The following is a 210,000-nucleotide window of genomic DNA, read 5'->3' on the forward strand; positions in this document are numbered from 1 at the left end:
TTGATGAATACTCGGCAGCACTGTTCGAAAGCTGTGCCGACGGAGCTTGACCAGCACGCCTGCTCGTCTCCCTCGCCTGCGTCTGTTGAACAGCACAGCTGAGCCTCCGAATAAAATGTACAGCAAAATGTCAGTATAGTCAAAATCCGGGAAAATATTGTCTGGTATATGCTGCCAAATGTTCAGCAGTTCGTCCCTGGTAAAATTGATTCATAAAAGATTACTAAACACAGGACAAACAAACAAAAATAACAAAAGAATAGGAGCGCTCCACACCGACGCGGCCATCCGCGGCACTATCTTCCCATTCCTTGTTGTTGTTGTTGTTGTTGTCGTTTGCACAGACATGCCCATGATGGACATCATAGTGTCAGTGTTATTAAAGCTCCATCATTAAAACTATATAATGTAAAACTTGTGAACACACTTGTATAAATCATCATAGGTTGAAAAAAATATTCTCTATTTACGAGATGGCACGTGCTAATGAATTCAGTAGTAGAGCCATGGCTAAACACTTTACCTGTTGAGTTGTGATATATTGTTCTTTTCCTTTTGGTCCATGGCTTAATTAGAAAATGCAGAGTCTGTTTAATCGATATTCTCCAGCATCCACGCCTCCTGCTGCTCAAAGACCAGAAAACTTCCCACGAAAAACTCAAGCCCAACATTCTTTTCCGGGTTTAGGCAAAACGCATGGAGTTGTGTAGAATAGCGCCATCTTTCCGCGATGCCTACACACTACAGTTTTTATTACACCATTAAAATGTCAGCATAGCCTTTTTGGAGACATTTCTAGCAATAATTGTTTTAATCACTGTTTACTTTTTTTATTAAAATTAAACCAATAATAATAACATCAATGGGAAAATCTAAGCATATAAAGTGAGTGAGTTGATACTATAGTTGTCCTTGTTTGGAGAGATAAGTTTATATTTTTAATTAGTACTGTTGGAATGAGTCAAGATTTTACATGAGACTTGGAGAGTCTTTCCAAAACCAGCCAGACCACCAATCGTACAGAACTGAAGTTAATGTTAACAGATGCAAATAAAGCGAAACTCACCTCACCCCAGGGCGTTTGAATAATTATAATTATGCCATTCTAGAATTATGGGCTCAGCACAAACAGGAAAGCAAACATAATCGACCTAACACCTACAACGTTCTCAAAATCCAGTAGCCTAAGTAATATGTTTTACTACATTCTCTCTAGTAAAAAAAAAAGATTCATGGGTTCGACATTCCAGCCATAATTAAAGAAACAATTCCTGAGATATTTTATTGCTGTTTAAACTTAACCATTTGGTGTTAATTAATTAGGGCCCAAGCACTGAAAGTGCAGAGCCCCTATTGTTCTTCTAAGGATTATTAGGGCCCAAGCACTGAAAATGCGGAGGGCCTATTGTTCTTCTAAGGATTATTATAATTATTATTAGGGCCCAAGCACGGAAAGTTAGGAGGCCCTATTGTTCTTCTAAGGATTATTAGGGCCCAAGCACTGAAAATGCGGAGGGCCTATTGTTCTTTTAAGGATTATTATAATTATTATTAAGGCCCAAGCACTGAAAGTGCGGAGGGCCTATTGTTCTTCTAAGGATTATTATAATTATTATTAGGCCTAAGCACTGAAAGCGCAGAGGCCCTATTATTCTTCTAAGGATTATTATTATTATTATTATATGCTAAATTGCGAACTGATTTTTTTATATTTTGAATGGTGTCGCCTTGGCAAAACAATAAATTAATTGCAAAAAAAATGGAAAACAGGAAGTGCCTTATATCTTCTGTGTGCATTGTGTGATTTTTATGAAAATTTAGCTGCATGTTTGGTGCTGATCACATTGATGTGGCTATTATGGGTCACGGTCATAGCACCACCAACTGGCAGTAGGAAGTATGGCACTTTTAACAGACTTTGAAATAGCCCTCATTTTTACATGAATTGCTTCAAAATTCTTTAGAATAATGTCAAGACACTGCTGATGTAAAATTGTAAAGGAATATTTGATATCTTAAATACTGTTGCCATGGCAACGCATTAATTGATATTATTCCTTTTTCACTATATTTGGGTGTTTTGAGTGCCTGAGCACTTGGCATGCTAAAAATGTCATGAAATTTTGCACACTCATCAGAGTCATCGGCCATTAAGGCTGGGCAAAAGTTGCAAGGGGGGGGCATGCAGGGGGGGGCTCTATAGCGCCTCCTTTAAAATGGGCATGTAAGACTGGCACCAAATTTGTGCAACATCATGCCAAGACATTGCAGATGCTAAATGGTGAACGGATTTTTGATATTTTGAACAGTGTTGCCATGGCGAAGCAATACATTTATGGCTAAAAATGTGGAACAGGAAGTTCCTTATATCTTCTGTATGCATTGTATGATTTTGATGAAAATTCAGCCGTATGTTTGGTAATGGGGGCTGATCACATTTATGTGGCTATTATGGGTCACAGTCATAGCGCCACCAACTGGCAGCATTAAGGATGGAATTTTAAACAGACTTTGAAATAGCCCTCTTATGTTTACATGAATTGCTTCAAAATTCTTTAGAATAATGTCAAGACACTGCTGATGTCAATTTGTAAAGGGATATTTGATATCTTAAATACTGTTGCCATGGTAATGAATTAATTGTTATTATTCATTTCTTCTTATATTTGGGTGTTTTTGAGGCAAAATTTCATGACATTTTGCACACACATCAGAGTTGTTGGCCATTAGGTCTGGGCAAAAGTTTACACATCGACGTGTAGGGGGGCTCTGTAGCACCCCCATTTTCACCTACAGTCACCAAAATTGGTACATATATAGTTCTCATCAAGCCGGACAACTTTCGTGATTATATTTATTAGCTCCGCCCAACAAGAAGTTGGACATTTTGGATTTTTTTAATATTGCAGTCTCTGAACTTTTAAATACTCCTCCTAGGGGATTCATGAGACTGTCACCACATTATGCCAAAACATTGAAGATGCTAAATTGTGAACGGCTTTTTGATATATCGAATGATGTTGCTATGGCGAGGCATTAAATTAATGGCGAAAAATGGGATAAAGGAAGTGTCTCATATCTTGTGTGCAATGTGTGATTTAGATCAATATTAAAATGTATGTTTAGTCTTGGGGGATAATCACATGGATGTGACTATTTTGGGACACGGTCATAGTGCCACCACCTGGCAGCAGGAAATGTGGCTCTTACAACAGACAAATTGTACACTTATATTTACTCAAATTGCTTCAGAATTGCTTAGAATAATGTTAAATGCCTAATGCATGTGTCCACCTTGCATTGTTTTCAGAAAGCCACTGGGTGGAAATGGACCCATGGTGCTTGGGCCCGTCATCACTATCCACAATATTCCTGAGTCCCATGATGCTTTGTGGGTGATGTGAGCGGAACTTCTGGTTAAGTGTAAAAAATTGTTATGTTATGTACTAATGCAGCATTAAAAATGACAGAAACTTTAGAAGCTGAGGGTGAGAAACAGATCAATATTTAAGTTCTTTTTTACTATAAATTCTCCTCACTGCCCAGTAGGTGGTGATATACACGTAGAATGCAAATCACCAAAAAACAAAAAAAAGAGGAATGTGGAAGTGAAAGTGGAGATTTGTAGTAAAAAAAATGACTTAAATATTGGTCTGTTTCTCACCCTCACACGTCATATCACTTCTGAAGACATTGATTAAACCACTGGAGTCGTATGGATTACTTTTATGCTGCCTTTATGTGCTTTTTGGAGCCTCAGTATTTTGGTACCCATTCACTTGCATTGTATGGACTTACAGAGCTGAAGTATTCTTCTATAAATCTTTGTTTGTGTTCAGCAGAAGAAAGTAAGTCATACACATCTGAGATGGCATAAGGGTGAGTAAATGATGGGAGAGCTTTTTTGAGGGGTGAACTATTCCTTAAGTACATCATTTGTAAGTTCTACATCTTGACTTATTTGCTTATATTAGCACTGGTTCCCTGAAGCCCCACTGGTGACTGTCTCCACATTTGATATGAGCAGTGAAAGATATTATCATCAGATGGTTGTCCTCCAGGGCATTACATTTTAGCTTTAAGTGATATGACACCTTATGCAGCACTTCTCAGTGACTGTCTTTATGAGGCATGTGGATTTAGGCCTATGTGTGAACATTTAATAGACCCATCTGACTTGGCTCTCGTTTTCTAATCTCTCTGGTGAGTTTTTCATTTTTGAGCAGCTGTCAAAGCAGGTGTGTGTGTGTGTGTGTGTGTGTGTGTGTGTGTGTGTGTGTGTGTGTGTGTGTGTGTGTGTGTGTGTGTGGCAAAATACTGAGGGCTGATGCTAATGAACAGTGCATTTAAACAATGCTTAAACAGTCATTAACAATTTTAAAATGTGCTGTTATCTGTAAACACTATATAGTTGAAAATGAACTGACATCAAAGCTGCCACTTTGGAGTTTCCTTTCATATCTAATGTTTTTGGCAAAACAACATTAAAAACTGTCACCATTACAATCATTTGTTTACCTCACTGCCAACAGCACTTACAGGGCTGAAGGTGCCAAATACATCTACTAGTGGGCAGTAGTGTGCACTTCAGAGTGAGAGAACTTAGTCTATTTATTACTATTTATTAATTAGATACACACTATTGAGGAATGTAAAACTGGTCTATTAACTTTCACTTAACAGACTTAAAATAACATTTCAATATGAGTGTAAATGACGTTGACACTTGCCTTGTTTTGTTCATGAGCTTAAATAAGATTATTCATGGCTTAAGCAAAAACATATGAATTTGTTATAATTCCATATATTTAAATATAATTTGCAACTTTGATTACAGAACTTTTGAAATCAATTCCCTATGCCTGTGTACTCACACAAATGCTCCAAGATACATATACATCTTCAGTTATACACTTTTGACCATCACCACCATCATATTCTTGATCACACTCATGTGACACATTGATGTTGTTCAGAATCAGAATCAGAATCAGAATCAGCTTTATTGCCAAGTATGCTTACACATACAAAGAATTTGTATTGGTGACAGGAGCTTCCAGTGCACAACAATACAATACAGCAACAAGACAGAGATAATAATAAAAAATATAATAAATAAATAAATAAATAAAAATAGAATTAAATAAAAATGTCATAGAAAATAAAGTATATATAGAATACACAATAAGACAATATATATATATATACACACACACATACATACATATATACACATATATACATATATATACATACATACATATATACATATATATATATATATATATATATATATATATATATATATATATATATATATATATATATATATATATATATATATATATATATATATATATACAGGGTTGGGGATTAACGGAATACATGTAATGGGAATACGTATTTAAAATACAAAATATAAGTAACTGTATTCCACTACAGTTACAATTTAAATCATTGGTAATTAGAATACAGTTACATTCAAAAAGTTTTTTGATTACTGAAGAGATTTCTTTGCATTTTATTGTCATTTGTTTCATTTAATATTTATTCCTTTCAGATGGAAAACATTTATACATATAAATGATGCGATCCAAAGAGCATTTGAGCAGCGGTGAAACACTTTCTTATGATGTGTTACATTCATATGAGCAGACAAAGAAGTTTGAAGTAAGTTTGGAGCAGAAGAAATAGAAATAAACCTTGTGTAAATTGTCAGCTTTACGCTAAGCTAAAATGCTATTTCTAGCCATTTTACATGCACATGTTACCAAGCACAATCATATTTTTTTTATCAAGAAAATTCACATTGGATCATAATTTGTTTTTTCTAGTAAGACCTTTGATATTAGGGCAAAAATCTTATTCTTGATAAGAATTTTTGTATTGTTTTCCTGTAAAAATATCTAAAAATCCTTAAAACAAGATCAGTTTGATTTATCTTGTTTTAGAAACAACACTGCATAAGATATTTGGGTTTTTCAGAGAATGTATTTTTATCATGTGTATTTTGTCTTACTGTACTGGCAGAGTTTTTATAGTCAAAACAAGTGAAAAAAATCTACAAGTGCTGAAGAAGTAATCCAAAGTATTTAGAATACATTACTGACCTTGAGTAATGTAACGGAATACGTTACAAATTACATTTTACAGCATGTATTCTGTAATCTGTAGTGGAATACATTTCAAAAGTAACCCTCCCAACCCTGTACATATACACACACATACATACATACATACACATGCGTAGTGCAAATTTGAATACAAATCTGTTATATACAGTGGAAGGGAATGTAATGGCAGAAGAGGTAGGGTGTGTTGGATAAATATAAAAAGACTAAACTGTGAATTGCACATAATTATTGCTTAATGGGGCAGTTTTAATTGTTCATGAGATGGATAGCCTGAGGGAAAAAACTGTTCCTGTGCCTGACGGTTCTGGTGCTCAGAGCTCTGAAGCGTCGGCTAGAAGGCAACAGTTCAAAAAGGTAGTGGGCAGGGTGAGTGGGGTCCAGAGTGATTTTTCCAGCCTTTTTCCTCACTCTGGAAGTGTACAGTTCTTGAAGGGAAGGTAGGGGGCAACCAATAATCCTCTCAGCAGTCCGAACTGTCCTTTGTAGTCTTCTGTTATCTGATTTCATAGCTGAACCAAACCAGACAGTTATTGAAGTGCAGAGGACAGACTCAATGACTGCTGAGTAGAACTGTAGAAGCAGCGCCTGTGGCAGGTTGAACTTCCTTAACTGGCGAAGGAAGTACAACCTCTGCTGGGCTTTTTTCACAATGGAGTCAATGTGGGTCTCCCACTTCAGGTCCTGTGAGATGGTATCGCCCATGAACCTGAATGACTCCACTGATGCCACAGTGCTGTTTAGAATGGTGAGGGGGGTCAGTGTTTGGGAGTTCCTCCTAAAGTCCACAATCATCTCCACCATTTTGAGCATGTTCAGCTCAAGGTTGTTTTGACTGCATCAGACAGCCAGCTGTTCAACCTCCCTTCTGTATGCAGACTCATCGTCATCTTGGATGAGGCCGATTACAGTGGTGTCATCTGCAAACTTCAGGAGCTCGACAGAGTTGTCCTTGGTGATGCAGTCATTTGTGTACAGGGAGAAGAGTAGTGGGGAGAGCACACATCCCTGGGGGGGCACCAGTGCTGAATGTACAGGTGCTGGAAGTGAATTTCCCCTGTCTCACAAGCTGCTGCCTGTCCGTCAGAAAGCTGGTAATCCACTGACAAATAGACGTGGGAACAGAGAGTTGGTGTAGTTTAGTCTGGAGTATAGCTGGGATGATGGTGTTGAAAGCCGAACTGAAGTCCACAAAAAGGATCCTTGCATATGTCCCTGGTCTGTCCAGATGTTGCAGGATATGATGCAATCCCATGTTGACTGCATCCTCCACAGACCTGTTTGCTCGATAAGCAAATTGAAGGGGATCAAGAAAGGGTCCAGTGATGTCCTTCAGGTGGGCCAACACCAGTCTCTCAAATGATTTCATGACCACAGACATCAGGGTGACGGGTCTGTAGTCATTAAGTCCTGTGATTTTTGGTTTCTTTGGGACAGGAATGATGATTGAACATTTGAAGCAGCATGGGACTTCACACTGCTCCAGTGATCTATTGAAGATCTGTGTGAAGATGGGGGCCAGCTGGTTAGCACAGGATCTAAGACACGTGGATGAAACGCAATCTGGGCCCTGAGCTTTCCTTGTCTTTTTTTTTCTTTTTCGGAAGACAAGGCACACCTCTTCTTCACAGATCTTAAGTGCAGGTTGAGTAGTAGGAGGGGGGAGGAGAGGGGTTGCAGGAGGTGTTGGTGTTTGTGTGAAGTGAAGGTCAGAGCAGGTGTGGGGTGTGAGATTGGGCCTTTCAGATCTACAGTATAACACATTCAAGTCATCAGCCAGATGTTGGTCTCCTACAGTGTTGGGGGTAGGAGTCCTGTAGTTAGTGAGCTGTTTTAGGCCACTCCACACTGATGCAGGATCATTAGCTGAAAGAAAATTTCCTTATTCAGTGTGTTCCTGGCCTGATTGTACAATACTTTATCCCCACCTCTGTAAGCATCCTCTTTGGCCTGATGAAGCTGCCTGAGCTCTACTGTAAACCATAGTTTGTCATTGTTGAACGTTAAATAAGTCCTAGTAGGAATGCATTTATCCTCACAGAAACTGATATATAATGTCACAGTATTTGTGAGCTCATCCAGATTGGTGTGTGCAGCCTCAAAAACTCTCCAATCAGTACAGTCAAAGCAGGCTTGTAGTTCCAGCTCTGCTTCATTGGTCCATCTCTTTACAGTCTTTTTCTACAGGCTTAGCAGATTTTAATTTCTGTCTCTAGGTTGGAAGAAATGAACCAGACAGTGATCAGATAGTCCCAAAGCTGCTCTAGGGACAGAGCGATATGCATCCTTTATTGTTGTGTAGCAGTGATCCAGTATATTTCTATCTCTGGTTGGGCACGCAATGTGCTGTTTGTATTTGGGCAGTTCACGTGTGAGGTTTGCTTTGTTAAAATCCCCAAGAATAATAATGACTGAGTCCGGGTATTGTTGTTCTGTGTCTGTGATTTGATCAGCCAGCTGTTGCAGCATTGCACTCACACTTGCGTTTGGCGGGAGATAAACACTCACCAGAATAAACGAGGAACACTCTCGTGGCGTGTAGAAAGGTTTACAGTTAATAAAGAGTGCTTCCAAATTAGTACAGCACATCTTCTTTAATGTTGTTACATCTGTACATCAACTTTTATTGATGTAAAAGCATGTTCCACCGCCTCTCCTTTTCCCCGTTAAATCCGCGATGCGATACACTCTGAACACCCGAAAGCCCAGCAGATGTAACGTGCTGTCCGGAATGGCTTCACTCAGCCAGGTTTCTGTGAAGCACAAGGCAGCAGAGGTTGAAAAGTCCTTGTTTGATTGGGTGAGGAGATGTAGTTTGTCCGTTTTGTTAGGAAGAGAGCGGAGATTTGCTTGATGAATACTCGGCAGCGCTTATCGAAAGCCGCGCCGTTGGAGCTTGACCAGCGCGCCTGCTCATCTCCCTGCGCCTCCGACTAAAATGTCAGAATAGTCAAAAACCGGGAAAATATAGTCTGGTATATGCTGCCGAATGTTCAGCAGTTTGTCCCTGGTAAAACTGATTGGAAAAAGATTACTAAACACAGGACAAACAAACAAAAACAACAAAAGAATAGGATCTGCGGCGCTATCTTCACATTCCTTGTTGTTGTTGTTGTTGTCCTTTGCACAGACGTGCCCATGATGGACATCATAGTGTCAGTGTTATTAAAGCTCCAACATTATAACTACATAATGTAAAAGCTTGTGAACACACTTGTATAAATCATCATAGGTTGAAAAAAATATTCTCTATTTACGAGATGGTAGTAGAATTCAGTAGTAGAGCCATGGCTAAACACTTTACCCATTGAGTTGTGATGTATTTTTCTTTTCCTTTTGGTCCATGGCTTAATTAGAAAATGCAGAGTCTGTTTAAAAGATATTCTCCAGCATCCACGCCTCCTGCTGCTCAAAGACCAGAAAACTTCCCGCGAAAAACTCAAGCCCAACATTCTTTTCCGGGTTTAGGCGAAACGCATGGAGTTGTGTAGAATAGCGCCATCTTTCCGCGATGCCTACACACTACAGTTTTTATTACACCATTAAAATGTCAGCATAGCTTTTCTGGAGACGTTTCTAGCAATAATTGTTTTTAATCACTGTTTACTTTTTTTATTAAAATTAAATCAATAATAATAAAATCAACGGGAAAATCTAAGCATATAAAGTGAGTGAGTTGATACTATAGTTGTCCTTGTTTGGAGAGATAAGTTTATATTTTTAATTAGTACTGTTGGAATGAGTCAAGATTTTACATGAGACTTGGAGAGTCTTTCCAAAACCAGCCAGACCACCAATCGTACAGAACTGAAGTTAATGTTAACAGATGCAAATAAAGCGAAACTCACCTCACCCCAGGGCGTTTGAATAATTATAATTATGCCATTCTAGAATTATGGGCTCAGCACAAACAGGAAAGCAAACATAATTGACCTAACGCCTACAACGTTCTCAAAATCCAGTAACCTAAGTAATATGTTTTACTACGTTCTCTCTAGTAAAAAAAAAAAAAAAAAAAAAAAGATTCATGGGTTCAACATTCCAGCCATAATTAAAGAAACAATTCCTGGGATATTTTATTGCTGTTTAAACTTAACCATTTGGTGTTAATTAATTAGGGCCCAAGCACTGAAAGTGCAGAGACCCTATTGTTCTTCTAAGGATTATTAAGGGCCCAAGCACCGAAAATGCGGAGGGCCTATTGTTCTTCTAAGGATTATTATAATTATTATTAGGGCCCAAGCACGGAAAGTTAGGAGGCCCTATTGTTCTTCTAAGGATTATTAGGGCCCAAGCACTGAAAATGCGGAGGGCCTATTGTTCTTTTAAGGATTATTATAATTATTATTAGGGCCCAAGCACTGAATGTGCAGAGGGCCTATTGTTCTTCTAAGGATTATTATAATTATTATTAGGCCTAAGCACTGAAAGCGCAGAGGCCCTATTATTCTTCTAAGGATTATTATTATTATTATTATTATTATATGCTAAATTGCGAACTGATTTTTTTATATTTTGAATGGTGTCGCCTTGGCGAAACAATAAATTAATTGCAAAAAAATGGAAAACAGGAAGTGCCTTATATCTTCTGTGTGCATTGTGTGATTTTGATGAAAATTCAGCTGTATGTTTGGTACTGGTCACATTGATGTGGCTATTATGGGTCACGGTCATAGCACCACCAACTGGCAGCAGGAAGTATGGCACTTTTAACAGACTTTGAAATAGCCCTCGTTTTTACATTAATTGCTTCAAAATTCTTTAGAATAATGTCAAGACACTGCTGATGTAAAATTGTAAAGGAATATTTGATATCTTAAATACTGTTGCCATGGCAACGCTTTAATTGATATTATTCCTTTCTCCCTATATTTGGGTGTTTTTCAGGCACTTGGCATGCTAAAAATATTATGAAATTTTGCACACACATCAGAGTCATCGGCCATTAGGGCTGGGCAAAAGTTGGGGCGGGTGCATGCAGGGGGGCTCTGTAGCACCCCCTTTAAATAGGTGTGTAAGACTGGCACCAAATTTGTGCAACATCATGCCAAGACATTGCGGATGCTAAATGGTCACGAGACTGTCACCACATTTAGACAACATTATCCTAAGATATTGAAGATGCTAAATTGTGAACAGATTTTGATATATCGAATGGTGTTTCCATGGCAAGGCATTAAATTAATGGTGAAAATTGCTGTGTGCATTGTGTGATTTAGATCAAAATTAAGATGTATGTTTAGTCTTGGGGGATAATCACACTATTGGCTATTTTGGGACACGGTCCACCTGACAGCAGGAAATGTAGCTCTTAAACATGATTTAAAATTGTCCACTTATATTTACTAAAATTGCTTCAAAATTGCTTAGAATAATGTTAAATGCCTAATGCTTGTGTCCACCTTGCATTGTTTTCCGAAAGCCACTGGGTGGAAATGGACCCATGGTGCTTGGGCCCGTCATCACTATCCACAATATTCTTGAGTCCCATGATGCTTTGTGGGCGATGTGGGCGGAACTTCCGGTTAAGTTACAATTGTTATGTTATGTACTAATGCAGCATTAAAAATGACAGAAACTTGAGAACATATGATCACAGAATTATAGCGAGGCGATATTGTTCTTCCCCACCTATCTGTTAATGATTATGTGTTTGAGGATGATGGCCAAATATCGCAATTAGAAGCATTTTAGTTATTTTGTTGAGTCTTTATCAATCGATGGAAGAACCTGAGCAGACTAACCTGAAAAGCTATGTAGCCTATTAGCGCCTTCACAGCTGTAAAGTTGGACATGTTTTGAAAACTGTAGATAATTATGTTTATTTTAAAGCATATATTGAGTCTAGTCAGAACCTGAAGAGTTTGTTGTACTGAGATGTACTTACTGCAGGCACAGGGGAGGTCCAGACAGCAGAATGCTCGTGTATTACAGGATTGAGGTGATGAGACTGTCATGCTGCTGTTTTTCACATAAAATACATTTATTTTGTGGGAGATGAATGTGTAGTAAGATCAATCTAGCTTTTACATACATAATCTCTGTATCTAAATGCTATAACCTACATTAAATGTTTTAGTATTGACTGAACAACTGATCCTGTTGCTAGATTGAATTTATTCTTGTTTAGGAAATAACGATGTATTAGCAGCCACACAATAAACTGTACCGTACAAAAATAACTACATGCAATACAAATAAACATGTTTATTTGGATATACATTGTACACAAATATTCAATGTTCTCTGTAAAGCAACTATAAAACAGTATGTATTATTAAAAGTACTAGCTGTACAAATTAATTTAATTTATACTGAATTAATGTCCACACTGTTTTCCAAATCAGTTTTTCCCCTTAAGGGAAGACAAGTACATTCTTCAAAGACGAAAAGTGAATTGCAGGGCAGAAGAAAATCAGAATACAATTATTTTCAAACATGACAAAACATCTCACTACTGTGCGTGTCTCATCTAATAATTATGGTCTCCCAATGTAGAATTTATCCATTTAGCATCACAGCATGAAAACAGTTGAAAATATCGTCACTACTCACAGACAGTTCAGGAAAAACACTGTTCCTTTTTATAGTCAGTAATAATGCCATTTCAAAACATGTGAAGCATTCACAAAAAAAGATGCTAAATAGGAATGAACAAACTCTCAAAATTCCTAATGAACTTAAAGCACATGTACACACACCTGTTGGCACAATAATTCTATTGTTTATATGTAATTCATTCACTCCATTTCTGGACGTATATCATAGCCGTTCTCATCAGAGTAAGACGCCGCGCAAATCGACCCCCGCTACCCAGTATTCTACTGGCAAATGTTCAGTCTCTGGATAACAAGCTCTGTGAGCTGAAAGCGCGGATCTCTTTCCAACGAGAGACGAGGAACTGCTGCATTATCTGCCTTACGGAAACTTGGATGTCTGCGGAGATTCCAGACTCAGCCATTGAACCCGCGGGGTTCTCCGTGCACCGAGCGGACAGAGCGAAAGACCTCTCAGGTAAAAGCAGAGGTGGTGGAGTATGTTTTATGATTAACAAATCCTGGTGTGATCAGAGGAACGTACATTCTATCAAGTCTTTCTGCTCTCCTGATCTGGAATTTCTCATGCTACTGTGTCGACCATTCTGGCTACCGAGGGAATTCACAGCAGTCATTATCACTGCTGTGTACATCCCCCCACAAGCCGACACAAACCGGGCACTCAAGGAACTGTATGGGATTATAAGCAAGCAGGAAACCGCGCACCCTGAGGCCGCGTTCATTGTGACCGGGGACTTTAACAAAGCCAGTTTCAAATCAGTCGCACCAAAATACCACCAGCACATTAGTTTCAACACACGAGGGGACCGGGTTTTGGACCATTGCTACTCTCCCTTGCGGGATGGCTACAAATCCCTCCCCCGCCCACCATTTGGCAAATCGGACCACTCTTCCATTCTGCTTCTGCCCGCTTACAGGCAGAAACTGAAACAGGAAGCACCCACCCTCAGAACGATCCAGTGCTGGTCAGACCAATCAGACTCTACACTACAGGACTGTTTTGATCACACGGACTGGGAGATGTTCTGGTCCGCCTCTGATGACGACATTGAGCTTTACGCTGATAGCGTAATGTGTTTCACCAGAAAGTGTGTAGAGGATGTTGTTCCGACCAGAACAACACGGATCTATCCGAACCAGAAGTCATGGATAAATAGCGATGTTCGTGCGGCACTTAATGCGTGGACCTCCGCTTTTAATTCCGGGAACGCGGAGGAGCATAAACAAGCCATTTTTGCCCTCCGAAAAACAGCAAAACGGCAGTACAGGAACAAAATTGAAGGACAGTTTAACACCACCAACTCTAGAAGCATGTGGCAGGGAATTAACATCATCACGGACTTTAAAGGGAATAAAAACTCCGCCGTGAACACCGCTGCCTCTCTCCCGGATGAGCTAAATACATTTTATGCTCGTTTTGAGGGAAATAACACTGCCTTCGTGGAGAGAGCTCTCGTGGCCGAAGCTACAGAGGTTAGTTCACGCTCCGTCTCTGTAGCGGATGTAACCCGATCCTTCCGACAGGTGAATATCCGCAAAGCCGTGGGCCCAGACGGCATTCCGGGCCACGTCATCAGAGCATGTGCGAACCAGCTGGCTGGTGTTTTTACGGACATTTTAAACCTTTCCCTCTCTTTGTCTGTAGTCCCCACATGCTTTAAAACATCCACCATTGTGCCTGTTCCAAAGCAATCAAAAATCACTTGCTTAAATGACTGGCATCCTGTTGCTCTGACCCCCATCATCAGCAAATGCTTTGAGAGACTAATCAGAGATTACATCTGCTCTGTGCTGCCTCTCTCTCTAGACCCATTGCAGTTTGCTTACCGCAACAACCGCTCCACTGATGATGCCATTGCATCTACAATACACGCTGCTCTCTCCCACCTGGAAAAAAAGAACACTTATGTGAGAATGCTGTTTGTATACTACAGCTCAGCATTCAACACCATAGTGCCCTCCAAGCTAGATGAGAAACTCCGGGCTCTGGGCTTAAACAGCTCGCTGTGCAGCTGGATCCTGGACTTCCTGTCAAGCAGACACCAGGTGGTTAGAATAGGCAGCAACATCTCCTCATCACTGACCTTCAACACTGGAGCCCCACAGGGCTGTGTTCTCAGCCCACTCTTGTTTTCCTTGTACACATATGACTGTGTGGCAACACATAGCTCCAATGCCATCATTAAGTTTGCTGATGACACGACAGTGGTAGGTCTAATCACTGACAATGATGAAACAGCCTACAGAGAGGAGGTGCACACTCTGACACACTGGTGTCAGGAGCACAACCTCTCCCTCAATGTCAGTAAGACAAAGGAGCTTGTGGTGGACTTCAGAAGAAAAGACAGAGAACACAGTCCCATCACCATCAATGGAGCACCAGTGGAGAGAGTCAGCAGCTTCAAGTTCCTCGGTGTCCACATCACTGAGGAACTCACATGGTCCATCCACACTGAAGTCGTTGTGAAGAAGGCTCATCAGCACCTCTTCTTCCTGAGATGGCTGAGGAAGTTTGGAATGAACCGCCACATCCTCACACGGTTCTACACCTTCACTGTAGAGTGCATCCTGACTGGCTGCATCTCCGCCTGGTACGGCAATAGCACAGCCCACAACCGCAAAGCATTGCAAAGGGTGGTGCGAACTGCCAGACACATCATCGGAGGTGAGCTGACCTCCCTCCAGGATATATATACCAGGCGGTGTGTGAAAAAAGCTTGGAGGATCATCAGAGACTCCAGCCACCCGAGCCATGGGCTGTTCTCACTGCTACCATTAGGCAGGCATTATCGCAGCATCAGGACCCGCACCAGCCGACTCCATGATAGCTTCTTCCCTCAAGAAATCAGACTTTTGAACTCTTGATCTCCCACAATCAAAATACATCAGCATTGCACTTTATTACTCTTACTCTTATATCTCACACCGGACTGTCATAAATTATATTATTGTTATATTATATTCTCTCTTAACAACTTACTATCAACCGACAGCCTGAATGTCAATACAGTACAATACAACCTACTGTACATTCTATATATACTATATATACTTTTTTTTACTGAATAATGTGTATCTATATTGTGTGTATTGTATACTGTACAGTGTATGTTATTATTTGTATACTGTGTTGTGTGTAATTATGTGTATATTTGATTTTAAATTGTGTTGTGTTAATTTGATGTTATTGTAAATTGGTATATGTCTCATCACTGTCACGACTGCTATGTTGATCGGCACTGCACCCAAGAATTTCACACACCACTGCACTTGTGTATATGGCTGTGTGACAATAAAAGTGATTTGATTTTGATGTCTTCAAAAATAATGACATAAATAGTTTTCATTTATCGCTTAATGTCATACAAAGTCCAGTAAACATAAAAAAGCTAAATCAATATTTGGTGTGGCCACCTTTGCCTTTAAAACAGCACCAATTCTCCTAGGTACACCTGGACACAGTTTTTCTTGGTTGTTGGCAGAGAGGATGTTCCAAGCTTCTTGGAGAATTCGGCACAGTTCTTCTTTCTATTAAGGCTGTCACAGCTGCTTCAGTCTCTTTATGTAATCTCAGACTGATACGATGTTCAGTGGGGGGCTTTGTGGGGGCCATGACAGCTGTTGCAGGGCTCCCTGTTCTTCTATTCTAATCTTTCTATTTGCAAAAGTAATGTTTGGGAGTCTAACATTTATATTTCCTATTGACACACTAAAGCTGAAGATATAAATAACCATCTTAAGACAAATACTTTTGTTTAACATCTTGTGTGCCTAAGACTTTTGCACAGTATTGTGTATATATATATATATATATATATATATATATATATATATATATATATATATATATATATATATATATATATATATAACAACCACATGTCCGATGGTAACATTTTGTGGTATAAGCGTACATAAATATACATTTAAAACACATCAGTATTGTGCGGTAACGTCAACCTCCAGCAGAGGGCTGGAAGCGGAAATGAAAGTGAAAGAACCCTTTGTTTCGAAAGTTCCGTGCAGCTTTGACCAATGAAACGATCCGTTGTTTCACTTCCGCGGTCTGGTGAACGGTCAGATGACGTTGTGTGTCACTCTATCAAACACAATACGACACGGTCGGTAAAAGGATGAATCTAATGTTAAAACGCTGTATCGTTCTTCATAAGATGTAAAGCATCTATACAAACCATGTCGATCTTTTCTGCGTAGCGTTCGGACAATATTATACTGCACATCTCATCGAGGGATTTTGACGTATTATCGGGTTGCCTCGCTGCCAGGTAAAACACCTCAAACCAGGGCTTTAAAAGACGCGCAAAATTTAGCGTAGAAGCTATAAATGAAGCATGAATCTTTAAATAGATTGATTCTATATCAGGCACTCTGAAAGCATATTCATGTTTGTAAACTTTAAAATGTGTTTAAAGTATGTCTGTAAATATACAGAACTCTAATTGTGTATTTTGATTAAAGGCATTAAAAGAATATTTTGCGAATTACCCATTCTTGATGTTATAAGCTATAGTGTTTATATTAATTCATTTATGTTTGAAGTATGAATATATTCGATATATAAAGCTGAATCGTGTTCAGAGAAAGTACACTGTGTGTCAGGGAGACTGAATCATCGGTGTCAGTGGATGCAATGAAAATGATACAGAGCCGTTAGTGAAATTTCCAGTCATTCACTAACCCCAATGTTGACCTTTTTTGAGAAATGTTTCATTACATGTTTGTCAATTTTATTTTATTTTTCACACACAAAGACTGCTAATAAGGCTAGGTATCCAGTATATTTAATCCTATTTAATATATATATATATATATATATATATATATATATATATATATACACACACACACACACACACACACACACACACACACATATATATATATTTATATATTCCATTTTATTCTTTCCAGCATCAAGATGCCAGTGGACAGAATGAGAATGCGCCCCTGGTTGGAGCAGCAGATAGAGAGTGGGCTAATTCAGGGTCTTCATTGGGTGAATAAGGTGAGGATATATACAGTACTATACTATAGTGTTTTATACTGCATTCAGTTTGAGGAGATAATGTTACATCCATTCAAATTCTGCCTGAACATATGACTCGTGTTTGTATCTTTCCCAATATGTTACGAAAAGTAGTTTGCAATTTTGAGTGTGCTTGGCAATACGAGTCAACTCAGAGATTACAGATATGGAAGTAAATTAATGACTAAAGTATATGAAGCATAAAAGCATGTTGAATTGCTAAATTGTATTATCAGTGATTCTTCCCATAAGGCCTGCACCCCTGAGTCTTTTCTTTACTGTTGTATATGAAACTGGTGTTGAGCAGGTAGAATTCAATGAAGCTGTCAGCTGAGGACATGTGAGGCGTCTATTTCTCAAACGCGAGACTCTGATGTACTTATCCTCTTGTTTAGTTGTACATTTGGCCTTCCACGTCTCTTTCTGTCCTTGTTAGAGCCAGTTGTCCTTTATCTTTGAAGACTGTTGTGTACACCTTTGTATGAAATCTTCAGTTTTTTGGCAATTTCAAACATTGTATAGCCTTCATTTCTCAAAACAATGCCTGAATGATGAGTTTCTAGACAAAGATGTTTATTTTTTGCCATTTTTGACCTAATATTGACCTTAAGACTTGCCATACAGCATACTGTGGCAACTCAAAAACACTTTGGTGAATTAAAGTACCAATTTCCTTCCGAAACAGCAAATTCTGTACATTATTCCAAACTTTTGGCTGCCAGAGAGAGCGCTCTTAAGAGCTAAGACCCATAGTTATTGGAAAAGCATGCAGCCTTTGTTTCTCATGGTCAATGCACTTGGCTGGGAGCACTCTCCGTTTCAGTTTAAAGTGCTTAGAAGCAATGGCAGCTTAGAAAGAAATGGCATGCAAAGAAAATCGTGCAAAGCAACTTACATACATTAAGAGAAATGTCAAGAGAGATAAAGCTCACGCTTCCTTGTTGCATATGGTCAGCGCATGCGTTTTGTGCAGTGTAGGCGGTTCTCGCGTCGCGGTTTCGGGGGCAGTCGTTGCCATATTTACAATGAACAAGAACTCCATTGCGCCAAGTCACATACACACACATATTTGTATTTACTAAAACCAATGTAATTAAACACAAATTTTGTTATCCAAAGTCATTTTGGATCTGTTTTACCTTACCCTAAGAAGAGCCCTGTCAACACTCTTTAAGATGCAGTTGACCACAGATTTTAAACTGGGCTCACTTTGTTTCTTTAACTTTTACACTTCATATAGTAGTTCAATCAAATCAGCAGATAGTCAGTTAAATAACAGAAGTCAGTTGAATCATAATCGGTTGTTACATGAGATAAACAAATAAAAACAGCACTTGTGTTTATTGTTGATTTGTCTCTTTGATTTGCCTACGAGAAAACTTGATGCAAATTTTGTGCAACATATTTTTGTTTGTCGTTTATAATTTCATTAGAATTAAGTAAAATATTTTTGGGTATGGTTTATGATTAGCATTGACGACATCACCCATTGAATTCAGTTCATTTTAAAATTAGGTTTCATTTTGCAGTTTATTTTAACCTGGCAAATCAACTTGTGCACTCATATGCTCCCAAGCCCTGGCTTTCAAATGTTGGCTGGGTTTCCAAAGCACTAAGTAGGACGTTAGTAGCACTTAAGTAGCACTTAAGGCGCACTTCCTAAAACCATCGTTATAAGTAGTTCGTAAAAACGTCTTAAGTCACATCTTAAACACAACAGATTTTTTTTTATAAATTGTATTAATATATTTTGATAAATGGAAAGCCATTGTAAACCATTTCAGAGGATTAAAAAGTGTTGAAAAAATCACTAAGAAATCAAAAGCCAGTCTCCGCAGTCTGGGCATGCGACATGATAGGTCTAAATTTACAATACAGTATAACGTTATATTAGCCTTCTTTGATAAGCATAATTGTAATGGTAAGATGGTTAACAGAAAGATGATATGTTCTTATTAAACAGATTATTTAAGAAGACATATACGTGAGTAATGTGACCATGGAGTTTAAAACTTAAATAAATAGGCCTAATAAATAATTAAAATTTGGTTAACAAAGGAGATTAGAGAGAGAGAGAGTGTGCAATGAGAGATTCCCTCTCGCTCTCTCTTCATCCTCCTCATCTTCCTCCAGTGGATGTTTCAAATCGGCTTGCATAGTCTTTTTACAAGGCAGAAACAAATTGCATGATGCATAATGGCAGTAAGGCTACAATTATCCTACACAGTGCCTCGCACTCTAACCAGATGGTTTAGTAATATTTAGACAGGTCTATGAGTAGTTCAGTACTGATGCCCGTCATTTTAATTTTGTTCTATGTGCATTTGTTCAGTTTCCAGCCAAAGGAACAAAACTTTAGGCTACGTGAGAACCCCTTATGATTCGCATCGCGTGAATTGACGTTACATGCATTTATTGCATAGGTATTTCATTAATCTCTATGATTGAGTATCAATACGTCTGAAACTCAGTCTTACTAAAGCCATAATTATTTATTTAATTAAACTCTGTAATAGTTCATCTATTTTGGCGCCTCGACAAGGTTACAAACAACTTCCATGTATTTCCATATTATTTGAAAGTTGAGAAGGTAATCTCCTGGACATAGCCTACTGGCCAAAATGATCAGCACCAGTTTGGATTGGACAGCTCCTGTAACAAAGCACTTAAGTTCAACTTTATATGAATGATATACGTGCTGGTTTGGGAAACAGGCATTACTCCATCGTAAAATGAGCGACGTTAGTTAAGATGATCGTTAAAGCTTAAGTTTCAATGTTATTGGGAAACACAGCCCTTGTCTATTAAGATGCTCTTCGCTCTGTAGGATTACTCCAGAGCACTCATAACTCTAGGAGCATTTTCAAGTACAACTTAAGTTATGATGGCTTTGGGAAATGGGAGGCAAAACCAAGATGAATCGTAAGATGTATTCTGCGATCTAGGCTCACGATGCTTTTGGGAAACAAGGCCCAGAGCTGCGCAGTGCGCTCACATCTGCAATTAAAAACTTGCGATTAGAAATTTGAACCCATTCAAATGTGAGCAATTAAGCTTTTTTTCTATCTTGGAAAATCCACAAATGTAGCATATTGACTGCATTGCAACAAAAAACTTGTAAAATGCGTCTGACGTCTACTTGGCTATCGCAAAATCTCGGACACGTCTTCTGGGTTGGAGGTAATGTTCCCTCTTGAACATATATAGATGTTGTTTGTAATGTCTTTCATTAATTATTACCATGAAAGTGAAACAATCTTTTAAATATTTGAGTTGTTAATAGGTTTAAAATACACTCCTATATATTTTTATTTCTTTATGCCATTTATCTGTTATAACACTGTACGTTTGAATATCTTCAACGAAAATTAAAGATAGTGTCAATTAATAACAGCTGCGCTTGAATGCACAAGCTTGTTAATATGTCACAGATGATAAGTGTCCCAATGTTCAGTGGATCAGTACTCTTACCAGTGCCCGAATTCGTGTTCGTGATATACTGATTCACGACATAGGGAGCTAGGGAGCTGATTGAGATGCAGGGTATGTAACGTTCTAAAATAACTGTATAAAATTTTATGACAAAATATTAAGCCTAATATTTGGATATATTAACAGGCCTACCAACTCCATTGATAAGTGTAATTAATTTGTTTAGACTAATAAATTCATTATAATGTAACGCGGGGCTAAATAGAAAATAAATTTAGTGCTAATGAATGGTTACAGTTGTGAATAGCAATTGTTGTTAGTTACAGAAAATGTAACTTTATTGCACTTCAGTTCTTGCACACAGTTTTACCGTGGCACACCCAAAGCATTGTTTCTAGCTTTCCAATGATCCAAATATGTTAGTACAAGTTATTAAATGTTCCTTATTCTCTGATAAACTGTGAAAATGCGAGGAAGGTGCATTTAAGTTGCACTTATGACTTAAGAGCGGTTCAAAGCCCTCATTAATTTACAAAGTTTTTACTACTTTGAGGCTTTTTGGGAAACGCGCCATAGAGCTTAAGTACTACTTTAGTGATACTAACGTTCTATTAGGGCCTCAGGAAACCCAGCCATGGACAAATAAATGAAATGAGACAAAAAAGCTTCCAATTCAGGACTGGTCACCCTACTACATTATACGTAATGCCTACCTACACAGCAGTCAGCACTTCAAACATCTGAGTTATGTAACAACCTGGACAATGTATCGGCAATCTTTTTATAAACATTTTTAAAAGCCAATGAATTCCACATACTGGTCTGCACTTCACTACAAGGTAAATGCATCCGCTCCATGCGGTCCAGTGGGTCGCGCTGGGTGCGCATCTTTGCCACACCTTTTATAGAGATTTTGATAGCTGACAGCTAAATAAAACAGCCTACTTCTTAGACACACAGCCTAAGTAATTTTGCGTGTAGATGCGAGGTACATCAAAAAGCTATTTCTAAAACCAAACTAATATTTCTCTGGTACATGTAGGTTGCACCCATGCCTACGCAGAAGACATGTCTATAGACCCTTACCTGATGAGTACGGTTTGTGTCACAGGCATTCCTTAGTCTGGTTGTTTGATGAGAGAGAGATAATATGTAGTTGCAATAAAAGTTGAGCAGCGGTGGATAATTATTCTGTTGCACAGCATTGAGGAACTGATGATGAGGCGGGTTGACCAATCAGTGGAAAGGTGCGTTTCATGCCCACCCACATGTGCAAATCAAATATTAATCTATTTTCTACCCAAGAACAATTTTGAAAAACAAACTATCAAAGCGTACACTGCTGTTCTCCCTACCTGTAGCTTTGGTCTTCAGCAGTCAACACCCGATTGCATTGCACCACCTACTGGTGAGAATGAATAGCATCAGTTGGAGATTGTGCATCGATACTCTGCTGCTTTTCCTGCAATTTTAACCACTGAATTTGAGGAAGCAAATTTTAAGCGAAATAGAACGGGCTGAGTTTTACCTGTCGAAAAATCTAGATTGTATTTTCAAATTAACTGAATATTTTGGAAATGAACTTTGGAAGGTGAATATTTATTGTTGAATTTTTAATAATGAAATTAGTTGTGAAATGTTTCCAAATGCAATATTCAATGCTTCAAAATACTACAGTGTTAAATTTCAGCCTCCCAAAATGCAAGCACTGTAAATTCAATGCATTTAAATGCAAGCACTGTAAATTCAATGCATTTAAATGCAAGCACTGATAATACAATGCATTTATTTTTTCGATTAGAGCAATTCAACATCTTTTTATGCTTTAAAGACTTTAGTCATGAATTTACTTCCAAATACAGATTTGACCATATTACACTGTTACATCTTTTCTATTAACAGGAGAAAAAGATATTTCAGATTCCTTGGATGCATGCAGCCAGACATGGATGGGATTTGGAGAAGGATGCCCCTTTATTTAAGAACTGGGCCATTCACACAGGTATTGACAGAGGTGTTGCCCTGTTGTTTGTTTTCGATCAATTATCATCTTAACTACTTTACCAGTACAATCTGCAGTTCTTGCAACTGACAGGTCTTGCGAAATATTACTTAAGAAAACAGCCATGCTCCCTTGTACGATCACGTTGATTCTGCTTTTGCATACAACTTTGAGTGTATTTCTGGGGTGATAGTGCTGGTTTCACTGGTAGAGGTTGTGATTAAATTATTAACCAAACATGTCTCATGCAGGAAAGTACTGTCCAGGTATTGACAAACCAGACCCTAAAACATGGAAGGCAAACTTTCGCTGTGCCATGAATTCTCTAACAGACATTGAGGAGGTGAAGGATAAAAGCATGAAGAGAGGAAACAATGCCTTTAGAATGTACAGGATACTTTCAGTGTCTGAAAAAGCTGTTAAGAAAGGTAAGTTCAGTTATTATAGCATGGTACCAGTTAGGAATAAAATTCCACCTCATCCTTTTTGACTAGTTGCATATTACACTTAACATTTATGTTGGAGCCTATGGCAGACACATTTTCTGTCAAGGAAAATAAGCAAGACCATCTGTGCTGGATTTAAGTCATTTTATTTTTCAGATCCTAATGATGTTGTTTTAAGATCCACTGAAATATAAGTTTCCTTGTTTTTCAGGGAGGAAAAAGATGGACCTGGAGCAAAGAGTAATAGTAAGAACAACATGACTACACACTCAACATTGAACATTGAAGTATTGCAAATGATCTCACACTTATGCTCATTTCTTTAGCGAGTTTTTCAGAAACGGAAAGCAAACACTCCCAGAAAACTTAAAATGATGAAACAATCCGGTCAAGAGGAAATAAATAAAGAAACTTTGCCAGACAGCACTGTACTATTTGCTGGTAAATATACACAACACCTCATTTGTTCTGAACACTGATAAATTAGAGCAATAATGGGTATCCACTGAAGTACTTTATTCTTTAATTTAAAAAAGCTGCAAGCAACAGAATTGTAAATGTATGCTGGTTGAAAGATGTTAAAGGGATAGTTCACCCAACAATGAAAATGTTCTCATCATTTACTCACCCTCATGGCATCCCAGATGTGTCTGACTTTCTTTCTTCAGCAGAACACACAAATTTTTAGAAAAATAGCTCAGCTCTGTAGGTCCATACAATGCAGTGAATGGTGATCAGACCTTTTGTAGCTCCAAAAATCACATAAAGGACACATAAAAGTAATCCATATGACAGAGCACAAGTCCATATCTTCAGAAGCAATGTAATAGGTGTGGGTGAGAAACAGAACAATATTTAAGTAATTTGTTTACTCTAAATCTCCACTTTCACTTTCAGATGTGAAAGTGAAACTAAACAGGCACCACATGTGATGTTCAGATGTGAAAGTGGAGATTTAGAGTAAAAAAACTGACATACATTTTTATCTGTTTATCACCCACACCTATTATATTGCTTCTGACTATATGGATTTAACCACTGGAGTCGTATGGATTTCTTTTATGTTTGCTTTGCGATTTTTGGAGCTACAAAGTTCTGGCCACCATTCACTTGCACTGTATGGACCTACAGAGCTGAGATATTCTTCTAAAAATCTTCATTTGTGTTCTGCTAAAGAAAGAAGGTCATACACATTTCGAATGGCATGAGGGTGAGTAAATTGAGAGAATTTTCATTTTGGGGTGAACTATCCCATTATAGTTAAAGATATGTCCCAAAATAGTTCCACTGCTTGTACTTTTGTTAACTCAGAGCAGGAGAACGTTCCTAAATCCAAATCACTTGAGAGGAAGGAGGCTGTAGGTGAACTACCTGAAGTGTGTGCAGTTGTTGAGGTGGCAACGGAGAGCAATGAACCTGCTGTTAGCTCCTCTAAAGTGTCTTACCCCATCCAGGACTCCCATGTTTCATACCACAGTGGTAGGGGTCTTGTATTTAGTCTATCCCTATTGTGTATTCCCCACAGGAGTCATAAATGACTTATTACTATTAATTAAATATTATATGGTGTTTCCATACCGTCAGGCTGAATGGTTCCCATAGCATTTCCACTTGAACACGGTTTGGTATGATACGATTACAAACCATTCCCCATCGAGATTTCTAAGCACAGTTAGCTAACTGTGCTTAGGACTGAGAACCATACTGAGAAGAACTGCACTCATTATTGGTCACTTGTCCAGTCAGTCCATTCTAATATTGATTTTGCAGTACCATGGAAAAATAAACTGTAATCATGTCAACGATCCTTGTAACAATAAGTACAGAACGGCACAGTTCGGCAACAGTAACCGTTCAGCCCAAGGTGGAAAAGCACCTATTGTTTTTCACAAATACAACTGCACATCATAGATTTTAACATCACTAATTTACCTCAACAGAGAGTGACTCTGAGAGCACATACAGTGATGAAGACTTGGTACAGGTATGAATGTAAATTGGAAACATTTCGGGAATAGTTCACCCAAAAATAAAAATACTTTCATCACTGACTCACCCTCATGCCATCCCAGATGTATATTACTTTCTTTCATCTGCTGAACACAAAGATTTTTAGAAGAATATTTCAACTCTGTTGGTCCATTCAATGCAAGTGAATGGTGACCAGAACTTTGAAGCTCCAAAATGCACATAAAGGCAACATAAAAGTAATCTGTACAACTCCAGTGATTAAATCCATGTCTTCAGAAGCAATATGATAGGTGTAGATGAGAAACAGATCAATATTATGTCCTTTTTTACTATAAATTCTCCTCCCTGCCCAGTAGGTGGCGATATGTATGAAGAATACGAATCGCCAGAAATAGAAAAAGGACTCATAGGGGAGTAGAGAGCACTTAGGAGGACTTAAATATAATGATCTTTTTCTCACCCACACTCATATTACCTCTGAAGATATGGATTAAACCACTGGAGTTGTAAGGATTACTTTTTGTTTAAAAAGTAAAAATGTTGCCTTTGTGCTTTTTGGAGCTTCAGTGTTCTGGTCACCATTCACTTGCATTGAATGGGCCAACAAAGCTGAAATATTCTTCTAAAAAAATCTTCATTTGTGTTCTGCAGAAGAAAGTAAGTCTGGGATGGCATGAGGGTGAGTAAATTATGAATTTTCATTTTGAGGTGAACTATCCCTTTAAGCATTAGCCTTTAAATCAAAAGAACGTGAGAAACACAAAATCAGTCAAGTGTGTGCAAATTTTCACTGGTAGTGTATTGTAAACCATAGAAACATGAAGTACCTACTGTCATCAAGTCAAAGTACTAATTTTTTATTTTTATTTTTAACTTTTCCCCCTGCAGCTGCCTCAGGACTTGTCCTTAAATGCTTCACAGAGATCATCGTGCGGTTCTGTGTTAAGGATCCCACCTTCAGCTCAGTCCTCATTTATCACATCAGGGAAAACTAATTTGAGAGTGACCAGCTGCAGAGAAGACTCACCCCTTATAGCCTATAACACTGCTCCATGGTTTCCCTTGCTGCTTGGTTTCCAAAATGTCACCGATGTGCAACTCTCAACACCAGCCCCCACACCAGAGCTCACCAGCAGCCCAACTTCTCGGGCAAACATAATAGCTAAAGCTATGGACCTCTCAGTTTCGTCACGCAAAGCTTTATAATACAGAGACTTGAAGTTCACAGCCTGCTGCTATTCAGCTGATAAGATACCCTACCTGAAATGTTTGAAGGGATAGTTCACTCAAAAATTGTCATTATTTACTAACTTGTTTTGTTCGAAACCCGTATGACTTTTTTTCTCACTTGCAATTCAAAATGAGACATTAGGGTCTGACAACCTCACCTACCATTCGCTTTCTTTGTATGGACAAAAATCAGAATGAGCATTGTTCAAAATGTCTTATTTGTTCCATGAAAGAAAGTAATATGGTCTTGGAACAATATGAGGTTGACTAAATGACAGCAGAATTTCCATTTTTGGGTGAACTAATCCATTTTAAACGGGTATTCACAGCTTTACAAACCAAAGGGAGAGTTTCAAGCATGCTAAATCAGTTTGACTAGAACACTAGAAATATGTGGATATTTCTGAAATAATGTAAATTGCAGAACACTACCTCATTATCTAATGATAGGTAACTTGAACTACTTCAGATTGAAGGTGATCTGTGCAACTTTGATCACAGAACTTAATGTCGTTGTAAGCTATTGATAATGTCTCATGCAGTGTTTGGAGAGGAACAAAGTGCATGTTAAGTGTAGAATGACGAATATGGTCAAACATGACGTGTTTGACACTTGTTGAAAGAATTGAGGGGTCCAAAAGCAGATGAAACAGCACAAAATAAAATTAAAAAAAACATCAAAAAATGAAATTAAAAAGAACAGTAGCTAGGGATTTTTTTTTTAGGAAGATATGCAATGTTTTTACAGGCTGTAGCACAGGTTTGAAAGAGTTTTTGATTGAAATACTGAAGTTTTCATGTGCATTTTCATATGATGTAGAGCGGTTCAGTCATGACATCAATTTGTAGGCCTACCCGGAAGGCTGTTTCACTATGGGCTCCCTCTGGAATTCGTAGGGGGTTTTTAGAATAGTTGTTTTTATTTTATACACATTGAAAAATGTGATGAACATTACTTGCAGACTTTCACATTTAGTTTTACCTGAATTACGCAGTATGACTGTATACTTTCTTGTTGTAGAACAAAACGTGAAAATCTATTCAAGCAATATTAACTACAGACCTTGTTTTACTCCTAAATCGAAAACAGCTATTCTTAAAGGGATAGTTCACCCAAAAATGAAAATTCTCTCATCATTTACTCACCCTCATGTCATTCCAGATGTGTATGACTTACATTCTTCTGCTGAGCACAAAGATTTTTAGAAGAATATCTCTGTAGGTCCTCACAATGCAAGTGAATGGGTGCCAAAATTTTGAAGCTCCAAAAATCAAATAAAAGCAGCATAAAGGTAATCCATAAGATTCCAGTGGTTAAATCCATATCTTCTGAAGTGATATAAGTGTGGGTGAGAAACAGATCAATATTTAAGTCCTTTTGTTTTTGGTGATTTGCATTCTTTGTGCATATTGCACCCTACTGGGCAGGAAGGAGAATTTATGGTAAAAACTGACTTAAATATTGATCTGTTTCTCACCCATACCCACATCATATTGCTTCAGAATCTTATGAATAGATCTTATGGATTCTATCACAGTATCTTTATGCTGTGTGTGCATTTTGAAGCTTCCAAATTTTGAATTGCATTGTGAGGACCTGCAGAGCTGAAATATTCTTCTAAAATCTTCATTTGTGTTCTGCAGAAGAAAAAGTCATACACATTTGGGATGGCATGAGGGGGAGTAAATGATGAGAGAATATTCATTTTTGGGTGAACTATCCCTTTAAAACCCATTGTAAATTCCAGAGGGAACCTGTAGCTCAAAAATGCTAATTCTCTTCCTGGTTTATGGATTACAAAACAGCTCTACAGTAACTTATATATGGAGTGACATTTTGGTAATAGTGTTTTTATGAATTTGATGTTTTCACTACACTGTAATAATACTATTGAATCTGGAGACAGTGTTCCAGTATTTTAACTGCTACTTTAGGATCAGTTCTCCAATATGAATGGGTCTGGAAATACTTGAATAGAGAAGCTCAACTAATTACAATCATGTGTTGTCAGTTTTCATTTGTGTTCTGAAAGGATCTTGTTAGATGTAACTATTTTTTATACAACTTATGTATCACTAATGTGCATAATAAAAAACAGCACTAAGGTTTAAAAGCAAATCTAAAAACATGTTTATTGTAGTGTCATAATACAAAATTTTTTCAACACTCAATTGTTGGATGTATACTAAAACAGTGGTTCAAAGTGTTAGTAGTGGTACTAGATAAAATGATGAGTGATGTGCAGTGGCAATAAAAATCACTGGTTAACATCTCTCATGATTGAAGAGAGAAGGTGTTTTAATGTGGCCTCAATGGCACACTGGATTAGTTTTCTCAGATTTTATATTTTCATTCTTCTGTCTCCTTTTTTGTCTACAATTATTTTACTTGGCACTTTTACAAGGTCAGTGGTGTACAATTCCATGTTATTAATGGTGCATAATTTATAACAGAACATTGTACATCTGTTAAACAGGCTTACTACAATGCTCCTTATTGAATTACAAGTACTGATTGCAACATGTTTCATTAAATTGAGAACATACAATACAGTGTAGTACAGCTAATATAACATTTGTCAATCAATATGCAGTCTGAAGCGAAACGCCTCTCAAATAAGATGAACACAGATAAATTAACATGGCTTGTGCTTTCTTATATCAAAGTAAAATTGAATATTATAGCTCTTGAATCTTAAAATCAAAGTTCAAGCTTTTATCTTTAAAGGTTAGACCCGTGTACAGACTGGTTGTAATTATTTAATTGTTTTAGAAAACCATTGCGAGTGAGATTGTAAAAATTGTCATTCCCATACATAATTGTTTGGGACTTTGTAACAAAATATATTTTAGATCACTCGAAATGGTGGGCAGAGACAATCCAGACCACCAGTCTGGAATATGTAAAAACAAAAGGTTTACTTCTCAAAGTATGGCAAATAAAAGAACTTGAATCCTCTTCGCCCCCTAACTGCACAGCTTATATAGATCACATGATACACTGTAAAAGGAAAAAAGAAATTTAATTGTCTGTCTATAATGCGGTCATTTTCTGTCTCTGCATTTACATCCTTCTATTAGGTGAATTACAAAGAAAACTTCACAATTTATACTTTCATATACTGTGTCAGGTCCAAACTCGAGCTGATATTTACAGTGACAAACATGAACTACATTATAAAAAGATAAAAGTAAATTCAGATCTTACCACCAGGAATGAAGAGAAGAAATCCAGGAACAAAGAAGATTGCACTTGAAACACCTGGGAAAAAAATTATTAATACATTTGTTGCATGGTTCTAGAAGACAAAATGAGCATGCAACCAATAGGTGATTTACTGAATGAGATGTATGCCAGAGCATATCTGTAGAGTCACATGTTGCGCAAGTTTATTACCCTTTTATCAGTGTTTACAATCAATGCCAATGTAACAGGTCTTACCTGCATGTGGGTTTAACTGTATGACAATGCCTGTAAAGATCAAAGCTGATAGGGGAGAGAGATGGGGAAGAGATAACACATTTACTGAGCAGCTGACAATCACACTTGAATTTATCCTCTGTGCTCAAGATGAGAGTTGACAGCAGTATAAACAAAAGCACCATCATGAAGATTCAGACACAAACAGTCCACAACACCTTCCACCCCATTAGGAGATCTGTTGATCTTATTGTGATAAAGAAACAAAATCGCAAAGGTATGAAAGTCTCACCAACTCCAGTGATTAAGAGGAGGAATGAGGCAAGAACAACTCGTCTGTTCTTCTTCACTAGTGGGTGAGATGTCCACCTGGGAATAACCAACACAGATCAAAGAATAAGGGCAGGAAAAGAATATCACACACTAACTACATTTATGAACAGGATCACAGTGAAGTCTGTAAAAAATCAATCTGATAGAAAAACATACAAATAAAGGTTTTTCAGTAATAACCAACTAATTGTGCATATGTACTCCGATATAGTTCTTGGACTAATTTTCCCTCTGAAGTTGTTTGGAAACATCCTCATTTGGAAAAACCATTCAGAAGTTAAATATGCATGTGCGTTTCTAATTATACAAACGTTTTCTTGTAGTGGTAATTATATGAAATAGTAGAAGTCTACGGTTTGTAGTAGAGGTCGACTGATAGTGGATTTTGCTGATATGATAACTAAGGTGGTGGGAAAGGCAGATAACCGATTAATCGGCCGACAGTTTTTAAAACTGATTTATAGAATGTCAAAAAAAAATGGTGTTCTTTCCTTACTATGACGAGCACAGACAAAGAGTCCTAAATTTATAAAAACCCATATGTAGTTTACTGTTCAACCAAAATCCCAAAAATAACAGAAGAAATGAAGATTTGGTGCATAACATGGGACTTTTAAGTATAAACAAGCCCAAAACACACCAGGCAACTATCACTATAGGTTTTTGCCAATAACAATAGTTCCAAAAATGCTACTTTGGCACCAATTAATCGGTGAAACCAATTTATCAGTCTACTTCTAGTTTGTAGGGATGCGTTTGCAATATCCTGTTAACGGTGAGGGTCCACAAATGGTTATTCGTTATTTTCCAGGAGGGGGGACACGGAATTAAGAACGTTTATTGCAATGAATATGCACCAAACACTACTCAAAATAGCAGAGAATAAAGTCCACAGTGAGCCTAAATAGCACAATACATAGATCTTCAAATGATAAAATCACTCACTTTAAAGTCAAACAAAAATAATCAAACTGCCACTGCCTGCAATACTGTATTCTTAACCAACGCAAAATATGTAACTTAAGTGCTAAACCTGATATGTGCTCTGCCCGGCAGGTTCAAATTTCCATTAGGTGGCAAAAGCTAGTATTGTCATATGGCGTTATTATGCTGCACTGCGGACTCTTTGGTATGCTTTGATTTTTAAATGATTCAGCATTTAACTTGTGGAATTACTGTCTGCACACAGTAAAATTGAAAATACATTGGCTTACCATTTATCAAGCGTTGAAACTTTGCAAGTTAAAAACAATCTGGAATCATGTGTAACAATCACATTAAATCCTCTTTGCAACCTGAACTTCTTCAGAATGTCAAATCTTTGTGACACCTGAGCTAAAAAAGCTAAATGCAGTGCAACGAATGGTGAAACAACAAATGTCTCGAGATGCGTTTATAAATAGACGTTCTTTTTAACTTGACATGGTGTCTAAAAAAATGTGGTGGTCCCGTGCAAAACGCTGAAAAAAAGTGAGATGCGGCGTGGGGGTCAAAGATGTCCGTCCAACTCATGTTTAAATAGAAAAACAATTGAAAAACACCCCAGACACATGCAATAACACATGTGAACAGCCCTTTACTCTCCTTGCTTACCATTGGGCTCGGATCGGCTGAAGACCTTTACTGCACATGTAGAATGACCAAATAGTGATTTTGGTATTCGAATACATGTTCATGGAACGGTTAACCGAATGTCGACTATCCGTGCGCATCCCTAACAGAAGTGAATTTGTGTGTGTGTGTGTGTGTTTGTGTGTTACCCGCAGCAGTGGGCAGACAGCTGGGTGACGGAGCTGAGTGTGCTGAATGACCATTGAGAGCTGCAGTAGGACAGAGTAGCAGGATCACTGGAACACAAACACACAAGCAGGGCTTGATATCTAGCTTTTAAAGGTACTTGTCCTTTATACATGTAAAACTGGTCCTTTGCTTTTTTTTAGACAGCCAATGGAATCTTTGTTTGCATACTGGCCACTTTTAGTTCTCTGATTAAAAATTGTGGCACCTTAACATAGCAGGCAGCGCATAATATTTAGCATTACCTGGAATAAAAGATGGTGGTCATTTGGTGATGACACCATAGTGTGTGTATAGTTGGCCAATAATGAAATTTAGTTTTTTTTTTTTTTTTTTTTTTTTTTTACAAAGGGCCAATTTTTGTTCTTTTATGAGGGTGTATTTTTTTTCTAAACACATAAAACTACACTGTGTGTCATCCTTTTATTTCAAACGTCTCAAAGCATTTGTGGCATAATATTGATACCCACAAAATTTAATTTGACTTGCCCCTCATTTTCTTTAAAAAAAAAAAAGCAAACATCTGGGTTACATTGAGACACTTACAATGGAAGTGAATGGGGGCCAATATTTGAATGTTAAAATACTTACTATTTCGAAAGTATGGTCACAAGACATAAAGGATATGCGTGTAAACATTATTTTAGTGTGATAAAATCACCTACTAACCTTTTCTGTGTAAAGTTATAGCCAATTTTTCAACTTTGTTACCATGGAAATGTAATGTCAACAAACCCTAAATCAGCTGTGAAAATTACAATTTAAACATCTTTAAATTTCAAATAATACATATATTTTAACAATTCACATTTCTGTCTTTAAACCCTCCAAAAATTGGCCTTATTCACTTCCATTGTAAGTGCCTCACTATAACCTTAATTTTTGCTGCTTTTTTTTTTTTTTTAAAGAAAAGGAGGGACGAGTTGAAATGAATATTTCTGGTAATCAACATTATGCCACGAATGCTGTCGACTGAGCTTAACTTGTATTGAACCTGGAATATTCCTTTAGCAGTTAACTGAAATAAATGCTCCATCTGAATACTCACGTAATTAATTAGGCCTAAAATTTAATTTTTTGAAATACTTAAGATGTTATAAACCAACACAGAAATTATTACAGGAGAATTTTTGCCCCCACATTTGGAATTTTGGTGGCATTTTAGTCCCATTTGTTGGCATTTTTGCCCTGAACCCTGGTTAATTTCAGACCGTCAACCATTTAAAATCTGCCATTTAAAGCTGAAGTGCGTAATTTCTGTGCCACCAAACAGAATTGCAAAAATAAACGCTTGTTTTCAATCAGCTTTCTGAATAGTCAGATAGTCCCGCCTCCGACCGTTGCCATTGGTTGGGTCAATGTTATTGTAACTTTCATAGCACTAAAGAGACACAGTGTTTACAGTTTTTGAAAAAAACCAAAATTACCAACAAATGGCTTACTTGCAGTTGTCTCTGCATTCTAAGCTGGGATAAGAGAAAGTATTTTAACAGAAAAATGTTACAAGCTTCAGCTTTAACATAAACTATGGTGGCTGACAATTAGCAAGTATTTGTGCAGTGATGTAGTAATCATTGGTACATTCAGCATTTTAAGGTGCAAATTATTATTATTATTTTTATTTATTTTTTGTGGTCCAATCTGACATTTTTATGTTTCTTTGTTTTTGTGGGATGTCCCACACAAGTGTTACGTTGAGACTCTTGAGCTGAGCAAATATCATTTTATTACATATTAATCTAATGTCCTTGCTTAACTTAAATGAGAATACTCAAAGTAAAAGTGAGCACACACATAAACTACCAAACCTGATTTTGAAGAAGTTATTGAAAGAAGAGTTCACAGTGCCACCTAAAGCTTCTTCATTTTCCAGGTTCTGTAGGTAACCACAAAACATAGTAAATCAGATTGCCTGAAAAAGACTCTCAGAAAAAAGTAAAACACGCATGTGTTGCATAATACAAATACCTGACCTGATATTTCAGATTACTATGTTCAGGAGTGCCAGCGGATCCAGAAGGATGACATTGTGTTTTGGTAAAAGAGAGTGGTCCGAACGTCATCTCTGCCCCACCATCTTTCTCGCTCCCCTTCCATTCATCCACATCCTCTCCAGGCACCACGCCTTCCTCCTCCTCCCCCTCCAGGACGAATGCATCATCAATTGTGAACTGTGTCCCCATAGCTACAGGCCATCGACTGAGTGTTAACTGGCAAGCACTGTGAAGTTGATAAACATTTCAGTTTAGTTAACGACCTGCTACGGGCAGCCCTTTCACTGTAAAAAATAACTCTTTTGTTGAACTTGATTCAATTGTAGACAGTGGTTCCACATGTTTGAAATGAGTTCTTAACTAACAATCACTAGATAGTCTCAACTCAAATAATTTGTTAAGAGGGAACCTAATTGAATTGGGTAAACCCAACTAAATGTGACATGTTGAAGTAACTCAAATGAATCTTTCATTCCTTTATACTGTGTACTAGCTAGAGACAGTGAATGTTAGCATGCTAAACAACACATGCTGGTGGAAATCACTACATAGTATAGCTTGGTAACAATGCTATGGTTAGCACAGCAATTGCTCATCAAAGAAGCAATAAATATCCCACTCCATACGTTGCTGTCCTCATCATAAGCTCAAGCTCCACTCTTCACCATAATAGTAACCCTCACAACTCCAACATAAACTCTTTTTAACATAACAAAACTTTAAAAACTAACAAGTATCTCAAGTATATTCATCTTGCACAAAAACACAAAATATAACACTTAATTTTAACATTTACTCTCCCTATCGAGTCCCATGCAAAGCAAACGAAAACTGTCTTCTAAAGGAAACGAGGAAAGGATGCAAGGAAAGGAAACGAGAACAGAGGAATCAAAGCAAGACGGATTTGTAAAATGGAAAGCGCTGTCTCTGCACAGCTGCATTTCATCGGAGTGCTTCCCGTTAATTTGCTGAAACTTGACTTTTTAAAGCAATAAAATGGCATTTTCCTCTCTGAATCACTTTACTGCATACCAAATTTGCTAAAGCAAACTACATTTCCTTCTTTAAAGCTTGCACGCTGTGGTGTTATGGGTGTATGTTTGTAAGTCATTGGTCAAAACAGAAAAGCAAATTCAGGTGATGTCTTAAATAATAAGCACACCATGGAAAACCAGTTTTCTTCATAGAAATAAAGTATAAAGGAACCTCGTATTTGCTATGCAAGCACTTTCAGCATCCTCACATGGACAGTACACGTTTCTTTTTATTTTTAGCTCAACTAAGGGACATTATTTGGTTGGATTTGACCAGAATTTGACATTTAACAGAGCTCCGTTATATAGAGGACTAGGTTTGCCACTTATAAATAAATACAATTAAGGAATTATCCATTTAATAAATCAAACATGATAATATGAATAAATAATAACTTTAATTTGACAGGTTGAGTCATATTTAAACTGTATTTTATTAATGTTTTAAAATTTAATTTAATTCAGAAAAAGCCTTTGCCGATTGCTTTTCTTCGTCCTTTCGCCAAATGCTTTTCTTTATCCGTTTGTTTAAATTTATAAATTCATTTCTTAATTTGATGTTCAATTGTCACTCCAGATTCAGACTTTATTTCCGCATGTTAACTCAAAAACTCAATAAATACCCCAGTGTGACAGAACAGTTGCCATGTGAAGCATGTGACTTTCCATGTAAAACTGATTGCCCTTCCGCTTGTTCTTAAGACCAGAATTTTTACAACCCCACCAAAAGTTACAGGGAAGGTTCTCGGCTCGCATCTCGCATACTTATATTTCATAATTACTTGTCACAGCATTGCAGGCAAAATTTCATGTTTTATTACATAAAAATAAAAGTGTTTTTTCCCCCCTAGTCCAAAACCACTTGTGCAATAACACTGTAACTGAACACTAATACACGGCAGAGCAACTTCGGAGTGATTCCACGAGCGGTTTGTCCGAATATCAAAGAGCCGATCATTCCGTTATCAACACAACCGCAAAATAACAAAGGAAGAATCCTCTACTCACTGTCGAACACTCGTGATCCTCAACAGGTACCCAGAGATCTTTCTGTCATGATCCTCCTATAAGTTCCCATGGATTTAGCGTTCGTTAATCTGTTAAAATTTATTATATACGTGCTGCATTCAACGGCGAAGACTTGAACCTATTAAACTTTGTTGGTTACAGCTGTTTCTTTTTTGTGGGTTGAGATTAAACAGGCACAAGTAACTATTGACTCTTTAGCGACTCCTAGAGGACTGGAGGGTTGTCGTGCTGGTCATTCTTTATGAGAAAATTCTGGATTTGGAAGTACGAATTTATTTTTAAGAGCAATTATATGTATATATATCTATATTAATATTTGTTTGGATTGTATATTGTGATTATTATGATTATTAAGCTTTCTACTTTTCAAAGCAAAGCTTTCTTTTCTACCTAACAGATAGAAATTTTAGTAATTAAAGGTATAGTTCGCCCAGAAATGAAAATTCTCTCATCTTTTACTCACTCTTATGCCATCCCAGATGTGTATGACTTTCTTTCTTCTGCAGAACAAAAAACAAAGCTCTCAGCTCTGTTGGTCCATACAATGCAAGTGAATGGTGACCAGAACTTTGAAGCCCAAAAAGGCAGCATAAAATTAATCCATACAACTCCAGTGGTTTAATCCATGTTTTAGGTGTGGGTGAGAAACAGATCAATTTTAAGTCCTTTTTTTTTTTTTTTTTTTTTTTTTTTTGCCTATGTGCATTCTTCATGCATATCGCCACCTACTGGGCAGGAAGGAGAGGTTATAGTAAAAAAAAATAACTTAAAGGGATAGTTTACCCAAAAATGAAAATTCTCTCATCTCTCATTTACTCACCTCATGCCATCCTAGATGTGCATGACTTTCTTTCTTCTCCTGAACACAATTGAAGATTTTTAGAAGAATATTGCAGCTCTGTAGGTCCTCACAATGCAAGGTGATCAATGGATGGTGATCAGAAAAAAGCTCCAAAAAGCATAGACAGTCATAATAAAAGTAACCCATATGACTTCAGTGGTTAAATTGATGTCTTCTAAAGCAATAGAAGCAATTGCTTTGGGTGAGAAACAGACAAATATTTATGTCCTTTTCACTATAATTGTTTACTTCCAGTCACTCTCCAATGCGTGTTCATGAGAGAACCTAGTTCATGCTGCCTTTCGCGTGACGTACGTAAGCACGTTGGCATGTTCAAATGAAAGCAAAACGAATCAAGTTTGTGAACAGCGTTCTCTTGTAAATAAATTGAGCTGCAATTCCAGTTGTATTGTGTCAGTTCTCGCATGAACATGCCAATGCGCTTACATCACACGAGAGGCTGCATGAACTGGGTGCTCTCATGGATGCGCTTTTTTTTTTTTTTACATTATTCGTTTTTGACACAGTCTAAATCAGTGTTTTCCAAACTTTTGGGCTTTTTTATCCTCTCGTGCACCTAAAGTAACTGAATGGAAAATACTGTAGGTTGGCTAACCTAGTCAGGAAATTTGCAAGTTTTTAAAAAACTATCAATGAACAGTTAGGCTAACAGCTTTTAAAAGAACTGTAACATACAATTGAAAAACTATTCCAAGCCTCTTTGTATCATTACAAAGCATGCTGGTGTTATAAGGAGTGGATCCCCGTGACAAAAAGAGATGGATATTGTTTGACTGAACAATCAGTATCATTCAAATAAGCAGGTTCTCTGCGGTTAGGTATGAAGTGATGCTGTGAGACACCATTCATATTCATGAAAGGTGCTGGGATGAAACACACTGAACAATTCACTTGGACAGATTATTTAATTATTAACTGGATGGATGGATTCCAAGGCAATAGATTTTAAATAAAGCACTTACAGTATTGTATTTTTAATACTATTGTTCGAATGAACTATGTCACAGATAAATTAGGATTTATAAAATTCAAAATCAAATTGAATTCATAGAGCAAATAACTGAATCAGATGCAATGGATGAAGCACATTGCAAACAGGAAGTTGACAAAAACATAACAAAGATTATGTGCCAGCTGGCACCTTAGACAACTCTGGCATTGTTTAATTTATTAAAGAAGGACAGGAAGTGAAATTTAAATGGACGGTCATAGTGGTAAAGCAGTTTGTGTAGTGGAGTGCATGCAGAACCACCAACAGGTAAAAGTGGGAAAGATGTGGTTGACAGAGGAAGATCTCACTAACCGCTATAAAAAAGCACTCTATAGTTATAGAAAGTGTGACTTCTCTAAAATACAAAAACAAAAAACAATGATGATGAGTCTGCCTTTATTCAAAGGAGTTTATTGCAATTGTAGTCACTGTCTTTTCCTTCACTCAAATGTATACAGTACATAGCTATTTATCCTCCTTCCTTACTGTCTGTAACTGCATGTAAATGAACATGCACTTCTAATGCTAACTAAGTTTGTCACCTTTTGTCTTAATGTTCTCAGTTGCCCAGATCCCATTCATTTAACAATTTATGTCTGTCAGGGTTTGATCACCCTAGTGATGTGGCAAAGCCAAGATATGGACAATTGCTAATCATGATAATTAGGCCAACTGGGTGATGTTAAAGGAATATTCTGGATTCAATACAAGTTAAACTCAGTCAACAGCATTTGTGGCATAATGTTGATTACCACAAAAATTAATTTAGACTAGGCTGACATTTTTTCTAATATATATATATATATCAAAAATGGAGGATACAGTGAGGCAATTACAATGGAAATGAATGGGGACCAATTTTGGAGGCTTTAAAGGCAGAAATGTGAAGCTTGTGATTTTATAAAATCACTTAAATTAATTCTTCTGTTAAAACTCATGTATTATTTGAGCTGTGATGTTGTTTAAATTTAAATTTTTAAGTTGTAAAATTGGCTATAATTTTACACAGAAAAGGTTAGTAATTGATGTTATCACACTAAATCATGTTTACACGCATATTGTTTATGTCTTGTGGCTATATTTTTGAAAAAGTGAGTATTTTAACATTCAAAAATAGGCCCCATTCACTTTCATTGTAAGTGCCTCACTTTAATCCAGATTTGTGCTTTTTTTTTTTTTTTTTTTTAAGAAAAGGAAGGGCAAGTCAAAATGAATTTGTATGGTTATCAATATTATGCCACAGATGCTGTCAATTGAGCTTAACTTGTATTGAACCAGAATATTCCTTTAAATACTACAGAGCAGGTCAAGAGTGGAAATCAAGGACAGACTCTGTCATTTCTAACAGGATTCTGAAGTGTAATATTCCATTCAGTCTTATTTTGCTAGACATTGTTCACATTTTCACAAAGATGTTCATAAACCAGCCAAGAAAGGGTTAGGAGTTGCTACCTATTTGTTATGTAAAATATAATAATATATTTTGTGGGATTTCACTGCAAAGAAGAATATATATATATATATATATATATATATATATATATATATATATATATATATATATATATATATATATATATATATACGCATACATACCACAGTCTCGAGAATTCCATGAAAATGATGCTACAGGTTACAGTTTTTCAACGTTTTGCATGGGGTAATAAAATGTTTTTAAATGTATTGTTCCATTTATCATTTTAAATTAATATGCTGATCTTGATCTGATGGCTTTATTTATGTCGTGCCTCCATCTGAACATACATTTTTTAAGCTGTCACTATGAAATTATTTCAAACATTTTGAAAACATCAGGTTGAATAATGTGGCAAGTTCTACGGTGGCCCAGGGGTGCACAACACAACGAAGTAAGCAAAGCGAATAAGTTGAAAACACAACAAAATTAAGCCACAACACAACGATATATAAGACACAATAAAATTAAGCCTCAACACAACAAAATTATCAGGAATAAAAGGCTTAATTTATTTGTGTTATGGCCAAATTTCAAGTGCTCTGGCTTATTTCCGTTGTGCTGTGCATCAATAAACAACATCCTTCCTCCATTTCCATTTTTCATCATGTAATTTTGAACATCCCAGGAAAGTGTCATTTGGCCATTTTTAATTCATTTCTGTGTTGAGTTCTGGTCCTTCTAGCCATTCATGCATATGACTGAACTCGGCATATCTGACTGATTTCATTTTGCCCGTGCGATGACACTAAAGAGATTGAATCTTTTATCCATATGTGTGTTTAACTGCAGTGTAATGGCTATTCTTTAAATTGTTCTATCATGTTATGACACTAGATGGTGGTATGCTACAACAATACACCCAACATACACAATTCTGAACTTCATCCAGTTATACCGGGTATTATTTAGATATTATTGATTCAATTTCACAGGGATCCAGAAAGTTCATTTCTGGGCCTGAAATTTTAGGTTATGATTCAGGGAATGATGAAGTGTGTTCAACCTGTAATAAACTGGAGACCTCCATAGGAAATGTAATGTACAATGAAATAATTACATGTACAGTATTTATGACAGAGGAATATCAGACATTAATAAAAAATCCCTGTCATGTCCTTCTCACAGAATTGCTTTAGAATCACTTTCGTATTTAGGGTTTTCATCACCCATGCTAATAGATTTCCATTATAGATATAAAACATTCCACACAACTGTACACAACAATATGCTGTTTAGTTAATATTAACCTCAAGTTGACATGATGATTTAATTGGTGCCAAGCTATATTTTAGAATGTATTGATTCATTTTTTTATGCATAATAGGGCCGATTTGATAACTTGCAGACATTCCACCGAAAGGTTACAAGACACAAGAATTTTAAACATATAACGAAACATGTTATTTTATTGTCTTAAAAAGTAACACAATCTCCCAACTGGGTTTATCACATACACTACCACAACGATGAAACACCATTACTACACAAATAGGGACTTCTTTTCAAATATTATAGACATTACAAAAAGATCCCTCGTTTCTTTAAGTTTTCTTTTGAAGTTATACTAAGCATGGCAGATTGATTTAATTTACAGTGTGATACTGTACACTGTCACCATTTAGAAACAATGTTGTCTGATGTGGTTCTAAAATCCATAATGTTAAGGGAAGACATTTCATGGTCATTTTTATTTTATATGAAATATTTTACAATATAAACAAAGCATCTGTCTTGGATGGACTTAACAGCAACCAGAGGCCAGGCATTTCAGTGCAAACATTATTTTTTTACAAGGCAGTCTTGGCTGCATTTCTCCCTTTTGTCTATCAAAAACAAAAGCAATAAAAAAAAAAAAAAAAAAGGAGGGGGTTGAAATTATAACAAAATTTCACCAAATTAGACAGAAGACCAAAATGCATCCCCTGACAGAGCCTTACCAATAGAGGTCATGTTTTTATATTGATGCCAATCAGAAAATTATTCAAACACTAAAGTGATTTCAACAGAGAGTTGAGGTGTATACTTCACTTAACTGAAATATACTTCTGGACTTAAATCAGTGATTAAAAGTAAAGCTCTGTCACAATGAACTGAGAAAGAATCATTTTCAGAGCTGACATGTTATGAAGTGCCTACTCTGTCTAATGTTAATCTCAGATGTACATTTATGATGTCTAGGAATGATATACAGTCACCTCTGAATCTGAGGCTCTTGTCTTTCATACAATCTTCATCCCACCTCCAACTACAGGGTCTAAGAGGCTGCTTGGACCCTAACCACTGACATGTCAATTATTAGGTGGGAAACTGAAAGCAATACTATTGCTATCAAGTAGAAGGTCATTGTGAGAGTTTACACTGCAAGTGAACTATTTTCTATTTGGACAAAGTTTGTGGAATGCAAGAAACCCTATGTGATTCAATCTGAATCGGTTGAGGCGCCTTTTTATATCTTATTATATCTCATATTATCTGGAATCTAGAATGTATATGCATCCCTTTCTTTAGTTTAGATGAATTAAATGGTTCCTCACTGAGCTTGAAGTCATGAACTAGATAAACAGATATTCATGTAAAGAGGACAGCAGAGAACTAAAAATGGCTGCTTACACAAACTGGAGGGAAAAAATAAAATGGCAATGTTTTGTTGATGTGGTGTTGACAGATTTATACACAACTTGTAAATAAGTAAAAGACACTTCTGTCAAAAAACTGAGGAAAAAGAGATGAAACTACAGCACTTAATACTGATTATTTTAGAATAAGTCTTCTTAGTTACAATGTCCGCCGCTCCTTGTCAACATTCACAGAGAAGAGGCTGATAGCGCTGTGTTCCACAGGCAAAGAATCAAAATCTGTACACGTCCCTACCTTGTTGTTACACAGGTGGTGGAGGTAGCTAGTTATGTGCATGTATGTGGGGTTTAGGGTAGTTTGCATGGATGATTGTACGAGTGTGTGTGTGTGTGGATAATATTCGAGTAAGACGGAGCGAGCTGAACGTGGTGAACGTCTTTGATTCAAATATCAACAAGAAGTCCCACTGCAGCATGTCCACCTGAACACTCATCCAAAAGCAATGAAACCATGGAGGACATGGGCAAAGAAACAAATAAAATGTAAAAAAAAAAAAAAAAAAAAAAAGAGGGGGTGAATCATCACATAATAGCACCAATGGATTTGACATGAGCTCTGCTCTTTTTCCCAATGCACTCACTGCCAGAAGGAAAAAGACCATTAGTTCTGGTGCGCTTTTGAGATGACATACCAAAACATTTAAAGCCATAGTCCAAATGTTCAAAGCAAATATTTTAATGTTTAATTCAATCTTGGAAAACTGGCTTTTGCTCATGGATCTGAGCGTAATGTACCACAAGGCAGGTCAAAATGTATGATAATCCATGTTGATCTCTGACATTTAGAAGGAATGATAATTACCAGTGAAGCAAAGTATTTGTACATACTTTCATTGAATTATCTGTTCCAACCTTAAACATTTACTGAAAACATGAGAAGATTGTGAATATACATAAAATGTGTTGGCTGTGGCAAAATTTGAAACCAGATCAGCTGTCGACCATACTTTTGTTCAGGTCAGGGACATAGTTCAAGTTATGGTCAAAAACAGCTCAATTCCCAAGCAAAATCAATAAGAACCTGTTGAAAATAAAACATCACTGTGGTTTGGATTGAACTCAAGTATGAAAATATTAGAAAATAAAGGTTTTATCGGAGCAGCAAAAGGGCCGAGTCTCTGAAACCCGCTGGCCCAAAGGAAGAGAACTTCATGACACTTCCATGGAGCATTATGGATGTTACGGACACAACACCCATGTTCCCGCCATTGTGTTTTCCAACATCCTCCCCGTTTCACAACAACAAATAGAGCCATCAAGCTACACAGAAGACAAGCATGTTTCCAAACCAACAATGACATCCACAAATGTCCTGGTTCATGAGACTGGCGTAAAACGTACGCCTGTTTTTTTTTAAAATTATTATTATTATTTCTAAAGGGAATAAAATATTTTAAAAAAATAACCTGCACACTGAATTAAATTTATGCGTAAGCATGATTCAATTTAAATAATTTACATTTTTGTCTACTATGAGTGCGTTTTATTCCCTTAAGAAACAAAACGATCCAAACGATGACTGATGTTTTTTCCTCTTCTTAGGAGAGTAACAATTCATGACCTGAGATTAAATATGGATATAAACTTTAATGAAACAGATAAATCGATTAAGTAAAGTTGCACACAAAGTACTTGAATGGGTTAAAAAAAAATAATAATAATAAAAACAATAATCCTTTTTCCCAAATAAATCCTTTCATTTCAGAATGAGATCTCTTTTTTTTATTTTCCCAGTAATTAAGTCTATGTATAGCTTTTAATAAGCATGTGAGTATGATTCTTATTGTTTCACCAATGTAGCTAATAGTGTCATGACAAATAGGTTTATTTTTAGGAATATTATACAACTTTATGAATCATGAATTAAATGATGCTCAGATAAAGAGCTTTTACGTCTCATTTAAAAAAAAAAAAAAAAAGTAAACCAATATAACAAATCTTAATCTTTAATACAATAGACCTGCACATCAGCATCTATTTCTTAATGCGTGCAAACTTAATCCATTGCCAGAATGATCTAATCTGAATGAAAAAAAAAAAAAAACATTATCCTGAAAATAAAACATTGTTAAATTACCAGTTACTTCAAGACTATTTTGAACATAACGGTTGATTCCGACAGGAAAATTTCCTGATTAATTGCTTGTTAAGATTAATCCTATGATGAGAAATTTCCTTTTTGATTTTTCCCCTTTTTTCTCTTCTTTTGCTGTGACCTTCTTGTATGCTGTGGGAACAGTCTCTGGAAGCCATGCCTGTGGGTTTAACAGTCCCCATGTAGCCGAGGTGGTTGATGGAGGGAGTCACCCAACCTCCTGCATTGAGGCACCCCAACATTGCAGATAACCCTGACCCTACGTCACCCCAGGTGTGCCCATGTCAGACGCTGGTGATGGAGGCAAGGCAGTTAGGGGATTTCTGCAGTTTTTCAGGTTGCGTGGTAGGGGGCTCTGGGATTGCACGGAAGCTGAATGGGGGGCCGATGCTGGTGGTACCCATGTGGCCTGGACTTAGGGCCGGATTCTGTCGGCGGTTGCTCTCCACTATGCTTGAGGTGTTGGATGCCAGGCTCTCCCGTGTGCTGAGAAAGTGGTGGAGGAGGGAAATGACCAGAGAGAAAGAGACAGAGAGAGAAAGAAACAAGATAAATCCAAAGGGGAAAAAGGTAAAGTTAAAAAACTATGTTACAGGAAAGGAAGTATGAGAATTGAAAGAGAGAGGTTTAAGACAAGTCACTGATAAGAATAAATTTGAAGCATACAAAAACTATTTTCAGCTATTTTAAGACCCCAGTAGCTCAAAACTGTATTTTTGTGGATTTTAGTTCATGTGTGTTTGTTTTGAGGCCATCTCTATGCTAGTGTAATCTTAAATGTTGACAATGTCAACACAGGAAATTTTGCACATCAAGTGATTTCACTGAACCTTTAAATCGTCGCACAAGGCTGCATAAAGAAAAATATACACAGCCTCACCCTTGACAACATGGTTATACTCTTGTTCGAAGGATTGTTGTGCTTACAGCCAGCCATATAAGATAGAGTATATTGCAGGTAGAACTAGATTAAATGCAGTGGTTAAACTCACTGTATTTAACAGTAGTTAGAGACGTGCAGACATTTTTTTTCTTTTCTTTTTTTGCATGTCCCAATCCGTGTAATTGCATTACTACTTTACATCAATCACGAACTAAATTGTGTCAAAGCACAAGAGCTATGCTAGTGTTTTTCCAGGGGCTGTGGAATGACATCATTGCTAATGTGATGAGTCATCCAGAAAATAGTGAATGATTGTGTGTGCGCGTGTAAGTTTTAGTGAAAAGGGGCTGCTGGGGGTCTTAAAAGAAGAGACTCGTTAACATTTTGGGGCTACTAATTCAGAGGCAAACACTAGACTCTAAAATGTCTAGTGTGCTAATGTGGCAGACAGAGCCTAGCCACATTGCAACACTCTTCTGTCAATGAAAACCATTTTTTTCTTTTTTTGTGTGTGAAAATTCTGTAATCATTTACTCACCCTCATGTTCCATGGAAGACAAAGAGAAGTTTAGAAAAATGTTTTAAGCTGCTCCCTTCCATTCAGTGAATGTGGATGGGGACCAAGTGCTGTCAAGCTCCAAAAAGGACAAAAAAGCACCATGAAAGTTTCATAAAAGTAGTCCACATGACTCATGCATGACTATATTCCAAGTCCTCATAAGCTATGCAATATTTTTTGAGGAAAAGACTTGACTGCCATGGTCACCATCCACTTTCATTGTATGGAAAAGATCAGCTTGAAAATTCTGCTATAAATAACTCCTTTTCCACAGAAGAAAGACTATATAGGGTTTGAAAGACATGAGGGTGAGTAAGTTTTGCCTATTCAATTTTTGAGTAAACTATTACTTTAAAGGGTCTCCAAACTTCTATGGGATGTGGCTGAGCCCCAACAATATTCAAGGCCCTTTACTTTTATCATCAGTACAAAGCACATGTATACAAAGAACAACAGAATACATTGTATTACACACATTTCCATTTAAGCATGTATTACACACATTTCCATTTCCATAGCTTCCAATCCCATACAAAAATATTTTTTTTAATGCCAGTAGTATGACTATTCTTTTCAAACCTTATCTTATTACATATTACAATGCAAAAAACAAAACAAAAAATTAGTTCAGAGAGAGCAAGGCTTGCTATGAAATTCAGTATGGAGCTTGCCACTCTAGAACTAGCATATCTGAAAAAGAAGGAGGTCAGAAGGTCATGGGAATCATTTCAAAATATTAAAACAGTCCAAAACTCTGCACATTTACAGACTCCTGGATTAGCAAGTGCAGCTAAAAACACAAATGTGCACTATTGTAAGGTGTAAAGGTAGCATGTGCAAAATAAGTAGGCTCCCTCAGTTATTCTACCCCTGCCATATCCCTCTGAATGAGTCATACAGACCTAAGGGGTCTATTTTTAGCAGCTGAAAAAAGTCCTCACCCTCTCACACATCAAGGGCTTCTGCTAACATATACACAGCCCTGGGAAACCCACTTAAAGGTCCTCTGTGTAGGTTTGTGGCCTTGTCAAAGAAAAAGGGGGAGAAACGAATCTATACATAGCATTGTATATGCTATGGTGGAATTCAGTGGGGTAAGATGAGGCCACTATGGCAACTGTGTGCTTCAACTCAAGCATGTATTGGACTTATTTCACTGAACCATTATAGAGCATTGGAATAATCGATGTAATACAACATATTAAAACAAAAGAAATGTCCTATGTGGAGGAGGAGGGAGGTGGCATTTCAGCACTTCATTTTTGAGCTGTAAGAAAAAAAGTTGATTCACAGCAGTTTAAATTTTTTTGTTGAGCTGTTATACATTGGCTGTGTCCGAAAGCAGAACTTTGCTGCTTTCGGAGGCTGTATACTGAGGTAGGAAGGGATCAAGGCATGTCTGAATCCAATATTTGTGTCATATCCTGTCTACTGAGATGCCTTCATCTGGTCAGTTTTTGAAGGTAACATAAATCCAGCCTTCGATGCCTTTATTTATTCCAAAATCCTGCATGTGTGATGTGCCAGTTGGTTGAAAGAACAAACATGCCGTCTAATGGAGATGGTAAGCAATGTAGATTTTTAAAATTTTTGCTTGGTTGTCTAAAGCTCACATGAATTTGTTTTAGATCTTTAGACATGAGGTTATGCTGCCTTGGAAGACTGTCCAACACCATCCTTACGGGGTGTCTTCATATGCAAACCGCTGCCTGTGAAGTCATTCACTGACTGGGCACTGAGGTACAAAGGCAGCTGCCTTAGCTTTCGGATGCAGCCTCTGTAGCTCATTTTTTTTATATCCTTATTAATTAACTTATACTCATGACTTCTGTAATAAGATGATTTAAAAAAAATAAGTGGAAGGCAATGGCTTGAAATTCTAAGACAAAGGTCCTCCACAATATAGTTCCAACCCAACTCTAACACAGCAGTTTATGATTATCAAGTGAACCCCTAAACCCTGATTAGCTGGTTCAGGTGTATTTAGTAAGAGTTGGAGCTAAACAGGAAGGTAGATCTTCAGGACCAGGATAGTGTATCCCTTATCTAAGGTATACCGAAAACTCTTGTTCAGGTCTAAAATCTAGCAGTAGCAATGCAGCTACAATTAGGTTGACAATATACATTCATTATAGGTTTAGACCTCGAGTAATACATTAAGTACTATTATTATAGTATCCACAATCTTCTGTTTATGGCGTAAGTACTTACCGAGGGGAGTTAAACCCACTGTCTACTGTCACACTACTGCTGTCCATGCTGTCCAGCCGTGCTGAGTGAGCCGACTTTTGGCTGTTATTATTCTCACTCTCCTTAGGGCTAAGCAGAGTCAAGTTGTTCTCAAACTTCCGCTGAAGATCTCGCTCTTTCTCCCGTTCTAGCAACCACTGCATGGTCCCTCCTCCTCCGCTGCCACACTCTCCACCTCCTGTCCGCCCCTTTGCCTCTGTTGGGGCTGCCTCTTTGTGGGAGGCCTCCTCCACCTCTTCCTCATCATCATCATCGGACACGTTGTAATAGTCAAAAGCAGCCTCAGATGTTGAGGGAGCACCTTGTTCTGTGCCTATAGGTGCTGGGGCAGAAGCAGACAAAGGGGTGGAGTTGGTTGGCTGTTGGGTCTCCAGAGTGTCAAGGACCTCGGATGATTTCATGTGAGGAGTCTTACGCAAAGTGCCTGACTTTGAGTAGCCACTGTCCACATAGCTCACAGTCAAAACATTGTGTGGCGGTTTGAACAAAGTGTCTTTGCTGAAAATCTCTTTCCGTTTGTCCACCCCACCACCAGTGTTACCACTACCTCCCCCGCCCCCTGGGTCAGTATTGTGTTGATGTTGTATCAAACGTCCACTGGGCATAGGCTCAGGTGTCTGGCTTGGCGTGGGTTTGCCAGAACCATTGTGCACCTTGGGGGAGGAGTCTTCTTTGTACTCCATAGGGTGTGGAGAGGTCAGGTGCGGTGTCTGCCGGTCAGCAGGAGAGCCCTTACGAATTCCGTCAGATGGAGTTAAAGTGTCATGGTCAGATTTGCCCAGAGTCAGTGGGGCAGTAAGGATTGTTTCATTCGATGTATTGCACTGGAAGTAGTCATCAGCCAAAGGCTTTGGTGACAGGGCCTTCAGGTCACTGTAGGCTGGCAGGCTGTCCCTGCTCTTGTTCCGTTCGAGAGGGCTACAGAGCCTTGATTCATCCAGACTCAATTTGCCCATATCATGTACCGACATTTCCGAGCTGAACTTGGCTGCAGAAAACATGATGCACGAGTAGTGTGGGGCCTTTTGCGAGGAGGCCCTCAGCGTCCCGTCATCGGTATAATAACGGCTTCTGTCATCAGGACTGCGGTCATAATTCTCAGTCATGCCAAGTGTAGAGCTCCCACCTCCCAGTGGGCCCTTGGAGTTGTCCATAGAACGCGATCGCTCCTTAGCCTTATCAGGCCGCTCGCTGCGTGACTTTCGGTCCTGTGTGTGGCTATGGCTACGGTGCACCCTTGAATGTGATGTCCCACGTGAAGGCTCCGGGAAAGGCATCTCTGTCCGCCTCTTTGCAAGCTCCCCTGATACATCCCACTCTGGGGTAACAGGAAAGTGTGACTCAGCAATGTTGGGGTTGCTGTGGACAAGGTAGGCACCACCACTTCTGCGTTCCACTGTGTACATTCCCTCTCTTGGCGAGCGTACCAGTGAGTGACTGAAAAAACGGTAGTCCCTCTCCAAGCCTACTGCAGGCAGGTCCAGATTAGAGCCCTCCAAGGGGTCTCCTCGAGAAGCCCGCGTCTTGCTGTGTGAGCGTGACTTTCCATGCGGCACACGTCGGTGGCCTCGGCTGCGGCGACTGCGGGCACTGTGCTGTGCAGATGAGCTGGCCTTGTTGCGCTGAGCACGTTCCTCTTCCAGCCGCTTCATGACAGCTGTATGACGGGCCACGTTCTCCACCGTCAGGTCTGGGTTGATGCGGCGGATGATTTCCATCTCCACCTCACGAGGGATGGCTGCAGATGACGGTGTGTCCTCCTCCCTCAGGGGCCACTCCTCTGGAGGAAACTGTGCTGAAAAGGTGGCCAGCTGTTTGGTCTTGTCCTTCTTGAAGCTCAAGCGGAATAGCTTCAGCCCAAACTTCTTCGACTGTCTCTCGCTGCTGCCTCCACCAGTGCCTTCCTTTTTCTTGGTTAGTGTGTCTGTCTTGTAAGAAAAGGTGGCGGTCATGGTCTTGCTCTTGTCTGTGGGGTCAGGGGGGTGCTGAATGGCAGCTGGAGGGGGTGGGGGTTGTGGGTATGAAGGGGGATCTCCTTTGGGTTCTTTTGGGGACTTCCTTTGAATTGTGGAGGAATGTATGCTGGGCACCTCATCACGATATGCATTATAGGAGTCGCAGTGGTTCTTAGGGTTTGGTCTTTCTCGCACGCAGCCAGAGGTGGAGGGAGTGATGGTTCCAGATTGTGTTGAGGTGCATTGCTGTTGCGGCTGTTGCTGCGGTTGAAGCTGTTGTTGTTGCTGTTGCTGTCGTTCTGGATGCCTCTCATCCAGGTGGTACCACTTGCTGTTGGTACGGATGAGGGAGGGGGTGATGAAGTAGGTCTGTGGAGTAACAATGAAGTAACCTTCTGGCGTGGGATAGATCTTCCTCTCCCGTACCAACATGTTCAGCGTGTGCCGCAGGATCTCTGGGCTCGGAGTGGGTACACCTGAAGAAAATACAATCACGTGTAAGATTCATAATACATTTCATAATACCAGACTAATACTAGTGCTGACTCAACTTTTTGTATTTGGGTAAACTTTGTTAAATGTTAATCAACAATCTTCAATCATCAATACTAATGACTTTTTAATGATTTTCTGAGCCAAAATAATAGCTCAACAGGGAGACATTTAGAAAAATAGAATGCAGAGTGGGAAAAAGGGTTGAGGGGGAAAAAGTAGCAGATTAGTGGGTTCATGTTGATGTCAGCATTATCCAGAACAGCTCTGACATGCCAAAAGTAGGATTAACCGTGAGTAGGTGTGATCACACAAATAACAACAGAGGGCCAATCAAAAGAAGTGTTGTATATTTGTTGATATACGTTACCACCAATCACAGCAGACCAGGCATTACCTCATCTTTCATCATCACTTCTCTAAGCCCCTCATTGTAATAACAAGCCAAAAAGTGCCATTGTGTGAATTAAGATTAACTCATATTATTTATTTTTTTAAAGATACCGTGAAAGCATCATAGTATAAAATATGAAAGAACTAAAACATTAAAACCAATAAAATGTATATGAAAATTCACAGTCCAAAGTAACTTTACATTCTTTAGGGTATCCTAGCAAAAGGTAGACAGTTTCAAATAAGATCTACAAAGCACAATTGGACAAGAGTTCAGTGCTGTGGATGTTTTGATGAGTTTAATATTACTTGCACAAACTAAGTGAACATGGCCTGTACACGCACAGACAACTAATATTAACAGTAGACTGTGCTATAGGGTACATGGTCTCCTGCACTGCACTCCAGTCCTCACTTTACCTAAATCAGCTTTTCAACACTCTCAATTACAGGGACACACTCACACATGCACACACACACAACTGATAAAGGAGCAGATAAGCTGTAACTACTCAGGGTTAAGTGTTGCCTGCTATTACATCATACTGTGGTAGTTGCCATACCAACATGACACAACCCAGTGACTCTTTTCTTTTCTTTTTTTTACTCCTTCTTTAAGGGAAGGCAGAAAGACCCCCTATTCAGGTGAACTTTGCACACTTAGCTCTTTGACTGGTTTATCTCAACACAGCAAGGCAATGTAAGGTGTACAATAGAAAATCATGTCTTAAAAATAGCAAACAGCTTTGGACATTCCTTCTATTGTTAGTACAATGAAAACTCAGCTTTTTCCCGCTGGGAAACTCCCTCTTCTGTATCTAAAGCCAATGCACAGCCTATATCATCATCATTGTACCTGTTATTTCCACCTTTACCAAGAAATACAATTTAGCAAGGTGAGAAAATCTATTTGGATTGTCTACTCTGAAATGATCACAACTAACATTCATAACCAATTAAAAAAAACATAATTACTGTATTTTGTTCCAAAATATTGGTTTTTGATTCTTTGGTTAGGGGTGCTTGTGACTACAAAATGAAAATTTTTTGTCATCCATGTTTTTTTGTTTTTGTTTTTTTCTCCCCAATTTTGGCATGCCCAATTCCCACTACTTACTAGGACCACGTGGTGGCGTGGTTACTCACCTCAATCCGGGTGGCGGAGGACAAGTCTCAGTTACCTCAATCCATGCATCTTATCACATGGCTCACTGTGCATGACACTGCGGAGACTCACAGCATGTGGAGGCTCATGCTATTCTCCGCGATCAACTTACCACACGCCCCATTGAGAGTGAGAACCACTCATTGCGTCTACAAGGATGTTACCTCATGTGACTCTACCCTCCCTAGCAACCGGGCCAATTTGGTTGCTTAGGAGACCTGGCTTGGGTCACTCAGCACACCCTGGATTCAAACTCGCGACTCAAGGGGTGGTAGTCAGCGTCAATACTCGCTGAGCTACCCAGGCCCCCCGTCATCCATGTTTAAAAATGTATTATGTCCTGGAATAAATAGGGCTATGATCCTGAAATAAAGGCCTCAAACAACCTTCAAGTAGATTTTTTTATAATGTGTTGAAGTGTGGATTTTTTATATTATGTTTGATGGTAATGACATTTCTTACTTTTTGGAGAAAAAGCTGGATGAACCTGGAACTTAATAACACAAAATGTTAGCTAGCAGTCAATTAACTTTTAGATTTAGAAAAATAAAAATGAATGGATTATTTCCAAATTCTCAAATACTAACCAGTTTGGTAATGACACCTAATAAAGCTCCTCTCAGATCATGACATTTAAATCTTCAAATTATTACAATTTCTGATCTTCAAACTGCCACACTGCAGTGATGTGCTCCCATGCTTACAGTAGCTATATTTCGGCAACAAAATTGTCTCCAGAAGTGAGTTAAATCTGACAAACCTCCCTTTGGGGACATCTGGAGATCTCCTCAATTGGATAAATGATTAATCTATATATTAAATGTAAAAAAAATGCCAAAAGTTTTCCTTTAGAGCTAGGGTTTTTCTCTTGCCTGTGGTAATTCTAATTAGCTTTATATAAAAACATGCGAGGGGGTGGGGTGGGGCAGTGTTCTTAAGAGTTTGGAAGGCTACCTGGGAAGCAGGTGGCAAGGTGCTCCATCAGGGCTTCTTGTGTGACAGGCTTGCGGGCAGAGTTCATGGCTGAGATGGCCAGACACAGAACCTCTCCCAGAGGGATGAACTGAGACTGGCTGATGGGTGACATACTGATCGGAGATACATCACCTAGAGAGAGACACACACAGAAAATTATGTCCTACTTTAGTAAACTGCAAAATACATTTTCAGAAACTAAAAAAAGGGACCAATTAGCTGCCAAAAAAGGTAGAAAATAAAAACCACCTTTGACAATAATGGATTCAAAATGACTAAACTGGTAGGCGTACTTTTATGAGAACTGTAAGACAGAGAATTGTAAAGACCAGGATTCCCACACCTTTTGAACAATAAAAAAGTGAATTTTCCAGTCTTTTAAAAGTAATATAATAGAGATTGCACTCACAAAGAGTAATATCTAGCCAAATAAATAAATAATAGCATAACTGGAACATCAATGACTTTTTAAGATTTTATTAATTAACTTTTTCAGGCCTAGAAATCAAAATTGTCGAATTCTCTGATATTTCCAGGTGCTCCATAACCACGAGAATCCTGAGAGACAGATATTCAGAGGAGAGAGTCAAATTTTAAGGCAGCTTTTAAGATGCTTTATGGTCAGACTAGTTTTGAATTGAATTTGAATATAAATTGAATTCCAATTCAAGTAGTATGAAGGTTATCCTAGGTATGTGATCATATGTTGCCAAATGTGACCTTATAGTGACAACTCAGCATTAAGCCCATCTGCTTGTGTAGGCAAAAAGACCCCAAGCCATGTGTCAATACTGATAAAAATTTTGTTTATATAACATAATACATGTGACAGATAATATTTTACTTTTGTCTTTTGGCATCCATTTAAGCCTGTGCAAGACACCTCATTTGATCGTATGTTTTGAGATATAATACAATACATATTGGAGTGGAATTGCTGAAGCAGCTGTCCAGCTCAAAATTCAAATAAACATCTCCATTATATTATTTTATTTACAGTCAAAATTTAGACAAAGATCATTATAAAACCTATTGTAAACTACCAATGAATTATCAAATGAAGTGTGAACTACCACAGCACATAGATGTTGTGTGGAAAACATCTGTCTGACACACCTTCCAGGCCATGAAATTTATATACTAGGTGTGTAATACACAAAATATAAAAGAATAGTATGCTCAAAAACGTAATTCTGTCATTATTTACTCACCCCAATGAGTGAGTTTGTTCCAAACCTGTATGATTGGCTTTTGTTTATGGAACGCAAAATGGGAAACTGAGCAAAATGTTCACAATAAAAATGAATTTATTGGGGCTGTCAAGCTCCAAAAATTACAAAAAGTACCATAAAAGTCTTCTAAAGCCATTCGATAACTTTGTGTAAGGAATTGAAAACAAAATGTCATTGTTATTCATTGATAATCTTGTCACGTTTGTACACATCCAAACATGGCGGGCCAAAACATGTCACTTTACGTCTAAAGTCAATAATGCCAACCGTCATTGGTTTTCATGTGTCTTATGCAGCCATTTTGAATACACATATACACAAATGAGATTTGAGAGTTACAGGGAAAGTTCTGTGAATAATGACTTTAATACTGATTTATTCCTCACACAAAACTATAGACCTTATTCAATGAAAACGAGGCTGTGAGGGACAGACTTACAGTCTCCTCATTACTATATAAAGCTGTATAAAGCTCCTAGCTCACATCAAATTTTTTGGTCTGCTGAAATGTTACTGCCTCATTTTCTAAATAAGGCCCATTACATGGCTTTAGAAAACTTGGAATATAACACAAGTTATATGGACTAATTTTATGGTGCTTTTTGTCATTTTCGGACCTTGACCAGACCAATACTATTCACCATCTACCTTTGTTGTATGGAAAAGAGCAGTTCGGGTGATTTAATTTTGTGTCCCTCGGAAGGAAGCCTCTGGTTACCATTCACTTTCATTGTATGGTAAAAAGAAACATGAACATCTTGCCTAACATATCCTTTTGTATTCAACATAAGAAAGAAAGCCACACAGGTTTGGAATGACAAGTTTGATGACAATTTTCATTTATGAGTGAAAAATCCCTTTAATAATTCATGAGGTCTATAGAGAGATCTGAGTCAGCATTTCCCAAACTAATTTTTGGTTTAGGCAAAATTTGCAAAAGTTAGGGATAGTTTATACAGTTATTAAATTTGATTTCATATAGAAATGAATTCCAAATTGATCAAAGACGCAAACTGCATAATGATTTACTATTGTACAAAAGACAATAATAAATGATACATTTTATTGCTGATTGCTTGGAAATGAAAAACAATCTGACAAGCAGCAATAGAACACTAATTTGGATAAAAAGCATTAAGACCACTGCCTGTTCATATAATAACCTAATGGATCTCATCTCTGTACACTTAGATGACTCCTTTACCTTTAAAAATCACCTATGCCTTGATACTTAGCTAACAATGCCAAAGGAAAGCATAAAACTGGTCAGAGTTTAACATAAAGAGCAACAAAGGGCCTGAAGCAGCGCTGCTAACACTGCAGAATGCAGATAGGATGACATCATCCACATGGAGCTGCTGCTCTCCTGGTGCGCGCGTGTGTATACGGCAGGCAAAGGACCATCACTCAAATCCCAGCCTGTGTGTCTTACTGTTCTGTTCAGACTGAGCAATGTGCTACTAGTAGCCCTCTAAATTACATACAGAGCATTAGTGCCTGTAGGGGAGGCTGGTAGCCTGGTGTTGTTTTTGAAAGGCATCAGCGTGTTCTAGCTAAATTCAACCATTCTCCATTATGAATTTTATTGTTTTTACTTTAGTAGGGGAGGATGGAGGGTGTGAGAGAAAGAGAGAGAGGGGGAGAGGGTCAGAGAGACCCCTCCCTCAGCTCCCGCGCTGCAGCTATCAGAAAAAGGCGGCTCTGACGACGGACACATACTCAACATGCTCCACTCCATACAAAGACAGGAGAGGTGTGACCAATCACAAGCAAGTGTCATGCACACCATTTTTTTTACTCTCCTTCAGCAATGCACACTGACACACACACACACACACACACACACACACACACATATATATATCTGCTTCCTAGCTTGTTCAATCCTTTCCTCCATCTCACTCACACACAAGCTAGTAGGTGGCCTGCTGAATTCGTTGTTATGGCAACGCATCTCAGTTGCTCTCTCTTGTTCCTCAGACTGTGCTACTCCAGGATTTCTCTCTCTCTCTCTCTCTCTCTCTCTCTCTCTCTATCTCTCTCTCTCTCTCTACAGCACCCAGCTCACTGCTCTTCCTGTCTTCATTCCTGCTCTCGTGCTTCACACTCAATCTTGTTAATGAAAAATAGAGAGCACATTGGCTTGTAAGACTAAGCAAAAACCTGCTCACCTACAAAGCCCCTATAAGTAAATAACCCCCACTGCATACACACATTTATAATCTCTTATTTTATAGAGTATATGAATAGGGAACATACTGTATAATATATAGTACTACTATATATTACAGATAGTATGCTATCAAACTATATACTAGCAGACCTGTAAAGTTGGATGCCCTTTCACAATTAAAGGGACAGTTCACGCAAAAAGGAAAATTCTGTCATCATTTACTTTATTCATGGGATTCCAAACCCGTGGAACACAAAAGGAAATGTTAAGCAAAATGTTAGTCTCAGTCACCATTCACTTTCATTTTTTTTTCATACAATTAACATTAATGGTGACAGAGGTAAACATACTGCCAAACATCATCTCCTTTTTTGTTTTCCACAGAAGTCATACAGATTCAGAATAATCATGAAGGTGAATAAATTATGACTGAATTTTCATTTTTGTATGAACTATCCCTTTAATAAAAATAGTCATCTTCAGTGGTCATGGGAAAAAGACTGCTACGACAGCTATAAATCACAAAAACGACTTTGAATAGCGCCAACACATCTTGTCCTGCAAAATAAACCTGCACTTTACACATAAACAGTGTTAAGATTTTTCTCTCTTGGTCCAAGAAAGGAAGTAATGGTGTGTAACATTATGCACTCTAAAATGCAAGCCGGCCGCAAGCACATCTGAGATGACGTCATCCCATTTGGCATGAGTGCTTGACAGGAAGGACGGGAGAAAGAGAGGAAGCACAAATGTGACCAAGCGAAGGACAGAGAGAGTGAAGGTGGGATCAAGAGGTGAGAGGAGATATGCTGTCATAACGTACAATCTAAGGATCACAGTTTCTAAAATGGTTTTACATTTACACAATTACAGAAGGCTACACACAAGATAACACAAGGTTACACCACATCATCCTTGTTTGTTGTCTCATTTGCCACAGCACATAAGAATTTAACGTTACACCCTCATACCTCTTAAAAATTAAATCTGGAGTCATGACATTGGGGACTCGTCCGGGATAGAAACATTTAACATTAAACAGTGATGCAACATTCAACACCTTAAAACCGTTACAAGTTGTAGGTCTTTAGCCATGTTTGTTGAATCAACTGCCAGCGCACATAAAATAATTTATAATAATTTAATGTTACACCCTCATACCCCTAAAAAAAATCTGGGGTTGTGACAATGGGGACTCATCCAGGATATAAACATTTAACAGTAGACAATGAAGACAGTACGCATTAACAGTACACTGATGCTAGATTCAGCATCTCAAATGTGTTACAACTTCATCTCATCAAAGGGCAGTAAGCAAAACAATTTATGATGGTTAGTGTAGTATGGAATAATGTGGCTGGTAAAAAGATTTGCATCAAGAAAATTTTGCATGAAAAAAAAATGGTGGACAGCCCTAAAGACATGAACTATGCAAGAAAGTCATACTAACAAATAACTACAGGTTTCCCATTCTTTTTGACCGAGGAGTTCCCATGACTTTTTCAGTCATTTGTGATTAATGGATAGGGTTTTGTTTTTCATTAAAATAACAATTCAAATGAATCATTAGACCAATTGTGTACCAGTTCTACCGATTGACAAGAACTGACACAAAAGTATGATTCACTAATTCATCACTATGCAATCAAGTTTTACTTTACATACAAAGAATATCTAGCTGATGAAATATTTTAGAGCTAGGGCTATCAATCGATGAAAATGTTTAATTGAATTAATTACATGACCTGCTGATTAATTATTCTAATTAATTGCAATTAATCACATATATCAACAGTTGCTAAGAGAGCCCACCAAATAAAGATAATTCAATATAAATAATACACAATAATTAAAATATATATATTATTCGAGGGGCCTGGGTAGCTCAGCGAGTAAAGACGCTGACTACCACCCCTGGAGTTGCGAGTTCGAATCAAGGGCATGCTGAGTGACTCCAGCCAGGTCTCCTAACCAACCAAATTGGCCCGGTTGCTAGGGAGGGTAGAGTCACATGGAGTAACCTCCTCGTGGTCGCGATGAGTGGTTCTCGCTCTCAATGGGGCGCGTAGTAAGTTGTGCGTGGATCGCAGAGAATAGCATGAGCCTCCACATGCTGCGAGTCTCCGCGGTGTCATGCACAGCAAGCCATGTGGCCCGATTGCTAGGGTGGGTAGAGTCAAATGGGGTAACCTCCTCGTGGTCGCTATAATGTGGTCCACTCTCAGTGGGGCACGTGGTGAGTTGTGCGTGGATGCCGCGGAGAATAGCATGAAGCCTCCACACGCGCTATGTCTCTGCAGTAGCGTGCTCAACAAGCCACGCGATAAGATGAGCGGGTTGACTGTCTCAGACGCAGAGGCAACTGAGATTCATCCTCCGCCACCACAAGGACTTAGAACGCATTGGGAGTTGGGCATTCCATATTGAGAAGAAAAAGGGGAGAAAATCAAAAACAATTTAAAAATACATATATTATTCGGATAAGTGCTGCAACAACTTATCGATAAAATCGATAATAATTGATAATGAAAATCATCAACAATTAATTTTATTATCAATTAGTTGAATATGTGCGGTGTGCATGGGGAAGCTCCATCCGTGACAAACGTGTTAGTTTGATAACTAAGTTAAAGCGGGAAAAAAACACAACCCAAGTTGTCTAGCGCACGGGAGCACTTTATATTAAACACTCCGAAGAAGATTATGAGCATACAGTTTAATGTGGACCTGTTGCTGCGTCAGGTATGTTTACAGATTGATTGTGCTGTTTGATGTGCTTGAGAGTTGTTTCTCTCCAGCACATAGCTTGCATTTTACTGTTATTGTCTGTGTTTAATGACATATTTCCATTTCGCAAAACTGTCTTTTACCACAAGCAAGTCTCCGTGAAACTTCACTGAATGAAAGAGCGTTTGCTTCCATGTCAATCAAGCAGATCGGAAGAGAGAAGGTGAGCGCAATCATTTTGATTAAACTGTGCTTTGTGGTTAAGTAATCGTGCAACATCATACCACGATTTCAGTTTCAATGTAAACATTAGTGTAGTTTTCATGGATATCAGGCCGTTGTCTCAAAGGTAAAATCCACAGGTTTTAAAGGTTTTTAGATGGTTCCCCTAATCATGTAAGCACATGTTGTCAGTGCGAGACAATCAATGCATGTGTTGAAAGCGCAAGAGTGAATCTGCACTGCGTGAGAGAAAATTAAATTTAACAGATTATTGTGGTATATAATGCTGAATACAATGTATGATGTTGCTATGGGAGAATATTTGATGGTCCTGATCATGTCAAATGTAATGTCTGGCTTCACCAGTAAATTTATAATATGGCAAACAATACTTTACTGGATAAGTAACATTATTTTACTGCCATAATTTTTTTTAAACAATACGTATTTATTTTTTAAATAAGAAATGTAATCAGTGACATTACTATTTTAAACTTTAAATAATCATTTTTAAATATTTAGAATGTTTGTAATCAGTGATGGTGTGTAAGCTAATGTAAAACATATGTTATAAGACATAACAGTTTTGCATATGTCTTAAAAGTGATTAAAACAAACATTCATACTTAACTTTTCTTGATTCAGGCTTTGTTAAATGTATCAAATTGTGAATTCAGTATCGTGAATAGAATCGAATCATGAGATGAAGCGTAATGCCCTTAATCATTTGTTTATTAATAAATACATTTTAATAAAATACGGGTAAGAAAATGTCCCCTTTTATCCGATTAATCGAAGAAATAATCGAAGATTAATTGATTATCAAAATAATTTTTAGTTGCAGCCCTAATTTGAAATTGAATTGGATTGAAATATAATGCATTATTTTGACAGACAAGTAAAGCAATGATTTTAGAGGTCAATATATTGTTAGTTTTTATTCACATATCATTGAACATATCTCATCCTCTTGTGTAACTGACTCTCTGTTACTTCGTTGCTTGTGAGGAATTTGAAGCGCTCTGACTGCCCCCACTGGCGTGGCTCATAAAAACAAAGTTAAATGTACTTCAAGCTCAAATTTGCTTCGATGACAGGAAAATTATTTTATTACAGAATTTACGTAGGGTCAAGAGGCTAAATGTCTGATGTTTCACCTTCAGCCTGACTACCTGTCTAGTCAAGGGTCAAAGTCTTGCTTTATCTAAAATGTAAAAAATTCTGGCAATGGGACATTCATTTCATTAAATTATTACCTTTTATGTTAAGCAAAGGAAAGAAAGGCCTATCGGTTTGGAACTATTTGAAGATGAGTAAATGATAACAAAATTTAGATTTTTGGGTGAACTATCAATGTTAATGGAAAAAGATCCACATGCAATTCACCAACAGAAAAAACGAGCAAGAGAAAAGAAAGCTTTTCTTTATACTTGTGTAAACTCATGTAAAAGTTTGACTGAGGCAACACTAGATGGAGGCAGGAATCCAGAACCTCAAACAAAACCGAGAGAAAAGGAGACAAGCAAAACATTTTATTGTTGTTTTCTTCTTGTCTAAATCTCTTTTTATATTATCCTGTTCTAACTTTGGATCTTCTAAAGATGTTTCACTCTACCTTGAATATTCAACACATTTTGAATGTCACACAAATGCAGATCCAAACAATAGTATTCCATCTGCAGCCTGGCCTTCCTGAATTACTGAATTATTTAATGCAATGTGAGATAATAAGGCTTATTTTCTAGCCTAATTGGCACCTGAACATGCTCAATCAATTGAGGGATGCAACCACACCACTGAGAGAAGATGGAGGCTTGGTCACCTGACCAATCTCCTTGGTGATCTATGATGTAAACATCTCACATTGAGTGGAAGCGAGTGAATAAGGTTCAGTGGGGCACATATTTGTTATCTATTTGATATGTAAAACACAAGCTTGTGGCCTTGTACTGTATATTTTGATAAGACTTGGTTCTTTTATCATAAATTTGTAACTGCAGAGCAATATCTCTTAAACATTTGATTAATACATATATACATCCATACGCAAAATATATGTGCTTTAAAAACAAAAAGATGCCTAAGTTTTCCAAAAATTTCTATCAGTAAGAAAATTGGAGAAAATTGTTATGAAACAACCTCTACGGCTGGGTCAAGTGCAATTTAATTCTGAGGTTCTTCTCCAGTAAAGCACCATCTGTGTCCTATTCTATAGTCCATTCCCTGTCAAACACCAGCTATATAAACAAAGACAGCACATTCATAAGGCGTTGGTAGTGTAAATGTGCTGTATGCAATGAATTAGTGGAACAGAAATATGGATTTGAGTTCTTTTGTGCATTGTGTCCTTGTTGAATGTCATGCATATTTCAAATTAAACGCTTCTTTTATAAGCAGGAAAAATGTGGTTCTTGTCAGGACTTGAATGTGGGCTCCGCTAAATTATAGAGAATGTAAGTATAATTAATCATACTGATCAAGTGAAACACAAATTATTGCTAGTTTTAACAGTGATTTTATCAGCCTTCCAGGTTAGGCTGTGGATTTTTGCTTGCACTTCACTTCTACTGGTCAATTTTGCTTTAAAAATGTCATTCCTTTATTGAAACACACACAAAAATAAATAAATAAAATAAAATAAAAAATTCTAAATTCAAATTTCACTTCATATGAAACTAAAATATATTCAAAATATAGAAGAAATCCTATATAACCACCTCCCATAAAATCCAAACATTTTACCCTCTCCAACTTCTTCCACCGCCCACCCTTGCAGTGACTTAAATCACTCTACAACAACAGGTGAACATTTGTTTTATTTTTATAAAAATGTGATCATAATCATAAATACAACTGTAAACATAAACATGCATCTGAAGTATCTGGTTTAGCAGCGTCAAATATACAGGTGGAGGCACAACCGCAACTAATGCACCTGTATGGCTCTGTAGATGGATACGGCTCAATGGACAGAGCAGCACAAGCGCAAAGCTCTTAAAACTCGAGCTCTTAAACTCGCAGCTTTGAGAGAATCAGTGAGAAGCAATGCGCGAGAAGCGGAAACCATTTGAATTTGGCACAGAATTCTACATCACCACCCTTGAATTTACTACAGTAACACTAACTGTACTTTAGGCAGAAACAGATTGATAATAAATATTATCATATCACTACTTCAGCTCTATTAAATTTGTCATAGGCTACATTCGGGGAGTGAGGGAATATAATACATTTTTGTTACTAATAAATATCTATATTTTGGATTTATTGTTTTTACAAGTGTTTAGAGTAGTCTACTGTTTATAATTACAAAAATGATATAGTTTGTTTTATATAAATTATGTTACATCTAACCATGGTAGTGAAGAAGGTCCATGCTTACATGTGTTTACTATGGTCTTGTTACAAAATAACACTGTTAAAACTATAAAAATAAATAATTAATGAATAAATAAATAAAAAATTTCAAAAAGGCAAAAGTAAAATAAATTAACAATATGAGGTAATATGAGGGTGGCTGAGGTAAGGGAATGAAGAAGGGGGGCGTTCATCAAAAAATTTTTTTTTTTTAAAAACACTGCTCTAGAAGGTTTTACACAAACCTCAATCTCAAAGTTTTGTTTCATAAAACGGCTACAACAGTGATTGTCAAGGACATAATTTGATGTTCCACTATATTTTCAGAGTTTGGACATTAACTTTATTACTACCTGGTGGTGGAATCTCCAAACTGCAAATGCAGCAACTGAGTTTTAGACCCATTTCACTGGAAATTAGCAAATTGCACTTTGCGCCACTTCATTAACATACTATACAATACACCCACAGTTGCGTGCACGCACACAGTGCAAACACTCCCACCCATGCCCACTCTGTGCTGGCACGAAAATTGTGCTTAGAATTAGAAGATATTGCGCATGGTCGTTGCACTGTGCCTAGCGCGGTCACAAAAATAGAACCCATGGACTAAAAGCCACAAAACTCTCATTTTAATTTCAAGGAGTTTTTAAGAAACTTTCAGTGTTTCGGGACTTCTGTTTATCTAAACAATGCAATAATTCATCCCTATTCCATGGTTATCAGATTTTCGTTCAACCTATAACATCTGTACATCTTTGTAAACTCTACCTGTAAAACAAGGTACAAAGAAAGAGAGAGAGCCTTTACTTAAATCCTCACAGCTGCCCACTGAACGTAAGGTGACCTCTTTTTTTTTTTTTTTTGTGGGATAGGACACAAAAGATCCGTCTCCCTAACAACAACAAACCAGTTTGCTTGTACACACCAAATTTGGCCAACACTACCTTTGGAGCCCTATCGTATGGGCCATGCTTACCATATGTGCTGTGGTGCTGCAATAGTTGTGAAGGCCAAGAGCCAACTGTAAATCAAAAATGTATTTAGTTATGCGGCTGAAACTGTAAAAGCATTTTTTATTCTATTTTACAAAATAGGTAAAAGTGTGTGTTTTTCTTTTTTTTTTTGTATTAAAGCACAAACTTTGACAAACATTCTATAAACGTACCTATACCGATACACAAACACAGTGCCAGTCTTTGTTTGAGACAAATAGAAGTTCAAGGCTACTTACAAAAACATTTGGCACACTACAAATATAAAAATGCACTGTGTAATCAGATAGGAGACAAAGGCAGGCCTACATACAGTCATAAAGCCTGACTGCGGCCTGTAGGAACACTAGAAGCCTGATAACACAAATGGCGCCAAAGTCAAACAAAGGGAGTCCAAAACATACTACAGATCCCATCAAGCCTTGCTCACTTTACACCTAGGTGTGAAATTCTGAAGGATCGAACTCTCAACTCTTATTGGATGAAATGCACGACAGAATGCATCCCTCAACCATGACATCATCTCGAGTATAAAACCTCGGAGATCCTTCTATGCTTTGCTTCCAGCGACAGTATTCGCCGCATCTAGTTGCAGCCCTGCTGCTCCCAGGTGTAGCCTCGTTGCTCAAGGAAGTAACACACATACCTGAACTTTGGCCAAACAATCTCCATCTCGCTGGACGAGCCGAGATTTCTCCGTGTTCCACCAAGCATGCTAACGGATCTGAAGGAGACCACCGAGCAATCCGCATCTCACCCTTTTGAAGAAGATTTCTCTTCCTTCTTCAACCGAGTTGACTTCACTGATATCTCCGCCCGCCCACCGACAGAGAGTGAGAAAACGGCCTCCCGTCATCACCTGAGCTGAGGAACCAAGTCGGAGTCAAACGACAGACAAACACACATTCTACCCGAGTCCTCATGTGACTCAAGTAAGAGGTCTATGTCTGGGCAGAGATAGATTATTATAGTGTGTTATTCTTGTGTATCAAGGCTTGGAGGTACAAGGAACTTGTACGGTTTATGGACCACCAAGTCCGCTCATTGCTGCTAATAATACTCAATGTATTTATGTAACTTACTGTTATCACGAAAGAGATTCGCATGGTTGTCCAACCATGTTGGGCTGTTTGTGCGTTTCCGCCATCGCGGGTGAGACTGGCACACCGAGTTTATCCACTAAAGAACCAACGACCGCGGCGGAAGTATTACGAGCCGTTCACCGCGTCTCTGAGTGATAAAACTAACAGTTGCCTTCTCTCCCACGATCGCTAAAACCGGCTTCGATGCCGTCACTCTGTTCTCTCTCGCTCATACTAACCGCACACACAAACGACCCCTCACAAACATAATCACACACATTTGGCATGCAGATAACTTGGCAATAGAGCCCAGCTTTGTCCCTAAGTTATCGTACCAGCGGAGACGCGTTAAACGGTCTGACGCCATTAACCTTCTCTGGCCGGAAACCTCACGTGGCGTACTCTCCACAAGAGCCACGTCCACCATTTTGTGCCCTCCTTCTATCCTTACCCACACACACACACACACACACACACACACACACACACACACACACACACATACCCTCCTCATGTATTTTAGGCTTATTTGTTACCATATCTAATCATGTTACTGTTTAGTTTGTAGTTGGAAGTCGTAAGTTTATCAACTGCATTGTATTGATTATTAATTTATATTACTGCATCAATAAACTTTGTTATATTTTAAAGAGAAGTGTTTTGGTATTGTTCTGCAAACACCTGTGTCAAGGGCTGGCAGGGGATTTCAGTGCTTGGATTCAAGCCTTCATTGTTTTCCTTTTGAATGTCGATGTTCTCCGGATGTCAACTTTCCTAAGGGAACAATCCTATATTGAGACTGTTATACTGTCTGGTTATTAGTCCCTGATTCCAGGGTGGTGCCCCAGCAATATTAATCCTTATTAATATTCTATTGATTTTGATAATTGATAGTTATCTTTGATGATTGTTGATTTGAAGGATTAATTAGCTAATGTTGATTCTAATCAATGTTCTGTTGATTTTAAGAATTAACAGTTGTCTTTGATAATAATGAATATTCTATTGATTTTGATGATTGACAGTTATCTTTGACGATTGTTGATTTGAAGGATTAATAAGCTAATGTTGATTCTAATCAATGTTCTATTGATTTTAATAATAAATAATTATCTTTGATAATGATTAAGTATTGCTAATAACCAAACCCACTCCTGAACGAAGCGCCCAACAACTGTTACCAATTTTGTGCATAGCAAAGCTTCACTAGCCCCATGTCCATACTTCCATTTCACAGAACATAAAAAGCAGTATGTCAAATGAGTAGGATGTCCTAACCTAACCCTAACCTCAGTATTCAATACCTGGATGAACTCTTGGACACTTTGCAATCCCATAAGGCCACGTTGAAAAATAAGAAAATGGCAGAGAAGTGTGAGCCGAGCATCTCTATTCAAGTTTAAGTGCTATAGATACTAAGAATGTTGTTCCTTGTGGTTAATTTACAGAAGTAAATTATGTTCAGGACTGTTGTTAGTATGTCATAGATCAAAGAACATATGGGTCAAAGAATCTGCCAACATGGCGAATAACATATTGACCCGTTTCAATCACGAGACTTTTTCCTCACAGCGGCCATATTTGTGACCATTAAGCGAGGGTAAGCAATTGCGGTGAAATGAATAAACAAACGTGAAACGATATCAAGAAAAATGTCAATAATTGCTTTTGATCCATGCAAAGTCTTAGAAAATATTATAAAGGTCAGCACAAATATTGCCAAATATGACTTTTGCGTACATTTACCTCACAATATTACAAAACATTTGTGATGATTCCGTCTGTATGAATGTAAGAGCAGCTGAAATGATGGTCAGCTCATGAAAAACACACAAAGCAATTAAAGCTACACTATGTAACTTTTGGCCCTCTAGCGGTTAAACAACAAAACTGCATGTGTCTTGCGGAAGAACATTGTTTTGGTAATGACATAAGTTGTGCTTGGGCTCTGCTCCTCTGCATGGATGAATGTGGTTCGAGGCACCGGTGTACACATGGATACAGGACATCTTATCAGAGAGAATGGACAAATAAATAACGAAAGAAAAGAAAAGATGTACATCTGAAAACATGTCATCTGAGCAAGTAAGTGCCATATCTTATGCTGTTGTTTTGACTTATTGGAAACATTGATGTTTTGAAATAAATGATGTTACAAAAGTTAGGCAACGTTTGTTAACATTAGACACAATGATTGCTAGTCTGATAAGGTCAAACGTTGTAAAGTTTTTATAACTTCAGGATATTCTGGCCAAATAGACCACGATAGTAACTAATTTATAGATTGTCATTGTTGCCAACCAGTGGTCAACATAATTTCAAGACTCACATGTCTAGGACTAAAGGATTTATTTATGTAAATTATTGCAGTTATAAAGAAAAATACACACGTGTGCTAGCAAGTGAAAAGTTCTGCACCGATTAAAGTATTATTATTGTATTTCACTACACACACACAGATGTGTGTGTGTGTGTGTGTGATTACACAACTATGCATAAACCACATCAATACAATATCTTACCTGTTGAGTAAGAAAAAAAAGCCATCTCTGGGTCACTTTTAAATCCTTTCAGATCTTGGAGTTGTCGTCACCTCTGAAAAGCCAAGCAGATGTTGATTCAGGTTTTATTACGGACTCTGTCACTTTCCCTTTTGCTTGTAGACTCTACTCTGTTCGGGGTTTCTTTGTTTTTCCAACTGGTGATTCCCTGGAGGTTTACCGTTTTGAATGATCCATGGTCAGTTTTTCTCGTTCGTTGTGACAACAAACTTTCAGCTTCAACTACTCCCACACACACGCTACAGTAGCTGGAGATAATTTTCTCTGTGTACGGATATGACGTCAACATACATGGACGAATGACGTACGTATGCAATTTCCCGTGAAATCCGTCCGACAGCTCTAAAATATAAATAATTATTATAGGTTTATCAAAGTGTATTTGGGTAAAGACATGGTTTGGAAGATGGATTTTTGTTGCACTCTCTCATTAATAACATTTTGTTATTTTTTAAAAAACCAAAAAAAAAGTTACTTAGTGTAGCTTTAATTAAATTAATAATGCAAAAACAATTTATTAAAAAATATACAGTATTTTCCATTTTGACTTGATTAATATGCTTAAATATGACTAATAATGTATGTTCTTCATAATCTTATGATCTTACAATATGTGTTTATTTACTGACATTATTATACATTACCGGTCAAAAGTTTTGAAAAACTTGACTGAAATGTTTCTCATGATCTTAAAAATCTTTTGATCTTATTGTATATTTAAATGTTTAAAATTAGTTTTGTAGACAAAAATATATTTGTGCCACCATATTAATTTATTTCATTATAAAACTAAAATGTAATAAAAAAAAAAGTTTTTGAAATTGATGACTTGGACCAAATAATAAAGAAAAGCAGCCAATAAGTGCCCAACATAGATGGGAACTCCTTCAATACTGTTTAAAAAGCATTCCAGGGTGATACCTCAAGAAGTTGGTTGAGAAAATGTAGAGTACATGTCTGCAAATTCTAGGCAAAGGGTGACTACATTGAAGATGCCAAAATATAACACATTTATGATTTATTTTGGATTTTGTTTAGTCACAACATAATTCCCATAGTTGCATTTATGTTATTCCATAGTTTTGATGACTTTACTATTATTCTAAAATGTAAAAAAAAAAAAAAAAAAAAAAAAATTAATTAAAATGAGTGTTTAAAAATATAATAAAGAATGAGTATATAATAAATAATAAAGAATGAGTGTTTCAAAACTTTTGACTGGTAGTGTATACACATTAAATATATACTTATTGACATTATAGTACTTTTATTTATTTTGTTAAAATTATCAAATGCATCTATTACAAATATACAGTCTGAGTATTATGAATATAACATTACCACTCACCCACACACTCTCTATATCTCTCTGATGAGTAGGTAATGGATTAGGGTTACAAGACTGACTGGCAGGACTAAACAGGTTGTTGGACAGACTTAAGCCTTGTTTATGTGTATCCACGTCAGAGTCCATCACAAATGTCTGTAAAAAGCAGGCCTCATTGAGGCTTAAAACATCTCGGGTTACATCAGCAATATATTCACAGCCTGTCTGAAAATGGTGGGTGAAGATAACTGCTTTAATTGTATTCGTCCTACACGTAACTCTCTGGATAGAGAAGGACTGCCAGAACATGCATTAGCATATGTTAGTCTTTTTAGATTGCTCTCAAGCTAAAGTTAATCATGATCATCAAATCTGAGACAGATAAACATAATCACTTTCAGAACATATTTAGAACAGCGTCTGTGCTAATTTGGAATGAGACGCATGAATAAGATACATAGTAGCAGATTATTAAAAAACACTAAAATACTTCTTCCATAAGCTACAAGTGTGATAATATTAAAATAATAATGTTAATTGTAAATGTTAAGCCGCACGTTTTAGGCCCTGTCCCAAATGGCGCACTTGATGTGGACTTGCAGTTTCGTGGCTTTCGCTCACACGTCACACAGGACTGCGCTTTTCAAGCAATTTCATCGGGTCTTTAATATGTATAATTTCCATCAATAAGTACCAAGCAGAATATCAGACACAAGACTTTGTGTACATCTCACCTCAAAATCCCTTGTCAGTATAAGTATGCAGTAGGTAATTCATAGTGTTATTTAAAACCCAATGAAAGACCTTTTAAATCATTTTCAGAGCAAATTCTCTACATTCTACGTTTCTGCCTTCATTGACTCCCATTGACCTGAAAAATGACAAATAATGTATTTTACATTATATCTCACATATTATATTACTGAAGCTATAAATGCTAAAATTAAAAAACTATTTTTTTTTAAATATTTTTCTCAGTTAACTCACAAGCTAACTGGTTAACCTGTTAGCCTATACCCTCAGCAACTAACCACTCTTTATTTTTTTACTTTTTATTTGTTGCTTGCTACCACTTCTACAAAAAGATGAGCAAAGAGGCTATTTTGATCCTTTACAACAACATAGATATAACGTGATACGTTTTTGAAGAGGCAATACAAACAGATACCTCTTGAGGTCCATGGGGGTTTAACGGAGCACAGAATCTTGCATGACACCAGTAGAGGGCTTAGCCTTTCCATGTGAACTAGTGATGGGAAGATCGGATCATTTTACTGACTTGAATCTTTGAGTCTCGTTCAGCAAAATGAATGAATCTTTATTCAAGTCATTTAGTTCATTTCGTTCATTTGAGCAGAATTAAATTAAAATGTTACATTTTCAATAGCCAAATCCCCCCAACACGTCTACTTACGCAAACTTTGATTATAGTCCCAATAATGAAAAATGTATAATGCAGCCAAGGACAAATTATGAGAAACAGAAATGATTTGTTCACCTCTGGAATCTTCTTTTGTCATGTGACAGCTGTATGTGCATAGCGTATACTGCTGTCACGTTACAAAAGAACGAACGACTCGGACCAATTGACTCAAGAGGTGAACTAATCATTTCTGTTTCCTGTGTGAGCAATGCATAGCGTATAAGGCTGTCACGTGACAAAAGAACGAACGACTCAGACTAAAAGAGTTGAACGGTGAACTAATCATTTCTGTTTCCTGTACAGCGCCTATGCAGTTTTCACGTTACAAATGAACGGAGGTTGTGCAATGCACATGCGTTACCAACACAAAATGAACGAATCACTCTCTGAGACTCATAAAAGATTTGTTCAAAATGAACGAATCGTTCATGAACTACCCATCACTAATGTGAACTAGATGGAAGGCTTTTCCTTCATTACACCAATGGGTGAAGTCTGATGATGCAAAGCAGGGAGATTTTGTGTGTTAGGCCAGCAGGGTTAATGTGCTGCCGCAGCTAGCCTAGCCTAGCTCTGCCTCAGCTGAAAGCATAAAAAATATAGGCTACTACACTCCAGTCCTCACACTTTCTGTGTCATATCATGTCACAAGTATTGTAATTTCAAATGAAATGTAAGAAATATATAAGCAGTAGTACACTGAAGATTTCAAATTTAGAACCCATGCCTATGAATGTGAAACTAGTACCAAATATAATGGTCGGTAGGTTCTATTTATTATCTTTTTTTGTTTTGTTTTTTGTCAGCAGCCAAGGTCACCATGAGCTAAAAATCAATGTTAGTCTGCGTTTTGCTATTGACTGGTCTGGCTAGCTTTTGCCAAAACATAGTTCAAACCAGCCCTCTCAACATCCCAAATATGCTCAGAATACAGTCTTTGCTATTTAAGGACAAAGAGTACTACCCAGAGAACTATGTACTAAATACATCACTTTGGTTATTACAGTGCATCCGGAAAGTATTCACAGCACTTCACTTTTTCCACATTTTGTTATGTTACAGCCTTATTCCAAAATGGATTAAATTCATTATTTTCCTCAAAATTCTACAAACAATACCCCATAATGTCAACGTGAAAGAAGTTTGTTTGAAATCTTTGCAAATATATTAAAAATAAAAAACGAAGAAAAAAAAATAAATCACATGTACATAAGTATTCACAGCCTTTGCTCAATACTTTGTTGAAGCACCTTTGGCACCAATTACAGCCTCAAGTCTTTTTGAGTATGATGCTACAAGCTTGGTACACCTATTTTTGGGCAGTTTCTCCCATTCTTCTTTGCAGGATCTCTCAAGCTCCATCAGGTTGGATGGGGAGCGTCTGTGCACAGCCATTTTCAGATCTCTCCAGAGATGTTCAATCAGGTTCAAGTCTGGGCTCTGGCTGGGCCACTCAAGGACATTCACAGAGTTGTCCCGTAGCCACTCCTTTGTTATCTTGGCTGTGTGCTTAGGGTCGTTGTCCTGTTGGAAGATGAACCTTCGCCCCAGTCTGAGGTCCAGAGCGCTCTGGAGCAGGTTTTCATCAAGGATGTCTCTGTACATTGCTGCATTCATTTTTCCCTCGATCCTCACTAGTCTCCCAGTTCCTGCCGCTGAAAAACATCCCCACAGCATGATGTTGCTACCACCATGCTTCACTGTAGGGATGGTATTGGCCAGGTGATGAGCGGTGCCTGGTTTCCTCCAGACATGACGCTTGCCATTCAGGCCAAAGAGTTTAATCTTTGTTTCATCAGACCAGAGAATTTTGTTTCTCATGGTCTGAGAGTCCTCCAGGCGGGCTGTCATGTGCCTTTTACTGAGGAGTGGCTTCCGTCTTGCCACTCTACCATACTGGCCTGATTGGTGGAGTGCTGCAGAGATGGTTGTTCTTTTGGAAGGTTCTACTCTCTCCACAGAGAAATGCTGGAGCTCTGTCAGAGTGACCATCGGGTTCTTGGTCACCTCCCTGACTAAGGCTCTTCTCCCCCGATCGCTCAGTTTGGCCGGGCAGCCATCTCTAGGAAGAGTCCTGGTGGTTCCAAACTTTTTCCATTTACGGATGATGGAGGCCACTGTGCTCATTGGGACCTTCAATGCTGCAGAAATTTTTCTGTAACCTTCCCCAGATCTGTGCCTCGATACAATCCTGTCTCAGAGGTCTACAGACAATTCCTTGGATTTCATGGCTTGGTTTGTGCTCTGACATGCACTGTTAACTGTGGGACCTTATATAGATAGGTGTGTGCCTTTCCAAATCATGTCCAATCAACTGAATTTATATATTAAAGTAGTAGAAACACCTCAAGGATGATCAGTGGAAAGAGGATGCACCTGAGCTCAATTTTGAGTGTCATGGCAAAGGCTGTGAATACTTATGTACATGTGATTTTTTTTAATAAATTTGCAAAGATTTCAAACAAACTTCTTTCACGTTGCCATTATGGGGTATTGTTTGTAGAATTTTGAGGAAAATAATGAATTTAATCCATTTTGGAATAAGGCTGTAACATAACAAAATGTGGAAAAAGTGAAGCGCTGTGAATACTTTCCGGATGCACTGTATCTGTAAATCTTTAAATTCAAAGCTACTAGTTTTAAAGGCTTCTTTTTCAAAATGATGAAAAATATGGGTCTCAAAGATGGTTTTAGCTAGCTGCTTAAAGTGATTCCTTCGTTTTCATGGCAACGCAAACATAAAACATCCCTACTGCAGTTTAGTGATCACACTTCAGTGAAAAAATCTTGAGCTTATATAGAGAACCCCCATCATACAGCCACAGCTAAAAAGGTCCATGTAATACCTAGGATCCTGATATTTTGAGATATCTGCCTGAGGCAGATGCTTGGCTACTGGATTCCAAATTTAGCCAGGGCAAGAGTAGCCCTTGCCAAAAGCAGGCCATCAAGAGAGAGTCTGGGGATGTAGCAGCAGAAATTGTAATTGATCTCTTCTACATGATACACAGGAACAATACATATACAATATATTTGATATGCACTAATACATTGTGCATTTAATAGGACACATTATCATTAACTAAACTCAGCATAATGTATTGTAATGCTGTAATGCTTTACATGAAAAGAGAATGAACTATGTTGGCAATGGTGGATGACCAAAGGTGGTTTTGACAGAAAAAACGGTCAAGAGCTCCAACACTATCAGCAGTACTAAAACATGTCCCTGTAAAGTGTACACTCCTAAATCATAATGCACATGTCCTATCTATGTAGAGTGCCTAGATGAAAACGAAGAAGCAAACAAAAGTTTGTAGCCTACTATAACATTGCTCAACCACAGAGTTTGAGTGTTGGACGAAAACTCAACTAATCCATCTCCAGCAGTATGAATGCATAGCTCTGTTAAACTAAATTTTGAGCCTCATCCTATGGTGTTAGTCAACATTTCCATTACATTTACACATATGGCAGACACTTTTAAGTGACTTGCAGCACATTCAAACAATACATTTATCAGTATGTTTTCTATTGGTATTGAACCCATGACCTTGGCATTGCTCTTTCCAAGCTCTACCAGTTGAGCTACAGAAACCCCAACAATGGAGAGTCTTAAAGCAATTAGGCCCTGATTCTCAGCAATGTATTGGCCCTGTCTGTGACAGAAAGGAGAAGAAGGGGACTGAGCTGAGTTCTCAAGGTGGTCCCCTCAGACTAGGCCCAGACGACCCACTTCCATCTGTACACAAGAACTCATACTTTGCAGCTACTAGAAGCACATTCACCGAATACAGAGATGAGAATACAGTCACATATGCACAGCCTTTTATGTTAAGGATTTGTGAGTATCTTCAGGACAAGATGGAGAACAGCATTTTTTTTACTAAATGCTAGAAAGGTCAAATTCTACGGATGTAAAAATGAATGGTACTTTGGTACAAAGTAAAAAAAACAAAACAATACTAGCCTTTCTACTTTAAGGGTAGTACTGTTTCAATTTGGTACCTGAGTGCTGTCTGACAGGTGGCTACTTTGCTTTTGAGCACAAAATGTGTATGAGCATGCATGCTATGTGAAAAGCGCTCACGGCTTGGTGTAATTATGCAGCAAATGCCTAAAATGCCTGTCTTGTGAGGTATAAATTTGAACATTGTAGGTTTGTGACTGTAAACAGGCAGGACAAAAAATTGAAGAAGTGACAAAATATCGTATCTATTGGCTTGTCAGCATGTAAGAAGCATGATAGACCTCACACTGTCTATTATGACATTAATATTAATCAAATAACAATACTGACAAATAAAAGAAAACCACTCATTGCTTAATTTATTGATTTGTTCTTTATTAATGAGGGCACAATTCACTAAGAATGCATTGCGGCCCATAAATGTGTTGTTTATTTGCATGCACGGTCTGCGCTAGTTTAGCGCCCAATTCACTAAAAGAATTATGCAAATCAGACAACGACGCAAATGCACCTACAAAATCTGTGCTTAACACAATTTGCACAGCTCAGTTCCAATTTTGCCAGACAGCTATAATGAGCCTAATTTACACTATAAAAAATATATATATTTCTAAATTCATAATTTAAATACTCAAGACGCAGTGCTATTTCAGCGCTGATAGCACCTGCTTTAACTAGATTGCTGGTGGTAGATGAATAAGACTCAGCTTTTTGAGCTGCAATAACATATGCAAAAGTGGCACAACTGTTTATTCAATTGGCCCCTGACTGGTTACTTGAATAATTACTTGGAAAAACTTGAAGCAGTGTTTTCTTAATTGAAAAATATTTGAAGGTGGGATGCTTCATCAGCATAATACTTTCAGTAGAAAGTTTAATTGAAAAATGAACATGGTATTTTCCACTTTTGCTGTACTGACAGCATACACTCAAGCTGCGATAGACTCCATATGTTTGTGCAAAACCTGATGATCCATGTTTGAGAATGATGCAAAGGACATCTTGTGTTTTTTTTAAGTGGATATCTGACTTTTCATACAAAAGATTTAGCATGGCCAATGTCACAACTTAGCCTATATGATAAGTGACCTAGAAATAGTGCTGAATCTTAAATAATTAATTTTAAATTAAAATGTTGTTATCTATTTTTTCCAGGTTAAAATTTTATTTTGAATCTGCACACTTTTTCAATGTGGACAGATTTTGACATCCATTTGTATATTAATTTGTAAAAAGCATATCGTGACTATATAGGACAGGCTATAAATGCACATTCACCCAAATAGGGGTCATAGCAGAATGTTCAGTGTGTGCAGTATGGAGGCTTGCAGTCCTACTTCTGTGGCCTGATCATTCTCCATCCGTTCATCCCTCCCTCTCACATGCTCTCATTCTCTTTCAATCATCCCATGCAAATCCTGCAGAGAGTGGGACTAGTGATGTCAGCATCTGGGATGTCCAGAACTGGGCTGGATATTTTTAGCCTGGTGCAATGAGTGATAGTATGTGTAGAAGAGAGAGAAAAAAAATAGAACAGGAGAGAGAAACTGTTGGGGGATATAATGAGATGGGCTATATTAAAATCTAGGTATGTGTGCACTATATGAGGGCTTGTGTGTTTGTGCACATCACACACATATTCCCATGTGCAAATAGTGTGCTTGTGAGTGTGTCATTTTTAATGCAAAAGATCCAAAGGCTTAACTTCTCCATAGTGGCTGGATGATTTCTCCTCAGCTGACAGGAGACGGAGACCACGGCTTTATAAAAGCACAGCCTCTTCTATCTCTCTCTTTCTCCTCTACACACATTACTACAGAGGCCACACGATTACTGCACCGGCATGGCCTCTTTTCTCTCCCACGCCGAAATCTGGGACTCTGTCACAGCTGGGCTGGCGCATACGTGTGTGTATGTGTGAGTGTAGTTACTTTGTACCACTAAAATACACAACATTTGAGTGGCAAACAGACAACTAACATTTTTAAAAAGTAGGGACACAACTAACATGAAATGCTTAAGAGCAACATTTTACACTAGAAGCATATTATTTTTTTAAAAGTTGAAGTGTGTCATTTTTTTCAATGTTGAAATACTTTATCCCATCTCAGCTTGATATGCAGATACAGCTACAAGTAGGCAAATTGTAGGTCAATTTCCCTGAATAGTGTGACTCTGTGGCAATAGTAAAGCATTGCTTTGTTTGTCTGAGCATCCGACCAACCCAACACAGCAACACTGGCTCAACTGATAGAGTGATTTGGGGGTGGGACTATCTGTTAGCCAGACAACAGAAGAAAGGTGGAGTGTTCGGAAAACAGTTTGAGAACAATTTCTTTAGAAATAAGAATTGCCATATTTTTGCAATTCTGTTAGGTGAAGCTAATGGCATAGAAATTACACAATTGAAAGTGTTTAAGTTCTGTGTCACTAGCATCATCAAATCTAAAAAATTTGAACTGTTTTCCAACCGATTCTAGAAAATTCTCCCCATCTTCAGTTGGTGGTACAAACAAATAGTCACCAGACTATCTGGTGCAGCCATGTTGCTGTGTCGGGCTGGACGGGTCACTCAATATTTTGATAGTGCCCAAATTAACCAACAATGGCTACATATAGTTGACTCAGAATATTGTATAAATGGGACAAAAGGATTGTAACATCGAAAAAAAATGACACACATTAGCTTTAATAAACAGATGATATACAGTATCTCTATAACATCTCACCATGTTTCTACTGTAACGCCTCAATTTCCCCCTGGGGATCAATAAAGTAGTATCGTATTGTGAAACATCTCTCTACTTGCTATGCTCTCAGCTAAACTCTCTACTCTCATGCAGATCTCTGCAAAAACAATACCAAAAGCATCCATTTATAATTATGAGCCCAGAAAAGGAATTACAATCTAGAATTAGGTTTTAATAAAAATGTAGAAATGTTACTTACAAACACAATCTACATAATATTATGACAACCGCCTCAACCTAACAGTCTGTCAACAAGTATAAACAGTAATCACTATGTCAAAATTAATAAGGCTTACTGGGTAAGAGACTTCCAATGGGGCAGAGCAGTACTAGTCAAATGATGAAATAGTAATCACCAAGTTTAGCCTATTTAGTTTAGTCTTATTTATGACTGTATTACAAGAAAGCAAGACTTTTAACTTCAGCTGGTTTCTCAGACTATTGTACAAGGCCTGAAAAGCAACCACAAAGACAGCTAGCTTCACTTATAATAGCAGTAAGATCCCTGAAGTATGTCAAGGATAGGTCTGTATACTGTGATTAGTCTGCACTGTATAGCTAGCATAGTTTAACGGACAATTTTGACACCTAGGTGGGTACACGGTAAAGTGGGCCAGTCAAAACACCATCCTGAAAAGGAAGGGTTTTTGCTGCACTGAATGCATGTATGCTGCAGTTCTGTGCTTTTATTTCAAGGTTTGTTGTACTCCAAAGGATTCATTTGAAGTAGACATGTTTCAACATTACAAACAAATTTATAGCCTACCTTTAGCTATAAAGCCTACATTTAATATTTACTCAGTAATAGTAATGTTAGCATCAGCAGCATAAGCTATTATTGTGTCACTGTGTTAGTGTAACAGGAGCCAGCTGGTGCATTATAGCTGTGCGGTATGCATGAACCTCACTCCCCTGACCTCAAGAGGCACACTAGCGACCAACGCTAGGGGCTGTAGCCTTTAGCCTCTTCGTTAGCGCGCCCGCATCCCATGCCGTAGACCCCGGTTCGAATACCACTCAGAGAGGGATACAGTGATGCTGTGACCTAGATGGGAGTAAGGTTTGGGGGGGTGAGTGTAACGGGAGCCAGCTGGTACATTATAGCTGTGCGGTATGTGTAAAACTCACTCCCCTGGCCTCAAGAGGCGCACTAGCGAAATGACGCTAGGGGCTGTAGCCTTTAGCCTCCTCATTAGGGCGCCCGCCTTCCATGTTGGTGATGCCAGTTCGAATCCTGTTCGGAGCGGCTCAAGCAGGACCAGTTTCATTAACACAACTGGGATTTAAAAGCTACGGTGGAATGGTAGATTTTCAGCAAATAATGAAGTAGGCTATAGTTCACCCAAAAATTAAAATTCATGTACTCGTCCTCAAGTTGTTCCAAACCTGTATTGCTTTCTATCGTGGAACATAAAAGTAGATGTTAGGCAAAATTTTAGCCACAGTCAACATTCTTCAAAAGTTCTCATCATGTGTTCCATGGAAGAAAGAAAGTCTAGGTTTGGAATGACATGAGGGTGAGTAAATAATGACAAAAATTTTAATTTTGGGTGAACTATCCCTTTTGAGCTTACATGGTTCTTCCATTTCACAGCCTTTGTGCTAACAATATAACTTATGCTAACTTTGCACCCAACTGGTCAAACCTCATGAACATCCACACATTTTCCAACATAATCTCAAAGGAAGTTGACATGTTGCTACCGAATGTTATCAGCATAAAAGTAATCCATAAGACTCCAGTGGTTAAATCAGTATCTTCAGAAGCGATGTGACAGATGTGGATGAGAAACAGAGAAACAGATCACCTTCACATTCTTCTTCTTGTGTTTTTGGTGAAAAAAAAAAAAAAAAAGGCAAATATTTATCTGTTTCTCACCCACACCTATCATATCACTTCTGAAGATATGGATTTACTGGAGTCTTATGGATTACTTTCATGCTACCTTTATATGCTTTTTGGAGCATACACATTTTGGCCTACAGAGCTAAAATATACTTCTAAAAATCTTAATTTGTGTTCTGCATAAGAAAGAAAGTCATACATATCTGGGATGGCATGAGGGTGAGTAAATAATAAAAGAATTTTCATTTTTGGGTGAACTATCCCTTTAAAGATATAGCTCAGCCATAATTTAACATTCTGTCATCATTTCCCAACTCTCATGTTGTTCCAAACCTGTGTAACCCTTTGTATTATGTGGAACACAAAATATGTTAGACAGAATATTAGGGACTGACAGACTTGGTCACCATTCACTTTCAAAATATGGAGAGAAAAAAACATTCACTTAAAGTAAATGATGACCAAGGCTGACATTCTGTCTAATATCTCCTTATTGTGTTGCATGGAAGAAAGAAATTCATATGGGTTTGGAACAACATGATGGTGAATGATGACAGAATTTCCATTAATAATAATAATTCTGTAATACATGTTAAATGTGTATTATGTAATGGAATTTAGGGGAGTAAACATCTATTATGTTATTTGTGAAAGTAACAAGTTACTCACTACTTGAGTACTCTTTTAATTGGATACTTTCTTACTCTTACTCAAGTAATTATTTATGTTAGTACTTTTACTTCTACTTGAGTAATTGTTTTTTTTTTTTTTTAAGCAATTATACATTTACTTGGGTACAGTTTTTGGCTACTCTACCCACCTCTGGTAGTTAACAGCAAAGACACTTCAAACCAATGTTTGGCAATGCTTAGTAGACTAGAATGACATTTTCGAAAACCCCCTAGGGGGCTCCCATTCCTTTAGCTATGATCGAATTCAAGTAAGAGCGGGATGCAGGCATCATGAAGAGGATGTCCAACGTACTAATCAGGGAGTCAGAAGAAGAAAAAAGAAAGAGGAGGAGGAGAAGCAGCATGAGAGTGCTGACTGGTACAGAATCTGTAATATTTACTGAATTATCCCTTCTCACGGAATGATTGCCAAAGGCCACGTGAGTCGTGATGAGTATTGTTTACATTCACTTAATTATTCTCCATACAATTCTTATTTAATTGTGACAAAATATAGCTACATCATCAGAAAGGCGTAATCTCAAGCTTTGATATTTCACCACTGTATTATGATAGAAATGTTACAGTAAGAGTAATTCCTTAATTTACATCAGGAGTACACATCTGACATGCAAAATCAAAATGTGAGTTACAGACATAAACATGTAACAAAGACACAAGTCTATTAAAGCAAGCTCTCGTCTTTTTGTCATTGCGAAGCTTTACCAAACAACGTCCATTAGAAGTTGTAGTCTAAATATATGTGTGCATTTAGAGACAGTTTTATGGATTCTCATGTTTATTTCAAATTTCTTTAGAAAAGATTAGATTGTCATTCAGAGGCAGATTCACTAAGAATGAATTGTATATGGTAAAAGCGCCGGTTTTTTGTACGCGCTCTCTGTGCTTGTTTAGCACCCGATTTACAAAATAAATTATGCAGATCAGGCAACTGCGCAAACGCACCTGCAAACTCGCTGTTGAACACAATTTGAATGTGCAATTCTGGTTTTATGGCCAGATTCCAAGCGCTATATACCAGAGGATGCCGCAGACCACCGTATTTGACATGCCCTGCCAGGACTGTACTTCATCACTGTGATCCAGACACCTGGATCATCTCTAAACATGCAGAACGCTCGACAACACCGCACGTCTGGATATATGCCAGGTTATAATGCTCTTCTCCAGTTGAAAATGTTCACAAACATTTCTTTTAAATAAAATTCATTTTACTGCCTACATTCATCTGGCGGTAATAGCACGATCTAAATTGCTCTAGGCAATTTTTGTGAATGAAGTGGTTGGTGCAGAAGGGTCCACTCTTATTTTTTGCCTAGGGCCCCCAGAGTCGCTAGAATCGCCTCTGACAGTGAAAACCAAAATGGAGAAAAACAGCCATGAAACCTGATGCCATCTCACAATCTCTTGCATTATTTTCATACAAAAGGGAAACCAACTGCCTGAATTGCTAGTCATGATGCCACAAACTTAATGCTGTAAAACCCTTGCCAGGATCAAAATGGTGGATGCATGATGCTTGAATCCATCTCTTGCTTTCACTAATTCTTGCAGTCTTTCGTTTTCCTGTGTTGCTGTGATTTGTTTGCCTCTATAGTGTGCTCCAAAAGCTCCTGTCATTTACTGTCACTCAGTACATCAAATACAGCAAGCTACATGCCCAGCTAAACAAAACACACTGATGGAGAATGACAGGTTACTAATGTGCTAAACTAAAAAAACATTGTCTCTACAGCCTCTGGTCCAAGGTGAATCAGAGCTCCTGGGGGACCCACCTGGTGTCATGTAGCCCCGTGGAGAAGGGGAGATGTGGGATGGAGGAGGGGGTGGTGGAAAGTGCTTATGGAGGTGGTAGTCCTTCTCACTGCGAGAGCGGATGCGCTCCAAGGCCCGCTCCGATAGATCCGAGCTGGGCCATGCCCGCCTGAGGTTGGTGCTGCGGGTTTTCTTCATGCTGGCCTACCCAGACAGGTTACCTTTGGGGGGGAGGGGGGGAGGGAAGGGGGTAAGGGGAGGGAGGGGCTGGGGAGTAACCTGAGGTTCAGTCCCTCCCCCACATTGGCAGGGGACACCCCAGTCCAGGGATCAGGCCAGAGTCATGGTAAAGGTGCTCGCGCACATGCACACGTGCGTACACATATACACACATACGCGCGTGCACACACACACACAAACCGGGGGTGACACGTGGTGGCACAGGCAGGCGTGCTCAGTGACAGGCAGGCTGACTGGAGGTGGGCGTGGGAGCGCTGGTCTGGGTTGTCCTATGAGGCATCACCCCTGGCTGGAACGAATCCCACCAACCCACCTGCCAAACATCCGGATTTACGTGCCACAAAGGGCACATTACATCGCTAACTTGGAGGCACCGCTGGGATGGGAGAAAAGGGGGGGAGAGAAGAAATGTGGAGATGGTTCTGGACGGTGTGTGCGTATGTACGGATGAATACACATACGAATTTAAGCAAGGTGCATCGCAATGGAAGGATGGCTTAGCAAGTGGCAGCAAGAGCAGGAGAAGAGGATGATAAAGGAGGGAGGGTAGGGTATTGTGGAGGGAGAAAGAGAGAGAGGCCTGCCTGTCCAACAATAGCTCAATTCAGCGTGACGGCATCCCCTCGGACAAGTCCACGGAAAAACAAAAGGCCTGCCTAGTAAGGAATAACGGAAAGGGGGAGGAAAAAAGGAAGAAAAAAAGAGAATGGCCTCTGACGTGACCTCGAAGCTTTGGTGATCTCAGTCTGTAGACAAGCCCGTGCCAGCCTCCCTCCTCCCCGGCTATGCCACTAGCCTCCGTCGAAAACGACAACACGCGCAAGGGGAGGGCGGAAAACGAGCGATGAAGGGGAAGGTAGAAAAATGGCAATTGCAGATGCGGAATAACGGTCCTCCTCTTTTGTTCAGTAATTCCACATTTAAAGAAGGACGGCTGCTGCAAGGCTACACATTCATTCACGCGACTACATCTTGTCTCCGTGGCTCTCTCCTCTTTCAATGCTGCTGCCGTCGCTGCTGCTAACACTGCTGTATGCCAGAACCTTATAAAAGGGGTGTGTGTGTGTGTGTGTGTGTGTGTGTGTGTGTGTGTGTGTGTGAGTGTATGTGTGAGTGAGGGGGGAGGCAGGAGATCAGCAGAGCAAGCGATCGAGTGTGTGAGCGCGCAGCAGAAGCTGTACGTGAGCGTGCGTGTTTCAGCGTGACTGAGATGAAGGGAATGAGTTAGCATGGATGCAACAGACAGATCAGCACGACTGTAAAGAAAATAATAATGGGTATAGAAGGAAATAAACATTGAATGGAAAATATGTATAGATCAAAGCAGGTGTTATTTAATTAAAACAGATTTAAAGACAGCGCTTATCCTCTCTATCGCTTCCCCACTAGCTGCTTTTAGTTCCATGCTAATTGTACCTACTCATCCTATTCAACCACACATATGTAAAACCACACATGTAAGACACTTCTTAGCACTCATAAACAAGCTCAAGACCAAACAAATAAAAGCACTACCATCAGATTCACTCACACAGAAAAGAGAGCAATTTATAGACCCTGAAACAGAGAGGGGCATAATCGCGTTGAATGATGAACTCCAATACTTCCATCAGCACACCATTTTTGTAAATGTCCGGAGTTTTACATCTTGCATTTTTTTTCAAGGCAATGACATTAAGTATTAAGTAAATGAGGACAGCTAAACCAATAAATGGGATACTTTTCGACACTTAAGTCAAGTCATTTTTATTTGTTTAGTGCTTTTTAAACACACATAATTTCAAAGCAGCTTTACAGAAAATTATGCTTTAACAGTAAATGGAAAATGATGCTGAAATGTCAATAAGTTACACTTGATTTTGATAAAATATCAGAGTCATCTGCAAACAAAAGGATGCAAGGCCGTTCCTCATAACTAACTTCACTTTTCTGCAACATATTTTTCTCACAACCTACTTGTGTGTGCGTGTGTGTGTCTGACTCAAATTTGTTAACGTCTTTGCAATCTGAAAAGCATATGAAATCTCAGCTCAGATTTTGGAATGTTTCTCAGTCTAAACACTCATGGTGAATTTTAAGTCTTTTTTTTTTTTTTACTCCTTCAGGATGCAACGCATATGTAATGTCAAATTACATGTGCAATATTCTCTGGGGCTGTGTCCATAAAGACAAATTTTCGCTCACTTTTTCAAGTGGATGTATGAAGTTAGTTCCCCTCAAGTTCACCCAGTTGTCCTAGAAAACTAACCAAAGGTGTAGTTTAAAACATATTGGACATTATGGACATATTACACTAATGTTTGACAACCAGAAAAAACAAAATCCAAATCCAATTGCTCATTTGAACAATTTATGTGTATGCGTATGTATGTATATATATGTATAAGTGTATATAAATATGTATGTGTGTTTATGTATGTATATATACACAGTGCATCCGGAAATTATTCACAGCGCTTCACTTTTTCCACATTTTGTCATGTTACAGCCTTATTCCAAAATGGATTAAATTCATTATTTTCCTCAATTCTACAAACCCATAATGACAATGTGAAAGAAGTTTGTTTGAAATCTTTGCAAATTTATTAAAAAAATAAATAAATAAATAAATAAATAAATCACATGTACATAAGTATTCACAGCCTTTGCTCAATACTTTGTTGAAGCACCTCTGGCACCAATTACAGCCTCAAGTCTTTGAGTATGATGCTACAAGCTTGGTACACCTATTTTTGGGCAGTTTCTCCCATTCTTCTTTGCAGGACCTCTCAAGCTCCATCAGGTTGGATGGGGAGCGTCGGTGCACAGCCATTTTCAGATCACTCCAGAGATGTTCAATCGGGTTCAAGTCTAGGCTCTGGCTGGGCCACTCAAGGACATTCACAGAGTTGTTCCGGAGCCACTCCTTTGTTATCTTGGCTGTGTGCTTAGGGTCGTTGTCCTGTTGGAAGATGAACCTTCGCCCCAGTCTGCGGTCCAGAGCGCTCTGGAGCAGGTTTTCATCAAGGATGTCTCTGTACATTGCTGCATTCATCTTTCCCTCGATCCTGACTTGTCCCCCAGTTCCTGCCGCTGAAAAACATCCCCACAGCATGATGCTGCCACCACCATGCTTCACTGTAGGGATGGAATTGGCCAGGTGATGAGCGGTGCCTGGTTTCCTCCAGACATGACGCTTGCCATTCAGGCCAAAGAGTTCAATCTTTGTTTCTCATGGTCTGAGAGTCCTTCAGGTGCCTTTTGGCAAACTCCAGGTGGGCTGTCATGTGCCTATTACTGAGGAGTGGCTTCCGTCTGGCCACTCTACCATACAGGCCTGATTGGTGGAGTGCTGCAGAGATGGTTGTTCTTCTAGAAGGTTCTCCTCTTTCCACAGAGAAATGCTGGAGTTCTGTCAGAGTGACCATCGGGTTCTTGGTCACCTCCCTGACTAAGGCCCTTCTCCCCCGATCGCTCAGTTTGGCCAGGCGGCCAGCTCTAGGAAGAGTCCTGGTGGTTCCAAACTTCTTCCATTTATGGATGATGGAGGCCACTGTGCTCATTGGGACCTTCAATGCTGCAGACATTTTTCTGTACCCTTCCCCAGATCTGTGCCTCGATACAATCCTGTCTCGGAGGTCTACAGACAATTCCTTGGACTTCATGGCTTGGTTTGTGCTCTGACATGTACTGTTAACTGTGGGACCTTATATAGACAGGTGTGTGCCTTTCCAAATCATGTCCAATCAACTGAATTTACCACAGGTGGACTCCAATCAAGTTGTAGAAACATCAAGGATGATCAGTGGAAACAGGATGCACCTGAACTCAATTTTGAGTGTCATGGCAAAGGCTGTGAATACTTATGTACATGTGATTTTTTCGTTTTTTATTTTTAATAAATTAGCAAAGATTTCAAACAAACTTCTTTCACGTTGTCATTATGGGGTATTGTTTGTAGAATTTTGAGTAAAATAATGAATTTAATCCATTTTGGAATAAGGCTGTAACATAACAAAACGTGGAAAAAGTGAAGCGCTGTGAATACTTTCCGGATGCACTGTATGTATGTATGTATATATGTATATGTATATATGTATGTGTATTTATGTATGTGTGTGTGTGTGTGTATATATATATATATATATATATATATATATATATATATATATATATATATATATATATATTTATTTTTTATTTATTTATTTTTTTTGTCGATTGTGTATTCTATATATACTTTTTTCTTTTAAATATTTATCTATTTTTATTCAATTTTAATTATTTTTTAAAAGTCTTGTTGCTGTTTTGTATTGTTGTGTACTGGAAGCTCCTGTCACCAAGACAAATTCCTTGTATGTGTAAGCATACTTGGCAATAAAGCTCATTCTGATTCTGATTTATCTATAGTTTTAATATTTTGAACTCTAACAAACCTATTTTAATTAAATGTTTGCTTGTTTGGATCCATAATAGTGAAAGCAATAAGAAAACAGCTAACTATGAGACAGACACTAAATAAGGCGATGATACTAACATTTCCAGTAATTACAACCTACCAAAAACATTCAAGATGCCATTCAGCATTTTACCAAAGACAGATTAGGACTTCAATAACCTGATTTTTAATTACAGATGACAAAACAGTACAGTAAAAATATTTTCAGATTTGAAGATGGTGTGACACTATTTTCTTTGACAAGATGCATACAAAATTATTTCTCTGACTGTATTTGAAACAATGAAACAGCAGATTTAAAACATCTAAAAATACATGACCTGCAACATAAGGTAATTTGGCTAACTGGTAGCACCAACAAGCTTAAAAGGCCTTAAGAGACTTAATTACAGCACAACACACAACATATTTGAGAACTCAATCCTTACAAATTAAGCAATATTATACCTCAAATACAATCAAACATACATAGTTGAATGCAATTATGTAATTTGCCAAAATATCCATGAATTAAAACAGGAGAAAAAAAACCCAATAATAATTGTACTTGAGAAAAAGGGGGTACCAAATTTTATTTTGTGTTGGTTTAAATCAAGAAGAGGAGGAGGGTAGAGGCCAACTAAGCATGACAAAACAGCAATACCATCCCTTCAATCCCCTCCCACCCCCTCTGCAATTAAAATGACAGAGAATGTGACCACAGCACAAACTTCTTCCAAGAGGGCGTTACGAAGGCTAAAAGCTAACTAGAAGCAAGAGGGGGTGTGACACAACATGCTGTGAACGTGACCTCTGTGAGTTGGCCTTATAAGTTGGGGTGACCAATTTTTCAAAATTTGCAGTCAAAAGTGAAACACTTTACTCAAATTAATTTAGAGGCGACCAGGGATTGTGTCTTACATAAGGGAATACATTTCCCTGATGTTAACCATCTATAAATATCAACAGATGTATTAAGTTCATTATGCTTTTGTCTTAGTGCAAGTCATTAACTTACAATTGTTGTTGTATTGTTGTTGTATGAAGATATCTTGCAATTAGATAAATGTACAATTTAAATCTAAAAACCATGCTTTTCACTACAAGTTAATACATTTAGCGAATCATATTCAGTCCCCAACACTAAGCATTAAAATAAATGCAATCAAGGAATAGAATCACAGAGGAGAGTGCAATTTTTAAAAGGCTTATGCAGTGATATATAAATACAAAGCTATGAAAAGTATGTCATACATAAACATCTACAAATGTTTCATATGACAGGTGTTCAGATTGATCATTGATTCTGCATTGAGTTTGATCCTAACATACCCTCTAGTGGCACAACAGTGCTATGAGTCCGATCTCAGCTCAAATACACTAAAACAGTTCATCCTCTAAAATCTGACATACAAACAGATAGCAAGTATTTCATGTTTTGACTGATTGGTATTTTATTTGCCCATACCTTATTAAAACATATTTTTCATGTCATGTATAGCCATAACCATCACTGGTTCCTGTAGTTTTGAGGGGGAAAAGCCATTATAGATGATTGGAAACAACAGTTTTAATAAAATATTAATATTTATATTATTAATGTCTGGTCAGGACCGTAGGCCTGCACACATGCAATGTTTCTAGTTTTGTTTGTAGTGGTATTAGGGTGCGAGTATGTGTTAGTAATACAGTTTAACTACAGTTCTGCTCGTAAGTGTATATACCATATTAAATTTAGTATTAACATGAAGCTATATGACATTTAACCAATATTTTATGTATGTATGAAATGTGTAATATGACAAAATAATTACTTAATAACTAATAAAGTTTAAATACCCTTGGTTTTAAATATTACGTGTTTGCCTCTGAGCAACAACGACTGCTTGTAGCCTTTTGTGTTACATAACAAGGGTATGTAATCTTTTGAACAGGACAATGTGCAATTACAGCTATTACTTGGACTTTATGTGTAAATGCAGTTATTTGTCTTGAAGAAAATATTGAAATATTAAATGAAAAAAATATGATCTCCTTTGCTAAACATCTGAATGTTAAACATCTTACAAATTCTGCATGTCTGTGTAAACCTATGAGAAAAGGGGTATTTAAATGTATAAGCACAATTGTAGTCCTATTACAACACATGACAAACACTGGAAATGCACAAAACGTGCCAAGTGCCACAGAGATAAGATAAAAAAAAGAAACAAATAAAAGAAAAAGAAAAAAATACTTTAGCAGGTTCATCTCAGGCATATTTGAGGAGGGAGGCCTTGTGCTAACATCTTCCCAAAACTGTCCAATCCCTGTCTGCCTGCTTTCAGCTGAAGTCACAAACTATCAGGCCTGGCTTGCCGATTGGAGGAAGGGAGATTGGATTAGAGAAAAAAGGAGAGAAGTTAGAAGGGAGGGGGAAAGGCAAAGCTGCTCTGGTTCATTCATACAAAAAGGAATGGGGGAAAAAAAAAAAAACACCAGCCATTTTATTTCTGAGCCGCAACAGCAGCCGTAACCATGGTGACGTTGCTTGATGAGCTCATAGGCTCTGCAGTAGGGCATCTCTAAAAGGTGAATGGTGGAGATGCTGCTGAAAACATGCCGAGGGTTTGAGGAGCCTTTTGAAATGTTAAATGTATTTGCATTGATAATAATGGTTAATTACTATTAATAATAATGAAAAGAATACATTATTTTTAACTGACAAGTAACAATATAAGCCTATATATAATTATTTGAATTATTCATTTTTAAAGATTAACTAATTAACTGTTATTAGTTAAGAGTAAAAAAATAAACAGTCTACATGCTTGACAATAAAACCAGAAAAACAATACCACAAGTCATTTTTATTCAGGAAAAAATAAAAAAAGTGACAAGCTGTTTCTTCATACTTTAATATGCAACAATTTATTACTCAGAGTCCTCAGTCATTTTAGCAAACCAAAATTCCACATAAGATTCACTAATAGATGTTTATTCGTACAGCTTTGTAATGTACCAAATCTTCAAATTGAGTAAACAACTAAAACAAATGCTCAAATAAGCTAAAGGTGCATTCAATCAGCTCTGAATTGCACTACAAGTTAAACTGTACTTTTGTGGTTTCACTGCTTTAGATCCAGTGTGTAAATATCTTTTATTATTATTATTATTGTTATTATTATTATTTTCAAGCTGTAAATACACAGTTCCCTTCATTATTTATATTAAAATACTAAAAAATATCAGTCACAATGATGCAAAAGACTGGATGCAGACCCTCCAAGCCTCTAGATGGCAGCAATGGATCAATACACCTCATAAGATTCCACCCCTGTAACCGCTCTCTATCAGCTATGAGAACAGTCCTGTAAAGATGTTTTGAAATAGCTCTAAATTACAATAAAGATCAAAATATATTCTAGGATTATTTTTGACTCAAGTACATAGACATTTATATAATCCATATATTCCATAAATACTGGGTCAACATTAAATTCCCAGTTCTTTCTGATATATTCAAGATCTATTATTCTAGCTCTTGTAAAGAGACAAGACCATATTTCTTATTTCTTTGTCTTCTGTGTGAGCGGAGCTAGATCACAGGACTCAGAAAATTCAGAAAAACATCCAAGTGTGACCTCAACAGGATAGTTTTAAAAAGCCCTGAAGAGAAGCACTGCATGAAGGTATTTCCTCCCTGTCTACTCGTTTTAAAAGGGAGGGAGACCACAATCCACCACACTTGACAGATCCACAGCTTGAGAACAACTCATTAAAAACGGAAGAAGGAATGCAGAAACTGTATTAAAAAAAGTGGACACTACCAAGAGATCATTTCAACATTGAATGGGGTGGAGAATGAAGGCTACAGGAACATTTAGCTAGTAGTCTTCAATGAATGCTTCATTTAATAATAATAATAATAATAAATAAAATAAAAAATCTACTTGGCCTAACTAAGAGAAGATAAAATTTAACCAAAAGCCTTTAGTGAGTAAAAGCCCTTCAGATTTAACACACCTAAAAGAAATCCAAGCCAACTGTAGGGCAAAAGAACAGAAACATCTCCCAAGTATTATTTTAACAAATATTTAACTCCAAATGACATTACATTAAAGGTTTTTTTTTTTCCTAATCGAACCCATAACCTTGGTGTTGGTAGCACCGTTCTCTACCAGTTCAGCTATAGAAACATTTCAGAACACTTTCAGATACTCAAATCAATTAGATTTTTATAATCTGATTAAATTCAAATGTGAATAATCTAGTTTTGTTTTTATTTTGATGGTCATCAAAGCCTCATTCATTTATTAAGTTGTACTTATTATTCTTGTTATATTGTTTTACAGCATTTAAGCCCCATAATGTTTACAAATGAAACTGCATAAATAAAAGAAAAATGTACATGATCAGAGTTGTATGAAAATGACTCAGGACAGGGTGGGGGTTAGGAGTACAGAGCATCAGTTGGACAAGCCCATTACCCCACGTCATGAATCCTGACAGATCTGAGAGATTCAAGGACCCTAATCTACATTTTCAGAGGCAGGAAACAAAGAGACTTAATTGTCCACTCGCCCCAGCACATCGCCAATGATAAACAGCTTCTTATTTCGATCTTTCCAAACAACAGCTGATTCATATCAGTGTAAACTGAACATATGATATGATTGTGATTTGTTCTCTCTCATTATTTCAGGACTGAAAATGGCTCATCTATCCAACTCTGTTTGCTTGCATCCAAAAGACACTCACTGTGACTGAAGACAGTACCGGTAATTATTTCACTAATTAAAAAGGAATATTCTGTGTTCAGTACAAGTTAATCTAAATCGACAGCATTTGTGGCATAACAATGATCACAAAATTATATTCATCTGGGTTACAGTGAGGCACTTACAACAGAAGTAAATCCAATCTGTAAACATTAAAATACTCAATGTTTCAAAAGTATAACCACAAGACGTAAACAGTATGTGTGCAAACATGTTTTTAGTGTGATAAAAATGCTTTGTAACCTTTCCTGTGATGACACAACACAGTAAACCCTAAATGACTTTAAAAATGACGATTTAAACAACTTTTCAGCTTAAATAATAAACGAGATTTAACAAAAGAATTAATGGACGTGCTTTTATAAAATTATAAGCTTCACATTTCTGCCTTGGCCCCATTCACTTCCATTGTAAGTGTCGCACTGTAATCTCGATTTTTGCTTTTTTAAATGAAAAGGAGAGATGAGTCTACATTACTTTTTTTTTTTTAATGGTAATCAACATTATGCACAAATGCTGTCGATTGAGCTTTACTCATATTGAACCCGGTAAAGTCCTTTAACTACACCTAATCCAGCACCTCTCATTATCCAAAAAATGGTTTATACATGAATAAATGGTTTCTAAAATGAATAAATACACTAACACTCAAGTCTGCTAAATAATTTTGAAATGTATATATAAATATATATTACAGGTGCATATGGGCAGGTAGGGTAGAGCCCCACCTAAATATTAATCCTCTTCAAAACATAAATCCTTACAACAAACTGCCAATAATGTAATTTGTAAACCCATAAATGTATTCAAAATGCTGACATATTTAAAAAGCATCCCAAGTGTAAATGTTTATTCTTTTTAAGTCAAAATGTAGCTGAAACCTCCATTACACTGTGTTTGATATACACCGATCAGCCACAAAATTAAAACCACCTGCCTAATATTGAGTAGGTCCCACTCGTGACGCCAAAACAGCGCCAACCCGCATCTCAGAATAGCATTCTGATATGCTATTCTTTTCACTACAATTGTACAGAGGGTTTATCTGAGTTACCGTAGACTTTGTCAGTTCGAACCAGTCTGGCCAAGTCTGACCTCTCTCATCAACAAGGCATTTCCATCCACAGAACTGCTGCTCACCGATCCCCTTTTTTGTTTTTGGAACCATTCAGAGTAAATTCTAGAGACTGTTGTGTGTGAAAATCCCAGGAGATCAGCAGTTACAGAAATACTGAAACCAGCCTGTTTGGCACCAACAATCATCCCATGTGATTATCTAATCAGCCAATGGTGTGGCAGCAAAGCAGTGCATAAAATCATGCAGATAAGGGTCAAGAGCTTCAGTTAATTTTCACATCAACCATCAGAATGGAAAAAAAAAAAAATTGGATCTCACTGATTTGGACCATGGCATGATTGTTGGTGCCAGATGGGCTGGTTTGAGTATTTCTATAACTGCTGAGCCCTTGAGTTTAGTCAGAATAATGCAAAAACCAAAAACATCCAGTGAGTGGCAGTTCTGTGGACAGAAATGCCTTGTTGATGAGAGAGGTTAACAGAGAATGGCCAGACTGGTTTGAACTTACAAAGACTACGGTAACTCAGATAACCGCTCTGTACAATTGTGGTGAGAAGATTAGCATATCAGAATGCTATTCTGAAATGCGGGTTGGTGCTGTTTTGGCGGCACGAGGGGGACCTACACAATATTAGGCAGGTGGTTTTAATGTTGTGGCTGATCGGTTTGTGTGTGTGTATATATATATATATATATATATATATATATATTATATATATAAAATCTATCATGTAAATTCTTATTTTGTTCCAAGCAATAATATGACAGACAAAAATACATATATTTTTGTACATCTCTCCATTAAAGGTTTAAGACTTTCCATAAATCAAAGGAACCAACTGACACAGGAGTTGCTGACTATTATCTTTATCACAGTAATTTTCTCCTTTTAAAGGTTTTTCCTTTTCAGAACAACATTTCAAGTGGGAACTTGCCATGTTGTAGAATCTCAACAGGCTGTCTTTCAATTAAGAGTAAGTTTGACTGAATGGCATGCCTTTAAAATGCCTTTGTTACCTGCTTACACAAATGTATTCCAGAAAAAAAAGAACAGAACATTCATAAGGAGGGTGTTTCGATTATGAATGGGATAAAAAATAAATAAATAAATAAATAAAAAAGTAACTACTGCAGTTTTAAGGTAACTACTGCAGTTTTTTTTTTTTTGTGTTGGCTTTAACTTTAGAGAGCGACTGCACCCCCGTAACCAGACAGAGCAAACAACTGTGAAATTAACTGAGATGGCTTTATGCATGAACTTTGTACTTTAATTTAGAGTTCTCAGTCTCTTTTTTGAGTATACACACAGAGAAGATTGATAAGAGTGTGCAAGAATGGCTGTTAGTGGGTCAACACTCAGCAAAGTTCTACCAAGGTGATACATGAGTGAAAAGAGAGAATGAGAGAGAGAGAGAGAAGGTGAAGAGTGCAGGTTAGGCTGCAGGCTAGAGGAGAGGCCTGCTCCACAACAGATCACACAGATCACCCTCTGATCTCTTTACAGGCCAAAGATCAAAGCCACAGCTGGGCTTTCAACTGGAAAATTAATCAAAAGTCTATTTGCCTAAAAAAAAAAAAAAAGAGGAAGCCTCAGATATGGCCTGACAGGCTAAATACATTGTTAATGAGAGGAAGCAAGAATTTCAAATTGTATAACTTCATACTGTTTAGGGTCACACTATTTTCTTGGTTCAGCACATTCCTCGTTTAAAAGGGATAGTTCACCCAAAAATTCTAATTCTCTCATCATTTACTCATCCTCATGCCATCCCAGATGTGAATGACTTTCTCTGCTGAAAGCAAACAAAGATTTTTAGAAGAATATCTCAGTTCTGTAGGTCCATACAATGCAAGTGAAAAGTGGCCCGAAATTTAAAGGTCCAAAAAGCACATAAAGGCAGCATAAAAGTAATCCACACAACTCCAGTGGGTTAAATCCATGTCTTCAAAAGCAAGATGATAGGTGTGGGTGAGAAACAGATCAATATAAGTCCTTTTGCACAATAAATCTACACTTTCACCAGCCCTCCTATGCACGTTCAGGAGAGAACGAGTTCTTCTTCTGTTTTTTTAGCGATTCGCATTCTTCTTGCATATCGCCACCTACTGGGGAGGAGAAAGAAAAAAGGGAGGGATAAAGCAAAGGAAAAGAATAAATAAATAATATTTGCACAACAGCCCAGTAGGTGTCGATATGCATGAAGAATGTAAATCTGCAAAAAACAGAAGAATGTGCATAGGAGGGCTGTTTCAATGTAGACTTATAGTAAAAAAAAAAAACAATATATAAAAAAGGACTTAAATATTGATTCTTTCTCACCCACACCTATCATATTGCTTCAGAAGACATTAATTAAACCACTGGAGTCATATGGATTATTTTATACTGCCTTTATGTGCTTTATGGAGCTTTACATTTTTGGTACTCATTCACTTGCAATGTGAGGACAATCGGAGATGACATATTCTTCAAGTAATTTTGCTTTCATTTTCAAAACCCTAGAAAGAGACTTTGATCAACTTCAGAAACTTCTGTTTGGTTGGCAACCTAGTTCATTTCTCACTCTTTTTTTTAATAGTTTTAAAACATTTTTTTTTTTTTTTTTCACAAAATCTAAAATTAATTATATCGTTCTGCCACCATTTTTTCCTCACCTCTTTGATTAATTTGATTTCATTTTTGTTAGCTTTAAAATCTGAAATTTATTTATTCAAACAACACTGAAATTCAATATTGAGCAATATTCAGAGTGCATGGCAACTTTCACATCTGTACTCGCGCCAGGTTTAGTGTGTGTGTGTGTGTGTGTGTGTGTGTGTTTAAAGCCCAGTCATGAATGAAAGATTTACAATCAGGTGTTCAAAGTAAACTTGTACAGACACAAGTGTCCCAAACACCACATCAGCCAAATATGCAGTAAGACACCACAGAAAGAGACTACTCAACATGACTTACTGTTGACCTCTCTCACGTACACATGCACACAATGATTTACTCTCTGTGGATAATCAGCTATAATCATGACACATCTAACAATATTTCGGGAACTTACAAGGAGCAAGTGAAGGCAACTACAGAAGGATACTGAATACTGTCTTTATGAAAAAATAACCAAAGTCAAACCCCTTTTCTATTCTCACAGGTGTTAGTCCTGAAAATTTAAGGAAGGTTATGGATTGACTGAATAAACGTAGCAAATGTATCTGCAAAAAGAAAAAAAAAATATCTGAAAAGTTGCCCATGTCTGAGCAGGGCTGTCCACATGTCTCTCCATGATGCTGATTTGCTGATCCTTTGAGTATTTCCCTTCATTCTCTTCTGCACTCCTCCCTTTCCTCCCATTGAAGAAAATGCTTCTAGGGCTTGCCATGTGTCAAACAAAGTTCCCTTTCCGGTCCCCTCGCCTTCCTTCCCATCTGCACCAAAAGCAGACCTGTTTGTGAGTACACTCCCAAAATGCTGCCACCACGATCCATGTGTATACACGACCCTGAGTGACATCGTAACATTATGGTCCTTGTATGTTTCTGCCGTGTGACAAGTTGTGGAATCTGACCTGTGGTCAGCCATCAACATTCCATTAACTGGATTCTGGCACAGATTGCTTTAAGAGGGATTCTCACTTTTCTTCAGATGATTACTATTCTGTAGATGCCTTGAGGATTCTTCTTAAGAGTATGGTTACCTACAAGTAGGCCTAAGTGGTTAGTGTCTTGTGAAATCTAAAACTTCATGTCTCTGGGTGACCTCCAAGTACCACAAAGACTTCAAGGGTAGCCATCCTGATCTTCCCAGAATATAAACTTTCAACCCAATCCATCAGACATCCACAAGAAAATATGGGGCTTTGGGTTACAAATATCCAAATTTCAAATAATTAGGAAGAAATAATGGCAGGTTAAGTTTTCACATTTTGCAGAAACTATGTTCCTATAAAAAATTCTCCAAGCTAGATTTTTTTTTTTTTTTGCTTTTTTTTTTTTTTTTTTTTACCAAGGAGGGTTCTGTTTGCTTAAATCACTCTGATGTCCAAAATTCTATATTTCGATAAAACAGAACAACACATTTAAAGGGTTAGTTCACCCAAAAATCCTCTCCATCCCAGATATAAATGATTTCTTTCTTCTGTAAAACACAAATGAAGATTTTTAGAAGAATATTCAGCTCTGTTTGTCCATACAATGCAAGTGAATGGTGACCAAAACTTTGAAGGTCCAAAAAGTGCATAAAGGAAACATAAAAGTAATTCATATGACTCCAGTGGTTAAATCCATATCTTCTGAAGTGATATGATAGGTGTGGCGAGAAAGAGATCGATATACAAGTCCTTTTTTACTATCAATCTCCACCTTTGCCCAGCCTCAATCAGTAGGTGGATGAATGTGAAAATGAAACTCCCTTTCACACCAGAATGTGGAATTGAAAATGAAAGTGTAGATTTACAGTTAAAAAAGGACTAATATAATAATCTGTTTCTCACTCAAACCTTTCATATTGCTTCAGAAGATATAGATTTAACTACTGGAGTCTTATGGATTACTTTTATACTGATTTTTGGGCCTTCAAAGTTCTGGTCAGTTTAATGAGGAATATGTTCAAATAGCTACTCCAATCTTATAAGAAATCAGAGACAGGAAGTCAAAAGTTTTGTCTATGAAAGTCAGTGTATGTTTTCCGAATGTCCGACCTGCCCCTCCAAGTGGCCGAAGCTGGAAATACAGTTGCAATGCTTTTGAACTGAACTTACTTCTTTGCATGTAAAAAACACCCAGGCTGTTTATTTAAAAGGCTTTGAAACAAACTTGAGTGGAACTCCATGTCTGCAATTAGTACTTTTTCTTGTAGTTTTACCAGGCAGAGTTCAAAGATTTGAGAAAAGGTTTCTTCGCACAGTGAGGTGAGTTAATGTCACCCTTTGCAGATTTATTATTGAGCACAAACAACCTCTCCAACACTCACACAAACAGATATGAACTCAACTTGACACTACTTGTTTCTCATTTTTATGATAATCATACACCTAAGCGGGGTCCGTTCTGTTTCAGGACAGCATTTTTAGCTCTAATGGAGACTTTTCTCGCTGTCTGGTTGGCAGAGACTGTGGGCAGGGTTATACATCTGATGAAATACATTCTTAACTTTTGAGACTTCACTTTTGTTGGTGTGTTTTACTGCGTATAAGGAAGAAAAAAAACTAAAGAATAGAATATCAATAAAGTTGAGCAAGTAGTGCCATGAGGTGCAAAATTTTCACGTTATCCCAGGTCATGGGTTTTAAAACAGAGGTTTAATACTAGAATGTGATGGACCAGAACATCAGATCTGAGAGTTATGTCAGCAGCACATAGTTGAATATCTCCTGAGTTGAATGTGTTCTGCTTTTGGTTATATAACATAAGGGCACATAAAAACAATCTGTTTATAGGACAATACATGTTATGCCAGCAAGAAACTTTGTTTATGTTCTATGATTTAGTGACAACAAAGATTTCGACAAGCCCTAAAAATATGTATATTAGGTCCTTCACCTCAAATTCAAAAACCACATTTAAAGGAATAGTTCACCCAAACTATTTTAATTCTCTCATCATTATTCACCCTCATGCCATCCCAGATGTATGACTCTTTTAATTCTTCTGAACACAAAGATTTCTAGAAGAATATTTCTGCTCTGTACATCCATAAAATGCAAGTCAACAGGGTCCAAAACTTTGAAGCTCAGTAGCAAATAAAGGCGGCATAAAAATAATTTATTCGACTTCAGTGGTTAAATCATATCTTCTGAAGCAATCTGATAAGTGTGTGTGAGAAACAGATAAATATTAAAGTCCTTTGACTCAAGATGGCGCCGAGTATGGCTGCTGCATTGCGAGCTCCGACACAATATGGTAGTGTTTTGTTTGTTTTGTTCACAGTTCTTATGTTTTTTGTCTTGGATGTTGTCTGCCTTATTGTCTACGACAGACAAACACTTTTGGACATTGGTTCAGCAATTTCACACCGTAAACTTCAAATTCCTCAATGCTGACCCGCTGTTTACAAACACGCAAGCGGAGCCCTTTGTCTGGGCAGTCCGGCCGCGGAAACGCAGGAGGAAAAGGGGAAACAGAGCCGGCGTTCTCATGAGAGTAAGACGCCGCGCAAATCGACCCCCGCTACCCAGTATTCTACTGGCAAATGTTCAGTCTCTGGATAACAAGCTCTGCGAACAAGAGACGAGGGACTGCTGCATTATCTGCCTAACAGAAACTTGGATGTCTGCGGAGATTCCAGATTCAGCCATCGAACCCACGGGGTTCTCCGTGCACCGAGCGGACAGAGCGAAAGACCTCTCAGGTAAAAGAGGTGGTGGTGTATGTTTTATGATCAACAAATCCTGGTGTGATCAGAGGAACGTACATTCTATCAAGTCTTTCTGCTCTCCTGATCTGGAATTTCTCACGCTTCTGTGTCGACCATTCTGGCTACCGAGGGAATTCACAGCGGTCATTATCACAGCTGTGTACTTCCCCCCACAAGCCGACACAGACCGGGCAATCAAGGAACTGTATGGGAGTATAAGTGAGCAGGAAACCGCACACCCTGAGGCCGCGTTCATTGTGACCGGGGACTTTAATAAAGCCAGTTTCAAATCAGTCGCACCAAAATACCACCAGCACATTAGTTTCAACACACAAGGGGAACGGGTTTTGGACCATTGCTACTCTCCCTTCCGGGATGGATACAAATCCCTCCCCCGCCCACCATTTGGCAAATCGGACCACTCTTCCATTCTGCTTCTGCCCGCTTACAGGCAGAAACTGAAACAGGAAGCACCCACCCTCAGAACGATCCAGTGTTGGTCGGACCAATCAGATTCTATGCTACAGGACTGTTTTGATCACACGGACTGGGAGATGTTCCGGTCCGCCTCGGATGACGACATCGAGCTTTACGCTGATAGCGTAATGTGTTTCATCAAAAAGTGCGTGGAGGACATCGTTCCGACCAGAACAACAGGGATCTAGCCGAACCAGAAGCCATAGATAAATAGCGATGCTCGCGCAGCACTTAACCTCCGCTTTCAATTCCGGGAACACGGAGGAGCATAAACAAGCCAGTTATGCCCTCCGAAAAAGAACAGCAAAACGCCAGTACAGGAACAAGATTGAAGGACAGTTTAACACCACCAACTCTAGAAGCATGTGGCAGGGAATTAACATCATCATGGACTTCAAAGGGAACAAAAACTCCGCCATGAACACCACTGCCTCTCTCCCGGATGAGCTGAATACTTTTTATGCTCGTTTCGAGGGAAATAACACCGCCCTCGCGGACAGAGCTCTCGCGGCCGAAGCTACAGAGGTTAGTTCACTCTCCGTCTCTGTAGCGGATAACCCAATCCTTCCGACGGGTGAATATCCGCAAAGCCGCGGGCCCAGACGGCATTCCGGGCCGCGTCATCAGAGCGTGCACGAACCAGCTGGCTGGTGTTTTAACAGACATTTTCAACCTTTCCCTCTCTTTGTCTGTAGTCCCCACATGCTTTAAAACATCCACCATTGTGCCTGTTCCAAAGCAATCAAAAATAACTTGTTTAAATGACTGGCGTCCTGTTGCTCTGACCCCCATCATCAGCAAATGCTTTGAGAGACTAATCAGAGATTACACTTGCTCTGTGCTGCCTCTCTCTCTAGACCCATTGCGGTTTGCTTACCGCAACAACCGCTCCACTGATGATGCCATTGCATCTACAATACACACTGCTCTCTCCCACCTGGAAAAAAAGAACACTTATGTGAGAATGCTGTTTGTAGACTACAGCTCAGCATTCAACACCATAGTGCCCTCCAAGCTAGATGAGAAACTCCGGGCTCTGGGCTTAAACAGCTCGCTGTGCAGCTGGATCCTGGATTTCCTGTCAAGCAGATGCCAGGTGGTTAGAATAGGCAGCAACATCTCCTCATCACTGACTCTCGACACTGGAGCCCCACAGGGCTGTGTTCTCAGCCCACTCCTGTATTCCCTGTACACACATGACTGTGTGGCAATACATAGCTCCAATGCCTTCATTAAGTTTGCTGATGACACGACGGTGGTAGGTCTGATCACTGACAATGATGAAACAGCCTACAGAGAGGAGGTGCACACTCTGACACACTGGTGTCAGGAGCACAACCTCTCCCTCAATGTCAGTAAGACAAAGGAGCTTGTGGTGGACTTCAGAAGAAAAGACAGAGAACACAGTCCCATCACCATCAATGGAGCACCAGTGGAGACCAGTGGAGGAACTCACATCGTCCATCCACACTGAAGTCGTTGTGAAGAAGGCTCATCAGCGCCTCTTCTTCCTGAGATGGCTGAGGAAGTTTGGAATGAACCGCCACATCCTCACACGGTTCTACACCTGCACTGTAGAGAGCATCCTGACTGGCTGCATCTCCGCCTGGTACGGCAATAGCACAGCCCACAACCGCAAAGCACTGCAAAGGGTGGTGCGAACTGCCAGACACATCATCGGAGGTGAGCTTCCCTCCCTCCAGGACATATATACCAGGCAGTGTGTGAAAAAAGCTCAGAGGATCATCAGAGACTCCAGCCACCCAAGCCATGGGCTGTTCTAACTGCTACCATCAGGCAGGCGGTATCGCAGCATCAGGACCCGCACCAGCCGACTTCATGATAGCTTCTTCCCCCAAGCAATCAGACTTTTGAACTCTTGATCTCCCACGATCAAAATACATCAGCACTGCACTTTATTACTCTTACATCTCACACCGGACTGTCATAAATTATATTATTATTATATTATATTCTCTCTTAACAACTTACTATCAACCAACAGCCTGAATGTCAATACAGTACAATACAACCTACTGTACATTCTATATATACACTACTATATATACTTTTTTTTTATTTTATTGAATAACGTGTATCTATATTGTGTGTATTGTATACTGTACAGAGTATGTTATTATTTGTATACTGTTGTGTGTAATTATGTGTATATTAGACTTTAAATTGTGCTGTGTTAATTTGATGTTATTGTAAATTGGTGTATGTCTCATCACTGTCACGACTGCTATGTTGATCGGAACTGCACCCAAGAATTTCACACACCACTGCACTTGTGTATATGGCTGTGTGACAATAAAAGTGATTTTATTTTATTTTTTACTAGAAATGTCCACTTTCACCAGCCCTCCTAAGCGCTCTATTCTCTCCTAAGATATCTTCTTTTTTTGTTTTTGGCAATTCGCAATGTTCATGCATATTGCCACCTACTGAGCAGGGAGGAGAATTTATAGTAAAAAAGGACTTAAATATTTGTCTGTTTTTCTCCCAACCCTATAATATTGCTTCTGAAAACACAGATTTAACAACTGGAGTCTTATGGATTTCTATATGCTGTCTTTATGTGCTTTTTGGAGCTTCAAAGTTCTGGCCACCATTCACTTGCATTGAATGGACCAACAGAGCTGAGATATTCTTCTATATATACTACTATATATACTTTTTTTATTTTTTATTTTATTGAATAATGTGTATCTATATTGTGTGTATTGTATACTGTACAGTAATCTTCATTTGAGTTCTGCAGAATAAAATCATACACATCTGGTATATCATGAAGGTGAGTAAATCATGAGAACATTTCAATTTTTAGGTGAAGTTTTCCTTTAAGTACTTTTTTTAATTCTCCTCCCTGCCCAGTAGGTGGCAATATGCACGAAGAATGTGAATCGTCAAACAAAAGAACAAGAACTCTTTGGAAAAAAAAAGGACGTAAATATTGATCGGTTTCTCACCCACACCTATCATATCACTTCTGAAGACACTGATTTAACCAATAGAGTCTTATGCATAACTTTTATTCTGCCTTTATATTCTTTTTGAGCTTCTAAGCTTTGGACCCTGTTGAATTGCATTGTATGGACCAAAAGAGCTGAGATATTCTTCTAAAAATCTTCATTTGTGTTCTGTAGAAGAAGGTAAGTCATACACATCTGGGATGACATGAGGTGAGTAAATTATGAGAATTTTAATTTTTGGGTGAACTATTTCTTTAAGGACTTTTTAAATGATTAAGAGAAGTTTTACAAAATCTCATGGTAAACTGCCAATTTAATTAATTTGCCAGTGTGGTCACGTTTTCAAAAGGAGGCAACAACTATACATGTTACAATAGGTTTGTGTCACATTAACCTATCTATGCAAGCACAGTCCCAATATGCACCCCATGCTGTTTTTCTGCATGTTCTGCAGACTCTTTGTGGTTTGACGTCAAAAGCGGAGAATACTGCTATGATTTCAAACGTCATGTAAACATGGATTTCTTGCTTCGGCTAATTTTTTAAATAAGCTGACTTTTTGGGAGTAATCAGCTTAAAGGTGTGCATGTAAATGGCCTCATTGTGTCAAATGATTGAGTAAAATCTAAGGTTAAGGTTGAGTATAACTTAATATATAATAGTTATCAATATTAGGGATGTTAACTCTGGTCACTGAAAGCAAAAGCAATCATTTCAGTAAGATCTAACCCTTACTTGAACCCTTTAATACACCAATTCCTACAAAATATGCTATAAAAAAAAAAAGTCAAAAGCTTTTAAATTATTTTCTTATTTTAAAAAAATCTTTAAGCAAGATTCAACTCTGAATTTAATTTAACAGCAGAAGCTCACAAAGATGAATGAATCTAATGTAGCCTATGAATCTTTTTATTTGCTATTTTAAAAACATCTTTAAAAAATTAACATAAATCAAAAAGCTTTTAGAGGGAAGAAATCAGTTGAAGAGGTACAGGAGACCACAAACTCTGATAATTAGAAAACTATCCATAGACTGAAACTTCTTTCAATTTTAAAATATAAAAAGTGCAAACCTCAATTTCCATACAAAACATTCAACATTATCAATCTTTTTGGTAGGATTGTAGATCAGCCCATTCAAGGCAAATCAGCCACAAAAAAAAACAAAAAAAAAAAAACAACAAAAACAACGCAAATATATAACCACATTCCAAAACAGGTCATTCCGTACCAGAGAGTGGAATGAGTATAAATTCAACATTGAGTTGATAGTGCTGTAATGTGCACAGGTTTGTTTTATGTTGTGCATTATCAGTGATTGGAGGCCCACTTCTTCACAGTCTCACCCTTGAAACTATCTTTTGTTTACACAGCCTTGAACATGTATAAAGAGCCAAGACAACTACAAGTGAAATCCATAACAAGTTTTGCAAGCGAACTGTTACACCGAAGAAGTAACCGATCATTTTATCGTCACGTTTTTGATATTTCACAATATTCGGGCATCTATAATAGTTCTGTTAATGCATATTTGATTTAATAGTATCACATCCTAAAGAGTAATGGGGTTATGCTAAATGTAAATTGATTTCTAATGCATTTCAATTTCAGGCACTCTGAAGGTATAGGCACATTCCACAGAGTTTAAGAACAACTTTGTCTCTGAATGATGAATTTCCTATGGAATGCTTTAAACCTGTTTCTCCAAGAAGATATCAAGATTTATGAGAGTTTGGAGCAAAGAATGGAAGTCCTGTTCCCTTTCAGAATGGTTTGTAAGTGATATCAACAGCGGCTTTGTTCGTGTTAGTTCATGCAACACGAAAATATATCAAACATGATTTTGCAAAATGCTGAGAAAGCGTTGGATTTAAATCATTTACTCACCCTCATGCCATCCCAGATGTGTATGACTTTCTTTCTTCTGCAGAACACAAATTAAGAATTTTAGAATATCTCAGCTGTGTAGGTCCATACAATACAAATGAATGGATGCCACAATTTTGAAACTCCAAAAATCACATAAAGTGACCAGTGGTTAAATCCATGTCTTCTGAAGTGATATGATAGGTGTGAGTTAGGGGCCGTTTACACGACAACTTTTTCAACAAAAACCGGAAAAGTTTTTATGCGTTTTGGCTGTTTGTTTACACGACAATGTCATTTTAGGGCCTGAAAATGCTAACTTTTGAAAACGGGTTTCAAAGAGCACTTTTTTGAAAATGATGCCTTTATCGTCTCCGTGTAAACATACAAAAACGCGAATTTGTGAAAACGATGACGTCATGCGCACGCGTATTACGTGTTCAGTTTATAGGCATGCGCACGAGTACTTCAAAACAACGCGTGAGACATTCAAAACTACAATGGCGGACTACAGGACTGTGTTTGTGCTGCTCAAGATTTTGAGTTTATTGACGCTTCTCCAGCAAAGTAATTGTAGTAATAAAGCAACCTCATCGTCCGTTCAGACAAAATTGCTCTATGCTTTCACCATCTTTATTGTTTGTATTCACCACTCTGTGGAAGAATGCTTATGTGCGCAAGTGCGTAGTGTTTCTTTACAGAGTGACATCGCCAACTACTAGCCTGGCATGCATAATACAGCGTTTTTAGTCGTTTTCGAGGATCCGTGTGAACGGGGATCTTTTTGACAACGTTGTCGTCTGTACAAGAAACTTTTCAAAAACAAAAAGGAAAAACTTTTCCGTTTTTAGTACATCGTTGTCGTGTAAACGTACCCTTAGAAACAGATAAAAATGAAAGTCCATTTTTGCTATAAATTCTTCTCCCTGCCCAGCAGGGGGCATATGCATGAAGAATGTGAATCACCAAAAACACAAGAAGAATGTGAATGTTAGTGAAATTTGTTTTACTTAAATATTGATCCGTTTCTCACCCACACCTATAAAATCGCTTCTGGAGACACTGATTCAACCACTAGAGATATATGGATTACTTTTATGTTGACTTGTGTGATTTTTGGAGCTTCAAAATTTTGGCACCCATTCACTTGCATTGTATGGACCAAACGAGCTGATAAATTCTTCCTTTGTGTTCTGCTGAAGAAAGAAAGTCACACATCTGGGATGGCATAAGAGTGAGTAAATGATGAGAGAATTTTCATTTTTGGGTGAACTATTCCTTTAAGGATTTTTAAGTGGTTTAGGGAGCCTAGTTTTAATAAATATCATGGTAAACTCTCATCGGCACATTAATTTGCCAGTGTGGTCACATTTGCAAAAGGAGGCAACAACTATGCGTGTTTCAATTGGTATGCCTCACATTAACCGATCTATGCAAGCACAGTCCCACTATGCACCCCATGCTGTTTTTCTGCATGTTCAACATGCAAGTGCACTTCACTGGCATGTTCAATATGAAGAAGGTTGGATTTGCATGTTTCTCTCAAGCTTGTGCACAAACACATCTAGCCCCCAATAAATAATACAACAATTTGCCTATTAGCCATGGCTGTCAAGCAGGGATCTTGGCTGGTGTGTCAATCCGTCATGCCATTGAGTCAGGCTTACCTATGCACTTGATCTCGAAACCCCGGGGTGGTTTTAGGGCCCTCCGTGTCCATCCTTCCCTCAGGACCTCCAAATGATCTTCTTTGCCTTGAATGAGCAGAACATGTTCGTCTATCCAGCCCAAGAAGAACGTTTCCGATATGGCGTCTGTGACTTTCTTATTCCAGAAGTGCTGCATGTTCTCCGCTTTGAAGTCGGCAAATATCTCGTAGCCGGTGTGATGGTGCTGAAGCTTCTCCGTGACCGCGGCTGATTCCTCGGTGCTGGCCCGCGACAGCACTATGGCCAGGGAATGGGGGGCTATCTGCAGGAACTTTTCCATTCTCCGGCGCGTTTCACACACAGGCCACGGCGTGGATTACGACCCGGTCCGATACTCCACGGCACTCTACCTCACGCGGCGTTTTATTGCGCACCTTATTAAATTTCCAAAACGAACACATCGCACCGTGTTTCAGTTCGGGTGTATTTCCATTAGCCGAAGCTCTCCGCGTGACGGCGGAGGGTCCGCGAGCATGATACACGCGAGAGACGCCAATGTCATTTATTCATCAATTGAACGGATACAGTGCTGCGTTCCGTATGGTGAGCCCATATCCTAGTCCCAATGGTCCGGTGGGCAATAATAACTGGGCACTGCACTGACAGGCGGCGAAGCAGCTGAGCTGAATAATCAATAGGGCTGTCTGTATTAATAGATAACAACCTGCCGCTTCCCACACCTCTCCCACGACATTATGCGCATACGGGCGAAAGAAATCGACACCATCGAGGCATCTTTAGCGGTGGGCTGATTGATCACTGCATTCACTGATGATGTTTGCTGGCCATACAACGCAGGAGATGACTGCATTCCTTCTTATGCATGTCTTCGTTTGGTGCACCACAAGGTTGCCTCCCAGTCGGCCTTTTCTCAGATTTGGTATTTTCTTGCACACTACGGAGCATTCATATGTGGCTTGCGTTTCAGAGGTCAGACTCACAGCCGTGACTCGTTTCGGAGGCGTCGGGCTCTCGGGCTCTGTGCGCCTGGTGTCCGGTGTGGCGGATTTTTAGATTGGACGTGTCGTGAAGAGCAGCGGATCAGCAGATGTTTTCTGACTCCACCTACAGGCGGCTGCAAAACATCGCGAGCTCAGTGCATGAATCGCTACAGGTGAAAATGGGAAAAGCAGACCAAGAGCGGGCGGTCACCTATTAGCTCAATGCACTTTAAACACTTTCACGTAAGGAAAATGATAGGTTAGACATGAAAGAGGTGATAAGAGGCCAGGCTATGTCTGTTGGCTATACGTTTCTTTTCCTCACAGAATGCAACCACTGCCTATGGTAGCCTATAAATGACGCTTTTTCCCCCAAATACACCCAATGTATAGCACATAATAATTTTCCCGATGAACACTTTCTAATAAATTCTTCTTATGATAGCCAAAATTCATGGAATTATCACATTTGTGGTGAATTAAACAATAATAAAGTCCACTAGCACTGAATTGTGGATGTTTTATAATGCTTTTCGCTCTTGTGTCAGGGGGCGTTCACACCGAACACGTCCTTGAGCTAAAAACAAAACAAAAACCCTATTCGCAGTTCCACGAACAGGGCACGTCTTTCGAGACGCGTTTTTAACAGCTGACGTTATTTTTAACTTGACACGGCGTCTAAAAAAGAGGTCCCTCTAGTGCATGTAAACTTTGTTGTACTAACTTTTACGACGTGTTAATATAGGCATTTTTATAGACATGAGAAAAAATCCAGGAAGTGCCCAGCCCTGTGTTTCCAGATTTGCTTGGGTAGCTATTAGCAAATGTGCACATTTTGATTGAAAAATAAATCAATAGAAATAAAAGCTAGTATTTAAAATAAAAAATAAAAGCTAGCTATATTTTTAATGCCCGTAATGTAATTTGTACATTTTAAATTTGTGTCCCCATGTGTCAACTCTGTAACCATCATAACTCCCCAGTTCATCATTCTCTCAGGATATGAAGTCTACAACTACATGTAACCTAAATGTTGTCTCGTCTTATATTTAGTTAGGTTTGTCAGTAAGGGATGATCTTAAATTGTCATTCCTGTCTCCTCTTACCATGTATAGAAAACAACTGATAATTAAAAAGTGGATATTTATAGAAATATCTGCATTAATTTCTCTATCTAAAACACCTTGTAGTGTCATGACCTTAAGCATAAATCTAGTCATAACTAAATGAATTGTAAAACCCTGTTACCATCAAGCCTGTTACCTTATTAAATGCACTGTCACAACATATATCCCAACATATATTCAAAATTGAAATTCGGCTTGGATGGCACAGTGCAGTTTCTTAACACATATAGACATTCTTTGTCTGATAGAATGTTTAAAATCTTTTAAACATACTTTAAAAACACCTTTTTGAAATGGAAAAGGCACAGATTTAGCAATATTACCCCCAAAGGCAGCATAAAGGTAATCCATACGACTCTATTGGTTTAATCCATGTCTTCTGAAGTGATCAAATTGGTTTTAGGTGAGAAAAGACCAAAAGGAATATAACTTTTACTGTACATCTTGTCATTGCTGTGCTGTCTCTAGGCAGAATCATGATTTCAAGCTTGATTACACTTCCTAATGCCGTGCTTGAAATCATGATCGCCTATGTCAAGATTTATAGTGGACAAAGGAGTTATATTTTGGTCTGTTCTCACACAAAATCAATTGGATCTCTTCAGAAGACATGGATTAAACCACTAGCTTGTGGATTATTTTTTTGCTGCCTTTATGTCCTTTTTGGAGCTTGAAAAGTTGGTCACCATAAACTTGCTTTGAATGGACAAACAGACATCATATACCTCCGAAATATCTTTGTTTGTGTTCCGCAAAAGAAAGGAAGTCATACAAGTTTGAGACGACATAAGGGTGAGTAAATGGTGAGAGTATATCATTTTTGGGTGAACTATTCCTTTAAATGCCTGCACACTATTGACATATATAATTTTAAAAACACTAGGCTAACATCATCAAGAGTTTCTCATTTTGGCAAAGAGGGCTCATAAAGCATCATTTTTGTCGAGCAGTAGGCAAAGTGTGGGTTTATGGACTGTTATTTGAAAAACTTTGTTATCTGAAAAGTATCTGGCCTTGTTTGCATTTGTGTGGGGCTCCTTTCTCTAAAACTCCCTTGATCAAATAACTTCTGTACTAGAATAGAGAGCAAGGGCACCCAAGCTTTGGTGTCAGTTTTCGGTTTCCCAAGTTCCCAGGGTGTTTCCTCTTGTTTAGTGATTTGAGTATCACTAGAGAGAACAAAACAGACTCTTTAAAAATTGTTATCCAGGGTTGCAATTGTTTGGATAAAAAGACATTTCTTCACACACTCTCACATGGTAGCCTCAGAAAAACAAAGCCTTGGAAATATTTATCGGCAAGATTCCAGCATACGAGAACACTCTGTGAATTAGAACAAGACAGTTTTATTTCCCATAGGATTGGTGATAATGGAGATAAATTATGTTTGTTGCATTTCTCATTAGAAGGTCACAGGAGTGGTGAGATACTTATTAACTGATTCATGTGTAATGCTAAATGCACAACAAATCCTGGGTTATAGAGTAATCCTGATAACTGTGTAACCCAGGCTAAATAGACATTCACAAATAATGATCACTTTGTCATGCTTGAATGAGCTGGTGACCTAACAGCCTAATGTCTGTCTGAATTAAATATGTAGGCTGTATACTTCAAAACAAGGGCGTAGCCAGGAAATTAGTTTTGGGTAGGCCCCAATAAAAATGGATGGGCCAAATTTTCGCCCAAATGTTTATTTTTTTACAAAATTTCCTTAACAGAAAGGAGGTGCATTAAAACAGTACTTTCACATTGTTTTGGGGGCCTGGGTAGCTCAGTGGTAAAATATGCTGCGGCTATCACCCCTGGAGTTCGCTAGTTTGAATCCCAGGGCGTGCTGAGTGACTCCAGCCAGGTCTCCTAAGCAACCAAATTGGCCCGGTTGCTAGGGAGGGTAGAGTCACATGGGGTAACCTCCTCGTGGTCGCTATAATGTGGCTTGTTCTCGGTGGGGCGCATGGTGAGTTGTGCATGGTTGCCGCGGTGGATGGCGTGAAGCCTCCACACGCGCTATGTCTCCGTGGCAACACGCTCAACAAGCCATGTGATGAGATGCGCGGGTTGACGGTCTCAGACCCAGAGGCAACTGGGATTCGTCCTCTGCCACCCAGACTGAGGCAAATCACTACGCGACTACAAGGATTTAAACAGCACATTGGGAATTGGGCATTCCAAATTGAAAAAAAAAAAAAAACAGTACTTTCACACTTTCAGAAATCAGAATTTATGCATTTTTTAAAACTATTTTATAAATATATATTCAAAGTCAAAGAATAATCTCTAATATTTTGGATGGACCAGGATCTAATTTGGGTGGGCCCAGGCCCACCCCTGGCTAGGCCACTGCTTCAAACTCTATTGCATTGTCTTCTAATAGAATGTACGATTTTTTCCAATAGACATTACTGTAAAATGAGCTGTTAATGAAGTTAAAAAACACATTTGTTCATTTAGAATTTTTTTTTTATTATTTATTTATTTTTTTTACTGACCTATAGCACCTTGGGTTTGCATGTCTGACTTAAAGGAATATTCCAGGTTTAATACAAGTCAAGCTCAATCGACAGCATTTGTGCCTTAATATTGATTACCACAAAAGTAAATTTTGACTTGCCCCTTCTTTTCTTAAAAAAAGGGAAAAATCAAAGGAGTCACGTGATGCTATGCGAGGGTTGGTCACTTAGATGTGAGCTCCGCTTAAACTTTGCTACAATTATCCTTTTAAGCAATATTAAATGATGAGAACTGTAATAGTTTTGTTTGTTACACTGTGCTGTGAAGGCAGGATGTCGAAAAATTTGAAATCATTAGCCTGTGGGGCCATTAAAAAGCACTTACGTTCTCACACATCAAATGCCTAGCAGGATAAAGATGGCGGAAGTCCAGTTGATAGTGACAGCGAGCTTTATGACATAAGTCAGAATATCTCGAACATTTATGCAGCACTAATGAAAATCTCGACTGACATGGAGGGTCAAGCGATTACAGCTATGGAGGCGAAACTTTCCACCCTGATCACAAGAATGGATGATGTTGAGAAACAGGTTGAGTTTCTGGAGTTGGCCGAAAGAGCGCTATAGGCTAATGCTTCCAAGGCCGATGTGGAACGAGTGTGGGAAAAACTAGAGGATATGGAAAATCGGAGCAGATATAATAATGTGCATTTCGTTGGAATCCCTGAGGGAAAGGAAGGTCAAGATATGGTGAGGTTTTTGGAGGGGCTTATTGCAAATTTTATCAACACAGCGGGCTGACGGCTTGAGACAGAGCGCGTGCACAGAGCTCTTGGTCAGCTTCCCAGGGCAGGTGACAGACCACGATCTATCTTGGCAGAGACTTTTTTTCTACAAGCGGTGAGGAATAAAGGTAAGTTTTGCTGGAAGGACCACAACATCATGTTTTTTCCGGACTTTGCTAGAGCAACCCAAGTGAAGCAGGATGGTTTCAAGGAGTGTAAAAAATTACTGCACCAACACAAGGTAAGCTTCGCACTGCTTTTCCTGCAAAGCTGAGAATTGACGCCAAGGATGGACGTAAGACTTTTACATACCCACAACAAGCTATGGCCTTAATGAAATCAATGGTGTGAGTGGGTCATTTTACCTGCACTCGATCAACAATACAGACAACACATCGTGCATTTTACTGATGCAGCCTGAGAGGGTTTGTTATTCTGTTGTCTGCCCACTGGCTCCGGTCTGATCTTTTTTTTTTATCTCCCTTTGTTGACTTGCTGTTGAGCTCATTTGTTCACGTTGTGGGTTTGATTTAATTTTTTACTGGGGCCCATTTTGTTTTTTATTTTTATATTTATGTACAGTTTAATGGCATGGTTTATGTTAGGGGGAAAGAAAGGGAAAAGGATTTCCGAGCGATGGACACCAGTTGGGAATGTTATGCGTGAGGTTGAAGCATATTTGTTTTCTATTCTGTGGGTTGTTGGGGATTTTGTGGGGATTTTATGTCACACTTTAATATAGGTAAAATGTTTCTCTCCACATGGAATGTTAATGGGCTGGAGCACCCTATAAAAATAAGGAAAGAGGTATCTTTTCTTAAGAGGAAAACATTTGATATAGTGTTTCTTCAAGAAACGCACCTTTCTCCAGAGGAAGCTGGAAAACTTGGGAGGGCATGGGGTGGGCATGTGTTTTGTAGTGCTGGTTCAAGTAAGAGTAGGGGAGTCATCACATTGATAAGTAATCATTTACTATTTAAATATCTCAAACAGATCAAAGATAATTTAGGAAGAGTCATTATTATTTTGGCTGAAATACAGAGACAAAATCTTATTTTGGCCAATATTTATGCACCCAACACTGATGATCAGAACTTTTTTATAGCTCTTGAGGGAAAGTTACAAGCAGCTGGGATCCTTCATGATATGGTTTTGGGTGGAGACTTCGATCTTTTAATGGATCCAGTCCTTGATCATAGTGGTGCAAAGGTGTGCAACGTTGACACTACAGAGGATGTGTAAATATCTTGGTCTTACAGACATTTGGAAACTCCTGAATCCATCTGGGAGAGACTACACATTTTTTTCATCAGTTCATAAGATTTACTCTAGAACAGATTTTTTTTATATATCTAAGTCACTCATTCCATCTGCCACTGACTGCTCAATTGGGAATATTTTAGTTTCAGGTCATTCTTTGGTGTGTTTAGAGATGCTGCCGCATATAGAGACAATGAAATCATATACATAGATGCCGCTTTAATACATCCCTTCTACAGGACCCAGCATTTCAACAAATGTTAAAGACAGAAGTCAATGTTTATGTAGAAACCAACTGGTCCTCAGTGTCCTCTGTGGGTGTGGCATGGGAGATGCTTAAGTTCTTAGGGGGTGGATCATATGCCTCATTGATTAAAAAGATCAAAGCACAGGAATTCATAGAATTGGAAAAGAGTATGAGCTGAAGCGCCGAATGTCATCCAATGGTCTTAGAGAGTTGACTCAGCTAAAATATTGGTACAATACTATTCTGTCACAGAAGGTAGATGTAACACTTCTACGTGGAAGGAGGAGGCGAGAAGCAGATTTCCTGGTTCAGGTAAGGATTTTATTTCTCTCTCTACAGCAGGTGTACACTCTTAGAGCTTTTTATGTTGTTCAGTAAGCCACTTCACAAAATAAACTCTCACCATTTACAATAATTAAGTCTTCGCTTCACTCTCTGGTGTCCAGGCTCTCTCTCTCGTCTACCTGCTGTGTGGCTCTATTTATGCCGCTCTCCCCATGCTCACTGAAATTAGAGACAGGTGTTAGACATAATTAAACTCAGGTGTAAGCGCCCTTACCGCTTTCTCTCTCTCCGGAGAGATGCTTGACCACGCCCCCGCTGCCACAGTAGAGTTTTGGTTATTCAGGGCAAGACAGACATACTTTGAGTCGGGGGACAAAGCAGGGAAACAGCTTGCTAGATACACATAAAACAGAGTTTGTTTTTCCACCATTCCTTCAGTGAAGTCTTCTGGAGGCAATATGTTTACTTCTGCCACAGATATTAATAAGCCTTTAAAGAATTCTATTTCGATCTTTATAGCTCCATGTCTTCGTCTACCAATAAGGTTATTAGCAACTACATAGAGCCATTAGAACTCCCTAAATTGACGACTGATCAAAAAGACTTTCTTGACTCAGATATTACTTTGGAGGAGCTTGTTGAGGCAATAAAACCCTTGCCAATAGGTAAGGCACTGGAGCCAGAAGGTTTTGCTGCAGAATTTTTTTGATTTTATGTCACAGAACTGGCTCCACTTATGTTAGAAGTTTACAAAGAGTCATTAAAGAAAGGTGAACTATCGCCAACCATGACGCAAGCCCTGATCACTCTCATTCTTAAAAAAGATAAAGACTCAAATGAGTGTAAACGTTATTGTCCAATTTCCCTGATCCAGTTAGATGTAAAAAAAATTGTCTAAGATTCTGGCTAATTGATTAAGCAGAGTAATTGCATCTATTATACATATAGATACATATAGAAAGTGGGGTTTATTCCTGGTCGTAGTTCTTCTGATAATATTAGACGTTTTATAAATATATTGTGGTCAGTAGTGAATGATCAGACCCCAATCGCTGCCGTCTCATTTGATGCCGAGAAGGCATGTGGAATGAGACTATCTTTTTAAGATTTTGGAAATGTACAGGTTTGGGAACATTTTTATTGGGTGGATTAATTTACTTTATAAACAACCGATAACGGCAGTGCTAACTAATGGATTAATTTCATATTTTTTTTTATCTTGGTAGGGGAACACAGCAAGGCTGTCCTCTCTCCCCTTTATTGTTCTGTCTTGCCCTGGAAACATTAGCAGTCACAATAAGAAAAAAAGGATGATTTTCCTGGCACTGTAGCAGGAGGTGTGGTGCATACACTTCTACTTTACGCAGATGATATATTATTAATTGTCTCCGACCTTAGTAGATCTATGCCTAGCCTCAATAAAATTAACTCTTTCTCCAAATTTTCAGGAAACAGGGTGAACTGGTCTAAATCGGAAGCTCTTGCTCTGACAGCATATTGCCCTGCCACAGCTTTCCAACCTGGTGCCTTTCAATGGCCCAAGCAAGGCGTTAGGTATTTAGGTATTTTATTTCCAGCAAATTTGAGAGATTTAGTTAGAGTTCATTTTGACCCATTAATGAAAAGTGTGATGTGGATAGGTAGGCTTCACTACTTCTGTCTATGGTAAGGAAGGTCAATGTTATAAAAATGAATTGTATCTCCCTCAAGAAGTTCCTCTTTCTTATTTTAAACAATTTGATAGAATATCTAAGTCTTTTATTTGGAATGGTAAACGACTTCGGTTGCATTTCAATAAGTTACATAGACCAATTGACAAAGGAGTTTTAGGCCTCCACAAAATTTTGTTTTATTTCTATGCTTTTAGTCTCAGACACCTGGCCCATTGGTCTCTTCCACCTGAAAGAGCCCCTCCCTGGTACTACATTGAACATGTGGTCCTTGACCCAATCTCATTATTGCAAAGTCTTTCTATCAAATTGCCTAGAGAAGTGAAAATGGACCTTGCAAATTCACACCTTCAGTATGGACAAAGGTTTCCCGTATATTCAAATTTTGATATTTACCTAAATGTTTCCTCAAGCATATGGCTGAACCCCAAATTGTCTATTAACAAGTCCCCCTTTTGCTGGAAAGAATGGATGGAGAGGGGTGTTGCTACACTTGGTGACCTTTATGAAAACAGAGCTTTGAGATCATTTGAAAATATAACACAGCAATTTAGGATTTCTTGGTCTCAATTTTTCAGGTAATTACAGTTGTGTCATTTACAATTGTTTCACTTCATTCAAATATTCTGAATATTTACAGTTTTCCTAGCTGATTTATGAAAAGGTGAATAACGAACAGCAAAATAAAACTTGGGAACGTTATTGAGCTTTGGTAAATGATATAAAAATAAAATAAAATAAAATTCTCCTTTCTGTTCATATTTTTATTTGAAATGTATTTCCATGTATTCTCCAATGATTCAGCTTACCCCTTGACATGACACTGGACTTCTTTTTTTTAAGTCACATTTCTATGGCCCTACGATAAAGATATAATAGATATATAGATTTTATAATTTAAGTTCATAGCTGACATTCTGATTCATATTTAGACATATTAGTTTAATCTAATTTTGCCTTGCCTAGAGGACCACTTAAAGGGATAGTTAACACAAAAATGAAAATTCTCTCATCATTTACTCACCCCCATGCCATCCTAGATGTGTATGGCTTTCTTTCTTCAGCAGAACACAAACGAAAAATTTTAGAAGAATATCTCAGCTCTGTAGGTCCATACAATGCAAGTCAACAGGGTCCAAAACTTAACATAAATGAAACATAAAAGTAACACATATGTCTCCAGTGTTTAAATTCAAATTTTCAGAAGCAATGTATTAGGTGTGGGTGAGAAACAGAACAATATTTAAGTCCTTTTTTACTCTAAATCTCCACTTTAACTTTCAAATGTGAAAGTGAAACTAGACAGGCACCACATGTGACTTTCAGATGTAGAAGTGAAAGTGGAGATTAAGAGTTAAAAAATGACTTAAATTTTGATCTGTTTCTCAGATATTCTTCTAAAAATCTTTGTTTGTGTTCTGCGGAAGAAAGTAAGTCACATCTGGGATGGCATGAGTGTGAGTAAATGATGAGAGAATTTTCATTTTTGTGTGAACTAACCCTTTAAGTAAAAAGTGGCACTATTCACTTTCACCTATTTGATATACATCTGAAAGTATGGAGCTAAATTCATGACTAAGGTCTTTGAAGCATAAAAGCATGGTGAATTGCTCTAATCGAAAAAAATAAATGCATTGTATTATCAGTGCTAGCATTTAAATGAGTTGAATTTACAGTGCTTGCATTTAAATGCATTGCATTTACAATGCTTGCATTTTGGGAGGCTGAAATTTACCATGGTTGTATATTTAAGAATTGAATATTTCATTTGGAAACATTTCACAACTAATTTAATTATTAAAATTTTAAAAATAAATATTCACCTTACAAAAGTTAATTTCCAAAATATTCAGTTCATTTGAAAATACCACCTAGAATTTTCGACAGTTAAAATTCAGCCCGTTCTATTTCGCTTAACAAAATTCGCTTCCTCAAATTCAGTGGTTCAGATTCGATAGGAAATTCAACCTTCCACATCCAGGAACTGCAGGAAAAGCAGCAGAGTACCGATGCACAATCTCAACCTGGTGCTATTTGTTCTCATCAGTAGGTGGTGCAATGCGATCGGGTGTTGACTGCTGAAAACCAAAGCTACAGGTAGAGAGAACAGCCATGTATATTTTGATAGTTTGTTTTTCAAAAATGTTCATGGGTAGAAAATAGACAGATATATGATTTGCCAATGGGTGGGCATGAAACACACCTTTCCACTGATTGGTCAACCCGCGTCATCATCAATTCCTCAATGCCGTGCAACAGAATAATTATCCACCGCTGCTCAACTTTTAATGCAACTACATATTATCTCTCTCTCATCAAACAACCAGACTAAGGAATGCCTGTGACACAAATTGTACTCGTTAAGGAAGAGTCTATAGACAGGGCTTTGTGCCAACTTTCTTCTGCGTAGGCATGGCTTCTGCAACCTATGTGTGCCAGAGAAATATTAGTTGTCCGTTTTAGAAATAGCCTATTGATGTCCCTCGCATCTGCACGCAAAATTTCTTAGCCTACTTCTTAGACACACAGCCTGTTTTATTTAGCTGTCAGCTATCAAAATCTCTAACAAAAGATGTGGCAAAACTGCGGACAGCGCGATCCATTGAACCGCATGGAGCGGATGCATTTATATTGTAGTGAAGTGTAGAGCAGTATGTGGGATGCACTGTCTTTTAAAAATGTTTATAAAAGATTGCAGATACATTGTCCAGGTTATTACATAACTCAGATGTTTGAAGTGTTGATTGCTGTGTAGGTTGGCATTACATATACTGTAGGAGGATGACCAGTCCCGATTTTGGAAACTTTTTTTGTCTCATTTCACTTATATGTCCATGGCTGTGTTTCCCAAGGCACTAAGTAGAACGTTAGTATCACTAAATCATTTTTTTTCTCTCCCCAATTTGGAATGCCTAATTCCCCCTACTTAGTAGGTCCTCGTGGAGCATCGAAGTAGTAAAGTAGAAACTTTGTAAATTAACGAGGGCTTTGAACCACTCTAAAGTCATAAGTGCAACTTAAATGTATCTTTCTCACATTTTTCACAGTTTATCAGAGAATAAGGAACATTTAATAACTTGTATCGATATACTTGGAAATTTATATCACATGAAAGCCATAGCCAGAAACAAGGCTTTGGGTGTTCCAAGGGAAAACTGTGTGCAAGAACTGAAGTGCAATAAAGTGACATTTTTTGTAACTAACAACAATTGCCATTCACAACTGCAACCATTTATTAGCACTAAATTTATTTTCTATTTAGCCCTGTGTTACATTAAAATGAATTTATTAGCCTAAACGAATTAATGACACTTTTATCAATGGAGTTGGTAGGCCTGTTAATATATACAAATATTAGGCTTAATATTGTCATAAAATGTGATTAAATTATTTTAGAATGTAACAATTATTTTCCAAAATCCAGAAGACAAATGCATAGGTAAATGAAGGGACAATTTGCACTAATTGACAAAAAGTACTACACCAGGTTTTACATTCAGGATTCAAAAACTTTGAAAAACATTTAGGAAAATAAATAAATATGTGATGCATTTTATGAAATAAAAAAAATTACAATACCGTGTGCATTCAGTTTCCAGCAAAAGAAACAAACTTTTGGCAACATTAGAGACTCGTATACATACATTTCAAAGTTGACAAAAGTTAACAAAAGTTGAGCATCAATCTGAAATCCCATCTTACCAAAGTCATCATTATTTATTTAATTAAATGCTGTGATCATCATTAACTTTCGGCGTCTCGACAAGGTTACATATCATTTCCATGCTTGTCAGTATTTCTGCATTATTGTCATGTTGAGAAGACAAACTCCTGGACATACTGGCCAAGGTTTCAGTGTTGGACCGGACAGCTCCCATAACGAAGCATTTAAGTTCTACTTTATAATGAGCAATCTATTGGGGCTTTTCCACTGCACGGTACAGCTCGACTCGACTCTTCTCGCTTTTTGGGGGTTTTCCACTATGGATAGTACCTGGTACTTTTTTTAGTACCACCTCGGTTGAGGTTCCAAGCGAGCCGAGCCGATAATAAATGTGACGTCAAAACCCTGCAGATCACTGATTGTCAGAGAGAACCGTCACTACCAGCGTCACTGGATTTGCGACACGGGACATCAACCCGCTAGTTTTAAAGTTAGCAACAGCGATAACAATATAATTTGTTCACCCGACTTTCGAATTGTAAAAAGAAATGGCTGTGTGCAAAATCACGCCGTGGTCAATAAACGAGGTGCAGATGTTCCTCTCGTTAGCAATGATGAAATGACGCGAAACAAAAAAGTCTTTCAGGAAGTGTCCCAGCTGTTGGCCGCACACAGACCACAACAGCCGGAGTGGTTCATACAGAAGAAAATGGACACTATCTATGGCAATAGACCGGCGAGCAACGGGAGGGAGAGCGCCCTGGACTCGGCCACGGCGTTGTTGGAGTCCACGATGGAGGATGGTACGTTTTGTTACGTTAACTCTATATTCTGCTTGAAAGCTTCACTTTATTTAGTTGACCAGCTACTGGAAAGCTTGCTTCTAAAACAACCAGGCCAATTTAACTGTTACAATTGTGTAAAATCACCATGCAACAACTGCTTTATGCAGCAAAATGAGCTAGTAGCTAACGGCTAGCGGTCGTGTTATTGTTTATGGTCAGTAATGTTTGTGTCATGTTTAAGATGATGTCACGGCAGTAGAGGCGGCGCAACTATGACGATCAACCTATAATCCCACCCATGTTGAGGCAGCACTAAACTGCAGTGGAAAAGCAAGCTCAGAAAAGTAAAACGAGCAGAGTCGAGTCGAGTCGAGTCGCAATGTGCAGTGGAAAAGTGCCATAAGTGCTGTTTTGGGAAACAGGCATTCTCTATGTAAAATAACAAGCGCCGTTAATTAAGATGATCATAAAAGTTTAAGTTGCTACCTATATATATATATATATATATATATATATATATACAGGTGCATCTCAATAAATTAGAATGTCGTGGAAAAGTAAATTTATTTCAGTAATTCAACTCAAATTGTGAAACTCGTGTATTAAATAAATTCAGTGCACACAGACTGAAGTAGTTTAAGTCTTTGGTTCTTTTAATTGTGATGATTTTGGCTCACATTTAACAAAAACCCACCAATTCACTATCTCAAAAAATTAGAATACATCATAAGACCAATAAAAAAAAACATTTTTAGTGAATTGTTGGCCTTCTGGAAAGTATGTTCATTTACTGTATATGTACTCAATACTTGGTAGGGGCTCCTTTTGCTTTAATTACTGCCTCAATTTGGCGTGGCATGGAGGTGATCAGTTTGTGGCACTGCCGAGGTGGTATGGAAGCCCAGGTTTCTTTGACAGTGGCCTTCAGCTCATCTGCATTTTTTGGTCTCTTGTTTCTCATTTTCCTCTTGACAATACCCCATAGAGAATCTATGGGGTTCAGGTCTGGTGAGTTTGCTGGCCAGTCAAGCACACCAACACCATGGTCATTTAACCAACTTTTGGTGCTTTTGGCAGTGTGGGCAGGTGCCAAATCCTGCTGGAAAATGAAATCAGCATCTTTAAAAAGCTGGTCAGCAGAAGGAATCATGAAGTGCTCCAAACGTTCTTGGTAAATGGGTGTAGTGACTATGGTTTTCAAAAAACACAATGGACCAACACCAGCAGATGACATTGCACCCCAAATCATCACAGACTGTGGAAACTTAACACTGGACTTCAAGCAACTTGGGCTATGAGCTTCTCCACCCTTCCTCCAGACTCTAGGACCTTGGTTTCCAAATGAAATACAAAACTTGCTCTCATCTGAAAAGAGGACTTTGGACCACTGGGCAACAGTCCAGTTCTTCTTCTCCTTAGCCCAGGTAAGATGCCTCTGACGTTGTCTGTGGTTCAGGAGTGGCTTAACAAGAGGAATACAACAACTGTAGCCAAATTCCTTGACACGTCTGTGTGTGGTGGCTCTTGATGCCTTGACCCCAGCCTCAGTCCATTCCTTGTGAAGTTCACCCAAATTCTTGAATCGATTTTGCTTGACAATCATAAGGCTGCGGTTCTCTCGGTTGGTTGTGCATCTTTTTCTTCCACACTTTTTCCTTCCACTCAACTTTCTGTTAACATGCTTGGATACAGCTCTCTGTGAACAGCCAGCTTCTTTGGCAATGAATGTTTGTGACTTACCCTCCTTGTGAAGGGTGTCAATGATTGTCTTCTGGACAACTGTCAGATCAGCAGTCTTCCCCATGATTGTGTAGCCTAGTGAACCAAACTGAGAGACCATTTTGAAGGCTCAGGAAACCTTTGCAGGTGTTTTGAGTTGATTAGCTGATTGGCATGCCACCATATTCTAATTTTTTGAGATAGTGAATTGGTGGGTTTTTGTTAAATGTGAGCCAAAATCATCACAATTAAAAGAACCAAAGACTTAAACTACTTCAGTCTGTGTGCACTGAATTTATTTAATACACAAGTTTCACAATTTGAGTTGAATTACTGAAATAAATGAACTTTTCCACAACATTCTAATTTATTGAGATGCACCTGTATATTTGTAAAAAAATAAAATTTAAAAAAATAAAAAAATGTATTTATTCCCACTTATGTTAGATATATATATATTACAAATAAATAAATAAATAAATAAAAACCAGCACGTAGATCGCTCGTTATAAAGTTGAACTTAAATGCTTCGTTATGGGAGCTGTCCAGTCCAAAGGTGCTGATCACTTTGGCCAGTATGTCCAGGTGTTTGTCTTCACATACTGAAAATAAGGCGGAAATAGCCTAATGACAAACATGCAGTTGTTTGTAACCTTGTCGAGGCACAAAAATGTATTACCTAACCTAGAATTTAATTAATGAAATTATGCATCATGCAATTTTTTTACTGCCTTGTAAAAAGACTACAGGCCAGACGATTTGAACCAGCCATTGGAGAAAGGAAGAAGAGAAGGATGAAGAGAGGGAATCTCTCATTGCACACTCTCGCTCTAATCTCCTCTGTTAACCATATTTTAATTATTTTTTAAGGCATATTTATTTAATTTTTAAACTGCGTGGTCACATTACTCACGTCTTCTTAAATCATCTGTTTAATAAGAACATGTCGTCTTTCTATTGCCATTGCGTCTCATAAATTTAGACCTATCACGTCGCATGCGCAGACTGTGGAGACTGCCTGTTGATTTCGTAGCGATTTTTTTCAATACTTTTTTTTATCATCTGAAATAATTTCAATGGCTTTCCAATTATCAAAATATATTAATATAATTTATTAAATGTCCCATTGTCTTTGATAAACTGTGAAAGATGCCAGAAAGATATGTTTAAGTTGCAATTAATGGACTTAAGAGTGGTTCAAGAGCGTTAATTTATGAACGTTTTTACAACTTACTTAGATAACAATGCTTTTGGGAAACACGCCTTAGAGATTAAGTACTACTTAAGTGCTACTAACCTCCTACTCAGGGATGGATTATGACTTGCAAAGGCCCCGGGGCCAATCATCTCCAAGGGCCCCCCTCCCACCATTTGTTTACATAGCAACTGGCCCAGAAGTTGTTGAGAGGGGGGTCGTTTTCATTGTTGATGGGTTTTCGAGTGGGGGGGATAGCCAAACTGGATCGCACAACCTTAAAGCCCAGGGCCCCCCACCCCCCAGGCAGTCAAGGGCACCTGGGCACTGGCCCCATTGGTCCGGTCGGTAATCCATCCCTGCTCCTACTTAGTGCTTCGGAAAACCCAGCCAAGCTTGTTAATAATAATAATAATAATAATGCATAATACATACATACATACAGGCACGTGCACACATAGACATCAAAGGAGGCTTGAGTACCTGCCCTTTTTCTTCTTCGAGAGAAAGTGACCTTTTTTCTGTGGTGCTTTTTCTTTTTTTTATAAATGAACATATATATGTATATTCCTGTTTGCGCACAGCTTCCCTGTCAAACAAATATATTTATTGAATAAAAAAATCTAAATATCAGGTCGGGAGATGAGACTTTGTCGAGTTCCGATGCCCTCCCTCCGCGCAGCAGTGCAGCACACATTGGCACATCAGACACACAGACAGGCAGGCAGGCAGGCAGGCAGACAGGCAGACAGCAGTCCCTCCCAGCTCCTATCCCAGTTGTGGTTTTTTTGGCTTGTGTGGAGGTGAGTGGTGACAAACAAAAGACTAAGCTACCAGTGCCTCGACTTTACAGCTAATTAGCCAAAAGACAAATATAGTTAACTTGTGTCTTGCTAACATGCATGACTCATGAGCTACTAGCTAATGTAATAAGTTAGCTAAAGTTTAGCTAAGGCTATATATCATGGCCATACAGGCTAATGTACTGTACTTAATGGAGACACTACAGGTGAATACAGTAAAATTTGTGTCTAATAACATCATCACAATTGCCACATTGATATGCAAATTAGGCATTAACTAATTAAAATGCACTAATTTGCATACATTAGACAAGGCACTGCAGGTGAATAGGATAAACAAAATAACTAAAACATATCACCACAGAACTTCCCCAGTTAATGACTTGCATCAAGAGTCTTTTCGCCTGAAATGTTGTTTAAATATGCAGATTAGCTTGTTTTGGTTAATTTAGAAGAAATCTACAGATGCAAACACACGGAGGGTAGTAGGCTTAAAACAAACACCATCTAAATGTGTATTTTGGAAGTTTTCTTTCCATTAGAGTAAAAGACATGGAAGCAAAATAGACCAAAATCTCAAAATTGACCACTACATGAAAAAAGTGTCCTGCCTTAAACAGTAACTTCATAATTTTGATCGTAGGGCCCCTCATCTAATAACTAACCATTCTATTAGTTTGTTGTATGCTGATAGATCTTTACATGTTTACAATTATAATTATAATTAATTACATGATGCAGACAGCCCTCCCTCAAATGTGAAACTAAGTCCTTGTCACCATCAGTTATTGTGTGTGTGTGTATGCGCACGTGCGTGCGTGCGGTAAGTGTAATTATAATAGCAATAATAATAATAATAATAATAATGTGTTTGATCAATACATTAATGTATTCAGGCAATTCAGTATTCTGTTGCTTGGCTGCACAATACCAAAAAAAGAAAGGATACAGAAAAGGAAGGAGAAGGAGCGCCCTTTTTTTCCACTTGAGCCCCTGCCCCCCAAAAGATCTGTGCATGTCCCTGCATACATATACAGTATATATATATATACACACACACACACACACACACACACACACACACACACACTGCCGTGCAAAAGTTTGGGGTCACTTGACTGAAATGTTTCTCACGATCTTAAAAACCTTAAAAACGTATAATTGTGCCAACATATTTATTTAATTACAAAACTATAATATTATTAAAAAAAAATGTTTTAATGTTTTTTAAATGGATGACTTGGACCGAATAAAAAAAAAAAAAAAAAAAAAAGCAGCTAATAAGTGCCCAGTATTGATGAGAGCTACTTCAATATTGTTTAAAAAGCATCCCAGGGTGATACCTCAAGAAGCTGGTTGAGAAAATGTCAAGAGTACATTTCTGCAAAGTCTATGCAAAGGGTGGCTTCTTTGAAGATGCTAAAATATAACATAGTTTTGATTTATTTTGGATTTTTTTAGTCACAAGACAATTCCTATAGTCCCTTTTCTGTTCTTCCATAGTTTTGATAACTTTATTATTATCCTTAAATGTGAAAAATAATAATAATAAAGAATGAGTAAGTGACCCTAAACTTTTGACCTGTAGTGTGTGTGTGTGTGTATATATATATATATATATATATATATATATATATATAAATAAACGGATGAATAAATAAAATAAAATCAGAGAGAGCAGAAAAATGTCAATGACTTTTCTCATCGTCTCCTCTTCCTTTCTGACACATAAGGGCGCTCTCGCCCGCACCTCGCATTATGCAGCACCACATTTCTGTCATCGTTATCACCTCTAGGAGTAAAGAGCAGACCTCTCAATTGGTGAATGTCTCTGAAGCGCAGGTTCCACGTCTCATTGTTTGGCACTCCGCAATAACAAGGTGAGTTATATTCTATTAAAGTCATTGGCAGGATACGGCCTCCACTGTGTTCACTGATCCTGGAAGCTTTCATCTCGACCCACAGAGCAATTTGTGAAAACTAAACATTTCAAATGCACATAAATGCACACCTGATGAACGAAGCATTGATTGTGTAAAATAAATAGGTGTTCTGCACAAAACTATTGCAAAACAAAATGTTATTATGTAGTTAATTAGGATGATTTCATTAATAATTATATGTAATTAATAATTAATACATTTCCAGGGAGGTAAATTACAAATGTTTATAAAGTTATGCACAAATATAATGATGTTACTATGACGAGCAGCAATCAAATCTGCCAGAATATACTAATAGTTTGCAAATAAAAATAAACTGCATTGTGGTCACACACAAAATATTCCTGTTAGAAAATGTAGTTAGACAATTGCTTTTATTTCAAATAAGAAAATGTATATGGTTTTGGTGAATTGAAATGGGTCATGTAACGCTTCTCACCGAATTAGTTTGTTCTGCTCAGCAGATAATTGATCACGTTTTGTCTTGAAGTAGTTAACATCCAACACAAACAACAGCCACATATGAGCAGTAATACGCTGACGCAACACACTCTCATGGCGAAATCGTCAGGATTCGTACGACTTTTCTAAATTTGGTTAATTGGTATGATATCATGGACTGCACTCGTTTGAATTCCTACGACTTTCTCTACAGCCAATGACGTCGCTGGACATCGTTTCCATCTAATACGCAACAATTACTTGCTTCTGTCACACACAACAGCTTCCTATCATGTTTACACACCCTACTGATTGGTTAAGTTTAGATAAGGGGTTTGGGTAAGGGCATAATATTAATAAGTAGGTCCTTAATGCCTCCTGCGTGGAACTCGCGCTTACTTCCGCATTAGACATCCAGGAATTTGCACGTGAAGACGTACAAGTTTATGCGATTTTACTTAGCTCATATCAGATTGCTGAAAACATGGAAGAAAAGATATAATACATGTCATTAAAATTCCCGAACTACATGATCCTTCGAAAATCTCATAAAGAGATTTTATTTGAAAGCCAGAGCTTGGGAGCATATGAGTGCACATGTAGGCTAGATTTGCCAGGTTAAAATAAAATGCAAAATGAAACTTAATTTTAAAATGAACTGATTTCAATGGGTGACATGTCATCAATGCTAATCATAAACCATACCCAAAAATGTCACTTAATTTTAATGAAATTATAAACAACAAATAAAAATAAATGCTGCGCTAAATTAGGGTGACCATACGTCCTTTTTTTCCCGGACATGTCCTCTTTTTCGGACCTTAAAAAAGCGTCCGGCCGGGATTTCTATATTTGCGAAAATGTCCGGGATTCGGCTTTAGTTGCATTATGATGTGCATCTGGTCTAATACTTCATTGTGTGTGCACGCATATTTGCATTGCTTTAACCCCTCTTTGTAAGTCCCGCCTTCTCGCACACCAATTGGTCGATTATAAGAGGCTTGCAGCAACTATTGGCCAAATTCCTGCCTGTCAATCTCTCTGCGAACGAGCGAAGCGCTGTTGTGTTCGGCATCAAACCGTTGCTTGACAGTAGCAGCAAATGACAGCTGAGTGGAAACAATGCCCAAACGAAAGTGCAAATTTACAGAAGATTTGCACAAACAATTCCCATGCTTTCGTCTAAGTCGAGATCCGTGGGAAGCAGATTGTATGACATGTAAAGCAAGTGATTTAGTAGCACACACTTTAGTAGCTCTACGAAAAATAAAGAGTCAGCAAAAGGTGAAATCAGGTAAATTAACGGACTACTTTTTGCGACCAGGTAAAATTATCACATTGCTTCATTTTCCATGGCCATTCAAAATAATAGTAATAGTAAATTAAGGTACACTCATGGCATCAAATATTTTATTTTAGTACATGGACATTCAAAAGAATGTTGGACATTTTTATTTATTTATATATATTTATGTTATGCTAATAGAGTGTCTTTTTCACTGTATTACATTTTGCATACATAGTAACACAGTTTTGAACCCTTGACAGGGCACTTTTCCTTGAGGTAAGGTAAAACAGATCCAAAATGACTTTAGATAACGAAATTTATGTTTAATTACATTGGTTTTAGTAAATACAAATATGTGTATGTGTGTGTGTGTGTGTGACTTCGCGCAATGGAGTTCTTGTTCATTGTAGATATGGCAACGGCCGCCCCCGAAACTGTGATGTGAGCACCGCCTACACTGCACAAAACGCATGCGCTGACCATATGTAACGAGGGATCGAGAGCTTTATATCTCTTGACATTTCTCTTAATTTATGTACGTTGTTTTGCACGATTTTCTTTATATGCCATTTCTTTCTAAGCACTTAAAACTGAAACGGAGAGTGCTCCCAGCCAAGTGCATTGATCATGAGGAAAAAAAGGCTGCATGCTTTTCTGATAACTGTGGGTCTTAGCTCTTAAGAGCGCTCTCTACATGCGAAGTTGCGAACGTTCTTTCCTTTTCCACGTGTTTCCCAAACCTGCACATAACACGAACACGTGATGAACTTTTAAGTGCTTCTTTGCTGTCCACTGTGAAGTGCTAAAATCTGATGGTATAGTGTCACTCATTCATAGATTTGGGCATAACTTTATAAATACTTGTAATTTACCTCACTGAGAAATGTTCAAAGTTATTTTCTTAAAAAAATCAAACTAATTAAATACATAGTTTTATTATTTTTGTGCTGGATGCTACGATCTACTGTTTTTACGCAATCACTGCTTTGTTCATCAAATGTGTGTTTGCAATGTTTCATTTATCATCTGTGGGTTGACCACTGGGGTGCAAGCTTCTAGGGTTTGTGAAGACTCTATACAAATATAAATAGGTTAACGTGTAGGCAGGCCTATTTCATGTGCACAATAGGGCGGTGGAAGCACTAACATAGGGTAAATGTACAAACATTCACTGATTAAGCAGAGATATGCGCTTTGCGCCCAAACTGATACCGGTGACATCAGTGCATAATACCAGTGTGCGGGTGACAGCACCCCTCTGTGTCAGAGATGAAGATGAGCGTTTGTAAAGAGAAGGAATGTGGGAAGATGCACCAAGATAGACAATTTCCCCGTAGATACAGTATAACATCGACATCATTCCTTCTGAATTTAATACAATATCATGTGGTCACTTTGTACCAACTTGTGCACAAAGGTAAGCCTATTGTTTATTGATTTAGGCCTAATTCATTTTTCATTCATTCACTTATTATTTGTATTGTAATATAATGTTTTATTTTCTTGTTTCTGTTCATTTCTTTTCAAATTGAAAAACAAACTATCAAAACATACACGCTGTTCTCTCTACCTGTAGCTTTGATCTTCAGCAGTCAACACCCAATTGCATTGCACCACCTACTGATGAGAACGAATAGCACCAGGTTGAGATTGTGCATCGGTACTCTGCTACTTTTCCTGCAGTTCCCAGATGTGGAAGGTTGAATTTCCAACCGAATTTGAACCACTGAATTTGAGGAAGCAAATTTTGTTAAACGAAACAGAACGGGCTGAATTTTAACTGTCAAAAAATCTAGATGGCATTTTCAAATAACCTGAATATTTTGGAAACAAACTTTGGAAGCTGAATATTTATTTTTTTATTTTTAATAATGAAATTAGTTGTGAAATGTTTCCAAATGAAATATTCAATGCTTAAATATACAACGATGTTATATTTCAGCCTCCCAAAATGCAAGCACTGTAAATTCAACGCATTTAAATGCAAGCACTGTTAATACAATGCATTTCTTTTTTCAATTAGAGCAATTCACTATGCTTTTATGCTTCAAAGAATTTAGTCATGACTTTAGCTCCATAAAAACGTTTGTCTTGTAGAAGGCCCATGTGATACTGCTCTCTATAATCACAACAACAAGCTGATAAAGACATAACAAGCACTGATTTATTTAAATAGAAGAAACTTCAAAATAATTTTTAACAAAAACATCACTCCAAGATTGTAACAAAGAAAATGAATTATTTCTCTCACTGGAAGACATTTCGGAGGCATGTTTTCATTTACATTTGCTAAAATGTGGAATGAAAGAATCAGAAATGCAAAAGGAAGGTGTGGACATAATGTTCATCAAACCCTGTGCATTTTGCCTCCAAAATATAAACTCTCGAGGCTTACTGTCTGAAACCAACAAATAATAGGAAAAAAGTTTAGAAAAGAACTCTTCATAGTCTTAGGGACACGTGTGGCAGTATCTTAAACATCGGTATTTCCGGGGTTAATGAAAACTGTTGGTCTTTTTAACCATCCATCCTAATGCTTTGCAACAACAGCACCTGTTTGGAAACTTTTCAGGCTAAGTGCACGAGGAGAACCTTTTAACATAAGTTAAACACAAAAATTGCCAATCTCCATACAGGCATATTTTCACTTAAACTATCTCCAATATTCTCATAGCACATCTTCTGTAAGGCACTACCTGGACCGCCTATCCTTCTTGGCCCTATCTGCACTTTTTTCCATAGTTTTTTCACTGTCGCCCCTGCATTTGGGGCAATACCATTTACCCTTGGGTTTGTAGGTGAGTCCAACACAGGAAAAGTGGAACCACTCAATAGGACATTGCTCATTGTCGCAGCCAATCATCTCCCCATAGGACACCTGTTCACAGAGGCAGTAGGTGGGCTCGTTGGGATCGATGGTGAACTCCACTGGTGATGCTTCTCGCTCTTGCTTGGCCTTGGAGCGCTTCTTCTTCTTGGCCGACTTGGACTTTTTCTCTCTGGGCTGTTGTGGAGGCTCCTCACCCAGGTTCTCCAGGGCACCGTTGGCACCGTGACAAGTGTCACGGCTCTCACTATTGCGCTGACGTCTGGGTCGCCGTGTCGAAGAGCGCTCGGGCAAAACATTTGCAGAGGTGCTTCCAGGATCATGTTTCACCTTCTCTGCAGGTCGCTCTGTCTCTCCTGGCTCTAAGAAGCAAGGTGAGTGAGCCTCAATCTGACGCGAGCGGTTCTCTACCACCTCCATCATCTGTGTGACCACATGGATTTTCTCATCTCCAAGCTCCTGGCTGCTGATAAGAGCTCGCTGCAACTGAATCTGCAGCCGCTTGCGCTGCCCACTGTCAGTCTCCTTTTTGTACTTTTCATAAATCTCATCCACCTCCTTGAGGACTTCTGAGTGGCACAGAAAATAGAAGAATGAGAGAAATGGAGGTTCTGTGGTCTAAATGTTCTCAATCATAGCTGAGAAACACATAAGAAATACAGAGGATGCAACTTGTGCACACCAAAATGGGTAATACTCACAAAACCTGTACAAAACAAACAAACCGGTTATATGTATACCCTAAATCAATAATATGAAATTATTTTTTGCATAAAGAATATGATGCCTAAATTTAGGACCATTAAGATTTTCTGCATTGTAACATTATTTGTAGGGCATTTTATACCACCCAATTTTCATTACCATAATGTCTACATGTTTTGATTTTACTATTTCCATTGTTTCAATAATGATTCTCATTGCCACAACACAATAATTTTTAAATATTATATTATATATTTCAGTAAAAAAATTGTTGTTGTAATGATTTTTGTTTTTGTTGTTTTTTTGTTTTTTGTTTTTTTATTAAAAAAGTAAAAATTAAAGGCAGTACCAAGAGAGTACAACTATGATGTATAAATACTTTGACATTTAGCCTAAATAATGTATCATTTTTCCACGTTGCACAACGAGAATCGGAGTAAAATATGCGTAACTATAATGAAAATAGTGACAATGTTAAAAATATTAAAGGAATATTTGTGACACAATGTTGATTCCCATAAAATATAATTTTGACGTGTTCCTTAAGCAAAAATCGACTTTTATTAAAACTTTATTTTGTTTAAACTCGTGTATCATTTGTGCTAAAGTTTAAATCGTCGTTTTTACGGCCGTTTTTTTTTTTTTTTTTAAAGTTTACTGCATTAAGTCGTCATGACAACACAGTTGTAAAATTGGATATAACGTTAACCAGAAAAGGTTAGTACGCGATTTTATCACCAAAATCATGTTAACACGCCTATTGTTAACGCGTTGTGGCTATAATGAGTATTTTAACGCTAACGGATCGGCCCCCTTCACTTCCATTGTAAGTGCCTCACTGTAACGCAGATTTTTGCTTTTTTTTAAGAAAAGAAGGGACAAGTCGAAATTACTTATTGTGGCAGTCAACAGTGTGCCAAAAGTGCTATCGACTGAGCTTAACTTGTTTTAAACCCGGAATATTCCTTTAATAGACCGCAAACATGCTTCATTTTCTACATGCAAAACATAATTTCCTATTTATTTCTTTTGATTTTGGAGTAAAATGGGACAATGACATTTTCTTGACAGGTTTCGTGAGAATCACCCCAGTATTTAACGAAGCAACACTTTAACACTACAGTCGATAAGTGTTTGCATGACTGTGTTGCTCTAGTGCTACCCCTGCAGCTGTGAAACACACATACGAGTATGCTACCTGGCGAAGCATACGTTCTCCTCTGTTATAAAATATGAGGAATTAAACTGTTAACGAAGCCTGCGCCCGCTGCACAGACATCTTTTCGCACGTTAACATCGATTTGTAAACTGTAAAGTCCACCAAAGCAATAAAACAACTGTGAGGCATTACTAGGCGTCGGCATCGAGCTGTAGACGTTTCAGCAGCATGCCAACAAAACACACAACGACAGAAAGCTCGTCATGCAGCAGATACTATGGTAACTAAAGCGATGCGTTAAGAAAGAGCACAGCCAAACAACAGTACAGAGTACACTAGTCAAAATGGCTGATCACTGGTGGTGGGATAGTGTTGCTGGAACAAACACAGCTGAAGACACTGCCAGCTTTAGAAACACTATCAAAACGTTACATTTAAAAATGTGTTTGATGTTATGAAGGACTTAAACGAAGCAGGACTGCGGGCTGAAGTGCAAACGACGTAAATGCATTGCGAAATACACCATGTCAAACTAGAGCTTTTAACAAATGTTTCGCTTACCTTGATATTTCGTGTCGATCTCTCGTAACAACGAAACATTCCTCTGAATATCCAAAGGCAGTGATTCAACACATTCCAAATAATCCTCCACGTAGCTGACAAGCTGCGCTTTTTCCACGTTTGGATAATGCCCTAACATGTTGATGGTAATGCATCAAGCAGCTACGCGCCTTTTAAATGCTTTAAACAAGTGGCTTTCTCTCATATGGGTCTATAAAATATTATATTAGTTTGAAACCTTTTTGGTGAGCCACTCTTTCCGGGGAAATTCGGTCCAGTCTTTGGCTACGATAACTCCTTCAAACAAAACTATCGGGTGTGCGCATGCGTAGGATCAACCCATAAAATGCCGCGTTTTGCATTTTCAGATGGCTTAGCCAATAGGAGGAAGCGTTGCTGAGATATGGGCGGATCGCGGGATCAGCTGGGCGCGTCCACAGTTCACGGGATGGGAGGGTCGATTCACGCAAGATGAAACCATACGAGCGAAGGCATTCTGTGCTAAAACAACATCAGGTTAGAGGGTATCGGTGACAATGAGATATTCTGGCGAAAAATGATCACTGTCATTGTGTCTTCAGGTTATTTACTAAACGCTTTATCCATCATTACGGGACATGGATGTTTGAAAAAAAATAACATGCTGCGAATTAACCCCATTCTGTTCAAGTACCACTTCTCTTCCACAAATTAGACTTGCAAGCGATTGATCTTGTCGAGTATCTTCCACTACGTAAGCTACTTCACTGTACACAGTCTGCAGAACGTTTATGTCAAGAGTCTGGGAACTTTCCCCGGAGCAGCGGTGATGAATGACGATTCAGCGTGTGTAGCTTATGATAGAAGTCTACATATGTGAGACTGGTTTTATGTACAGCATAGGTTGGCTATGTGTTCGCGTGGCGGTGGTACGGAGATTTCATACTTTTAATTTTTTTCATGATGGATTCAGTCACAGAGGAGTAGGACATGACACTACAAATACGTACAATATAATACCAACAATATTGCGATGTATTTGAAGACACCATCTAGAAGCGAAGAATGAAGAAGTTATGCAAATGAACCTCATATGCCAGGATGAAACGCCCCTTGCGTCAACTTCGAGCCCGCGAGCTAACTGAACACTTGAAATGAACCTAAAAAGAAGTAAACAAATAAAAATAACTCCACCTCGACAATTTCTTGACTCATTCTTATTTAGGCTACTGATTTTACTTTTTCCTTCTTCAAAAAACAAGAAAGCCATCAAAATCAATTTGGAAGTTTTTTGTTACATGTTGAATCAGAGACAATTTAGCAGAGATGGACCACTGGTATTAAAATGAATGGGAGCAAATGGAACAGCCAACGGATGTGGATGGATGTAAGGAAGTCCCGCCTTGCAGGTAAAAGAGTCAATCACCTTTTAGGTACAGACATCGCCTGTCAGTTGACTCAAGAACATGCATGTGCATTAGCTGAACAAGCCTAAAAAATTGTGTTTATTTATGTTTTTACCGTGGTCTGAGCTAAAGTAGGACAATTTATGATACAGTTGTTGTCAGATTTTACTGTTGTTTTTAAATATGTTCTTTTTTTCACCTTTTTTTCTCCCCAATTTGGAATGCCCAATTCCCAATGCGCTCTAAGTCCTCATGGTGGCGTAGTGACTCGCCTCACCATGGGTGGCAGAGGACGAATCTCAGTTGTCTCCACATCAGAGACATCAATCCGCACATCATGTGGCTTGTTGAATGTGTTACCGTGGAGACATAGCGTGTGTGGAGGCTTCACGCTATTCTCCGAGGCATCCATGCACAACTCACCACGTGCCCCACCGAGAGTGAGAACCACACATTATAGCGACCATGAGGAGGTTACCCCATGTGCCTCTACCCTCCCTAGCAACCGGGCCAATTTGGTTGCTTAGGAGACCTGGCAGGAGTCACTCAGCACGCCCTGGATTCAAACTCGCAACTCCAGGAGTGGTAGTCAGTGTCTTTACTCGCTGAGCTACCCAGGCCCCCTTAAATATGTTCTTTGACCGTAATCTCCACCAACCGTTTTGGAGATTTCAGTCTCTCCCCATTCAAGAAGATAGGAGCTATACTTTTATGCCGCTTGTTTACACAGAAAATAACTGCCTGGGAGCATTCCGAAGATGGCCGCTGAGTGGACTGACTTGCCTTGCTAGGAACTTTGGTTAAATAGGCTTGCATGTATATGATTATATCTGTTCATAAACTTTTTTATTACTAAAAATATGTTGGTGGAAAATAAAAAAGCAGAAAAGCCCATGCCTTATAATATTAGTGTCCTGCATGTTCGGATTAACTGCAACTTCAGAAAATATAGGGTTTTGTGCTGCATGATAGGCAGACATGCAGTTTGATCCCAATAACATGTGTAAACACTGTAATTTGGTAATTCTGAAATATTTACGCTCCTAAATTATGCAAGTATAAAATAACAAGCCTAAAATTCTCACATGAGAGGAGAAAACAGACTGAGTAATGTGCTATCATAAAGTGAGCCTATTCAAAAAGTAGAGGTAACAGTCACTTGACATTTTGTGTATATTACAAAATGTCAAGTGACTGTACATCATTATAAATTTTAAAATAACACTAGTTTACAAGCTGAAGGAAAACTATAATCTGTTTAGACAAGAAACTATTTTTTTAACATGTTTTCTTGGCGATCAGCAACAAGGCTTACATCATGTTTTCTGATATTTTGTATGAAAACTATCACAGCTAATAATTAAATGTTTTGTAAACTTTATGGATTTTTGGAAAATCTATGCACTATGATGTAATCCATGTTCATCATGGCAAAATGTGTTAGATGCATATTGCTAGAAAATTTAACATTTGACTTGGCTTTATGATTTTCTGATTAAAGTGTTTTGTTTTTCCAATAGAAAAAAGCCATGTGGAATTTTGTGGATCACTGTCAGTTCCCCGGCCAGTGTACAGTGATTCCGGATCACTTCAGGCTATGTGTAGAATGCACCCTATAACACACGATTAGCTTGCCCTGTGTATACGGTCACATTTTTTTCAAACAGTCTGGACCAAAGGACTTTCAGGACCAAAGGAGTCTGACTGCGGGTCACTTTCAGATTGAATGGCCTACCTGACTACAGTAAGCAGCCCAGAGCAGTGCACATTCATGAATATGGAGACTTAGGTAAGGGCTGCAAATCTACAGGTGGGCATTACAATCCCCTTGGAATAAACCATCCACAACATCCAGGTGATTTTGGGAACTTTGCGCCAAATAATGGGAATATTCGGCAATCACAGGATACTAATGCAACACTCTTTGGGAGGCTCTCAGTACTAGGCCGGTCTGTTGTGATTCATGAGGGAGAGGATGATTTGGGCAGAGGTGGCAATGTTGAAAGCCTACTAAATGGCATCGCTGGACGGCGATTGGCATGCTGTGTTATTGGACTGGGCAACCCCAGAAATTAATACAGACAACACATAAAAACATTTTATTTGCTCCACAATCCTCACTACCCAATACAATGCAATTATAATGGTTTTTATCACCAATAATTCAATTGAAGAGGTTTATAACTTAAAATGTATGTCCTTTATTATATCGTGGTCATTTACAGACCTAAACTGACAAAGGTTGCCAAAGATGATAAAAATGTGAAATCTTTTAAAAATGTAGTTTAAAAAATGTGTTCTAAGGTCATAGAAATGTAATCTTTGTGTCCATCGTTTAGCATTTTCATTAAAAATGTCAAATGGTGTAACCATCAAGTCAAATGTGCCACATGTGAGAGTACACAACTATTAATTTCAAAAACATTTTCAAATATAGTTATCATAGTTGTTTTTTGTTTAGTTTTTACATATATCATTAATTTTTGAGTCACAAATATCAAGAAGTTTTCTTAGGGTTACTCCATTAGAACAAAATTGCCTTTTGAAGGTCTAAAAGTTTTTTATTTTTTTATTTTATGATTTGCATGTTGGTTACACCACCTGACTTGATTTGGTGGACAAAAGTTTCTAAAATATTAACATTTCAAAACAAACATTTTCACTGCTTATTTTTAAGGAATATTATTAATAAAATATTATTCCAAACTACTTCAGCCTAAATAACGCTTTTGAGAAATTTCAGCTTTTCATAAACATAAGTTTTTTTTATTTATTAAACTCAAGTTACACCACTTTGTACCACATTCTTGATATGAAGAATGGTAATGATGGTAACTTGGTTATGTATATAAATGAATAGGTAGGCCTATCATTAAAAGTTGTCCAGCATCTGTGAAGAGAATCAAAAACTAGCACACACATACACAGTTAGCAGGAAAATAAACTTACAGCTCAAATCATGGGTCCTCCGGGGACACTTGTGCAAAATAGAATATATGATTGGTCAGCAAATATCCAATTCCGTCTAAAAGGCACGTTCTGATTGGTGGATCAGTTTAGCCGGACTGTTTGTCTTGCCCGTGCTATCAGTCGCAAATAGCTATTAGCTTAACTACATTTCTGAGTAGCGAAATAGTAGCTTTTAAGTAGCGAAGCTATATTTTTGACAAGGTAGCGGCGTATCGCTGGCAAAAGTTACACCACTACATCATGCATTGAATCAGAACTAAGAATGTCCGATCACAAATGAATCATTAATTTGAGTCGGTTCTTTACAATGAATTGGTCACACGTGATAGGAAAGCTGTCTGAATCGGTTCGTGATTCAATCTGAATGACTCCGAGTGCTCGCGCTGCTGAATCATTTGGCGCGTTCTCACTTGCCAGCAAACTCATGGAATATTTTATAACACGACAAATAGAGATAACGCTGGTTGCAGTGGATCTACAATCAATCAATTGAAACCAAACCTGCAAAATACATTCTATCGTTTGCCAGTGATGAAGAAAGTCTTTATTAAGTTCAATACGTGTGCAGCTTGTGAACAACTTCTGCAGGTAAAGACATTTTCCAACCAAAAGAGTATCAAAACACTTATTAGGCTACACAAAAACACACACAAAAAAAAAAGTACTATGATATTACAATGTTTTTTGGATATGTACCATTACCTGGGAGCACCATGTTATTCGAATCAAATAACTTTTATTGTCGCACAACCATATACACAAGTGCAATAGTGGGTGAAAGTCTTGGGTGCAGTTACGAGCAACATAGCAGTCATGACAGTGACTAATATAGTCACTAATGTATCTAATATACACTTAATTACACACATCACAGTCTGATTGCTTGGGGGAAGAAGCTGTCATGAAGTTGGCTGGTGCGGGTCCTGATGCTGCGATACCGTCAACCTGATGGTAGCAGTGAGAGCAGCCCATGGCTCGGGTGGCTGGAGTCTCTGATGATCCTCCAAGCTTTTTTCACACACCGCCTGTTATATATGTCCTGGAGGGAGGGAAGCTCACCTCTGCCAGATGATGTGTCTGGCAGTTCGCACCACCCTTTGCAGGACTTTGCGGTTGTGGGCGGTGCTATTGCCGTACCAGGAAGTGACACAGCCAGTCAGGATGCTCTCTACAGTGCTGGTGTAGAACCGTGTGAGGATGTGGCGGTTCATTCCAAACTTCCTCAGCCGTCTCAGGAAGAAGAGGCGCTGATGAGCCTTCTTCACAACGGCCTCAGTGTGGACGGACCATGTGAGTTCCTCAGTGATGTGGACACCGAGGATCTTGAAGCTGCTGACTCTCTCCACTGGTGCTCCATTGATGGTGATGGGACTGTGTTCTCTGTCTTTTCTCCTGAAGTCCACCACAAGCTCTTTTGTCTTGCTGACGTTGAGGGAGAGGTTGTGCTCCTGACACTAGCGTGTCAGAGTGTGCACCTCCTCTCTGTAGGCCATTTCATAATTGTCAATGATCAGACCTACCACCGTCGTATCATCAGCAAACTTAATGATGGCATTGGAGCTATGTGTTGCCACACAGTCATGTGTGTACAGGGAATACAGGAGTGGGCTGAGAACACAGCCCTGCGGGGCTCCAGTGTTGAGGGTCAGTGATGAGGAGATGCTGCTGCCCATTCTAACCATCTGGCATCTGCTTGACATGAAGTCCAGGATCCAGCTGCACAGTGAGCTGTTTAAGCCCAGAGCCCGGAGTTTCACATAAAGCTTGGAGGGCACTATGGTGTTGAATGCTGAGCTGTAGTCTACAAACAGCATTCTCACATAAGCGTTCCTTTTTTCCAGGTGGGAGAGAGCAGTGTGTATTGTAGATGCAATGGCATCATCAGTGGAGCGGTTGTTGCAGTAAGCAAGCTTCAATGGGTCCAGTGATGGAGGCAGCACAGAGCAGATGTAATCTATGATTAGTCTCTCAAAGCATTTGTAATGGTGGACGTTTTAAAGCATGTGGGGACCACAGACAAGGAGAGGGAAAGGTTGAAAATGTCCGTAAACACCAGCCAGTTGGTTCACGCACGCTCTGACGTGGCCCGGAATGCCATCTGGACCCATGGCTTTATGGATATTCATCCGTTGGAAGGATCGGGTTACATCCGCTACAGAGACGGAGAGTGAACTAATCTCTGTAGCTACGGCTGTGAGAGCTCTCTCCACGAGGGCGGTGTTATTTCCCTCGAAACGAGCATAAAAAGTATTTAGCTCATCCGGGAGAGAGGCAGCAGTGTTCACAGCGGAGTTTTTATTCCCTTTAAAGTCTGTGATGATATTAATTCCCTGCCACGTGCTCCTAGAGTTGGTGGTGTTAAACTGTCCTTCAATCTTATCCCTTTAGTGGAGTTTGGCTGCTCTGATAGTTTTTGCGGAGGGCATAACTGGCTTGTTTATGCTCCTCTGCGTTCCTGGAATTAAAAGCGGAGGTCCACGCATCAAGTGCAGTGCGAACATCGCTATTTATCCATGGCTTCTGGTTGGGGTAGATCCATATTGTTTTGGTCGGAACAACATCCTCTATGCACTTTCTGATTAAACACGTTACGCTATCAGCATAAAGCTCGATGTCATCATCAGAGGCGGACCGGAACATCTCCCAGTCCGCGTGATCAAAACAGTCTTGTAGCATAGAATCTGACTGGTCAGACCAGCACTGGATCATTCTGAGGGTGGGTGCTTCCTGTTTCAGTTTCTGCCTGTAAGCGGGCAGAAGCAGAATGGAAGAGTGGTCTGATTTGCCAAATGGTGGGCGGGGGAGGGATTTGTAGCCGTCCCGGAAGGGAGAGTAGCAATGGTCCAAACCCGGTCCCCTCGTGTGTTGAAACTGATGTGTTGGTGGTATTTTGGTGCAATTGATTTAAAATTGGCTTTGTTAAAGTCCCCGGTCACAATGAATGTGGCCTCAGGGTGTGCGGTTTCCTGCTTGCTTATACTCCCATACAGTTCCTTGAGTGCCCGGTCTGTGTCAGCTTGTGGCGGGATGTACACAGCTGTGATAATGACCGCTGTGAATTCCCTCTGTAGCCAGAATGGTCGACACAGAAGCATGAGAAATTCCAGATCTGGAGAGCAGAAAGACTTGATAGAATGTACGTTCCTCTGATCACACCAGGATTTGTTGATCATAAAACATACACCGCCACCTCTGCTTTTACCTGAGAGGTCTTTCGCTCTGTCCGCTCGGTGCACATAGAACCCTGCGGGTTCGATGTCTGAATCTGGAATCTCAGCAGACATCCAAGTTTCTGTTAGGCAGATAATGCAGCAGTCCCTTGTCTCTCGTTGGAAAAAAGATCCGCCCTCTCAGCTCGCAGAGCTTGTTGTCCAGAGACTGAACATTTGCCAGTAGAATACTGGGTAGCGGGGGTCGATTTGCACGACGTCTTACTCTGATGAGAACGCCGGCTCTGTTTCCCCTTTTTCTTCTGCGTTTCTGTGGCCTGGCTGCCCAGACAAAGGGCTCCACTGGCATGTTTGTAAACAGCGGGTCGGCATTGAGGTATTTAAAGTCCGGTTTTTGATGTATTATCGCAGAACCAATGTCCAAAAGTGTTTGTCTGTCGTAGACAATAAGGCAGACTACATCCAAGACAAAAAACATAGAATTGTAAACAAAACAAACAAGTTCTGAGCAACATAGCAGTCATGACAGTGATAGTTGCATATCCCAGCTAAGCTGGGGTCAGAGCACAGGGTCAGCAATGATACAGCGCCCCTGGGGTCAAGGGCCTTGCTCAAGGGCCCAACAGTGTCATAGCAGTGTTGGGGCTTGAACCTCTGACCTTCTGGTTAGTAACCCAGAGCCTTCAACTGCCAAGCCATTACCTCCCCTAAATGTTGGTAATATAGTGAAGTACCATGGTATTTTTAATAATTTTTATTATTATCTTGAAGCACCATGTGAACACAATAGTATATGAATATGGTAATCATGTATCAAATTACCATGCTAGTAACATTGTATTTTTTTAAGTACTTTGAAGCACCACGCAACTACAGAATGGTGCATAAATAGCTGTATACCAAAGTATCATGGTATTACCATCTGATATCATCAGAAATCACATTGTTATTGCCCAGATGTTCTCTCTCTCTCTCTCTCTCTCTCTCTCTCTCTCACACACACACACACACACACACAAACACAAACACATACACAAGGAATTTGGTCTCTTATCAAAGGCTTCCAGTATATACAGAAATACAACAGCTAAACACAGAATTACAGGATAAGATGAATAGTATACTGTATGTACGCATAGTTTTATACAGAAATATGCTAATTAAAATACGTTTAAATGGGTATGGGTTTGTAGAGGTAGTGGTATAATTATGAAAAATAAAATGTAAAAACAGCTATTCTTCATGTTGAACGTGTGTTCGTAGAGTTAGTGTATAAATATGAAAAATATTATGTAAAAACAGCTGTTCTTCATGTTGAACGTGTGTTTGTAGAGTTAGTGGTATAAATATGAAAAATATAATGTAAAAACAGCTATTCTTCATGTTGAACATGTGTGTTTGTAGAGTTAGTGGTATAAATATGAAAAATAAAACGTAAAAACAGCTATTCTTCATGTTGAACGTGCGTTTGTAGAGTTAGTGGTATAAATATGAAAAATATAATGTAAAAATAGTAATTATAGTTTGCATAAGTAGCATGTCTATATATGAATTTACATGTTTGTTTGTTTTTACGTCCACATACGTATTGCACCATACTGTATAGGCTCAACTTGTATACTGTATTGCACTAAACTGTAATATACTGTACGTACCATGGCTTTGATAAAAGTCATGTGAATACGTCATTTAGGTGTTCTTTCTCTGACAGTATGCTCTGTGCATCTGCGGTTGGAAAAAAAATTAAGTAGCTTAAATGTAGCAAGCTACTTTTGCCATGTAGCTTGTAGTGTAACTTGCTACCTTTTCTGAAGTGTAGCTTTTAGCTTAGCTTAACCAATTTTTCTGTTGGTAGTTTAGCTAGCAAAATTTTGTGTGTGCGTGTGTAGCTTGTCCAACACTGAGATAAAACTATCAAATTGATCATGTGAAATATTTATTTTAGAGCTTGAATTGATAATCAAGAATGACTATTTATCAAAACAGACAATTTAAAATAATCTTTTACTAGCGCTCATCGTTGCTGTGCGGCTTCAAACGCCGCGTATAATCTGTAGAATCTCGCGAGATTGACGAGAGGGATCCCTTCTAGACACGACCCACTCTTGGCAACCCTGTGTAGCTGTGTAATGTCATTCTGGAGGGCTGCCTGGTGCTTGCAGCGCCATCTAGAGTCACTCAACGGAGCGGCACTACAGTCTGCATCTTGAAGAAGAATGGAGGAACTTGCTGTCAAACTCGGGGCGGATGGCATTTATAAAAAATTAATATCTCCCGGAAAAGGAGAGCTTTCATCGTTCCCTGATGGAACAAAGGTAATGTACAGTCCGGTGCACATTTTATGTACATGAAATGTCGAGGTGGTGAAACAAAATATTCTGTAACGAATCAAACGCACATAGCGAGTTTGCAGAATCGGCTTGGTTCGTTCGTTTGGACGAATAATTTGGGCTTGATGCCGCCTGAAAATAACGCACGAGCCGTATAGTGTGACCTTTAATGTGTAGACATCAGTAGGATTAGAGAAATATAACTAAATTATGTGCTGTTTTAATAAGGCCTCGCTGGGTTTTCTGGATTAGCCGTTAGCTAGCTAACCATCAGGCCAAAGTGTTTCTAGCAAGTCAGTCCACTGTCGGCCATCTTTGGAATGCTCTCGGGAGGCTATTTCCAGTCATGTCAGTGCAGCTCCTATCTACTTGAATGGAGAAAGACCAGAATCTCAATAACGGTTGGTCAAGATTACGATCAAAGAAGATATTTCAAATCAGCAGTAAAATCTGACAATACAGGTATCATAAATTGTGATTATTTACCTCATATTATGCTAAAAAAACGCAATTTCGCGTCTTGTATAGCTACTTCTATGTGTTATGATTTGCAGAACTAAAGAGGACAAATGTATAAACTTTCCTGTTTAAAAATCTTAACGTGCTTAACTGAGCAGGTGACAGATGATGAGGACATTGAAAGGCAATGCCGCATGATGTATACACAGGCTGTCATACTTTTACGCAACTTTAGTGCATGTACAGATGAAGTGAAGATGTCTTTGTTTAAAGCATATTGTACACCACTATACACTGCACATTTGTGGTCAAACTATAGGATAGCAAGCTTAAATAGACTTCAAGTAGCATATAATGATGCATTGAGAATTTTATTGAAGAAACCTAGATGGCATAGTGGGAGTGAAATGTTTGTGGCTGCAAGAGTTAAAACTTTTCATGCTGTTTTAAGAAATGTTATGTATACGTTCATTTGCCGGCTCAAGTCTGAAAATGAAATCATTGTGGGCTTATCGAATATAAGGGTCAGTACTATATGCTAGCAATCCAAGCTGTGGAGACATTGGTACCGTTGCATCTTTGTAATACACTGATTTGTATGAATTATAATTTTTATTTTTATTTATGTATGCTGCTCATTTTATGTATTGTCTTGTATTTTAATTGGACCCTGAGTCTGTAATAAAGTTTTGAATAATGCGCATGCGCGTTCTAGAGTTGATTGACAGGTGATGTCTGTATCTAAAAGGTGACTGGCTCTTTTAACTTTAAGGCGGGACTTCCCTTCTACATCCGTTGAGCGCTCAGGGCTCCTTGGTTGAGCGTTCCAATTTCTCCCATTCATTTTAATAGAAGTGGCCCATCTCTGATCAGGCTGGATACCTGATACTACAGTCGAAAGGCGGTCACAGACAGGACGTCTGTGTTTTTTGGCATTGCGAAGGGAGGAAAAGGTGGTTCCACCTATTTGAGTGACAGCTGAACGATATGAACCCCCTAAACCAGTGGTTCCCAACCCTGTTCCTGGAGGCCCCCCAACACTACACATTTTGGATATCTCCCTAATCAAACACACCTGATTCAACTCATCCGCTCGTCAGTGGAGACTCCAAGACATGAATTGGGTGTCAGAAAAGGGAAATATACAAAATGTGCAGTGTTGGGGGGAGAGAGAAACCACTGCCCTAAACAATTGTTTGGGCCTATTTTGTATTGAACACATTTCCCGTGGCAGTGTAAATATGACAGCACCATCATGAGATGTCAGTAATAAATGTTATATTTATTCATGAATTATTCTACTGTAGAGAGCTCAAGCTCTGTAGATACCAGAGATACCATCATCAAAATGTGCATTGTACGCACTGAAATGCTCTGTATTTGATGCAAGAATATATGGGTGTTTATTCAACTTCGGGCGCTTTCATTTACCAGCGGTTGATTAAAATATTTCAGCTTTTTTCTTTTTTGTTATAAGGTCACATTTAAACTGACTTGGAAACTTTTTAACCAGTTCTTCCTTTTTTTTTTTTTTTTAATCTTTTTTTTTCTCAATGACATAGGCTATGTTCAGACTGCAGGCAAATCTGATTTTTTCTCAAATCAGATCTTTTCAGGCAAACTGTCCGCACAATTAATCGCAAGTAATCAAATCAGATTTGCGCGTTCAGACATAACCAACCTATCTACATGGGTTGCTTTGGTAACGACGTAGGTGTACCCACGTGACGATGCTTTCAAAACAGATGCGGGAAAAATGGAGGTGCATCATCTCGCTCTCCAAATAAGCGCCCTGTCCAGTCGCGGTGCAGACTGGTAAATATTGTGATGTTCCGTGCTGCAGTCACGGTCGGCTAATGAATACTTCCGGCATTTCCGTCACCGATTTGTGACGTCATTGTTGTGTGTCGCGTTAAGAGTGACCCAAAAGACCATTTGAAATCCGATTTGAGCAGCCAGAGCGTCCGGACTGAGACGCGTCTGAAAAAAAATCAGATTTAAATTGCATTTGAAACCACCTCCCGATTTGGTTTGAATCAGATTCGGAAAAATCAGATTTCATGTGTTTTTTTTGCTGTCCAGACTATCACTCATGTGGATACAATCTGGATATGTAAAAAAATCAGATTTTTAGTGGCAGTCTGAACATAGCCATATTTGATTGTTTTAGCCTTGTCCCAGACCTAGACTTAAGGTGCACCCAGTCATTTTTTTCCTCATTAATTTTATTTGTACTCCTGAATAAATGAATTGTAATTTTGATACATATGTATAAAATCATGAGCACTCATGTGAGATGAAGACTCCAGTCATATCATTAACTTTATAAAAGTTTTATTCTGCATGGAGAGGGTCCCCCTCATGGGGGCTGCCCTGTTAGAAGCACATAACCAGTCTAACTCTACTCGCTTAATCTCAGTAACCACCCTGTTATTGGACACTTTCACTCTTGGATTAAATTAATCATGGCTGACTGTGAACAGTACATTTCTAGAATGGCATCTGTAATCTAAAACTATTGATTTTGAATGATGCTACATCCACACCATTAAGGTGTCAGTAGATGACCAAGATGACAAAAACAAAAGTGAATGAGTGCACCTTTTAAACTATAAGCTTAAGACCATAACTGACCTCAGCGTGCGCTTGTTGATGAACGGCCTCCTTTTTTACCCATAAAAAAGCGTTAGTTACGTGACAGCTATTGCGCTTCATTTCAAATCATGGAGAGGTTATATATGGGAGAATTAAACATCCGCCGCTCCTTTTGCCATGATGATTCAGATAGATCGCTAATTATTGCTTTGTTCTGTGATGTGTTTCTACAGTCAACATTTGACAAGCGATCATTTGGACAAATTTAGCTGAATTGTAATGATAAATGATTTCATATTGCTGCGCTGCTCAGCGTGAACCGCTAAGGGGTGCGTCTCTATCTGCAGGGGTTTATGAATATACACACAAATTGTTTGATATACAATGAGTACTTTATAGATAAACTTGATAATTTATAGATATTGATTTCTAGATAACTTTCTAGATAAACTTGGTTTAGATCAAATTAATACCTACACTGGCTAAGAATTATTTTGCAGTTTTCTAATTCTATTATTTCTGAACATCTGGGTTTATTAGATTTTAATTTACATTTACACTCCGTTGACACCTTCCCCCTGTGGTGCATTTGTAAATTTTTCTTGCACACCTTTGTTTCCTATAATGAAAAGAACTTGGATTTCTCTAACCAAGTTGCCTTGCATTCTAATAAAGAACATACAATTTGAATCATGTTTGAGTACATTTAAAAGTTGGAAGATTAAAAAATCAAATCATGAATTGTCCATAGGTTTGATAAAAATTAAGATTGATTTATTGTATTTTTTTGCTATATCGCCCAGCCCTTCTTGTTAACCAAGTCGACAAAAGTGTCAATCAAGAGCATGCTTGAGATGAAATATGAGATGAGTGATGTTTGAAGAAAACAAAGAAAAATCAAGGTAAATATAATTTTTGGGCAGAATATTTTATTGGGCATCAATTTCCAATCAAGCTATCATTTTGGCAAATTATGAAAGAAGGGGTGACAGTATTATTTAATTGTGTGTATTTAGGATACATAAAATGTTAGCTATGAAATTAGCCTTAGCAAGACACATGAGTCTGCCATTTAATACTAAAAATGCAGAAATGTCATTTCCATCCCCATCATTTCCACCACAGAATTGTATTAAATACAATATGGAATTTGAGATGTGCTGGAAATGACACTTTGGTGGGAATTTTAATGACTTTCAGGGAAAAAAAGACAAATGATAAATGCTCTGGGATGCATGTACATTTACTGTTGGACATTGTTAGTAGACAAATAAAATAAAAGACTAGGGTGTGAAAAATATTTGTATGAGACTCTAGAAGTCCGTAGTGCTAAAAATGACAGAAGCTGAAGAAACCCATATAGCCTTTACTCTTATGTCTTATTAGTTTTTTGGGGGGCTCAAAGTGCAAATGTTCAGAAACATTAACTATCTAAATTCATCAGGGAAATAGGTGAAATGTCGTATAAAAATGATAACATGAATATTATCCTTCTAAGGAAAAGTATTTCCCCCCTTGTAAGGTCAAGTTTCATTACCGCACTAGCCTTTGTGATGGCACGGTGCTGGATGACTCCAGGACCATGGGAGGTCGCAGCAAACCTATGGAGCTCATACTGGGGAAGAAATTCAAACTTCCTGTGTGGGAGCAAGTGGTAACCACTATGAGAGAGGGTGAAGTGGCTGAATTCACCTGTGATGTCAAGGTCAGTGACTGTCAAACAACTAGTATTTATGAACAAGTCAAGTCAGTTTTATTTGTATCGCACTTTTCACAAAACATATTGTATCAAAGCTACTTTTTAAAAAAAGAGCCTGAACAGTCAACTGCATCAATCTAAAAAAATCTATATTCTTAAGAACATTTATTTTTGTAACAGCATACAGCTCTATATCCTATGGTTTCTCTGTCACTACGCAACATCAGCCAAGGAAAAGACCCACTGGAAGGACAGAGACATTGCTGTGGAATAGCCCAGGTGCACTCACATCATTCATTAGGTTACCCAGATCTGGATAAGTTGCAGGCCAATCCTCAGCCTTTAGTTTTTACTCTGGAAATGCTACAGGTGAGAAACAGTAGCATGATGTCATTGTTGGAAGTACAATTTTACAGTTGTAAAGTGAATTACTATTTGGTTTTATGATATTTGTGATACATTCCTTTAAATCCTCTCTTCCCAAGGTGTTGCCTCCTGGCTCCTTCCAAATGGAGATATGGGCAATGACAGATGATGAGAAGCTGGAAGCCATACCACACATCCATGAGGAGGGAAATTCGCTCTTCAAGAGTGGAGATATTGTAGGAGCTTCTGAGAAGTACTACAGTGCAATAGCCTGTCTGAAGAGCTTGCAGATGAAGGTTTGCCTTAATAGTGATTAAGCATTCATACAACATATACACCTTACCCTAGATTTTGTACCCTTTAGCCATGTATAATTATATAATTTCCAGTGTGATTTATGCACAGAAAAGCCACCATCAGTGTCTAAATTTACCGGAAGTTATTCCCTGCCTAACATGACTTGCATTATATTGTACTGAAGTTAGCCATAAAATATGACATTTTCTGTTTTTAGGAGCGGCCAGGTGATGAGACATGGATCAAACTTGACAACATGATCACTCCTCTCCTCCTCAACTACTGCCAGTGCAAGCACCTCCTGGGCCAGTACTATGAGGTTTTGGACCACTGCTCTTCTATCATCAACAAATATGGTATAATAATAATAATTCCCTCAGCAAAAGTCAATTTTCAAAAGGCATAAATCAACTGACAACAGTCACACTTAGAAAACTACTTTCATCGTGAATATTATTATTTTTTTGTTAAAGTCGGCATGAAACGGAAGTTGCGACCAACTTCCTTATTGTGACGTATTGCTGAGTGAAATGGCTTATCGAACAAGAAAAAAAAGAAAAAGGCAGGACTTGAGTTTATCCATCAGTTGTTGATTGGATTGTGAAAAGTAGGCGTTGCATACAGAAATGGAGGCAGATCTTAATGTGAGTTCAGTTTGCAGTCGACACACAGAGACACGCACACACCCCTTCCACCATGCTGCTCGTACCAGAGCCGGTTACCGGGGAAATTGAGCAGCGATCTCAATACACTAATGATCTAACTGACAACATTAAAGTTTTTGCACCAGAACAGTCATAATTTAATAATGTATGATAATTTTCCATTGCAGCCTTAGATCTTTTAAATGGTGTATTGGTTGACCAGGTTACTTAATAAAGCGATACTGTACACATGTGCTGAATGTAAACTATTGAAAACAAAGGTTGTCCACGGCCTTCAGGAATAAACTAGTTAAAACAGTCAAGACATTTGAAACATCCCTTTACTCACGAGTCTGGTAGTGTTTAACTGCCCCATTTTTCAATAACAGTTCCTTTGCAAAGCTTGAATCATATTGTGTCTGGTTCACAAGAAATCCACACTGATATGAGCTGAAAACGCATACAATCCACGCTGAAATGTTCTGAATATGCAAACGTAATACAATCCATGGTGATGTGGGTGCTTCAAGAGGCCAAACCAGAGACGCCGGACTTCACAGAAGCGACATCTCGCACATCTTCTGCGTTTTTTTACACACAGAACGGTATGTGTTTCTCCCAGTCAGTGGCAGCAGCAGAATGAGACGCATTTTTAGAAGTTGCGCTTGTACCGCTCTTAAAACGCACAGCACATCGCCAGAAACGCATCGAAATGATCAAAGACTACTATCTAGTGCATATATACAAAAGAATAAAAAAATTGCACAGATGGGTGCAAAAACTATCCAGGACACTTTCAAAACAGCACAGAAGCAAACAGCAAGATGAAACAGGATGGAGGTCTCCTTTTTAGAGTTCTAAGCGGACTGCGTCTTTTGAAAGCATCACAAAATGCATGATAGCAGTTAATGCCGTTCATCTAGTGCATGTTAATGTAGAAAAACATTTAAATCCAGACAGGCACATGAAGGTGTCCTGTGTGAGTCTTCTTTGTTGTAGATGAATCTCTCATGACAGGCCCTCTCTCCTCTTCATCTGTGTGGCAGAGTACCAGTAGGCGGGGCCATGGGTGCGACGTTGTAAAAGTGAGCGTTGATGTCTTGCTGTAGAGGCAGTCTTTTGCTGATGTATTGTTCTTTGTGATGTCACAAAACACAAATTCCAAATGAGCCATTTCAACAGCCTGGTTTAAATAAATGCTCTTTTTTTATTGAGGAAGTTTTCGGTTCGAAAACTTACAGGATGTTTTTATAGTACAGTGACCTCTTATATGTCAAAAGATCAAGGAAAATTTGATTCTTCATGTCATGACACTTTTAATACATAGCCAGCCCATAAACACACAGTGCATTGTGGTTTTTGCTTACTATGTGACTGAAGCCGTTGAGAAATGAGCGAGTAAAAGATCACAATATTGCAACGTTTTGAATCACAATACACTAAATTTAATGGGTAAAAAGAACACTTACTCGTGCTGTGGTAGGTAACAGGGTTTTGTTAGGGAAACAGCTGAAGAAACAACTCTTCATTTCTGCATTAGCTGCTCTGAAGCCAGGTTTGTTTACATGACAGATTCTTGAAACTGACTAGCACTTGCGTACATCAGCAAAGAAGAGTCTGTCATATCACCGGAAGAGCAAGTTATGACATTTTGATTAAAGATTAGGAGGTCAGATTTTTAAATAAAATAGCTAGGGCTGTACGATATGGAGGAAAAATGCAATATGTTAATCCTATGATGACATCATCAGGGTGCGCTGAACACTGGAACCCCTACCGCTCAAACTGAATTTTATTGGAATAAAAAAGGACTGTGTATTATAAAGATCACAAGCATAGTTGTCTTTTATTCCAAATTGCATATAGACTGTATAAAATATATACAGTTTTACCAATATCTGTGTAGCAGATATTAAAATTCATCTTCAGTTATTTGTAAAAAAGCATATGAAAATATAATTAACTTCCTCATATTATGGGATATCCTAAAATAATCTGTTGTAAAATATATATATATTTTTTTACATTAATTCATGTTTGTGTTCATTTCAAAATTAGTTAATTGAATGTAGGACTTTTATTTTGAAAATGATGTCTAGAAGAGCTTGCCAGAGATTCGTGTTTCGTACCTGCTCTCAGTCCGTGCTGAACTTGAGAATGAGAGGAATAATTCACAGGATAATCCATTAATTGAAACTCATTCTTTGATATATCCACATTGATCCACAGCGGCCAATAAACAAGCAAAGTCTGAGTTTGTATACCGGCGTCTGGTGTCATTATCTGCACAGGACAGAGCTGGATACAGCTACATATTTACAAATGTGACTACATCATTTGAGTCAGATGTAGTTTTTGGAAAAACACAATTTTAATCTCTTAAGAGATTAAAATAAATCTTTTCATGTTTTTTTAATGGTGCATGTGACAGATTGCAATAGCTGCACATTCAAACGGAGTGGGGCACAATGCTCTCTCCAATTTAAAGCACACAAAAAAAAAAAAAAACATGAATTTACATCAGAGGGTATGTTGAAAGATACAGCATAACTTACTGAAATGTGTCTTCTCACGTTATCGCCCAGTCTGTTAAAGTTTAAATGACAATCGAGAAAATGAATGGGGAAAATCCTGAGCCCTGTAGCACTCATGGGATCAGCGCATATGCATATTGCACACACGCACACACATACACCAGATGACAAACTCGAGTCCATATCTATTCTCTGCTATCTACATTGCAATGAACGTTACTTTAATAAAATAATTATCGCAAGCGATATGCATAATCGCAAGATTTACATTTGCGATATTTCGATAAATTTGATATATCGTGCAGCCCTAAAAATAGCAAAAAATGCATGGATGAATCGTTCACAATAAGACCAGTAACGTGTATTAATAAAATAAATAGGGTCCATTTTGATTTCATGCCGACTTTAAGAAGCACTTGTTCAATCCTTCCTCTACCCTGCTCTAACACAGTGTACTTTACTAATATGGCTATTCTAAATGTTAATAAACATACTTTTTAGTTTAACAGATTGACATTATTCATAATCTGCATTCAGTTGCCTATACTCCTTGTCTTTCTAACAGATAATGTGAAGGCATATTTTAAACGGGGAAAGGCTCATGCAGCAGTATGGAATGAGGCTGAGGCAAGAGCTGACTTTGCCAAAGTGGTTGCATTAGACCCATCACTGGACACCTCAGTTGCAAAGGAGTTGAAAGCAATGGAGGACCGCATCCGGGAAAAACAGAAAGAGGAGAAGGGACGCTACAAGAATCTCTTCAGCTACAGTGGCAAAGCTTCTGCTGCAGCTACCACGGTTAGTTCAGTTTTTCATTATAAAAGGACTTAAGAATCTAGATCAGTGCTACTCAACACATGGCCCTAAAACAAATTTTTTGTGAATCAGGTGATGTTGTCATCATCGTGGCAACTGTCACTCCAGAGCAGTGGTGATGGTATATACTGTGCGACAGTAGAAATGTGTCAACCAGCTGTACCGATTATACCGCAGTGCAATAAATCACCAAGCAGAAAACTATGGTCTACTCAAAAAAACTTTTGCTGATGAGCGCTTAAAATGTAGGCCACTTATTTGATTATATTTGAAGTGATTTAGTTTTAAAAGTCGTGTCTGGTATTAACACAGAGTATAGGTTGTTTATGGTTGCCATGCAGTGTCACAACTGCATTATATGGCGTATTATAATATAATAATTGGCTATTTTAAGGCTTCAAATGTGGCTCAGACAGTCATATTTGTTTTATTTTTGGAGTCTTTAAGTTTTACATAATGAGAAGCTGTATTTGTAAAGATGCAGACTTAAGATTTTTTATAACACATGAATCAAATCTTTAGGTTTAGGTTGAAGTTCCAAATAAAGAGAACATTGTGAAGTACCTTTCATTTGAAGTATTTAGTACACTGGATTATCACAAATAGGCAATTACTACATGGCTATAATATAGAAAACATGTTGGGTCAAGTTTGTCATCAAAAAATGTAATTACTCATAAAATCAGAGTTTTGTTACAATTTACTACACATAGCCTATACACTTTTTCAATTATAAAATCATTCTTAAATGAAATTAGTTTGCTGTGTGGCCCTTGAGGCTAATGGGATCCTGCTTTGTGGTTGAGTAGCCCTGACTTTAATAAACTATAGCTTAGCCACCAGAAATGTTCCTTTGTTCAATAACATGTGCTGAATTTTTCTCTTTAGGGCTGAAACAAAGATGAACATTTAGTTTCCCATTATAAGGAGAGATGCCGTTGTGAAGCCATTGTTACGTTGGAGCACATGCACTCTGATAAATATATATCCATCACAAGTCCTTGTAACCCATCTCGTACACCATTGGCTTTCTCCAAACATCACCACCTTATTGTTTTATCATCTCCTTGTGTCCTTTTGGTAAACCGATATGTGAAGTGAGGAGAGCATCCAGTGTCTTTAGTGCATAGGTTTGAATGGTCTGCCATCAATTCCTCCTGAGTTACCCATCATTTGATGAAGAGTTAAAGAAATGAAAACAACTGTGCTATTCAAAGTTGGCAAAGGAAACTACAGCTCCTATAAATCAGGACTGGGTAAATACCAGCTCAATGCCTAGACTTATTTTGCATATTCAATCTTTAGACTGAGCTGATGGAAATTCTCACAGAACGCTGTGCAGTAAAGTCAGTTTGATGGAAACAAACTGGAAAGACAGTCTGAAGATAACAGAATGCCAGTCTGATTAAGTTGCATTTCTACCAGTATATCCCCCATTTATGTTTTTCTTTTTTGTATTTATCATGTTTCTAAATTGTATTGCTATTGTAGTCAATGTATGATACTTTTTTTTTTTTTTATCTTGAAAGAAAAATTAAGAAAATAAATGTTAAATGTCAGGCATTGGTAGGCCTATGAAATATGAAAGTGAAAGACAATATTGTAACACTGTGATAGCACTAGTTAAAAAAATCCACTTTCTCATCATTGAAGCAGTAAACATATCTTTCCCTTTTTTTTAGTTATCACAGTTATGCCTATATATGTGTCACTACAAATAAATTTATATTTTCTTAATGCCTTTTAAATACATGTTAAACTGCAGCTATTCTGCATTTGTGACTGAAACCAAATAAAATTATTTGAAAAATCACTCCCTCCACCCCATTTTCACTAGCACAACATCTTGCAATTTATCAATGAAAAATCAGACATTTTGTTTATTGATTTAAATACAGAATTGCAAAAATTGGGCTTAAAAAATTGCGACGCTAAAACGCAATAACTAAATGAGGTGTACATAGGGGTAGATGGGGACAGAGCTATGTATGATGGACAAAGTAGGTCAGTAAGAAAGATAGAAAGTGGTGTTGGTGTAAATAGTTGGCAGAGAGTCTGTGAGAGAACAATGGGGAGACAAGTACCAGAGGGAGGTTATGGGTAGATGTTATGTGCGAGCACTTCGCTCTGTCTCTGCTAGACACTCCCGGACAAGAGCACGTGCGTGGATGATACCTGATGAAAAAAAGAAACAAATTGGATTTTCAAACACGAATGAATGTTAATCAGCAAGTGCTTACAGGAAAAATTCAGCATGACTTTAAAGAAAAGAGTAAGCAGCTACTATAAGTGCTTGTGATGATATTTACGACAGTGCACGACAGGCCATTTGCAAATGGTCTGAGCTCTACTGATTAGTGTGTGTAATGCAACTATAACAACCAGGCTGCGATGTTATTGGAAAAAAAAAGAAATCATTTGATGATCCAGACTTTAATTATTGTAAAAATAAACAGCCCTGACCTTTGAATTGTGTGTATATATACACTGTACATGTATCCTAAGGGTGTAAAAATGCATCTGACATTTCGATGCAGCGATTACAGAATTTATCATAATTACTATTTTAATACCCAATTTGATAAAGATACCATATGAGATTACACAAGCCTTCTTCCAACAGCGCAGAGAGCATGCGAGATTGAAAGGGGAAAAGCATACTTCAAAATGAAGAAAGTTCATCCTGCCGAGTTTACTCCCTGCGACACAAAGAATAAGCAGATGGATGCTGCCGAGTTCGGCTTTCAGTGTCAAGATTCATAAATGTTTGTCCATTTGAACAAAGTTAATTGTTGCTTTCTTCTCAGATTATGACATGTTCATATTAATTTACATCTCTGTAAAACATGCCATTTCTCCATAAACTAATTTAACCCTGAATAGAACAGTATAAAATGTGAATGAGAGAAAACACTCACTCGTTCACTTCACTCTCTTTATAGTGAATGCCACATAATGGACCATATAGGGAAAATGGAGCGATTACAGACTGTTCTGAAGGGAACTAATCAGTTAAAAGCTCATTGCCGGTTGATTCAAGTTCCCTATGATTGGTCAATGACATATGGCAGCCACGAAAAACATTCTTGTGAACGTGCAGCGGAGCCGCCTCCATTCTGCAGTCTATCCCACTGAAAATGTGCTTGATTTAAACATGGGCCTTATCTGTCTGCGTATGACATATTTCATTTGTAATTATTGGTGCAGTGAATGTTAACGATACATGATGATATTGCACATCCATAACGCTTATTCCATGGTTTACATACTGTCCATTTGTGTGTTTGTTTGCAACAAGTCATTGTTGTATTATGGTATCCTTTATTCATTTAAAATCTATAATGCATGAAACAGAAGTATAATTTTTCTGTTTATATATGCAGAAAAATTCCACACATGAGCCAAACCTCCTTTGTCCTATATGCATCTGTGACTCTAGTGCTCATGTCTAGTGAATGTCTGCTGTTTAAATAAACAACGTTCAGTAAAAACGTAAAATCTTCTTTCTGCACATTTTTGACAATAATTATGAATCATTCTGAATTGGATTAAATCTTGACCAGATTTCAAGATGCATTGTATGGTAAAGAATCGTAATCGAATCAAAGTCAGTGCAAATGTTTACACCCCTAATATATACATATGAAAATCTCCATTTCCTGTGTAGGAAAACACTGTTCTATCGTGGATGAGAGGTGTAAGCATTGCGAAATTAATGCATTTTCAAACAAAAATGTATTAGTGAGGATGTGGCCTGAGAGATCCCTATCACCACTACAGCCTTTAAGAGACAGTTCACCCAAAAATAAAAGTCTGTCATTATTCACTCACACTCATGTCCTTCCAAATCCATCTATCTTCCTTCCAAATCTGCCTGACTTACTTTCTTCCATGAAATGCAAAGGAGACGGTAGGAACTGACAACCTTGGACAACATCCACTTTCATTGTATGGGAAAAAAGCAGCATCAACATTCTTCAAAATATCTCTCTGTGTTCCATGATGAAAGAAAGAATGTTATATGGGTTTGGAAAGACATGAGGGTGAGTACATGATTACAGAATGTTCATATTTGGATGAACTAACCCTTTAAGCCCAGGGGGGCTACATGTGTCACTGGCTGTTTCAAATGTTCTGCATTCAGAAGGGTTGATTTGAATACCTCTCTTCAGTCTTTCCATGGCACTTTTGCTGCCGGCATAGGTAGGCCGAATTTCACGGCTCATCTCCTCAATGACAGAGAGAAGCTCACTGTAGGTGGATCCCTGGGACACTTTCACTGGCTGGGGAAAACAGAAAAGGGCTGTTGCGGAACTGAATGATACCTCTTTGCAGATCTTATACTGGTGTCTGGCACAATGTGGGTGTGTCAATCTGCTCCCTAGTTCAGTAGTCAAGGCACTGATCAGGGAGTCGTCCATTTCTAGGGCTGTCCCAATCGCAGAATTGTTCCAGTGCGCTGAAACGTTAGCTCCCTAAAAATTCCCAGAATGCACCGGAAAAACCAGGGAGTATCGTTGCTCACCATGTTCCCTTACCGGAAAAGTTGTCATGTCTTCTTAAGTTTCTCAAGTCAATGAAGACGAGTGCAAGTGTAAAATTAAGCCTTATTTTCTTTTTAAAAGAGATGTTGTTTGTAATATCTTTCATCCGTAATGTGCATGAAAGGGAAACACTTAAATATTAAGAGTTTTTAGAAGATTAAAAATATACTCCTTTATTCTTTTATAATAACACTACATTTTAATATCTACCACAAAACTGCTCAACAGTGTCATTTACACAGCAATGTTGTTAATAACCGCTGCATTTAAACACACAACCTCGTTATCATGTCGCAGGTGATTTGAGTCATAAGTGTCCCAATGTTCAGTGGATGAGCACCCTTGCTAGTGCCCGAATTCGTGTTCACGACAGTGGCGGCCCGTGCATTTGAAGACTTGGAAAACACTGTTTCACAATTAATAAGACACCCTATGCCTATGGACATTCATACATTACATCACAGCCAAATAATAATACCAATTGACATTTTTAAAACACGTCCATGCACGAAAGCCAAAACCAAGAAGGTCTAATACCAGGAAAAAGCTATCTAATAATATTTGCGATCTAAATGTTGCAATTATTTTTGTTTCGGAAGGGTACACATTTACTTTTCAAAACTTAAGCTGACGCCAGCCTAATTTGCACTTAGAAAACTCCTGATGTTGCTATAATAATGCAAAAAGCACTTACCAATTTACTTGAAGTGAAAATCAGCCCTCCTTTCCTGTTAACATCTCAAGATTTTAAATCCATAAGGATCTCTTTCTCAATGGCGATAGTGGCAGTGACAGCCAACTCGTCAGCTAAATCTCGCGCTCTTCACGTTCAAATTATGTACATCACTTAAAGCGTTATTGCGTCACTCAAGGCCAGCTAGAACAAATAAATAAATCTGATTGGCTGATGAATCTGACAATCTGACTTTAGATGCCTATTCATTTGAACTGTTAAGGGATTCTGAAGAAATTCTAAAAGCTTAACGGGGTGGAGCTCAGACTCACGCTGGTTTGGAAGCGCTCTGCTTTGGGCATGCGATCTGTGAACCAGTCGTCATGCTTCGCTTGTAAGGATCAAGGAATAAATTCCGACTGGATAAACTATTAATTGTTTGCTATTCGTTTTCAGATGAATTAGGTGTGGAAAGTGATTGAAAATAAATAGGCAAAAAGTTGAATGAGAATGAAAAAATATGTATTTATTAGACATGTTAGGCCAGCAGAGAAGGCTTTGCTGGCCCTGAGAATTCACCACTGGTTCACGATATACTGATTCACGACATAGTGAGCTAGGGAGCGAGATGAGATGCACCCAAAGTTAACTGCAAAACATCCTTGCATGCATATCGGGAAAATTGTGTAGAGCTTAGGGAGAAAATCTGAAATTCAAATGACTTTTAAGACTCAAGATTGCTTATTTGTGTAAAGCCCCAATTAAAAAAAAATGTATGTACTTGCACAAAGCCCATCGATGGTGGACCAAAGTCACTGAATGCTGGTCTGAAGTTCGATGAGGAGGGCAGTGATGGAGAAGAGCCGCAGGATCCTGTAACCAAACAGTGAGGGAGACCAGTCACAAATCAAGGAAACGTGAAAAGAGCAACTCAACCAATGATATTTCACCACCCAACATGTATATGGAAGGAAGTGGGGAAAATAAAGCCAAGATCAGATAAATGGTGTGATGGCAAATCACCCTCACAAATGAGTAAGAAAACAGCACCCCTAGGTTTTTAAAGTAAAGTTTTATAGTAGGGTGCGGTGAACAGCACACTATAGAGCGCAACAGTCGGGTTCCCGAAGTAAAAATCCCATTATTTTTTTCCATAGACAAATAGATTTTTAACAATAACTTATAAACCTTTAAAGACATGTTCATTGTATGTTTCATTACAACACATTACACAACGCATAATAACAGTTCAAATTAATGCAGATTAAAAAAAAATAAAAATAAAGTATATGCAATGTAGAGATGCCGTGGTGTGTGTTTTTGACGGTTAGATTACCATCTGAGAAAAAAATTGTAGTTAACCGGTTTTACAATGATAATTACAAAAATGCATATCATATAACAACTGTCTAAGTGGACATATTTCTGGGGGATATGTGGATGCTAAGGGAAGCCCTATAATAAGAAAACTAATATACAGACACTCAAAAACAAAATAAATAGGGGGTAATAAGAGACACTCAAATCTAGGGCACGACACCGCTTATTTACATCCCGAGCTCAGAGATGTGCTTAAGTGTAAACAGAGTGCTTCAAAAGTGCGTAAATGTAAGATTATTGTGAGTGCGCAACATGTAGTTCATGGCACTAAACAGTTTTTTTCTTCTGCATCAGTTTATTAAAGCAATCCGTTGTCTGTCAGACACCCAAACATAAAGAATCGGCAACAGACTCTATACAAATCCTCTCCACAGCCTTACAAATAAACCTGTGGACCATGCATAATAATGAGAACATTGCTTACAGCAGGCAATTTAAAGTCCCGATAATGACTAAAACTGACATTTATTGTTGAACGCGATGAATTTGTACAGAAGCAATGCTTAAATAACGAGGACAAAGGCGCAACTTTTCAAAGTTTACTCGCTGACAGTAACTACACGCAATGCACCGCACGCTGTCAGCATGCTTAAACATTACAAGAAGTGCCATCTTTAATTCATCACTTTAAAATCAACACAGCTAAAAATATTAAACTTACTAGTTTGTTGTTGGACAACTAGTGGAGCATCCTGTCCCATTTGTAGAATGTTTATCTTTCTATGACTTTCTGTCTGCATAATTTACATCCGTCGTCTAGAGTCAGTCATATAAATGCTCCCAAACAGGCGATTTAAGTAGCTTTTTTTATGGATATGAGTCTGGTAGATAGAATTCCTCTGTTATATTTCGGAATTTGTGTGTTTAAGCTTCAGTTTGTGAATTGAAAGTTCACGTTCAGTTCGCGACACCTGGCCATTAAAACACCATGCGGCCACCGTCCGTAACCATAGCAACAGCTCTGGTACCCACACAGAGTTTTCCCATTTAGGCTTACAAAATCTTTTGAAAAACTCTTTTATATTATATATTTATACATTACATATAATATTTTTGCCATGTGTAAATAAAGAACTTCACGGTTTTTAACCATGGATTCTAAATTCTTAGTTAAATTAATAATGATATTTTTAATCGCAGTTAATAGTAAAACCGTATAATCGCATTATGCATACTCTCAAATATTTTTTCACTATCATATCAAACATTCAGAAAAAGCATTAGGCTTAATGTTTCAGAAAAAATTTACACTTTCAGAAAATTACAATGCCTGAAATCTGCTTTCCTCACCATGAAAAACAACTGATAATTTCTATGGACACCTTTAACATCTTCAGTGACTCCACATATGACTCATGTGATAGATTTCATGTTTTCTAAATTCATAGGAAAGTTTTGTGTGGGTAACAGACCTACAGACCGAAACTGTACATTGTCTGCCACTGACTGTCTTGGGTGTTTTATTCCTGCAGGGGGCGCCTGACGCTCTGAACACCGAATCCTCCATGCACCCGTATTTAAATCTAAAAACGCTTTATATCCATATGGAGACATTTTACACTGGATAGTTATTTTTAATAAAAACTGATAATTGCAAGAATTCATACCTGTGAATGAAAATCCAATTCAGCATTATCTATAAAAACATTTTTAACAATCCTCATCCAGTAATAATAAACGACTGAGTTCATGCATCCTGGCCAGCGCTGAGAAAAGTAACAGGTACCACGTGACACCACCATCTAGTTGGGTGATACCAACTTGTACGATGGAGGGGGGGACTACAGTTTTTTGTCTCAATATGTCAGACTCACAGCCATGCAATGGCAAGGTATCTCATATTAAATTATTTTTAGCATTGATAAATATATATAAACAAGGACAGATGAATGATTGGGGGGGGGACAAATCACATCCTTCACAGCATTGGAGGGACATGTGCCCCTTGTCTCCCCCAATTCTACGCCAGTGCTTCCTATCATCTTTCATGTTGACACACCCCTTCCAACGTCCCAACTCAGAAACTCGTGTATCATCTAGGTTTCCGAGTTTCCCACTCGTTAATACGACTTCGCGGGGTCATTCATGTGCTCGGAACTCGTAATTACTATACTGCTGACTCCAATTATAGATCCACCAATCAGAGAACCGTGGTCAAGATAGCCCTCCAAATAAGACCGGAAGCAAACACCCACTTCAATGACGCACGCTGAATGACGCAAACGAGTCGGTCTCCCTGCACTTATATACTTGTGTACATCAGAATATTTCGCAATAAACATAAACAATGCTTCAATACTTATAATAAACAACCTAAAATTAATAATTGTATATATTTCCATATTTTTATATTCGATCATGTCATTCGCAATGCTTCAAGGGACTGTAGTCTGTGCCCTCGTTCAAGACAGTAAGTACACAGACTTGTACCTTTGACTTTTTGTTGGATTTTCAAATACTTTTTTTTTTTTTTTTGCCTTAAAATAAAAGTCAGTAATGTTGCGATTTACCTCGGAGCTGATTGGTTTGGTTCATGCTTTACAACTCTTTAGTGGAGTTTTTTTTTTTTTTTTTAAGTCTATGAAAGAAATAAATGGGGAAAAATACTTCCGGAACCCAGACGCTGAATAAGTGGGCGGGGCAATGTTACGTTCTATTCAACTACATTCATGTAATAAAGACAGATGGCTATGGCTCCTTTAACTCCTCCCTTTTTATCCGTGCCTCTGACCTGTTTTACAATAGGTTGACTGACCCTTACCTCAGGATTAAATATGGTGAATGTGAAGAGATAATGGACAAATAATACCTCAAATGTAATGTTTAATACAACAAAAAAAATAATGAAAACAAAATGCACAAAGAGCACAACGAAACTCACCTGGTGGCGTGTGGTTGGAGCCGGTGGGTGCGGGGGCGATCGGCTTGTAACTCATATTTACACCGCCCTCGACTGAAGCTACGCTTGGTGTACAGTTTTTGGTTTTCTCCAGAGTGCAGAGTCGATTGGCTTTGGTATTTGAGGCAGGCACGATGTTGATCTAAAGTAAACACAAACAACACATACATAAAGATACATATCTAGGAGAGATATGACAGAAAAAGACAACCACTGAACTTTACCGGCTTGAAACCCCGACTTGCCAACTCAACTGCTTGTATTTGATCGACTTTATCACAATTTTCTACTTACGTAAAATAACATATTTCAAATACAAATACGCGTTATATTCGGCATATTAAACACAGTAGAGGATGCCAGTAATGGCATATCAAAGGTAAATTTAACTACCCACCTCTTCCGCGAGCTCGCTCGACAGCGACACGCGCTAAATATCCAACAAGCCGACAAATACAGCGAACAACAGCCACTGTGGGCACTTCGCGATATCTTGGACTGTTGAACGGTGGTTTTAGACGTTAACAAGTTGAGTTAACAACTGTTCGAGTAAAGTGAATGGGGAATATATCACACGGGAATAGTTTCGCTACGCGGAGGTGCCGATTCTTATCCGCGCTTCCAGCGCGTGCTAGCCTGCTATGTTGTTTTCCCATGATACTCGGCAAAAAGAGTGACTGCGTCATCAGGCCGCCCGGCACGCGCATGTGCCCTCTCTCTATTCTACAATAAGATGCTATTCTGGAATTTTCGTGTACTGTAGGTGTTTTGGAGGGAATGTGCTGGGAAAGGATTTGGAAAACAATCTAAACTGGTCTGATCCTTTAAGTATTTTATTCTGTATTATATTTGGGGGGGAACAAGGGCGACATGAACTGGGGAGGTCTTCAAAACATTGTGTAAGAAAATATTAAAGGAATAGTTCACCCAAAAATGAAAATGATCTCATTATTTACTTACCCTCATGCCATACCAGATGTGTATGACTTTCTTTCAATGGTGAAAGTAAATGGTGGTCAGAACTTTAAAGCTCCAAAAAGCACATAAAGGCAGCATAAAAGCAGTTAGTACGACTCCAGTGGTTCAATCCATGTTTTCAGAAGTGAAATGATAGGTGTGGATAAGAAACAGATCAGCATTAGCCTTTTTCACAAGAATCAGAATTTTCGGAAACTACATCAGCGCAGGGTAAAATTTCTTACACTACGGGTTTGCGGCCATTACTTTAGTTTACATTTGTCTTGAATAACGCTTCTTACCTCTTCTGTATGGTCTGTTTTCCAACGATTCACAACATAATAATAACAGGAATTATTTATCATCTTTTCTGAACTGATTCAGCAACTCAGGCTGCAGTCTCTTTTTTTAAATTTTTTTTTTTTTATTCATACATCAATATTTAACCCCCACTATTCAGATGTGATCTACACTGCCCTGCTTCTCACAGTGGACTGGAGCTGTACAGGTGTATGAGGGAGGGAAGCTGGCTGCCGGTGATTTTCTCCGCACACAACGTGTTGTTTTCATTTGCGAAAATGCAGAGCCGACCCATAAAGATAGGGAGAATGATGACAGAGAGTTCACAAGTTATTTATTACCGTGTCATCTAGGACTAGAACAAAAGTGCTCATAGCAGCTCGAATATCTCCGTAAATATACTGGATTCAGTTGCGTTATGCCTTCCTCAAATTTGTCAGAATGTTCTTGTTCCATAATTAAGTTCTTAATTAGAGCTCTGTAGAGCCGTCAACAATGCATAAAGTCAGTTAAAACATTTATATGCTATTTAATTTGTATGAAGACTTTGATTTCTGCAGATCTTGCTCACGTTTCAATGGCTGTTGTTGATACCTGAAGTAAGCTTATCCTGCAATGGCCAAAGCGAGAAAGACAGAAGTGTGAAAAAGGCCTATTCAAGTCCTTTTTTCCTAGAAATTCTCCTCCCTGACCAGTAGGTGGCAATATGCACGAAGAATGTGAATCACCAAAAACAAAAGAAGAATAAGGAAGTGAAAGTGGAGATTTATAGAAAAAAAGGACTATTGAGCTGTTTCTCACCCATACCTATCACTTCTGAAGATATGGATTTAACCACTGGAATCGTACGGATTTCTTTTATGCTGGCTTGATGTGCTTTTTGGAGCTTCAAAGTTCTAGCCACCATTTACTTGCACTGAATGGACCAACAGAGCTGAGATATTCTTCTAAAAATCTTCATTTGTGTTCAGCAGAAGAATGAAAGTCATACACATCTGGGATGGCATGAGGGTGAGTAAATGATAAGAGAAGTTTCATGTTGATCCAAACCTGTACTTTCCAAACATGAAAGGTGATGTTAGGTAGAATATTAGGGACTGACAGCTTCAGTCCCCTGTCACTACCATTTTAAGGGAAAAAGCAGTGACAACATTCTTCAAAATGTGTCCTTTTGTGTTCAACAGAAGAAAGTAATATGGATTTGAAATGACATCTGTTTGAGTAAATGACAACAGGATTTTCATTGTTAGGTGAACTATCTCTTTAAAAGTGTTAAGAAACAATAGGGAAAGTTCACCCAAAATTAGAATTCTGTCATTATTTTTTCACCCTCATGTTAATTCAACCCTGTTGTTACTTTTTTTACTTTCATGGAACACAAAAGGTGATTTTACACAGAATGTTAGGGACTTACAACTTCAGTCCCCATTCAGTTTCAGTGTATGCAAAAGAGCACCGTCAACAATCTTTAATATGTCTCCTTCTGGTGTGTTCCACAGAGGAAATAAAGTTATATGGGTTTGGAACAACATGAGGGTCAGTAAATATGACCAACTATACTAAAATATGTTGAACTATTCCTTTAAGGTCCATATGCATTTACAGGATTATCTGGATAAGTATGATAAACCACATTTGGATCTGACTAGTTTCTTTCATTTGGACCACACAAAAAAAAGGAATTAGGAAGCTCCAGCATTCCCATGAAATATCCATGCATCATACTTCATGTTGACTTGGAATACTGTAAAGATGGTTATTAATCATCCTGACATCTTTTTCTCCCAATTGTTGTTTTATGATAATTATTAAATAAAGTTCAGAAACATGAGATCAATCCGAACCAAATAAAAGATTTCAGCATTGCTTGATACATTTTTTCTTAAGAGTGAAGAGCCATACAATAAAACAAGGCAGATTGTGATAATGAAAGTGATTCTTTTGACATCCACTTAAGCTCCTCCTCTGGTTACATATAGAAAGAAAGTGCCTACATGCTGAAATCAGATCTGCTTGTTGTGAATCTTTAATGCTAGCTATAGTGTCCATTGTTTGCCAGCCATATAGTGTTCATTTTCAGTTGCTAAAGATTTTGTTGAAACTGAAAGATTACTGTTCATGCACACTGCTATACACTCACATCTTCAGTTATGATCTATTTACAGTATTGGTCATTTCATAATTACAGCTTTAGCTCATTTCTCAATCCATAGCATAGATTGTGTATCTTAATATTGAGGACATTAGCAAATATATTTTATTTAATTCCAGTGTATTGATACTCCTGTCTACAAAATAAGACACAAAAGACATGCATGAAATGCTGCATCATTACAACACATTGCACTTTGGTCAATGAACGTTACTCTATTAACCCTTTAATGCATACCTCGGGTCTTTAGTGACCAAGGACCTCATTCCACCCACCATTCCATTTTTTGGAGTCATGCCCACTCCTCTATAGTATTCTTCAACCTTCTCTTCTGAATAGTGCAACAAACAAAAATAAAAATAAAAATTTGATGACTGCTTAAATACCAAAAATGTATAGGGTCATTAAAGACCCGAGATATGTAATAGTGTTTTTTTTTTTTTTTTTTTTTTTGTGCTTCCATAAGTCATATTTTTATGATTATTTCATATCTATATGAGTTTACTACAGTATCACATACATATTTCTTTGTTTATTACAAGACTAATGAGTACTATATTTATATGACTACTATATCATGTTGAATTTCTATGTGACAATGGTGAATTATCAGTATTCCATATGCGAGTACACATGCATATTACACATGCTATTTCTTTCTCAAGGTGGCACTGATGTTTCAGTGATTGACTTGATTTACATATGACAGCTATTTGACGAAGCAGCAATGTAGAAGTAAACTATAGCAAGTGTAACACATAAACAGTATGATATGAGTATTGTCATTTGAGTGTTCTTATGTAAGTTGTGCATCTATTAAGACTCAAAAAGTGCCTACAGAGAAAATACATATGTATAGCTTGTGTGTAGCTTTTGTGTTATGCGTAGCTCAATGTGTTTTTGACAGCCAGTTGTGTCTCATTAAATTTCAGTGTGGAAGTAATGAATCTCGTTGCAACATCTCTTTAATATATGAAAAATAAAACATCAAAATATATCAGAATATGTTCTATTCTTTTATTTTCTAATTGTCTTGAAATGAAATATTTTGAAAATTTGACAATATCTGGGCATTTTGCAGATACATTTGTGATAGATATACTACATGCCGGCCGGGTCACTAAAGACTCGAACCGAGTGTAATAATATGTTTGCCGAAATACCCATGCATTTAAGGTTTAAATCTGTGCTGTGCATTTTCAGACATACTCCACTCCACATAGGCTACAGAGGAAGCATCAACACAATTATGATGTCCATAGTGCTGATATAATTTTTAACTCAATCTATAAGCCTGAAGCAGAGAAAAAAATATGAATGTCCTAAAAGCAATAATTTAAATAATTTGCAAGACCCCTTCACCTGTCTCTGCGTCACACTTCTCAGTTTAAGATAACATACAGAAACAACCGGTATGATTTGACTGTTGGGTAATGTATTGGACTCTTGAGGCCTCTTTTAATGGGCTTTAATAAAAGCACTGACTGCATCAAAGCTGCTGAAGTCAGTCCTTCATGCAGCATTTCACAGAGCCGTGCGGGACAGGGAAGCTTTTGGTTTGCATCTCTACTTCAAAGCCATAGATCTTTCAAACACTAAGCTAGCTTTCATTCGAAAGTGTGTTTTGTTAACTTTACTATTCATTTGTTCACTTCAACTGTCTCGATCGAAGCGAATATTCAAATGTCCTTCAGGATGCACTTGTACGTCAGATTCTATCATTTGCGTCGGCTCATCTTTCCTCCCGTGGTCAATTCCGAGTGACATCAACTCTCTGTAAGTGCAATATTATGTTCTGAGTATATTCAGTTGTATATTATCAAACACAGAGTATTTCGTAGTGCGATACATTAACGTCAAGTTTGTGTTGCGTGCAATGTACCACAGGGTTTGGTGTAATAAAAAAGAGAAGTACCATAATGAAGCTGTTATTACTTTGTCAATACATTTATTTATTTGTATTATTTAGGAGTATTGTTAACTGCAGTTTCCCAGAAGTTAAGGAGGCTATGTTCTCACTCATGCCCTCTCTGCAGTTACTGGTGAACACTCTGATGCATCACATTAGATTTACCTGAATATCTGCAACAGAATCTTGGGATATGCTCAAGGTTAGGCTACACGTGACTATTTATGCCATTTCTGTACTATGGATAATAAACTGTATGCAGATTCTGGTATCTTCACAAAAGTCTAACCAATGCAATTTTCCAACCTTATAGTCTCCTTAATTCAAATTCACTTTCTGCCATAGGAGGATGCATTCTCTGGGCTTCCTCACCTGGAGCATTTGTAAGTTCAATTTCCCTGCAGACTGACTGCCTGCTTTATCTGTGTGTGCTTGAATAAATAAAGTTGGACATGTGCAGTTTGCTGTTTCATCTTATTTGACCGACCAGATTCACTGAGGGTAACAAGATTGAAGAGATAAACAAATATGCCTTCAGAGGACTTCGGGATCTCACAAATTTGTGAGTATGTAATGTGCTGTGAGGCAAGGTGAACTTATAATCGTAGTTGAATGCATTTTTGTTTATATAAAGATTAATATAGCTAAAATAAGTGTCTTATTAAAGCCTTGCCCCACAAACGTTGCCATCTTGCATTACATGTGCTGTGTACTTTTGCTATTACTAAAGGAAAGTTCCGAGCCAGCTTTTTATTAAATCATTTTCAGTTTTTTGCATTTCATGTTGTGTTGTTCATACATATTTACAAATAATTTCTACATGTTCCAATGCTATAATACACTATAAGCAATGTGGAGGCATATTCCCAAGGTAGTTTGGGGATTTCCATTTCATATTTTCAATATATTGTGTAACATGCACACTATCTGGCAGGCATCACATCAGAATGTTTAACTGAACTGGTAAAATAGCATGCTCCTTTTTGTTTAATATTTTATTTCCAATGTCACTACATAATGTGATGATACATTATTAGTTTCTGTTGCTGTTGTCTACACTTTTATTATTTTTCTGCTCCAAATTCCTGATTCATTCTCAAATATAATCGACTCTTTTAAATGTCTTTTGTCCATTTGTCTTAATTTATTTCCACTCTTGTCCTGCCTGTTCTTACATATCATTGGCAAACAACAATATCAAAACACTTCCAAGAGGTCTTTTTTTCTGATCTGCACTCTTTGATTGAACTGTGAGTTCTTCATTTCACAATTAGTAAATGATGTGCACATTACCATCATGTTATCAAGGCTACCACCTAAATGTACTATGCTAGCTAGTTGTAACTTGGAATACAATGTGGGAAACACTGATATTGCGATTATATAGTAAAGCTATGTCTATATGGTTTTGTTCTTTTGCAGTTTTAATAAGTTTTTTAATTTCTCTTATGAACAAAGACCTGCGAGTTAACATGTTCCAGTGTGACTGTGAGTCCATGTGGCTGATGCTCTGGTTGAAGAAATCCAATGCCACAATCTCAGATGTTTACTGTGCCAGTCCAGCTGGTGTAAAGGGTGTCCAACTAAAGGATGTCTCAGAAAAACACAGCAAGTGTGTCTTCACAGGTAACTACATCTGGCATAAATCTATGGTCCATCTAATATAATTTTGTTCTGTCAAAATTTTGACCTATCGAATCTATAGTCCGATATATTGGCCATTTTGCGATAATGGACATCGGCCGAATACCGTGTTCGCTTGGCATGTCAACAGATGTGTTAACTTTCCCATGTGTCAGTTCCAAAATCTACTAATGAATTTTCAAATGAATAGTAAACAATTTATGTTTTTTTAGTAAATTATTTTACAAAATTTTGGTAAATCTGATCTGCTGTTGTTAAACTATATTATGAATATCGGCATTCATATTGCCATCGTCCATCCTGCTCTCTAGATATCATATCGGCATCAGCCATTGAAAAACTTGTATCAGTCGACCACTAATTGGATCATGCCATCTAGTATCTTGACGAACAATGGCATGGTAAAATATTTGCCAAGGTTGTGCTATAATTATTAGGTGTGAAGAAAATTTAATTGTTTCATGAGTATAAATGTGCTACTGTATGTTTGTTTCTTTGCCCCCTAGATTTTGTACAGCATCAGATAGTGAATTCACAATCAATGTCAGCTGACATCTTCTTTCACAAAGATGATATATATGTTGCCATGGCTGTTCCATGAGATACAATTCAGGCCTTTTGATAATATCACAGGTTTGACACTCCTAGTCCCGTAATTATCGCATATCATGGTCAGCGATTGAATCTATCCATTTGCATGTTTACATTTTCTCTTTCTTACAAAGAAGCCAACTGCACGGACATTATAAAATATTTGACAGCTCAGTTTTCCTGAATACATCACTATTTCATCCTATCAGCCTAAACATACAGTATAATAAGAAGCAAGTTTAAATTGACAATCCAGATGAGACACTCCTTGACAGTGAGAAACTGCTTGTGTTTGCAAAGATAATTTTACCAGACAGTCAGCAGCATCATTCTAAGTGACAGAGCACTTCAGTTTGAAAAACAAGATCAGAGGTAGTGGTGTACTACATAAGCACAATGTCACAGATAGAGCCTTCATTTAAAGTAAGCAACAGTGAAAGCAGACATTTCTTAGGGTATAAAAGTTATATTTAAATGATATTAAGTCTGCTGCCGTTTAGGGGAGTAGCTTGCTCTTGCAGCTGAATAGTTAATTATGCAGGTCAGTGCAAGGGGTCTTATTGCGAATGTTGTTATTTGTTATTAATGGGGGTTATAGGTCAGTTCATAACACTGTTATTTATGTAGAGTAATGTGAAGTGATGTTGTTTTTAGGTAGCCTTATATGGAGATAAGGGTTCTAAGAGAGACCCAGTTCAAACTCATTATTTCATCAAAATGTGAAAATAATTGTATTAATAATGTGAATATTTAGATTTATCTATTAGCAGTTATTACAATCAACACCATACGCTACAATAAATATATTATAGCCAATATCTTATCTCATTTATCACATCTTTTCTATATTAGGCTATACAGTAATTGTTTATTATTAGGATTGGTTACAATATCAAAACGCTATGGAAAACAAACTGCGGTAAAGTTAGTTTTACGTTTGACATTCGTTGGATATTCGGGTTCATACCCATTAAACTTCAAGACCACTTGATCTAAAGATGTCAAACGAACTGCAAATTTCTCAGAATATTATTCCTGCTATTGCACAAGGCTTATTTTTGGAATTTTTTCTTTGGTAGTTTTTATATAGAATATTTTGTCCCTTTAAAACCATTAAACTCTAAGACCGCTTGACCTAAAGATATCAAACCAATTGCAAATTACTCAGAATAGTTTTACATCTATTACACAAGGCCTATTTTATTTTATTTTATTTTTTAGAGTTTTTCTTTGGAAGTTTTTAGATAGACTCTTATTAATCTTTTAAACTCAATGGCCAAAACACTTCTTACACAGCACAAAGCTTCTTCTTTTTTGTAGTATACTTTAGTTTGCATATATATATATATATATATATATATATATATATATATATATATATATATATATATATATATATATATATAATATGCTGAGTAATTTGCAGTTGGTTTGACATCTTTAGGCCAAGAGGTCTTGGAATTTAATGGATTTAAAGGGACCAAATATTCCTTCTTTTTTCCCCCCTTTTCTCCCAATTTGGAATGCCCAATTACCACTACTTAGTTGGTCCTTGTGGTTGCGCGGTTACTCACCTCAATCCGGGTGGCGGAGGACAAGTGTCAGTTGCCTTCGCTTCTGAGACAGTCAATCCACGCATCTTATCACGTGGCTTGTTGTGCATGACACCGCGGAGACTGACAGCATGTGGAGGCTCATGCAATTCTCCGCGATCCACGCACAACTTACCACGCACCCCATTGAGAGCGAGAATCACTAATTGCAACCACGAGGAAGTTACCCCAAGGGACTCTACCCTCCCTAGCAACCGGGCCAATTTGGTTGCTTAGGAGACCTGGCTGGAGTCACTCAGCACACCCTGGATTCGAACTCGCGACTCCAGGGGTGGTAGTCTAAGATTGAAAATCTTATGATTATGCCAAACAAACCAAATCATTATGTTTCTGAAGAACTTTCTCATTCTTTCTGAGAGTATCATTTATTCTCACCCATTGGCCAATTTGCTTGTACTTGCTCTCCACAAAAAATTGCAAAAGATGATCATTGAAAGATCATCTTTTGGCAGTGTCATGGGCACTCATTATCAAACAACATTGTCATGTACAGAACCTGTGAAAAGTAAATGATGCTTTTATAACAACTTAAATCAAAATGCAAATGCTTTCAGGGAAATTGATCTCAAGTACGTAAGCATGATTAGCAAACATGCTACCACTAGACATGTCTTTTAAATAAGCGAGAACAACTGTTTTATCAACTTATCAAGCTATTTTTTTATTTTTTATAAAAGTAATTAAAGAGTAGAGTATATCAGTCTATGATGCTTTAATGTTGCAAATAAAAGACATTCAGTCTTTTAGACATAACAATCTCATATTACCAGAGATTATTTAGCAGAGACGGGCCACTTCTATTAAAATGAATGGGAGAAATGGGAACGCTCAACCAGACAGCTCTGTGCGCCCAACGGTCAACGGATGTAGACAGGAAGTCCCGACTTACAGTTAAAAGAGCCAATCACCTTTTAAATACAGACATCACCTCTCAATCAACTCTACAACGCGCATGCGCATTAGCTATACAAGCCGGGAAAATTGCGTTGGTTTTTTATTTCTTTGCGTAATATGAGGCAAAGAACCACCATGTATGATACCAGTATTGTCAGATTTTATTGCTCTTTGATCGTAATCTTGACCAATCTTTTTTTAGATTTAGGTCTTTCTCCATTCAAGTAGATAGGAGCTGCACTGGCATGACTTGAAATAGCCTTCCGAGAGCATTCCAAAGATGGCCGACAGTGGACTGACTTGCTAGGAAGGCTTTGATGTTACCCTGTGAAACCGTTAAACTCTTAAAATTGTGTGAAATTCATTAGAACATACATCGATCATACAAAGCAGGTTAATAATGATTGATGTGCAAAACGTCTTTTCTTGGCCCCTTGGTAATTCACATTCTATGAGTCTGCTGAAAAGGCAAGTATAATTATTCACGCGCACATCCCCAGTTAACATGATCCAAAGTTGATCCATAACACCGGAAGTGATGTAGCGTACGTGATGTTGATGAATCCTGAAACATGTAATCGTGTCGATGCTTATGCCTTGACAAATTCGTTTTTTCCCCCTGAATGATTTATTCGAGGGATATTTAAAGAGCGAATATGAATCCTTCCAGAAGAAGCGAAAGCGATTGGCAAGGTTTGGTGAATGAGGTAGGAAAACGCAGTCGTTATTGATGCCTCACGCTTCTCTGCACCATATGAATCATCCTAATAACATTATGTCTCACTAGATGATATTTGAATTAGACTCGACGACAGGGTAAATACAAGGGGTTTTCTAAATGTAAATACAAGGGGTTTTCAGTGTGATTCGCTGATGTACCGCTCAGAAAAACGTTAAAGCTATGCGTCTAACTTACATGTTTTTGTGTTTTGTTTTTTTATATACTCACTCCAGAACGATCGTCCATCTCACCAATAAGAGTGGGTTGGTTGAAAAGCACTCAGTATTTTATTAAATGCCTCGTATAGTAATAAAATCAGAAAGAAGGAAGGTCTGACACGACATTATCTGCTGAGGATTAACTTAAGTCTCTCCATCTTTTACGTCAAGATCCATCATCGGTGCTGAATTAAGATTTAAGAATTAAGAAATGAAAGATAGACAGATCTAGAAAATACTGGTTTTAAACTACAGTTTTGCGATATTCCAGTGTGACATGTAAATTATTATTATTTAATAATTTACTACATATCCTATGGGTAAGCATACATGAGTATGACAAAATGTGACAGGCATTTTAAGCTAAATTTATTCTTTAATGTAGACGTAAAATGTTAATAATCTATTCAGATGTTAACTTTATACACCGATCAGCCACAACATTAAAACCACCTGCCTAATATTGTGTAGGTCCCCCTTGTGCCGCCAAAACAGCGCCAACCCGCATCTCAGAATAGCATTCTGAGATGCTATTCTTCTTACCACAATTGTACAGAGCGGTTATCTGAGTTACCGTAGACTTTGTTAGTTCGAACCAGTCTGGCCATTCTCTGTTGACCTCTCTCATCAACAAGGCATTTCCATCTGCAGAACTGCCACTCACTGGATGTTTTTTTGTTTTTGGCACCATTCAGAGTAAGTTCTAGAGACTGTTGTGTGTGAAAATCCCAAGAGATCAGCAGTTACTGAAATACTCAAACCAGCCCGTCTGGCACCAACAATCATCCATGCGATTATCTAATCATCCAATTGTGTGGCAGCAGTGCATAAAATCACACAGATACGGGTCAGGAGCTTCGGTTAATGTTCACATCAACCATCAGAATGGGGAAAAATGTGATCTCGGTGATTTGGACTGTGGCAAGATTGTTGGTGCCAGATGGCCTGTTTTGAGTATTTCTGTTACTGAGGGGGACCTACACAATATTGGGCAGTAGGGCTGGGCGATATATCGAATATTAATGATATAATTGAGATAATTTTGCTGACGATATAAAATTGACCAATATTGTGAATATCGTGATGATTTTAATGTGCTTTCATTTGGCCATTAAATTTCATAAAGAGTGCATCGGTAGACTAATTTCACGATCCTTCAGGGCAGCACAATTAATCAAAATAACATCAAAATGGTGAGTTGGTCATATGTGATTATTAATCCACAAAAGGCTGCGATTTAAAGACAGATAAACACGGTCTGTTTGTGTTTCAGAACAAACCAGTGACACTCTGATCTGTGTGCACGCGCATGGTGGCGCTCTCAGATCAGTTCATGAGCATTGTGAAATCAAAGTAAAGCAGGTTCAAGCGTTTGCGCAATTCCAAACATTAGTAACCGCTACAAGATATTATACAGTTCTTCAAATGCGGCACTGTATAACAGAAAAGGAAGATATTACAGCATTTCAGGAAATGCGGAACATTGTAAACTGTCAAATATACATTTCCATTTTGGTGTCAAAATAAAAGCTTTACTTATAGAAGTAAACAGGACAGAAATATATTACTTTTGTATAATGCAAATCTAATAATCGGAATAATAATTAAGCATTATATTATAATAATAAACCTGATATGTCCCACAGTAATAATTTAGTATTATGCAATGTTCAACTGGGGTTTCAAAAATAAGTCAATGAAGTAGCTTTGCACACCTTGTTCATTCACAAAAATGTATTAGTAAAAACATATGAAGGTAAATAATGATTTTTATTAAGCTACTATGTATCATTGTATATGCAATATAATATAAAGTGCATATCAATGAAAATGATTGAATTTCATTCTCCCTTGTGTTTCTTTTCTTTAAAATATTGAATCTACTTGGCTGCAGTGGCTGTTTAGATGAAATGATGGTTCCTCTGATTAAAAAAAAAAGAATTTGAGCCATTTTAGAGCAAATACATAATTATCGAGATATATATATATATATATAGAATATCGTCAATTTGCTGAGAAGTATAGAGATATAATTTTTTAAGATATATCACCCAGCCCTATTAGGCAGGTGATTTTACTGTTGTGGCTGATCGGTGTATGTAGGTAGGTGGGTGGGTAGATAGGTAAAATATACAGGCCACCTGAAGGCATTTTACATAATACGTAGAATACATTTTTGAAACATAGTAGTTACAGCCAGACCTAAGTGTAATGAATTGTCAACCTTTTCAATGGTAATTTTGCCTTAAAACTGAATAGTTTTCATATGAGCCATACGAAGCATTGCTAATAAAAGACCACACTTTGTTCTTGCAGTGATGACTAATGCATTCATCCAGTGGCGTAGCCAGAAAATTACTTTGGATGGGTCACAGTAAAAATGGATGGCAAATATTTTATGCAGCTTACAAATTGCAGCATGTGTATCGTGAAAAGTGCTATTCAAATAAAACTGACTTAATTTCCATTACGTTACCTTTGTTATCTCTTGTTTTGTGCACATCATGACAATGTACAGTAGAAATTCATCTTTTCTAAAAACAAACACAAAAAAAACCAACTCAAAACTATTGTTTGCTTCACCATGTTCAAACAGTAATTTACCAGCAGATTACCGTTCAGATGACGTTTCTATAGTAATTGATTGACAGCCAATTAGATGACATTGCCATTTATTTATTTATTATATTATTTTCTAACTCAGTTTCACTAATTTGTTTCGATTTGTTTGAGAAATGATTTTCAGGTATTAGAAATAGTGGGCGACCGATATATCGCAGATGGCGATAAATCGGCTGATATTCTGAATTTTAAATTATCGCATCGGCTTATAAATTTTCCCCTTTGGCCAATTTGTTTCTTGAGGGTGCTGAGAATCGCCTGCTTGCATGTGAAATGACTGAGACATGTAAATGACCAGTCATGGTTTGTTTTGTTGTGTGCCATCATGTTACTGCAATAATAGACCGGTGTGCAACACAGTGTCATTTAAACGGTCCGCATATCAGAGCATCGGCAGATGTGTTTGAGCTCATAATGTTAAAGTGCTCACCTGTTTCATTCTCCCTCTCTCTCTCCTCAACAGTTCCCTGTAACTTTTATAAAAAGGCAAATATCTATAAAACTAATATCATATACTGTCTGCAAATATGTGCATATCTCGTTTATGTAATAAACATATATAATAAACCAACCTCACACAACTTCAGCTTGTCCAGCATCCTGTGGAATGCTCATAAATCTTCTTCTGAAGCAGGTATTCTGTCAGCCTCTCTTCAATAGTTCCCTGTAACTTTTCTAATGATAAAAGGCAAATATCAATACCTCACGAATATCCATCTATTTCTTCCTGTTGAGCGCTCATCTAATATCCTCTTCTGAAGTGTGTATTCTATCACCCAGAATCAAAAACATCAGGGTCAAAAGTTCCTCTGATTCACAAATCATGACGGTAGTCTGTAACAATCCAAGTAGGTGATCCAGGCTGTTTAAACTGTCAGGAGATTGCTGCTCATGCTGGATCCGCACGAGCGCGAGTGCAACTTCAAAGTAAAAGCGCTTCACGTGTGCTGTGAACAAATGTCTTATTCACTATGCACTGTATGTGCAATTGGTTTGATTCTGTATTGCTAATGTAGACATGCCATCCATGGTTGCTGGACTACTGTATGTACTGTTATTTCCTTCTTCCTAATATATTGACAATTTCTTCATGTGCAAATAAATTACTAAAATTTGATGAATAAACAGAAATCAGAAGAAACTGCTGTCTACCATTTAAAATACAATATTATTTTTTTTAGATTATTTTTTACAAAGTTAAAGTTTAGTGTGAAATTGAGTAAATATAGTGCTAAATAAGAGTGTATTCATTTTTTAGCAATTTTATGTTTATGTTATTTATATTAAATGTATCGGCCTATCGGCCACCCTGCTCTCTGGATATCGGCATCGTCCATTAAAAAACCCATATAGGTCAATCACTAATTACAGTTTATGCCTCTTATTTTTTTTATGTTTTGGGTGGAACTGGGTCAGTTTGGGTGGGCCTATTCCTGTGCGTTCATCCGAAGCATTAAAACACTTGTTTTCTTTCTGTGCCCAGTTCCTGGTGTGCAAGAGAAAGCTGGAGAGTAAGAAAGAGGCACTGCTGATCTTATCTAAAGAGCTGGACACCTGCCAACAGGAACGAGATCAGTTCAAGTTGATGGCAAACCAGCTCCGTGAGCGCCATCAAGGGCTGAAGAAAAAGTACAGAGAGCTCATAGTATGTGTTTTAGTAAATTAATTCCATTCTAAATCTAATATATTTCAAATAAATTAAACCGCAGTATTGAATTGTAAAGTTAGAGATTTTAACATTATAATGAGAACAAGACTTTAACATTAAAATGAACTTTTTTTAATTGACAGGATGGTGACCCCTCTCTGCCTCCTGAAAAAAGAAAACAAGTATGTCTGACCTTACACCTAATATACTTTCAACAATAAATTATGTATAAAAGGATTGTTCACCCTGAATAGAAATCCTGTCCTCATTTACTCTCCCTAATGTTTTTCCCAACCCCGTTTGACTCTCTATTTTCTCTTGAACACAAAAGAGGTGCATCCCAAACCGCACACTTCTGCACTATTTTACGTCATTTTGAAGTGCATGTAGTGCGAGTAGTATGTTTACATTGAAAATGCAACAAAAAGAAGTTTACTACGAGTACCCGGATGATGCACTTTTTCGACCGTCAAAACGGAGTGTGGAATGTTGGACACTTCGCGCACTCAGCACAGGCGACTTTCCATACATAACAGAAGGGGCCGACAGCGATGGTGATCTGGCAAAACAATTGTAAATAATGGAGAATATGACAACTAGCGAAACTTCTGTGTAGACAGCACCTTACAAAAGTGAGTTAAACGCTTTACCATCATACCATGCTGTGTGAATATGAATATTATTGAGATATAAGTGTTGAACTATGGGTGGATAGTGCGCTAAAGCTAGCCTCAACACAACGCTTGGGTTTGAAACATCACTTCTGTCAGCTGTTAAATGGCGAATGCTTCCGTGTTGTAAAAAAACGTTAAGTGTTCCATTTGGGATGATACTACACTTTGAAAATTCATACACTACATGGCTGAGTGCATAGTACATTTCGTAAGTGTTTAGTGTGTCATTTGGGACACAGCTAAAAGGACATGTTAAGCAAAATGACAGCCTAAAGGCCACTGCGTACTTCCTATGAAATCGAAGAACGAATGGGTGTGACGTCATTTAGAATAAAATCCAGCCCAAAAGAAGGGTATATTGAGTTTGTTTTGGTGGTTAGTAACAGCTTGCAGGGGAGAACTTTCAGGAAAAAGTTTTACTAGCTGCTGAACACTCACTACCATTGGTTGGGAGATGTGACCTGGAGCTCCACCTACTTTGAGGCTGACAACTAATTCCCAATCAGTCAGTTAAGATCAGTTAACATGAACACACTGGCATGCAGAGTTAATAGTGAGCTGGTGCAAATGTACCTATATCTGTAAAACTGTTCACGTAGACACATTTTCCAAGACCATGTCATGCAAATTTTTATTTTTTAATTAGTCTACAAAAGGAATCAAATCTACTCAAATCCTTATAAGTGCCCATTCACTCTGTTGTGTGATATGCTGCTTCGCTCATGTACCATCTGCATTGAAAGCGATTCACACATCTGCCTAAAGTAAGATATGCTTATCATCATTCTTTTATCTGTATTCTGCCCATTAACACTTTTTTATACACCCATCTTTGCATTAGTATCCGTTTCATCATTAATTACAATAACAGATTGTAATCGGCGCATATTATGGCTGTGTATAGCGTTAGCGCATTAGTGCAATGAATGCAAAAGGTAACCATTAAAGTACACATTATCTACTACTGGATATATATTAATTTAAATCATCATCGAGTTGTTAAAACAGCTCCTTTTACTGATCTCATGTGAATTCTACTCATAGAATTATGCATGAAGTCATTAATAACGTCATATTAGTAGATGTTTTAGTCTTGAGCGTTCTATATTTAAATATACCCCTTTAAACTCCTCCCACAGCAGCTTTGCGGATGTCTAAATGTTCATAAACAGTATGCCGTTGCTCAGCTTTTTCAAACTTCTTTTTGTCTCTGAGCGAAGAACGAAGAACTTTATTGTGAGTGTGCTGGGGCCTTTAGTCACTATTCATTTGTATGGTAAAAAGATGCCATGCAAGTGAATGGTGACTGAGACTAATATACTGCCTAACATCTCTTTTTGTATTCCATAGTAGAAAGGAGGTCATATGGGTTTGGAACAATATGAGCCATATATAGCCAATATAGCCATTTAATTTTTGAGTGAACTAGCCCTTTAAATATAGGTAAATCTTCTGTTAGAAGCTCCAGTATGCATATGCATAAAACTACAGATCATTTGACTATATGGTCACAAAACATGTAATGCATTATGAAGCCAACCCAGTGTTGAGACTTTTGTACAACTGATGTCTTTAACTTGCTACAGGTCAATCTGGCCCAGTTACTTAGGGACTCCCGAGAACAGAACAAACAGCTGAGCGAACAGTTGAAGGAACTGAACCAACGTTTAACAGAGGTGCAGGGTGATAACAAGGTATGGGCTTTACTATGCACACACAGGTCTGCTCTTTTCATTGTATGACTCAACCTTATGCAGACATTTGCATGGTTCATTTTTAACTGATTGAGTGAAATGTTTTGATTTTGATCACTATTGTGGTGGCACAGATATCTGCCAAATTTTTCTTCCATAGCTGCTGAGGATGACCATCGCAAAGCAACGTCTGGGGGACGAGGAGGTGGGGGCTCGTCACTTTCCTGCCCACGAGAGAGAAGATCTTGTTCAGCAGTTAGAGACAGCTCGAGAACAGGTGCATTGCTCTCGGCATTCCACACCCAAAAATGAAAACATTTAGTTGCTCTCATTTTGTTCCAAACCCAAATGACTTGCTTTCATCCGTGGAACATGGGATGACACTATACATTTTAGAAAAATATAGAAAACCAAAGGTAAATCTGTTTTGTGACTTTATCTTGTTGTGTTGTAGAATGAAGCGCTGGAACAAAGCTTGAAGGCTACCACGGATGAACTTCAGGATGTGAGAGCAGAGCGTAATGTGTACCAGGAGAAAGCTCAGAGACTAAATCTGGAAATTAACCACATCCTGGGTAGCCACGAGAACCGCATCCTGGATATAGACGCTCTATGTATGGAGAACAGGTCAGTGGTACCCTGCTCAGGATGCATCGTGTACATTTAGCATTAAAAGTAGGACTCAAGGAAGCAATATGCCATGTTATTGTAATATGGATGACTTGGGACACACACGGATTAAAGGATTAGTTCACCCAAAATAATGGCTTATAATTTACTCATCCTCATCCCTTCCCAGATGTGTACGACTTTCTTCTTCAGAACATTTAGAAGAATATTTCAGCTCTATGGATCCATAAAATGCAAGTGTATGGGTGCCACATTTTTTAAGCTCCAAAAAGCACGTACAGCCATCATAAAAGTAATCCATTCAACTGTCTATTTAAAATGTTTTTCTACAAAAAATTCATGAGGGTCGAGGTCAAGCGTGTTGGCAAGTCCACGTAAGAACTGACACATGAAATACGGGGAAAAAAACTGAAGCACAGCGTTGTTTACAACAGAGGAGCATAGATATCATACATAGATGCCTCATTTAGCTGGTTTGGATTCGTCAACTGCGGCACCATCTTGAAACGGTGAACAAGGAGAGATGTTTGAATCGGTTTGAATGCAAGTGAATGAGTGGAGGAGATGCCTCAGACCGAGCTCCTTGCTCAGACCGCTGCATAAACTCCTTTTGTGTCGATAAAGTACCACGGTCCATAGAAACAGCTGCTGATATGGGATCTACTGTATGTGTAAATATCTATGCAGAGGCGGCTTACGTGCGAGAGGCAGTTTGAACTCCACCCATGTCAACGTATAAACCTCAAGCTGGCCGGAATTGTTAGTAAAAAAAAAAGTTTTAAATAGTTATCTATTTTTTTTTTACACACACCCAGCGTTTCGCTTCGTAAGACATTAGACCACTGGAATCAAATGGATTATTTTTATGATGGCTATATGTGCTTTTTGGAGCTTCAAAATGAGCTGAAATATTCTTCTAAAAATCTTAATTTGTGTTCTGGGGAAGAAATAAAGTCAGACACATCTGGGATGGCATGAGGGTGAGTAAATTTTCATTTTTGGGTGAACTAACACTTTAAGATCCATATGCAGAGGTTTCTTATTTAACACATAAATTATACTCCATTTCTAAAATCCATAAACCAGTCCAAGTTCATTTCAGCAACATTTAACAACATCCAAAATATAAGGGCAAATACCACTCAAGATTAAGGATCACAAAAATGGAGAAAACCACCAGTAACATGGCTTAGTAGTTCAGAGCACTGTTTGAAAGACATGTAAATGGAAAGCAAATAAAACTGTTTTAACTGGTTAATAATTACCTTTATAAGCATGCAAGTGTGACTGTGGCGAGACTGACCTCTGGTGGTGTACTGGTAAAATTACAGGCTTTACATATACAGTAGTCATTCATTGTATCATGGTAGTCCCATGGTGACTGAATATCTGCTTTGCAGAATAACATCTGAAATAACAACATAAACATGCCTAATACCTTCAAAATGCCCATGGTACTTCAGCTGGTCCTGTTGTGGATATACAGTATGTTTAATAGGTTGACGGTATACTACACATATTTGGCTCTGTTTTTGTAGATATCTGCATGAGCGGCTTATGCAGCTTCAGGAGGAGGTCAGTCTCCTCAAATCAAATGTCATGAAGTACAAGGTATTTATAACACACACAGCTGAAATGATGTGCATGTTATTGAAACTTTAAGGGGAGCCATTGTCATTCTTCATTCAAATGTAGAGAACGTACAAATGTGTTCAATTCCAGAGTGCTTTAGAAAGCAAGAAGAACTGCAAAGTCTATGGCAAAAATAACAGCAGTGCTTTAACCGGTGTCCTGTCTGCCAAACAAGGTACTACACAAGACTTGTACAGTAGAACTGTAACATTAATGGTGCACACAATACAATTTTTTTTTTTTTTTATAAAATTAAATTGTAGCTTTGACAAATAGAATTAAAATAATGTACACTCGCATGAGATGAAGACTCCAGTCATATCAGTGGCCTAGAAAACGCCGTTTTATTCTACATGGAGTGGGTCCGCTCCCTCGTGGGCCACCACGTTGAGATCACATGACTAACTATGTTTTGCAATTGAGCCGTGTTGCTACTACTAAGAATAATATTGATGCTCAAGGTGCTTTACAAAGTGCATCTAAACAAAACAAGCAAACTGAACAATATAACTTAATAAATATACAGACGCAACATAACAACGGAGCACAAGTCGGTAGCATAGTCCATAACGATGGTATGGGCAGAATGTTCAATTTTGGGTAAACTATCCTTTTGAATGTATTCTTCAAAAGTCTTTTAAAAAATAATGTATTGAAGCTAAGCTACGGCTGTTATGTTTTCAGTGCAAGAGCTGTTGCTGTCTGAGGAGAATGGCTGCAGTCTCCCAGTCACTCCTCAGTCCATTAGTGACCTGAAGTCTCTGGCCACGGCTCTGCTGGAGACCATTCACGAGAAGAACATGATAATTCAGCATCAACGCCAAACCAACAAGTATGTTGCAAAACTACAACTTGAATCAGGATAAATAGATTTACATTTTTCTTGTTTGTTTGTTTGGTTTGTTTATCCTTTTATTCATTGTCATTTTTAATTGATTTGCTTGATTGATTGATTGATTCCACCTTGTTCTTGCCATGAAAATAGCCTTTGGTGCTGATATGGCATTGAACAATAAAGCATCTTAAAACACTATTCAAAAATTGACAATTGTAATCTCATTTTCTAGTGTCAGAATATGTTAATAACTGTGCTGTACTAAAAAATGTGGCTAAGTAAGATTGTGGAGTGATGAATAAAACATTCATAGATGCATTTATGCTCATGTACTTTTAACGCAATAGTAAAAAGACAATTTAGCTATTGTTTTTTGTGTAACAGGATACTGGGAAACCGGGTTGCAGAACTTGAGAAGAAGTTGAAAACATTGGAAGTGTCTGGGTTGTGGAGTCTGCCAGGTAAGGTACACCCAATCCTACACAGTTTTCATTTTACACATTGATCATTTGAATGCATTTTAGTGCTTGGATATTTGCTCTTAATCGCAATTTATATTTTGGGTACTTCTTTGTAAAAGAAACTACTTCTCTTGCTTCAAGCTTTTAAATGACTTCCTGTTGCTCTCCCATTTCTGCTTTCCTTCTTTTCTCTCTGGAGGCATCACCTACAATGTGTCTCTTGGACTAGGGAGTACGTCTGCTATTCAGTATCATTTTTGCCTTTTATTCTTTACTGCAGCTCTTTGTTTTGATTTATTTAACTTATTCTCTTTCTATGTAAATGCACATTTGTATTTGGCTTTGTCAGGTGGTTTACATTCAGATGTGGATATACAGTGTTGCATAAATATTGAATTTACATTTTTTTTTTCTAAACCAAATATAGTCTCTCTAACTACAAGTTTTGTCATTCTTATAATATAGCTATGATTTGCATGAAATACACTGAATAATAGTACATTTGTGTTGGCTCGAATGTCCTTGACAGGAAGGAAAGCTGTTATTGTCCTCAGTGACTCTCAGCATGTTCAGCCCACCACAGAACAGTCAGTACATCTAACACCAAAGTCAGTGGGTGAGTTATTACATATAATGTACCAGTAATTCTTTTTAAATATATATATATATATATATATATATATATATATATATATATATATATATATATATATATTAGATTAAATTTAATTTTTTTGTTGGTCAACATTTGGGAGTAATTTAGCATTTGACATGGCCTCAAAGCTGACAAACACTGACTTAAAGGGACAGTTCACCAAAAAATGAAAATTCTCTCTTCATTTACTCACCCTCATGCCATCCCAGATGTGTATGGCTTTCTTTCTTCTGCAGAACACCAATTATGATTTTTAGAAGAATATCTCAGTTCTGTAGGTCCATACAATGCAAGTGAATGGGTGTCAAAATGTTGATGCTCCAAAAAGCACATAAAGGCATCATAAAAGTAATCCATAAGACTCAAGTGTTTTAATCCATCTCTTCAGAAGTGATATGATAGGTGTGGATGAGAAAAAGATAAATATTTCAGTAATTTGTTGCTTGAAATTCTCCTCCCTGACCAGTAGGGGGCAATATGCATGAAGAATGTGAAAGTTAAAGTTGAGATTGACTGAGCGGGGAGGAGAATTCATAGTAAAAAAGGACTTAAATATTGATCTGTTTCTCACCCACACCAATCAAATTGCTTCTGGAGACATGGATTACTTTTATGATGCCTTTATTTGCTTTTTGGAGCTTCACATTTTTGGCACCCATTCACTTGAATTGTATGGACCAACAGAGCTGAGAAATTCTTCTAAAAATCTTCATTTGAGTTCAGCAGATGAAAGAAAGTCATATACATCTGGGATGTCATGAGGGTGAGTAAATGATGAGAGAATTTTCATTTTTGTGTGAACTATTTCTTTAAAGTCACAAAACTCATTTCATGGATTCTTTAAGTGTCCAAAAGTGTTTGAACACTTTTGGGCCACTGAAAATGTCTTCAAAAACAATAACATATTTCTGAAGTCTGTTTGATGTAGACTTTTATGTGTTTTTATTGTAGTTTTGAATAATTATGCTCTTTAAAAATGACATCTTGGTAATGATCTTTGGTGTTCAATCTTGATTCAGTAGGAGATGAAGAGATACTGACTGGAGAAGAGGTCACAGAGGACACTGGACTCAGTGCAGACATCAGTCAAAATGACTGTCAAGCTATAGCAGTTGAGTTGAACCAAACGGGTGGTTATTTTAACACCACCTATTCGGGCTCTCAAATTCCACAATCCAGTGAACCAGTAGAAAGTATCCTGCCTGTGGTGATCGCAGAGTGTAAATCCCTTGCTTGTTGTGACTCTATGAAGCCTGTGTGTCTCGCTGAGAGTGGATCGGAAAAATGTGAGATTGAAGTATGGCAACACAATGAAGATTTGGAAAGCCCTTTACATCAATCTATGAACAGGGAAGTGTCTTTTGAAAGTTCAGAACAAAAAGCTGAGAATGATGTTCCTGTTGTTTACTCTGAGGAGGACAGTCTACCTTTGGCTTCAGAGACTTGTGACAGTTTTGACTTTATTTCTACGTCTGAGCCTTGTACATCAGAACAGCAAACAGAAAAATCAGTTGATAAAGAAACTGAGCATGCTTCCCTAAACACAAGCCGTCCTTCTCAAAAGCCATCACACCAGGAATGAACGTCATTCAAGAATGTGTAAAGATAACCTCCATTTTTTTCAAACCCCACAACTTAATGATTTTCTCATCATTTACTCACCCTCATGCCATCACAGATGTGTGACTTTCTTTCTTCTGCTGAACACAAAGATTTTTTTGAAGAAAATCTGTTTTGTAGGTCTATCCAATGCAAGTGAATGGTGACCAGAACTTTGAAGCTTAAAAAAGAACATAAAGGCAGCATAAAAGTAATCCATAAGACTCCAGTGGTTAATCCATGTCCTTCAGAAGCGATATGATAGATGTGAGTGAGAAACAGAACAATATTTAAGTCTTTTTTTTTTTTTTTTTACTATAAAGCTACTTTCAAACATCCTTCCTATGCATGTTCACAAGAGTTCTTTTTTTTTGTGCAAATATATTTAGTCTTTTCCTTTGCTTTATTCCTCCCTTTTTTCTTTCTCCTCCCTGCCCAGTAGGTGGAGATATGCATAAAGAATGCAAATAGCTGGAGTCATATGGATTACTTTTAAGCTGCATTTATGTGCTTTTGGAGTTTCAAAGTTCTAGTCACCATTCACTTGCATTGAAAGGAACAACAGAGCTGAAATATTCTTCTAAAAATCTTTATTTGTCTGTTCAGTAGAAGAAAGTCACACATCTGGAATGACATAAGGGTGAGTAAATGATGAGAGAATTTTCATTTTTGGGTGAACTATCCCTTTGAAATATAAAAGTACACAATGGAAATGACTGTGGTAAGAGAATTAATGAAGAATCCCCAAATGTTAAAATGAAATGGAATATAAACCACAAGGTGGCTGTTAAAATGAACAATGTTGTGAAAAAATCACTTTCTGGGGGTTGTCAGTGATCTCAGATCATCAAGAATGTCAGGTGACGTTAGATGTGCAGTCGCCATTAGCACCTATGATACTACCAGCTAAACTAAAAAACTGAGTGTTTTTTTTTTTTTTCTCCCATTGTGAAATAGTTTCAAACACATTTGTGTTTTGACTTTTTAAATATCTTTATAATTGCTTAAGAGATGTATTTTTGTGGGTAAAACTAAACAAAAACATAGTTTTGATTTGTGACTCTAATCTCTCAACCTTCTTGTGGTATCTCATTCATGAGTAAAATGCAACACACAACTCTTGTTCCATGTACTCAAAGTGACTGTTTTATGTTTCATTTTTAATGTATTTATTTCCTCATTTTTTCTTATTTCATTTGTCTTATTATAATTTGCAACATTTATAATTGTAACTTTGGTCTGTGAAGGTTGGTGTAACATCTTACTCTGTAGATCACTTTACAGTATATCACTGTAAATTACAGTAAAAACAGCAAATTATTAAAATTGAAGGATGTATCCTTCATTTGTACGGTTAATTAATTGATTCACAAAAGCACTGAGTTGGAATACATCATACAATGTGTGTGTGTGTGTGTGTACACACACACACACACACAGGCGGCCAAAAGTTTGGAATAAGTTACAGATTTTGCTGTTTCGTAAGGAAATTGGTACTTTTATTCACCAAAGTGGCATTCAAGTGATCAAAGTATGGTCAGGATATTTCTGATGTCAAAAGTCATTTTTGATAAAATCTAGACAGGCCCCATTTCCAGCAGCCATCACTCCAACACCTTATCCTTGAGTAATCATGCTAAATTGCTAATTTGACACTAGAAAATCACTTGTCATTATATCAAACACAGCTGAAAGCTATTTGGTTCGTTAAATGAAGCTTAACATTGTCTTTGTGTTTGTTTTTGAGTTGCTACAGTATGCAATAGACTGGCATGTCTTAAGGTCAATATTAGGTCAAAAATGGCAAAAAAGAAACAGCTTTCTCTAAAAACTCGTCAGTCAATCATTGTTTTGAGAAATGAAGGCTATACAATGCTTGAAATTGCCAAAAAACTGAAGATTTCGTACAAAGGTGTGCACTACAGTCTTCAAAGACAGGACAACTGGCTCTAACAAGGACAGAAAGAGACGTGGAAGGCCCAGATGTACAATTAAACAAGAGGATAAGTACATCAGAGTCTCTAGTTTGAGAAATAGACACCTCACATGTCCTCAGCTGACAGCTTCATTGAATTCTACCCGCTCAACACCAGTTTCATGTACAACAGTAAAGAGAAGACTCGGGTGCAGGCCACTCTTTAACAAGAGTGAGAGCTTTGAGTGAGAAGGGAACAAAGTCCCTTTGGCAGGGAATGTATGAGGTAAAATTTAAGAGAATTATAATGATGTAGAGAGAAAAGAAAATAGATTTTGCGGGTGTACTTTAGTCTAATACTTTTTTTAATTATATATTAATTATGCATATTATATACTCTGCACCCATCTACTGAGGTACTTCAACTTGGGAATTAACATTACTTGCGTTTGAACATAATATTTACAGGCAAATTGGCGTCATTTTTTTTTTTTTTTTTTTTTTTAGACATTTCCGTTGAAGCAAAGAATTGTGGGTTGTGAGTACCCACGACGGATACACCTCATGCATCCTCCGAATTCCCGTGAAAGAAGGTCGCATTTAAAGGCTGCCTTCGAAGTGTCCTACTCGCTTTTCTGAAACGAGACAGCCTCGATGACGTATGTGGCCAACAAATGCGACCTCCGGAGGACGCATCCTTCCAAACGAGACACAGCCAAAAAGAAAAGGTTAGAGTGGGTAAAGAAACAGACATTGGACAACAGATAATTGGAAAAGAGTGTTATGGATCTTTAACCCCATTGAGCTTTTGTGGGATCATCTAGACTGTAAGGTGCGTGAGAAGTGCCCGACAAGCCACATCTATGGTAAGTGCTACAGGAAGTCTGGGGTGAAATGTCACCTGAGTATCTGGACAAACTGACAGCTAGAATGCCAAGGATCTGCAAACTGTCATTGCTGCACGTGGAGGATTTTTTTTTTTTTTGAGAACTCTTTGAAGTAGTTTAACATTTTTTTCAAATTGTAATAGTAATTTTTCATGTCATTAATGTCCTGACTATACATTGTGATCAATTAAATGCCACATTGGTGAATAAAAGTACCAATTTCTTTCCATAAGAGCAAAATCTGTACATTATTCCAAACTTTTGGTCGCCTGTGTGTGTGTGTGTGTGTGTGTGTGTGTGTATATATATATATATATATATATATATATATATACTAATGTACAAAAAAGTATCTGAAAATATACTGTATGTATAAATAGATCTTTGACCACTTCACCAAAAATATTACATACATTTGCTGGGAAATGATGAGCAGATTAACCCAGTATAATTCTTGTGGTGGAACTAAATTCATTATGATCTTAGTTTAATGTTTATGATAAGAACTCTGAGAAATCAAAGGTGAAGATTAAGGTTGTGCAGAGAAGTATACAGATTTTCCCAGTCACATAAAGGACAGGAACAGTGACAGTCTAGACTGTATTAGTGAGCAGCAGGAGTCTAATGTGGTCCCAGTGGCATAATATCAATGCAGACCTTTCAGTGCTGTGAAATTTGAGATTTTTATCCATAATCCAAAATAAGCAAAACCCACAACAGTTGTTTTTTCAGTCTTATTGTTCTTAATGTCTTTACTGACTGCAAAAATAATAGCCCCCCACAGCACTATTTCCATGATGAAAATTAAAATTCAATTTGTAACATTAAAATTTACAAAATTACATGTAAATGATGCACTAATAATATAAAGGTACTCTCTTTTTCAAGTTGTTTTTGTAGGTGAACAACTACTTGAGACAGCAGGGCTTGATTTACAACATTTAATCATTAATACTTTTTGCATGGAGCAAAACAAATAGTGTCCCACTCTGTCCAATCAAACCTTTAGAGTGCAAAGACACCCCAATCAATACAGAGGAGCACTATGCCCTTACAAAAACAAAGAAATATTATTCCATTTAAAATGTCAAAACCAACAATAACAAATTGCTCTAGCTTTTAAAAATTAAAGCAGCACAGAAAGATCACTATATTGAATGTATATCTTTGTACTGAAACAGTACTGCTGTGATGGAGGTAAGGATTTCTGCTGCTTTTATGGATATGATGAGAGGCATAAATAAGACCAAGTGTAGAATTACAAACAAAACTTTTTATTATAATTTCAGACAACTTAGAAAAACACACAGACAACACAAAAACAAGCTTGTCTTGCCTACAATGTATATACACACTGTGCGATGGCATTTTTGCGTGCAAATATTTACATTCAATATGTACATTTGAAATGAAAAAAGAAAAAACACTTGCCACAGTACGTTTTAATAGTAATACCAATACTACTATTAATAGTAAGGATTATACTGTATATGTGTATTTATGTACATTGCAATGGCCGAAAAGACAGATTACAAAACAGCAAAGAATATATCATTAAATAAAGTATAAGCTGAGGTGTTAGGTGTGGTTATCATGTGTTTCGAATACACAGTTTAAATGACACAGCTTTGACAGATAATACAAAACACAACTCAAACTCATCTGCTCACACATCCATGTCCATCTCTAAAGAATCAGAACAGGTAGATGCTCCTTTTTCAATGCTGGTTGGTTAGAACAAGCACCGTACTATAATATAAAATAACATTTCAGTCCAGTCAGTTAAAAAAGACTCGGGATTAACATCAGTGATGAAATATTGTCATGGGAAAATATCAGATCTTTTCATTAATGACTTCAATAGACTGACCTAATGATCACAAATGATTAAAAAGTACAAAATAAGAAAATGATGTTGAATGTTGAAATGTTGAAATTCGAGTTGGTTTCAGAGACATTTGTTGTTTTAGTGAGCAAAGACGGCAGATAAAAATTAACTTTGATGAGATTTAGTGTTCTTTGCACACTTTTTCTTATCCAATTCTTATTTCTTACATTTTTCTTAGAAATATCAGGTTCTCCATATGTAGTAGAGATAGGTCACTACAGGTGTGAATGAGACTAATGTTTCACTCCCATCAAAGCACAAGTTGCCCAGTTTGACTCTTTCTCAGTCTTGATCAAATTGAAGGAGATGTACGCAGACAAGGCTAAACAGAGACCAAAACCATTGAGACTTTCAACTGGTCAAAAAATGTTCATCTGCTTTCAAACCATCGACAGAAAAGCTCATGCTGATTGTGCAGACAAAAATATTGTTTTCTTTTGTCATAGTCGTGACATGTAAGTACACAAAAAATTTCTTGTGTGCATTCTGCTACCAAGAGTGGCTCTGTACCAAAGGTACCATTTCCATGTTTTATACACTGAACACATATAACATTACATCACATTAATTAAAGCCTTCTTTATATCATGTTTACCGTGTCTGTACCATGTAAATATTTTTTATTGAGCACCTCCACACATTCCTTAAATGCCACCTTTTATTGAACAACCCTCCTTAGTAGCCTGCTGATAGGCTGCCTCAGCAGACGGACAGGACGGGTGGGCCCTGCCTCTGCTGTGTTTTCTTGAGCAGCTGGATACGGTTGTGGCAGTAGAATTTAACAGCTCTCCAATCGCGATGATTAGTGACCAGCAAGGGGCAGAGCTCCAGACAGCGTTCACAGTCTGCTTTCGCGGGCACACGCAGCTCCATTATGTTACGCACTAGGTGGGACTCCACAGCTGCCCGCTCTGCCTCAGACCAAGGCCGTTTCAGCACGCCACGTTTACCTGAAAGAGAGAGGACTATGTATGTTAATCATTATTACTGTGCAAACACTGCAGTGTGGCTCTCCTGCACTCCCCCAGGCTCACACACACACACAGGTTAATTAGCCAGCATTGTGCTGAAGATCTCAGGCCTATAACTCTGGCCTTATGGCACGTGTTATTGCAGACTGAACTTTATCAATGACCAGGTAATAATGCAAATTTTGCAATATTGGTTAAAATCTAAATATATCTCAAATATCTTCCAATAAATGGAGGCTATTAAATTTAAATGCTATTATTTTATGACAATAAATTGTATGCTGTTATTTCTTTAATTTATTTGAGGTTTTTGCATAGTCTTATATATAGGTTGATACATTCACGTGCACATCACCGCTGATGGCACTCGACCACGGTTGTCAAGGTGATCCTTGAAGCCCTACGCAGTGTTGCTTTCCTGCTCCATCTCAGATTACAACAGTCTAAACGGTAAAAAAGTATCTTTGGAGGGAGGGGTTTTGATAAGAAGTGGTGTGCCTTTTTCAGAGGTTGCAAAGCTAAGCAAAGCTTTCTTTCTACCTTACAAATTTTAGTAATTAAAGGGATAGTTCACCCAAAAATGAAAAATCTCTCATCATTTATTCACCCTCATGCCATCCCAGAATATGACTTTCTTTCATCTGCAGAACACAAACAACGATTTTTAAAAGAATATTTCAGCTCTGTTGATCCTCACAAAGCAAGTGAATGGTGACCAGAACTTTGAAGGCCCAAAAGGCTGTATAAAAGTAATCCCTACGAATCCAGTGGATAAATCCAATCTTCTGAAGCAATACGAGAAACAGATCTATATTTAAGTCCTTTTTTACTGTAAATCTACACTTTCACTTTTCACATGCTGGTGTTGAAGTGACTTTCACTTTCACATTCAGCCACCTACTGGACCTGGTCAAACGTGGAGATTGATAGTAATAAAAGACTTAAATATTGATCAGTTTCACATCTTCTATCATATCGCTTCTGAAGATATGGATTTAAACACTGGAGTCATATGGATTATTTTTTATGGTGCCTTTATGACATTTATGGACTTTCTGAGTTCTGATCACCATTCACTTGCACTGTGAGGACCAATAGAGCTGAAATATTTTTCTAAAAATCTTCTTTTGTGTTCTGCTGAAGAAAGAGAGTCATACACATCTGGGATGGCATGAGGGTGAGTAAATGATGAGAAAATGTTCATTTTTGGAATCCTTTTAATTGGAAATGATGTGCAATGTAAATGTGGTCAATGAAAACACATAAATTAAGAGTGAATACAATTAAAATCTGTCCTACTCCTAGAAACACAAATGGGTCACAGTACAGAAAGTGCCATTTTTTTTATTATGAGGAGAAGATGTGTATTAGAGAAAAACTAAACAAAAAGGAAAAGACACAAGAAGGAACGCTAAAGGAAGCTGCACTTGTCTGGCTCCCAAGCCGGTGACAAATTGGCAGTCTGGCCTCCAACAGAATGTACAGTTGAAGTCAGAAGTTTACATACACCTTAGCCAAATACATTTAAACATACATTTCACAATTCCTGACATTTAATCATAGAAAACATTCCCTGTCTTAGATCAGTTAGGATCACTACTTTATTTTAAGAATGTGAAATGTCAGAATAATAGTAGAGAGAATTATTTATTTCAGCTTTTATTTCTTTCATCAGATTCCCAGTGGGTCAGAAGTTTACATACACTTTGTTAGTATTTGGTAGCATTGCCTTTAAATTGTTTAACTTGGGTCAAACGTTTTGGGTAGCCTTCCACAAGCTTCTCACAAAAAGTTGCTGGAATTTTGGCCCATTCCTCCAGACAGAACTGGTGTAACTGAGTCAGGTTTGTAGCCCTCCTTGCTCGCAGATGCTTTTTCAGTTCTGCCCACAAATATTTTCAGGACTTTGTGAAGGCCACTCCAATACCTACATTCATCTCTAGGTGACAGAATGCGTCTCCTTCCTGAGCAGTATGATGGCTGCATGATCCCATGGTGTTTATACTTGAGTACTATTGTTTGTACAGATGAATGTGGTACCTTCAGGCATTTGGAAATTGCTCCCAAGGATGAACCAGACTTGTGGAGGTCCACAATTTTTTTTCTGAGGTCTTAGCTGATTTCTTTTGATTTTCCAATGATGTCAAGCAAAGAGGCACTGAGTTTGAAGGTAGGCCTTAAAATACATCCACAGGTACACCTCCAATTCAGTACACCTCATATCAGAAGCTAATTGGCTAATTGCCTAAAGGTTTGACATCATTTTCTGAAATTTTCCAAGCTGCTTAAAGGCAGTTAACTTAGTGTATGTAAACATCTGACCCACTGGAATTGTGATACAGTCAATTAAAAGTGAAACAATCTGTCTGTAAACAATTGCTGGAAAAATTACTCGTGTCATGCACAAAGTAGATGTCCTAAACAACTTGCCAAAATTATAGTTTGTTAATATTAAATCTGTGGAGTGGTTAAAAAACCTAGGTTTATGTAAACTTCTGACTTCAACTGTAATTAAATAACCCTGGTTTATCCATGCATGCATTGCACATTAAAAATACATTACTGTCACCATCATGGCAGTGTTATCTTCAGGCCCTGGAACTGAGGTCTAAGAAGGAATATTGTCAAACTCTATGAGACAGTTAAACACTCAAACTCACCAGTCTTGGGCTGTCCTGGGGCCCTTTTACGCCCTGATGAGAATGGGGAGCTGCTGCTCATCTTCTTTGGTCGGGGAGATTTAATGTTGCTTGTGGTTTTCTTCCTCATGATGGTGGTTGTTGGAGAGGCTGCCTCTAGTTTCTCTTTACTCTGCTCAACATCAGACTCCTCTGACAGCGAGTCTGCAGAGTTCCCTGACAACACTGAAAAGGGCGGGGAGAGGTGTTACTGCAAGTTACTACTAATTATGACTGATGTGTCCAATGCTCTTATTCATACCTGAAATATCTCTGGGGGTAATTAGATTTGGTCACTTTGTGCATTGTTACTGATCAGACACCTTTCGAATAATAAAAAAAGTCATGTGCAAATGCCGCCCAAGATGCATTAGAGACAGACAGCAATATTCAAGTGTAAGTTGATTTGATAATTTAGGCCACATATGTAAACTGTACTCCTCCCAAATGGCACTACGTCAGAATACAGAAGTTTGGGAATCCCACAATCCATACGTGAGTGAGCAATCATGGAAGAGATGGACCCACTTTATATTAAGTGGCCATAACTACTATGTACTTAACCATTTGATACAATGTACTTATTATGTACATACACGTTGTTGCATTGTAATTACATTTAAAGTACTTGCAACCCTAACCCAACCCTTACCCCAAAACCTAACTCTAACCCCTAATCCTAACCTTACTCCTAAAGCTACCCAAACCTCAACCTCAGTAGCAGCAAATGTGGGCATTTTGCAGAACAACATGTAGTTACACAGTAAATACATAGTCTTGTATGTATTTAATGTTAGTACATAGTAGTTAAGGCCACCTAATATAAAGTGTGACCGAAGAGACAAATGGATGGCGCCAAACTCAAACACTAATTGCCCTATGGGGCAAAGAAAGCATTCAACAGAAAGTCTATCAGACTTTCAACAGTAAAATGTTGCTGCCCCCTATTAGAATCATCACGGAAGATACATTTACATGGCCAAGTGTATACGGAATGTGCATATCCAATCAAATAACTATTCATCAAACAAGATGCATGAAGTGACTAAATGTAAATACCCCCTTTGGCACAACACACTCACTCACTCACCATCTAACTCCAAACAGATATGATGCAAACTCATTCCTCGGAACAGGACGCCATCTCTCTCTCCACACAGCACCACCCGACCAATCAGCCCCATCAGCCCAGGGTCCTGTCCAATAGTTGCACAGCTTTGTGTCACGTGATACTCTTTCTGAAGGAAGCTTTCCAATCGTTCTGTGGCAGCCCCGTGCTGCCCCTCCTCCTCGCCTTCGCTTAACAACAGAAGCTGTGTAAGTATCGCCACTTGCCTGCGTACACGGGTCTGCGTTAGAGCCCGTGGATGCCGAGTACCACTGGACCGGGCCAGGCTGCGCAATAAGTCTGTTCCTCTCAGAGGAGTGGCTGGAGAATGGAACGGCCGGGCAAAGACGTAGGTATTCTGGGGATCGATGCCCACACCGGCACGTGTCTGCAGAAGCATCTCCAGACAGGCTTCAGAGTGCGGTGGAAGGATGAGCGGCTGCACGCGGCCACGCTTCCCCTGGACCCCGACACGAGGAAGATGGGGGAGGACCATCCGCTCGAAGGGAGAGAGTGAGGCCTCAAGTGGGGTGAGAGCCGGCAGGGCACCGTGCGGCACAGGGACAGGACACTGGGGTGTGACACGGGCCTGGTACTCAGAGATGGTGAGTTTGGAGACTTCACATTCACGGCGACGGTTGTAGAGAATGAGAAGAGCCAGGCTGGAGTGACAGAGGAGGCGCCAGCCCTCGGCCGACTCAGGTGAGCGTGAGAGAGAGATGAAGGCAGAGTGCTGTAGGCGCCGCAGGTACAACACCAGGGTAGAGAGGGAGGATAGAAGAGGAAGCATGTGGGGACGGCGCGAACTGAGAAAAGAGAAAAAGTAGAGGATTAGATAAATTATTTATTTTCTTAAATAGTCTCTCACAAAAAGTTTAGCATTCCCCCACAACACGCTTTGCATTCCCTCGCAATAGTTAAACTGGTATTCGTTGTAAAACCATAACCACAAAATTTACCATTTAATATTTACCAAATTTACTGTAGTAAAACCATGATTTTTATTACCATAACTTTTGTTTTCCTGTATTATTGCATTATTATTTCCTGTAAATGCAAAACTGTTGCAAGGGAAAGCAAGCTATAGACCTTATTCACAGCAGCGCCATCTTTGATTTTTGACGGGAATGACTACGAGGCTGTGAGGGATAGATATATAGTTTCTTCAATAGTTTGTGCAGTTGTTTAAAGTGTTTTTGGATCATTTCGCAAACAAAACATTGAAAAAATATCTTTCCAAGCCATTTCAGGAGACAAAAAACTCCAGACAACATAAGCTTTTTGATAGTTTTATACAGTGCACGTCATTGAAGAGATGGTAAGTCTATCCCACACAGCTCATAACCGTCAAAAATCATAGATGGCACTACTAAGAATAAGGTCTATAGCAAGGGAACATTTGTTTTTTTTTATCCCCTTTTCTCCCAATTTGGAATGTCCAATTCCCACTACTTAGTAGGTCCTCGTGGTGGTGCGGTTACTCACCTCAATCAAACCTCAGTTGCCTCCGCTTCTGAGACCGTCAATCCGCACATCTTATCACATGGCTCGTTGTGCATGACACCACGGAGACTCCGCATGTGGAGGCTCATGCTATTCTCCGCGATCCATGCACAACTTACCACGCGCCCCACTGAGAGCGAGAACCATTAATCACGACCACGAGGAGGTTACCCCATGTGACTGTACCCTCCCTAGCAACCGGGACAATTTGGTTGCTTAGGAGACCTGGCTGGAGTGACTCAGCACACCCTGGATTCGAACTCACGACTCCAGGGGTAGCAGTCAGCGTCAATACTCGCTGAGCTACCCAGGCCCCCTATAGCAAGGGAAAATTAAACTTTTTGTGAGGGAACGCAAAACGATCAAGTTCTTCATGATTACTTGATAATACCAGACCAGTGTTGGAAATAAACTCTGACATTAATCTAACCTTGATAAGTCTGTCTTATCCTCCATGCCACTTTCTTCCTCTCTACCTCCATTGTCCTCTCTCTCTTCTTTCAGTTGTTCTGACTCTGCCTCATTCACCTGCTCCACAAACACTGGAGTGGGCACTTTCTCTTCTTTTGTCTTCTCAAAAACATCTCCAACCTCTTTCTCTTTTTTCACTCGGCGCCCTGCTTTCCTGGGGGGAGTTGCAGGAGTAGGTGGGCTCCTTTTTAACACAGACACCGGAACACCTCCCCTTCTGGGAGGGGTTGTTGAAGGCGAGGCAGGACTTTTGCGAGTAGGGCTGGAGAGGGCAGAGCTTCTTCTGACTGGAGACAGTGAAGGAGAGGGAGGAGACTGTGGTGCTTCCACCACCACACCTGGCACAGGAGTCTCTTGGGAATGCTTGCTGGAAGAAGATGATGATGGGAGGGAAGCCTGTAGACGAGGAGGATGGCCGGAGGAGTGCACTTGCTCCAGAGCAGAAGGCATGTCTGGCTGGTGGGCGTGGTGTTTGGCCAGATGGCGTGGGAGAGATCGGAAGTGACGGCCGCAGTAAACACAGCACTGTTTCTGTGCCATGGTGCTTTGTCCACGACCCACACTGACACTATTAGCAGGTACTCCTGCAGGCGCTGGGCACTTAAACACAGGTCTGGAGGGAGCAGAGGGCTGCAGAGGGGAGGAGGGTAGGGAGTGAGCAAATGAGGGAGGATGACTGTGGAGTTGCTGTGGTGGTTTTGTCTTAGCATGTGTGGCCGAAGAGGAGGGGCCTTTATGCTTCTTGCGGCGGTGAGGTGTTCGCATACGTGTTTCTCTACTGGCATCATCTGAGTCGCTGGGCTCGGAGTGAGAGAGAGGAGAGGAGGAAGGAGAGAGAGACCAGGATGGGGTGAGGTATTTCGACACAGAAAGAGAAAGTGGCACTGGAATGGACTCATCTTCCTGAGAGAGAGAAAAAAAGCACACATTCATCTACAAGATGTATGCATCGTCTAGTAAGCATCACATTCTAATTATTGCGTACAAACATCTTATTAACATCTTTAAAATATCAAAGGAGGGCTCCAGCCATTGGCTCCTAATCTGAAACATTAAAGGTGCTATATGTAATATTTCTACTGTACTAAATCATAAAATGACCATAATATGTCATTAGAGATTTAGGAAACATTCTAAGTTGAAATACTGGCTTCTCCGATAACAATGCTACAGCCAGTATGTTCTACTTTGAAGTTTCCATTCCTGGTCGGAATTTTTTCTTTAATACTGCTTTTTACAATCTAAATGACAGATAATTACATAAAATATAGTATGCATATTGTAGTTTGTTGTCTTCTTGAGCATCAATGAATGTTTGCACCTTGTGTAATAGTTGTGAACAAGTCCTTCAATTGTCCTTAGTGTCAAAAGCTTGATCTCATATTTATATATGATACGGGACTTTTAATTATAAAGAAGCCCGAAATACACATGGGACTCTTATTTTGAAATGTCTGCACTCCCAGTTGTGAGCTCACTGATGGCTGATTCGCTGAGAAAGTGACACTGCTAACCTGAGCTCCTGAGTTCAAACCCTCAGTTCTTTTCGGGTGATTCATGAAAAAGATCCGGTCATTTGTTCACGACTCTCTCACGCTGAGTTTGTTGTTGTGTGCGTTGCAGCGAGTTCATCAGAAACAGAACGGGTGAAAAGCGGCGCGAGACACACTGGTGCGCACTCTATAGATGTATTCAGTAACTCACAAGATGATATCTGACGAAACCGCATCTGAACACACACAACCCGACAGTGTCGGGCCGTGCATTTTAAGTCTAGGCCTTCACTGTGATTCATGCCATTAAGAAAACAAAGTTTCACAATGAATAAGACACCCTATGCCTTTGAGCTTCATATATTATGTCGCAGCTAACTAGTAATACCAATTGACATTTTAAAAACACGTCCACGCAAGAAAACCATAACTTGAAACGACACTTAATGCTCAAGCAAGCCTAATTTTAACTGCAGCATTACTGTTCTGTGAAATGAACGTCTCTCGAACAGACATTCAAAAATCACGGTTATGCTGCGTTCCATTCAAGTTGGATGTGAGATATTCCTACTTGATATCTCCGACCATAAATGCATTCAATTCCCCAATATTCGGAAGATGACGTTTAAGGAAACAAGCTGCAATGCTCCCGTTAGCTTTGCAGGGGTTTGACTCTCATTAGAGATTTCTCCTAGCAACCCAACTGATAAACAATACTGCAGCTAGCATTTGTGCTACAGGTGTACGATTATCAAAAGAGATTATAATGTTTTATACACCTGTTTCTGCAGGTGTTTGTTAAACAAGCTTTAATATAATGTAATGTGGAAACGAACTCATTTATCAATATTACTTAATAAAGTGAAAACAAGTGTCGACATATTTGTGTGACGTCACACACCTGCATCTTGGCGAAATCAGAGTTGAGAATTTCTGCACGAGCCTACAAGTTGTAATTCTGACTTTAAGATGCATTGCACTGCACTTTTCCTAGTAGGAAGTTGTAAAATCCGACTTTCCAAGTTGAATGGAATGTAGCACTACTTTTCGAAACTTGATCCGACCCTGAATGCTCAAGCAGCCTAATTTACACTTAGAAAACTCCTGATGTTGCTATAACAATGCAAAAAGCACTTACCAATTTGCTTGAAGTGAAAATCAGTCCTTCTTTCCTGTTTAATAAATTAAGCAATCACACTGTTATGCAGAACATATCGTGTTTTTAAATCCATAAAGATCTCTTTCTCAACGGCAAAACCAGCAATGACAGCCTACTTGTCAGCAAGATTTCGCTCTTCGCTTTCAAATTACATCACTTAAAGCGTAATTGTTTCACTCAAGGCCAGCTGGAAGGCCTCGACCGGGACATAGCCTAAAGATCACACCCAACAAGAACAAATAAATAAATATGTTTGGCTGATGAATCTGACAATCTGACTTTAGTTGCCCATTCATTTGCACTGTTGAGGGATTCTGAAGAAATTCTGAAGGCCTGACAGGTTGGAGCTCAGACTCACATGCTGCTTCGGGCATGCGATTTGTGAAACAGTTGTCACACTTTGCTTGTAAGCATCAAGGAACAAATTCTGACTGGATAAACGTTTCGTTTTTCTCTATTTGTTTGTAGATTAATTAAGAGTGGAAAGCGATTAAAAATACATATGCAAAAAGGTGATTGAGGATAAAAGATTGAAAAATATTTATTTATTTGGCATGTTAGGCCAGCAGATAAGGCTCTGCAACCCAACTGTCACCAGTGGCGACTAGACTTTAAATTATAGTAGCAATAAATTATTTTTGGTCGCATTTGAGACCATTTTAGTCGCAGTCTGCAGCCCTGTCAGAGTCACATATTTTCTAAATCAGGGGTCGACAAGTTTTTGTAAATCATTGTGCCACCACACCGTATTAAATGTATGTAAGTGTGTATCTGTTTGTTTCTAGAGTTTGAGCCCACTCTTGAAAATGCTTCTAATTTAATACAGTTTATTTTTTATGGCAAATTATATCAGCATAACAGTTTGAGTGAAAAATTTGTGCAAAACCTGACGATCCATTTTATCCCAGCATGATTTTTTTTTTGTACAAAAGGAGTTAAAGCTGACGTGTGTAACTTTTACAGTGTTATACTTTCTCTTATCCCAGCTTAATATGCAGAGACAGCTGTAAGCTATTAGGATATTTTTCTTAAAAACTAAAAACACTGTGTCCCTGTGGCACAATCAAAATTCCTCTGTTTTGGGCAACCCGTCTATCCCGGCACAATAACACTGACTCAACCAATGAGTTTGGGGTGGGACTATATGTTTGTTAGATCAACAGAAGACGTATTCAGGAAGCTGTCTGAAAACAATTCCATTCAGTAGTGCAGAAATTATACACTTTAATTACTAATGTCACAAATTTGCTTTTGTATTTGATTAACCTAGAAATTGTGTAATCTTAAATATTTCGTATTTATGTCATAAATTCTTCAAATGCTGAAACTTTCTTTATTTCCAGGTTTTATTTAGATTTTGAAACAGACTCAAACTTTTGAACCCACGATGTGTTTATGTTTGCTCATTTTACTATTGTTTTGAGAGTCACCATCAATGTGCTTAAAAGAGCATGCGTGCTGGGTTGAAAATCTGAAGCATTAATAGCGTATCTAATTATTTACATCAAGTGTTGTTCAAAAGTAACAAATAAAACATGAAATGTAGTCTGTCATCCATTCAACTGTGCAGTGCAATCTGCATAAAGTGCACGTTTGTTTGCGTGATTCACCAAAAGTGTTAAAAGTCTTTATAGCAAGTCAGGTCACTTGGCGGCCATCTTTGGAACGCTCCTGAGGAGCTATTTTCTATGTAAATAAGCGGCATGACAGTGCAGCTCCTATCAACTTGAATGGAGAAAGTCCGAAATCTCCAAAACGGTTGGTCAAGATTACGATCAAAGAACATATTTCAAATCAGCAGTAAAATCTAACACATGTATCATAAATAGTGCTTCTTATCCTCAGATCACACTAAAAAACTAAATTGTCCCGGCTTGTATAGCTAATGTGCATGTACATTATGGAGTTGATTGACAGGCGATGTCTGTATCTAAAAGGTGATTGGCTCTTTTACCTTTAGGGCAGGACTTCCTTTCTACATCCTTGTCTGTTGGGCTTTACAATTTCTCCCATTCATTTAAATAGATGTGACCCGTCTCTGCTAAATAGTCTCTGAAGTGTTACGCTTCCTGAATTAATCTACACAGCGATTTCAGCTCGTTTGCGCTCGTATGTTGACTAGCATAGTTTTGTCACATTTTAGTGTTTAGCTTCCTATTATAATAAAACATGCTGGGTGATTATGAGGAAGGATAAGATCAAGAGGTTGATTGGCATGTAGGTGCGATGGACTTCATTTAAAATATACTCCCTATCTCTCACTGTTGTTCATGTGCCAATGATTACCCCCTGTTCTAAATCCTAAAAATGCTAAATGTAATTTTAACATGCGACAGGAAACATTTTAGAGATGTACAGCCGATGAGCATACACACAACAAATTACATCTTCCAGCTGAAAACACACACATCAAATAGACTTCTTGGCAATGTTGAGTTAATGCAGTGATTGAATGCTGGTTAATGTTAACATAATAAAGGTTATGGCAATAACAGCAAATGATGAAATAAAAATAATAATAATAATAAATATATATATATATATATATATATATATATATATATATATATATATATATATTTTTTTTAAAATGTACAAATTCCATATAGCCTATTCTATCCATATGATGTCATATTGCATTTATAATAATGATTCAACTAATTAGTGTTTGAAATTTCATGTTAGCTATGCATTTTAACACAAAATTAGAACCTAAATTTTACCATTCCCACATCTAACATTTAAGTGCTTGTATTATGTAAAAGGTACATTGTGTCATAGCTGTCTGAATCTGACCTGCAACATCCGTGGGTGTGGAAAAATGAACATTTACGTTGACAGCAAAACACCTTACTGTACATTTTCACGTGTCACGCAAAGAAATGGATCGGCTGCTTTCAGCTCGTTGCGCACACATTTTCATTTGGGCATTGTGCTGGGTGAAAGGACGAACTTAAAGAGAGGAACTTGAAGGCAACATGAAACCGCATTCGCAAGCTATTTTAATTTAGGTGAATTGAGTGAAAGTGAAACTACAAAAAAATTTAAGGTGGAGGCTTGTTTTTTATATCTGGAATTTATTGTCTTGTTAAAAGTGGCCGTTCCCTGAATTGCAGCCAGAGCTGAATGCAAATTTGTAGTCGACTGTAAAGGAGTACTCCAGCACCCAGTGCCAGCACCCACTTTTGTGAAGGCTTTTTCACTGGGAAGTGGAGGCTGAAGGTCAAGTTCACTCGAGAGCATCTTGACGTGTACCAATGGAAAAGTTTATTTTTTTTTCCAAATCTATCATCATTTGCTATTATAACTTTTATCATGTCAGCGTTAAAAACATTCAATTACTGTGTTAACTATTGGCTAGATTGAAGAAAGCCTTAATACAATGGTAGCCTAAAACAATGCCTATAGCTAATTGCATATAGCTATTGGTTAACCAATTGTGATGTCAGTTGAAAAGGAAAGTAGTTTCAAAGAAAGCGCACGTTTTTACATATTGATGCAAGCATTGTTTCCCTAGGATTTTTGTCCTCGAGCCCGTAACAAACTAGCACCCTAAACAGAAGCTGCCACAGTTGTAATAAAATGAGGTCTAATAAATTCTAGCTAATAGATTATTTTATATGAAACTACAACATTTTTCAAAATATCAGATACTGTTACTACTGTAAAATCGTGATACATTTTAGTACGGATGATGATGTGTAATTTGAAAAACACTTTATTTTGGCACATACCACAGTGTTGCTCTTTTCCTCCTTTCTACTGTTTGAGAGCTTTGACTTCCTCCATAGCACTTTAAACTAGAAAATTCTCACTAGAATTCAAATGGGTCGCATTAGTTTTGTGATCTGCACCACAATATTGAGGGAAGCCCACGCGCCCAATGCATGCACTCCAGAGATACAGAGCAGATAGCTCGCATGAAAACCAGTCTTCAATCGTTCCATGAAAATATTGTGCTTCAGAAGAGAAGCATATTTAGCGTGTTTAAAAAAATTTTACACTGAAGGAGAACCATGGCATTATTCTTTCCCTGCTATTTGTGACCCTATCTAAACTATAGTAAAAGCCATGCGCCGCTGCTGCATGCATATAGGGGAAAAACTACAGGGAAACACTGGAAATATTATGAAGACAAAAAAAACAATTTCTTTGTTCTTTGAAATAACGTTCCCTGGTGGTCATGCACAGTAAGACAAGGAATGCGTATTAAACCTATAACACCGTGCATATCAAATATGATACAGCTCCTGTCTCACTCTCTGTTCAAGCTGAAAAGCCAATTGTTTTAAGTATGGTAAGTTTCACATGTTTATGGCACCATCTAGTGGTTATTTGTGAAAAAAGTGGTTTCAATGTTTATCACGATCTATTTAAAATGGTGGCGGATTTGTGCAAAATATGTTGGGACAAATTACAGCTTGTTTTAATAAAGTAAAAGTGACAGCAATGATTATATTGTTACTGATAATTTAAAAACAGTATTTGCTGAATATAAGCAACTTATGCTTGGTTAAAATGTTGTATATAATTGTATTGAAAAAGCCCATTGAAATCCATATGTATCAAATATGATATAACAGGTTTTTGAGGTATATCTCTCAATCACCATTACATTCATACCCACCACAAAAAAAGAACAAAAAAAATAAAAAAAATCACAGAGCTTTGAAAATACTGACATATATGTTTTATGAGATATATATAAAGTGTGAACTAATATTTCTGTGTTTTTGCAAATATGCAGCCTGCTCTGCCATTATAAAGATCTCATTATTTTACATTTCAAGCTATGATTATGCCATCTTACTATAAGTTCCTAAAACCTAGTTTTATAATGTCAATATTAGGCTTTTACTCTGTACAAGGGACAACACCAGTGTGAAATTTTATACCGGGTAAAAGGGGGAAACATTATGAATGGAACTTCCAATATATATACAATAGCCTAACGAATAGAACAGCCTTAAATAAAGAAAAGTTGCCTAATGAAGAGTTTGTGACCCATGATAAATGAACCTAAATAACACACTGACACTTAGCCAGACTTTTTTTTTTTTTGTAGTAGTTTGTGTAGGAGTCGGTGTTGTGCTGTGAGCTGGACGTTTGCTGGATTCAATCTCTAAGATAATGTTACCTAGTGTTGCAGACTGTCTGTCTGTTGACGCTGTTGAATAGCGGAAGAGAAGCTACTGTCTGAGTCAAGGCTCTCGGAAGTGCGCATAAACGTCACATCCTTTGGATTTTCTCGGCAAAAGCGACACGCTCCCTTCACATGAAAAGCACTCTACAGGCTTTAATAGGCAACCTCGGAAGTCCGGGAAGGGCTCATTTTTTAAGTTGTGTTACAAGCTGTTCACACAATGGCAAAAAAAAAAGGTGAATATTACATGAAAAATGTTACATATTGCACCTTTAAATAACAAATGTCCTATGAAAAAATTAATTGCTGGGCCTCAGGAGGATAATGACCTTTAAAGCCTCAAATATGATACATAAAAAAAAAAAAAATAATAAAAAAACATGTGCAAACCTTTTTATAGTTTGTCTAGTGGTACTAAAAACAGTGTTATGTCAAAAAAAATGTTTTTATATTTCAGGCTTCACAGGGTTAAGACGTGTGTATGGGTGTGTATAAAATGTTTACAAATTGAGCATATATTTACCTTTTTAACATAGCTTTCATGGTCAGAGCTGCACTCAAAGCTTCTAGGAGGTACAGAGCCATGAAAACCCTGGGGAGCACAACAGCATTACAAAAAACGTCAATTAAGTGACATCAGAGTGTAACTATACAGTCCCCCCACTACACACCACACATACACATGAATAAATTCATGAAGATGAATAAATTCAATACCATGCATTTAAAGTCATGTCACACACATATGTAAAACAACTACATAACATTATGAACTGTCATCAATTTGCATATTACTAGCATCACCTAAGTGCAAATGGAGCTCAGAGCACGACATATGCTAGCCATTGTCATGGTTATACTTACCAATGCGTTTTCTCCCCACTCCGTCATACTGTAGTCCACTGTGATCTCCTCTCCTTTAGCGATGTCGCGGATCGCTATGACGATCAGCCGCACTTGACTGCCACAGTGCACTTCACGAATGCGACAGTTTGGTGGTGGGGGGTACGAAACGGTCCCCCTCCCTCCACTAGAGCCTTCCAAACCCACATCACTCACACTGGATGAGAGAGAGAGCAATATCAGACAGCAATACAAAAACAAACTTCTATAGATAACAACATCACAACTGAGAAATCTTGCCGGGCATGTTTTATAAATCACAGAGTTGCACACTAATGCATATCACATGGTATAGTCACTCTTGTTTTTCACACACCTTTCATCATTAACATTAATAACACATTATCTCAAATTTTCTGTCTCATTTGGTGTGAACTCAAATCATAACTAAGAATAGGATTTTATAAAATAAAGTTGAATGTGTTTATAGTCAGTTACTTCTACTTTGTGTATAAGCTGCTAATGTATACTACTTTAACAAGCCCGCTTACTTAAATATTTATAGTTTAGCCTTTAGCTCTGAAGCCTATACAAACCTAACATACATCACAAACTAGGATGAAGTTCATAAATACATTTTAACTCATAATTAAAATATGCACTGTGGGCCCCCCCACACACAACTTTACATCATAAACACACATATATACACATAAAAAGTCTGACTCCATGTACACATAGTTCTATCAGCAATTTGACTAAACACAGCAATAAACAGATGCAAACACACACGCACACATGTACCTTAAGCCCAGCTACACACTTTGATAAACACACACACATAAGCACACACATTCCCTCATTGGCCCAAAGATAATAAACACGTTGCAATAAGCACACGCACATACACAGCCTGCATTCCAGTAATCCCCCACCTCCACACACACACACACACACACACACACACACACATGCACACACACACGCACACACCAGAATGTCCTAGCCACACAAAACACACAATTACTTGCTATCTCCCCCAAGCATGCATATGCACACACACACATGCAGTTTGTCTACCCAGAACACACACACACACACACACACACACACACACACACACACTCACCAGAGCTGAGCAGACTGTGTTTCATAGTATTGTCCATCAACTACACGCACTCTGTGTCTGTTCTCTGCACCTTCACGATCATCACCTGGAACACAAATTTAATGGGCTTTACACTGACATTCACACACACACACACAAAAATACAGTGGTTTCCAAAAGTCTGAGACCACATTGAAAAAATCTGGGATTCATTATTTAAACCTGGAAATAGATTTTGAAACATTTAAAACAGGAGTTATGACATAACATGAATACATTTTTACACTAATCAAATAAGCAAATTTGTGACATTTGTACAAAAGATCAGATATCCATGTTTTCACTGAAGCATACAAGATGCTCTTAAGATCATTCTCAAATCATGCTGGATAACGTAGATCATCAGGTTTTGTCTGAGCCAGCTTGAGTGCATACTGTCGTAAAAGCAAAAAGGGGAACATACCAAATACAAAAACAATTTCGAAATTCATTTTCGTTTTTCAACTTTTCGACTTTTGACTCAAATTGCTATGTTGATAATACAATTTGCGATATATATATATATATATATATATATATATATATATATATATATATATTTTTTTTTTATTAAATTAGAAAAATAAATATACGTTTTTTTACTAGTGGTCTCAGACTTACAACACAATACGCATCATTATCTCTGAGTATGCACAGAGTATGTACCTAAATGAGCTCACTATCTTTAACATAAAGTGACCACAAACAGAAACACATACTGTCCGAGCAAGGCCTAGTGGGTTGTGTATGTGCTCCAACATGATGTTAACACTCTGTGGTGCTCATGTGGACGAGTGATGGTACATTCACACTGACAGCGACTATACTGTTTGAGCCAGCCAAGAGCTGTTGGTTACCAGCGGGCATTCCTACTCGACTACACTATCAAAGTGTATGAGAAGACTGAGAAGAATCACATGAGCTCTACTGTCTGCCATCTTTTATTGGTAGTCACTGCATTACATTGCTGCTCATTTGCAAAAGTCTGCTAAACTTTGTTGCATTGTGTCAGAGCTGTGCACATACTCAGGACATATAAGAGTCTGACTTGGGTTGTATCCAGATCCCAACCCCCTCATTCAACCCAACACATTCCTGTATACACTCTACTTTCCTATAAAGGAATGAATAAATAAATAAATAAATAAAATGAAACGGGCTGCAAATTAGAATAAATTTGAACACCCTTTTTTTGTTTGGCTACAGTTATTTCCCAATCCCCCCTCCTCAACAATCATTTTCTGTCCTCTCCTTGTTGTCTTTATAAATAAAAATGACCAAAAAAAAAAAAAAGACATGAAACACATACTTTACCTTTTTCATTTCCATAGCTGTGCTCAGACATGCTCTCCTCCTCATCCTCTGTAGCAAAGACTCTTTCACACACCTTCACTGGCGTCCCTTTCCTTTTCCTTCCACAGCCACGTCTATTTCAAACATGCAAACACACACCTCATCGCATTAAACTGACAGCCTGACCAACTTAATCTGCAACATAGCACACAGATGAATCAATAAAATGGTTACATCAGTGGATGAATGGAAATCATTGCACAAGTGAATCTTTAGATCTCACTCTTGCATACTTCTCTACATTAAAAAAAAAAAAAAAAACAAGTTGGAAAACAAGCTTAATTGAAATCTTACTTATCCTAGAGAGAGACTTGTTTAAAGCACAACTGCACTTACTAAAAAAAGCGGCATCTATATAATTAATCTTCAATCCTTCTATACCTATTAAAGGAATCTGTCAAATGATCTGAATCACATCAGAATGCTTCAGTGGATAAAAATGTAGGTCTAAAAACACAATGACGAGAACATAAACATGAACATCAATTAGACTAACCAACTAGATTTTAAGATTTTCTGAACAAATAGTGAATGATGCCTGCCCATGCAGAAGTCAACACCATGATGCTATGGTTTCTAGGGTGCTGCCAACTGGTGCCAGGGTGTTCAGGGCTATTTCTAGGTGATTGTTCAAGTCAAAAGAGCCCACCCCCAAATCTCATAGATATTGCACGGGTCTCTATTTCAATTGATGAAGTTACTGTTTACAAAGAAACACACCGCTCCGCCATATCCGGGTTCTTTTGGCAGCCCAGAAAATAACTGTGTTAAATTGTGCTTCGCTCAAATTGAGCTGAAAATTATCAAAACGTGCTGCTTGTGGTGTTGAAACACTTCTGTGTTTCCTAATCTGTTTCCTACAGATCACTGGATATTTAGGCTTCATTAAATTTCCATCAGGATCACTGGATCAGAAATGCTTTTTGTGAAAAAGTTTTTTACATGAATTATGATATTTCACAGATCACCATCATTGTTATTGTGTCTGCCACAGAACCACAGTTGATTTTAGTATTTTTTAACTCTTCACAAAGGAACTGCACAAACTCTGATTGCACAAACACAAACTGTTTTTAATTTCCAAAGTGCAATCGCTATGACAGATATGAGATAAAATGTGATGAAACCATGATCTTCTATGAACAGACTCATGTGAAAGAACAGGACCCTGCCTCCACCATCGCAGCGCAAACTGTTTGTGAAAGGATATGTAAATAAAAATATTTTGATTGCACTAAATAACAATAGTTCAATCAAAAACAGCTGTTATTAAGTTTGAATATGGAATATGATGATTTGCAAATCAAAAATGATTATTTACTGTATGTGGGTTCATAATTTAAGCAGTTAAGATGCATATTGCATGTCTAATGGTAGTTTTTATATGCCATATTTCTCAGGCTTTAGAAGTGTAAGTATGTGAGGAAGTGAATTCATCAACCTGATACATGTCCGACATTATCATACAGGCATACTGAATCAAGTTAAAACTTGTTTTGCCTATAGATCAAAGATAACTTACATAATTCTTCACCATAAACCATAGATGTCCCTTTATAATAACTTTTATTAACAATTAAAAGACATTATTCCATTATATATTGCTTTAAAGATTATTAAAACTTCAGGGCTGCCCATATCTACCATTGAAATCCTCTCCTTAAAAGAACCTGGAAGCGCGGTTGCCTGTGGTGTGACGTGACATTAATTTAATTTAATCTATGTAAAGGCCCTTTTACATTAAATGCGATGCAAAAAAGCAAGACAAATAGCTGACAAATGGCACTTTCACACCAAAAGCAAAGCAAATATTTGTCATGCCAGTACAATAGGTGGCAAACAATAAGTTCAAGTCTATGCCGCTTTTCTACCATCGGGCCAAATGGTTCTCGTTGTGAAACCGTGCCTTTCCTCACTGATCCAGTCCAGCTGGCACGATTACGGTTTCTTTTTCCACTGTGGGGCTTGAATGTACGTAACAAATAAGTCATTTACCGATTTTAGCTAACCGTGCAGAGAAATCCAAGCCGAGAACAAGTTGTGCCATGCCGAACTGTGCTCACCTGGAAACGCTCCTGGAACAGTTCTTCGCCGTGCTCAGAACCATTCGGCCCGATGGAAAAGGGGCTTATGGGATTTTCGACAGTTTTCCATCCGCCAGAGTCTAATTGCTTATAAAAGTAAGAGCATGCCTTTTTTTATCAAGCCACATGATTTGAGATATCACTAGTTAAACTAATTAAAGTGTTCAGTAGAATCTGTACTGTATCTATACAGAACAAAACACTGATATAGCTGGATTCTGTTTTAACTGCTTAAACAGAGAGTAACTGACCACATAAGAGAGTGTGTGCACGCATGAGCTGCCATTTATAGAACTGTATATGAAAGCCAAAGCTCAGTTTTTCACAGATGCAACTGTGAATGCTTAATTAGACAAGTGTGGAGATGTACACAGTCTCTTGGTTACAAATGTGTTCAGTGTGTGTGCGTGTGTGTGAGAGAGTGTGTCTGACGTATTCATTGAGCTGTGATAAGACTCAGCCTTGCCGACTGGATATTGATCTGTCCGAAAGAGCGTGTTTGCATGTGCAGGCAGGCGCATTCACATGTTCATCCCTATATCAAGTATTTCAGGACAGCTGCAGACTTCTCACTGATATAATGGCAAAGACAGTCAAAGTCAATTCTATGGATCATAGTCAGGCTAGACTCAAATTTGTATTTAAAACTGCACTACCTAAATTTTTTTTGGTTACAATTAACAAAAGTTCATTATTGAGTAAGTACATAGAAAAAAATTCATGTTCAAAACCCTGTCCTTGTCTTACCCCGCAAAAAAGATTTTTATTTAGAGGCACGAAATTGCAGGCATACGTCATTCATCCTTGCGTGTTTATGTCATGTCCGCAAGCTCAGAAAGAAGTTGCGTGTTCAGTCAGTCGTGGTTTCAGGAGTCAGGACAGCAACAGTGTGAAACCACTCTCCTAATGGATTTTTAACGGGTTTTAACTGTTTGGTGAAGTTGTTTACCTGTTATCCTCCTTTTTCCTGGAGGTCTTAATGGGGAAATTAATGTGGGTGGGACTTCCGCCGGAAGTTGTTCTATAGCATTCCCTAGCTCTAGCTGCAGTCATTTTAGACCCTGTTTACAGCTGGAAATAAGACACGTTTCGGATGATCTGTGCAATCTCTGCAAATGGTCAGTGCTAAATACAGTTGTTAAAGGGGTGCAAAATGTTTGGTGATAAGATCACAAAAAACACATACAGAGGTAGTCAAAAACGACATCACATTTGAGGTTTAAAACGCCATCCTGATGCGTCCCGGATGGTAGCGAAGCACCACCTCTCACCTGTCAATCACCTTCCGAACAAATGTTTAAACTTACGTGTGGATTTACAAGGAAATAACTGTCCGATCAGAAAACATCACCCAAGGATGAGAACTTCACGGCTCTTCCTCAGTGTGTCTGTCTGATTTGAACATGCAGGGTGACAAAATGACTAGCACACACATCTGAAGTAGGGAAAAGGTGGATAATGCTTGGATATGTTTTCTGGTAGGGTTGTTGAAGCTTTTATTGGTTGTCATACATTAATGAATCTAACATTACTTATGTTTTTACAGATCGCAATGTGTTTATAAGTTTTGTTTTTCCAGTGAAGCTACAGTAACATGCTTACTAATATTAATGACTTCTAAAAAGTATTTTAAATCATTGCTGCAGTTTTGAGATTCCCAAAGTGTGTGTCTCCAAGTGTGTGTGTGCCGCTGTTTTCATAGGCTATTTTTTCCCCCTCAGTCATCCAAAAATTTGTTGTCATTTTCCACTGCCTTTTAGCAGAAAAATTTACAAATATTTTATTATTATTATTATTTATTTATTTATTTTTTGTCTGATGAAGACCTAATGGTCTAAACATAGCAAGCAAGTATTTAAGCAATTTTTGGAGCAATAAATCAGAGTGTGGACACTTACCATTTTTTCCTTTTAGCAACTTGTTTAAACAGATCTAAAAGCCACAATAGGTATAAGGTAGATCTTCATAAATGTTCTGTATTATAAATATACAGTTGTTTATAATGTACCAATTTCATAGCACAGAGATGTACTATGTATGTATGTATTAATTTGTTTAACATGTCACCATCTCTCTATATCACTCTCAACTTTACTTTCAAAGAAACATGATTAAAAATGTATTATTGTAATTGTTATATTGCATATTTCTGCAT

At 38.0% G+C, this 210,000-nt stretch overlaps 8 protein-coding genes and 1 pseudogene across 15 annotated transcripts in view; 4 read left to right on the top strand and 5 right to left on the bottom strand.

The window, feature by feature from the left end:
• Positions 1–16,760: 16,760 nt before the first annotated feature.
• On the top strand, positions 16,761–29,133 carry LOC127445446 (interferon regulatory factor 2-like). 2 transcript variants are annotated; one of them, XM_051705527.1, is made up of 9 exons: positions 16,761–16,974; positions 17,621–17,714; positions 23,070–23,169; positions 23,421–23,597; positions 23,827–23,861; positions 23,942–24,056; positions 24,927–25,094; positions 25,556–25,599; positions 26,475–29,133. In XM_051705527.1, the coding sequence occupies exons 2-9, from the start codon at positions 17,628–17,630 to the stop codon at positions 26,790–26,792; spliced, it is 1,044 nt and encodes a 347-aa protein (XP_051561487.1). In that variant the 5' UTR covers positions 16,761–16,974; positions 17,621–17,627; the 3' UTR covers positions 26,793–29,133. The 2 variants fall into 2 exon arrangements, with proteins under 2 accessions (XP_051561487.1, XP_051561488.1); XM_051705528.1 differs by lacking the exon at positions 24,927–25,094.
• LOC127445453 (transmembrane protein 134-like) lies at positions 28,924–36,589 on the bottom strand. Its single transcript, XM_051705542.1, has 8 exons — positions 36,404–36,589; positions 34,341–34,587; positions 34,176–34,243; positions 32,331–32,417; positions 30,530–30,606; positions 30,259–30,303; positions 30,025–30,078; positions 28,924–29,817 (listed from the first exon to the last, which is right to left on the bottom strand). Exons 2-8 carry the CDS (start codon positions 34,548–34,550, stop codon positions 29,735–29,737), a joined length of 624 nt encoding a protein of 207 aa, XP_051561502.1. The 5' UTR covers positions 34,551–34,587; positions 36,404–36,589; the 3' UTR covers positions 28,924–29,734.
• A 4,553-nt stretch (positions 36,590–41,142) lies between these two features.
• Positions 41,143–106,273, bottom strand: LOC127445442 (storkhead-box protein 2-like). Of its 2 annotated transcripts, none has more exons than XM_051705517.1 (4): positions 105,093–106,273; positions 53,137–53,289; positions 48,139–50,608; positions 41,143–44,971 (listed from the first exon to the last, which is right to left on the bottom strand). In XM_051705517.1, the coding sequence occupies exons 1-4, from the start codon at positions 105,412–105,414 to the stop codon at positions 44,770–44,772; spliced, it is 3,147 nt and encodes a 1,048-aa protein (XP_051561477.1). In that variant the 5' UTR covers positions 105,415–106,273; the 3' UTR covers positions 41,143–44,769. The 2 variants fall into 2 exon arrangements, with proteins under 2 accessions (XP_051561477.1, XP_051561478.1); XM_051705518.1 differs by lacking the exon at positions 105,093–106,273 and adding an exon at positions 81,290–82,534.
• A 5,959-nt stretch (positions 106,274–112,232) lies between these two features.
• On the bottom strand, positions 112,233–131,300 carry LOC127445452 (inhibitor of growth protein 2-like). 2 transcript variants are annotated; one of them, XM_051705541.1, is made up of 3 exons: positions 130,993–131,300; positions 128,525–129,136; positions 112,233–112,451 (listed from the first exon to the last, which is right to left on the bottom strand). In XM_051705541.1, exons 1-3 carry the CDS (start codon positions 131,129–131,131, stop codon positions 112,429–112,431), a joined length of 774 nt encoding a protein of 257 aa, XP_051561501.1. In that variant the 5' UTR covers positions 131,132–131,300; the 3' UTR covers positions 112,233–112,428. The 2 variants fall into 2 exon arrangements, with proteins under 2 accessions (XP_051561501.1, XP_051561500.1); XM_051705540.1 differs by lacking the exon at positions 112,233–112,451 and having other exon boundaries at positions 127,885–129,136.
• Positions 131,301–131,463: 163 nt separating this feature from the next.
• LOC127444764 (extracellular superoxide dismutase [Cu-Zn]-like) lies at positions 131,464–139,964 on the top strand (annotated as a pseudogene).
• A 715-nt stretch (positions 139,965–140,679) lies between these two features.
• On the top strand, positions 140,680–152,070 carry LOC127445447 (AH receptor-interacting protein-like). Of its 2 annotated transcripts, XM_051705530.1 has the most exons (8): positions 140,705–140,832; positions 144,705–144,803; positions 145,424–145,606; positions 145,781–145,969; positions 146,086–146,262; positions 146,481–146,619; positions 150,007–150,239; positions 151,146–152,070. In XM_051705530.1, exons 3-8 carry the CDS (start codon positions 145,484–145,486, stop codon positions 151,149–151,151), a joined length of 867 nt encoding a protein of 288 aa, XP_051561490.1. In that variant the 5' UTR covers positions 140,705–140,832; positions 144,705–144,803; positions 145,424–145,483; the 3' UTR covers positions 151,152–152,070. The 2 variants fall into 2 exon arrangements, with proteins under 2 accessions (XP_051561489.1, XP_051561490.1); XM_051705529.1 differs by lacking the exon at positions 144,705–144,803 and having other exon boundaries at positions 140,680–140,832.
• A 72-nt stretch (positions 152,071–152,142) lies between these two features.
• On the bottom strand, positions 152,143–160,408 carry LOC127445455 (cyclin-dependent kinase 2-associated protein 2-like). The gene is made up of 5 exons (XM_051705545.1): positions 160,151–160,408; positions 159,736–159,895; positions 156,256–156,347; positions 154,420–154,540; positions 152,143–152,432 (listed from the first exon to the last, which is right to left on the bottom strand). The coding sequence occupies exons 2-5, from the start codon at positions 159,788–159,790 to the stop codon at positions 152,365–152,367; spliced, it is 336 nt and encodes a 111-aa protein (XP_051561505.1). The 5' UTR covers positions 159,791–159,895; positions 160,151–160,408; the 3' UTR covers positions 152,143–152,364.
• A 9,938-nt stretch (positions 160,409–170,346) lies between these two features.
• On the top strand, positions 170,347–184,548 carry LOC127445444 (coiled-coil domain-containing protein 149-B-like). Of its 4 annotated transcripts, none has more exons than XM_051705520.1 (13): positions 170,347–170,520; positions 174,858–175,019; positions 175,166–175,204; positions 177,283–177,390; positions 177,551–177,667; positions 177,845–178,017; positions 179,559–179,631; positions 179,743–179,827; positions 180,337–180,484; positions 180,872–180,948; positions 181,148–181,180; positions 181,478–181,564; positions 182,623–184,548. In XM_051705520.1, exons 1-13 carry the CDS (start codon positions 170,470–170,472, stop codon positions 183,183–183,185), a joined length of 1,716 nt encoding a protein of 571 aa, XP_051561480.1. In that variant the 5' UTR covers positions 170,347–170,469; the 3' UTR covers positions 183,186–184,548. The 4 variants fall into 4 exon arrangements, with proteins under 4 accessions (XP_051561480.1, XP_051561482.1, XP_051561483.1 ...); XM_051705522.1 differs by having other exon boundaries at positions 182,626–184,548; XM_051705523.1 differs by lacking the exon at positions 181,148–181,180.
• A 2,709-nt stretch (positions 184,549–187,257) lies between these two features.
• LOC127445443 (serine/arginine repetitive matrix protein 1-like) overlaps positions 187,258–210,000 on the bottom strand; it is a 33,099-nt gene continuing 10,356 nt past the window's right edge. The window contains exons 2-9 of the mRNA XM_051705519.1: positions 205,723–205,835; positions 204,391–204,475; positions 203,283–203,478; positions 202,942–203,010; positions 194,583–195,526; positions 192,632–193,455; positions 191,524–191,727; positions 187,258–188,842 (exon numbers count right to left, since the gene is read on the bottom strand). Of these exons, the coding sequence (XP_051561479.1) occupies positions 188,592–188,842; positions 191,524–191,727; positions 192,632–193,455; positions 194,583–195,526; positions 202,942–203,010; positions 203,283–203,478; positions 204,391–204,475; positions 205,723–205,835 (2,686 nt within the window). The 3' untranslated portion in view covers positions 187,258–188,591. The remainder of the gene's footprint in view (positions 188,843–191,523; positions 191,728–192,631; positions 193,456–194,582; positions 195,527–202,941; positions 203,011–203,282; positions 203,479–204,390; positions 204,476–205,722; positions 205,836–210,000) is intronic.

The sequence above is a fragment of the Myxocyprinus asiaticus genome, chromosome 8 (genome assembly GCF_019703515.2).
Source record: "Myxocyprinus asiaticus isolate MX2 ecotype Aquarium Trade chromosome 8, UBuf_Myxa_2, whole genome shotgun sequence".
Taxonomy (NCBI): domain Eukaryota; kingdom Metazoa; phylum Chordata; class Actinopteri; order Cypriniformes; family Catostomidae; genus Myxocyprinus; species Myxocyprinus asiaticus.

What these genes read in the sequence shown, in the direction of transcription:
- LOC127445446 (XM_051705527.1), top strand. Translation starts at nt 17,628, where the DNA reads ATGCCAGTGGACAGAATGAGAATGCGCCCCTGGTTGGAGCAGCAGATA. An exon ending in GAACTGGGCCATTCACACAG is followed by an intron (nt 23,170 to 23,420) that starts GTATTGACAGAG and finishes TGTCTCATGCAG; the next exon opens with GAAAGTACTGTCCAGGTATT. An exon ending in GTGATGAAGACTTGGTACAG is followed by an intron (nt 25,600 to 26,474) that starts GTATGAATGTAA and finishes TTCCCCCTGCAG; the next exon opens with CTGCCTCAGGACTTGTCCTT.
- LOC127445453 (XM_051705542.1), bottom strand. Translation starts at nt 34,550, where the DNA reads ATGGGGACACAGTTCACAATTGATGATGCATTCGTCCTGGAGGGGGAG. An exon ending in ATAGTAATCTGAAATATCAG is followed by an intron (nt 34,244 to 34,340) that starts GTCAGGTATTTG and finishes GGTTACCTACAG; the next exon opens with AACCTGGAAAATGAAGAAGC. An exon ending in TCTTCTCTTCATTCCTGGTG is followed by an intron (nt 29,818 to 30,024) that starts GTAAGATCTGAA and finishes TTCCTTTTACAG; the next exon opens with TGTATCATGTGATCTATATA.
- LOC127445442 (XM_051705517.1), bottom strand. Translation starts at nt 105,414, where the DNA reads ATGGAAAAGTTCCTGCAGATAGCCCCCCATTCCCTGGCCATAGTGCTG. An exon ending in TTTCGAGATCAAGTGCATAG is followed by an intron (nt 53,290 to 105,092) that starts GTAAGCCTGACT and finishes GTCTCTCTCTAG; the next exon opens with GTGATGTATCTCCGATCAGT. An exon ending in CCTTGCCACCTGCTTCCCAG is followed by an intron (nt 50,609 to 53,136) that starts GTAGCCTTCCAA and finishes TATTTTCTTCAG; the next exon opens with GTGTACCCACTCCGAGCCCA.
- LOC127445452 (XM_051705540.1), bottom strand. Translation starts at nt 131,131, where the DNA reads ATGTTAGGGCATTATCCAAACGTGGAAAAAGCGCAGCTTGTCAGCTAC. An exon ending in GATCGACACGAAATATCAAG is followed by an intron (nt 129,137 to 130,992) that starts GTAAGCGAAACA and finishes TGTGCCACTCAG; the next exon opens with AAGTCCTCAAGGAGGTGGAT.
- LOC127445447 (XM_051705529.1), top strand. Translation starts at nt 140,734, where the DNA reads ATGGAGGAACTTGCTGTCAAACTCGGGGCGGATGGCATTTATAAAAAA. An exon ending in AATTCACCTGTGATGTCAAG is followed by an intron (nt 145,607 to 145,780) that starts GTCAGTGACTGT and finishes TTTTTGTAACAG; the next exon opens with CATACAGCTCTATATCCTAT. An exon ending in TGAAGAGCTTGCAGATGAAG is followed by an intron (nt 146,263 to 146,480) that starts GTTTGCCTTAAT and finishes TTCTGTTTTTAG; the next exon opens with GAGCGGCCAGGTGATGAGAC.
- LOC127445455 (XM_051705545.1), bottom strand. Translation starts at nt 159,790, where the DNA reads ATGAGTTACAAGCCGATCGCCCCCGCACCCACCGGCTCCAACCACACG. An exon ending in CTCCAACCACACGCCACCAG is followed by an intron (nt 156,348 to 159,735) that starts GTGAGTTTCGTT and finishes GTTTGGTTACAG; the next exon opens with GATCCTGCGGCTCTTCTCCA. An exon ending in CATCGATGGGCTTTGTGCAA is followed by an intron (nt 154,541 to 156,255) that starts GTACATACATTT and finishes TGTTTTCCCCAG; the next exon opens with CCAGTGAAAGTGTCCCAGGG.
- LOC127445444 (XM_051705520.1), top strand. Translation starts at nt 170,470, where the DNA reads ATGAATCCTTCCAGAAGAAGCGAAAGCGATTGGCAAGGTTTGGTGAAT. An exon ending in CTCCTGAAAAAAGAAAACAA is followed by an intron (nt 175,205 to 177,282) that starts GTATGTCTGACC and finishes AACTTGCTACAG; the next exon opens with GTCAATCTGGCCCAGTTACT. An exon ending in CATCAACGCCAAACCAACAA is followed by an intron (nt 180,485 to 180,871) that starts GTATGTTGCAAA and finishes TTTGTGTAACAG; the next exon opens with GATACTGGGAAACCGGGTTG.